Source organism: Bactrocera oleae, chromosome 2, assembly GCF_042242935.1.
Source record: "Bactrocera oleae isolate idBacOlea1 chromosome 2, idBacOlea1, whole genome shotgun sequence".
Lineage (NCBI taxonomy): Eukaryota > Metazoa > Arthropoda > Insecta > Diptera > Tephritidae > Bactrocera > Bactrocera oleae.
Genome location: NC_091536.1, coordinates 1 through 229142, shown reverse-complemented (window position 1 = coordinate 229142; position 229142 = coordinate 1). Strand labels below are relative to the sequence as shown.

The 229142-nt window shown below is 35.7% G+C and overlaps 12 protein-coding genes, 8 long non-coding RNA genes and 1 other non-coding gene across 34 annotated transcripts; 12 read left to right on the top strand and 9 right to left on the bottom strand.

The window, feature by feature from the left end:
* The first annotated feature begins 577 nt into the window (after positions 1-577).
* eIF4B (eukaryotic translation initiation factor 4B) lies at positions 578-19782 on the top strand. 2 transcript variants are annotated; one of them, XM_014238872.3, is made up of 5 exons: positions 578-691; positions 7020-8171; positions 8243-8303; positions 11514-11628; positions 19654-19782. In XM_014238872.3, the coding sequence occupies exons 1-5, from the start codon at positions 679-681 to the stop codon at positions 19705-19707; spliced, it is 1395 nt and encodes a 464-aa protein (XP_014094347.2). In that variant the 5' UTR covers positions 578-678; the 3' UTR covers positions 19708-19782. The 2 variants fall into 2 exon arrangements, with proteins under 2 accessions (XP_014094347.2, XP_036229764.2); XM_036373871.2 differs by lacking the exon at positions 11514-11628.
* A 4415-nt stretch (positions 19783-24197) lies between these two features.
* Tim17b (Translocase of the inner mitochondrial membrane 17b) lies at positions 24198-38824 on the bottom strand. Its single transcript, XM_014238874.3, has 4 exons — positions 38664-38824; positions 38457-38600; positions 25808-25985; positions 24198-24588 (listed from the first exon to the last, which is right to left on the bottom strand). The coding sequence occupies exons 2-4, from the start codon at positions 38598-38600 to the stop codon at positions 24386-24388; spliced, it is 525 nt and encodes a 174-aa protein (XP_014094349.1). The 5' UTR covers positions 38664-38824; the 3' UTR covers positions 24198-24385.
* A 90-nt stretch (positions 38825-38914) lies between these two features.
* Positions 38915-40044, top strand: LOC106620377 (uncharacterized). The gene is made up of 3 exons (XR_004978821.2): positions 38915-39250; positions 39418-39573; positions 39704-40044. It is a non-coding gene; the product is annotated as an uncharacterized lncRNA (long non-coding RNA).
* A 1742-nt stretch (positions 40045-41786) lies between these two features.
* LOC106620387 (MICOS complex subunit MIC10) lies at positions 41787-45168 on the bottom strand. Its single transcript, XM_014238882.3, has 2 exons — positions 45084-45168; positions 41787-41981 (listed from the first exon to the last, which is right to left on the bottom strand). Exons 1-2 carry the CDS (start codon positions 45166-45168, stop codon positions 41851-41853), a joined length of 216 nt encoding a protein of 71 aa, XP_014094357.1. The 3' UTR covers positions 41787-41850.
* veli (L27 and PDZ_signaling domain-containing protein veli) lies at positions 41787-59617 on the bottom strand. Its single transcript, XM_014238876.3, has 6 exons — positions 59476-59617; positions 59154-59420; positions 56585-56718; positions 45414-48443; positions 45084-45339; positions 41787-41981 (listed from the first exon to the last, which is right to left on the bottom strand). The coding sequence occupies exons 1-4, from the start codon at positions 59510-59512 to the stop codon at positions 48294-48296; spliced, it is 588 nt and encodes a 195-aa protein (XP_014094351.1). The 5' UTR covers positions 59513-59617; the 3' UTR covers positions 41787-41981; positions 45084-45339; positions 45414-48293.
* LOC118683007 (uncharacterized) lies at positions 46222-52465 on the top strand. Its single transcript, XR_004978840.2, has 3 exons — positions 46222-46306; positions 49437-49628; positions 49693-52465. It is a non-coding gene; the product is annotated as an uncharacterized lncRNA (long non-coding RNA).
* Positions 59618-59713: 96 nt separating the features above from the next.
* LOC106620388 (uncharacterized) lies at positions 59714-60515 on the top strand. Of its 2 annotated transcripts, none has more exons than XR_004978831.2 (3): positions 59714-59993; positions 60072-60286; positions 60379-60515. It is a non-coding gene; the product is annotated as an uncharacterized lncRNA (long non-coding RNA). The 2 variants fall into 2 exon arrangements; XR_001330824.3 differs by having other exon boundaries at positions 60072-60293.
* A 364-nt stretch (positions 60516-60879) lies between these two features.
* Positions 60880-66078, bottom strand: LOC106620386 (uncharacterized). Its single transcript, XR_011394977.1, has 2 exons — positions 65654-66078; positions 60880-61110 (listed from the first exon to the last, which is right to left on the bottom strand). It is a non-coding gene; the product is annotated as an uncharacterized protein (transcript).
* Positions 66079-66895: 817 nt separating this feature from the next.
* LOC106620373 (transcription elongation factor 1 homolog) lies at positions 66896-70614 on the top strand. Of its 2 annotated transcripts, XR_001330822.3 has the most exons (3): positions 66910-67067; positions 70102-70294; positions 70359-70427. XR_001330822.3 is itself a non-coding variant. In XM_014238862.3 (2 exons), the coding sequence occupies exons 1-2, from the start codon at positions 66952-66954 to the stop codon at positions 70489-70491; spliced, it is 249 nt and encodes an 82-aa protein (XP_014094337.1). In that variant the 5' UTR covers positions 66896-66951; the 3' UTR covers positions 70492-70614. The 2 variants fall into 2 exon arrangements, 1 of the variants encoding a protein (XP_014094337.1); XM_014238862.3 differs by lacking the exon at positions 70102-70294 and having other exon boundaries at positions 66896-67067; positions 70359-70614.
* Positions 70615-77906: 7292 nt separating this feature from the next.
* Positions 77907-131535, top strand: hyd (E3 ubiquitin-protein ligase hyd). The gene is made up of 19 exons (XM_014238869.3): positions 77907-78059; positions 84227-84427; positions 84482-84767; positions 84828-85045; positions 85918-86153; positions 86705-86895; positions 88740-92123; positions 93663-93810; positions 95082-95315; positions 100130-100605; positions 114001-114196; positions 114255-114863; positions 116705-117655; positions 121520-121590; positions 123940-124271; positions 125775-125981; positions 126050-126197; positions 130553-130783; positions 130854-131535. The coding sequence occupies exons 1-19, from the start codon at positions 77998-78000 to the stop codon at positions 131064-131066; spliced, it is 8394 nt and encodes a 2797-aa protein (XP_014094344.1). The 5' UTR covers positions 77907-77997; the 3' UTR covers positions 131067-131535.
* LOC118683021 (uncharacterized) lies at positions 130871-134417 on the bottom strand. 2 transcript variants are annotated; one of them, XR_004978857.2, is made up of 6 exons: positions 134135-134416; positions 133882-134075; positions 133644-133828; positions 133419-133571; positions 132931-133351; positions 130871-131513 (listed from the first exon to the last, which is right to left on the bottom strand). It is a non-coding gene; the product is annotated as an uncharacterized lncRNA (long non-coding RNA). The 2 variants fall into 2 exon arrangements; XR_004978856.2 differs by having other exon boundaries at positions 132931-133571; positions 134135-134417.
* A 6642-nt stretch (positions 134418-141059) lies between these two features.
* Positions 141060-146160, bottom strand: LOC106620378 (uncharacterized). The gene is made up of 3 exons (XM_014238865.3): positions 145950-146160; positions 141254-141595; positions 141060-141202 (listed from the first exon to the last, which is right to left on the bottom strand). Exons 1-3 carry the CDS (start codon positions 146077-146079, stop codon positions 141144-141146), a joined length of 531 nt encoding a protein of 176 aa, XP_014094340.2. The 5' UTR covers positions 146080-146160; the 3' UTR covers positions 141060-141143.
* A 1178-nt stretch (positions 146161-147338) lies between these two features.
* Positions 147339-150160, top strand: LOC138855851 (uncharacterized). The gene is made up of 2 exons (XR_011394963.1): positions 147339-147799; positions 147934-150160. It is a non-coding gene; the product is annotated as an uncharacterized lncRNA (long non-coding RNA).
* LOC118683025 (uncharacterized) lies at positions 150151-151281 on the bottom strand. Its single transcript, XR_011394962.1, has 3 exons — positions 151169-151281; positions 150850-151079; positions 150151-150791 (listed from the first exon to the last, which is right to left on the bottom strand). It is a non-coding gene; the product is annotated as an uncharacterized lncRNA (long non-coding RNA).
* Positions 151282-151361: 80 nt separating this feature from the next.
* Alg-2 (Apoptosis-linked gene-2) lies at positions 151362-152116 on the top strand. The gene is made up of 3 exons (XM_014238863.3): positions 151362-151497; positions 151548-151923; positions 151979-152116. Exons 1-3 carry the CDS (start codon positions 151436-151438, stop codon positions 152078-152080), a joined length of 540 nt encoding a protein of 179 aa, XP_014094338.1. The 5' UTR covers positions 151362-151435; the 3' UTR covers positions 152081-152116.
* Positions 152117-154804: 2688 nt separating this feature from the next.
* On the top strand, positions 154805-192702 carry LOC106620389 (rabankyrin-5). Its single transcript, XM_014238883.3, has 7 exons — positions 154805-154926; positions 154983-155716; positions 177794-177928; positions 177979-178073; positions 185752-186614; positions 186682-188107; positions 192435-192702. Exons 1-7 carry the CDS (start codon positions 154923-154925, stop codon positions 192571-192573), a joined length of 3396 nt encoding a protein of 1131 aa, XP_014094358.1. The 5' UTR covers positions 154805-154922; the 3' UTR covers positions 192574-192702.
* On the bottom strand, positions 163082-176784 carry LOC106620390 (uncharacterized). The gene is made up of 4 exons (XM_014238884.3): positions 176597-176784; positions 165997-166069; positions 165068-165300; positions 163082-163536 (listed from the first exon to the last, which is right to left on the bottom strand). Exons 1-4 carry the CDS (start codon positions 176597-176599, stop codon positions 163324-163326), a joined length of 522 nt encoding a protein of 173 aa, XP_014094359.1. The 5' UTR covers positions 176600-176784; the 3' UTR covers positions 163082-163323.
* On the top strand, positions 173560-176693 carry LOC138855852 (uncharacterized). The gene is made up of 2 exons (XR_011394964.1): positions 173560-176295; positions 176389-176693. It is a non-coding gene; the product is annotated as an uncharacterized lncRNA (long non-coding RNA).
* Positions 192703-195090: 2388 nt separating the features above from the next.
* UQCR-11L (Ubiquinol-cytochrome c reductase 11 kDa subunit-like) lies at positions 195091-198064 on the top strand. Its single transcript, XM_014238888.3, has 2 exons — positions 195091-195299; positions 197796-198064. The coding sequence occupies exons 1-2, from the start codon at positions 195204-195206 to the stop codon at positions 197967-197969; spliced, it is 270 nt and encodes an 89-aa protein (XP_014094363.1). The 5' UTR covers positions 195091-195203; the 3' UTR covers positions 197970-198064.
* Positions 198065-198302: 238 nt separating this feature from the next.
* On the bottom strand, positions 198303-200772 carry LOC106620394 (uncharacterized). 5 transcript variants are annotated; one of them, XR_004978866.2, is made up of 5 exons: positions 200647-200772; positions 199365-199595; positions 198993-199182; positions 198629-198922; positions 198303-198566 (listed from the first exon to the last, which is right to left on the bottom strand). It is a non-coding gene; the product is annotated as an uncharacterized lncRNA (long non-coding RNA). The 5 variants fall into 5 exon arrangements; XR_004978865.2 differs by having other exon boundaries at positions 200627-200771; XR_001330825.3 differs by lacking the exon at positions 200647-200772 and having other exon boundaries at positions 199365-200296.
* Positions 200773-200847: 75 nt separating this feature from the next.
* shams (glucoside xylosyltransferase 1 shams) lies at positions 200848-210038 on the top strand. 6 transcript variants are annotated; one of them, XM_036373930.2, is made up of 4 exons: positions 200848-201086; positions 201146-201446; positions 209237-209471; positions 209521-209963. In XM_036373930.2, the coding sequence occupies exons 1-4, from the start codon at positions 200953-200955 to the stop codon at positions 209850-209852; spliced, it is 1002 nt and encodes a 333-aa protein (XP_036229823.1). In that variant the 5' UTR covers positions 200848-200952; the 3' UTR covers positions 209853-209963. The 6 variants fall into 6 exon arrangements, with proteins under 6 accessions (XP_036229823.1, XP_036229822.1, XP_014094362.1 ...); XM_036373929.2 differs by having other exon boundaries at positions 200855-201080; positions 209129-209471; XM_014238887.3 differs by having other exon boundaries at positions 200855-201086; positions 201158-201446; positions 209129-209471.
* Positions 210039-229142: the final 19104 nt, after the last annotated feature.

The following is a 229142-nucleotide window of genomic DNA, read 5'->3' as shown; positions in this document are numbered from 1 at the left end:
GAAGTGTTCCCTTTTCAAAAAACTTAGGACACAACTTGACAACGGAGGGCATTTAAAAATTGGCCCAAGTTGTGGACAAGTATCAAAAATATTGGGATACCCATATATTCTTGTTACTGGCATATCGGTCTGCTGTACATGAATCAACGTGCTCCAGCAAGGGTAATTTGTGGTAATGATCTTCGAGACGATTTTTCGAGAAATCCGTTACAATATTCCTCTGGGATTTTGGTAGTACTAACCGATTCATGTGGTAGGGTTACCGAAACCATCGGTTAAAGTTTTGTTATATTCTGCGATGCTTAATAGAAAGTTGATAGGTATTTAGTTAGGTTTAGTCTATATATATATTACCTGCTAATTAACCATGAACTATTCCTTTATTGTGGAAGACGTATAAATACATTGACAAACGCAGAGCACTATCCTTTTTGTTACCAAAGTTAATTGGGCCTTAAGAAGATCATAATAACTTTAACAGAAATTTTCGGGTGCTATGGAGGTTAATTGACTGAAGAATAAACCGATAGTTGGGTTGCAGAGTTCAGTATCGGTATTGTAAACATGTGATATTAAGCGGTAAGTAGAGTTACCTCATTTTACATCTTAGAATGTCATGGCAACTCGTAATTTTACAGAAGTATTTGTACGATTTATACAAGAAAGGTGTTCGACGTAATGGCTTCGTCAGGTTAGTTAAATACTTTTTAAAATATTATTTAGGATATGTAAAATCTTGGTTTTAGTGTTGATAAATCATGTTATTTATTTCCAATCCTGGGGAAGTGCTTAGGGCATAAATCTTATCGTGGGATAGTTTAAACGGAAAGTTTCATAGCTTGATATTAGTACATGGTGATGTGGATAAATATAATTATATACATACATAGATTGGAATATAATATGTATCTTCATCATCTTTTTATTATAAAGTTATTATCCCGTTCTCATAAAAGAAATGAAGTTTGATTTGTTTATTTGTATTTGCTAAGTGTCAGTGTTTTTTTTTTTTAATATTAAAACGTTTAGTAGTAAAAGTTAAAGTTTTTTTTTGTATTTAGTGTCGTGAAAAATAAATATTAAAAATATTTACTACACATTACTATAGCAAATTAGAAGATACTTATAGCTGATGATGGTACGTAATGTGTGCTTACCAAAACGTGCTTCCTGACCTACAGATTTCAATTTACTAAAATATTTGGTAAATGTATAGTTTTGGCCCCCAATGAAAGAAGCCGCTTATTTTGACGCGAAGATTACGAATCTATGAGCAGAAAAGTTATAAAAATATATTCAACACACTTTGCGCATAATTTTCAAGTAACTTAGTTGTCATAACAGTAGAATTCTGTAGCATACAGATCACTTAGCAGTAATTACACGTTCAACGAGTTAGACATTTTCTTGTGAAAAAAAAATTCTAACGAAATGTAGCAGTCACAATTTCTTTTATGTCGCAATCTGATGGTATGGACGAATAGAGGAGATCGTCGAAGTCTTTTCTGCACTGGCGGCTTTCAGCCGCTCCTCAAAAATATAACCCTGGTTGGACCAACACCGAGGTGTCCATAGTTCTTTTACGTGCTGAAAGGAGTTTGGTGCAAAAGAATTATGGACACCCCGGTGTTCGACCGGCCAGGATTATTTTATTGAATTGCGAATTGCCGAAGGCCGCTAGTGCGGAAAGGAGTTCGACATGAATGCATTATGAACATATTCATCTTTTTAAAAATGAAAAAAAAAAATTTAATTATTGAAAAACTCAACTTTGATTTAAAAATCGAGGCCTCCTTCGTTGGTTGACCTAAACTATACATTTACCGATTTATTTTATGATATGAATTCTTATTGGGTAGAATTTAGAATAGGGTGGGGCTTAAGAGTACCGTCTCAGGATTTTCGGCATAAAATGGGTATGGGCGGTTCTCGAGGGTCGGCTTTAGTATACCGTTCCAGGCTTTCGGGGATAAAATGGGTATGGGCGGATAGAGGAGAGCGGAGCGGAGAATAACGAGTGTTACCTTATCGAAATCTTTTGTAAATGAACTGAAAGAAATAAAGAAAACAGATTATACCCCAAGTACAGGTATCCAAAATCTAGAAAAATAAAATATTGCTTATCAAATGTCAAAAAAGTGATCCAGTTTTGAAGCGAATTGTAACTGGCGGCGAAAAGTGGATTGTTTACAAGAATGTAAAGCGCAAGACCATACAAGTTCGATGACTCTCCAAAAGCTTTTGCAGCTTGAATGGGATGTGCTACCACACCTACCTAATTCTATCTGCAACATTTTTTGGATGGGAGTCCCTTCACTTTTAATCAGGACGCCAAAAACCACTTTGACTAGTTTTTTGACTGCAAGAGCGTGTAGCAAGGCTTAAGTGTCTTTACTACTAGGGAAAGAAGAGTTATCGAACGATAAGACTCCTCTTTTTTGGCGGGTTTCCCAGGTTTCAGTAGTGGGGCCACTCTTCCGACTTTCCACACATCGGGTATTTGAAGAGTGGTCATCGACTAGTTGAGGACCTAGGTGAGATAGCTTACTCCCGTCGAGCCTAGATGTTTTAAGATCAGCATGCTTATTCCATCAGGGTCAATTGATTTGAAAGATTTGGCCTTATTGATGGCATTCTGAACCTCCCCATCGGTGAAAGTAAGTGGTGCGCGGTCTTTTTACATTTTACGCAGCCATCGGGTAACCGTTTGGTCTTGTCAGCTGAAGGGTGCAGTGTAAATTGTCGGCTAAAATAGCTCGCGCACTTCTTCGTGTCCGAGGAGATTTGACTATCGAATTGAATTTCAACTCGGTCGTCATGCCTCCTCGGATTCGAAAAGGCCTTGACAGTAGCTTACTCACACCGTTAGGAGAGGTTACAGGACTTTAGATGCTCTATCTATGTCCGCTTATGCTGATTTACCATTTGCCGAATCTCCAAATTGAGATCCCTTCTTCGGTGGTCACAAGGATCGGCATGGCGTAAGGTGTCGCGGTCGTTCGCTAATACAGCTTCTTCTGGAAAATTAGAGTAGAATTCCGCGATTCTTCCGGCCGGTATGAAGCGAGCACTAGCAGCAGCGATAAACTTGCGGAAATTACGCTCGCCAACGATGACTTCCGTAGGAATTCGTACTGCGGTGAAGGTGCTCTCGGTAAATTCTGTGAAGCCGATCCAGTTAGCTTTGTAAAAGTTAGTAAAGGTGCGGTTGTCGACAGAAATAAGGTCGGGAGGTTTCTCGATCGAGATAATTATGGGCAGATGGTCTGATGCGAGAGTTAGCATAGGTTGCCAGGTTTTGCTATTTATCAGAGCACCGCTTGCGATGGTAATATCTGGCGATTTATTACAGGCGCCCACAATTCTGGTGGGGGCTTTCATTGTGCAGATTGAAGAATCGTCAATCTGTTCCTCCAGCTCCATCCCCCTACGATGGTTTGACAGGCAGAAGTGGTCGAGGTGCCCGTTAAAGTCGCCTAGCACCAAACGGTTTTCACCACGAAGTGGCGTACCTATGTTCGGGTGATATCCTGTTGGGCAACATGTAACTGGGGAGATGTGTATATTAAATATATCGACATCGCCTGACCGGACAGCTATACCCTGACATTCAAGGGTAGTGTCCCTGCGGTCGATGTCATCATCGATTAGATATTGAACGGTGTTGTGTTACGTAAAACGTTGAAACCTGCACAACTCAGAAGATCTGAGAAACTGTTTAGCTTAGTTTCTTGGACCGCAGCTATCGATACGCGTTCCCAGCTCATAAGTGCAACTATCTTCTTGATCTTACACTGGAGTCCGTTGCAGTTAAATTGTAGAAGTCCCGTTTGTCTCGGGTGTCCAGTGATGATCCGTATCCGTGAATGGCGACCGTTATCGTGCAATGATAACCGACTATTTGATGCTGAAATTGAAGTTCGTTTGGTTTCAACAAGACGGCGCCACTTCCCACACATCATTTTGTCCGTTTTGAGCCGGTCGATTTTCCACCAAGATCGTGTAATATAACATAAGGGCACAATAGACCTCAAAAATTAATCAATCAATAATATAACACAGTTGACTTTTTCCTGTGGGGATATGTAAAGTCTAAGCCTTTGTTGACAATCCCGCTTCGATTCAAACCTTAGAACAAAACATCAGCCAGTCGAAATGCTCGACCGAGTCATCGAAAATTGTACTCAACGAAGAGATATTCTTCTATGCCAAATGGTTTTATTTCGAACATTTTCGAATGATAATAAACATTTCCCATTAAATTTGAATTTTCTGTGTTTGTTTCTTTAAAAAAGTAGGGAACCTCAAAATGGATCATTTATATATAATATTTTACTTTAAAACATTTTTTATATACATATTTAGATATTAGGAAGACTAAAATATTTAATGCTTTATGTTGAATTAAGGAAATACTGAAATACCTTATGTTTTATATACCAAAATAGATATTAAGAAAACACTGAAGTTCGTTATTTTTTATAAACCAAACGATATTAACAAAGCACCGAAAATCTATTAATTAATGCAATTTCTTGAATTTTATGGTCTTCAGTCAATTTATTAGTTTTAAGCAAATAAATGAATAAAAAAAATGTATATTCGTTGAAATGAGTAGAAAGCCTAACTAATTATAAAAGTAATTGTTGTTATAACAGCAGGATTCTGCCGAGTTGACCGTCCTTGGCTGAATAAATATCCAAGTCCGTTATAGTAACGTAGACCAGACTGTCATGGGAACGGTAAAAAAGTAATTGGTCTCACCTATCGCCTCTCCATGGCAATGTTTTCAGTCTCATCACAGGTATTGCAACCACGTCATACCTTTCGAAGCAAAGTCTGTGAAGAACACAATATGCTTAAACAAACATCGATATAGACCGAACGTTGTGGAAATCTAAACGCATAAGATGGCGGCATCTTCATTTCAGCATTCGAAAAGCATTTTAAATTTCCACCCTATTTTGTGTTGTATGCATTTTCAGCTTCTACCAAATTTCCACAATCTCGGTAATTTTGCATCGCACACACCTTGTAAAGTAATAGAAACGCAATCGTAACTGTTGGTGTTGTTGGTAGATCGTATTTTCTGTTCTAGTTTTCTTATTAGCTGTGATGCAACTTTCATCAATGCAACCCAGCATTCAGGAACACAATGCTCTTCAAATAATAAATATTTATTTTACATATACATATATGTATGTTAAATATAAACAATAATTGCATTTTTAAATTCCTTATCGATATCTTCTCTTTCCAAAGGTTGTTTTGGAAACGTTATTGCTTCTGCGGCGACATCTTTGACTAGAAAGTATAAACCGTGTTGAAAGTATTGTAAAAATAAAATATAGACGCATTCAATTTCTCTTCTTTCTTCTCACTTATTGATCATTGTAAACTATGCATTTATAGGACGGCTTTTACACACAGACTCTTTTGACCCTCGTTTTCGTCAAATTCTCTTTTGGTGTCGCTCTGTGCATTCACACGTGCAAAAAGAGTCCAGCAACTCGAGTCTAGTTTTTCTGCATTCCTTTTCACAAAATTTTGGTAAATATTTATGCGGTTCGACTGCGCAACACTTAGAGCGTGTTGCATATTTCATTTATATGTTGGGATGATGGTCTCACATTTTGCTTGCGATGAATTACCATGAATATGGTAGAACAATATGCATAATATCTACCCGCTTAATAGTTTCAAAGAAATACTTAAGACAGGAATTCCCTAATCCACCAGAATGTGTTGAATACCCGGCCAAATTTATAACAGGAATTTCCTAATCTTCAAGTATTAAAATTCCATAATTTCAATCGAACTAAATTCTTTGCGGTTATGCGGTATGTTATTAAAAATTAAAATTGAATTTTGAGTATCTTAATTTTTTCCTTATTTACAATTTTTCAAAATATTCCTATTATTCTATGCATACATATTTGCATATCACATACAAAAATTAGATAACAGAATTCAAATTTATGAACGAGTGGTATAGATTCATTTGAAACCGAGCGCTCTTGCAACCATTCAAAGAATTTGAAAGTGAAAAGGAATGCTGAAAAGGGTAGCAGCGAGCTGTTACGAACAAGAACACAAAGCGTGCCATCCGAACACGAATGGCACGGTCCCTTCGTCTTTCCTCGTCGTCCCCTCGCCTACAATAAACCGGTTAGGGTTACAAAAGAATCTGTGTGTAAAAGCCGTCTAACAATATACGATAAAACTGCAAGCACATGAGGTTCGACTGATGTTTGCATTCTTCCTTCCTTGTAGCTTCTTGTGATATATGCATATTTTACCACGAGATCTTTATAAAGGTCACGACTGATGCGAAAATTCTTTTTAAGCTGTAATTTACGAATATAATGAAAATATTCTTCTCATTTAAGACTCCTCCTGACTTTGAGTAAGTATTTACAATATCTTCTACGTATTTTTTTCCACTCTTTCAAGAACTAGCACCCCACCTAATTCTCAGATGATGATGGGGATGAATCCACCAATTCATTTGCAATTTCCATTAATGAATTTAGTAAAATTTACCGATTTATTTTATTTATTTACTAATTTAGGACATAATGGCGGAGAGATATTTTTAAACTTGTTAATAATTTTTATTTTACAATAATTAATTAACGATTTTTTCGCAAAAAATTAAATTTTTCCCTTCAAAGTGTTTCAAAAAAAAATTTTATTTTCGAAACACTCTTTCGGCGTTGCCGAATCTAACGAATTACCATCGATTTTTTGATTTCGAGTGCTATTTTAAAATTTTTTCGTGAAAACTTTATACAACATTTTTCGTGGATGTTTTATCTGAGAAAATTATCGCTATGTAGCTCAAATAGAATAAGTAAAATAATATATATTATTCCTATTTTAAAAATATTTTGAAATAAGTTATAAGTACATACATATCTGTTATATATTTGTTTGTAACCCTTGTAGATTTTGACATGTTTAATTTTAGCAATAGTTTGATTGATCACAAGTAAATAATCAATGTAATATTTTTTAAGGAAAAAAAGGAAAGAAGAAGGGCACCGCAATATCTTTGCAGTCTTTCTTGGCAAATGGCGATGTACCCGTGGGAATCACACAAGTAGCCAAAAAAGTCAGGAACCTTGAGGGTGAAGAGAGTGATGATGGAGTTAATATGCCTCTAGTTTTTCAATTACCAACTGCCCCTAGAGCGAATCGTATATTTGATGATGATTCTGTTCCACATAGCCCTCCATATATTGCATATTTAACCAATCTCCCTTTTGATGCCAAGGAAGAAGATTTACAAGAATTTTTCGGAGCAACGCCACTATTATCTTTGCGTTTACCTCGTGAGGAAGGCGAAACAGGTCGTGTAAGAGGTTTTGGTTATGTTGAGTTTGAGAATCGTGAAGATTTAATCAATACTCTAAGTTTGCCAGATCCATCTATTAAAGGCAGAAGAATTAGAATAGAACTATCAAATGAGAGTGATAACCAAGGTTTTAGACAAAGAGGAAATCGTCGTGGGTTTGATGGTTTCAACAACAGTGGTGAAAATAGGGAATCAACCAATTGGCGTCGAGACAACAATACTAATAATTCCAATGATGGTTATGGTAAGCACTTTAGTCGAGAAAGAAAGTATGAACCAGATGAAAATAAATATACTAGCTCTTGGCGGTCTGGAATCAGATCTAATATGAACCAAAGTCTTGAGTCTAAATTCAGAAATAAAGATACTGAGAGAAGCATTTCAATAAAATTTAAAAGAGATGACCAAGAATTTGAAAGACCCAAACTTAATTTAAAGCCACGCACACTACCTCTGCCACTTATGAGCAAAGATTTAGATAGAGACATAGAAAGCATAGATGAAAATCAAAAAATGTTTAAACAAGGTGGTGTAACGTCGAAAAAAGTTTTTGGTTCTGCAAAGCCAGTAGATACAGCAACTCGTGAATTGGAAATAGAGGAAAGAATGACCGAAGCTCGTCGTCAGCAACAGTTAAAAAATGAACTTGATCAAGACGAAATCAACGATAAAATTGGAGATATCCAGTTGGAGAAAACTAATAAGGATTCTACGAATTATACTACAAGCTGGCGTAGAAAAGATGTTGCGGTGCAAAATCTGGATAATAATAGTGTAGCACATAGTAGAGATGGACTGGAAACACAGAAAATCGGTATGTAGAAGTGTACAATGACCTATGACATAAGCATAACTATTAAAGTTATAAATATTATATACTTATAGAAAGTCGTCGTTTTAACAGAGATGAAAATCCTCAAGTCAGAAATCGTGAGTACATTGACCGGTGAGTACTTTTTCAATACTGAAATCGAATAAAAAGAGAAATTTATATTTTTCCGGAATTACAAAACTATTTCAGAGATAAATACGTTAGATACGTCAGCCACGCTTAATTTCTACGTAACGCATTTTTCAAATAATCACCTTATAAAGGTGTAATAACTTCGAATCAATGTATTGAAATTGGTTTGTTATAATATACTACTATGAAGACATTTAAAACATCGCACACTAAATACAAAAGCGTTACAATTCGAAAAATTGCAAATGTTCAGGAGTAGCAAAAAACAATTCCTCTAAAATTTATTGACATTTTACAGTCAAATAGTCGTTCCTACTACATACTTGTACAATGATTATCGTTATTCTAACAGACATTCGTTAAAGAGCTCAAATATCATTGATTTTCTAATTTGACAGAAAAAAAAATTAAAGACATTTTTGAGTTAAGACATCGAATAACGGTATGACAATCTCAACTATTTCTTTAAAAATAACACGTTTCAAATAATACATATTATTAATCTCACTTTTTTCATATAAAGAGACACAATTTTTAAGAATACAGTAGACAATTTACGATTTATTTCAACAATAGCAATACAACTACAAATAGTACTGCTAGATACTGCACAAGCGAAGCAGACGACGCAACCAACAGAACAATAGACCTAACCGTACTTTTCCAGTTAAATAAGAGAGTGATGATTTAGATATTTGTATTGCGAATTGATTTATTTTAAAATTTCCAATTTGAAAATATTTGAGTTGTGACTTTTGTATTAATGTGTGACATATATATATTTTCCATAATAATATTTATAAATAACAGATGGGTTTTAAAGTTCATTGCATTTTAAAGAACACACATTTTTTTCTTTATTATAACAATCTACCAATTTTTCAGTACCAATTTTGGAGTGACAGTTATATTTTCTCAGCTCAACAGTCTCATTCTCGGCGATTGCCTCTTCATCGTCAAATCATCACTTAACTTTTTTTTTTTTAAGAACAGGAAAAAGTTGCTGTTGTTGAGGGCCGACTTACTGTGTAACCCTTCAGATATGTTTCACATGTCAGCTGAGTAGTGCCATGTAGCAGAATATCCAATGGAATGATCTGAATTGTGACAATTCCTCGAAAAGAGGTTCCTTATCGAGAAAGCTTCCAGTCTCGTCACGCAAGTACTGCGTCCAGCACATATAATGTGATGAGCTGTCTTTCGTTGTCTTTACTTTTATTCCTGCTAAGAAGATAATTGTTGACTGTGCCTTAGAAAAGGGAAGAGGTTGGTGTGAACGAAACTACTGGTATTCTAGGGGACCTGTGTTTTTGTGTAGTGAAAATCTTTAACTTAAAAGATTATTCATTTTGGCGCAAATCCCCCTTTTTAATTCTACTTGAATTTGATATCAAATCTCAAATCCACACCAATAATTGCCTCCCGCACAGTTAGCTACCAATCCAACTTTTATTATTTTACATATTCGTATTCATATTTGAATGCAATATATATCATATATACTAGATAACTATTTAAAGGTTAAATTTTTATTACAAATAGTAAAAATCGTTGGGAAAACGTAACACCCAACCATTTTTACTATTTATAATTTCAGGATTTTTAGCTATATAATTATAAATAAATTTGTATACCAAATCCTCCTTCATTTAGTTTTCCTTGCGCTTCATTAAGCTAGAAATTTTATCTTCAGTTTCTGTTTTTTTTAGAGCTATAGATCTTTGCACTGTAAAGTTTTAACATTATCGCTAATGGTTGAATGGTGGATCAAGATCGAAATATATATTTTTATTCAACATACTCTCCCCTAACTTCAATACATTTATACCAATAATTTTATGCCATCCCTATAATGACTTTCCAGTCTAAAATTCAACGGTGCGTTTTGAAGGTGAGGACTCCTTATCACTTCTAACAATTGTTCATAAATAAATAAAAAAATACTCTGACACGTCAACTTCAAATGGCTTGTAAACAAATAATTAATTAACAGAATGACTTGTTACTTTGTATCTGTTCTCAAGACAGATGTACCAACTTGAGAAAAAAAAATTTGGAGCTAGTAGTGCTGTTTCTTGGTGAGAACAGAAACTTTTCAACCAACCTGTAGTGCAAACAGATTGATCGCGAGTAAGCCAACAAGATTCGTGTATACCCCTTAAATTTTTGTAGGATCTTTATTAATTTTAATAATAGTTTCGTATAAACTAAACCGAAGAGGCATGTATAACTCATAAGTTAATTAAATCGATTTTAATATATGTACTATATTTAAATAACTTAGACTCGAAGCAACATGACCATCCCTTCAATAAATATCAAAGATCATTACATTTTAATAAAAAATAGTATTTATAATTTACTCCATATGAATTTTCAAAAACTGAAAACTTGCTTTAATGAAATAATTTACTACAACAAAAGTTGAAATATATTTCAAAATAGTATTGTTCTGGGATATTTTTGTATACTATGCGGTAAGTTGCAAAAATATGTAAATTACGTGCGATTGACACTCGCAAAGAGACTACATATAGTTGAGTGTGGGAGAAGCATGGCTTTTTAAAGCCTCTCGAATCGGGCAATTGTCTACATTTAGCGGTTGACGATGTTTTATTAACAATAGGGCAAATTTGAAAACACTTTGCGACACTAGAAAATTGGTGAAAAAAATTATTCGTTAAAAATTTTGAACAATTTTAATCAGTATGTATTTGTAACGTAGAAAGGTGGCAAAATTTGTTGAGCCACTGGAGAAAAATCCCGAAGCTGGACGAGGCAAGATACAATTTGGAAACAGTAAAAATATAATTAAGGGACCGTGGAAATGTTTCTAACATAAGGAGTCGATACAATCTACTATCTCTTGGAATATACTTGTGCTGTACCATATTTTTATCATAATCTTGCTATTTCGCAATTTGTTGTTTTATCATTTTATCAACTAGCGATGTGATGCATATGAGTGAACAAATCTTCTAAAAAATCACTTATTTTGCCAAATTCATTTACTTGTACAATTAGTATTACATCTCAGTGTATAACTGCAACAGAATATATAATAGTTACATCTGTTCAGCAATTCCTCAAGCTCTGTATTATTGGTGTTTAGAAAAATAATTGAAATTTCACTAATTTACATTCTCTGGTTCTACGCTCGTTTACCAATTTATATGTATTTAAATCTTTCAGCGATAAAACCAACTACATACAGCGAGATGGAAAGCACAAGGAAGAAAATAAGATTAAGAAAATGACGAAAAACGAGCGCACATTTCCAAAATGCCAGGATAACATAAATCTTCCGGTAGGTAATATTATAGCATATGTATGTATAAAAGCATAAAAAAACTTACTCCATTTTTTTTTTGAACATAATCTGCTTTTGAAAACGCAATATACGAAGCATTTTTAAAACACATGCCCATGCCATGCAAAGTATTTATGCATTACCACCCTGCTTTGCCAAAATATGTAATTTGGCGTTTGTGAATGCCATGTGCATTGTTCTAACAATAATATATTATATATAAATAATAAAAATAAAATGAAATAACAAATAAAATTTAATAAATAACACTTATTTCTATTTTGAATATTTTCACTGCAATGCATGCAAAACAAAACTCATGCAAATTTTGACAGTCATGCGCATGATTCTATGCATTCATGATTTTGATATTTTTCCCAAATTAATACAATGGCGTTTACGAATGGTATGCCTTACATGTATGCTTTGCATATTGCCTTTACGAAAGCAGCCATATGTATTGACTTGTTTACATACTTATATTAAAAAAGTTTAATTTATTAAAATAAAACTAGTATAAATTCTTAAGCAAACTTCATGCGTATGTCCATAAATCTATATAAATATAATATTATAAAAAATTAATTATCTATTTAGATCTTAACTGCCATACTAGGATACAACTTTTGGTTCATTCAACAAATATTTTTTTAATACCATTGTATAATTTTATTCAATTCCTTTTTTATGGAATTAAGATCATTCACCACCTTTTTTCTTTCACAATGATGTACAATTTTATTACTCACGAAATGATATATATAAAGAAAAAATCGTACACAGTCTCGCTTATGCGAAAGAGTGTATATGATGACGAGGTGTTCGCTGCGAGATATATCGATATGAAAAGAACTCGGCCGCTACACACTTCGATGGTTTGTTGATGTTTTTGTGGGGTGATAGGCAGGTGTGTTGTGTTATCCTGGATGGTGGTGTCGTCGTATTATTTTTATGTGCGTGGGGTGATGTGGTGAATGAATGTGTGATGTAGATTGTGTGTCGTTGATGTGGGAGGTATGTTTGTGTGAATGGTTTTCGCGGACAACGTACGTTAATTTAGCAATCCCGGCCCCCCCAGGCGAGTATAAGCATAGCAGACGCTGAAGTTGTTGCAGCGTGGCTATGACGCTGCTGAGCCCAGTGACACGGCGGGATTGCGACCTAAGCTGGCTGCGCTGATCGTCGGGGTCGTGCTGATGCGTTCCTTTCAGGTCGCCTGACTGCGCCTCGTCGGTGGGAGGCAGTTACGGCACGGTCGCGCCAGATAATTCAGGCTGTGTTCATGTGCCTGTGCGATTTGCTGCCGTTGGATGGGTGACATACCTTTGAATAGTTAAGTTATTTAGGTTATATGTTTGTCGTGTGATTGATTTTGATATTTTTGCACGTTATGTGGCATAAATAGATCGTCAGTTCGATCTACCTTTTACCGGATTTAGTTGTTTGAGTTATTTATGATTTATTTATTTTAGCGTTTTTTTTTTCTTATCGGGTTATTATTTACGTTTGTTCGGTGTTATGGGCTGTGGGTTAAAAGCATAGCTTTACGAGCGGGCTAGTTAGTGTTCCGGTTTGCGTACGGAGATCGACTAGTCGGATGTGACCGTCGGAGCCATGGTAAAGGTTTTCTATGCGGCTAAGCCGCCATTCGGTAGGAGGAAGACAATCATCGTGTACTAGCACGCAATCTCCAAGCTTTGGCGTCTTTTCTGGAGCTTTCCAGCGGTACCTCTTGTGGAGGTTCTTAGGATACTCTTCTTTCCATCGGCGGCCATGTACAATCTCAAGTGCAACTTGATTGATAAAGTCCACAAACTTTTTTTCAGTAGCTCTTTGAGCTCCAATAAACGTTTTGCCGTTGTCACTCATTATTCTTGAGTGAAAACTACTCCGTCCGACGGAGCGAGTGAATGCCGCGAGAAAATTCTCTGTCGTCAGACTTGTACACAGCTCAAAGTGAACCAGCTTTTGTGTTAAAACAAACAAAAACTGTCACATAGCCTTTCATTAAGGTGGGAGACCTTAACATTAAAGCCTTTTTCTGGAAAGGCGCAGCAAAGTCGACACTTGTTATTGTGAAGGACAGAGCGAAATTGTTGCGTTGAGGTGGAACTGCTGCCATTATCTGGTTCGCAAACTTTGCACATGTAAAAGCACTTCTTTATCTTTATTCTTGGAGGACTATTTGTTGCCTTTGGCGGTGCTCGGCGTGTAGCATTAGTGTGTGGACATAATGGAGGTGTAACGTGGCAAGTCGTGCTTTTTTTGGTATGATTATGGGATGGCGTTCGTTTTATGCCAGGTTGGAGGCAAGCCGACCATTCGCACGAAGCAGAGCCTTTGTGTCCAGAAATGGATTTAGTACTAAAAGTCAGCTCTTTTTATCAATCGGCTTGGAGTCTCTTAGCAATGATATTTCTCGGCTGAAGTAGCGCGCTTGAGTAGTTGCGACAAGAGCGTCTTTTGCTTTTTGTCAGTGTAGGTGTTAATGTATCGCATTAGGGGTATTTGGGTGGTGTCCCATTTAATAATGTAGGCAACGACTCTGAGAGCTCGGAGGAACGGAGAAACTCGTTCAAGGATGTCAGTATCAGCCGATGTTGCATGGAAAGAGTCGATTTTTTCGACTTTCTGGGGCAATTATATTGCGCATGTGCGTGTGGCTAAGAATCGGGAGATTCTGTTAATCATCGGCGGCCAAGGTGCAGGGGTTTGCACCCTTTTGTACCTAGATCGGCAGGATTGTCTGTAGACTGGCTACGTGTCGCCAAGTGGTGGATTCTACTAGGTTAATTATTTGAGACTTTCGGAAAAAAGCATTCCCAAAGTCCCAGCACCCTGAAAAACTCCAACAACTTGCTGGGTGCTATTGAGGCAATGTGATCCCTGTTCACATAAATGGAACCGAGGGCCTTGAGCCTACGTCTACAAATTGCGCTGCAATCTGGAATCAGGTGTTCTGGTGTTTCCGGCCCCATGTCGCAGAATCGGCAGTTGCCACAAAAAATTATGCCCATGTTTGACAGGTGTTTCTTGAGCCTACAGTGCCCAGTGTAGAGCGCGACAAGGAGTCGGAGTTTGTCTCTGGGGAGGTTTATCATTGTTCTTCTTAACATTGAAATTAGCATTAGTTTTCTGATTAAAATTCAAAATTTTCAAGTCTGCTATTTTTGCGTCCGCAGGGGTAAGACTCTGGTAAAATCCGCTGGTAATTTTTTTGTGGTGAAATCCTCTAATGTTGGCGAGTAACCCTCCGTCAAGCGGACCATTTCAATCCCAATCGGCATACCATGAACCTACTCTATGATATACGTTCTCGGTATCTGTCTACATGCAACATCTTTATATATATATTTCTTGTATGCGTGTGTATGTCACTGAACTCCTCCAGCCGTCTGGGACCGATAATTTTTCATTAATGAGTAGTTGTTGATTTTGGAATATTTTACATTCGATCCGGTAGACTGCGCTACCATCGCAGATGCTAGAACGTTTTACATAGAATTCCGGCAAACTGCGCTGCAGTCGTGACAGATATTCAAAAGTATATTTGAGCCTGGTAGATGGCGCTGAGATCAGATTCTAAGATAGCATAAGTATAGTTTAAACTATTAAGACTATAGACATGTGTATGGTGTATAGTGTCTAAACATTCATACTGCTATGCCACTCTATACGGAAATAGTGAATATACAAAACTAAGAAATATGTAAAAAAAAAAAATAAATTTGTTTATATTTCTTGCTCTTTTGCGAAGACATGGCGTTTTTTTGTAGAAATGAAATGCTATGAAAAATACACAAGGACCAATGAGGATTAGTCACAAAAAAAATCTTATTCAACATTTTTGAAGCCGCTATTTTGAGTGGAAAATTTTAAGCGGAAGTTGTACTTCTGTCACGGATTCCAATGATTCCTTCAGATTCGCCTATACCATTTTACCATTTACAATTACCCATCTGCTTGGCATTTGCGATGACTATTAAAAAGGCACAAGGTCAAACAATGACGATTTGTGGAATAGATTTAGAAAATCCGTTCTTTTCTCACTGCCAATTATACGTTGCGTGCTCGAGAGTAGGAGTTTAGGCATGTTTTTGAAAGAAATATTGAATATTGCGGCCCAGGGTTTATTTGAGACACATAATCCAAAGGTACATTCGAAAACACAAGTAACATTCAATGTTTTTGAACTTGAATTAATATCAAAGAAAAACTTGAATTAACATCAAAGAAAAAAAATACTGCATAAAAACTAAATAAATAATTATGATATAATTGCATAAGTTGATAGACGTGGCACACGTCCTTTTTTTTATGTCTTTATTTAGGAGTATGCAGGTACACCCTATTGCGTGGACATGTAGGTAGGTGTAAGCTTAAGGGCATTGAAATTGCGTGTCCCTTCTTTGGATCAAAATAAATGTATGGCATCATCGGGAACTTCCACGAAATTAACTACTCGAGTTTCAATTAATGATATGTCATAGTACCAGATGTCATATGGTTTACTACAATAGCAAAGGCCCGATCCTTAATTTGTCTCATTACTTATGTTAAGTCAAAATATTTGAATAATTCCCACAAAGGGGAACCAACAAAAATGCTGTATGCATCATTGGGATTAGAAAAGAATATCCACCTATCTCCAACAGGTGAGAGTTGCTTAAAATCACCAAATACAATACTATGATCGGTATACCACCGAAGGGGCTGTCTGTTTTTAAAATTTGTTGTAATCTCGCATAAACAGAGCTAAACATACGAGCACCTACCATAGATATTTCATCAAGGGTCATTCCGCCTATTCCGAATGCTGCTTCTAGGCATTATTAGCCGTTCTTCAATTGGGGCTAAATCTTTTAAACAATCTGGTATTTCAGGAAAGGCAAGATCATTTTCTAAAAATAACTTTGGAATTATTTGTTTTCTAATTGTATTTATGCTAATTGCACAAAAATTGTAATTTCCATCTTCAGAACGAAATTTTTGCATTAAAAAGAAGGCTGATTTCGGGTGGCTTTATGCAATGCCTTCAAAATTTAGCTTGCGCAGCAGGTGTGAAAACCATAATCCCCCGCAGCAAATACAAATTTCAGTTGGACCCTTCTTTATATTTCGAAAATAAATTTTTTTAAATTCTGTTAAATTGTTAGTAAAATCAGTTTCTATAACATTATTTTCTCTCATTAATCACATTCGTTTTCAGTTTGCCTATTGACTAGGTTATCTCTACAAAGACGAATCTGACTTTGTCGACGACGTCTCTGATTCAATATTTCTTCCTTCGCATCCCTCCTGATAAGCTGCCGACGTTGTGTTTCTCTTTGTCGTTCCTCTGCTCTTATTTCGGAATTTCTTCTTGCATTGTTCAATAGACCTTACCTCGGGATTTTCGCGCCGAGATCTGTGTTCACGAGTATTTCATATTTGATAATTTCGCCGCCCATTCCTATGTTGAACAGTATTTGTACATACCATCCATGAGCTACCAATGGCGCTTGGTAAACTCCGCTTTTTTGTAAAAAACTACAAAAAAAAACTTTTATTCATCTATTTACATGTCCTTACATACATATGTTATTTGTATATAGGTATTTAAAATGTAATTTTTTTCAATTAAAAGTTCACTTCATGAACTTCATATTAAAATGCGTCGCAAAACTGAAATAATTGACTATAAGATTTAAACAGACGGAGTCAAAGTTTATCTATTATCACATTTTAATGGGGATCTTTAATAAGGAAAGTACGAGTATTGACCCGACGTTATGTATAAGAGAAAGATACTTTATGAAGTTCATTAAAATATCTCACAAATTTCCCGATATTTTCGGTATAAAGTCAGCTTTAGTTACTCTGGTCCATATATTGGATATCTGTGGGCTTGAAAAGTTATGGCATTACTCAATTTTACCCCAGAACATATTTCCACGTAATTTTGTGAAGATACTCACTACAGCTCGACATATTCGGCAAAAAGTATGCTATAATAACGAAAACCACTATGTGTGCAATGTGGGGATCGATTATACACATGTTATGCATTAAACTAAAGTATAACCAATATTATACATATGTTTACTTATTTTGCTAAGATATTTTACATATCGACTTATATACAATTTGTTCAGCCGAAACGCTGATTTTTATAATATGTATATGGGAACTGGTATTGACCCGATTTTATAAATTTTTGACACTACGATGTACTATTACCAGAAAAAGATGTTCGAAAACTTTCAATGAGATACCTCACATTTTGACCATTTTATAAGAAATGAAAACAACTAGATATTTGAAAATCTTTATATTAGATATATAGGGTCTAAGAGAAGTATTCACCCGATTTAATCCATTTTAGGCACAAGGATACTCCGTTATTAGAAAAAGTCGCTCTCTGAGTTTCATTAAGACAACTCACATATTGACCGATATGTAAGGTATATTATATGAGGTATATTGGGCATATGGGAAGTTTTGACTAGATTAATGAGCGCGCACTGCTCTATATGTAAATCTGTATGTACAAATATGAGTATGACCTTGCAAAATAAGCAATGCATACATAAATCTATATACATATAAGCGTATAAATGTACAAATTGACAAATCCTAAATATGTAGTAAATCACAAAACAACAACATTTCATTCATGAAGACTGGCGTACATACAATAAGCTAGGTTGTTTCCTTCATAAAAGCAAACGCTTTACACATCTCCCCGAGCTTGTGTTTGCCTACAAGCATTTTTTCGCGACGATGGCAAAAGCTAGAAATCATAACTTGAATAACTTTCTGATGTTCCCTCTAGAAGGGAAAAGTGACAACCCCGCAAACCCACAAAACAATTCTAAAATATTTTTCCGTTGCTCGTAAATCTGTGTCAATATGCATGTTCATATATGTATAAACATACATATTTAATCGGCCAGCGTTCGTTTATTTTTTCGGCACATCTCGGATTTTCTGCCAACAACACCATGTTGTGGCGCTTTGTCGTCGCGTCAGTCCTTCGACACATTGACTCTTTGACATGAAAGCAAAAAACGTGAGCTTCGGTCATTGGTTGACCGTGTCAACGGAGATTTCACAAGAAGCAATGAGTGTACATATCTACATACATATGTTGTTTGTAGACAAGTTTACAAATATTTTTCTTTCATATTTCTTTACATGTACACATGATATGAAAATGCCGACGGCAAAACGCAATTCTTAATTTTTTTATTTATATTTATTCGTACATTGCATATCCTAGGAATTCCCTGGTTGAGAAAAGCAACATGTAGCATGAATGTGAAATGCCGACAGCAAAACACAATTCTGTACTTTTGTGACTCCATTATGGTGTCAAGGACATGAATTATTTTAAGAAATATATCAAAATATTTTTAAATTAATTAAAAAAAGCTTTAAAAATAATAAATAATAGTTCAATTAAAGGGAATATAAATATTCAAATGGCATATCAATATTCCCTGTTATACATATTTATTATATTCTTTTCAATATTCGCCGGTTGGGCTTGTGAAGAGAGCTGTACAGATTCACCGCTGATATAACAGCGATAAATGTTATCTGTTTCTGCGTGTGAGGTGAATTCTTCCCCTGAAATTTTGCAAATGTTCGCTGTCAAACCTGCACCTTATCGTTGTTCTAAGTTCTCTGCTCAGATTTCTAACTACATTTAATATCTTCAACTATGAACACACGTTTGTTCTGTTTGAATCAATCGATTTTAAGGTATTTGCTTGTCGATTGCGACATAAATTTCTTAACTAATTAACGTGGCTGCCGTACTGTTCTTTTGTGTTTTGACTTATACGTAAGTCGTTTTTGGATCTTATTCAGCGTTAGGTGCACTACTAGTTATCCAGTCCTAGAACGGACTAAACGCCAGCAGCGACCTTTGATACCATACTCAACTTTTAATTGATTTTAAATTCCTTCAAACATTAAATTCCTTACTTTTTCTTTCTATATAAGTATATACTTAATACAATGTGTCTTTTCTTACAGGTTTGCCAAACATCAAACAAATATGCTGGTCTTAATGACGAGGTATCGGAATAAACGCCTTAAATTATACTTTTTCGTATATGATGAACATTTTATAATTTAAAGTAATAAAACGCATTTATGGATGTATGTTTTTTTCGTTATTATTTTTAAATAATATTAATTTTAGCCCTATTAAAGGAGTATCAGCCGAATTTTTACCTTTCTGAACTTTGATTTTCTCTATACGCAACATGAAAATTTGCGCGTCGAATGAATTGATGACAGGTGACTTAAAAGGTTACTAACTAAAAATCCGAACACAGGATATATTATATTGTCCTTGCCAAACAAACTAACAAATGCTCTATGTGTGTCATAATAAATATAAAATGTTCAGGATTAGAAATTTGCCGGAATTATGCGTGAAAACGAGTCAATATACAAGTATTTACAATCTGAACAGGCATTCTACCAATCATAATTTTGTATTCCCTCGCATCAGGTGGGTCAGAGTATATTTGGTTACCTATTGGTTTTTTGTAACGCCTAAAATTAATAGTGATAGAAATGGACACAAACTGTCGATAATCCTCTCCATTAACTTTATCTTCAGGATACCAGACCACTGTAGTATTTTCATTCAAACAGGTGTGCACTCAATCCCACAGCAGGACGGCAATTCTGGCCTGGTTGACAGCGCACTCAAGGTTAGTCAAGGGTGTCTGATCTCCCTAGCAATATCATTAAGTTGATTCGATATCAGATTGGCTTGGGTGCCTGGTCATAGCGGAACTGCTGGAAACTGTAATGTCCTCAGAAAAAAGGCACTCTTATCCCAATCTAATCAGACTGGGTCGGTGTTTCGCTGGTCTTGTTTGTCTATTGAATTATTAGCTCTTAGCGAGGTTTATCTCATCGCAATCACAGGAGTTCTCACTGGATACTGTATTAGGTCTCAGTCAGTACGTCTTCCAGTATCCAACTTTTATTAATCTCTCTAATCAGGCCTTCTACAAACCAGACACAGTGGTTGGAATAATATTTGTCGTCTCAACAAATGCGCTTTATTGATATGCGGCAGTCTTTTGATCACAACAAACCGGCGTTTCTATCAGGCTTTTCAATAGGCATGATATTTATATATATATATATGATATACGATTTCTAAATGTCATTTCGGCCATTTTTAATACGTCATGATCTTTAATTTTTCTTTCATTGTATTCAATAATGTTAACAATATCATCGTGGAAAGATATACACAAAAACAAGGTTTACATATTATTCACTTTTATTAGTGCTGCGGTAAATCAACAATACTGTCGATTCTGTTACGAAGAAAATCCACAAATTATTTATGAACAACCATTACATTCACCTAAATTGACAGTTTGGTGTGGTTTTTGGTCTGGTGGAATCATCGGTCCGTACTTTCGAAATTAAGCTGGTGACACCGTTACTGTCAATGGAGAGCGGTACAGATCGATGATAATCAACTTTTTATGGCCGCACTTGGAAGAAGTTGATCTTGACAATATCTGGTTCCAGCAAGATAGGGTTACGTGCCACACAGCACGTGCAACAACCGAATTATTGGGAGAAAAGTTTGGAAATTCGATTATTTCAAAAAATTGTGAAATTGCATTGAATGTCGTCCAAGAAGTTGTGATTTAACACCATTAGACTATTTCTTGTGGGGTTATTTGAAGTCATTGATAATTAAAAAAAGGAAAAATGTTAAGAATTAAAAAAGTATTCTGTTTTGCGAATTACTGTTAATTAAATTTAAATGTAAAATTTGTATATTTACTAATTCTAAATAATACAGATCAAAAATAACAGGCTCGTACAGCCAATAACTTACAATAATAAAAAAGAACCACTATTCACCATCTAACGGGTTACCTAAATAAGGACACCTAACCAGAATAAAATAAAATCATTGCAAATATCTAACAAAATATGCCAAACTATCCCATAAGACTTGGTGTGTTAAACGCACCCACTGTAGGCAATACTCAACCATCCCATCCTATTCCTAATCCTAACGAAATGAATCTAGAACAATTGAAAAATATTATAAGTGGCGTAGTCACAAATATTTTAAGACAATAGAGACGAAACCTAGTTCAGGCCGCCCTTAATCCGAACGCAAACTTTTCAAACACCATAGACCCCAAGTTAACAAACAAAATTAACGAGCTAGACAAAATCCCTGATGTGGTAAGATGCCTTCGCGAATTTTTCGGAAATCCAAGGGAATCCAATTCGAAGAAAGAAGAGCGTAGACCGAATACTAGAAGTATACGAACCTTGAAGAGGATCGCCAAAATACTATGATATCCTTAACGTTATAAGAAACAAAATCGTGGGCAACGCAGACATTGCTCTCGAATCATATAACGCACCTTTAGAGTTGAAGGCTATTTCGAAATGGTAGAAAAGTAATGAAGTCATTTGTGCTCTAAGGTACCTATTATCCGCGTAATGTTGAGTAAGGCATTTCGAAAACGCCTTCCACTCTAAAGGATATATACATACCTATTTGCATATTACATACAAAAAAGAGATAACAAAATTCAAATATCTGAACGAATCGTATACCAAAAACCGAGCGCTCTTGCAACCCTGACAAGAATTTCAAAATGAAAAGGAATGTAGAAATGGGTAGCAGTCAGCTGTTACGAACAAGAACCCAAAGCGTGCCACCCGAGCAGGAGCGGTACGGTCCATTCGTCTTTCCTCGTCGTCCCCTCGCCCACAATAAACCGGCTTAGGCTACAAAAGGAATCGTGTATGAACTGGCACTAAGTAAAACAAAAACTCATGACAAGCCGACATGTACGATGTTCCGGTGGAGCTATAAATTTGCTCTTTATTTATATTGTATATTCTTTTTGTCCTTTAGAGTCTGAAGAGCTAAAGTTTAGAGTTTTGAGCTTTGGTTCTTGGGAACTATAAACATTTTTGTTGTTTTATGTATGGTAAACGCATTTTTAAATTGTATTATTCGTTTTAGAATATTTTTAGCACATACATACTTATATCGATCAAATGTTTTGTTAAAATGACAGATAAAATATATGATAATAAAACATTCACACATTCATTTACCATATATGCATGTACATACATATACTATGTATTTAAGCCCAACTGTATACGTCGAAAGGAGCCAGCATACATTTTCATAGAAGTTTCGAGAAGTTGTGAAATACTTATGTAGCTGTTATTTCGTGCGATAAACCAAAAGGGTTGAGTGCTTCTGTGCAATAACAATTTTTGTTTATTAAAAATAAATAAATAACGAAGGAGTTTTCAAATATAATATACGTAAGTTATTAAGTTTACAATAAAATTATATTTTAGTTAGTTTTTATTTTAATTTAGGCAATTTTAAATTCCGAAATATTCATGAAAATTTATTTTCATAATTTATTATTCAATTATATTTTTGTTACACTCTTGTTTATATTTATGTATATTATTATAACTAATTTTAATTAAAAGTTTTGAATTTATTAAATAAAAATTATATTATCTACTGCGCAAAAGAATTTTTTACTTGTGATAGATTTACAGTCATAACTGACAATTTTCAGCTATGATGAATTTATGGTAATCGAAATTATGCCACAATAATCCAGCCAATTGGTATAGACACGTTGAGAGGAAGACAGAAAAAGAATACAATGTTAATTATTTAGTAGTGATAAAGAAAACACAGTTTGGCTAAGGGCTTAAACTTAAGACAAAATATTTGGGGTTTCATTAAAGGAACGACTTACACATGGAAGATGCGCTGTGGAAAAAATAGGTTGACGGACCGGGGCAAACTAGGACGGTATGATAGGTCAGGACGACAGAGTGTGAGAGGATTGCGAACAACACAATCCGGACAGACCTATGGCATGCGACCCTACAGACTGGAAACTGACGCGACGCTTTGGACGGAAAAACGGGACGATTACTGACGAACGAGAACTTACAGCTGCAAGTCGTATGTAATAAAGGGCAGACGTGCCTTTATACAAAGTAAAGAGCGTGTTTCATTTTTAAATAAGGAAATTCTGCGTTAATACTGTACTTTTCAAAAATCATGTCCATGTACTGTTAAGCTCAAAAGGTTAGTGAGTGGCGGGCTCAAGTGTCTTCAGTAATATTTCACCGGACGAAGTGATTGCATTATGTTAAACCACTCTTCCTCTTATCCACATATCGCTCGCTTCTTCAGAAGCAAGAATGCATGACCATCGAGCAGAGATGTTGCAAGCCCCATTTCCACCCATTGTGGCAGTTTATGGTGATTTGCCAGAACCCTTAAATTGAGAAAAAATTATCTACTTATTAGCATAAGATATAGCCGATAGTTGACTTGCATGGGACTACCAACCCTCTAGCCAGCCCCTGTTTATGTGTATGTTTAACTATTTTCTCTTATTACAGTATACAAAAATACCTAATTCAGGGTTCAGAAATAGCGGTTTCAATATTAGAAATTCGTTTTTTTATATAGGTAAAAAGACCTATTTTCCTAATGCGAACTCACTCAAGCATTGAACTTATTTCGATCTCAATTTATTTGATATTATCATTGGAACATTACAGATGTCAATTGAAACATAACATTTAAATATAACGTCATACTTCCTGATTTTTATTATTTCCTAAATGTTATGGTTTGTTGAAATGTATTAAAATAAATTTACACCGTTATTCATATTCATAAGCATGATACATGAACACGTTTTCACTGGTATTGCGACTGATGTTGGTGGGTCTGCCCAAAACCTAAAGATTGTGTAGCATCGCCTAGTGCTATGGGGTCATCAACTGGAGGCGTAGGATTCCGAAACTGCTCTGCAGAAAGACGGGTGAATAAAATTCCAACTCCTTCAATTAAAGCCAGCAACACTCCACCAATTATAGCACTTCCAGCCATTGCAGGTATACCTAAAAATAAGAAGAACACGAAAATGATGGGTAAATACAATATGTGTTTATTTTTGACTAACAATCGCGTCAGCTGCTTTTCCCGGTCTCACGTTCTTCTAGCTGGAGACGCAGAGCGGATCTATTATAAATGATTCTTTAATGTGTAGTGGACAGTAGCGAATTATTTGTATATAATGACAACTGAGTATTAACTATTTGATCCTTTAAGGAGTTGTCTAACTTCGCGCTCAATTTTCAGACCTATTTTTGATGATGGATTGCAATAAGCGATATTTGCTATTTGCTAATTTTTCTATTTCATTAATTAATTTATAAACTTGGATCTAAAAAATAACAACTTTTTCTAAACTATGCCCTTGATGCGTGCTCGAATGCATCACTCTCGATATACGAAAAATATGACAAAGCTTTCCACGCTTTTTTCACAATAATACAATATTTATTTTGTCAATTTACTGTCAGTTTATATTAACAATTACTTTTCACTTTTTAGTTTAATGTGCTTTTTATAACGCTTTTATTAGCTTGACCTACATGTGTGTAGGTGGGACTGTAACAAAACAATCAACAGTTTGATAAAACACATGCTTTTTACATTAGACTAAAAAGTGAAAAATAAATATAATAAAAAAAAAACTCAAAACCACGCTTTTAATGCACCTCAAACGTAAAAGTGAAAAATAATATTTAATTCTCACAAAACGTTGCAAAAAACGAACTGCGATGCTAGAAAACCCCCTTAAAGCGAATTTGTTAAATACGACCACAAAATTGGATAAAAAAAATCAAAGGTTGACTTATTGTATATTTGTATAACACCTCGATAATTTGTGTTCTTTTCACAAATAAGTCACGTCAGCAGAGTACAAGCAATAAAAACTGTAAAATAATGAATAAAGAATAAAATAGAAAAAAACTCGAACAGTCCGATCTCAAGCAGTTGATTGGTTTATTTTCCAATCGGCTATATTCTGGGAAAGTCAATGATGAACACAACAAATAGTAGATCAATGCTATTTTGTTGATCTAGGCTATGTTTTTTGTATTTCTAAATTTTTAATTTAGTTTTATGTATACAAATAATTTTTACACATAATTTTAAATAATCATACTGTAATAGTCACAATCAACCTTTAGTTCGAACTTTCAATGTGGAATCAGATATTAGTTAAAGTTTTTATATATAAAGTTGTTCTAAGACCATAAGAATAATTACCATTTCTTGCAGCTAAAATTCCACCTGTTGTAAATCCACTTATAATTGAATTCCATGGATCTTCCTTTTTCCGAAAATGCACCAATGTGCAGTCAATAGTGCTAAACATTCCTCCCCAAACTGCAAAATTTCCTGCAATCACTGGAGAGCGGAGCTTGACAGCAGTTAAACTTCCAACCTAAATAAAACATATTAAGGTATTATATTCATATTGTCACCTTAAATTCAAAATAACGTAACATCACTTTTAACAAGCACGTGTGCAAAATTTCAGATCCGATTGGCCCTATTTCTGTTGTTGTCGTTTCAAAACGAAATATGCTACAATATATTTGAATACTCTGGTCATAATAAAAACATCTTTTTAATTTTGAACGTCGGCTTAAAGGGTTAAAATATCAATGCCATTATATTATCGTTCTATTATAGTTGTCGTTATGCTTGCGTTGTATACTGAAACAGGATAGTCATTTGCGGAAAGCTACAAAAACCAGTATACTAGCATAATGTAGATAACAACCCTGAGTTTAGATTTTTACAAAGCATTGTTCAAAAGATTTAACAGCATTGTTCAGATTTTTTAAAGAAACCGTAACATGAACCCAAAGAAATGGAAGTACCTTCCGTTCACACAATTTAAAATGGTTATGTTTAGTAGAATTAAGTTAAGTTTAACGTTCGTCGTGAAACTACTAGATTTCAATGCGTTGACTAAGCTTTTCAAATTAATTAATCTAAGCAAATTTCATGTGTAAAATTATTTACTAACTATAAATTAATAAGAATCAGAGAACTGCATGAGTGCCAAATTTTCTAACTAAATTAGACTTGCATAGTTGTTGTTGTTGTTGTAGCGGCAAAATTCTGCCGAGTTGACATTCCTTGACCAGATAAAATCCGGGTCCGTTCTGGTTACATATACCCGACTATCGTGGGAACTTGCATAGTATTTGCTGTTATTTGGTAGAGCACCTGAAGTCTTACAACCTCTTAAATCCGAGGAGACATAACGATCGGGTTTAAATTCCGATTTCGTGATCATGTTTAATCAGACCCGAAAAAGAGCGCGACCTGATTTAGCCGACAATTTGTATTTGTTCAAGGTATCATTAATAAGGCTAAACGTCTAAATCCACTGGCCCGGACGGCATAAACATATTGATGCTCAAATACCTACCCTAAACGGGAGTTAACTATCTCACCAAAGTCCTCGATTTGTCTCTGACCAGAAGCTGTTAGGAGATAGAATAAGAGGATATAATAAAACATATTCTATGCGAATGCAAGGCTTTGTAGGCAAATAATCGCAACTGTCGGTCGAGGGTTTCTTGACGACGTGTCGGAGATTATACAGATACAATTATTTGTACTGATTAAATTCATTAGAAGCACCGAGTTGTTTAGAGAGGAGACAATAGGGTGAAGGGATTTTAGTCGCGGTGGTATCACAATGGGCCTCATAAAGGCCTAGGTGCGTCGTCAGACAACCACTATACCTACCCTACCCTACCTAGCCCCACTACCGAAATCTAAGAAACCTACTAACTTAGGGGAGTTTTATCGCTCGATAACTCCCCATTCCCCAGTAGCGAAGATACATCAGGACACATATCACCACCGCAGATAGTTACGCCCGGATGGTTCGTGGCCTCAATCAAAACTTGGACTTGTCAAGAGCATTTGGCACTGTCATTCAAACAACGCTACACGAAGATATTGAACAGTCCACGTTTCCTTTAGGACTCAAAATATGGACAAGGAGTTATTTGAGCGAACGTCAATCATCCTTATTATTTCGAGGTCACAATTCTAAGCTAATCAGAAATAAACTGGAGGTTTCACAGGGTGGTGTCCTCTCCCCGCTCATACGCTGATGATTGCACAATATATATAACTTTGTTTTTAAAAAAAAATCTGTTGTAAGAGTAGCAACAATCATCATACATAATTTTTGAATGCGTAAGAAAGAGACGCACATATAGCTATGCCGGCAATATTTGGAAAAAACAAAATTTTAAAGTAAGCACGTTTTCTGATATGCTTGTTAATCTTGTATTATTTATTTAAATACACAGACGCCAATCTTTCTTTACTTTTTGATGTTGAAATTTAGTTCGTTTTTGTGGCACCAGGTCGATAGTTTGTCGATATCACTCTGGAGATCAGTCTAGTTCACTGGTTATCGTTCTGAAGATCTTCAAATCGTCTGCATAATGCAGATATTCATACTGAAAGGTATCAACAATATCGTTTACAAAAATATTTAAGAGAATTGGAAAGGAGGGTGGTCCTTGGGGCACTTCTGAGGTCTCATTGTGCTTTGTAGATAGATGCTTATCAACTTTAACTTGAAATTGCCTTCCAATTAGGCATGAGTGGATCGAACTCAGTGCATTACCTTTAATGCCTTATCTGCTTAGCTTATTTAGTAGGATAATATAATCCAACCTATCTAATGCTTTGTTGAAGTTCGTATAGACGGTATGAACTACATGACCGTTGCTTAGAGCTTCGAGTAGGTAATCAATATAAATGAACAGTTGGAGGTAGTGGACCTCCCACCGACGAAACCGTGCTGTTTGCTGCTGATAATATTCTTAAAAAATGCAATAAGTTGAGGAAAAACTACATTTTTAAAGAGTTTAGCCAGAGCAAATTGTATACAAATTGGCCAATATTTAGAGACAGCAGACCTTGGGCCATCCTTGTGAATAGCACAGACGTAAGCAGTTGGGAATGTACCATTATGGAGTGAAAAACTAAAGAAGATATTTGGCAAGCCATCCGGACCAGCGCCCATCCTCGTATTCATAGACAACAGTGTTTTGTAAACGTCGTTGATGCTAAGCTCAAGCTTTCTAATGGTAGCAATTGGCGCAGGCTCATTTTCGAATAATTCCGAGCACTGAAGAGAATCTTGTTTATACTCACCCTTAAAGAAGGATGCAAACATATCGCTAATCTCGATGCCCGAGTTGATGTCCAAATTTCCCAGGACATAGTATACGGGATAGCACTATTGCTTCTTCTTTTGTGTTTGAAAATACACTTGTGACATCCTGGTACTGCAGTGATGGGCGATAAAATAAAGCCACACAATCGCTGACGATGTTACTTCATTTAAAAGCTTTTGTGAACCTAATATTTTATGAACTAACGGTAGATAAATAATAGCATCGTCTTTGAATATTGTTCAAGTATTTCTGAAGTCAATTGCGAGTTCATTTTTTGCAAATCAGTAAAAGTGTGCTATTGACTGTGCAATGACGTGTGCGTTAAAATAGAGCCAAACGATAAAATTAAACAAGCGAAGCGAAAAAACTTTATTTGATAAAATTTTCAACAAAACGTGAGTAAAGCGTTTTAATTTTACACATTTAATGTAAATTTTGTTGTTTCATATAAATTAGGTATAAAAATGGGAAGAGCCAAGCACTGCAGTTCTGAATGCCGAAAACTGATAAAAACTTTGAGTTTACAATCAAAAGCCAAAAGGAAATAGCTCGAATAGTTGGCTGCTAAACAAAAATGGTTGCGAATGCAATAAATTATAAAGAAAAACTAGAAAATAGAGGTAAAATATCCAAAATCAGTGCGGTTTTTCAAAGGCGAATCCTGAGTCAGGTGAGAGAAAATCCGTTTGTGACCTCTTCCGCCCTTAAGAAGCAATATTCTTTGAATGTGAATGCTTTTACCATTCGATAGTTATAAATCAAAAACAATTTGAAAACTAAAGTTGCTCGGAAGGTACCGTTTCTGACCATAGTCAATATAAAAAAAAACAGGTAAAATTTGCCGAAGATCGTGCTGAATGGCCAGTTAGTAAATGGCGAAACATTTTTCGGTCAGATGAAACCAAAGTGAATTTATTCAACTCAAACCAAGGTAGTCTTTCTGTGCGAAGACCACCCAATACCGAATTCCTTCCCAAACAGAATAAAAATACGATAAAACATTGCGGTGGGAGTATAATGGTTTGGGGGTGCTTCTCATATAATGGAAAAGGTCCGCTATTTCAGACAGAGGGTAGAACGGATGCATTACAATACACCAAGATTTTAAATGAAACCTTATTACTTTATGCTGAGTTTAATATGCCCCTTCAATGGGTCTTTCAACAAGATAATGACCCGAAACACATATCGAAGCGGACAAAGGAATGGTTGAGACAAAACGGCATCGCAGTTTTAAGCTAGCCCCCGCAATCAGCGGACCTCAATTCTATAGAAAATTTATGGCGGGTGGTTAAAATGGGCTCTGAGAGGCCAAAATCCATTCAATAAAGAGGACCTTTGGAGGCTAGTGAAGGCCGCATGGCATAAAATTCCAGCTGTTATGTACCAGAACTTAGTGGATTTTGTGCCGACTTTGCACAGAAGTTATAAAAAACAATGGATACTGCACTAAATATTCATGTAACAGTTATTATTCTTTATCCTATCTCTTGATTATTTCATTAAAAATTACAGATTTCAAATCACCGGAAACAAATAAATTTAAATAACGTCTTCTGGCTCTATTTCAAAGCACAGCCAAAACGGGACATGCTAATGAGTTTTTAATTTTTTAATTTTTTAATTTTGATTTTAGACTTCAGACTTTTAATTGGTATCTTAATATTATATATACTTCATGCGTTGTTTCTGTTCTACCAATAAAAAAAAACTTGAAAATAATAAAATTTCTTGAAATATATTGATTTAAAATATATCTATAGTACTGGCTCTATTTCATCGCACATCACTGTATATTTCTTGTAACATAGAATATTGAGCTTTACACATTCTCGGCTAAATTTTAAATAATTCAGTTTGGTATTGTTTTTCTTATAGGTGGAGTGAGCTTCCTTCTAGAGTAATGTTTTATGTTGCACGAGCTGGGACATACAGTGTATCACAAAAATAAGTATGCACTATGTGCATACATATATACGTAAAAAAGTCATAACTGCAAAATAAAAATAAAACTTCGCGTGTTTTTTACAATAACAATTATACATAACATCACCTTCCTGAGTATGATAGATCGATGTCATTCACATTTCCCGTTATTAAGAACCGTTTGATTTTCTCAGTAAAAACCAAAAATCCCGTCACATAAATATGTATGCAATTTACCATTTCAGTACTGGCACACAGTATTTGTTCGCTTCAAAATCATTAAATAGCTATTTTTTGTTTAAGATATAAAGATTTACAAGTTTTAATAAAATTTTAGCCGTAATTTAATTTAAATTTTGACCATGGCGCCGCGCGGAAGAGAACTATCATAAGATTTAAAAGATGTTATAATAAAACTAAATTAAGAATATGTATGCGTAAAACATAAAGAGGGTGTATGCGTTAATTCGTGCGGTTTTTAAGAGAGGCCTCTACTAGTATTAATACGCGTCGTGTTCATCTGTAGCTATATTCATTTCAAAGGTACTGTCATTTCGCGTCGTTTTCATGGATGTCATTTGTTTTAGCGTGAACAACTTATTTCATTCATTTAAAAATGTCTAAATTTGTACCAGATAGTGTTTTTGCCGGGAGTTTTTCTTCATTACATTAACATGAAGAAAAGTGCTACCGAAAGCCATCGTATTTTACTGGACGTTTATGGTGACCATGCTTTAGCCGAACGAACGTGCCAAAAGTGGTTTGCACGGTTTAAAAGTGGCAATTTCGACTTAGACGACGGAGAACGACCCGGACAGCAAAAAAAATTTCAAGACGAAGAATTGGAGACATTGCTCGACGCAGATGCATGCCAGACGCTAGAAGAACTTGCAAAAGTATTAGGAGTTGATCAAGCAAACGTTCCAGACGATTAAAATCATTAGGATTCATCCAGAAGCTTGGAAATTGGGTGCCTTATGAATTATTTGCATTTTTGCATCGGATTGCCACTGGCGATGAAAAATGGAATCATTATGATAACCCAAAGCGCAAGAGATCGTATATGAAGCCCATCCACGGCAAAGCCGAATATCCATGGTCCCAAGGTTATACTATGTATTTGGTGGGACCACAAGGGTGTGCTCTATTATGAGCCGATTAAATCGGGTCAGACGATCAATGGGGACCTCTACCGAAAACCATTGATTTGTTTGAAAAAGGCCATCGCGGAGAAACGACCAGAATATGCGACCAGACACGAATCAATAATTTTTCATCATGACAACGCTCGGCCATATGTTGCAAGGCCAGTTAAAAACTATTTAGAAAACCGTGGAGGGAAGTTCTACCTCACCCGTCAGAGGCAAATTGGAAAAATAACAAATAAAAGTAATTCAACTATTCAAAAAATAATAGAAAAATATAAAAAAGAGGAAAATACAAAAATTAGGAAAGATCTAGGCGGCCACAAATATTTGTTGCAAGGCCAGTTAAAAACTATTTGGAAAACTGTGGGAGGGAAGTTCTACCTCACCCGCCTTATAGCCCAGACATAGCACCTTCCGATTACCACTTGTTCAGATCAATGCAGAATGCCCTCACCGCAGTACGCTTCACTTCAGAACAGGGTATCAGAAATTGGCTCGATTCTTTCATGCCCTCCAAGCCGGAGAAGTTCTTTTGGGATGGGATCCACAAACTGCCGGAAAGATGGGCAAACATCGTAGCTTCCGATGGGCAATACTTTGAACATTAAATGTATAACAATTTTTTCACAATAAAATTTTAATTTTCGAAAAAAAAACCGCACGAATTAATGCATACACCCAATAAGTCAGAGGCAAATTGGAAAAATAACAAATAAAAGTAATTCAACTATTCAAAAAATAATAGAAAAATATAAAAAAGAGGAAAATACAAAAATTAGGAAAGATCTGGGCGGCCAGAAATATTTGATGCAAACGAGCGGCGTATTATGACACGCAAGATACAGGTGAACCCAAAGAAGAGTGGACCAAAAGTGAGTACAGAGAAAACGAGACTGGTAAAACCTGCAATCCCCAAACTATTCGTCGAGTACTGTATGATGCTGGCTACCATGGTCGTAATGTCCGAAAAAAGCCATTCATAAGCAACACTAACAGACAAAAAAACTGAAGTATGTGAAAGAGCACGAAAATAAAGACGCACGTTTCTGCAATTCTGTTATTTTCTCGGACGAAAGTAAATACAATATTTTTGACTCGGATGGAAATGAAAAAGTTTGGAGAAAAGTGAATACTGAGCTTGAACCACTTAATATGACTGACAATTCCCACAAAAACCGGTTCTGCGATACCCGAACTGGCCCTGATTTTATCCGGCCAAGGGCTGTTATTTCGACGATCTAACCCTGTTTGAATCGGTAAGTTCCAGGTTAAGTTTGTCGTCATTGGAGCACCGCCTAGCAGCAGGGTTGCTCCGTATCCTCCTGAACCGTGCTGGCATCGAGTCCAACCCGGGTCCCAAGGAATTCTACTGCTGCGTTTGCGCTAAAAGGCTCCATCCAAACTCCATCTCGGTTAGGTGCAATACATGCAATGGATGGAGCCATCTAAAGACCTGTTCAGGTCTTAAGACACATAGGGAGTGGACCACGAGTTACGTGGCCCCATGCTGTCAGCGCAATACACAGTCAACCACACAACGCTACTCGAGGACATCGAACAATCTACGCTCCCTTCAGGGCTGAAGCGGTGGACCATGAACTACCTGAGCGGTCGGCAATCATCCGTACTATTTCGAGGTCAAAACTCCAAACTGAGAACTAAACAGGGGGTTCCGCAGGGTGGTGTCCTCTCCCCTTTACTGTTTAATTTCTACATCTCGAAACTCCCTCAACCACCAGAAGGAATTTCCATGACCTCGTACGCTGATGACTGCACGATATTGACGTCGGGCAATGGAATCGATGGCATGTGCTCAACAGTAAACAGCTATCTCTCTGATCTTTCTCGCTTCTTCTCTGCAAGGAGTACGACACTCTCCCCCACTAAATCCACAGCGACCATATTCACAAACTGGACGAAGGAGTACAAACTGGATCTAAACATTTCAGTCGATGGCACCAAAATTCCGACGGTAAACAACCCTAAAATTTTAGGCGTTACACTAGACAGTCTTTGGTCCTTCACTCCCCACACGACCGCGATAACTGCCAAAGTACAGAGCCGCAACAAAGTCCTCAAATCGCTTGCCGGCAGCTCTTGGGGAAAAGACAAAGAAACGTTGCTGGCAACTTACAAGGCCGGCCGGTCCTAAACTACGCATTTCCAATTTGGTCGCTTGGATGTAGTGCAACGCAGACGAGGAAGCTTCAGACTTGTCAAAACACTGCACTCCGGACTATCAAGGGGTGCCTCTTGATGTCCCCAATCGAACACCTACACAGTGAGGCCCGTATGCTTCCGGTTGAGGAACATAACGAGCTCCTCTCCAACAGTTTCTGCTGGGATGTTTTCGTAGAAATCACCCCTGCAGTCGCCTGCTTGAAGCGGAACCGCCTCCTAGGAACATCAAGAGGTCATTCCTTGATTACGTCGACGACATCAGACAGTACGCCGACCGGACTTCGGACGCAACAAACTACAGACAAGCACTGACCGCCATTCACAGTGGAGCCATTAACACCTTCATTTCCGAAGCCATTCACAGTGGAGCAATTAACACCTTCATCGACTCCCTCTCAGTGAATGGCGTACTAGGAGTCAAACCACCACCTACAGCAGACGTAGAGCTCGAGTTGGCCCGCGAAACCAGAGTGGTCCTCGCGCAACTTCGTTCTGGATACTGTAGCAGGTTAAACTCCTACTTATCCAGAATAGACCCCGACATACCAAATGCATGTCCTGCGTGCAATGAGTCTCCGCATGACACTAACCACCTCTTTGCATGCCCAACCAAGCCCACTCATCTAACACCCTTCTCCGTATGGTCCGACCGCGTCGAAACAGATCGTTTCCTGGGAATCTGGAATTTATCACCCAAATGGGGACTAGGTAATCGTTACAACAACAACAACTGCCACGGTAAAAGATGGTGGTGGGTCGCTCATGGTGTGGGGATGTATGGCAGCATCTGGAGTAGGTAATCTTGTGTTCATTGAACATACAATGAAAAAATATGATTACCTTTACATTTTAAAAGGAAATTTGACCGAAAGAGCGGCTAGATTGGGACTTGAAGGATCATTTGTCTTCCAACACGACAATGATCCAAAACACACCGCTCGCATTGTTAAGGAATTGCTTCTCCACAAGATACCCAAACAATTAAAAACACCAGCCCAATCTCCTGATGTCAATCCTATCGAGCATTTGTGGGATTATTTAGAAAGAAGACACCGAAAAACCAGCAAATAATCTTTGAAAGCTGCGTTAATCGAAGAATGGAGCAAGATTCCACCTTCAGTGACCCAAAATCTGGTAAAGTCCATGCCATCTAGGTTGAGTGCAATTAAAAAATCCAAAGGCTATCCAACGAAATATTTACCGTAAATCAAAGCTCAAAAATAAACCCGTTAGAACTTTTTTCGCAATTTATTTTTAGTGCATACATACTTTAGTGACGTAATTTTAAGCTATTGATTATATTTGAAAAATTATTACTTTGGGTTTTTTGTTATTGGAGAAATATAAATATATGCAATAATTGAAAATATAAAAAAATTGCTTAATAATATTAGTTTTAAAAATTAAATAAAGATAATGATTAAATGAGTTTTAATTGTATTTATTTCCTGTTCGCGTTTAGGCAGTTAATTGTTAAAAGTATTACAATCGTCAAGCAAAAAGTGAAAGGATCCTGAATACAAGTGACTTTCTTTTATATTAAATGAAACTGTAGCCATATATTGGTGTAATACTATATAATTATGAATAATTTAATCAAAACTGGTCAATATTGTTTATTTGCATGTTGAATATGTATATATATTTAAGTTATTGGAATTGCTATTAAAAATTGTTTCTTCTGGTTCATTTTATCACAAAATTGAAAGTGGGAATTTTCTTCAAAATGATTTGTTTGATTAAGAAATGTAAAAAACGGAAATGAAAAAACATGTTTGATTACCATAACATGAGGTAACCCATGTTAATCATTTGTTCGTGAGCAAACAAATTTTTAATCAAACAAAATGGAAAGAAAACCAAGAAAAAGATTTTGTGCTAAAACTCCAGTACAAGTTTTGACATTTCCTAATTGTGTACAATCTTGCATGGATTTATTTTTAAAATACAATATACATATTTTTTTTATTAATTTTAGATATTTGCAAATTTCGATAGAAAGTTCTCAAACTGGACTTCAATATTACCATTAGCTTTAAAATTATAAAATTTAAGTATTAGTACTAAGTACTAAGTTAATTAATTTAAAATATTATTGTTTAATTAGCATACATGTATGTATATAATGTGCGAATATTAAGAATGAGTAAATTAATGCAAACTGTGTTATAAGTTATAAAAAGTATAACAATTATTACAAACTATCTAAAAACATATATAAGATATCTAACAAAAAGATAATATATATATTACTCTTATACATATGTATGTACATATATGTATGTATAATTTTTAGCCAAACATAACACAAAAATAATGGTAATAATGGTGTACTCTTTTACATACATATATAATTTTTAGTCAAAAAAATTATTGTAAGAACAAGTGCGAAACGGTTATGTTCGAGTGTAACCGAACATTTCATAACCTTGCAACTTGCAAGGATCAAAGACGAGGAAATACCTTCAGGTGTTGGCAAAACTTAATGTCAAACAAGTAAGGAAGGGTTAAGTTCGGGTGTAACCGAACATTTCATATTCTTGCAACTTGCAGAAATCAAAGCCCGAGAAATTCATTCACTTTTAATTAAAAAATTTTGCGAAAGAATTCAACAGTCATTATTCGAAAAAAGCGGCGTTATCATCCGATTTTCCACTATCGTAAGAAAGGTAAAAAAAGATTTTTTCTGTGCAAATTCGATTGATATAGCCTTATTGGTTTGGAAGATACATACATTAAACTTATTAGGGGGCGGGGTTAGACTAAGTTTTTAAAGATTTTCAAACCATAAGTGCTCCTTTTTATTGTGATTCGTTGTACTAATTACAGTTCTGTATTTTACGGCTTAGTTATGGCACTTTATACGTTTTCGATTAATGGCGTTTTGTGGACGTGGCAGTGGTTCGATTTCGCCCATCTACAAACTCGTTCCTACTTTTTTGTCAAGGAACACCTGTACCAATATTTACTCAAGTTACAGCTTGCACGGACATACGGACCGACAATCACCGGGCTTTCAACTCGTTTCGTCACCCGGTCTAGAGCAACCCAAATCATGTTCAGCGCTTAATCATTAATAGGATAAAGTTTGTTAGTGTAACGGAAATTATTATATGTAGTATAATAGAATTTGACATATTTTCGGCATTAAACTTAAGTATATCCAATATACGTACAAAGTCAGTCATAGGCTCTGGGGTCCACATTTTCGGTATCTGGGGGCTTGAATAGTTAGGACTATTTTTAGACTTGAGGTGGCATACCTAAAAGGGACAATTCGTGCAAAAGGCACAATTCGTGAAAAAAATCAGATGGAATTTAAAGTTGAGTTATATGGGAAGAAAGCGTGGTTTAACTCCAATTTCCGCACTATAATATTACCAGAAGCAACATGCAAAAGATGGTTTCAACGGTTCAGATATAATAATTTTTATGTGAGAAATGAAGAACGAGGAAGATCACTAAAAAAGCTAGAAGACGCCGAACTGCAAGCAAAATTGGACGAAGATGATACTTTGAGTCAAAAGCAAATGGCAGCCATGTTTCTATTTCTTTATTTAATTTTTCGAAAAATTAATTTTTACAAAAAATCAAAAACTAACCCCATATGTTATTTCGTCTTGAACGCAAAATAACTTTGGACGCCCAAGTGTGGACCGACCAAGATTATTTTTTTTAAGCGCGACCGAAGGCCGCCAGTGCGGAAAGGAGTTCGACAATCTCCGCTAGTCGTCCATACAATCAGATCGCGGCGCAAAAGTCCTCAGTATTTTTTCCACAAGAACATGTCTAACTTGTTGAACTTGCAACATTACATCTAACTAATCTGAATTCTGCCTCTACAACAACACCTCTGCATTCATGATCTGGATGACTTCCTCTATCCGCCCATACCCATTCTATCCCCGAAAGCCTGGGACGGTATACTAGAGTCGACTCATAAATAAATTAGCGATAAAATTCACTTTCACCGTTCACCGATTTGTAATCTCCGCGTCAAAATAAGACAATTATAAAAAGGGTATCTGTATTCAATTTTTGAGGTCTCCGCAATACAATGTAATTAGTTTAGTGTCATAAAAATGTACTGAGATTCTGTCTGTTAATAGTCTTTCGTGTCAATCTTAGAAACAGAGCTTAAACTAATTAAACAAAAAGCACAGGTCCTTACGCAAGTATGTTATGTATACTTTAGCAGGTTAAACTCGTACTACTATCCGTATTATTATAAAATAAAGCCCCGCATGGCAATTATGACGATTTTTTACATTTCACATTAAGCCATATAATAATGACCAATGCTGGCATACCCACAAAACAAAATAAAACCTTTTTGCAACGCACGTTATTTGACGTTGCCGAGAGCATCCAGTTAAGTTTCCCTCTAAACAGGGGTTATAACTACAACTCGATATAATTATATTAATATAATTTAAATACCATGCGCTTATTGAATCCAGATGGAGCATTTCGAAATCCTTTTATTGCTTGAAATATACCACCTCCTATGCAACCCATTGCAAAAGCACCTCCACAATCATCAACAATCCTGAAGGGACATGGTTCTCTCGCATATTCCTCCATCTGAAATATATTTTTTGGTCAATTATTGACCAAATTCACGACATATTTCTTAATAATACTCACAATATATTATATATCACAATCAGATTTATCAGACACAGCACCACTAAACTGTAAAATAAACCAATAAGAATTATACACCAAACAATAACCCGACGACAAACGACAGGCAAATGGTTTAAGGGAATAGCGAAAGTGACCATTTGCAGTAGGGATGGCGGTCTAAAATCGATTAATCGAAGAATCGATATATATTTTTTATATTTACAAAAATATTTTAAAATCGATATGTGGTATTGAATCGATTTTTCACCCTTGAAAATCGACGTTCGATCTTTTTTTGTATTAACTATTTACAATTATAATTATAAAAGTGCTGCCGGTTTAAGAATTATTTATTCAAAAACTCGCGAGATGGCTGTATGTTTAGATTCCTTCCCTTCTCTTGAATAAAAAAAGTTACGTTGTAGTCTTTGACGTGGATCAACATGGACGCGTCTCGTGAGTTAGGGTAGCGAGGGGTTAAAACGGGTTACGCATAACAAAAAACATTGTAATAGTTATTTATAAATATTTTCAACTCTGGTTATAGAATGATGTTTAATGCTGTTAACATAATATTGTGCCATGTTGATATAGTTAAATATGCGGTATATTGTAACAGAATTTATATTAGAAATCATAATAATTCTTATAAACAATAAATCAAAATTTATCATTGTAGATATATCAAGAAATATTTACTGAGACGATGATTTCTCGAATTTAGGTTTACATTTCTTTAATAACAAGTTTTTATTTACTTTTAATATTTCAGCATTTAGGGATGAAAATATGTACAATATTTTATTAACAACTCTTTACATAAAAAATTACCATATTATTACATAGTGCTAGGTTTAGCTTTTAAATGTATGGACTTCTTAAAGAAATTATTTGTTGAAGTTGCAATATATTAATAGTAAAAAATACGGTAAGTATACCAGCGAGGAAATTATGTACAATATTTGATTAACAACTCTTTACATAAAATAATAATATATTATTATTTTGCAAATATTTTTCGGACAACTTTTTCATTAATTTAAAGAACTATTTTCCAGTCAAAAGTGGATGGATGGATGTCAATAGAAACTCAACCACTAATCAGACTCACAGAGCAGGATCCATCCGTTTCCATAACAGTCCGGTCTACGTAACCGGAACGGACCCGGATTTTTTCCGGCCAAGGACTGTCAACTCGACAAAATTCTGCCGCTACAACGCAAGCAGAGGATCCATGGTCACAGCATATGGTCGTACGCCAAATTTTATTATGCACGAGAACAAATGATTTTGGACGAAAATGAATTATAAACTGTATTCTATTTCTTTTTTTAGATTTTGTTTACAATTTGTTCAAATTCTTCAATAAAATTTAAATACTATTAACATTGTAAATAAATTTTATTTTTTATTGGTCGAATGTCGACCCTAGTTAGTTTTAATTTATATTACAATGACGGAAATGTTGGGGCCAAAACTATGTATGGCGCATACCAAAAAGGCTTCGAGATCACTCAAATCCATTGGAATTTCCGAACACGAAGCAACCTCAAAATTTATTGACAATTAAATGGCTTATTAATAATTTTTGTTGCAGATTCATACGTTACTTTTGTTTCAATGAGAAAACAATTTTTTTTTTGCTAAATGAAATGTAGGACAAACACTTGTCTCATTTAATTTCGGCATTTCCTTTACGAGTTTAATAATTTAATTTTTTTTGTAAACAGAGTTTCTATGTATCTGTATAAAATAACTGATAGCAAAATAGTTGAAAATTATTTAAGATAGTTTGTATACCCCTTTCCTACTATTTTTTTTCAGAAATTAACAAAATTATGCCTGTGACAGACATACTATCAATACCATGATACAAATATTATGGTATTTTGTTTACTACGTTGATTACACACATTGAATTGTAGTAAATCCAAATTCATAGCCAATAGTTATTTTAAAAAATTGTCAACAATAAGTATGTAGATATGTGTAATAGAGAAAGTAAGTAATATTATTTCAAATAATGCAAAAGTTATAGTTTAAGTATTAGTACAAGAAAAAAATGCATAAAAAATATGTTATTTTCCATTTTATTTATTAATTTTAAAGTCATTTTGACGGAATATTTTGAAGAGCTTTTTTGTATAAGCTTTTATCTAAGTTCTTTACCTTTTTTTATCTGTGTTTGTTTTAATACCACAATGAAATATGATAGTATTCTTACCAAGAAGTTCTGGTATTTAGTGACACACATCTGGTATTCGTTCGTACCATAGTAGTTAGCATATGCCTGTCACAGGTATAAATGTTCAACTACAACTTTTCAAGTTGTACAATTCTGACAATATTTGAAGATTTTTAAAATTATTTATTAACTATATTAGCATTTGATAAAGTATTTGTAAAATAACATGAGTATATTAAGAGACGTTGTAAATGCTTAAAAAATACTATAAAATGAAAATACGTTTTTACAAATTATAAATTATTCGTTATTATTTGATTGCAATCATCAATGCCTAAAATGATTGCAATCATCAATGCCTAAAAGGATTGCAAATTCTCAACACGGCTACTATCTTACTACACTACGGCTACAGTTTTTGCGAGCTATGGAAAAAAATGTTTGAATTGTAAAATACTTTAAATCGACAAGAATTATGTTTCCATATTTGTCAATTTTTTCTGTGTTTGCGGGTTTGCTTGGTTGACACTTGGCTTGCAAACGCATGTTCGGGGAGTACGCGTAAAATTTGTATATAAAGTGTTTTAAATATGTATAACAAAGTGCATTTATTAGTGAAGAAAGTGATGAAAACATAGTGAAAGAAAATGAGTGAGTACTCTATATACATACATTTTATTATTGTCACAAATGCAATAATATCGTTCTTTTTGTTCAAATTTTTTGAATGAATAACCAAAAAGTGTAACTTGAATTAATATCAAAAAAAATTAGCTTTTGACATACCCATTCGAATAGTCTGTGGGTTACCCGTCGGTTGTCGGCTTTGAGAAAGAAGAGTTTTGAAAATTATACTCATTTGGTTTCATGTTTACCATATACCATAAAATTTGACAAGTTATTCGACAACTCGTTACCAACACCTAGTATTGTTATACAAACAAGTGATATGCATATTTTATTTTCATTAATCAAAAGTTTATTATTTTTTCTTTCAAACAAGTTAATTATATACACTTCTTACACATTTAAATGCTTTTCGCATGTCTTAAAAGCTACGCCGACACCAAATCCCGATCCAATCAATAGAGGCCAAGTTTTTCTTTTCAGCATCAGAAGTGAAAAAGTGACACCCATACATAAACCAGTTGCTAAAAACAAAAAAAAAGATATATTTAAGCTTCTTTCCTTGGATTAAATACGATGTATAATATCTAAATTTCGAGCTCAGTAATAGTGTTTTTGGAGTTTTTCGATTCACGATATTTTTTGGGCCTAGCAATGATCTAATCCCGCTTATCTACAATACCAACGTTCTCATAGTGTTAAAGATCCACGTTTCATCAAGATATCTCACATTTTTGCTCAAGCTATCGATTGCGCGTACGTACGGTCGGGCATACATTCGTCTGGTCAACTTGATCCTTTTGATAACTATCTATTTCGATTAGTTTAAAGTATTACAAAGAACAGTTAGCTGAAAAAATTTATTATACTCTGCGGCAACTTGTTGTGAGAGTAAAAAAATATATCTTAGAATATTATCAAAATTGTTTACACATTTGCTAATTGTCGTTTACAGAAGTCGCCGAGTTTAAAGATCTTATAGTTTTGTTCGACTCTAAGCTAACATTTATCAGTCTATTAATTATCCGGATCATTCGTGTACGTTTATCTGATGTGAATATCTATAAACTACTCTTTACTTCTCTTGGTCTCGTATTTTCAAATGAAATATCGAGTTAATAAATTTATAATAAAAAAGATTTGGAAATTATTATAACTGAATTTATAAAAATCGTCATCAAACTTCATAAAAAGAAACAGTAATACCAGCCTAATGCTAAAGAACACCTAATTAGATTCTCTAGCATTTTATAATAAATATTATAGCAAGTCGGAATGGAAGGATATTTCCAAATATCGGATAGATATTGGCGATTGAATGAAAGTCCGTGAGTCTCCTCGAAATGTTCTGCCAGCGAAAAATGAAGCGTTTAAAAGTTATATAAAAGGAATGACCACAAATAATGATTTAACCATAAGCGAGTTCATGTTGCTAGTGAAAAAATTTGTCCACGATTACCAACGGTTTATTAACTCCGATGTTGGGATTAAAAATTAGATTTTAATTTTTTAATCCAATATGTTTGCGATTAACAATTTAAGATCATTTTTTGACTACAACAAATTCTTTTTTTAATTCTTATTTTCATTTACATATGCTTGAGATTAAAATTTCTCTTTTTTATTTTTCAATCCGGTAAAAAAATGTATTATTTTTAATCCGGTTTTTGGGAAAAAATTTTTTTTTTTAATCCGGTATGTGGGATTAAATTTTTTTTAGTTTTTCAATCTTCGTAACAATTTCCTGCAGATACCGCTGGCTTTCTTGCGTTGAATCTCTAAAGTAACTAATTTCTTTGACATTGAAAAATTACTGTTTTATCTAATTTTCATCTGCGAATCGAGAAACGGTCGTAGTCGAATTGCTTTAAGCCGGCGCAAACAGTAGCCAAGCCATAATTGACGATCAGGAAGGTTTTGCTTTGTATTTGGTGGGACTGGCAGATTATCATCTGCTATAAGTTGCTCCCCTACGTCCACTTAATTCGGATCTGTACTTACACCAATTGGACCATGTGAAGAAAACAATCAACTAGAAACGTCAGAGTTGACCATTGTGCTGACGTTGAGTCCAAAGCGGGCCTTGAGGAATTTTTCCACCTCGGTTAGGTGCAACACATGTAATGGATAGAGTCAACTTAAGACCTGCTCAGACTTAAAAAATCATAGAGAGTGGACCACAAGTTTTGTCGCACCAAGTGCCATAGTATTAAGAAGCTTAACTAAGCAGCTCAGTCTCATCAGTTCTACCCTCCATCTTCATCCCGCTCAAATACATCCGTCAAGTGCAATTTCTGGCACCATATCGGTGTTGCAGAGTTAATGACCGGCCGGCGGATGGCATTCTTTGTTGAAAACAATGTTTCTTTGTCTTCTCTCCAGCTAGGATTTTCTTAATTACTTTGTACTTTGTACATTGGCAATTATCGCCGTCGTAAGCAGAGTAAAAGAGCACATGCATAAATAGAGTGAACAAATAGAACTGAACACAAGTTAAATATTGAATCAAAATTATTTTTGGACTATTTAATGTAATGTAATTTTGTTGAGGACTAAACAAATATGGCAAAAAAAACTGTAAAATTTTGTCGTTATTTTTTCTTCATAAAATAATAGTTATATTTTGATTTTTATTTTTCGCTTACACAATTAGTTATTCGATAACAGTAATTTAATGCTCACAGAATAATAGTTATGCTTTGAGTTTTACTTAACTTGTACGCAATTGGAAGTGAAGAGTTAGGTCTTTGTTTTGCTTTGATAATAAATAATACTCCCATGCAAAATTATTTGCTTCTAAATTTTATTTTATTAATTTCTAAATCGAATAAACACGGACTTTAAAAAGTTTACTTTTTGAACAATGAAAATATATCAAAAAGCTTAGTTCAGTGGAAACTACGTATATTTATACCTGTATCTAAATTTATAATCTGGAGAACCACCTCTATCCGCCTATATACCACCCTGGTGTTGTATCGGCCAGGGTTATTTTTTTGAAGCGCGTAATCGAAAAAGTACGTACTTTAAATATTATATTTATTTAACTTTAAACGCAAATATCACGAATAGATATATCTATATATATTCTCGATCTGGAGGATCTCCTCTATTCGCCCATACCCATTTTAATTCCGAAATCCTGGTACGGTATTCTAAAGTCTTCCCTACTACTTGTACACAGCCTTTTACTGCGCTGTCAAATTTTTAAAATTGTCTATAAAACTATGGTGTCAGATTTTTATTGCTTTAAATGCTAGGGATTATGCAACAGACTAGTAATAAAGCACTCAATATGATTATGCTCTAAAATTTAGTATATAAAAGTTATTGTCTAACAAAATAAAATAAGGTATTAGCGTGTACGCAGACTCTTTCTGGCGAGTGTATACATAAATTATTGAAAAAAGTCACTTTCCGCTCACGGATTTGTAATCTTTGCGTCAAAATAAAACGATTTTAATAAAAAAAAAAGATTTCATTTTGGAGGCCTCCTTCGTTTGGAGAGCTTAACTATACATTTACCAAATTAATTATAGTAATTAGTTTCCTGACGATGTATAGAAATAACCGTTTATCAATAAAATAGTCAACTCATTACGCAATTAATAATAACCACAACTTACATCCCTTTATTAACACATCAGTGCAACATCGATCTAAACGTTTTCCAAAATCATCCTCTGGGAAGCCGACTTTAGGAACAACCATTTTAAAATAACTTGTACTTTTGTTTAGAGAAAATTAACTTCTGGATCTTCACGTAATAATATGTAAATAGTGAGATATGCTCCTGATTTTATTGAATATTGTTACATCGATAATTAACAACACTTTCTAGGCACATTTTTACAGGTCATCTCCACGTGCAATAACTACTGCCTAGAAATACTAGATTTATGGCAATTTCCATTTGAAGTGGCCAATCACGGCGTACGCGAGTAAAACTTACTTACGCGAAAATTAACGTTTTATTAAAATTTTGCCAGATCAGATTATATATTTATTATATCTGATCTATATATCTAAATTAAAACACCCAACGTTTATTGCGATTAAAAATTATAATTTGTTAACCATTTAATATATGAAGTAACAATTTATATATGTTTTGGTGATTTAATGGTATATTGAAACAACTGATTTTAAAATTTACAACAAAAAATAAAGTGATTTAAACTATTTGGCAGTCCAATAATAAACTTTCAATAGAAAATTAATACTTCTTAATTCACTATTTCACTAAGTGTTTCGTTGCATTCCTATTTTTATGTTTATGTATATTATTTTTAACTTATTCTACTAGTCTACGGTCTTGTGTAAGGGCCGTTTCCTCAATATATGGTTAAGCGCTTAACCATAACTTTAACGGCAACATGTTGAAAAAGAAAAGTTCTGGTAAACTTTACCGAAAGAAGGATTCTTGGCTAGTTTCAGACCAGAACATGAAATGACAGTTGTAAGCTATAAAATCTATAAGAAATATCAATAATTCTGTTTCGTTGTTTTTAAGAATATTTTACTTTAGAAACCCAAAAATGCAAGCCTGCGTCAACTAATAATTAGGCAGTATGCAGTTCAGATATATTAGTTCTGTATGACACTGCTGAATGAGTCAAAACGAATGCTTAATAGGGATGCTAACAGCGCGCGAAAAGTCGACTTTCGATTTTAGAGTCGACTTGGAATTTTATGACTCTTAAAGTCGATTAATCATAGCTAAAAGTCGACTTTTTTAAAAATTATACAATTATATTTCCGTCATTTATGTTATACTTGTACTATGCTTATTTAAAACGGTTACCAAGGATACCAGCGATGATGTTTATTTTTGTCAAATCAGAAAAAGGTTAGTTTAACGATAAGGTATAAAAAAGTATAAGAGAGTCGGTACATGAAAACGATACAAACTGTACTACCATCGAATGTTATAACTGTTGACAGAAAAGTCGAAGTCATCAAGCATGCAAATTCGATTCTAAAAAGGCGGTTATTTTAAGTTAAAGATCGATTCTAGACCAAAGTCTGAGTCGACTTTCTTATCCCTAATGCTTAATCACATGTACGTATAAGGAGAAAGGTGTGAAACTTGTTACGACACGGCCACCAGGTTTATCGCCACTTTTGACTGATAGGGAATAGTCTAAAATTATAAATAAAAACGTTTTTTTTTTGTATTTTTCCTAAGTGAACACAGTAATGTTCAACTATAACTATTTGGTAGCAGTTGAAATTTTTTGATACTCTAGTCAACCCCACTGGCACTGAGCTGCTCATCTCAGCCTCTCAGTACCTATTCAGGTTCTTGAACTTGTTAGGGGGCGACATCTTTAATCGCAATCATGAATCATGTTGAGATTTGTGACGTTTTCCGTCAGTTCACATTCCTTAGGTTTGGATCTTTCAGAAGCAGCTAGTTGTTGTTGTAGCGACAGAATTCTGCCGAGTTGACAGTCCTTGACCGGAATAAATCCGGGTCCGTTCCGGTTACGTAGACCCGACTGTCGTGGGAACGGAGGAGAGATCCTCTTTTCCCATCCTGAAGCATGGCTATCAGGTTTCCTATTTGTTCGCCAAGTTGGTAGAAAGCTTATATATTTTTTCCAATTCGGTCCCTTCTGACCAAAGGTGTCGCATTCTACAATGTATCTTGCTCGACGCTTACTGGTATACTGTTTTCGCGTCTAGTATGTAGTGGAGGCGTCCTCATTATTGCTGAGCTTCTCCTAAAAGCCGTGTGCTCTTTTCCGTTTTAATGTTCGTTTTGTAGTTCCGTTGTGGTATTGATGCGTTTTGGTTTGGTTAAATTGTTCAAGTTTATGTGATTGGGTCCCGCTTCAGGGCCGCTCGCTATGTGCAATCGCTGTGTTGATCCCGTTATTATCTTACGGGTGCCTACGTTCAGTGCCACATCAGGGTAATTGGGAGCATGCTCAACCGAAAATTGCAGTACCAACTCAATGGCGGCAAGCATTGAACATACCCTGAGGCCTTGCCAAGGTTTTAGTGGCGACGGGGTGCTTCCGTAGCATTAACCGGCAAGCCAGTTCAGCAAGATGTCACTCCGCTTACTGAGGTTGCCAAATATAACGTCTGTCAGCGCCAAATCAGCCTTTTCCAGTAGGGTCATACTGGGCTCAGACTCTGGCGTCCGTTTAAAGAGGCATTTGCCATTTATGTCGCGGTTTAGGACTCAATCCTAGCGCGTCGCGTTGCGTAGTGTTAACAGCCGCACCTAATTTGGTGAACAGACGCTGACCAGGAAGCCGCCCAATTGTGGATCCGTCTCGCCTGGATTTTCGTATTACCCATCATGTCCATGCATGATGAGACAGACACATATTTCTGTGAGGCGGTGTCTATTCGCCAAAGTCACAGGAGCTTCAGCGGATCTTCTAGCATTAAACCGCATCTTCCACTCCTGCCGCACATCGTCGGGGATTGCTTATTCGTTTTAACTTATTACGCAACTGACCTGCTACTACAGGCCGTTCGGCTATCCGCGACCTACCGAATCACTGGTAGCTTAGAGCCCAACTACAGCGCCCAAACTCGACAGAACAGACCACGCCATCCGGAGCAGGTGATCTCTGGGTGTATGCATCTGAACGTACCGAAGGATGCACAACAACAACGCAAGGTAGTGTTAATTTACTCAAATATTTTAAAGAAAAAGTCGTTAGATAACTTTACTGAAAACAAATAAGTAAGTAACATAATCTATCACATGTGTACACCTTTTTAGGAGTTTATTGAGAGAGAGGGTTTATTGACTTCATGAGAGTGATAATTTATTACATTTAATTTAATACAATGTTCTGTTATTTCTTTTAAAATCACTGGCGACGGCGAGAAGTGCGTTGCTTATCAAATCTCAACTCCATTTCCTCAAGAACCTTGGGAGTATAACGTACAACTAGTTTTACAGATCCAACAGCTTGCTTTAGAAGTTCCACAGCTTTTTCGTGATTTTCGCCTTCCACGGACTAGAAAAAATGCAAAGTATTTATCAAGTATGGATATACATATACGAGTATAAAACGCAAATTAATATTGTGCGTTCCTCCAATATTTAAGTACAATATACTTTGTAAAAAAATAATAATCTAATATTCATAATACTGAATTGTAAAAAGCAGTATGTACCTTAACATAATACTAAAAGTTATCTCTTGAAAAGTGCAAGTATTCACACTAATTCAAAGCTATTCAAAAATTTTCCTAATTTTTTCCGAATTTTGTATCCGCTTTACGAATTTAAAAATTACTTAAGTATATTTACAGTGTACAGCATAAGTGAAAGTACGGTTGGTTAATTCCACTGTTTTTGATAATATTACTAAAAAATAACGAAAATAACCCGGATAAATTGTTAGCATTTCTTTATTTATTTCTTTTACAAAAACAAAAATTACATAGTTTTCGTTGACGCAACAACAAAATTACTCAAAGTTCATCTAAAATATGAAAAATGTGTTTTTTGTTTTTATAGGAGAAATAAATTAAATAAAGAAATGTTGTACATGTATGTAAGTATTTGAGGTCGAAACGTAACATCCTATTCCTATTTTTCCTTAATACATAATGGAATATTCTAGGATTGATCTTTAGCCAAAAATAGAAGCACAGAGAAAGCTTCTGATTTTTAACGGAAATCGCGGTTTTTACTTCACGTGATTAGTGATTTTCATTAGTGATGTTGTCACTTTTGTTAATAGAGTTTCATCCCATTGCTTTAATTTCCCCTTAACTTTACCTTGTTTTATACTCTTGCAACATGTTGCTACAGAGTACAATAGTTTTGTTCACCTAACGGTTGTTTGTATCATCTAAAACTAACCAAGAATATATATATATAGTTATATATATACAGTTACTGACGATAAAATTTAATATAGATGAAAATAAATAACAATCTATATTACATTCCTACAATATTTTTTAAACACTATGATGGTAGCTCTGTTACATCTTCCTAGGCGACAAAACGGCTGACGAAGACGACACGGAAGAGGTCGACGACGCCATCCAGTTGCTAAGGGAGAGGGCCATAAATATTAAACAAACTTAGATGTGTGCAGATAAATCTGCAGCACTCCAAGAGCCCTGGGTGAAGGACGCCGCGATCAAAGGGCTAAATAGCAGAAACATCTATTACAAGAAAAATGAAGGTAAACCACGAGCATGCGCTATTATCAAGAAATATATAAACGCATTTCTTTGTTCTAACTACAGCACAGCAAATAAAACGATGCTATGGGCGGAGATGGAAGCAGGTAACTTCTTTCCAGTGTCATCATACATGGCGTACGACAGGGACGTGCCACCTGTACCTCTAGTAAAACAGAGGAAAACATAAGAGAGGATATACAAAATAATAGAGTGACGCCGACATACCATGTGGGGAAACACAAACACCAGGGCTGAGTCACTACAGCAATATATTTTAAATAGTAATCTAAGTATAAGTAATAGGGGCGATGAGCCCACCTTCATTTTCCCAAGTTTGGAAAATTTTCCGGGTTGAGAGGAAGTCTTGGATCTCACGCTATAAACAGAAACAAATAGCCTGGTCGTCGATGACTGGAGGGTGTCAGAGGAGCCATCTATGTCGAATCATTCCTGGATACTCTTCCTCTTCGCGACAAATCCAATACTCTCCTCGAATATCGAAAGGAAAACAATATGGGATACATTTATCAAGATAGCAACAAAAACCTTAGAAACAAGTAGGTTTAGAATAAAATTAGTAATTCTCAAGAAATAGATGCGGAACGGTGACTTAAAACTCTAAGAACTCAATTGAGAAAAGCCTTCAATGAGAGTTATGTGACCAAATTCTGGCAATCGTATATTGAAGCAATATAAAAAACGGTCGAGAAAGAAAAAACCGACTCTTGGCAGTCTTTCTGCAAATCGATAAAAAGATGCAAAGATCTAGCTAGACTGAGTAAGATACTGTATAAGGAATGCAACAATATACCAAGTGTACTGTGTTTGGTGGGTTCAGAAGGATGCGGTTATCATGAGTTTCTAAAACCTCGTGAAACTGTTAATACTAATCATTACAGACAACAAATGATCAATTTGAACCATGCATTGATCGAAAAACGACCAAAATGGGCCAGAGGACGCGGCAAAGTAATTTTGTTACACGTCAATTCACTTGCACACAAAGCAAAATCAGCCCTGCTGACCTTGTCGACTCCAACGATTAATTCCAGGACGGCTTTAAGCTCTTTAGCAGGTTAAGTAGATTTATTCATAATTTGGGTTTCCGGTCAAAGGAAAGGCAGACGAGTTAACACCATTCCCGCTGGGAATGATCAAAAGAGAACTTTATATGCATTTTGTATAAATAACTCAGAGCAGATGGAAATCAATAACAAGCTGCAAGATAACAAAGCAGATTTGGCCCTAGTATGAAAAGAGCAGAACCAAGGACTTTATAAATAGATCAAGAAATAGTGTATACAGACATACAGCCACTTTAACAGGTCACTGGCCCTTTGGAGAGCATGCGCTAAAAATGGGCCTGCCTTATAACAATATTTGCCCCAATTGCAAGCTAGAAGGGAATAAGGAAACTATTTTCCAATTCTGTGAATGCCCAGCTCTGTCACAAACACGACACAAAACACTTAGAACCCATAAAAGGTATAACGAATATAAGAAGTTGCATTGAGAGTACTAAATGGTTTGAGTGCAACGAAGGGAATAAGGAAACTATTTTCCAATTTTGTGAATGCCCAGCTCTGTCACAAACACTACTCAAAACACTTAGAACCCATAGACACCAAACCTTGAATGGTTGTCCACAAAAGGTATAACGGATAAAAGTAGTTTCATTGAGAGTACTAAATGGTTTGAGTGCAACGATGAAACGGGATAGAAAAGTATCAGTTCCTACGAAAGTGCATCAAAATTTCGCATTCAACACTATTTGGCCCATGTGGGTCAGCACTCTTACCTACCTAACTACCTACCTATATAACCTTTAAGATATTTGTTAAAACTTGACATTTTGTTATGAACCGAGGAAAGCACTACACAGCGGCAGAGCTTAAGCTTATAAAAAGTTTTCAATATAAAAAAACTCAAAAAATTTGTGTTTACTGCTCTAAAACCTCAAAAAAATGAGAATTGGGGGAACGGCCACGAAAAACGACGTCTCAGGATGACAATTACATAGACAATGTTGACAAGAAAGACAGCGGAACAATCGAATTGTTTTTGCTTCAGCGCATATCAATTGGACCGATGAAGAAAACGAAAAAAAGTGGCATAAAATCCTTTAGTCCGAATCTAAAATAAATATGGTAGGTAGCGATAGAAAAAATTGGGTTTGAAGAATGCTGAAATGAAGGGTGTGTTCGAGATGCCAATCACTTGCAACAGCATCACGTTCTACTGTCACTTTCTGCACGCAATTTATGCAAATAATCGGCAAGACTAAATTGTTGTCTGCACATCAGCAGAGTATCAACAAATATGCAACACAGTAGCTGTACTGCAGCAATTATTACGTAGCTCGAACGCACCCGAATTCCCGATACACGACAAAAACTTTCAAACAGAGATGGTAATATCATGATATGGGGATGTTTTTCGTCCTACGGAGTTGGACCGCTGTCTTGGGTTTGTGAAATAATGAACCGTTACCACTATCTTAGAATTTTAGAAGATGATGTAATGCTTCCTCATGCTAAATGGAACCTGCCTTTAGTTTGGCATGTCAATAACCCGAAGCATACCTCGAGTGTGGTCAACACTTGACAATAGGATCAAGGAATCGATGTTATGACTTGGCCAGCGCAATCTCCTAAATTAAATGCTATGGAAAACCTGTGGAAGTTTGTAAAGGAAAAGTTGGGACCCACGATGGAAAGAGGAGCCATGGGAAATAGTCTAAGAGGTGTTGTATTCAATACTGAATTCAGCCTGTAAAGCGCTAGTGGAATCTATGCCGTACCCGCAAATAAAGGTTTTGCAACAAAATTCTAACTTATATCCATTTTTTAATTATAAATGTCTACTATTTATGAGTTTTGGTTCCATGATTCCATTTTAGTATCAACTGACCGACAGTTTCTTTAAAAGTTCTTTGCTTATAAAACTAACTATTTTAATTAGTGAATAAAATGTTGATTCAACTTTATTGTCAGTAACTGTTCAAGCATGACGAGACGTGTTCAAATCCAATTGACAGACAGTCTGTCCGTCCGTCTGTCTGTGCATGCTGTAACTTGGGTAAAAATCGAGATATCGTAAGGAAACTTTGCACAAGTGTTCCTTGGCAAAAAATACGAGGGACGGAGGAAACGCCATTTATCGAATTCTATTAAATGCCATAACTATGCACTAAACGAAGATATAAAGGCGGAATGTACATATCTCCTAAACCACTAAAGCTACAATGCAAGCACCCCAACCGACACTGTGAAAATCCGTTCCCCCGACAGTCGGGTCTACGTAACCGGAACGGACCCGGATTTTTATCCGGCCATGGACTGTCAACTCGACAGAATTCTGCCGCTAAACCAACATTATTGTGAAAATGGATGAAGTCGGATCATAACCCCGCCCACTACCCACATAAGGGTCTAGTTAAAAACTATTAAAAGCGCCAGGATGGTACGACAGGGCTTAATAGGAGCTCACATTTATGGGAAATCACATATCTCAGGACCTACTCGACCAATTTCAACCAAATTCATGCATAATATTATCCTGACATTGCAATGTTCCGTATGTATGTGCGAAAATGGGCAAATTCGGACTGCAATCACATCTACATATAACACAATTTTAAATTCAATCTGATTCTTTCACTGAATGCAAATGAAGCACTAAAGAATATGTCGGGATAAAATTTTGCGCGAATAGTGCGACCTTATACTCAAAAATTATCAAAATTGGACTACAACTGTTCAAGCCCCCACATACCGAATATGTGAACCCCAGTTCATACAGCGAACATATTATCGAAAATACCGGTCAATATGTGAGAAATGTTATTTGGTAAATCATTTCCTGATAACAGCAGATTCACACTTCCGGTTTACTTTATACCGCATATATCAGCAAATATGTAAGTTATCTTTGTTAAAATTAAAGAGCGTGTTTTATTAATAACAATCAAATGGACAAGTTTCCTTAAAAATTATGTGATTTACCGCTGAAAATGAATGAAATTAATTAGTCCAGAATTTGGTCACAGCCGAACCTATATATCTCTCCTTGCTTTAAAGTATATTTTAAATAAATATTTGAAAAATGCATAACTAACAAGCAATTTCTATTTGAATTTTAGTGCAATTTTGTCCTTCGAAACGTATACATATTAAATTAAGTATCTCTTTCTATATACAAATTATAAAATACTTTTATGAAAAACTGTCTACTGAATTATTAACACAGCGTGCTCAATACATACGCAAAACTGTAACGATAAAAATTGGACATAATAAAGGTAATTCCCAGAATTCGTATCACATTTACAAACATTTCGCAAAGGACCCCCTTGATGGTCTTGGAAGGAATTTTTTTATTTGTGCTTAAATGGAGAACCGATAGCTTCATGAAATTTTTAGTCATATTTTCCTAAATTTTTTTGATATACACTAATGACTAATTTTGCTTTAAAAAAAGATTTAAAGTTAGGACCAGAGAACTGCAACGAGTTATACATTTTGTTCATTCATACAATCCGTTACTCTGGCTGATTCTGTCAGTTTAATTTATGTACACGAATCGAACCGTTCGTCTTCAAATCAGCGACAAAGAACAAATGCGTATCAGTAGCGATCGGCTTATACATGATTATAGCGCAAACAGTCACCGAAATTCCTCCCTTCCGTACTTACCGCCCGTATCAAACCAAATTTTTCACAAGTTATGCCCGTAGTTGCAACGCAGAAACCAGTTGTTCTCTTTTGTTTTCATTTCACCAACGTTGCCATTGCTCTAGTTGTATACACGATTTTTTACACATTTAGTTTTTTAGTTATAATTTTTCATAATGTAAAAGCTCAAAACTAAAATCCAACTATTAAAAATAGTTTACCTATTTATAAATAAGTGTATTCGAATGTGATTTTTAGTTATTTTAAGAGTATTTCTAATATATTCAAGTTCATTTTTTAATTACTAAAAAATATCCCTGCGTTGCAAGAGATTGCTCCCTCACTCGTTTCTACGGAAAAAATCCCAATTTTCGCGGATATCCTACCGTACGGTCTGTTGAAGCGGATGATAGAAGCGGTGGTGACTGTTCATTTACATTGCGCTCTCATAAGATAGGTCGTATCAACTGACTCGGTCCACGGTTTTGCGTCGGTGACTGTTTGTGCCATTAGCTTTTGCAGGCAATAACCGTAAATAAATCATAAATTTGTATGATTGAAATGTTCGACAGTGTTCGGGTTGTATATCATATCCGATACACCATTTACTCGACTACGTGCTATACACATGTACAAGTACAAGTACATGTGTATGTATGTACGCATCGAAACCTTCCAACCCAAAGTTCACACAATTTTCTAAATCAATACTACATTACTCGAGTAAATTTGGGCAAGGATAAAAATTTGGGTGTACTCGTGCCTTACCCGCAGGCTCATATTGGTTCGATTCAAGTAATCGTCGCAAAGTATTGAGCTGATATGATTTACTTTGAACCGAAGTCACCCATACCATTTACTCTTTCGTGATTGTCGAAGGATAGATTGTGAATATTGCATCAAATCAGTTGACGATGGTCGGTACTAGAATCGATCAATAGTGTTGTATTCTGAAACAGTGCACGACGATCTTTTGAAACGAGAATGGAAGAGGTAAAAAATTTTAAGTATTGGAAAAGCAAATATTTCCTTACTGTGCTTGGTATACAAACAACAGCGTTATCTGCTGATAGCGTAGTGAATAATCTTTACAGCTGGTCACCAATGTATATCACTACATCCATGATCGTTTTTGAAACAGGCAGGACAATCAATTATTCAATAAGAAACATAAATTCCCTGAACAAACCAATGATATCTTGGAACAATCTGAAACTAAAAATTGGTGTGCCGATTTTAAGTATTGGTAATATTATTCAGCTAAAACCCTGTATGCACTCGACAAATGAATCCATATAATCAGGGGTGTTGTAGAATCTGATAGTTGTCGAAACAGAAAATGTATAGGTATTGAGTGTCACGAAAACCAATTTTATCAGTTTTATTATCAGAAACAAAGCAAGAGCATATTCGCCGACAGGTTTGAAATGTAAGTTAAGAAAATAATTTATATTTTGTTACGATTTTTTCTATAGGGGAAAACATAAGAATAAAACAGAAAATGACATAATTATTGAGTTTATGGAAAAAATTAAGATATTTTAAGAGGATTTACAAAACACAATAAACGTAATTTAATACTCAAATGCGTCTTTATTCAGTCGATAATGTGATATAAATCTGTAAAGTAAGCATGTATACAAACATACATGTAAATGCATCCAAATTTCACATGCGACTCTCCTGGTCCATTAAGTAGATTACTCTGATCTTTTAATATCTTCCTTTTAATTTTTTTGTTGATTTTTTCTTCCACTAAAATAAAAGTTAAAATAGTGGAATTCATTGAAAACTTTAGTGGACTTTATTCAGAATTTTCAATTTATCAAACGCTTATTGTGTGCATTTATTCATTTGTAAATTTTGTCACATTAGTAAACAGCTGATTCGAATATTGGTTTTGCATATGTTCGAATAGACAAAAATCCAAATAGAATCTGTGACACCATTGAAAATCAGAATTGGTTTACTTACAATTCTGACAACTACACAAATCTGTCGGAGATTCCACAACACCCCAGAATGATAATCTGCAACTCAAAATACGATAACGGGGGTTAATGATTTGCCGTTAGAGTAGCAACAGTTCATTAGCTGCACTCGTACTGCTTCGCTATGAACGCAAGCCTCGGTCTACATCACATGATTTTTTTCGATGCTAATTCTTGTTTCTACTTTTCCTTAAAAAAAAAAAAAAACTATAAGCATATCAATTTTAATGTTCTTGGACTCACTTACAATTTACAAAAAAAAACGAAATATTTATTGTGTGCAGTACTCACCACACCATTAACAGATAAAAGTTGATCTCCTCTTTTTAGTCCTCCATGTCGGTCAGCTACACCACCGGGTATGATACGGGAAATGTAAATGGGCGAGTTTTGTTCTTTTCCTCCCATCACATTAAATCCGAGTCCTAGAAGAGGAAATTAAGCAATAACTGCATAAATTTACAAGTCAATAATCAACGAGAGTCAAGCGGCATTTCTTTTAATTTTCATATAAGTTTAATAAATAAGCTCTACTACTAACACGGAAGCCATTATGTTTGCTTTAAAATCAAGCTTTTATTTGGGAGAGTTAGATTTATTAGATTTAGGTCAACTATGCACCGTTTTTCTCGATAATCTTGTGAAAGATTACACACTTAATAACAACAATTAAACTATGTATATATTTATTTTAATCAAATATATGTACAGTATTAGAACGGTTTATAGTAAGTGAACATAAATTTATGTATGTATGTCTTGTCCTTTTAACTGTTGCTAACCAACAATTTTGCAAACGAACAAACAGAAAGATTATACCCCAAATACAGAAACCATTATCGGTAGATATTTTATTGTATCTTTCAGTATTTCCCTTCTCTTGAGAAACCCGGCGTTGAGGCCGACAACGCAAAAAGGGGTTCTATTCGAAAAAAACCAGTTATTTTTTTTTCAGCGCGGAGGCAGAAAGGATTTAAACTAAGGGAAAACTTTAGAATACCGTCTCAGGATTTCCTAAATAAATTGGTATGGGCGGACAGAGGAGATCGTCCAAATCAAGAATATTTTTACATATATAGATATACAAACAAATAGCCCTTATCGACCCAACACCGGGGTGTATCCAGTTTTTTTTTCGCGTAGAACTGTTTTTTGCAGTGGCGGCCTGCAGTCGCGCTTTAAAACAAATAACCTTGGGCAATCCAACACAGGGGTTTCTCAAGTGAAGCAAAATACTAAAGGAATTATTATTATCAACGATTATGGCTTACTTCGTCTGCAATTTATGTTAGTATGGTAGCACTGGTTATTTGTCATTTTGTAACCCTTTTGTTATTGTGTGAACTAATAGAATTGAACAATAAGTTAAATATTGAATTAAATATAATATAAAATAAATGTGTAAGAACGAATTAGTGAAGTTTTAGTAGATATAAAAGTGAAATATATTATATAGATAGATAGATATTATATATAAGTGTAAAATTCATTATAAATCGAAGAAATATGCACTTAAAGTAGTTGAATTTTATAATATATATAATGCAAATACTTCTAAAACCAGATGTCAGCGGCAACTAAACGTAAATATTTTCTTAATATGGAGAACCTCTATCCGAACAAATATTTTTCCCAAACTAATTTTGGTATAAGTATAGTTTAGTTCCCCCAACCAAGGAGGCCTCAAAAATTAATTTTTTTTAAATCGTCTTATTTTGACGCTATTATTACAAATCCGTGAGCGGAAGTGAATTTTTTCAATAATTAAAATTTTTTATTTATTTAAAAAAAAAATGGACACCCCTGTGTTGGACTGACCAGAGTTATTTTTTGAAGCGCGGCCGAATACCGCCAGTGCGGCAGAATGTTGTTGTTGTAGCGGCAGAATTCTGCCGAGTTGACAGTCCTTGGCCGGAATAAATCCGGGTCCGTTCCGGTTACGTAGACCCGACTGTCGTGGGAACGGCGGAGAATTCTGCCGCTACAACAACAACAACAACCGCCAGTGCAGAAAGGAGATCGACAATCTCCGATATTCGTTCATACCATTAGATCGCGGCGCAAAAGAAATTGTGACGGTCAAATTTCTTCAGTATTTTTTTTCATAAGAAAATGTCAAGTGAGTTAAGCTGAACTGGTAATTACAGCTAAGTTATCTGAATTCTGCAGAATTCTGGGAAACTTTAATATACCATCCCACGATTTCAGGATTAAAAGGGGTATGGTTGGATAGAGGAGATTCTCCAGTTCAAGAATATATAAAATTATATCCACCAAGATATTTGCATTTTAAGTTGAAAATTTGACAAATTTTATATTGCAAGATCTCGATTTATAGTTAAATTTTCTTTTATATAATGCACTAATTATACACTAACCCTTCACTAAATTTTTTCTACATAGTTATTTTAGTAAATGAATAGTTTCGGTCTCCCAACTAAGGAGTCCTCAAAATTGTTTTTTTTTTGTAAATCGTCTTATTTTTACGTGAAGATTACAGTTATTTACAATTATATTTAACGCACTTTGATCATATGTATCTTTCAAGTTACTTTGTTGTTGTTGTTGTCGGAGCGGCAAAAATCTACAGAATTCAGATCACTTACCTTAAATTCAGGGGTCGGCTTTAGTATACCATCAAAGGATTTTAGGGTTAAAATGGAACATATTTGTTATTGTGCTTATAACGAAATTTGTGTAAAAAACCCCCAACTAAAGATCTGTAATCTACGCGTAAAAATAAGACGATTTAAAAAAAATTTGAATTTTTGAAGACTCCTTAGTTGGGAGACCTAAACTATACCTTACATTTTTTTAAACGTCAGTTTGTTTAACGATACTAAATATTTCTTCACCTTACCTTCCTCAGTTTTTGGTAATTCAACTACTCTTGGATGAGCGTGTCCTTCACTTGCAGCAAATGCTGCAACAGTGGCTTTAGCTGTGGCCGAAGCTCTAACATCCTGCGAGCCCTGAATATCAACGGTTTCGTACACGTGTTCATAAACTTCCCTAACAGCATTCAAAAACTCGCTTTGAAGAACTTTCTGAAGAGCAGAAAGCTTAGTTGTTGGAAAATCTCCACTAGATTGTAATTTATCCAGTAGTTCAATGGCTCTCTTTATATCTAAAAAATTAAATAATAGCAAGTACTTTGCAATGTTATCTACAATATTATTCACCCTTGGACAAAGTTAGAGGCTCGACTTGTGCTGACATCTTTATTTTTTTTTTGGAATCAATAAATTTCTGATCTTAATACTTCACCTATGATATTAAATTATAGCACTGTTATCGTCATAGATAAAGTTATCGTAAAGCATATACAGACATGAAAAACTCTAATCGAGAGTCGATTTATACCATAAAAGAATCGAGTTTTCGAAGTCGAATTTACCCTTCGAAATTGATAAAAAATCGTTTCTTGACATTCGATTTTGGAGTACTTTTTATGTGAACGTACTCATACATCGAACTTTTCCGTCGAAAAAAATGTCTGACGCAAAGCGAAACAAAAGAAAAAATGTCAATTGGCAATTGCTTGCATATTCAATTCTTAAGGCGTTCAGACGAAGACTCTTTTGTCACTCATTATCGCAAATTCTCTTTTGGTGTCGCATAGTGCGTTCACACGAGTTTTCTTGATTACTCAATAATTTGTAAGAAAGTCGTCTTATAATGGCAACCAAGTTTGTATAATGTACATACATTAATGCTTTCTTTTAAATCCATTAAGATGAAAAATTTAAATTTTTCCCATCGAAAATTTACATTGCAGTCAGTGATATGTTAACATGATATTTCGCGTCTTATTCGACCCCCATACTAGTAGGTCCTATTTTCTTGGGGTCGGGGGTAATCTTCGGAAAGCAGAGTGTCTATTCGTGCACGGCATATGCCAATATCCCCAATAATTGCAGTTTTCATCCAGTCTATTTATATTTAGAAATGAGAGGTTTAATTCATAAATGCTTGCCGTCTAAATTTCCAAGTGTATGCGGTAACAATAATATTCTTCTTTTTAACTAACAATTGTAAGAATAACAATTACAATAATATTTTTCTTTTTAACTAAAATTTTGCAGCTCTTTATAGAATTTCTGGAGGAAGATATGGACTTTACGAGACCATCAACACCGCTGAGTAGCCCTCTGGAAGCTGTGACATCATTTGACGTTTATTAACGTATATTGCAATCAATAAACAGTGAATTTTCTCCTAATTTTCAATTCTCTTTTTATGTTAATATTAATAACACTATAAAATTAAATAATGATTCTAGACACTGAAAAATACTGGAAATATGAATTTATACTTTATATTTTCTATTTCCAAATAACATCTTCAAACTGAAGAGACTTCAAAATGCAAAACATAACATGAAACCTCTTAATGTGTCGAAGTGTTTAAAACTTGTAATAATTTTTAATTATATTTGTCTTATTTCTATTTTTATATTTACCGTAAGTCCAATATACACACAAAAATGTTAAATCTTATATTAATTAATTTAAATGCAAGCGATTTAGAAACTCCGTCATTTACATTATGTTTCATAATTTGGCTTGCGCCTAGGCATAATCATATCGTACTCTTAATCTACTTTTAATTTCATAGTTTATTTATTTTTAGGGTAGGCTAGTCGCTTGCGTCGCACCAATCAATGATGATTGGGATGAAACATCTGTTGTTAATTGTAGTACATTTGAGTCTCTTATAGAATTTCGCCCTTCCTGAAAGCTATTGAGATCAAAATGTTCATCATCAGAAACGTCTGTACTTGAAATGTCACCAATGGTACGTAGTGCTTGTTGAGTCTGGAAAAAAACAAAGAAATATTTAAGGATGATCAGGATAGTTAATGAAGCCAGAAAGGCTTTCTTTGCTATTAGTTTTGTATTTTCAGATTATATGTAGCTTTTTACAGTTTTACAACATCCTAAAGGCTTGACCATGCTGTTTTTAGCGTTTGAAACTTGTCAGTTTCTTTTCTTTCAATTGAGATTTTTTGTTTATCAAAAAATGTTAGGGTGTGTTCCTTGTGAAATTACTGCAAAATTGATACCTTTGATTAGAATGCATGACGTTTTACGCGAGTCACAAGATTGGCCGATCGTCGGCACTACAAATTGTCAAAGTTAAAAAAAATTAAACAAACAAATAAAATAAGTAAAATATTAAAGCAATATCAAATAAATAAGTGAAAATGGCAAAAAAAAAAGCAGCTGTTTTATGGATTTTAAATGAATTTTGTAATAAATATTAATTTTATGTTCGATATAATTTATTATTTGTTTTTAGCGTAAAATTAAGAGTTGACGAAACCAAGTTATTGATTATTATATACGTTAAAATTTCCATATTACTAAGCAACAGGTTTTGTGAGAAGTAATTACTGCAATATTGCTGTTGAGTATTAGCATCAGCAACAGAGTATCAAATTAGTAATAGAGTTGCAGTTCGACTCAGCTGCTCGAACACACCCTTATCCTCATTTACGGCAACTTATTTAAATTTAATGCACATTTATTCATTATCAGAATCTGTAATAAAATAGACAATTATATAGCTATGACTATTATTGCCTCTGCGAATGGCAGACACCTTGTTGTGTGGTGTATCCAGGGTGTTATGCGACTCCCATGCGCATTAGATGCAGTTAATTCGGCTGTATTCTAACGGAGCCTACCCAACACCGGGCCGCATTGGGAAGTAACGGTTGTTTTACAGCGTCATGGGGCTCTGGCGCGGCGGAACATAGCGTTCCCCTGACATCTTACCGCGTTAAGCCAAGGATCGTAAGACAAAGATGACAATCACAAACAAAACCAGAACAACAATAACTACAACAAGACAACAACCACGGCAATCGTCAATCGAAAAACTCGCGTAAGACTCAGAAGCAACAGTGCCTCGCTGCATCTAAGGGGGGTAAAACAACCGCAAACGGAGTAGCGGGACTCGGAACAGATTAACACAACCCCGCCATTTAGGCAGGGTAGCGAAAAGACAGCACCTTCGATCATCCAGACCGCAAAGCGTTAGAGCAAATAACGCCACAGAAGTCACTAACTTCCAAAAGGCAAAAGGACAAATATGCACAGGTGGAAGAAGGCCAACACTCCGCCCCGAATCCCCTTCAAGTGGTGGAGGGACAGTGCAGATACGTTGATGCTTTAAAAAGCATACGGATGGCTATGCTGCCTCTCAACTACCCGGTGGAGACGCTGGGGTCGAAAGAGTTTACCGCCCTTCCAGAACTCCTCATGGAAGAAGTGTATACGGAATGGGAGTACCCAGTATCCTTCCTTGGGGTGTACTTCAAAGGAAGTATGCTACAGGTAGACTACAAGAACGAGAAATCCACGGTCTGGCTAATGGAGCTCGGTCCCAAGCTGGTTTCCTATAAGGGTCCTGTCCATGCACAACATTACATTGTTCCTCCCCAGATGTGCAAACAAGCCATACGAGTTTTCTCTCGGGCTCGTCAGAAATAAGAACGAGGGCATTAATTAATTTCATTACAAGTTCAGGTTTCCGAATGATTTTTAGGTTCAGTTCATTAGTCATGAGGGCCTAAAGCCCAAGATGCGGAACTACCGAAAAAATTTTGGTTGATGAGAACACCACTCATTCTAGCGTCAGCCATGGTGGGAGTCCCGAGGGAGGAGTCGGGCGAACAAGAGGGGGTGATAGCCTCCACGCAGGAGCTTCTGGAGGTGCTTAAGTAACAGGGGCATAATGTAAGAATAAGTATCTTTCGGGATACGCTAGGTTTGAATATCATCGGGGCGGGACAACCAGACAGAAGTGCTATGGCTTCAGTACTGAAAAGCAGATTGTCTGCACTTAACCAGTCCATTTTATCACTGCCCCATAAAAACCGATCACCAACAAGCGCAACTGTCCTTGGTGGTCAAGCAAACTCTCAGACCTTAGGAAAAGCGTACGAAAGCTCTTCAACAAGGTCAAAAGTAGGGGAACTGGGAGGAATATAAATGCAACATAACTACATATAACAAAGAAAGTAAGTTTGCAAAACAGCAAAGTTTCAGGAACTTCTGTGAAAACGTCTCCTAAACACAGGGCTCTAGCCAGAGGCAAGACAGACACAGTCTTAGCGATTTAAAGATGTGAAGGGGTATATACGACAAGCGCAGAAGTGCCCTGAGTAATTCTTCTGCTGCATTTACGCGAAAAGGCTCCATCCAAACTACACCACGGTTAGATGCTACACATGCCATGGATGGAGCCATCTCAAGACCTGCTCAGGCCTTAGGACCCATAGGGAGTGGACCACGATTTGCCAACGCTCAACGGCGGCACCAGCCTCAACGGCTGTGCAATCTGCACCATGACCGCACACTGCGCCGCCACTCCAGTCGAGTGGCCAAGAAAGAACCTCCACCAAGGAAGAGCTCACATAGGCATCATGACTCCGAGTCTTCCCTCTGGTGGCTGGAGGAGTTCCCAAAAATAAAAATAAACAGTAGCGGGAAGAGGACATCGCCCTGCAGAAACCCCTGTTTAATTCTTCTAAGTTTGGAGTTACATTATGTATGACCGCCGACCGCTCAGGTAATTCATAGTCCACCGCTTCAGCCCTGGAGCCAGCGTGGATTGTTCTATGTTCTCAAGTAGCGTTGTGTGACTGTGTCAAAAGCTTTCGACAAGTCCAACGCTACGAGGATCGTCCTCTCGCAGATCTACCCTGGCTTAGGCCATGACCTATCTGGGAGTTTATGACGCTAAGCGCTGTGGTGATGCTGTGCACTTTTCGGAAGCCATGCTGATGGTCTACTAGACTCAGGTGGTGAGTAAATGTTGGGAGTAGCAATGGATTTGGACGATTTGGCCTTGTTGATGGCACTCTGAACCTCCCCATCGGTGTAAGTAAGTGGTGCGCGGTTTTTTTGCATTTTGCGCAGCCGTCGGGTAACACATCATTTGGTCTTGTCAGCCGAATGGTGCAGTGTAAATTGCCGGCTATAATAGCTGGTGAATTTTTTCGGGTTTGAGGAGGCATTGCCATCGAATCGAATTTCAATTTGGTCCTCATGTCTCCTCGAATTAGATAAGGCTTTGACAGTAGTTCAAAGCTTAATCACACCGGTGGAGAGGTTGCAGGACTTCAAATGCTCAACCCGTTTCGTCCGCTTATGGTGGTCTACCATTTGCAGAATTTTAAATTGGCCAATCCAATACCATGGTTTATCAAGAGAAAGGAACGAACAATGGTGGAATATGGTTCATGTATTTGGGGTACAATCCTCTATTATTAATTTTAATTAGTTTGCAAAATATAAATATATATATATATAATAGATTTGGCAACACTTATTATCTGTCAACATGGAACCCATTTGTTACTGTGCATATAACGAAAATTGTGTAAAAATATTATGCTTATTTAAAGCAAATATTAAAATAATTAATATAAAATAAATATGTAGAAACATTGTAGTGAAAGATTTTTGTGAGATAACATTAATGAAATTTTCAACTTAAAATGCAAATATCTCGAAAACTATAAGTTTCCGCCGGCTATTCTTTATCTGGAGAATCTCCTCTATCCAACCATACCCCTTTTAACCCAGGAATCGTGGGATGCTACACTAAAGCCGACCCTAGTTTGTAATTATTGACCGAGTGTATTGTAACTTCGAATACAAATCTCTTGCAGAGAATTTCTTAAATATAGAGCATTAAAGCTGGCTAATAATTTTTATAAACAAACTGTACCTTTTTGATTTTAGGAAAGCTGCCTTGTTTTATTCGCGTTAATCGCATCAGCAAGTCATAATGTTGTTCCACTCTTCTTAAACATGTCTCACATATAGTTTTAGGTAAAGGATCCGTCGGAGATATCTAAGAAAATATTTTATTTAACAATTTAACCCGAATTTTATTAACAAACTTACGGTGATGGGTAGATATCCGTTAATCTTTTCTACTAAACATAACTTCCTGCCCTGATCACCATATATATGGATTACTATTCTATGCATTTCAGAGCAAAGACGACAAAGAAATCCAGATATACATGCTCGGTCAATGCTACCCATTATAAGGAATTGAATTAAGTTATTTTACCAGTTCTATTCATTAACTTCCGTTTTTCCTGGTTGAACTTATTTTAGACCCGAAATCTAAATTCAATAAATATTTACTTTAACAGATTTATTAACACTTTTCAATATGTACACTGAGGTAGTGATGAGACATCACTATTATTGCCGTAATACATGGAATTACCTGTAGGCAAGAATTGTATTTCATGCCTGTTTGAATAGTGATTTCAATGAAAAAATTTTCAATGCAGTACGATATATCTCGTAATATAAATAACTATTTTTTTACCTTCATTAAATTATCAAACCGATTTTATCAAATAGAAGAAAAAGGCAGGAATTTTATGTTTCATACCTTTAGTATTGGTAAAGCTCACAATTATAGGGGACTGTTACACGTTCAATATAAATTTATAGAACGCGATCCAGGATAGCGATATTTATTGAACGTCTAGAATAAATATTGATGAATACATTATATAATATAACATCGCAATACCGAGTCATATCACAAAATACATAAATATTTGAAATCCGTAATTTGATCGTGGATCTCGCGTTCATTATTGATTGTGCGTTCCGCGATATATTGTATATGTAAATTTACGATACGACAGAACATGGTATTGAAGGTATATAAAAAACGTGCAAATTATCTTAAAATTGTATTATATATATATATTTATATAAAAGTTTTAGTATATTAAAAAACTCGTTAAATCTTTACAACGTTTGCTAGAATTTTTTTGATACAACGATATTTTGAATAACTTTCTTCATAACCATAAAAACTTTCCTTCTGTTTGATTTTGCCTATTTATAAAAAAAATTGACAAAAAGTTAAACAAATAATAAAACAAAACTATTTTTTAACATATTTATATCAAAAACTCCATATATTTCAAATAAATACTGCCAAGATAATGAATAACGTGTATCACTCACTCGCAATGCATCAATCCAAATATCACAATAAATATTGAACGTGTGACAGGCGCCATTGTGAGGGTATGTGAATAAGGCTGTTTTTCATTATCATTCTTGGTGTCTACGCGTGCTAAAAAATATAACTGGACAAAAATATATATATAAAATCAGGCACACATCATGAATATTAATCACATCAAACATATAACATTAACGATACAAGTCAAATCATATAGTCTTTAAATATTTTTGATAACATTTAAAACATATAATGATATTTTAATACATTAAAAAATATTTTGAACAAAACTATGTAAATTTAATCTCTTAGAATTTTAATAATCGATAATTTTTTTAATAAGTAATAAAAATATTCTTAAAGTTATAGAGCACAATCGCAGACTTCGGGCATTTGAACGTTTTGGTAGTAGAATAGTAGTAGACGATCCATGCCAAATGCGGTATTAGTAGTAGAATATTATGGCGCAACGCGTACAGAAGTTGTAGTTTTGCTATTTAGTATTGGTTACTTGTAGGTTGATACAATGGTTGTTTGGCAACAGCAATTGCTAGTGGAGACGCCACGTAAAGTCATTTCGTTCTGATAAATCGATTTGTTATTCGTTCTACATCACTGTTTTGTTTATATCTTGAATTAAAATGGGACGTCGTAAGTCAAAAAGGAAGCCTCCACCAAAGAAAAAAAATATAGAACCTTTGGATCAGCAGTTTAATTGCCCATTTTGTAATCATGAAAAATCCTGCGAAGTAAAAATGTAAGTCAAACATCAGCGCATCGTCAATTATTTACGTTATTAAGCAGACTGTTACGTTTTTTGTTGTAATTCTTATCACTTAAATATAAACTTATATTACGTTTTAAAGTATCAGCAGGGTCCACGTAACCGGAACCGACCCGGATTTTCCCGGCAAAGGACAGTTAACTCAGTAGAATTCTGGCGGTACAACAATAACAACAGTAACGCAATATCTTCCAGCTTTTTTTTTTTTTTTTTTTTTTTTTTTTTTGTAAATACTGGTGTATCGACCATGGTTATTTTTTTTGAATTGCGACCAAAGGCCGCCAACGCAAACAAGAGTTCTATGCGAAAGAACTGAGCACATCCCTTTGTTGGACCGCTTAGTTTGATTTTTTTGAAGCGCGGCCGAAAGCCGCCAATGCAGAAAAGAGTTCTGCATGAAAAACTTTTAATGTCTTATTTATTTGCTGCCATTGGGATATTATCTGTTTTCTTCATTCCTTTTGGTTCCTTTGTAAAGTTTTGTGGATAAAGTATCACAGATTATATGTGAGAATGCAACTCTTATATTAATTATAAAGTAATAAAACAAATTTAACAAAAGTTTAATATTTAATTAGAGTTATTGTTGCTCCATTTAATATAAAATAAATGTGTATACGCGAATTAGTGAAGTGTTAGTGGATATAAAAGTTAAAAACTTGATACTAAAACTACTTGGTATTACGTAATCTTACAGCGTAAACGCCATGAAACAAGCCACACTTCTCAAGGAGAAATATTGCGAAACGTTTATTACAAAGAGTATATCCACCTATATACCATAGATGAGCATACCCAATTCCCACAACAGCCGGTTTTACGTGATCGGAATTGACCCGGTTTTTTCCGGCCAAGGGCTTTTATTTCGGCGAACTAACCCTGTTTGGATCGGTAAGTTTTTCGTTGTTGTTGTTGTTGTGGTAGCGGCAGAATTGGGCCGAGTTGACAGTCCTTGGCCGGAAAAAATCCGGGTCCGTTCCGGTTACGTAGACCCGACTGTTATGGGAACAGTGGTTTGTTAATGGTTGTCGTCCTTAGCAACGTCTAGCAGCATGGTTGCTCCGTATCCTCCTGACCCGTGCTGGCATAGAGGCCCACCCACCAACCTTCATCCCATTCCAATCCTCGTTCGAGAACCACTCAGCAACTCCTGGTACCTCGCACAGTCAATGTTAGACCGTAATACGCCGGAACTCACATCAGTCAAGTGTAATTCTTGTACTGGCTGGTGTCACTTTCTGTCGTGTTCCGGCCTGCGCACCACACGGGAGTGGAGTGTGTCGTACTTTGCCCCATGCTGTAGGAGTCTGCCCCCGCAATCCCATCAAGTGGCGGTGCATATTACAGCTGCAACAACCACCACCTGCACGTACCTCCCTTACCCCCAGGATCACGACTGGACACCAGCGACAAACCCGAATCCTACAATTTAACTGCAACAGACTCCTGAGCAAGATCGAGGAACGCCGACCAGACTTCGGACGCGACGAACTAAAGACAAGAACTGACCGCCATTCACAGTGGAGCCACAACACCTTCATCGGCTCTCTCAGTGAATGGTGTACTAGCAGTCAAACCACCACCCATCGCAGACGTACTGCTCGAGTTGCCTCGTGAATCTTGAGTGACCCTTGCGAACTTCGTTTTGGATACTGTAGCAGGTTAAACTTCTACCTCAACGACCCCTAAATTTTTTTATGATTCCAAGGGTATTGTCCACAAAGAATTTGTTCCACCCGGCCAAAACGGTAATGCGGTATACTACCTTGGAGTTTTGAAGCGTTTGGTGCGCCGTATTCGACGTGTTCGGCCCGAATATCGCGAAGATGGAAGTTGGCGTTTGTTGCACATTTGCCGATGAAAGGAAAGCGTTATGCAAACGTGGAGGCCATTCAAAAGGCTTTCGCCGGCATACTGGCTGCCATACCGGGCAACGAGCTAAAACATTCGTTCGACATGCTTTTGGACCGTGCAAAAAGCTGAGACTATTTTGATTAATTGATTTTGCCGAAAAAACTATTTCTTCTGTCTTTTTTTAAAAGTCCTGTTTACTTTGGAACGCACCTTGTATTTCTTGTTATTGACATTTACATTTACATTTTTTCTTAAATATTGTATATTTTTATATGGCTACAATTGCGAATTTGAAGTAACAAACGTGCATGTCGGCGTATTCTAATATATTTATTATCACTGAATTGAATGATTCATTGGATACTATTTGTTGAATATTTAACTCCATATAGATTTTGTTTAAACCGTGATTAATAATTTTTCTTCTGGGTTTTGTTCTAAGTTGTATATACAACTTGGCAAAGTGTTGAATACGTTTTCAAAAAAAATTGTTTCTGAAAAATTGAAAATTTTTTTTTTTATACCTTTAGTATATATATTAGGCCGGCGTTATTTTTAAAATGAAATACTTTTTTAAGTTTACGAAAGTGTTTAAAGGTACTTTTTTCAGAAAATTCATAATTCCAAAATTTTTCAAATTTTGTCGAAATAAAAAATACGTGTCCAATATTTTGCCTCAAAGAACACAAAAAAAATTATGTTTTGCACTAAACAAATTTTTGAGTGGAAATTTTGGACGTGGGGTACGTATTGTACATCAAGCACCAATAATGAAGATAATAAAATAAAACTTGTCGAAATTGGACTATCGGATTATGAATGCTTTTCCCGCAAATATCAGTAAATCTGTGAGATATATGTATTAATGATATGAACTCATAGATTCTTCATTAGATTCCGTTCCTATATATTACACAGCTCTACAAAATAAAATTGAAATATAACATATGTTTTCGACACCTGTCTCTCTGTTTATTTTGATGCATCCTTATTTTTTGAAAGTCACATGCTTGATGTGTGCACTGAAAATTATCTGAACACAATACTTTGGAGATCTTAAGCGTTTTTCTTTGCACTAATGTACAGTAAAATGCTACTTTAACTTAGGCTTTTTATGTTTTTGTGAATATAAATACATTTTTTCTCCATTCAGCTACTTACGGTATATGCAGAGATCATCTAAATCTAACATTATATTTAAGAGCCAACTTCTCCCAATTGGTGACACCAGCATGGTACCCAGAAACGTTAAAATTTTGTGTTTGGAATGATTTAGTATGTCTACTTATTGTTCAACATAAAAATTGACAATTTCTGCTTGAATTTTCAATTTGCTAAACCGTACTGTAAATATCGTTATTTATGTTTTCACAATTGTATTGTATTAACGTAATTTAATTTTTTTTTCAGGGATAAAAGTAGAAATACTGCTAAAGTTACTTGCAGAGTTTGCCTTGAGGATTTCCAGACGAGTATCAATTTTCTGTCAGAGCCTATTGATGTGTATAATGATTGGGTAGATGCTTGTGAAACAGCGAACTAATTGCCAACTTATAATTGCGTAATCTTATAATAATATTATTATGAGCTATATAATAAGTTTTAGGAATTATATATAATTAAAAATTAAAAATAAAATTTTTAATTTTCTTTTATCTCTCATAAAGTTTATTCAAAACTTAATTTAATTAATGCTTGACTAAACAGAAAGTATATATAAGTCACGATATTAATATGCTTATGAATGCACCAGACAAGCTTTAAAGTTCGTATAGTTTAAAAAAAAAAAACTTTACAATTCGTTTTCATTTTTTATTATCTTTGAACGAGAATTATCCTGGGGTCTGAGAACAGAGGAAATTTATGAGCGCCTAATTCGAGGAACATGATGGGTACGGAAATAATACGAAGCTTAATACTATCTTCAAGTTTTTCAGAAAATTATTAAAGAAAATGGAAAACGAGTAAAATTTTAATTATAAAATTATTTTGTACAAATATATTGAAAAAACAAATAAGCGAACTAGTAATATGGAGTTTAGACCAAGATCTAGAAAGATTTCAATCTTATTTAGCGTTAAATCACATTATGTTTAGGAAATCGCCCATTTAATGTCAATAACATATCAAGGTGAAGTATTCAAACGATTTTATTCATTATCTGAATGGCTTTATTTCATGACGCCTTTTGCTCTCTCATCGAAACATCGGATTTGGTGAGTAGCTTAGCGGTATGTGTTAGCAACCACGCTGAAGCTTGGGATTTATTAACTGCGAGGAACAAGATCATGCGGGTCATGGTGGGCAGCCACATCAAAGCACTCATGTCAATTGGGAACGCAGTTAAGGAAACTGCCAAGGGAATAAATCAAGTGCTAAATATCATACTTCAACACGTTGGTGCTCTACGTGCAATGGAGCGACCAGTCGAATTCTGGGATAACTGGCTTATTTACCAAACCGTTTCAAAGTTAGTACACTAAACCCTCAAAATTTCTTGAAAACCGAACCCGGTGAGATTATATTGGTCGTTGGCAACCCGCTCGTGCACTCCATGACAACGGCTCGCATGCCTCATTCGTATTGAGGCGAGTGTCCAACTTCATTCGTTTATGTCAGTGGGATTGGGTCATTACAAGGAGGTCTTGCAAAGGGAGTAGTAACACATCGATGGCTTGATGCTAAATTTCGAGTAAGTATGCTCGTTACTAACGATGCCTTCATGGGCGTATGGACGTATGGGGACACTGTTTTGGAATAGGTACTATGTTGCAACGCTGCCAGTTTACAAAGCCCGCGGGTTAATTTTTAAACTTTACATTCCAATTTTCATTTAACTCATCCACAAGTTTTGGAACTCGAAGAGTTATCGGGAAGTCCAGCATTACTTCGCATGGAAAAAAGATTTGCAGCTAACGCACGACTTCGCAGAAAGTATACCATGTTTATGGAGGAACTCTTCTCTATGGGACACATGGAACCAGCTGAGACAAGAGATAAAGTTTACTACATGCCACACCATGCTGTGGTAAAGACCCCTAGTCAAACCACGAAACCACGAATCTTTTTCAACGCATCAACATCTGGAAATTCATTAAATGACGCTCTCATAGTAGGCCCACAGCTATAGCAAGATCTATTTTGTATCGGTTTCGCCCTCATCGTTTTGGAATCATAGCCGACATCGAAAAATGTACCGCAAGATTTATTCGCCAAAGAGCACACCGATTACAAAATCACTTCTCCACAAATCGATACGACCAAATTAATTGACATGTTCCCACAATCTGATATTGAACGTGGATACAACGCATCTCCGAGATTTGCTAGAATCGTTAGATGCACATCATAGGTTTGCCAGGAGTTTAGTTTCTCTAGGATCTATACCCATGTTTCCACCACTCGATGCCGGTAATTTGGAGAACATAAAATTTACAGAAATGCTGTTGATAAATTCAAACAACAGACCAATAGAGATTAATACAAGAGTTCAAAATCAGATTAATCAACTAACATTTACCGCCAATTGAATTCTCAAAGCAGCTAAAGATTCGCAAGTCGATAACGGACATTTATATGAGACATTGCTGGTAAGAAATAGAATGTTATTGATGAAATTTAAATTTAAGAAGTCTGGAAAATGTGACCTTTTTGCAAAGGCCAGGTCGATCTACTGAGACAATGAACTAGCATTGTACAAGCTATCAATTTACTCAACGGCGAAATCAGTGTACCACAGTATTGGACAAAGCTTAAGCGTTGGCGAACATAACATAACGCACTAACAATGTCTACTTCGCGCTAAGCAAACACCTAAAGCGTTGCACCTTCGTTAGATCGGTGAAAAGCTCATTCTATCGCACACTGCTTGCTTCGGTGCTAACATAAGCTAGCGAAACCTAGAAGTTATGCAAAGCTGAAGAAAACATGCTACAAGACATTGAACGAAAGGTGTTGCGCAGAATTTTTGGAGCTGTTTCCGATGATGGTTTATGGAGGAAGCGGTATAACCACGAGCTACAGATTCTGTATAAGCACCCCCCAATTTTGTAACAACAATTAAATTAACCAAGCTACGGTGAGTTGATCATATTATTCACCTCGACGAAAACTACATCTCCTTCCAAAGAATTTCTGCTGGGCAGATGCAAAAATAACGGAAGCAGCGGCAGAGTAAAACTTAGATGGATTGGTGGTGTGTATTTTGGTTGGTACACGCCGGGTTCTCTGCTGTGTTCTACGACTGGTACATCCGTAAGCAATCTTTAGGCCAATCAGTCTTACTTCCTTCCTACTCAAAAGTATGGAATAGATCATAGACCACGAATTACGATCGAAGGTGCTGAAAGCTTCACCGATCCATGAGAAGCAACATGCTTACAGAGCAGGTAGGTCAACTAACACTGCTCTGTACCAGCTAGAGTAGTTGAGATGTCCAGCACAGTCAAGTATCTGGGACTCACGCTGGATTCCACACTGCGATGGAATCAGCACGTGGACCAGACCCTAACCAAAGCTACAAAAGCACTCATGGTGTGCAACCGACTTGCTGGAAAATCCTGGGGGTGCTCCCCAAGGACTATCAGGTGGATGTACACCATGATTGTGAGACCGATTATCACGTATGGAGCGGTATCGTGGGGTTCGAAAGCATCGCAGACTTCGGTAGGACTTAAACTGTCGAAGCTGCCCGCATCTGCGCGTCGGGAGCAATGCGAACGTGTCCGACCGCAGCACTGGAGGTCATGCTATAACTTTCACCGCTACACCTGGTAATCAAACAGACTGCCAAACGAACTCTGCTCCAAATGACAGCAGAGGGAGCTGGCAAAGGGAAGGTAATCTCATCCCAGCAGATGAAAGAGCTAAGTGAGGAAATACCACTAGCCCTTCTCCCAAGGGATAGCATCAGCAGGAAGTTCCAAGTAACCCTTGGCAGCAAATCTGAGTGGAAGGACTCTTCACTGGACCTGCTGCTAAGGGGTTGCACAATCAAGTGGTACACCGACGGGTCGAAAACGGAAGAGGGGATTGGTGCAGGGGTCGCTGGGCCAAGCACCAAACTCTCCATTCCCATGGGAAGTTTCCCTAGCATTTTCCAAGCCGATGTCTATGCTATAAGTCGGTGTGTAGGAATAAATCTCCAACGCAACTATCGCAATAAAAGTATCGCCATACTCAGCGATAGTCAGTCGGCACTAAGAGCGATCTCTGCCTATGAGGTCAGATCTCTCCTAGTGATGGAGTGTATAGAACGGCTGAACAGCCTATCTGAGCACAACCGAGTGCACCTTATTTGGGTGCCTGGCCATAGGGATATAGCTGGGAACGAACTAGCCGACGAGTTAGCTCGTTCTGCAGCCTCTACAAGAATGGTAGGGCCGGAACCATACTTAGCGGTTGGTCCACATACCATCAAATAGCTCCTCCGCAGGGAGGAAAGAGCAGACAGGGAGATACAATGGCAACAACTCCAGGGCATGCACCATGCCAGACTGCTAATGGGGGGTTACGACCTCAAGCGGTTCAATGCCATAATTAATCTCCCAAGGAACAAATTCCGGCTACTGGTAGCGTTCTACACCGGCTACTGCAGGCTCAAGAAGCATCTCTTTAACATGGGCATAGCCTCTTCTGGAAACTGCCGGTTCTGCGACATAGAGCCGGAAACCCCCGAACATCTGCTGATGAACTGCACAGCAGTCTGCAGACGCAGAATAAAGGCCCTGGGATCCATGTTTCCACACAGGGATTGTATCGCCTCACTAGCACCCAGCAGAATTTTGGAATTTATCAATATACTGGGCCTAGGTGACACGATATGACTTAGGGGAGGACACAATAGACCGTAGGTCGCGGTGCATACCTCAAAATTAATCAATCAATCATTCTTTATTGTCTTCTGACTGGAGACGAGGAGGGTGTCTTCGTCGGTCTTCTTTAAGGGTCCTGAAGTCCAATACGCCATTGTCTTGACCGTTGTCCTTGTCAGAGCGTTGGTCGTCGATGTATTGGTGATTGTTGCTTTTTTCTGTTTTCTGTGTTCATTTTTTGTCCCACGAGTAGTCCGGAAGGGGTTGGTCACTCGTCCGCAGAGACGGCATTTAAGGCGGGGGACCGTTCACGATCAGTTAAACATTCAGTCATCAGCACGTGTACCTCGAGACCGTAGCTTAGGGCCATGTTGGTGCGGGTAAAACCAAAGGTTTGTTCGTCCATATACCCATTGTGGGAATTATGTGGTATCCCTCTTAGTTCGTAAAAGGAAAGTGCATTTGGATTCCGCCTATTACTTTTACTTAGGCCTCTTAAGGCATGGTAAGGCAACCAACGCTGAAGGAGTATTTATTTTAGGTTTGTTTAATGTTTTTTGTATATAAATTACGTCTAACCTTTGACTGTGAACTAGTCCTAGTCTCTTACTTCTTGCTACTCCCCATTAATCAGCACCTTAAATTTGCAAATATTCCACTTGTAACTCGAAATTTGTATAGATGTTCTATAGTGGATCGTGCTGTTCTATTGAGAAAAATAGCATATCCAATCGTTGGTCAATGAAAATGATTCTGCCACATTTCTACAAAAAAATATATACATTGAGATCTGCTAATCAAACAAGTTTAATATTACTTTTACTATCATCAATTTGTTAGCTTGCTTTTTGCTATATTAAACTAATTCTTGCATTTCTATTCTACCTCTTTATCTAGTAGTTTATTCGTAATTTTGTGTTTGCAGCAGTAAATTTTTATTATTTCTGTTTGCATATCTGTATTCACATCTATAAGTCGTCAAAATTTTACCTAGCTCTTGAGCTGAGTAAAATTCTGACATTCGGACTCACCACGAAAAAAATTTTTATTTTCTTACCATTTGGCACGATATCAAAACATCATTCGCATGTCCAGAGGAAGCGTTGGAGAAAAGCTAATCGATCAAAATATACCTGATGTCCAAACGTTTTACAAACCCATTTGTTTTGCTTTCTGAAAACATTTATAATTAATATCTTTACATATTAATTTGTGATAAAAGTTTGTCGTTTGAGCTATACAATAGTATCACTCGTTTGAAATATGCGGAACAAAACTTGGAGGCATTGAAGATAGCAGTTAAACCACTTGAATGAGGTAGGCCCACAATCTCTTGTCCGAATTTGACTTGATAACTATGTTCTCGGATATCAATATTTTTATAGGACAGAAACGCAAGAAAACAGCGAGTAGAGAAATCACGAAGCGAAGATAGCTTATATAATATATCTTCAAAGCAGTGCATTTTTTCGACTTCCAGTAATATTATTACAAGCAAAAGAAAATACAGTATTCTATATATATTGCATTGATGAATATATTTAACAACTTATATAGCGAAATATAATTTTAATTCTTACAATACACTTGAAACAGCAAAATACAAATTTTACACCATAGCAACTAATACAGCCTTTAAAGTTTTAATATCTTAAGGGCCGTTTTTTCAATACCTGGTTAATATTATCGTTAGTCGCTGGTAGCTTCACTGGAATGATAGCTTTAATTGACAAAACCGTTTTCACAAAATGGTTTTCGTAAACGAAGGGTCGATGAGGAAAATTTAAATGTTATTACAAATTTTTTTGTTTGTTATATGTAAGTTCATATATGCATAATATTATGCTATTAAGCGACAAAAGAGTGCCTGTCTGAACGCTGTCTATGCAGCTGATCTTATAGATTTTTATTTTATAGGTGACAGCTCTTATTTCATGTTTTGATTTGAAACCGACCAATAGTTCTGCTTTCGAGAAAGTTTACCAGAACTTTACAGACAGATGGTTGCTAACTAGATATTGATAAAACCATTTTTTAACATATTGCCGATAAAGTTCTAGTTAAGCACTTAACCGATTATTTTCCTAGCCGTAATACAATTAGAATCATTGAAAGGGTTTCGATTTAAGAAGAAAGGAAAAATTTTTACGTAGGGAGATAAGAAGGACAGTAGTACTAAAGGATTTATCTGAACAACTTGGGTACCTTTTCCTCTCTCTTAAAGATGACTTTTCAACTATATCGAAATGTCGCAATAAAAGTTTCCGTAAGACGGCTTTTACACACAGACTCTTTTGACCCTCGTTTTCGTCAAATTCTCCTTTGGTGTCGCTCTGCGCATTCACACGAGCAAAAAGAGTCCAGCAATTTGAGTCCAGTTTTTCTGCATTCCTTTTCACAAAATTTTCGTAAATATTTGTGCGGTTCGACTGCGCAACACTTAGATCATGTTGCATATTTCATTTGTATGTTGGGATGATGGTCTCACATTTTACTTGCAATGAATTACCATGAATATGGTAGAACAATATGCATAATACCTACCTGCTTAATAGTTTCAAAGAAATACTTAAGACGGGAATTCCCTAATCCACCAGAATGTGTTGAATACCCGCTACTAATATTTTCAAGGCCAAATTTATAACTGGAATTTCCCAATCTTCAAGTATTAAAATCCCATAATTTTATTCGAACTAAATTCTTTCCAGTTATGCGGTATGTTATTAAAAATTAAAATTGAATGTTGAGTATCTTAATTTTCTCCTTATTTACAATTTTTCAAAATATTCCTAAGATTATATGCATACATATTTGCATATCACATACAAAAAGTAAATAACAGAATTTAAGTGTCTGACCGAATGGTATAGATTCATTTGAAACCGAGCGCTTGCAACCTTTCAAAGAATTTGAAAGTGAAAAGGAATGCTGAAAGGGTAGCAGCGAGCTGTTACGAACAAGCTCCCTTCGTCTTTCCTCGTCGTCCCCTCAACCATAATAAACCGGTTTGGGTTACAAAAGAATCTGTGTGTAAAAGCCGTCTAACTGAACTTACTCTTACATTGATATTGTCTTGCGGTCGGTCGATGAAAAGGAATTCATCGAAATTTGTTCAAAACTTATCGACTTTTTGAGTGCTATGATTTGATCATACATTTCCTGGTATAAGACGTTAAAAAGTTGGTTGAAGTGTTTAATGAAGTGCTGAATTAAACAAGGAAACGGTTGAATAAACAATGTCTACCATACAATTTGTGATACAACCCTTACCCGGATCAGATGAGCAGTACATTGAAAGGTATTATCAAAATTATCGAGAAACTGGTATTGTTTAAACTTGGGGCTGAGCTTAAATATGTCATGTACTTTAGAAGATTTACACCAAGCAGCGAATTACTGCGGCAGGAAACGTTCTCCAAACACAAACTTGGGAGTCTGCCTGGTTTGCTGTCGTTGGCAAGAAAAAAATGTTTTTATTTTGGTTATATAGACGAAATTTTCGTAGTAACGTATTATTTGGGAGTTTTTTTTTATTTACTTATCTTCAAATGACTGCTTTCTTATTTTTAAACAAAGAGCTAGGGGGTGCGATTTTTAATAACATCCCTTGAATTTGAGGTTAAAATGGGTATATACGGAAACAGGAGGCGCTCCAGATTCAGAAACTATAAGCATTTAGTTGGCGCTGACTTATGGTTTTTGAGATATTCAAGTTCAAAAATTCAACTTTATAAAGGAGTCGGCTTTGGTATACCATCCCCTATGATTGGATAGAGTAGATTCTCCAGATAAAGAATATATATATTTATAACCGCTGGCAACGTATAGCTTTCGAGATATAAGCATTTTAAGTTGAAAATTTATTCGAAGGCTGCTAGTGTAATTATTCCGCTGGTTCACGATTTCCAAAATGTAATTAGTGCTAACAATTGGATTGAATGCTGATTTTCGTTACTCTCTTTCCACAACTTCAACGTCGATATCACCGCATCTGTCATTTGAGCATTTGTCTGAATTTTCGTATAGAACTCTTGGTCCGATGTGCCATATTGAAATGACGGTACATCCACTAGAGGTACATCCGCCGGGTTACAATGTTTTGTTGCAAGTCTCCAATGGGCGCCTTTGGTTAAATCTTGAATTTCCGAAATTCAATTACCAACAAAAGTCGAAAGTGTTGCAGAATGCATTTTAAGCCAATGTAATACTATTTCTGAGTTTAAGCCAATGTAATACTATTTGTGAGTCTGTCCCATGAAAAATATTAAAAGATGTAATAATTTCGCACCGATTTCCATAAGTCGATGAGTCACAGAATCAAAGTGAGTGAAGAGAATCCGTAGCTGTCGATCAGTTAAGAAGGTTTTTCCAAGCATATGCATATTAATGTTCTGTGGCACTGATTCATATCAATTCAACTGTAGTAGCAAAATTGATTCAACAAGATTTTTGATGTTATAACGACAGGAAACAGGATGGAACGTTTTGTACGACGACCATTAAGTCCTAGTTTTGCTTTAAACGAAAAAATAAAACAATCAATATTTTGGTTCCATTTTAGTGTACTGGTGATGGATAAATCTGTTAAATGTTTAGATCCTTTACAGAGTCGTCTTCTTTGAATTGATAATTAGAATGCCACTGGATTTTTAATATTCCTAATTCTAACAGTTGTTTTATCTCTTGATTGGTCTGTGAAAGTGCGGTTGGAGTGTCATTGTCAGTCGAATGGTGCAGTGTAAACTGCCAGCTAAAATAGCTTCCGCACTTCTTCGGGTCCGAGGAGACATGGCCATCGAATTGAATTTCAACCCGATCGTCATGTCTCCTCGGATTTGACAGGGCCTTGACAGTAGTCCAAAGCTTACTCACACCGGTGGAGAGTTTGCAGGACTTCAGGTGCTCTATTCATTTTGTCCGCTTATGATGGTTTACCATTTGCCGCATCTCCAAATTGAGATTCCTTATTCGGGGATCACAGGGATTGGCATGGCGTAAGGGGTCGCGCTCGTTTGCTAGTACAGCTGCTTCGACTGGAAAATTAGGGCGGAGTTCCGCGATTCTTCCAGCCGGTATGAAGCGAGCAGTAGCAGCCTTGACTGGGAGTTATGCTGTCTGTGTGAGCTCCTTAGGGCCGTAGAGGTCCTTTCTTGACCAGTCGACTGGAGTGGTGCACCTAACCGAGATGGAGTTTGGATGGAGCCTTTTAGCGCAAACGCAGCAGTAGAATTCCTCGGGACCCGGGTTGGACTCTATGCCAGCACGGGTCATGAGGATACGGAGCAACCCTGCTGCTATGCGTTGCTCCAATGATGACAAACTTAACCTAGAACTTACCGATCCAAACAGGGTTAGATCGTCGAAATAACAGCCCTTGGCCGGATAAAATCCGGGTCAATTCCGGTATCGCAGAACCGGCTGTTGTGGGAATTGCTGTTTTTGCAGTCGATGTTGATGGTTGTCCCATGATTTTTTCCGTTTAGGATTCTTAAAATAAATCCGTTTTTCATCGCCAGTGACAGTTCGATGCAAAACTTATTTTTTTTTCATCTGCGATTTTTTGCATTAATTTGGATAATATCCAAACCTAAAAATTGCATTAAAAAGCAAGAAGAGGGACACTACTACAGCAATATTTAGTAGGTCCATTAGCATTTTTGAAGAAATTTTATCGTGTCCTGACAATTTTTCTCTTTTACGATGTTCTTAATTTTGTAATTTGAATTTTTGATATACAAGAGCGACTCGTTTGCAGTGTCAACGAAAAATTGCAACTTAAAATTGGTTTTTATGTAGTTAGGCTGAAATACGTACAAAACAAATTGCCTTTTCATTTCGAGGCTAACTACAACTCCCTTATAGGCATGTTAGAATCTACCGGCGGCTTGATATGTTTTTGCTATTTCCAACGAGAGTTCCATTTGTTTGTTGAATTTGGGCTCAGTTTTTTTTTATATAATTTTTATACTTTTGCAACGTGTTGCTACAGAGTATAATAGTTTTGTTCACCTAACGGTTGTTTGTATCACCCAAAAATAATCAAGTTAGATACAAGCTTATACATATACATATATATAAATAATCATGATGACGAGTTGAAATCCGGGTGACTGTGTATCTGTCTGTACGTCCGGCCGTGCAAGCTGTAACTTGAGTAAAAATTAAGATAAAATGTTTAAAAAGTGGGCGTGGCCCCGCCCCCTAATGAGGTTAATTTTTTATTCCATATGATTCTTACACTTTCCAGTATACAAATTAAGCACCAAAGAATATATCGGGATTTTTGGTAGGATTTTCAAACTTCCGTTTGGCCTTATGTCATATATATCAGTCAATATGTAAGATACTTTAGCCGAACATGTCATTCAATGTGTGAGTTATACAATGTGCGTTCAAAAGTAAACAGTAAAAAAGTAACAAAATAAATAAGTATGTTTTTGTCATCGGTGCGAAAATGAGCTTCGAACAAAGAGCCAACATTAAATTTTGTTTTAAAATTGGTAAAACTTTTACCGAAGCGTTTCAATTGATGAAACAAGTTTATGGCGATGATTGCCTATCCCGTAGCAGAGTGAGAAACTGTGCTATATAAGAGATGGCGTTATTGTCCATAGTACTAGTGTTACGTGTCGCATCATGTCATACTATACGGTATTTATTCGCGCTAAAAGTTTGTCTTTGACAGTTTTTCAATTGATTGACTCAGTACGTTGTGAGCGCTCGTCAAAGATGGACACCAGCAAAGAGAAAATTCGCTATATTTTACAATTTTTCTTCGATTAAGGCAAAAAAGCGGCTGAAAAAATTAATTTAGTTTATGGTCCCGATACTGTAAACGAACGTGTTGCACAAAAGTGGTTTGCTAGGTTCCGTTCCGGTAATTTCGATGTCAAAGATGCACCACGCGTCGGCAGGCCTGTCGTCGAAAATTGCGATAAAATCATGCACATACTACACAAACACAGCGTATGCCTATATCCTAGGCAGTTAATGCATTGTACCGGACCACTTCTTTTATGGAGTTCTTCATCGGTAATTCTGCGGTAAAGGAAATATTTTAAATTGTATATCGGATGTGTTTAATTTTTCTCAAGCTGGTTATCATTTGGCATCAATTCAATTTTGAGCATTGGTTATTTATGGTACTTTATTTCTATGGAAAATATTTAATTTCACAACCACAATCTTTAAGAGCTTCTTTGATTTCCTTAGGATCTAGGTTTGCAAATAGTGCATTGAAAAAATAATTGAATTAATATTTCAATACATTTTTTTTATTTTGTAATTCTAAATACGGGATTAAAAAAAATGTTAATCCCACATACCGGATTGCAAAAAAAAATATTTAATCCCACATTCCGGATTAAAAAATAAAAAAAAATGTATCCCATTAATTAAAAATTTCGCAACTCTGTTAGGGTCTACCGAAGACTTCAGTTGACAGGAGTATTAATTTGTATTATATATTTTTTCTATGAATATATTTTGTTTACCATCTGTTTTAAAAATAATAAGCAAATTAGATAACCATATCATAATTTGACTCATATTATTGATATCCAGAGATCAACAATAATATACAACAATACAAAAAATCATATGTTTTTTTTTCGGGTGTTTATATAGAGTAATTTAATCATACATTTAATATCGTAGCAATATGGTAGGTAGGTAAAAATGCTGTCTAACGAAGCACTTAGGTCTATAGGAGGCCCATTGTGGTACCACCGGGACTAATGTTCCCTCACTCTATCGTCTCCCCTCTGAACCAACCTGTGCTCCTGATGAAGATCATCAGTACAAATAATTTTATATTAGCTACTTCTGATACGACGTCAAGGAACCCACGACCGATAGTTGCGATTCTTTTCCTGTATAGAGCTTTACATTCGCATAGAAGATGTTTTACAGTCTTCTCTTCTTCTACTTCCTGATAGCTTCTACAATAGTCGTTGTAAGATATACCTAGCCTGCTGGCATGTCTACCAATCTGAAAGTGACCTGTTAGTACTCCTATCAGAGTTATTATGTCATTCATTTTGAATTTTAATAGTCCGTTTGTGCGACTCACGCTCCATTCCTGCCACGTTTGTCTGCTGGTCGAGCAGGTTATTGATTGTCTCCAACGAGACTCAGCTAGATTTATAGCATGTTCATGTTTAAGTGTTTGCAAGTTGCCAGAGGCATAAAAATACCCTCTTTCAGGGGTTAATTGTAGAGTGGTACTTGTTCTGCCTAGTTCATCTGCTTCGCAGTTACCAGGGATAACACTATGCCCTGGAACCCATTGCAGGTTTATCGTGATGTTAGATCCTCTAATAGATCAAGCCATTCTTTCACTATTTTTGATGAGACCATAGCTCCTTTTTGGCTATACAAAAAGGTTTTATTTGATTGCTGTGATCTCCGTCTGGAAAGCACTGCAGTGGTCTGGTAAGCGGAAGGCAATTTTGGTGTCTAAAGTTGCGGAGAAGACACCACTTTCCACTCGATTATCTAGCAGGGATCCATCTGTGTAGATGCTAATTCCTGCATTTCTGTCCACCTCGTCCCTTTCCCACTCCTCTCTGGTAGGGAAGTCAATATTGTAGCCGAATTTTGGTTCAATTCTATTGAATTGTTGAAATCCGTAGTTTTGGGTAGAAATGGGAATAAACTAAGTATCCCAGAATGCCCCTTGTTGCAGGCGACTAATTGGGAGGGCTGACTTTGCTACCACTTTGCTTACAGAATAGGTCTGTTGCCAATAAATCGTAGCAATATACTTGTATGTAATTATTTGTTTATATTTAATTTTTAAATGGGTGGTTGGCCTGACCGAAAGATCGCGCCGCTAAGCTTCGAAAATTTCAGTATCGAAAACCGAAAAACGTCACAGGGAGCCAAATCTGGCGAATACGGTGGATGTTCGATGACTCTCGCTTCATGTTTAGAATGTGTCGTTGTGAAAAGTCCTTGAATTTTGTGTTGAGTCGATTCGTATGTGATATTGGGATCCGCTGCAATCTCCACGATGTTATCATCATTAACAGAGCTAGATGGACGACTCACATGAGGCAAGAGTTCGATTACTTTACGACCATTCAAATACTTGTGCTCGTGATAAAGTAGATTTCCCATAACACTTCTGCTACATTTTCGACTATTCCGTAGTCATGGTTTCATTGGAAACCCAAAGTTTCAAGAAAACTCAATTTTTAAAATTTTCTCGTTGTAAAAGTTGCGACTTTTGATTTTTGGTACATTGATCGTGAAATTACTATATTCTGTTGTATTAAACGCCTCAGTTTTTCAAGTTGACTGTTCTGTGTACTATATAAAATAGGTTCTAAATACTTGGATTAATATCTTTTATAATTTGTGACAGGCTGCGTGAAGTATCTGATAAAGTTTGTCTCTAGTTTAATAACTATTGCTAAGTGTGTTCTAAATACTTGGATTAATCTCTTTTATAATTTGTGACAGGCTGCGTGAAGTATCTGATAAAGTAAATAAGTTCGGGTGTGGCACGCATCGAATATTTGAGCATCTTAAAATACCAGTTAAAGAAATTGTCGTAGGCCCAAACCACATTGGTGTACTTTTGGAAGACGGGAAGGCATTTCGAGCAGCTTTCTCTATTAATTCAGACCGTCTCGATCTGAGCAGAATTGATAGCAGCAAAAGGTAAGTTGTTTTAAGGATATAGTTATTGTATTTATGAAAATTATTTAATTACAGCAATGCAAACAATAGCTCTAATCTAACAAATAATTCAAAAAGTGCTGCCCCATCGTCAGCAAGACAATTGGCCCGTTCAAGAGCGCGTCTTATGCGTACAACCGGAAGATCTGGATCTGCAAATCAAAGCTCAGGTTCACGTAGCACAGGAGTAATTATTGGCAGTGGCTCCTCGAGTCGTCCCATTGTAACAGTGCCTGCAACTTACGTTCCTGAAGAATTAATATCCCAAGCTGAAGTCGTTTTGCAGGGTAAAAGTAGAAATCTAATTATAAGAGAATTACAGGTTGGTTCTTCGTTGGCTAATTATGAATATATGGAAAGTTAATATTCTGTATTATTTCAGAGGACTAATTTAGACGTAAACTTAGCAGTTAATAATTTGCTTTCTCGAGATGATGAGGAAGCAGAAGATACGGAGGAAGTTGGTGATAACTATGTACCAGAGGACTTAATATCCCTGCTCGATAACGGATTTCATGGAGATAATAGTAGCGTTATAATAGATCCTTCGGATGGCCTTTTCTCTGAAGAAATATTCAGCAACTATTCCAGTATCCGCAAGTAAAGAACTTATTAAATTAAATAGTACTTAAATTAGTTTAATATTTCGGAACTGCTAACTCATACTTAATTTATATAAAGAAAAGTGAAGTTATAATTGCAATTAAGTAGAAATTCTTACAATAATGCAGTTAGTCCAAATGTTTGTGATAATGTGCTCACAATTAGAATCTGACACCACTATTAGAGTAAGCATGACATGACTGCTTATGAAACTGAAAAAACCTGTTTGAGATTTAATGTTGCTAGACATGAAGAAACTACGTTATGATTCACATTATAAAAGCTGTGATCACATATGTACACGCTTTTTCTCATTTGACTGTACATGTTAAAGTAGTAAAACGGTTATTTCAATTGCATGAGAACCTTTATAAAATGTTAATATCGAATGATTGGCCGAGTAAATAATTAGGCTGATTTGACATATTATGTGATCGTTAAATATGATCCAAAATCATCCAACTCTAATCACCATTCTACTTAAACGGCACCCTTTAAAATTAAAAAAATTACATATACTTTGAGATCTGTAAAATTGCATAATTCCACTTCCACCATGTTTAACAGTTGTTTATAAATTTTTAGTATCATCGGATGATATTGATGAGACAGCACTTTTTTCCTTCAATATCGCTGTTTATGATTTTTCCACTCCATTTTCTGTTGATTGGGTTTCAGAGTAGAATAATGCAGACAAGTCACATATTGAAATAAAAATTTATTTTATTGCGTTTAAACAACTCTAATCAGTCAAATTTAAGCATGCGCTGAAGCTTCGGCAGTCGCAATTATAAATATACATAGCAATAAATAAATTATTTGCATGATTATATATTATTTGACTATTTAATGTTTTTTTCACAAAACAGCTTACTATTTGATCGCATACGTAGTGAAAGGAATCAATCGGGCTCAAGTAGTTCAGATAACCAAGTGAGACCTGTAACAACTTCTGCGGGCGTATTGTCGTCAAATAATAGCTTATCTGCACAAATTTCATCTGTAAGTGTTGATCGAGAAGCTTTTAGTCGATGGAGAGATCGTCAATATTACGGACCCCGACGTTGGCTTAACAAGGACGAATATGTCTGGGAAAATAACGGAGGTTAGTATATATAACGCATATTTTTCAGTGTGCGTTAAAAAATATTATGATACATTAACCTACACTATTAATAAAAGAGAAATAAAGTTTTTTTTTTTTTAATAAAAAAAAAATAACTAAAATAAAAATAAATAACTAAAACTAAAATCTATTGATACATTAATGTGATTAATATAATTGTCCTTAAACGCTGCGTTCTTATAAAATGATAGTATCATATTGATCAACAAGAAAAACTCATTCAACGCTCAGAAATTAACTAATTTCACGACAAACGTACAAACTAATGCAATTAAACTAAACATAAACTATTTTAAATTTTAATGAACGTCATTGTTTTCCATTTCTTTATGTTTCATTTTACGATTCCTGTAAAATATTTCAGAAACGCCAAAGGGTGTCAATTGTTCACCACATAATAATAATGTTTGAAAATCGAAAATGTTTAAATAAAATTTTTTTTTTTTAAATTAAATTAAAAACGTTTTTTTTCTTAACTTTTTACTCAAATAAGTTTTAAGTTTAAATATTCAGCTTTTATTCCGTTTAAGATTTAAGAAAAAGAGACATTTCATCAAGTTCTCCCCTTTGGATTTCGGAGGAATTACAGCCTTGGCCGGATAAAAATGGCCTTACTAAATTTAAAACAATAGGAGCATTATATTCTGAGTTTATTGCGCTTTCAGAAAACGGAGAATTACATCAGTGGAAATGGTCAGAATTAGAACCTTATAAATCAGAGGTAAGGTTTAATAGATAAGCTAAATGAAAAATTTTGATTTTGTGTAAGTAAGAATATCATTAACTGTAGGGAATCAAAAAAAGTGGCTCGGGCGTCGTATTTGATAAAAATCGAAATAGTTCGTATAATAAGCATAAGGAAATGAGGAAACACTCATCAAGAAGTTTACGCAGAACTTGTAACCATGTCATGTTTTTTTTTATAATAAAAGGTTTGTGTTTTATTTATTTGTTTTATTCGGCTGACCGCACATAATTATACTGAAGTAGTTGAGTTTTCAATCGTTTTATGTCTTCGAAAATTGAACTCGTTATAGAAGAGTCAGTAATCCAGAATCCGAAGACTTCAGCAGTAAAGCTGTGCCAAAAGATGCAAATTAAAAAAACGTTTGACCGCCAAACTTTAGGCAACACGCAACTGAGAGTAGGTTATTTTAGGCAAGTTCCGTGACTCAAGCCATTTATAGCAGATGCGAGTAAAAAAGGAGACTCAAATTCACCAAACTCAATGTGTAATACTCAGTGTCGAATGAATATTTAATATGTTGGTGCTCAAAAAATTTACCGAATACAAAACAAAGAGCTCCAGGAAAAAAATATAATTACGATTGTGAAACATGGCTGCGGCAATGTAATGATTTAGGTGCATGGCAGCATCTGGGGGTGGAAAACTCCCGTACATTGATTATGGAATGGACAAGCACTCCTATTTCACATTTTTAAGTGATAATTTGACTTGAAATGTTAAAAATTGCGATCAAAATCAAGTTTTCCATATGTGTGCCTAAATTTTTTTTTATTATATAGAATCTTTAATTTTTTTGTTCTAATTTTATTTCCCTCAAGATATGAAATATCTTTTGGTTGAATATATAATATTAATGAAATGTGGAACTTGAAGTATATTCTTATTAAAATTTTTATCGTAAATTCAAAAAGAAAACAGTAATTATTGAATAAACTTTTAAAGTGACGGTGAGCCGAAACTTTGTTCGCTGTATATCGAAATCAAATTTCGTTTTACATAAAAGTATGTTATATTCGTCACAAGCATATATGTTTATTCAAAATTTTTGTTTGGCATTCTTCGTTTGTCAAAGGAAAAATGGGTAGCAAGAATTTATTCCGTTTTCTGCAAAGCATGTACAGTGATGCTTACGAGATCAAAATCTTTTTCTGCTTATAAGTTTTTTTATTTTCATAATAAATTAGATATGATGTCAGTAGTACTGCTTCAAAACGTTTCTTATACCGGGCAATCATTTTTTATATTTCACGGTATGACGTGGCACATTAGGAAGATCGAAAAAACTGACCGAATTGTACGCGTCAATGATCGCAATTGAACATGTGTTAATTTGCAAAAAAATTTATTCGGAAAGGAAAAAACATAATTTTTTGAACGCACAGTATGATAGACGGAATTGAATTAAAACTACAAAATATTTATTATACTCCTTAGATTTTTCTTCTTTATTTTAAAAACATTTGCCGTATTAAATAATAACTAGAAACTCCGAATCCAGTGATTATAAATACAAGTACTGGTAGTTTTCATTTAATTAAAAATTTTGTTCCTGAAAATAATTGTTATTATGCGAATATACAACGGCTTATGGAGCTATAAGGTTAACCGTGTACTATAATTTTTGTATCCAAAAGAATGCAAGATACATATGTAAATTGAATGGAGATGTTGGTAATGACATGTCTTAGAAATGTTTTTATTTAAGATTATTGAAAAAATAAAGTTAAGGGTTTAAATTTTGGTTAGGGTCAGTTTTATAAGTTCTATAAACTATCAATTTATTAATTGTGCGATGCATGTGTTTACAATTATTTCAGATGGAGCATGCTTACCATCCAAAATCAGTAAGTCTTAATATAAACGAAAAGGTTGGACAAGTATCAGCGAACTTTATTCGTTGTTCGGTGGTAACAGAAAGTGGACGAGTTGCAACTTGGATGGACGAACAAATAGGATATCTAGGAGCCAAACTTGAACACCCAACCATTATGTTTAACGAATTTGTTGTGGATCCCATAGCATCAATTAATGTTTGTTCCTTATATACAGCAGTAAGGACTGAAAACAACAATGTTTATTGGTGGGGTGTATTACCATTCGATCAACGCCGTTACTTATGGGATAAATTTCGAACAAAGTCTAAAAAACCGTTTAAAACTGTATCCTCTGATATTTCAGTCGGAACTCAAGTGATAATGAAAAAATGTCCCATTTATCAAGCAGGCTCTATTGGTTTTACATGTTATAATGGTATTCCAAAGATAGGTCAGTTACAGAATTCAGTCTGGGACCTTAGCGACGTTTGTCGATTTAAAATAATTACATTAACTCCCCAACCGAGTGGTGAAAAATCTCAGCTAGGCACCTGTAGCTCATTAAGTAATGAAAAAGATTATATAAAGGCTCATATACCAAACACAGTAAATACACAATCAACAAGTAAATCACTAAATTCCACAAAAGAAACAACGGATCGAATTGATATGCCTCCGCCTCCTTCACCAGCATCAAGTACGTGCAGCGATACAGGTAGTGTCACTTCACATAAGCGAGCGAAAAGAATGGCTGCGAAAGATGATGTTGAAAGCAAAAAAGATGAAGAATTGTGGCAACTAAGAGATGTAGTTTTTGTTGAGGATAAAGTTGGACCAGTTGGAAAAGTATTAAAAGTAGATGGCGATTTTGTGGCAGTGCGTTTCCCAATTTCTCCAACATCTACGAGTTCTGTTTGTAGTAATAATAGTGAAGGAAAAGACGATGATTGGCAACAGTGTCGACTTTTACGCCGCGAAGATGTTCAGATTTACAAAACAAATATGGCTTCACGTGGATTGGACTGGCTGCAAAAGATGCCAAGAAAAGTCAATATAAATAATTGTAATGACTCAAATGGATATCAATTATTAACTATGACAGTGGACGTTCGGGGAGTTCACGTTATAAAAAAACATGGGTCCAAACTTTTTTATAGCCTGTATAATCTATATAACAGCAAACAAGAACAGATATGTCAGTTTCCTACAGATAGTGTATCGTTTTTAGGTGTTACTCCTAAAAATATTAACATATTCTGTAACAATGACAGCGGTGTCAGTACTAGCAATATTTTAGTTTGTGATGGAAATCGTGCTCTCTATCCAATTGCTAAAGATTGCTTGGGATCAATAAAAGATCCCCATTGGCTGGATCTACCGCCAGTTAAAAATGTTTCGATGAGTATGATACCATTTTCTTCAGCCGGGAATCTTAAGTCCAAATTGTGTTTAACGGCTTTAGTTTTTGAGCCACAGAAACTAATGCCCCATATCTTGAGATGTGACATCAAAAACGCTTTTGCTGTTCTTGGTCGTTTAGAAAAGAACGAACGCAGTGAAATTGTGGTTATCACAGAGGAGCGTTGTGATGGTGGTCGTAATATTTTCCATGCGTGTGTTGCCTTATCTGCCCCTACATCCAATAAGGAAGCAGACGAGAAAAGAAATATTTCAGGAAAAGAAATATTTAACCGATCATCGCCATTAGCTAATACAGTTTTTTCTAACTGTCCAAATCTTTCTACACATTTGGATATAAACAATAGTGTAACTGCAACAAATACTGCGCCGCCGTCAACTATGAACGCTACGGTAAATATGAGAGAGAACCGCTCCGTTAGTTTGCGAGACATGATGAATCACCTGATTAATACTGAATCAGAACAAAATAATCCGGCCCATCGAATAGGACCGGTTGAGGATCATCTGTATATACCCCAGTGGTCAATAGATGGTAATAGCAGTAGTCAAACATTAAACGACATCATTACCACGAGTGAAGTTGAAGATAATCTTTCAAAGAGTGCAACCGCCAATATATCAAGCATTACTTCCTCCGCAAGTATTCCTACACCAAATTACGTTTTCGAACCAATGCAGCGTCGAGAGCATGCAATTTTAATTTTGCAACAAATGTGCTCATCGGTTGCGTTTCGCCCTTATTTACATCAAATGCTAAGTTTCAAGGATTCTCAAGGCCGAACACCTTTTATGATATCAGTGTACACTCGTGCCTATGAAGCTGGTATAATACTTTTAAACACAATTTTAAGTTTATCGGAAAAAGATGCTTCGGTTAAAAACTCTATGATATTTCCTCCCGGTTCTCCCCCTGATCAGTCTCCTTTATATGTTATTTGTTACAACGATACTTGTTCATTTACGTGGACCGGAGCAGATCATATCAACCAGAACATATATGAATGTAAAACATGTGGTTTAACAGGGTCACTATGTTGTTGCACAGAATGTGCACGCGTATGCCACAAAGGTCATGATTGTAAATTGAAACGAACATCTCCGACAGCTTATTGTGACTGTTGGGAAAAGTGTAAATGTAAAGCACTTATCGCTGGAAACCAAAATAAACGATTTGCTCTTCTGTGCAAATTAGCTTCGTGTACTGATCTTGTAACGAGGTTCAATTCGAAAGGTGAATCAATTTTACTTTTTTTAATACAGACTGTTGGTCGACAGACAGTGGAACAAAGACAATACCGTGCTAATGCTCGTGTAAGAAATGTCGGCAGTAGTTCAAGTAGTGGCACATCAAGGAAATCCTCTGCGATTGATCTTGACGCTGATATGCCAGAACATGACCTCGAACCCCCAAAATTTGCTCGAAAAGCACTCGAACGGTTACTAATTGATTGGCACGCAGTCAGAGCCATGATTATGTCTGGTGCTGATAAAAATGAAAACTCCCAACAGCAACCTAATTCTGTGGATGCATTGAATACTGATAGTTATAATATGTACGTTCTAAGCCAGCAAGGATCTACACTTTTGGATAAATTTACCCATAATTTATTTGTTAAGTGTAGTGGCGATCATCTGGATACCCTTTTGATGACATTATTGCGTGAAATGCAGGACGACACCACTGCAGGTCGTCGAGAAGAAGCTGAATCAGTTGCCCGTAGATTTATACGATCTGTAGTACGTGTCTTTGTTATTTTCAGTTTAGAGAAAATGCCGAATCCGGAACGGAGAAAATCAAATTTAGCCTCGAACAAACATATTCAAAGCTGTGTAAAAGTTTTTCAATCTCTATATAAAATTTCAATTGAAGAATTGTGTGAAGTATCTGAATCTCTTATTGCACCAGTACGTCTTGGCATTGTTCGACCAACGGCTCCATTTACTATGTCTTCTACAAGTATTGATGTAAGTATTTTACTCTTTGTGTATTTAAAACTACTTTAGGTAGACCAGAAACAACCTTTTAATAACATTTAAATGTAACATTAATACACCCGATTCGGTTTACAACTCACGATTTGGTTGATTATTAAAAGGCTTATGTTTTCGAAAGAAAAATTAAAACAATACAATTTAGTTAATGTTTTAATATTTAATAAATATTAAAATAAATCATATTACATTATTCATATTATAACGGCGGAAATTTCGAAACCAATGCTGATGTGCTGTGCTGCTCATAAAACAATGGTAGTGGCGTTTGAATGAATTTTTAATAATGTTTTTTTTATTTATTTAAATAAATCGGCAATATACCTAGATATAATAAAGAATTAAAGTATTATACAAAAGTGGCTAGGGTATATTAGTGTAATATCTGGAAAATATTTAAATAATTGTAAGTTAATATGTAATTCAGACTTGATTTAGATGTAATCCAGACGAGCAGGTGTCTCTTGGTGTTTTCGGTATTCACCTTGAAGTGAATTTACTAAATTAGCCAGTCTATTCTGAGGACCATGGATAACATAATTTTTCTTGGATTTCGATGTTTTTAGTAATCTATTTCGCCTCAGGGTAAGACCAGCAGGGGCGAGTTCAAAACTGTTTAGGATCTCATGAGCATCAGTGATGTTATTGACTACTTTGTAGAAAAAGCAGAGGTCAGCGACCTGTCGACGAGAAGACAGTTTGTTTATACAGTTGTCTTTATATATAATGTTGTCTTGAAGTTTTATAAGATATTTCTGTTAATAACTGTATGTAATTTCTAAAATTCTTTACCACTGGTGGGAATTAATGCATTCTGATTTTTATTTAATTTTTGAAGGCTTTATATAAAATTTTTAAAACTATCTTAACTAACTAAATATATGCGTGTGTGTATGTGAATATGTATGTTACGTGATAAGGGGTTGTTTTCGACAAGTAGTTGCCTAAATGTATTTTTAGAACCAATTTGGTACAATGTATATAAACATGTGCATGTTCTTATCTTAAATCAATGCATACATTTATTTATGTATGCATGTGTATTGCAATTATATTCATATAATTTTATGTTTGTTTATGTCTATACGAGTATGTACGTTTTGTATTACCTCAGCATTATCAATGATAAGCATGTTCAAAGATATTCCTCCAGGGAAGTTCCAACAACTTCCGTTTAAATAAAAATAAAAAAAAGACAATGCAATTTCAAATTTTTGTCAGGTTGAGTTGTTATCGAAAATAAAATTTCAGCTGAAATTGAGCTGAGTTGTAAACCGTAATTACATAAAAATACAAAAGTCTAGAATATCAATGTAAATGTAATTTTTACGCATTAAATTATTGGTCTATATTGATGTACGTAAAATTATATTAATACCTTAAGGTACAATAATAATGCTATATTTGCGTTTAAACCTATACCTAATGCATGGAATAAGAAAAAATTATACATTATTACTGTCACATTTTAATATAACCTAAGTAAATTAATTGTTAAATATTTTCGATTAGAGCTCGGATGATTTATTTAGCGTTGAACCTCTGGCCCCTTCATCCGCTACTGAATCATTAGCAGAACCTGTATCAAGTCATGAGGAGAATCAGTCCGGTACACCTGGATATGCTATTCAATCAAATTTTTCAATTGACAACATTGATGGTAAGCAAAAACAAAACATAAATTGGATTTTATCATTTTTTTTTTTTTGATTTTGTTAACATTGATGCAATTATTTATGTTCTATATATGCGAAATATTTATATCATTGATTATAATTGTTAAGGTAAGCCTTGTCAGAATTGCAAACTCAATTATCAGTGATGACACAGAATCTGATCGGTTTTTCGTGTGTTTGAATATAAGCAAACTGAGTTCTCGAATTAAGTGGTAATATTTATCCATACCACACTAACAAACTAAACATTTCAGGATTTTATGCATTTCAACCACAAAATAAAAAACTTATTAAAAATCATTAAAAATTAAATTTGCATAAATAAGTAGCAGCGATCGCAGTTTTTATATAACTGGAGGAAGAAAGTTACTAAAAAGTTAAAAGAAGATTTTACTGAAAAATTACTTAATGTAATGTTATTGTGATTTTACATTTTTCGTACACCCTCTAAAAATATCTCAGTTTTAGAGTGGAACGTTTTACATAGCCTAGGCAGCATTCTCTAAAAGCAAATTTGAAAGTCGGTGAGTCGATTAAGAATATAAGAGAGATGGAAAGATAACATATGTATATAATGTAAAAGATACTTGTTTCGAATCCGGTAATGTTGCTTTTATTGATTTAATTTCGTAAATTGAACGTTTTGTACTACTGTACATCACTTCTTAAAAAACGGCTCTTCATTGATTTAAATGTAGACATTAAAGGACAGTAAAATTAAATAAAACCTTTGTACATACAACAAAAAATATGCAATAGCTGCAACATTTGCTACAACAAAATCTATGTTCATTTTCGTGTCATGAAATGTAACAAAATAATTTTTATTTCATGAAATCGAGTCTTACAAGAGAATTTTCCTAATTAATTTTAAAGTTATTGCAGTAATGTGATAGAATGCTTTGAAAACCTACGTGCGAGTTCAAAAAATATTCGATACAAAATGTAAACAAATGAAAGACCAATTTTCAACCAACTGCCATAAAAATCACTTTCGACGCTTTCTTCCTTCCACTTACATATCGTTAAAACTTATTTTATTTGTACGTATATACACTAGATTTAATGTTGATGTACTAAACAAATAAAAAATATAAGAAATTTAAAAACAAAATTCATATTGAAAAATCTAGACGTGATATTCATATTTGTGGCATAATTTTTCAAACGAGAATTTCTTTGCAGACAAGTGTAACCTAATAGCTGCTTTATAGTATTTTTGATTATAGTCTAAATAATTCCTATATATTTTTAGTTTTACGAGATGCTCAAGAAGGTGATGAAACTATCAACCGGGGCAACAGTAATCTTGGTCAAGAAGAAGATATTCTAGATTCTGCTCGAAATGAAGAAGTTATTCAGGATGATGAAAGTGATAATGATTTTCCATTTAACGATCCAGAAACTGAATCTGATTCTGATGACAACCAAAGTAATCAAGATGCCCAAAGGAGCGTACAAACTGGTGCAACAATTGGTTCGGAAACAGGTGAATTTTGAACAAATCCTTTCATTTAAATTTTTTAGTACTGTAAATATGTTTTACTCAGTTAAAAAAGTGCTAATACACTTCGTTTGGTAATGCGCGTTGTAGAAAGGGACTTCCTTTTATTGGAACTTAAACATGATTAAATCAAGTCGTAATTAAAAAAAAAAACAATTTTAAAATAGGATATATCAGTATCTGTTGGTTTTTAAATGCACCAATTAGATAATGCTCGGAGGGGCTATTGTGAAATTTGTTTTATAAAATGCTAACGTTCACAAGAAAAGTTGAGCAGGGTACGGAAAATTGAATAAGAAATAATAAAAGTGTAGTATAATATTCAAGTGTATCAAAAAGTTGCATTTGCTCTAAAGCTAAATTGGGGAAAAAAGGCTACTCACAACTAAAAGCAGTAACTTCCATAATATTATCGATAAAAACCTTTACCTAACTATTTCAAATGTGTCGCAAACCCTTACGTTAAGGTTAAAAGAGGCTTAGAATTAACCAGACTAGTTAAATTCATATAAACGCTTTTCAAAGTTTTTCTCATATTTTTATAAAAATAATTGTGAAAATTTAATGAGTTTAAGGAATAATGAATCAGCTAAATTAAACTGATTCCATCGGACTTATGCTGGTAAACACTTCCGTTGATTGTAGGCAGATAGATAGGTAAGAGTGTCGCTTCTACTGGCTCGTTTAGCGTTGAACTATGCAATTTTGAATCACTATTCGTAAGACCTTTAAATATTGCTATCTCGTTTTATTGTTTTGGTGCACTCACTGAAACTACTCCGTAATGCCTTTTTTTTAGATAGACATTCTAGGTTTGGTACCTGATGGGTTTCAAGAGTTCTACACCGGGATTGTGATAGAGCTGGGCACTCGCAGAAGAAATGTAGAACCGTTTCCTTACTCCCCTCGAGTTTGCAGCTGCTGCAAATATTGTTATGAGGCATTCCCATTCTTAACGCGTGGTCTCCAAATGACCTATGCCCCGTTATGATAGTTGTAAGTCTGTATGTACTTTTTCTGAACCTATGTAATAAGTCCTTAGTTTTTATCTTGTCATATTTAAGCCATATCTGGCTCGCTATCCTGCGTTTGGTTTAGACTTCCATCCGTTCTGAGCTATTTGTTAAAATGTTTCATTGAGTTCCCTCTTTATTGTTTTTAGGGGCACGGTGTTGTCTCCGCCTATGGCTTGTCTAGAGAGGCTCCTGATTTAGCAAACTCGTCTGATTTTTCGTTGTCGAAAATGTTTCTATCGACGGGAACCCAAATTATGGACAGATGAAGTTGACCTGCAAGTGAGCTTAAATCCTTCCTATATTTGTTGACCACACTGTAGTTTAACTATATATGTGTCTATGGTAGCTCTCTGTATCCTCCCATAGTTATTCAGTAGAACTCCACAGGCCTCCTCTATGCCCGATACCCCCGCTAGGAAGATGCTAGCTGAATTTGGAAGACGGAAGGAGAGAGGTATATCAAGATCCTCGTCCCTACTCCGCAGTCCATTTTGGACTTTTCGGTATAGATTGAGGTAGTATTCTTCTCCCCTACTAAACCTCTTTTCCATTCACTTCTCCAGGGAGGTCTCACCTAGAAGTCAGTATTGATATCCAACCTTGGGAGGATATAGTTTGATTTATTTAGATTTATTTCGAGCTAGTTCTGTATATCGCTATGCCCATTACATGTTCCAGCTTCCTGTCTCCTTGATTCTTATAGCAGAGAATGTTATTACTTTTTGGATGAAAACATCTATGGACAGTTGATGTGGGAGCATATTAAGCGCATCAGTTGGACATGACTTAATGGAACCGGTAAAGAATGACCTCTGTATCCATATAATTTTCTGATATTATATTCTATCTTTAATGCTGACCAGTGATCCATATGTTATGTAAGAATTGGTCTAATAATAGTCGTATACATCCACATGACTATATTCGGCCCCAATTCCTGCTGAGTATTCTCTTGCATGTGTAATATGTCAGCTCAGTTTGGTATCAATCTTAATTAATGAATAGCATCAGTTCCGCCTTACTACGCTTGACCCCTAGTCCCTTGTTTGCGGCTCCCTGGTGCAACATTCGTAAGACTTTTTCCATTATCTCACTGATTGTCGATAGAAACAGTTCTGATACTATTAACAATATATCGTCTGCTACTGCTTTTACTCCTCCTCCGTTGAGTAGGATTAGTATTTTGTTTAGTGCCACCACCCATAGAAGTGGAGAAAAGACACTTCCCTGCGGAGTCCCTCTGCTTACATAGCAAGTTTGTGTCACTGAGCTATTTTGGTCCTATAACTTTCATTGAAGACTGCGCAGTTGCGTTCTTATGGTCCCTAGATCACTGTTCCACCAAGGGACATGCTCTTCTTCAGCACAGTTAAATGTGTGGATTGGTTGAAAGAGGCAGTTAAAATTTTTTCGATCTTCTCCACCTCTGTCTAATTCTAGAGTATTTCTGATTATATTATTGTTCCTACTTATTTCTAAGCCTTTTGTAGCTATTACAGTAAATTTATTCCATAGTCTTCTTTTAGGGTTTCGATATTTGAGAGGAGTACTGGATTTCTCTCGAATGCTGAAAAGTATCCAGGAGTGATCCGACATCTACGTTTCCTCGGATACTCTCCAGTCATCTACGACAAGGCTATCTGTAGATCGTGTCAGATCCAGCACTTCCTTCCCACTCTGAAAATTTTTCCGAACTTGGGAATATTAAGAGTTGGCTTATCGCCTCTATGACATATGCTTAAATTACTATTTAGAATGTAATGTAAGAGTGACTCACCTCTGATGTTTGTGCAGGGACTTCCCAATCTCTGTCTTTTCTTCCCTTTTAAAATATATAAACCGAAAACATTTGAAATTTCTTATAACAATTTATTGTATATTTTTATAACAATTATCTTTTTATTACTTGCAATTATGTTTTCTTTACTTGTCAATGTTTACATCTTTTTCTTATAACAATTTGATGAATTTTATGATGTATATATATTATTATTGTATATATGTATATATATATATAATTATCCTTTTTATACTCTCGCAACTTGTTGCTATAGATTATAATAGTTTTGTTCACCTAACGGTGTTTGTATCACCTAAAACTAATCGAGTTAGATATAGGGTTATGTATATATAAATGATTATAATTAATTATTCTTAACTCTAAACCTAAGTTTGCGCTTCCCACTGTTTCGGTCTGCACGTTTCGCAACTTCAGTGATTTAGATTATGCGCTAAGGTCATATCGCATTGCTTTGTATCGTATGATATGATACTTTTAAAAAGTGTGACATGCTAACTTACATAGCTCACAAACTTATAGAGCTATATCATCCAAACTTGCTGGGAAAATGTTTTTCTAGCACCTCCTCTCATGCTGATGAAATAGTTATGTTACCATTTCTAAAAACAACTTAAATTTACTTGTATTTTAAGTCTTTTCAAGTTTTAAAAATAATGCGTGAATTTTCGTTTCCTATTTTTAATTTTTTTTTTTGTATACCAATAATACACTTTTTATATTGATGACCGAATTTTATTATTATTTTTTCTTAGTCTTAACGTTATTATCATCATTTAAAGTGACTAAATATAAAAAACAAATATGAAATTTTTCACTCTATATATATTCATTTCTTCTACCTTATTTTATACTTTTTTGGCGACTTGTACTGTGGAACAGCACTTGTTGTCACAACACGACACTGCACATTTAATTTTTGAACATCAATACATACATACATATTTCACTTATTATTTTGAATTAATGTACAATTACACTTCGCCTATTTTCCTTCGTTTGATTCCTTTGCTCGCACTTCTTCCAAATTTTAACGTTATGCCAAAAAAGCAATGAAAAAAATATAATATATCTAATTCTATCAATCTTGATTTTAAATGTAACAGTAAACTGCGACAAACAAGTACATAAAACGAGCGTTCTTCAAGTAAGGGCAACTTGAAAACTTCTTTAAAAATAAGCAAATCAGTTGTTTGTCAATTATGCTATCTATAAGCACTAGACACTGTATTGACATATCACCGCGTCAACATGGCAGAACCTACTCCTTTCTTTAAGTCAGTGTTTGTGTTGGAAGTGCTACTTTTAACTTTTTCGCCATTTTTGATGTACATATTACACCAATCACAAACGAAATTATGCAAATTCAAATGATTTGAATTGTCAATTTAAATAGCAAAATGTTAAAAATAACAGTTCAGATACATATTACACCAATCACAAACGAAATTATGCAAATTCAAATGATTTGAATTGTCAATTTAAATATCAAAATGTTAAAAATAACAGTTCAGATAACGGGCTTAAAAAGAAGTAAATACTTTTTAAGTGCAGAATTTCTTTTGCCAATGCTCAAAACATAATAGAAACACCGAAATAAATATTCCCTTACCAAGAGATTTTGATGATTGCGGTCTGTTACTTGTTAGAAAATTGTGTAATACAATCAAACGAAGAATAAAAAATAACTTATCTTTTTATACAATTAAGAACTTTAAACTTAAATTTTATATAAACATTTATTATTTTAAGCCACAATTTTTTCGTGATAAAATAAACATGGGGTTTACATATAATACAAAATTCTCGTTTCAGTAAATTTTGACATTTGCACATTTAACAGTTTTTCTATATTGCCTTGTTTTGTTCTTTCGTTTACGACTTTTTGTTACGCAATTTTGGCCCTACCATTCTATTGGAATGTTGTTACATTAATTTAATACGTTTATACGTTTTTTAAGATTTAAAATCTTTTACATTTCCAGATATTGGGGTTCTTTTTCTCGAAGATGAATCTGGCGATTCTTCGCCTCAGGAGGAGGAAGCTTCTGAGGATGGCGAAACAGACGAACAATCCGATGAATATAGTTTTGGGGATCATCAATTGGAGCGACGTAATACTAGTAATAATACCCGTAATGATTTAGCTCCACAATCTATGCAATGGGCGATACGAAATAGAGATATTTCTCGCTCTTCTGTTCGTGTACCAGCAGGATCAAACTTAGTTTTTATTGACCCTATGGCATTACGACGTTCCACTGTACCAACAAGCTCTACTGTAGCTGTTCCACCCCAAGAGCATCATACTATGGCGACAACCGCAAGCAACTTGGCTCGTGCATTTGGTATTGTCATCCGGCAAATATCAGATCTTCTCAATAATTTTACTTATCAACTTACAACTGAAGTTGAAAAGCCTACAATTAAAACTCAAATGGAGGAAGCGATTCAATTACAAGTAAGCTTTTAACATTTATGTATTATATTTATGTGTATGTACATATGTATATCTTTAAAATATGCTAACAATGAACCAATACTTACTATATACATATATAATTTTTCTCTTCGTTAAACTAATTGTTTTCTAACTTATATCATACTCAACGTCTATGAGTTTTAGTGGCCAAATTATTTTTCAGCACCTTTTTTGTTGTATACGATGGTATGCAGGTTTACGATGGTATTATGGTACTCATTTAATGAAGAATTCAACTTTTGCAAATTTTCAGCAAATTCACTGAAATTTGGGTGCTCCTGGCAAATGAAATAATAAACACTTGAAAAAAGTTTGAAAAGTATTCGTCATTATACTAACTTATATTTGAAGGTACTCCAGCCCAGAACAAATCAGAATAAAGATAGGATTTTCTACAGTTATTGTATTTCATTTTAACATAAAAAAAATTTGATTTCTGATTGTTTATAAAAAATAAATTACAAAAAATGCGTTCTGATTCATGTCTAAAAAAGTGTCGTCACTTAAAATTAATTTACAAAAATAACAAAATACCTGAACAGGGTATATTAAGTTTGCCTCGAGTTTGTACGTCGAAGACCCTATTAGGTAGAATATATATGTATATACATAAATGATCAGCGTGACGTGCTGAATTGATTTAGCAATGCTCCTCTTTATATACGCGAAGTAGTCCCTAGTTCTAAAGATATCGGTCTGAACCTTGCACACCTTTTTTCCCTGAGAGTTCATTTGTCAGAAACGTCGATATTGCTCCATTATAGTATATGTACGAAAAACTTTTTTATTTGACAAGATATCTTCCCGAATTTTGGCACTGTTGCGCAAAACAATACTACAATCTTCGATCCTTTTTATTTGACCAGATATCAAAAAAGTGATTTTAAGTGTCAAAGAGTGCGGACGTGTATTTAATTCTCTCCGTGAATGTTTAAACAAAACCGATCAAATAAATAAAAACACAAACAAGTGATACAAAAAAACAAATAACAGTTGTCACAAAGTGTAAACTAAAACAAAACATTATTCAAATAATAATAAAAAATAAACATAAACATATAATAAGTTAACAAAAAGAAAACAAACAAGCTCAGGGAATCCTATTCAGAGCTGTCAAACGAGCAGTGGACTTGATCTTTTTAAATTGTAAAATACCCCTATAAAAGCTTTTATATAACATTTATATAACACAACCAGTAGATCTTTTATTAAGGTAAAGCCTAAAAGCCTGCTATAAAAATTTATGAATACAAATAAATATGTAATATCACAAGAGTGAGAGAACGCACCCAAAATGAACAGCAGTTGTTTAATCAATGGCAATATGCCTCTAGTCGATGGCAACATGCAGATAGCGAAATTGCTCGTCTTAATTCTCAACTAATGGACATGCAAAAACAAATTGATATGCTCAAGGCAAATCTACCTAAAGGAAGGCCTTTTCTAAGTGCCTCGAGAACCGCAACTCCTGCATTATCTAGAGCTAGTACACCAGCTCCAGTAAAAGAATGTGATACTGAATATGGGACGGATGAAGATGAGCTGGCTAAAGAAACAGAATGGATTAGACAAAAACATAAAAATAAAAAACGAAAAATAAATACAACACCCTCACCAACCACTTTAAAGAAAAATATGCAAACTCCCAAAAAAACTAAAAAAGAACCATTACCACCGCCCATTGTTGTAAATAGAATCAAATCGTATGAAACCTTATACTGCTTGATGAAAGAACATATAACTGAAAGTTCCTTTCAAATGAAATTAATCAACGACTCAACAGTCAAAAGAGAGTCAAATGATTATAAAGAAGCAATTAAGCTACTTAAAGAAAATAATTTGGATTTTTATTCATACTCATGTAATCCTAGCGTTGTTGGATCATTTTTATCTGAAAAAGGGTTTAAAATTATCTTTGCTATCAATAAATTGTCATGGAAAGAAAAAAAGCCATTGAATTTGTTTATGTTGACATTTAGCAACGAAGAAAACATAGAAAAAATAATGAAAATAAGTCATATACTTGGGTGTAAAGTGGAAATCCAGCCAATGAAAGGAAATAAATTGATCCCCCAATGTAAAAAATTGCAGGCCTTTGGTCACACGCAAAATTATTGCTGCAAAGGGCCAAGATGTGTTAAATGTGCAGGCAATCATCTTACAGTAAATTGTGAAAAACCTCACAACCAAAGAGTAAAATGTGTCAATTGTGGAGAGCCACATCCAGCGAATTACAGGGGATGCTTTGTAGCCAAAGAGCTGCAAAAAATCAAAAATAAAAAGATTGATAATCCCAATTTGAACAAACATATCCCAAAAAATATTGTAAAAGATGCACCAGAAATAAATAAAACTGCCAGCGTTCAAAATAAAATGGACAACGTTCAAAAAAAACCAACCTATGCCTCTGTAGCTGCATCAGGTACTGAAATGCAAGGTATTGATACCAAAAGACAGGGGGATATTAGCCAAACCCTTCAACTCGATTCTTGATAAAATGACCAACCTAGAAGACTCCTTTTCTAAAATCAATAAAAGGGTTAATAAACTTGAGGGCAGTACTAAAAAGACTGCACCTAATCAAAAAAGAAGGTCTTGATGTCTAAAACAATTAAAATTATGTCATGGAATGCAAATGGGTTGCTCAACCATCACCAAGAAGTACAGGCAATCCTGGACATAAATAAACTAGGCGTGTGCCTGATATCAGAAACGCACTTTACTAAACAATCTTTCATTAGATTTAAAGGATATAAAGTCTACCACACTATACATCCAGAAAATGCAGCAAGGGGAGGAAGTGCGGTAATAATCAATGAAAATCTCAACCATAATGAGGAAATGAAACTGGAAGCGGAAGATATACAAGCAAAGGCAATAAACATTAAAACAAAAAATGGTAACATTACGGTAGTTAGCTTGTACAGCCCCCCGAAACACAATATTAAGTGTGATAGATATGAAGAGTTCTTCAAAAACATAGGAAAACGATTCATCATTGGTGGTGATTTTAATGCTAAACACACGCACTGGGGATCGAGGCTCATCACAACTAAAGGAAGGGAGTTATTAAAAGCGGTTCAAAAATATGGGTGTGAAACCTTATCAACGGGCAAACCCACATACTGGCCTACCGACCCAAACAAGGTTCCTGATCTTATTGATCATAATTTTAAATTCAGATCATTCGCCGATTGTTCTAACTTTAAGTGAAAACATTATAATGAAGCCAGCTAACCCACATCTGACTAACAAATGGACTGATTGGGAAAGCTTTAGAATTTTACTTGACCAAAGAATTGAATTAGCAGTTCCATTACAATCTGAAGAACAGTTAGATCTGGATGTAGAAAAACTGACCAATGATATCCAGTATTCAGCGTGGCAAAATACATCTGAAGTTTGTTTAAGACCAAAAGGTAACAATTATCCCAAAGAAATATTGGAATTTTTGAAAAAAGAAAAGCGAGGAAAAAATGGCAACAATCCAGAGCCCCACTAGATAAAAATAGACTGAATAACTTAACGTCTCAATTGAGAAATGAAATTAAACAATTTAAGAACGATACCATGAGTGCGTTTCTATGTGAAGTTACAAATGACTAAAGTACTGAATATTCACTTTGGAAGTCTACCAAAAGACTGAAAAGGCCAATTATGCAAACCCCTCCAATTAAAGACATTGATGGTAGCTGGGCTAGAAATAACTATCAGAAAGCATCCAGATTTGCTGAACACCTTGAAACGATTTTTCAACCCAACACGATGGATGACACTACACTGTTACCAAACATTATTGCACAAGAATAGATGGAAATACCACGGGTCACTCTAGCTGAAATCAAAAAAGAAATTAAAAATACCATGAACCCTAAAAAAGCTCCTGGTTTCGACCTGATCACCGCCCAGATACTTAGAGAACTACCAAGGAAAGCATTACTTAAAATAACCAATCTGATTAATGCATCATTCAGACTACAATATGTACCGTCATTATGGAAAGTGGCTGAAGTTATTATGATAACCAAACCTGGAAAGCCACCCCATGAAACCACATCATACCGACCAATTTTTCTGCTTCCGGTTATGTCCAAACTGTTTGAAAAACTTTTATTAAAAAGATTAGAACCAATAATTGATGAGAAAAATCTTATTGCAAATCATCAATTTGGTTTTCGGAATCAACACTCTACGATTGATCAGGTTCATCGAATAACTGATACAATTGAAAAAACATTAGAAGAAAAAAAAGTGTGCTCAGCAATATTCCTTGATGTAGCACAAGCTTTCGATAAAGTTTGGCATGCAGGATTGAACTATAAACTTAAAATGTTTCTTCCAACACAATTCTCGAAAATTCTAAAATCATATATATCAGAACGCTATTTCAGAATCAAACAAGAGGACGCTTTTTCTGCCCTAAAAAAAATCCAAGCGGAAGTTCCGCAAGGTAGTGTATTGGGATCAGTTCTTTATCTCTTATATACTAGTGACCTACCAACATTTAACGAAAATATTGTTGCTACATTTGCTGATGATACTGCAATTTTAGCCGTTGGCGACAATAATATTGAGTCAACAGAAAAATTACAAAAAGCCATTGCAGAAGTACAAGCTGGACAACTACTTGGCGCATTAAGCTAAATGAAACCAAATCAGTGCATATAGATTTCACCAATGAACATATACAGCACAAACCAATATATATGAACCAAAAAATAGTTCCGTATGAGAATACAGCAAAATATCTTGGTATGACCCTTGATACTAAACTCAGGTGGAAATCACATGTCAAAATAAAACAAGAAGAATTAAAACTTAAGTACAGAAAAATGTACTGGCTATTAGGCAGATATTCTGCCTTGTCAATATACAACAAGCTACTCTTGTATCAACAAGTCCTTAAATCGATCTGGACTTATGGTATTCAACTCTGGGGCTGTACCAGTCAAAGCTGCAAATTAAATATCCAAAGATTTCAAAACAAAGTACTTCGTGGTATTGTTAATGCACCCTGGTACATTCGTAATGACAACTTGCATATGGATCTGAATGTAGAAACTGTTGACACCGTCATCAAAAAGTATGCTCAAAGTCATGCACAACGGCTTCAACAACATATCAACATTGAGGCTCTTCAGCTAATAATGATGGCCTTACCAGAAGATTAAAGCGAGTAAAACCTTTCGAACTTGTGTAAAAAAGAAAAAAAAAAGAACTATAAAATAAAATAATCATTGTTCAGGTCTCACTAAAATAGTGACTATAATACATACATATGTATAAGTTTAAAATCTGAAATGAATATCATAGGATAAGCATTTTGTAATTTTAAAACCGTATAAATTTAAGTCAGAAACAAATAGTTTATTAGTATTAATTTACTAGATTGCTATAAAATAAATTCCCCAAAAGGGTGTTTTTACAAAATAAAAAAAGATATCTAAACTAATTTGGCATAAAGAGAGAGTGTACGTTGTCATGTCAAGATTAACCTTGTTAAAACAATCTCAAAGCGGTAAAAAGGTGCCGAAATCATCCATAGTTTGTTCAGAGCCTACAAAATAACGGTCGAACTTCCAGGAGAAAGCTTATATTAAATAAAAAATTCAAAAGCAAAAGGTTGAATTTGCAAGGAAAAATATTGAAAAAGATGCTTCGTATTGCGCAGAAACTTCACCTCAGCTCCCCGATAAATCTTATTGAACAGCATAAATAGCAACGATTGACAAGTTGCTACCCAATGTAATCCATTATTTCTTCAAATATATCACTACAACTTGTTTATTTATTTAGCTAATACTTAGCAGGTCTGGTTAGATCAAAAGATATGTACGCAAAAACGATGTCCAAATGCACAAAGTAGAGAAAAGACAGGTAGTGGACCGTATAAGGTCAAATATTTTTTTCATACAAGTATTGGTATTTTTAATTTTTGACTTAACTGGGATTTTACCAAAGTAAATCAATCAAACTTGCTCAAACCAAATATGTATAGTATTTCCTTTGAAATTGTAAAAATGATAGAAATCAGAATATAACCCCACCCCCTCCCAATGTAACGGTTATGTTGAAAACTACTAAAAGTGCGATAACTCAATAAATGAAAGCGTCAGACATACTAAGTTTTGAACTCAAGATGATATAAAAAAGCCTTATAAGAGTCGATATCAAAATTGGACAATGGGCGTGGCACTGCCAATATTTAGGTGAAAACCCATATTTCGCGTCCTGCTCTACCAATTGCAACCAAATTCGGTACATAACATTATCCTGACATTCCTATTTTACAGTGTGAAAATGGGCGAAATGGGACTACTAATAAGATTAAAAGAATGTTTTCTCTTTGTGAATAAAATGGATTCTGGGAGTGGGCATGGTTATTAACTGATTTTACTCATTTTCACAGTGTATGAAGAAATGCTGAAAAGACTTTATCTAAGCTTTCTCTATCTTTGGTTAAGTTAGATTCCGCAGTTTAAATGATATATGGGCGGGCCTCCCACTTTTAAAAACTTGTGTCTCTCGCTACTGTGATGCCCTGTACTAAATTACAATTTTGTAGCTTAATTTAGTGCTTAGTTGTTTTCGCTTAACTGCACCTTGTGGGCATGGCAACGGACCGATTGCGCCCATCAGCAATACCAACCCCTTTGGGTGCCAGGGCACAGGTGTACGAAGTTTCATCAATATATCTTAATTTAGTTCAAGTTATTCTTGCACGGACGGACGGATAGACAGACAGTTATTCGAAATTCAATTCGTCACGTTATCGTGATCATTTATATGTACATATATTAGGTAAAGTAAAAAGTTCGTTCGGTTTTTTATGGATTTTTCAAAAGATGATAACTTTGTGTACATTTGTCCGATTCAAGTCAAATATGCGCCGTTTTGTTCGTAAACTTGTTGCCAACGAGATGCCAGCTTCATTATACCTCTTTCGTAGAAGACTGCATCCCTATTGCCAAAAAACTTGGAGAGCCAATTTTCACAGGCCTCTCTTGAGGCCAACTTCTCACCATTAAGCGCGTTCGCCATGGACAGGAAAAGATGGTAATCACTTGGTGCCAGGTCCGGCCTATAAGGTGGGTGCATTAGAACCTCCAATACGAGCTCCAGGAGCTTCTGGCGAGCCACCAAAGACGTGTGTGGCCTGGCGTTGTCCTGATGGAACACAATTCGGCCTCTGTTGCTCAAAGATGGCCTCTTCTGCATGAGTGCTGCCTTCAAGCGGTCCAGTTGTTGGCAGTAGAGGGCTGAATTGAGCGTTTGGCCATAGGGGAGCAGCTCGCAGTAGATGATTCCCTGCCCATCCCACCAAACACACAGCAAAACCTTCATGGCCGTTAATCAGGTCTTGGCCACCATCTGGGCCGCTTCCCCGAGCTTTGACCACGACCGTTTGCGCTCGATGTTGTCATAAGTGACCCATTTTTCATCGCCAGTCACAATCCGCTTCAGAAACGGGTCGATTTTGTTGCGACTCTGCAGCGATTTGCAGATGGAAATTCGGTCCATCATGTTTTTTGCGTTAGTTCGTGTGACACCCAAACATTGAGCTCCTTTTTGAATCTAAGGTTATGCAAATGGTTCCAAACGGTTTTCTGGCTTATCTTTCGTTCCTCAGCAATTAAATAAGTGCTCACGTGACGGTCTGTTTCCACTATTTCCATGATTTTATCGCAATTTTCGACGACAGGCCTCCCGACGTGTGGTGCATCTTTGACATCGAAATTACCGGAACGGAACCTAGCAAATCACTTTTGTGCTACACGTTCGTTTACAGTATCGGGCCCATAAACTAAATTAATGTTTTCAGCCGCTTTGGCTGCTTTTTCGCTTTGATCGAAGAAAAATTGTAAAATATAGCGAATTTTCTCTTTGTTGGTGTCCATCTTTGACGAGCGCTCACAACGAAAAACCGAACGAACTTTTTACTTGGCCTAATATATAACTCCATATCTATATCGAATAGTTTTAGGTGGAACAAATAACCGTTAGGTGAACAAAACTATTATACTCTCTGCTGCAAAAATTGTATGGTTAAAATGAAGAGAAGCCCTATTGACAAATTATTCATAATTTGGAGCAGCTATGCCAACGTCTTGAACTCGTGACCGAAGCGAGTTTATCTGCTTTCACATGTACATAACACATCGTGCAGCTGTCGTTGATCACCACCAATCTCAAAGCAGTATACATACTGACGCAACAGTAAGTTTGACAATGAACGGGGAAATAAATTTTTTAAAGTATGTTTTAAATGAAAATGATTCAAAAAAATGCGTAACAAATAATTTATATCTTCTATCTCATAAAAAAGTAAAAGTATCAACGCCGCCTGCCTAACGCGTTTGCAAAATTGTAACGTTGGCATTGCGCATAGCTGATTTAGTTTAACAAATACAGATGTGCAGCAACTACAGATTTTCTATAAAATATTAGCACAGAAACGTGTTTGTTAACACTAACCTATGTGGTGTCTCTAGTTTTGACCACTGTATTTCTGACTATTATGAACTATTTTAGGTGAAACTTTTAAAATCAATAAAATAATAACCATTATGGAACATACATATGTATATGGTTTTATTATGATCCGTATGACATCAATGCCCATTTTGCACATGCACGTGTGTGAGATAAAATATTTTTGTGCATTTTAACCACACGTGCGCAGCGAGTTAAACGCGTGGTTTCCCGTTGAGTTAAAAAAACAATTTCGGTTCAGAGCAGTTCGGCTCTGCTTTATTAATTGTAAATTCTTACTGAATACATTTCATACTCCTACTGCTATTTATCCTAATTGCTAAGAAGATAATTTTCGTACATTAATTTGTTTATTGTATTTTATCTGCTGCTTATCCGCTGTTTTTAGAACCTATGTTTGTTTGTTTAATGCATTAGGTGATAATGCATTGTTGAAGCATGTATGTTATGATGTTTACATAAATGGCAAATATTATTGTATTTTTCTTGTAGTAGATAAGGGATCCTTCTTAAAATTTAGCATCCTCGCTTTAGTGTAAATTGTGGTTATGTTGGATTTTTGAAAGTTCTAACTTATACATTTTATTGATTCTCTTCTGTCTTTATCTTGTAGCATTCGCAGAATTTAATTGTGGCATAGGTGAATAATGTTATAATACAGATGCCAAAGATTGTGTATTGCAAGGGATGTTCACCGATTGGTATCAGAAAAGCTGAAATTTCTTGAATATTATTAAATTTATATTTAGTATTGGATTCAATTATTCACCGAATTTCTAGTTTTTCCACATGTTTGTGTATGGCGTCTTTGAGTTCTTGTTGGCGGTTGATGTATTGTTTCCCATCGATAGGTGTGGAGTATTTAAATTTTCTTAGTTTAGGCCCATCTATTTCTTTATTATTCCAGGTATGCTGTCAGGTACCATTTTCAAGTAATTGTATTGGTACATTATTTTCATGTATTACTTTACATTTAGCTGGCTTTTTTTTTAAATATATTAATAGTATAATTATTTGAATTTGTAATACTATTTTCCTGTGCTTGGACTTTTGTGATTTCTATCAATGTGCTGTGGGCACGTTCAACTTGACCGTTGGTTGGTGGTGTCGAATGGTCGCTGCATGAACTATATTTGTTTTGCAAATATACTGTTTAATGCTGACTCGTTATCAATCATTACAAACATAACATTTGGGTAAATTTGTGAAAATGTTTGATTTATATATTTGTATATATTTTTCTTATATGGAATTTCCCTTATGTAGCAGTATTTTGAATACTTTGTGCTGATGTAAAAATTTCCGGTCATATGGAATAGATTTAAATGTATTTATGTATTGGCTTACTTTATCTGGTATTGGCGTAGCTCCGATTGGTTTTTTATTTGGTCTGCGTTCATATTTGTTTGTCAGGCAAATTTAATATGAAATGTTTTCGCAGAAACCACGCCTGCAATTGTCTGCTTGAAACGGAACCGCCGCCCAGGTACATCAAGAGGTCCTTCTTTGATTACGTCGACGACCTTGGACAGTACACCGACCAGACATCGGACGCAACGAACTTCAGTCATTAACACCTTCACCAACCTCCTCTCAGTGAATGGCGTACTGGGAGTCAAACCAAAACCCATCGCAGTCGAAGAGCTCGAGCTGCCACGAGAATCTAGAGTGACCCTGGCGCAACTTCGTTCTGGATAATGTAGCAGGTTAAACTCCACTTATCCAGGATACTAAATATATGTCCAGCATGCAATGAGTTTCAGCATGACACTAACCACGCCTTTGCATGCCCAACGAACCCCACACATCTAACACCCTTTTCCCTATCCTCGTTAGATGACTTCGACAAGAACCAAACTTAAACAATCAAACCACCAAGCGGGGATTACATAACCATTACAACAACAACAACTATCTAAATCCGAAGTCTTATCAGTGGTACTAGTGCTTTTGGTCCTGCGTGGTAAAATTTCCGATTTATGTAGGTGACGAACGTAATGCGCAACGAGTTCGAATATGATTGACAACAGCATTGGGAGTTTTCTTTCTTCTGGAATATATTTTAATAACTCAACTGGCCATTTGTCGTGAGCTCCTTCTGTGAAAGATAAATTTCATTAGCGAAATGTATGTAATGTGGTGAAAATGTAATTGAGTCGTAAAGTTTTGCAATAACTCGAAATTTATTGATGAAGCAGAAACCAAACGTATTAATCGAAGGCTGTTAGTGTAGTTACTTCGCTGATTCATGATTTCCAAAATGTAATTAGTGCTAACAATTGGATTGAATGCTGATTTTCGTTAATCTCTTTCGACAACTTCAACGTCGATATCACCGCATCTCTCATTTGAGCATTTGTCTGAATTTTCGTATAGAACCTTGGTCCGATGTGCCATATTGAATTAATAACGGTACATCCACTAGAGGTACATCCGCCGGGTTACAATGTTTTGTTGGAAGTCTCCAATGGGCGCCTTTGGTTAAATCTTGAATTTCCGAAATTCGATTACCAACAAAAGTCGAAAGTGTTGCAGAATGCATTTTAAGCCAATGTAATACTATTTGTGAGTCTGTCCCATGAAAAATATTAAAAGATTTGTGAGAAATTGTTGGTTTGACTTTTTTTTTTTGAGGATGCCACTCTGAACTTCACAGTGAGCAGGCGAATGGTAGTAGTAGTGCCACTTTTGTTCATAACGCGGGTATATATTTTGCAGCCATTTCCATAAGTCGATGAGTCACAGAATCAAAGTGAGTGAAGAGAATCCGTAGCTGTCGATCAGTCAAGAAGGTTTTTCCAAGCATATGCATATTAATGTTCTGTGGCACTGATTCATATCAATTCAACTGTAGTAGCAAAATTGATTCAAAAAGATTTTTGATGTTATAACGACAGAAAACAAAATTCCAAGTGGGTCGTAAAGTGACAACAGAGAGAATGGAACGTTTTGTAAGACGACCATTAAGTCCTAGTTTTGCTTCAAACGAAAAAATAAAACAATCAATATTTTGGTTCCATTTTAGTGTACTGGTGATGGATAAATCTGTTAAATGTTTAGATCCTTTACAGAGTCGCCTTCTTTGAATTGATGATGTTTAGAATGCCACTGGAGTTTTAATTTTTCCTAATTCTAACAATTGTTTTATCTCTTGATTGGTCTGTGAAAGTGCGGTTGGAGTATCATTTCTTGTCTGTAGCGATTAGTACTAAAGTTTCACCAGGTTTTAGAAGCTCATGATATACCACTCCTCTCTGATCCCACCAAAAATCGGTCGGTTTTTGCAGTCGATGTTGATGGTTGTCCCGGATTAATCCATGATTTTCTCCGTTTAGGATTCTTAAAATAAATCCATTTGTCATCGCCAGTGACAGTTCAATGCAAAACTTATTTTTTTTTCATGTCTTTAAAGCAAAATTTCACCAGTGTTTTTTCGGTTTTCCATTTGTCTTTCATTCAATTCATGTGGCACCAATTTTCCACACTTTTGGATCTTTCCCATAGCTTTCAAACGGTCTGAAATTGTTTATTGTGTAACGTTTAACAAGGCTGTCATTTGATTTTGATTTAAACTTTTTGGTGATCTTTCACGTTCTTCCTTTCTCTGAACCATTGCAAAAATCTTTTGCATGTTGCTTCTGATAGAGCATGATCACCATATGCCTCAACAAGCATTCGATGCGATTCTGAAGCACTTTTCTTCAAATGGAAGCAAAAAATTAATGCTTTCCGCAAATCATCATTTTCCTGTACAAAATTTGACATTTCATTCAACACAATGAAAAAATATGATGTTATTTGTACAATGACTGTTAGGTTATTGAATATGTTAAACAGATGTTATGCCAACCAAACAGAAAAAAGTAAGGCTCGTTCACGACAAATGTTCCCTACCATCACATTTGTATCTTAACGCTCACTTTATACCTGGTAATGATTTTTGGGATCTGGTTCGATAGGAAACGTCAAATACGGCTCGAAGCTTTGTTGTTGTACTTGTTGGTTGTTCCTTAGGGCCGTGGTGGTCCTTTCTTGAACAGTCGACAGTCGAACATGGTGCAGATTGCACAGCCACTAGGACAGGTATCGCAGTTGTGCGTTGGCAGTATGGGGCCATGTAACTCGTGGTCCACTCCCTCTGGGTCTTAAGGCCTTAAGATGGCTCCATCAATTGCATGTGTTGCTGCTAACCGAGGTAGTGTTTGGATGAAGTCTTTTCGTGTAAACACAGCATAATAATTCCTCAAGGTCCGGGTTGGACTCGATGCCAGCACGGGTCAGAAGTATACCGAGCAACCCTGCTGATAGTTGTTGCTCTAAGAACGACATAACACCGCTTGGCCGGATAAAATCCGGTTCAATTCCGGTAACGTAGAACCGGCTGTTGTGGAAATTATATTTCTAGTGCCGAATTGTTAAAGGTGCATTTTTGGAAGACTGCTGTCATTAAGCTTGCATCTGGCAAATATCTTCTGATTGCGTTAATTCCTTTTAAGTTTTTGCCTTTTCACTTTTAAGTTTATTATTAAATTTCTAGTGCCTTTATTGTAGTGCTTGTAACTTTCTAATTGAGTTCTCTTAATAGAAATAACTCCCGTTAAATCCCAGTTTTATATTAAATTTCACACAGCGATAAGCTAATAACGCACTACTATTAAGACCAACTCATAAAGGTGACCAAATGCGATTAAAAACTGATTTTCATACCGTTTCGTACAATCAAGAAAATTTCACAACTTAAATCCATTAAAATTATTATGAACGCACCTGCAGTTGTCTTAAAACAAAATACTATTTTATATTTAGTTAGCTATGAATGAGAAATATTTTTTTAAGCGCTTAAATTGTATAATATGCATTGTATTATAATTAATTTTACAGATGTACATTGAAGAAAGGTTCAAGTCTACTTGGAATTGGATGTATTCGATTATGGACGGGACAGAACCACAATTGAAGTTTGGGGCTTATTTGACAAACTATACCGATCCAACACATCCACTTCATCCCCTTAATCTTAATACTCAGAACACTTCTAACCAATCTGGCTCTTCGTCAGCTGGAATTAATATGATAGGTATGATTAAATATTACAATCCTGTAAAAAAAAATATTTATAATAAATATATTTATAGGTTCATCCACCCGAAGAGATTTTTTTACTTATTGTTTGTCCTTAATGCGGGCTCATACCTCAGAACATCGTGACGCTTTGCCCGTCTTGGATATAACAGCTTTTCGGCATATAGCCTATGTATTTGATGGGTTTTTTTACTATATGCGTAATAATTCAAACTTTTATGAAAAAACAGAACAATTTTCTAACATAAATATTTCCAATTTAAATGATAATGAAGATACGGATGATGAGTTTTCTAACATAACAAATGAGGAAATATTTCCTGAATCTAATTCTTCTGCAGCAATAGCTATATCTTTGTCAGCAACAACTCGTCGTCATTCGTTTTTTGTTCGATCAGAATCAACATTAAGCCTGGGTTGTTTAGCTCCGGATAATTTTGACTTACCGCTGGATGTTGCTATACCTCTAGCTGATAAACCGCATCTTCTTCAGCCAAATTCAAAGCGAGAGGACTTATTTTCTAATTTACCGCTTTTAATTCCGACAGAACAAAATACTGCGGAGGGCGCCGATATGACTGCGGCACCAACAAAGCTAGGTTTTTCTAGCTATAAATCGGCGTTATCAAGTTGCGTAAAATTTGGAGATAGCTGGAAAACAGGTAATTAAAATACCGATATACATATAATCTTACAATATATTTACAAATGTACCATTACGACTTTAATGCTAACTCTGAAATAAGTTGGTTTTAATGTAATAGTTTTTTACTACAATTGTCACTCTATATTCAGACGAACAGTAGTTATAACTCAATGAAGCTGTTATGCAGTATTGCGACCGTATCCCAAAATTTGAATTAGTGGCAACCGACAACTTGGAGCTGGTCGTCATTTATGATGTATTAATTATTCTACCATACCTTTTTATAGTATTTAGACATGCTAAATTCACACTAGTTGTCTTTAGTATTTTAGGAGCTCTTTTATCTAAACAATGATTTTCAAAAATACAAACGTAAAAATGTAGTTAATGTTTGTAATAAGCAGTTTAGGAACGACTTTTAATGCAAATGTTTTTATAGTAGCCATAGTCGCCAAAATGTAAAGTTTTGGAAAAAACAACAGAGACAAAAGGGATATGTTTAAAATTTTTAATTATATGTTTAAATTAAACGGTATGGAATAAAATAATTCAAAATTTATATATAATTAAATAGATAATTATTTAACATCTGAGTACTTATTTAAGATTTATTTTAGTTTACAAAGTGAAAACGGATACATTTTGTATATCAGCCTGGAAGTAAAAAGAGGGACAAACATTAGTTAATTTTTTTGTGTCATTTTATTTAATTATTATTTTTCTTCCATTTAAATCCTTTTTCGGGGCATTTAGCTGACCATATTAGTACAAGTCGTGACCGGTGTTCTTTTTTACAGATTGTTTGTTTAAAAACGGAACTGTTCTTGCATTTATTTTAGTTAGATCAGCTTCTCGAAGTCGGTTTCTAACTGTGCGACTGGTCACTGAGGCATTTAGTAAATTTTTAATATTTTCAGAAGATAAAAATTGAACCTTTTTTGGTTGCACTGCCAGCAAATGGTCAAACTGTGCCATTTTTTTCGTTTCCGTCTTCTTTTTTCCCTTTTTACGCGTGTTTTGAAGGCATTACAGACCATATTTTTGTAGAATTCCATTATGTCCGTTATTCCACGAATAGCTTTTCTCGATTTTCTTAATTTAATAATGGTTTTTATTTCACTTCAATGAATATCTAAATTTGTGCCTATTATTTTTTCCAGCTCATACGTAGCTCGTGCACCTAAAATCATAATTTTTTTTATCGCAATGGAAAGACTATTTCAGTATAACGGGCGTTAAATTATAGTATGTTTGATAGCATTAGTTTACAGTTAACTTCAATACTGTGGGACTAATATATTTAAATCTGTTTATTTTTTTTTCCAACACTGTATATTAGAGGTATAGAGCCCAGTTGGAATATATACAATGAAATGGTTGATTTTTCTTGTACACCTATAACAATAATATTCATTACTCCATCAATAATTCATTAAATAAAATATTCTAAAGTGACTGTTTGAAACATAAAGGGAAATTGTATATGCATATATCTTGCACCAATGAAACTTTTGAATTTATTTTTTGTATGGAAAAGCTTCTCAAACAATCCTTGAAAGTGTTTCGGACACCTTTGTAGAACTCTTATTTTGTTGTTAAAACTAGGCAAAATGTCTATAATACCCAGACTAAAAAGTTTTCAATTGTATTCAATATCTAGAATTCTCGATTTTATGGTTAAACATTGTAAAGATATTTTACACGATAAGCCTTTCTTAACTACATGCTAAATGAAATCTATACTTAAATTGATTTCGTATAATGCTTTTGCGTAAAATTACCATACATATATAGAAAATTTCATAAATATTATCAGTGAAATATTTTGTATTTTTCAATGTTCTTTTGTATTAATAGGATTAGATTCAAGACACCGAAATGTTGAACCAATGGAAACTGACGAAAATGTACCTGGACTCGAAACTCAATCTAGTGTTAGTTATCCAATGAATTCTAGTCGCCCCGAAGTTATTATTGCCCCAAATAAATTGCAAAAAACTGAAGGGGAAATTGCCAATGCATCACAGTTTTCAACCACGTCATCGGCTCGCAGTGTTATTGTCCGGGCTAGCTCAATAGCCAAAAAAATGGAAAGTGAAAAAATTGATATACGTTTACCTTTGCAAGAGGATATCAAACGAACAAACATTATTTTCCCACCTCGTGGAATAAATTTTTGTAAACAATTTTCCTCAGTCACTCCTTCTTGGAATTTTTTACTGGGACGATGGAAATTAACACTGGATTTATTTGGAAGGGTTTTTATGGATGACGTAGGCATGGAACTCGGATCATTGCTACCAGAACTACGTGGGTTTCCTGTTAAAGAGATCCGATTTCGAAGACATATGGAAAAGTTGCGAAACGGACAACAACGTGATCTTATATTATGTAAATTAGATCGTAATCGAGAGTGCTTAATAATTCAAACATTTAAAGAGTTAAATGCGCAATTTGGTAGTCAAACAAGGCGCGTACAAACCCCTCTGACATTTAATCGCGTAAAAGTAACTTTTAAGGACGAACCTGGAGAAGGATCTGGTGTAGCGCGCAGTTTTTATACATCAATCGCTGAAGCATTATTAGCTTCTGCGAAAATGCCAAATTTAGAAACAACTCATATTGGTATGAACAATAAATATGGAACTCCATTTTCAAGTATTTTACGAAATCGAGGCGTTTCTAATCGTGATCCTCCATCATTGCAAAGACGTACCGCGGGAAACAAAATTTTTTGGCGCACCTCACGAGAGAGGAAACTACTCAATTATGATGCCAGGCCATATCTTCCAGCTTCAAATCACTCAGGTAAATTTGTTACATACCAAGGAACATTAATATAATGATTTTATTACAATATAAAAAGCAATGCCATATAGTTGAATATACCACCTTGATCAAAAATCAAGGACTTTATTCATAAAATTTAAAAGTATAGCATATTGTTTAAAATCAACTTTGTAAGATTCAAAAAACTCCTCGGTGAGTACAATGCATTTATTTAAATGCTTAAAAATATTTTTCAACCATTTCTTATACAGGATTTTCCAATAAGAGTGATATGATAAAAAAAAACCCCTCGTAAGATCAATGTCAAAATTGACTTCTTGAAGAAATCTGGTTTTTTGCTAAAGACCAATGAGTTCAACTTACCTCACAAAAAGTAGTCGAATGGTATTAAATCGCAACTATTGGAGGCCATTCAATGTCACAATTTCTGAATTTAGCTAGTCGCCAAACTTTTCACGCAATAATTCGGTTGTTGCTGTGTGGCACGTAGCCCCGTCTTGTTGGAACCAGATGTTGTCAAGATCAACTTTTTCCAATTGCGGCTGTTATCATCAATTGATGATGTTATCATCGATCCATACCGCTCTCCATTGATAGTAACGGTATCACCAGCTTCATTTCGAAAGAAGTACGAACCGATGATTCCACCAAATCAAAAAACACACCAAAATGTCAATTTAGGTGCATGTAACGGTTGTTAATGAATAATTTGTGGATTTTCTACACACCAGAATCAACTGTTTTGTTTATTTTCTTTTCTACGCAGATGAAACTTAGCCTCATCGGGGAAGACTATAAAATGGTAAAGGCGAACGAAGAGTTGCAATTGGAGAACGATTATTTTGGTAGTAAAATTTAATAATTTGTAAACGTTGTTCTTGCGTTTATCTTTCCATGGTAAAATTGTAAACTTTACTGAATACAATGAAAAAAAAAATTACAGATCATGACAAATGAAAATGGCCGAAACGATTCTTAGAAATCATATCATCTCTATTGGAAAATTGATATTTGAGAGTTCGGAATGGTTATTAGGACTGGTATCGATTATTCTAATTAGCCGTCGATAAATTCGATAGATATACCCAAAACAGCGTAGCTTTAATGATAGATGTGGCAACAGAACAAAAAACTAGAACTTATATGGAGTGAATGTGAGAGCAATACCCTGGTCATTCCTGAAACTTTTCGCTGAAAAATAATTGCAGGTCTGTGCCAGATGTCGTATTACATATGTATGCATCATTGTGCTGATATATTGTTTATTAGATAAGTTTTATTTAACATTTTTAAATAATGGTATATTAAAAGCGTCTTTTTTATTCAGTTACATCCAAGTGTAATCATTCATTGAATGCCTCGCTCTCCCATACCAACTCTTTTACCACCTCAGATGGTACTTGCTCTTTATCGTATGGCATATAACCTGACACCAATCGGTAAGCACTCCCTCCCGTCTCCCAGCATAGTGCTGCTGGGTCACGGTTGTTATAAGCGGGGTAACATAAAAACGTTAAGGTTTTTCTTTGCCATTATACATGCCCTGATCTTACCTTCACAATTTGCCATATATAGCTTATAGTTCGGTGTCCTCAGTCCGCAAATGCGCCTCCATTAACCCATGGGGACAAACTCAGTCTGTTATATTGCCAGATGGTTAATTAGAGCTATTGGAGCTAGTTTGCTGTGATGGGGACTCATTTGTAAAAGTCGCATTAATAACTGTTATATCTGCGTCTTCCTTAAAGCTGGGCTATTTAAGGACCACCAGCCAAGTTGATCCTCGTCACGGGTCTCATGACACCTTGATCCAGCCCTTGATGTACCCGTTACCATAGTAACACTCCCTATCTGGGTGCTATGCTATTGAGGAGCAACCAACACCCAGGTAGGAAGTCTAACATTAGCTAGATACCTCACCACATAATGGGTGAACTGTTACCAGCTCGTTCCTGTCTGCGTTGTTGGGGGATTTTCGCCGACCAATTTGTATTGTAAATGATTATGGTTTATATTTTAACAAAATTTTAATGCTACAACTTTATTACTCATACAGATGCGATCAAAATTAAGTGAACGTACAGACCAAGGATATTCTGCTTTAATTAACATTATTAAAAGGCGTAACAATGTCGGCATTTAAAGTAACTGTAAATCAAATAGTCGATTTACAGTTACTTTAAATTCATAAGGCATATTGTATTTCAATAGCAAAAACTTTCAGCAAATCTTCAGCAGATTATAAAAATATTCAGCCGTGAAAATCGAAAATTAAAGAAAACAATAAGGGCCTCGTGGTATGGGGCTGCACTTGTGCAAATAGGTGGTACTTGAAGACAAAGTTAATGCTTAAGTGTATCTTTTAATGAAAGAAGTCAAGTATTTTATCCTTCAACAGGACAACGCTTTTATTCATAATGCCAAAATTGTTAGTAAATACCTTGATAGAAACGTGAGGTTGCTGGAATGGCCCTGATAAATCCCTTACCTTTCCCCTATTGGAAATTTATGGGCGTGGTTAAAAACTAAGGTTATTGAGAGAAAGTCTCGTAGTTTTTATAAATTAAATGATTTAATTATGGAAATATGGCCAACATTTTCACCAGAAACGTGTGAAAAGTACAGGGTCCGGCACTCGGAAGTGTAACCAACTTCAGACCGCTCGCGTAGCTGACGCACGAGCATCCGCTGTTTGTAAGTTAGCAAAATGACAGCTTAGAATATTGTTTACAAGCACACGAAAGCATTTTGCCGAAAGTGAACGCAAAAAAAAGGAAGTAGTAATGGATTTCAAACGTGTGATTGCATTATATTAAGCTAGAAAATAACAACCAGCTATTGTACGAGAGCTCAAACACCTAAGAGTGAATACAGTTTTCGTTTATCGCACCATAACTCGATATAATAATACTTTTAGCATCGTAAAACGCCATGGTGGTGGTCATCAAAAGACTGCAACGTCTTGTGAGATGGTTAAAAAAGTGAAAAAGCGCCTTGAGCTAAATCGCCGACGAAGTGCCAATCAAATGGCAAAATAATTGAAAATATTTGACAGTAGCATCCGCCGCATACTGAAAAATGAAGGTTAAGCCTTATAAGATTCAAAAGGCGCATGATCTCACACCCAAGCAGCAACAAGTCAGACTTCAGAGAGCAAAGGATTTGCACCAGGAGGCAGCACCCGCCACAGGTAATGGTTTGGACCGCTGTAATCGCAGATGGGCGCTCTGCAATCGTTTTTCTGGCGTCAAGGTAAATGCTCAATATTATCGGGAAAGTATTCTGGAAGCTGCTTTGAAGTCGTGGGCAGACAAACATTTCGGTTGCAAACCGTGGACGTTCCAACAAGACGCGCCACCATCTTATAAAGCTCGAGTGAACTAAGAATGGCTGAAAAACAACGTTCCGAACTTCATAACGTCCACACAATGGTTTTCGAATTTATCAGACGCTAATCCGATGGATTATTCTATTTGGGCTATTTTGGAGAGCAAGGTTCGAACTAAAAAATACACCAGTCTCGAGGCGCTGAAGAAAGCCGTTGCCCGCGAGTGGGTCAAAATACCTGGAAGTCACATTCGGGCTGCTTGCGATTCGTTTTTGGACCATCTCAAGGCCATAGTCAAGGCAAAAGGTGGTCATATCGAGCAAAAACAAATTGTTTCCGAATTTTGTGTTATTGTCACACATTTTTTGCGTTGAAATGATTAATGCCGTTATAATTGGTTACACTTCGAGTTCCGGACCCTGTATTGTCTTCGTTGCCGCAGCGCTTAACTCACAATTTTATAAATAAGTGGAAATTAATAGCTATTATAAAAATGTTCACTTAATTTTTGCAACTGTAATTAGCGTAACATATGGTTTCATTTTTAATTTTAGATGGTACAACCGAACCCAATGACCATTTATCTGTACATTTACAACAGTTAGGTGAAAGGCTGTTTCCTAAGGTAAGTTATTGGTTTGCTATACATTTTTAACTGATATGTATCAATAGTACGTTAAAGTGCGAGTTATACATTTATCGCGGTACAAAAAATATATTCTTCTAATTACTAAATACCCAAAGTGAAGTATGATAAATGTTGATATTCTTTAGTGGTGTACAGATTTTTACACGAAAGAGTTAGCAATTATTACTCATGCAAACAGTCCAGTAACCAGAAATATTAGTTTTCCAGAATGTGGGACGGATCACCCGTAATAAAAAGAAGTTGGTTTTATACTCTCGCCATATGTTTGCACAGCTTATAGTAGTTTTGTTCACCTAATGGTTGTTTGTAACGCCTAGAGTTAATCGATAGAGATATAGTTATATATAATATAACATATATACATATATATATCAAACCCCTGAAACTCTAGAATTTTGAGGAGCCCGGACAACACTTATCAAACCAAATTTTGTACAGTAACATGTTTTTCTTCCAAAAGAACTAAAACACTCAAAATATATTAGAAGAAGGTTATTAAAAGAAGTCTGTAATCAATATTATTACAACTAAAATCTAACAAAGATCCGACGAATGTAATGAATTTAATAACTGAAGTAAGATTGCTTAAATAATCGTTGATTTTTTAAAGATAAATAATTGCTGGTAATTAAAGTAATATACATTACTTATGTATATAAATAACACATGGGCTTAACCTAATTTTCAGTTAGTACTGCTTCAAAAGACAGCTGTAAAAATTTCATGACATTCTATTTATAAGTTTGCGAGTTATTGTGGAAAGAGTGTTGCTACTATTGTTATTTTAATCGGTGATAGGCGATTTCGTGTTTTAATTCTACCCTGCTTCTTGATAGGAAAAATACCGTTCAAGCGAAGCAATGGCTTGAAAAGTGTTATGGGGATTCCGCACCATCAGAAACCACAATAAAACGTTGGTTTGCTGACTTCAAACATGTCGTGGAGACACCAATGATGCTAAACACCAGAAAACATAAAAAAACAACAAAATCGTTCCGAACGACCGGGATGTGAAGTTGCGTGATATAGCTGACATCGTAAGGATTTCAAAAGAACGTGTTGGCTTTATATTGCGTGAGCATTTGTCCATGAGAAAGCTCTGTTCAAAATGGGTGCTGCGTTTGCTGACAGTTAACCAAAACCAGATTCTGAACAGTGTTTCGTTATGGCCTCGTATTTTGGCATATGAAAGGTGTAATATTCATCGACTATATTGAGAAGGGGAAAAGGATCAATAGTGACAAATCTATAGCATTATTGGAACGTTTGAAGTCCAAAATTGTAAAAAAGCGACCACATATGGCAAAGAAACAAATTTTGTTTCATCAAGACAACGCACAGTGTCACAAATCAATAAAAACAATGACAAAAATGCCTGAATTGCACTTTGAATTACTGCCGCATCTACCTTATTCTCCAGATTTGGCACCCAGGTTTTGTTCGCAAACGTCAAAAAAATGTTCGCCGGTAAGAAATTTCGCTCGAATGAAGAGGTCACCACTGAAACTGAGGCCTATTTTAAGGCAAAAGACAAATCGTTCTACACAAGTGGTATTGAAATATTAAAGCGGCGCTGGAATGATTTTGATGCTCTTGATGGAGATTATATTGATTAATAAAGCCAATTTTGAAAAAAAAAAAACTTTATTTTCTTTGTTAGGCTCCGGACTTTTCAGCCCATGTGTTATAATAAATTTATCTAGCAGTTTCGATATCAATATAAAATGGAGAGCGTGTAAAAATGTTAAATTAAGCTCATGGAGAAGAAACGTGAAACTAGATAAAAATAAGGGATTGTGGGTAATGATGCTAACATGATAAATTGACACATTCCATGTATGCACTTTTTGAGTAAATTAGTAAGAATATTTATGAAGATATCATTTTCACTTCACGTTCCATATTGTAAGTTGTGATCATCTAACGTTAAAATCAATTCTACTGTATAGTTCGATATCTTGAAGAGATCAAAGAGTTGCACATAACTTCAATATATATATATATAGTTGGTACTCGTAAATGTTTATTGAGATGATACTTCAAAAGCTTAGATACTTAAACAGCTTCCTAGTTTAAATGACATTAAATTATGGATATTAAATAGCCAGTCATTATTCATTAGGTCACTAATATAATAGGACCAAAAAATGGGTAAAACTCTTTCTATATATAAGATAATTATACTGTTTATTTAACAAGTTATCACAGTAGTCATCTTAATATATAGAGACTCTTTATTATGTTATAATTTGCAATAGTCTCTTATCTAGTTGTATTTTTATTAACGTTTTGTTTAAATATATATTTTTCATTATATATTCTTAGATTTATTCTATAAATGCTACGAATGCGTCAAAAATTACTGGAATGCTGCTCGAAATACCAACACCTCAACTACTTTCCATTTTGTCCTCTGAAGATACATTAAGGCAAAAGGTCAACGAAGCTCTTGATATAATAACATACAAGCAAAAATCAGAGGCTAATAATGTATCCACCCAAACTCAAAAGAAAATGATTCCGGTGGTATTACTTGAACAGTGTCAAATTGAAGATAATGAACCATTATTTTATTCACCTGGGAAAAGAGGTTTTTATACGCCAAGACAAGGTTATGGCTCATTTGAACGAATAAGTGCATTCAGGAATATTGGAAGGTATGTGCATAATAAAATTTAGATTAAATGACTTAAACGTTGGCATACTTCCTCTGTTGCACAACATAAGTTTAGTTTCTAGCACTCACCTCTATCATTGACGTCTGTGTCACATCCAAGTATAATCAGCTATGGATCCCTCGCTCTCCCGTACCAACTCTTTTGCCACCTCAGATGGTACTTGCTCCTCATAGTATGGCATATAACCTGGCACCAGTCGGTAAACACTTCCTCCCGTCTCCCAGCTTAGTGCTGCTGGGTCACGGTTGTTATAAGCGGGGTAACATAAAAACGTTAAGGTTTTTCTTTGCCATTATACATGCCCTGATCTTACCTTCATAATTTGCCATATATAGCTTATAGTTCGGTGTCCTCAGTCCGCAAATGCGCCCTCCATTAAGCCATGGCTCCTGAATGAGGACAAACTCAGTCTGTTCTATTGCCAGACGGTTAATTAGGGCTATTGGAGCTAGTTTCCTGCATGTCGGTGGCTGATCCGGATTTCTTAGTAGCCCCTCCAGTGTCACATCTGTCAGCGCAACTTGCACCCATTTCCATTGGGCTCTGGAAATTTTTCCTTCGGGATCTCCCTTTTCCAACACTGCAATTCGGTTCCAGGCCGCAGCAGCAAATGATTATGCTGGTGTCACGCCCTTAGTTTTCGGTCTTTTGGCTGACGACTTAGCCTCTTCAGTTGACCTCTGTCGCTTTACTACCACTACTGTCGGTTCAAGTTTAAAATGTGGCAAGACTGCCCCCGCTCACGCAATGGACTTCTGGAGCTCTTTCGTTAGTTCTTCCTTGGTTGGCGAACTTCAACTTTTTATAGTATTACGGTTTTTAATTTTGTGCTGGTTGGCTAGAATATCGAAAAACTAGAACTGCTACCAAGTAGCATTAATAGAAAATGGAAATTGGGTAAAAAACCTATTTTATATATTGACTGATTGGGAAGTCAAGCTTGCTAGTTGAGCTCCTTGGGACCGCATTTTTCAGGGTCGTAGAGGCCATTTTTGCAGTAGTGCGTTGGCAATATTTCGCCAAATAAAGTGTGGGCGAATTCCTATGTGTCTTAAGGCCTGACAGATCTTAAGATAGCTTTATCCATTACATGTATTACACCTAACCGAAGTTGAATGGAGCAGTTTGGTACAAACACTGCAGAAAAATTCCTTCGGGTCTGAGTTGGACTTAATTTGATCCAACAAGGATCAGGAGGATGTGGAGCAACCCTACTGGTAGGTGTTGCTCCAATGATGATAAACTTAAGCTAAAGCTTACCAATCCAAGGAGGGTTGGATCGCCGAAATAACGGCATTTGGTTTTGGGCGGATTAACTCGAGGTCAATTCAGAAGCGTAGAATGGGCTGTCCTTTTTTATGGTCTGTCAAGAGTATTATTGCTTGAGGCAATGCTTGGATAGGTGCAATCGAAGTTAATGTTTTCTCTTATTGTTTGTTTTATCTGTTTTAATTATTAAGCAAAACTGAAATTATATTTCAGATTAGTCGGACTATGTTTGCTGCAAAATGAATTGCTTCCACTTTTTTTGCAACGACATGTATTAAAATTTATATTAGGAAGAAAAATTAAATTTTACGATTTAGCATTTTTTGATCCAACAATATACGAGTCATTCAGGCAACTTATACTAAACGCCCAATCAGAGGATGGAGATACCACAATACTACGTATGGAGTTGTTTTTTGTGTAAGCTAAATTTCATAAATAACATTTTTGCGGATTTATAACTATTATTGTTTTAAATACATCTTAAGTATCGATCTTATGAAAGAAGAAGGAGGAGGTAGTGTGGAATTGTTACCAGGAGGACGTGAAATTCAAGTTACTAGCAGCAATTTATTTGAGTATTTGAAACGTTACACCGAATATAGACTGATCAAAGCGCAGGAAAAAGCTTTAGAGGTAAGTAACTAAAACCATTTGCCTTGTAATAATTAATCTGGTACATATATTTTTTTTCGCTCAATCTGTCTTTTAGAAATGTATAGAGCATCTTTCTCCGGTTATAATATGTCGTGATACCACATACGCCTAAGCATATAGTTAAATACCTAACTTAAATATTTTTTAACTCCATTTGGCTTTATATCGTTAATATCTATCAATTATTATATTATGAGTTAATAAGATATCAAATATGATTATAATCGATTTAAGGTTTTTTTAAATGATGAATTTTGAATAGTTACGCAACATTTCTTTTCACTCGCCACGAGTATAATTTTGTACACCTAACGGTTGTTTGTAATAATCGAGTTAGATATATTGTTCAGACAGATCGGGATGCTACGCTATGAAAATGAGTGAAATCAAATAATAACCAGGCCCACTGCCAATGCAAGGGCAAAATTTCACATTCCATATGATACGAAAGTCGACCAATTTTAACGAGGTCTAGACATATCAATATCTGGGCATATTTATATTATATTTCGAAATCAAACTACAATTACTACCTACCAGCACTATTTAAAACTCCCTCTTCCTCTTTCAGTACAGTATATAAATCCAGAGCCAATGAGGCTATCGAAACAAGATTTTGCACCAATTGTGCCTTCACAGCTTTTTATGAAACTAAACTTTGCAGTAAAAGTGTTCTGTAACGACAAATTATACAACGTATCTTTTTGCAATGTAGCCATACTGTATCGATACTTTGCAGTAGTACATTTTCGAAGCCAACCAGAGTATCCGTGCGCCTAAAATAGGTCAAATCAGGTGAATTAGGGGGCGTATATATTTAATGTATAAATAACTTTACACCATACAGATTGGTCAAACTGTGAGTTATCTTACTACTCTAAAGATATGCCGTAATGTACTGTGTTTACATGGGGACTCTTTTGACCCTCATTATCGGCAAATTCTCTTCTGGTGTCAAAACAAAGAGCAAAATGAGTGCAGCAACTCAAATCGAGTTTTTCTGTCATTTCTTTTCATAGAATTTCCGCATTGTATGTGGCGACCTCACATTTTGCTGACAATGAATTACCATAAATGTTTAATAGTTAAATAGTTTCAAGGAAATACTTAAGTTGGGAATTCCCTAAATCACCAGAATGTATTGAATACCCGCTACTAATATTTTCAAGGCCAAATTTATAACAGGAATGTCCTAATCTTTAAGTTTATATTAAAAACCCATAATTTTTTTCTATTTATTATAAAACGTCCTTGAATTAGTTACAATTCTTGTTTTAAATAAAATGATATTCAAACTAAATCCTTTGCGGTTAAAAGGAATAAATATGAAAGTATCTTAATATTTTATGTAAATATAAAAAAGTAAAGTTACCATTTTTATTAGAATTATTTTATGTATGTTATTAAAAATTTAAATTGAGTATTTTTGATATCTTAGTTTTCTCCTTACTTAAATTTTTTCAAAATATTTCTATTATTTATGCATACATACTTGCATATTACATACAAAAAATAGATAACCGAATTCAAATTTCTGAACGAATGGTATATATTCATTTGAAACCGAGAGCTCTTGCAACCATTCAAAAAATTTGAAAGCGTGCTGGCAATGGGGCACGGTCCCTTCGTCTTGGTTTACAAAAGAGTGTGTATGAGCTGGATCATGCTAAAATAGGCATTAATGTGAGAATTTTCGTCAAACACAGAAACAGCCATTTAAAAACGTTTAAAAGCAGGCGGATACAATATTTTATATTACAATGAACGTAATTTTTTTTCTCATATACAATTGCTGTTTACAAAGTTCCAATATACTTGACCAATTTCCACGCTCAATGGAAAGTTATTATGTGTAACCATATTTAATAGAATATATATTTATTAGTAGGCATAGCTTGTAGACCCAACGAAGTCACAAGTATACACAAATAATAAAATTATAAAAATAAACTATCAGTGACCAATATGAAATATAAAAAATAGTTCTAAAAGCGAACATTTCAAATCCTTCTTTTACTACTTTTTTTTTTTTAATCAATACATGACTTTTTTTATTGTATAGCTAATTTTATTTCATATAGTTAATTATTTTTAAAAGTTATGGACCGTAAATGACCTCCTTGCTGAGACACGCATATGCAACACCTAATTATACACTGCGGCCTGAAGGGGATTGCCTCAATTATCGATTTAATGGACTGCTTCAATCAATTCAGTCAGAATAAATGCCAAAGAATGTTATTCGATTGATAAAAAACATTCCCCATTAAATTTGAATTCTTTGTGTTTTTTGCTTGAAAAAAGTAAAGAACCTCGAAATGGATCACTATATATTTAACCACTAAACTTCCACTTTCAATCCGACATTCGGTGTTCTATACTTCACTTTCATTATTTAATTTCCACATTTTGAAATGAAATGAGAGTTCTGAAAAACGAATTCACAAGAAAATATTCGATAATTATTCACTTCAAATGAATTGTGTGAATTTGGTGCACGCAAACATGTAAGTAAATTTGTGTGCTAAAATTATGCAGAAAAAATGTTTAAAATAGTATTTTTTTATTATGAAAGTTGTTGTTAATTATTAAAGGGGAAAACATAAGAAAGAGAGCTGGGTGTTTTTTTTTTTAACATGTGGTTTTCAAGAAGAAAAAAAAATTATATTAGAGTAAACCTAGTGCAAAATCGATCCATAGGCAATTATGTAGACAGAGTATTCGACACAGTGCGCGATGCGTCGCCCGAATCGAACCATTATTTTGGTAATAAATTTGAACGATCTGCAAACGTTGCTCCGGTGTAAGTCTTTTTAATTTAAAATGGCAAACCAAACAGCATAAATCAAGTAACAACTTTTAAAAAGATCAATTACGAAAAAATATTGCATTGTTGCAAACCACGTGTCTAAAAAACCACCTGTTACATGGTCCACCAAAAAAATATATTTTTGGCTGGAAAAAAGTAAAAATCAGTAATTTTGCTATTCTAAAGAAGTTTTCTTAAGCTAATTTTTCATCAGGTCTGGATGGATTGGAAGGGCAGGTTCTGGAATCCGAGTGAAAGTGGAAATTAAAATAAATGCAAAACAAGTGAATTTGGTGTTTTTAAAAACGAGAAATGTGTTCATTTTCTTTCGTCGTACAAATGAATTTTCATTACATTCAAATTATTCAAAAAATTAAATACATCAAAATGATAATATAAAATGAGTACGTTAAGTATATTTGCAACGATTGTTATAGAAGATGAACTAATTGCAGAAGAAACTATTTGTTGGGGTTAATGTGAATTTATTAAATGGCGCCCACCAGTTTCTCTAACTTCAGAAATTTTGTAGGCAATTTTTTTCTAATGAAAGCCTTCCATTCTATGCAAACCTGAGGAAAAATTAGCTTAAGAAAACTTCTTTAACTAGCAAAATTCTTGGTTTTTGCATTTTTCTACATCTCGATTTTCAGAAGAAATTTTTTTTTAACTATTTATTTTAAATATATGTGATAATAACACATTGGTCCACATTTTTTCAAAAATGAAGCCATGATGTTACAGTCAATTGGAAACGCTATAAAGCCATGATTATTGACGTTTTTGTGCCTGAATTGGAGGATGTTGACCTGGACCAAGATTGGTTCCAAAAGACGAGGCTATATGCCATACAGCCAACGAAACATTCAATTTATTGAAGGAAACTTTTCTTATCACGCGTCGTGAGCCTGTGGCATGGTTTCCTAGATTGGGCGATTTAACACCGCTAGACTAATTTTGTGGAGTTATCTGAAGTCTCATATCATAAAAAATATTCGGCGCGTTATTGCTGACATACGGCCGCAATTGCTGCAAAAAGTGGTGGAATATTGGGCCTTTCGGCTGGAGTTTATTCGAGCCAGCCGAGGCAGTCTTGCCCAAAATCATTTTTAAAACATAAAGGCAAACACCTATCTATAATAAAGCTAAATTCTTTCACAAAGCATCGGGCGATGTCTACGATCTTCCATGAATCGAATAATAACAATTGCATCTGTTCTGAATCCTATGTTGGTCTTTTAATAATAATAATGATTTCTGCAGAATTTTAACACACAAATTTACTTACATGTTTACACCCACCAAATTTACACAATGGATTTAAAGTGAATAATAAACGAATATTTTCTTGTGAATTCGTTTTTCAGAACAAACATTTTCACTCAGAATTTATTTTGAAAAAAAAAGTGGAAATTTAATATAGTGAAGTGTCGAATTGAAAATGAATGTGCTTGAAATTCACTCGGAATTACAGAGCCTGTCTGTATATATGTAAATGAGAAAGTTTATTTAATTATACTTTCAGGCGCTAAGAGATGGAGTATTTGATGTGCTGCCAGATAGCTGCATGAACAGCTTAACTGCTGAAGATTTTCGTCTTTTATTAAACGGCGTTGGAGACATAAATGTTTCGACGTTGATATCATACACAACATTCAATGATGAATCCAGTGAGGGATCTGATAAGCTACTTAAATTTAAGAGATGGTTTTGGAGCATTGTTGAAAAAATGGGTACTTCAGAGCGTCAAGATTTGGTAAGCTGGATTTAAATTTTAACCGTAAATAGTTGCAATTTCTACTTAATAATTATATATCAAATATAAGGTTTATTTTTGGACCGGCTCACCTGCGCTACCAGCCTCCGAAGAAGGATTTCAGCCCCTTCCTTCAGTAACTATTAGACCAGCCGATGATTCGCATTTACCTACAGCAAACACCTGTATATCACGTTTATATATACCTTTATATTCTAGCAAAACTATTTTACGTAGCAAATTGCTTATGGCCATTAAATCGAAAAACTTTGGTTTTGTATAAATTTAGAGATAAGCTTTAAACTAGAGTATAGATCTGCAAATTCCATTTATATTAATGGCGAAGTTGAGATATTTCATTTATGTTTTCTTGTACGACATACTTATTTATTATAAGGATATTTTTAAAATTTCTTGTAAAATTTAATAATTTTATTTTCACTTACAATTTGAATTCAATAAAAAATCGAAACATCTAAACATTTACATTGAGAAACAAAAAATGCTTATGTACATATATGAAGTCGGTTAAAAAAAGTAAAATTAATATACATTATATCGTAAATTATTCCCAGCTTTTCATTTTCTTTACTATATCATATTGATTTTTACTATGAGCCGCAATCTATAATTTAATCCACAGTCGCATAAATACCTCCCCTACCGCATTAGCTTTTGATTTAAAAGAAGTTGGTTATATTGTAATACGTATGTATATTGAAGATATTTTCTGAAATAAATACAAGAACATATTTGTTTCTCAGTTTGTTCATATATCATCATAGGAAATGGACATACTTCATTAATGGTAATTCGTTCGAATGACACATTATAGTTGTACCGTCTAGACATGTCTTCTAGGTTTAGACCTTAACAGCGTTACATTACATACAGATATCAATCCAATCTGCTATTGATTTCGGACAGCTAACCCTCTCTTTCATTATTCCTAGAGTATTTGAGATGCCTAGGTACCGCCCACTATGCCGGGCCACTCTTTATTCTTCTAATTCGTACTGGCATTGAGTCCAACACGGCCCGGGGAAATTTCCCTGCTGCATATGCGCTAAACGGCTCTATCGAAATTCCATCTCGGTTAGATGCAATACATGCAATGAATGGAGCTGCTGCTAACGCACAAATGCGACAATGACATTCACAGCTGTGCAACCAGTAGCTAGTTCGCGCACTCCGCCGCCACTCCAATCGAGTGGCCAACTACTAACCTCCAAGGAGCTCAACTAGGCAGCTGATGGAGTCTGGCCCCGCAACTACCAACAATGGCGTCGTAGAACAACACTACTGTGCAACAAACACCTTCGCGGGTTCTGCAGCTGCAACAACTTTAACCTGTATACCATTTCCTCACTTCCAGGACTACTACTACTACGGTTTCAATGTCTTACATACAAATCGCGAGCCAGATAATAATGGCGGTCTAGCCTTCATTCTGCACAACACCGTGCAATATCGTTTAATTGATGCCGACATCGGACGCAGGGATGCTACTCGTAGTAAGAACTGATTGGTATTGGCGACTTCAACGATCGTAGTGGAATATAGACGCGGAACAAATTGATAATTCAATAAACTGCACAATACATAAATAAGTCTCCAACAGAATTATGTGCACTTGTAATAGCACGTCTGATATTACTATCGCTAATATGGGGACCTATGCAAACTCTCGCTTCAGACCATTTGTCCATAACTATCTCGATTGATAATTCCGACTTTATTTTTGCAGGCAACCGTACCCATGGCTCTATTTGCTTGGTGAGAGAGCTCATGATCTCGTGATTTAATTTACCAGCACTGAAAGTTCATAGTTTGCTAAACAGATGACAAACAAAACAACGCCCTGCCACTAAGAATCCAGCAGAAATTAATTGCGAAATCAGTGGGTTATTTGAGAGACCAAAAAATTTACTAAATTTGGCGTATGTTTCTAACATTTATAAAAGATATTTGATATTGTTTTTTTTTTCTTAAGAGAGAGCGGATACTTATTTTTGCTTAGAAGTATCAAATGTTATATAAGTACACCTATTGGTTGGAGTTGACTGCAAATGTTATTTAAACTTTGACTTCCGAATAAATTATCGAAAGATATTTGTTTATTAAATACATAAAATGGAAGTAAGTACCTTTGTTACTTTAACAGAGCTAACTGGGTTGGCTTCACAGAATTCACCGAGGACACCTTCGCCGTACTACCTATTTCTACGGACGTGATCTTTGGCAAATGTTAATTCCGCAAGGTGACACCGCTGCTACTACTCGTTTCATTCCGTCTGGAAGAATCGATGAGGCCCGATTTCACTCTGCCAGTGTAAGCCAGTCATAGACTACTGTTAAATCTCTGTCCAGTCCGAGGAGACCCGACGACCGCGTTGAGTTCCAAATTGGTGGTGCTACGATTCGACCGCGATTGTTACCAAACCATTCCTACAATACGTCAACGAACTTCAACTATATACCGACGCAATTTCGGACGCGACCAACTTCAGACGTGTACTGAGTGTCGTCTTTGGAGTCGGAAACACCACACATCCTGACCAGGTTAAACTACTTATCCAGAATAGACCACGTCATACTAAATATACGAGTGCAAATGTCCCCACATGATACTAACCACTTCTTTGCATACACGCTAAAACCACTCACATAACACCACTCTCTCTTTAATCCGACCACGTCGAATAAGTCCATTTGATGGACCCCCCGCTAAGTGATTTCAATAACGGTTGATTTTTGCATTTTCCTCCAAACCGGGCTAAGGTAATCGCTAGAACAACAACAACAATTATACAATGTTGTGGTATAGGTACTTGTAAAATGCTTGATGTCCTCAACTTACGTTAGAAGTGTTTTCCATCTCACGCACTAGTTTCGCTCAGGCTTCCTACTTGTCCGTACATAGTAGGCAACTATTTCTCCGCATTAACAATATTTGACAATACATCATTTTTATAGGTACTGGCATTTATTCAGACTACCGTAAACTTCCTCCCGCTTTTTGTTCCAATATAATACAAAATTTTTCTACGAGATATCATGTAGTCTAAGTGCTTTGCATCTTAAAATTTGGTACAAACCTAGAAAAATAGCGATCACGTTTTGTTACCATAATTATATTTGTACCCTTCCTATTGAATATGATAGAGAATTTGAGGTGGAGTTCTTTAGCATTGTTGAAGTTTTTCCTTCAATCGTTTCGTCCAAACAGTGATGAAATTGTCTATCATTTCGCTTTAGTTTGAACTATTCGCAGTCAACTATTTTCTTGTTCCTTTACAGATTTTGATTGTCAAGTTGAACTTATTAAATACAATAACTTAAATTGCGTACCATTTGCATGGTTTCTCTTCAAATCAAATGAGGGATTCATTTTGTGCCAGGTGATGAGTTTAGAATATCATCGGTTCCTTTCGGTAGACAACGCCATTTTAATTTGTCTATATTGAGTAAAAACACGTCAAGTTTAACCCTCCACTTTCCACATCGAATTTGAATGTGAGTATTTTTTTCATAAATTTTCAAAAAAAATTTTACTGATCGCGATTGGATAGAAAAAAAATGTTATGACGGGCGGTCAGCGCTGCTTAGAGTGTGTTGCACATTTCTTTTGTATGTTGGGATGATGGTCTCACATTTTGCTTGCAATAAATTACCATGAATGTATATAACAAATGTATAGAACAATATGCATAATACCCGCTTAATGGTCTCAAAGAAATACGTAAGACAGGAATTCCCTAATCCACCAGAATGTATTGAATACCCGCTACTAGTATTTCAATGACAAATTTATAACTGGAATTTCTTATTTTTTAAGTATTAAAAATCCCTAATTTTTTTTACCCCATATTTGTTTTCTATTCATTATAAAACATCCTTGAATTAATTACAATTCTTGTTTTAAATAAAATGATATTCGAGCAAAATCCTTTGCAGTTAAAAGAAATAAATATGAAAGCTGTCCCAGTGTCTATGTGAACAACAAAGGAATATCTCGAGCCATTCGTAATTTCGTTGATAATTAATCACGAGCCTCGTTAAAAAATGCTGCAATCCATTTAACAAAAAAAATCATAAAAAAGTTATTAAAAACTTAGTTTTATTAACAAAAAACCGCGCTCATGATTTTAAAGATTTTATTGGGAATTATACATATGTGCAACTCATGTGACAAGCAATATATATCTCAATATCAAGAAAAAAAGTTAACTTTCACTCCACCGTAACTATAATTCCCTTCACATATATATAATGAAATATACATATATATATCATTAAATTTGAAAACGTAACCGTCTAAAGCTTTGCATTCAAAAATATTTCCACGTTAACTACTCATTAAATAATTCATTAACTAACATTATCTTTGCTTACAAATTCATTGATCTTATACTTAACCTTATAGATCAAAATATAAAAGCCGTTTAGGCAAACATTGAAAATATTGTATTTATAAATAGTTTCAATAGTTTTTAAATTTAATTCAGACAAACAAAAAACCAGCATGTTTGTACCTCAACCATGACCTCAAAACGTGCATCTTCTAGGCGATCTCTAAGTAGTGATTTTCGCATGCTTATTGGAGTTATTGCAGATTTGGTATATAAATAACATAACTAATTGATTATTAAAGTTTTATGTGTTTCTTTTTAGGAAACTACGATTGGCTTTTTATTGGCAGGTGTTGGAGAAACTTCTGGTTCGCAACAATTAGATAAAAACTTTATGATTGTAACAGAAGAGACACCAGCACATGAAGTCGAATCTTTTTTTACATCCTTGTGTGGACGCAGAAATATAGGAGTAATTTTTGTTGCAACTGAAGTAAGAAAAGTCTTGACACAAGTTATTTCTCGAGTTACTAAAACCATTCCCATTATTTTGGAAATTCCTACTAAAAAAACAATTGTCCAATCACTTGAAAATAAGCACCAAGCTTTAAAAAAACATAAACTTAAAGATATTAACTAAATTATCGATATACATTATATTAAATTTTCTAATAAATTTACATGAGTGTTTTAAAAAGGACAATTACATTATCCGATTGATTATAACACATATTTACTCAGAACGAAAGTTAAAAAGATCGTAAACAAGTATGTCGTGTATGACTACTTTAAAGGAAATAAATTTGCGTGTATGGATATTACAATACTACACATATGCACATACAGTTTGTGAATTATTCTTTACACGATGAAAAACTACATGAAATTTCAGTTTCGGGCTTAATTTTTTCTAACAGAAATAAAAATTTTCAATCTTATTTTTTCGTAATACTATATTTATGAATGTATCTTAAATCTTTTTAGGGCAAATCAATTCGAAAAGTCGAAACACTCAAATAATGTGCTATCTAAGTGTTTATTCTTTGCAAAATGCAAACATCTCATATATTTTATATGTATATAACTGTGTAGAAAATATTATTTTTGATTTAATAATTAGTATATCGATTATGTAATTGAAATGGGTTATGTTTGTAAAATACAATTTTTTAAGAGTTTTGACCCTGTTTTACAAAGAGTTCCATTTGTGAAGGAAACAAAGGTGAAAAATTATTTCTTTTTTTGAAAATGTAATTAAAAATAAATTCTTTACAGCAGGAAAGAATGTCAGTTAGTTTTCAAACGTTTATCGCATTAACATGATACTAGATATTTTAATTTTCAATCAGGTAAATATTTTTGACACACATAAGGGCCCCTAACTTTTATAACTTGTGCCAAAGAAAATGATAAAATTTCAGCTGATGTCATTTTTTAACCAAAAATTGATTTTAGGTTTAAATGAAGAAATTTTCCACTTTTAATTTTGCGCTAAAATGAAGGAAGCTGTCATTACCTCACATAAGGCCAAAGGACGGTAGTTCACGTACAAGCTGTGGACCTTCAGCAGAGCATTCATTTCTTTCTAGGCATTTACGAATTCTTGATCTTCCGAGATGACAGTCCTCTGCGTATAAATAGCAGTGTTGAACTTTACCTTCCACAAGGTGGTGTGCTCCAAACGACACAACATATTCTTAATCTTTACGACGTCCCGATTCTTTGATTTCTTGGAGATATTAATGATTTCCTTACACTCCGCTCACCCAATGAAACGTTATTTGACGACAAACCAACAAAATGGAAAGTGTTGAGCGTCAGCCTGTGTAGCCCACCCAAACTTTGCGCGACTGTGGACATGAGCTTATTGATGTAAATCTTTCGCATAATTCCAAATAATGCGCTGCAAATTGCAAGGCAATACAACCTAGAGGAGGCAAGAAAATGTAAGTTATTGGTCTTTCCAAATTTAGAGCAGAAAATGAGGCAACTTACATTGGGATTACCATTGGGAAAAATCTGGCTTTGTATGCGCGAAATGTTTGCATACTTTTAGGTGTATTTTCGCAAATCTTAAGCGGAACAAATCAATTGAAGAGACAGCATAATGGTTGTATGTATGTCTACATGCAACATATGTATGTAAATATATTCACTAACTGATTCATTCGAAATGTTTATGTAGGAGCATACATATATATATCGATGCAGATTTTGCGAGCCAAGGAGAAATATTTTAGAATTGTAAAATACAATATTTTAAATCGACGAGAACTAAGTTGCCATTCTTGTCACTTTTTTCTGTGTTTGCAGGGTTGCAACTTTTCCCTTCCTGAAGGAACATCAGAAATTTGTTCAATTTATGATTTTTAGCTTTTGCCATCGTCGCGAAAAGACGCTTATAGGCAAACGCATGTTCAGGAAGTAAACCTAACACCATCACGGAGTATGGGCGAAATGTTTGCATACTTTAAGCGTATTTTCGCATATTTCAAGCGGGTCAAATGAATTGAATAGACAGAAGAGTGATTCAAAATTATAATATTTGAGATAAAATTTTTTTAATGGCAAATAAAAATATGAAATTTCATAAAAATAAATTATTTAATATTTGGAGTCATAATATTAGTAGCATTATTATTATTTTAATAAATACCTACCCCACCTTTTGGAACATTATCTCGTTGGAATTTAACAATACAATTGCACTTAGGTATTTCATTCGGATTATCAATGGTAATAAATTTCCACACATCTTGGCTGGCAATTTCAACATCAACATCGCTGATAAAAGTGGTTGACAACTTTTCTTTCGGAAAAATTTAATTTGTAAATGAATATTTAGAGAATATCAAGTCTCAAACTTATGTTTCTTATTTCAGTTACCTTAGGCCTATAGTTTCAATCAGAGTTAAAGAGATGCCTAACTCATTACTTACTGGAAATGAGAGCGCAATTGCTAAACGTCACAACCTCCTGAACTCAGGCAACTGTCAAAGTTCAAGAGGTCTGACGTTTAGCAATTGGAAAAAGAGGGATGGCCATATAAAAATCCTACAGAAAAATTGAGAGATTTGTTGCTGCTGTTAAAGATCACTAACAAACATTGAAAAACAATGAAAATGAAAGAAAACGCAAAATTGAAATGTATGTGATGAAATCGTTTGTGATGCCATGCTTAGTAGTGTTAATTTTCAACTGAAAATTTTAAAAACCATTTATTAATTGAGAGCTAATACATTTAGTCTTTTGTTTAAGTATTAAAAGTTCAAAAGTCAATTGTTTTAATATATCAGGTCAAGTAAAAAGTTCGTTCGGTTTTTATCTAATAGATGGCGTTATTGTCCATAGTACTAGTGTTACGTGTCGCATCATGTCATACTATACGGCGCTGAAAACGTGTTTATTCGCGCTAAAAGTTTGTCTATGACAGTTTTTCGATTGATTTACTCAGTTCGTTGTGAGGGCTCGTCAAAGACACCAACAAAGAGAAAATTCGCTATATTTTACAATTTTTCTTCGATCAAAGCGAAAAAGCAGCCAAAACGGCTGAAAACATTAATTTAGTTTATGGGCCCGATACTGTAAACGAACGTGTAGCACAAAAGTGATTTGCTAGGTTCCGTTCCGGTAATTTCGATGACAAAGATGCACCACACGTCGGGAGGCCTGTCGTCGAAAATTGCGATAAAATCACGGAAATAGTGGAAACACACCGTCACGTGAGCACTTATTTAATTGCTGAGGAACTAAAGATAAGCCAGAAAACCGTTTGAAACCATTTGCATAACCTTGGAATTCAAAAAGGAGCTCGATGTTTGGGTGTCACATGAACTAACGCAAAAAACATGATGGACCGAATTTCCATCTGCAAATCGCTGCAGAATCGCAACAAAATCGACCCGTTTCTGAAGCGGATTGTGACTGGCGATGAAAAATGGGTCACTTATGACAACATCGAGCGTAAACGGTCGTGGTCAAAGCTCGGGGAAGCGGCCCAGACGGTGGCCAAGACCGGATTGACGGCCAGGAAGGTTTTGCTGCGTGTTTGGTGGGATTCGCAAGAAATCATTTACTAGCTCCCCTATGGCCAAACGCTCAATTCGGCCCTCTACTGACAACAACTGGACCGCTTTAAGGCAGCATTCATCCAGAAGAGGGCATCTTTGATCAACAGAGGCCGAATTGTGTTCCATCAGGACAATGCCAAGCCACACACGTCTTTGGTGACGCGCCAGAAGCTCCGGGATCTCGGATGGGAGGTTCTAATGCACCCACTTTATAGTCCGGACCTGGCACCAAGTGATTACCATCTTTTCCTGATCATTACCATCTTTTCCTGTCCATGGCGAACGCGCTTAATGGTGAGAAGTTGGCCTCAAGAGAGGCCTGTTAAAATTGGCTTCCCGAGTTTTTTGGCAATAGGGACGCAGTCTTCTACGAGAGGGGTATAATGAAGTTGGCATCTCGTTGGCAACAAGTTTACGAACAAAACAACGCATATTTGATTTAAATCGGACAAATGTACACAAAGTTATCATCTTTTGAAAAATCAATAAAAAACCGAACGAACTTTTTACTTTACCTAATATTACAAAATTTACAAAAAAGGGTCTAAATAGTTTCTGAATATGTTTGATACATGTATAACAATATTTAATCTTAATAAATGTTAGGTATCCTAATTTAAATTCTCAAAAATTATTATTTTGTCCGATCTGGCTACAATGGAAAATGTTATAAAAAATGATAATTTTGAGGCGCTCTCAAACTTTAATAAGTTGAGCTTTCCTTTAGCCTTGGTTTCAATGATAAAAATTTTTGAATAGCTTAAATGTATTGTAAGATAATAAAAATATTTTAAACAATATTAAGTTCTCATTTATTCAATAAATGAAAAAAAGTATGCTTATCGGTAACCACGCTCAAAAAGAATAACTGGAATTAACATCAAAGAAAAAACTTGAATTAATATCAGTGAAAAAAATACTGCATAAAAAATAAATGAATAATTATAATTGCATAAGTTGTAAAAAAAAGCTATGCAATAGCTTTCCCGCGGCAGTCCCCGGTGCCACACGTATCTTTGTTTTTTTTTTTAATATTTCCTAAAACTAACGTATATGACGAAACAACGTTTGCCGAGTCAACTGGTATATGTTTATATTTCCATAATTTTATTTGAATTTTCTTTACTTTATATTTTAATTGCTGTTTTATATAATTTTTACTTAAATACTAACTATTTGAAGTCCTGTAATTACTTCCACTTTCATTTATGCATAATGTTTGCATTTTATTTTAATATGTTTTAGCTTTTGGATACCATTTAAAATTTTCTACTTTATATGTTATTTTCTTTACGTTTTATATTATTTTTACTTAAATATTAACTTTCATAATTAATTATGAGTGGTCAATGTAGAGGGTGTCCTACAGGCGTACTTGACAACACTGTAATCTATCAATAGCGTTACAAAAATCGTAACTAAGAGGCTACAAATTTAATTTGAGCAGAAATAAGTATTTATTAAAGCAACACGACACTTCGCTGATCGTCCTTGATTAGTTGTCTTGAGCTTTATTATTGTTGTCATTTTTTAAGCTAATTTCAAATTAATGCTCATATAGTTTGAAGATATTATATTGAAACAAAAAGTTTGATAGAAGTTATGGAAATATTAGTACAGCGAACAGAAAACGCACAGAAGAACACAATAAATATTTCAGTGCTGGAAAAACACTTATATCTTTTTCAAAAAGCAATAAATTTGGAAAATCGAAATGTAAGCCATTATCAGTTATTGAACCACTGGAGCCTTTTACTTATGGAAGTAACTTTAAGGCACACGTATTATTACTTTTCCTGAAGATAAACGTAATTACAATGAAATATGCCAATATTTAGAAAAAATATATACGTATTTCGAATAATAAATATTTATTAATATATGTAGGACAAAATAATCAAATATTAATCGACTTATAAAGGCTTATTAAGTTTAGTTCTAATTAATTGACCTTAAAATAATATCTTGCAAATCTTCAATATGTTTCTCCAGTGCATCTGAAAAGAAGAAACTTAGGAAATCATAACTATATAAATAAAAAGTGTTACCTTTCTCTGTTCGAATATATCTGCTTTCTTCACTGGTTTCATCCATTGACATATCGTCCTTTAGAAAATGTTTTAATTTTGGAAGAAATAGGAGCATACAAATAATTCCAATAAATTTGATAATCTTTTTAAAAATCAGAAGTTTTAATATTATCTTTCCAATTGTAAACAAATTTATTTTCTTCTTCAGTTTCTCTAAAAACCAATGGTCTCGAGGTTGATATATGACAGGTTGATGAAACGTAGGAGGTCCATATACTTGGCTTGGTGGTCCATATATTTCATTTGAGGGCTGCAAATTATTATTTGTGGGAGGTATGTAATTGTATCCAATATTAGCACCTGAAATTTAGAACACCCAAAATCCAAATATATGCATATATTATAACTTGATTTTTCAATTTAAAATGTTACAATTGCTAAATTCATCATTGGCACCCTTATTGTGTAAGGCTATTACTACTAGTAGTCGCTAGGCAACCGTATATCAAAATATACATTATTTATGACTATCGGTTAACTATTACAGACGACGCGCTCCTCTTTTGCTTATTATCTTTACTATAGTATACGGAAAATATCAAATCAATTGCTCAGGGCTAGCCGCCTGCAGTAGTGGGTCTACTAGTTTAAATATATAAATATTCAATGTATTATTTATGGTATTTACGAATGCTTTCAATTGAAGAAATTATTGTTACACAAGTAAGGAAGGGCTAAGTTCGGGTGTAATGGAAGATTTCATACTATTGCAACTTGCAAGGATAAAATTCGGAGAAATACCTACAGGTGTTGGCAAAATTTTATTTAAAAAAATGTTGTGAACGAATTTATCATTCATTGTTCGACAAAAGTGAATGGTTTACAATCGAATTTGTATTTTATTAACTTATATAATTGGTCATAGATTAAATTAATTTTAAAATCATATTTTACTTTCCGTGAGCGCAAATTATAATAAAATCATCCTCATATAAGATATAACTGCCATAAACTTAACCGAAAAAAATTAATTTAATATATTGATTTGATGTGCAAAACATCAACCAGGGGATCGGAATTGATATTATTAAGATGAGGTTTGGACCATGATCTAAACTAATTTCATTCATATTCAGCGGTAGGTCACATAATTTTTCAAAAAGCTTGTTAAGTGGAAGTTTTATTAAAATATCAAACATTTTGACCTACCTAAACCGTTGAAAGACATGTGAGAAGTCGAAAGGCATTATATAGAGTATATTGACATTGCTCAGGTATATTCTAGAATATATTTTAAAGCAATTTTACAATTAAGACATCGTTTGTTAGAATAATAAAAGTACGATATAAAGCCAACTGCAAGTTGTAAAATCTCATATTACTATATGAGAGATAGGGATAGTATTGAACCGCTTTTATATATTTTGGCCATTATCACATATTAAAAACAAAAAAAATGATCATTAACATACATCACATACAGTTACCAATACAGACGGGATAGTGTCAACCGCATGTTTTAAAATCCTGATATTAGTTATATGGGGGCTATGACAAGTTTTCATCCGATTTTATTCATTTTATGCAATTACATTTTTGGCACATATTATTATTAGTTAAATATTCTCTCTGAGTTTCTATAATATATCTAACAGACTGACCTATATTTTCGAAAAATAGTTCGCCGTAGGAACTGGTTTTCTTATATTCGGTACCTGAGGGCTTGAACAGTTTTGGTGGCTAGGGGAGCATCTGTTTCTGATAATAGTATGTCTGTATGTCAAAAATGGGTTGAATCGAGTCAATATTTTCCTTAGCCTCCATATCCCTAATAGAAAGATTTTCGAACTTCCGACTGACTAACAATAGCTAATAAGTATGTGAGTTATCTTAATTAAACGCTCACTCAGTGCGTGTTTTCCCTAACGGTGCATCTCTGTGCCTTAAGTGGATAAAATGAGAAGAAAGCTTGCTTATCAAGATGTTTCAAACATCCGGTTAACATTATACTGTTGATGGTATACGAGGTACCTAAATGGAACTCAGAGAGCATCTGTTTCTGTTAATAATATGTAGTAATGCTAAAAATAGAGAAAATCGGGTCAATACTCCTATCTCCCATATACATACCTAATAAAAGATTTTCAACCTTTCGGTTGGCCTTATACCGTATATATCAGTCAATATGTAAGATATCTTAGCAAATTTAACTGAACGTATTATATCGGATATTCTTTATTTAATACCGAAAATATGTGAAATTATATATTACTACATATAAAAACTTCCGTTATTCTAACCACTGCCGGCCCGAGACAATTTACCGCCCTGGGAAAAAACCAAATTCTCCGCCTGAAAATTATTCAGGTCATTTATTTAAAAAAAGGTAATGTTCCAAAGGCTTAGAATAATTACTTAAAAAGACAATAAACAAGAAAAAGCGTTAACTTCGGTTGTACCGAAGCTATAATACCCTTCACAAATACAAAGGCTCCTTACAAAAACTTGATTCCTATCATTCAATTTGTATGGCTATAGTGATCTGATCTGAACAATTTCTGCGGAGAATACATTGTTGCCTTAAACAATAACTCGTGCCTAATTTCGTAAAGATATTACGTCAAATATAAAAGTTTTTCGTGCAAGCACTTGATTCCGATCGTTCAGTTATCTATCGTTCAGCAGTCTATAGTCTGCTATAGTCTTCCGATCTATACAATTTCTTCGGAGATTGCATTACTGCCTTTAATAATTATGGCCCTATTTCGTGAAGATACCTCGTCAAATGAAAAAGTTTTCATTCAAGCACTTTATTTCGATCGTTCAATTTGTATGGCAACTATATGCTATAGTGATCTGATCTGAACAATTTTTTCGGATATTGCATTATTGACTTAAGTAATAATCCACACCATTTCGTGAACATACCTCGTCAAATGAAAGAGTTTTCCATACAAGCACTTGACTCTGATCGTTCAGTTAATATCGCAGCTATCTGCTTTAGTCTTCCGATCTATACAATTACAATCTTACAATTAAGAATTTCTTCGGAGATTAAATTGTTGTCTTAGAAAATAACTCATGCAAACTTTCGTGAAGATATTACGTAAAATAAAAAGTTTGCCCATACAAGTACTTGATTGTTCAATTTGTATGACAGCTATATGCTATAGTGGTCCGATATCGGCCGTTCCGACAAATGAGCAGGTTCATAGTGAGAAAAGGATAGGTGCAAAATTTCAGATCGATAGCCTAAAAACTGAGGGACTAGTTTATATAAATACACACTGACGTGCATAGCTAAATCAACTCTAAATTTATGTATATATTTTATGGGGTCTCCGACGTTTCCTTCTGAGTGTTACAAACTTTGTGGTTAACTTAATATACCCTGCTCAGGGTATAAAAATCATTTAAATATTTTCAAATCTTTCCGATCCTTTAATTTGGAAAAATCAGACGCAACTGTCAAGAGTTTGTGCCACTTGATTTTCAATTGATATACAATACTTGCCAAGCTTTCCAGTCTTTCTTGATACATTGTAGAGCAAAGGTTTTGATAAGTTTCAATTTAGAGAAACTGCACTCTCCACTAGCTATCAACACAGGAATTGTTAGCAACAGCTGTATTGCCGTTAATTAATATCTAACGATATCTATTAATTCGTTTGAACAAATATAATTTAAAATGTCTAGTGGTATACTGTTGCATCTATATCCGTGAATCCACCGTGAGTTAATTACATTTCTAATTGTTTACAATGTTCAAAGTGTATGTAAAAGTTTGCAACTGATCAGTATTGAATAAAATTCCAAAAGTTTTAGCAACTTCTTTCAACTGATCGTATTTTTCATTGATTGAAGACAATGCGGTATGAATAATGGCAAAATAGAAATTAATTTTACAATTTTGCTTAACATCGCGAATCGGCTCATCTTCCCCCTCATAATTGAACTGTCTTTTCTGTTCTGTACGTTTATTTCTCTTGACAATTATCTTGCCTCTATCAACAATTTTTCAAAGCCCATATCACTCCTTCATTTTTGAAATTTAAAATTTGCAATTTTTTTTGCAATTGCTTGGGTCTCAAAATTTGATTACTAGATAAACCTACTAGTGTTTCGTTTTCATAAAGTATCAGTTAAGTTCGGGCTAACTCAACCAATACTCTTTATTTCGTATGTCAAAAAGGGGTTGAATGGTTAAGAAAATTTGTTCACCTAATTTCATTAAACTATCATATATATTGACCGACATAAACGGTTTAAAGTCAGATGGAAAGTCCGAAATGTCTATATTGGGAATATTGGGGCTAGGGTAAAATCTGGATTGATTGCATTAACGTTTGACATTACTCAATTATACTCGAGAACATGTTCCACGCAGTTTCGTAGTAATTCATTGCCGATTTCACACATTTTCGAGATTAAACTATAGTATATCCAGTGTTATACATTTACTTAATTTTCCGAAGACTTCTTACATATTGCAGGTTTGAAATTTTTATATTAGGTGTATGGGGGCCAGGTGAAATATAGACCCGAATTTGTCTATTTTAGGCACATGGATACACTGTTATTAGAAAGACACTCTCACCTCATTTCAATAAGATAATTCATTGAGTGATATATTCGATATAAAGTCACCCGGTAATTCGATAATCTTTATAGTAGGCATATGACGGTTTCATACAATGTAATTTGACAAACGTACCCGAACTAGATTGATGAGAGCTCTGAAGCGCATTCAAATATGTATCTCGTGAAAAATCCGTTGAAATTTCTGCCGAAGAAACATATGTAACATATATCACTGTAAAATATATTCCTAAACCTGAATTCATTTTGTTAAAATTAACGTGCGGTAGAAACTTTGAATGTACATTAGCACAAGTATCAAAATGTAATACTGAAGTCGAGTTAAATGAAAACTTTTGAAGAAACCTTTTAACAATTTTAGGTATACAACCTTATTCACTACTAATAGAATATAAAAACAAGTAAGGAAGTTCTAAGTTCGGGTGTAACCGAACATTTTATGCTTTCGCAACTACTTCAGGTGTTGCCAAAATTTTATATTAAAGGAAGTATTGATCCTATTCAACCCATTTTTGACACAAAACATACTATTATCGATAGTTTCATTTATTTATATTATTATATGAATTGCAATTATATATCTTACACATTGACCGATATTTTCGGTAAAAAGCCACTATAGACACTGGGGTCCAAATATTCAGTTCTTAGGGGCTTAAATAGTCTTAGTTCGACTTAGACAATTTTTAGTCACAAGATGGCACACTTTAAACGCATTATTCACGGAAAATTTTACCCCGATACAATCATTTTTGCTTGATTTGCATAGGGAAAGTGAATGAATCAGATGGAATTTAAAATGGTGTTATATGGGAAATAAGCGTGGTTGTAATCCAATTTCGCCATTTTTCGTACTATAACATAGAAATATGATAAGAATGTTATATACCGAATTTAGTTGAAATCGGTTAAGCAGATCCCAAGATATGGGTTTTCACCTAAAAGTGGGCGGTGCCACGCCCACTGACTAATTATGAACGCGGTTCCTATAAAGTCATCTCATACCATCCCAGAGATAAAATTTAATGTCTCTGGCGTGTTTAGTGCTTGATTTATCGCGCCTTTAGTAGTTTTTAACAATACCGTTATATGGGGAGTGGGGGGGGTTGTCACCCGATTTCTCCCATTTTCACACTGCAGATAGGGGTGCTAAAAGCATTTGTTCCCAGTGAATTTAGTTAGTATAGCTTTAGCGGTTTAGGAGATATACACATATCTGGCGTGGTCCCGCCCCCTAATACCACTTTAAAAAAAATTTAAACTGCAGATGCCTGTCTCTAACGTAATCCTGCGTATCAAATAACAGTCTAGTATCTTATTGTGGAGCATAGTTATGGCAATTTATTTGTTTTTGATTAATGGCGTTTTGTGGGCGTGGCAGTTGTCCGATTACGCCCATCTGCAATACCAACCGTCTTACGGTACTAAGAAACATGTGTACCAAGTTTCATAAATATAACTAAATGTTTACTCAAGTTACAGCTTGCACAGACGGACGAACAGACAGTCACCCGGATTTCAACTCGTCTCTTCATCCAGATCATATATGTGTATATAACCCGATTAGTTTTAGTTATTAGTTAGGTGATACAAACAACCGTTAGGTGAACAAAACTATTATACTCTGTAGCAACAGGTTGCGAGAGTATAATAAAGTGAAAATAAACAGTTAAATCGATATAAAATCGAATCACGTATTTCACAGACATTTGAGGAATGTACGAATTGTCTTGCATTTTAATTACATTATGCTTTTACTCTGTATGTATAGGCTTTCATTTACGATAATGCTTACACAATAGAAATGGACACAAATATGTATATATGTAGATATATACTGCACTTTACGTACATATGTACATACTTACGTATGTCGGAAAGTTTTTAAGTACATACACATAGCCAATAAAGTCTGCGTTCATCCGGCACATTTTTTTAAGTGAAGTAAAAATTCAATGTTAATAGGTAATTCAGTTAAAAATTTTTACATGTTTTTCTTCTCTTCTCTTAAGTTCAAGATGCAAAAACATATATATATTCGTATTTTCATTATATATATTCGTATTTTCATTATATATATTCGTATTTTCATTTTTGAGATTTCAGTGTATGAACAAGTAAATATGGGCACCACAAAGTCTGCGTTCAGCTTATCAAATCAAATCTACACCAAACTTACTTATAGGCAAAGCCTTGGACAGACAAGATAAACGTGTTCCAGTAAGAGTACTTAATGGGTGCAAAATACCAATCAAATTCTCCAAAAGAGCTATATTAGCGAAGTGTCAAGAGATTGAGGCCGTAATAAATTGGGAAATAGGTCTTAAGGACGAGATTCCATGGACGTAAACGAAATATCGAGTGAATTTAATGCATGGACCGAGGAACTAGAGGCAAACCATCAAAATAAGGCTAAACAACTTCTTCTCAGATACTCATCCATATTTGAAAAAGACGATACCAAACCAGGAAGAACCAAAGTTGTGAAACATTTTTTTAATACAGGTGATGCAAGACTAATCCGACAGGCTCCTTAAAGCGTTCCTTTTGCAAAACGTGAAGTTGTAAGACAGACCATACGTGAAATGAGCGAAAGCGGTATAATCGAACCATCAGAGAGTCTGTGGAGCTCACCTGTAGTACTTGTGAGGAAGAAAGATGGCAACATGAGATTCTGTGTGGACTATAAAAGATTGATTGATGTAACGATGAAATACTGTTATCCACTACCTAGAATCAAGGACATGCTGGACACGTTATCAGGCACAAAATGGTTCTCAACACTTAATTTGAAAAGTAGTTATTGGCAAGTGGAGGTAAACGAAGAAGACAAAGAAACGGCTTTCAACGTTGGAGATGGTCTATGGCAATTTACCGTAATGCCCTTTAGATTATGTAACGCTCCTGCTACCTTTGAGAGACTTATGTACCAAGTATTAAAAGGATTAGACTGGACCTATTTGGTATACCTCGACGATATTATCGTGTTGGGTAAAAGCTTCGTTGAACACCTTATAATCTGTAAAAATTAATGATAGCACAGGTCGTGATATCACAACCCATTTTCTTTTATTAAGGGATGGCTTCAAAATATTAAAGGTTTGTGGAAGATCTTGTCCACCAAAGGATTCGAAAATATTACGACAAGAAATCTTTATCAAGACAGACTTGAACACTATTTCGGACAGATTCGTAGGGGGGCAGAAATAACGTAAGAACTACTCCGTACATGTTTCCGAAAGTCCTGGGGCCTTAGGACCATTAACTATGTAACTAAGGGAAATTGCGAACCTTTGCCTAGGGAAGAATAGGACTCCTTAAGTACTAGCGTCATTGCAAACTCTTTGATTAATGATATTTCTTGGCAAACCTATCAAAGTTTGTCAAGGCCGCTCTTAGAAGCACTTCAAAATATTGAAATCGCGGAAATTGGTTTAAATGAGCTTTTTCCTGAAGCAAAATTCGTTCGTTTATTTTTGCGGCTATATGTATTCAAAATTTTGAAAACTTTATAATTGTACGAGTCCCATACCTAGCCTTGAAGGTGAAACTGATTCTCGTTTTCTTTTTTCAATGGAAAAAGAATATAATGACTGCAGTCTGGTGAAACCACCTTCAGACTTTATAAACTTCCTCGAAAAATTAGAGGAAGTATTTTGCGATAATTTTGACTCTTGGTGTCATTGATGAGTATTTTCCAAATTTCTATTTGAAAAAATGCGACACAGAACCGTTTTATTGCTGTGCGAATTCTCAGCCAGACGTTCTTATATGCCTTTCTGTTAGAATAAGAACGTATTGTGTTGAACACATGTAAAATTTGTCTGAAGTCCTTTGTCCGGGTGGCTAACTGAAAAAAATCTTGATTTGTTGTCCTGATTACAACGTAATAGAAATTTTCACATTTTGAAGTGCTCAAATAATTATTAAGATAGAAATGCGCATATATTCTGTCTATTAGGCACATTTCGCATTTTTTATTGATAGTTCCTACCCCACCCCACCATACATCATTTTGACTTTTCTAAGGGTTTTTGTTAGATCTCCACTGTTGGCAATACATGCACATAAAATAAGTATTATTGTAAAATGACTTTTTTAAATTTTGTTTTTTTTTTGGTATTTATTGTATATAATTGGTGTATATAATAATTGAAAATAGGCCTCCTAGGGAACCGAACAACCAAAAAAATTGGTAACGCGCTTAGTTGAATACCGCATAGTGGTGTGGTAAATGCAATATACATACTTAAGTAGATATAAGATAATGTACAAAAATAATAAAATCTAACGAAATAAAACAAATATTATGTGGCACAGAAAAAATCATGTTTTTATTTAAAGTACTTATATTATCAGGTTAGATTTTTAAATTGTTTCAATGAATGCAAATAGAAGTGTTGCAAATGAAGAAATTCACGATTCTAACTTTTGTTGGTGGTGAGCACTATAATACTGGCCACATATTAGCTTTGGAAACAATTAGATGCACACTAAAACATTTACTTTGATAAAAGCAGTTTGATCGTAGGAGTATGGTAATTTACATGTAAGCAATTTTGTATCATTTACAACGTAATTTTTGTTTATTTTTTATCAGTTTCCAAATTTGGTAAATGTATAGTTTAGGTCCCCCAACTAAGAAGGCCTCAAAAATGAATTTTTTTTTTAATCATCTTTTTTAGACGCGAATATTTTATATCCGTGAGCGGAAAATTAATTTTTTCAACAATTTATGTATATATTTACAATATTATTTAACGCACATATTTTTCAAGTCATTTAGTTGTTGTTCTTGTTGTAGCGGCAAAATTCTTCAGAATTCAGATCACTTAGCTGTAATTACCAGTTCAGCGAGTTAAACATTTTCTTGTGAAAAAAAATACTAAAGAAATTTAAAAGTCAGATTTTGCGCCGCACTGGCGGCCTTCGGTTTATTAATTTTTACAGGCTTCCTCTGGAAAAAAATAAATTTAGTTATTATTTATTATTACTTTATATGCACTAATACACACCTGCTTATTGATAAAAGTTCTAGTGTGATCAGTTTTATCAGGAGCATTATTAAATATTCGTTATTTTACGAAGATTGTTTTGCAAATTTATAAACCTTGTTTCATTGAATAAGCATTTTCTGCATTCCGTTATTTGGCATTGTTGCTTAATTGCACCTTACATTTTCTGTGGTAAATATTCATTGATTTACCACAGTTCAAAAAAGGCATAAATATATATGGTAATTATTCTGAAATTTGAAAATAATATCCGCTCCTTTGAGAACATATATTAATATAAACTGATTTTACTTTGAAAAAATATTAAAGTTTTACATACAACCAATATATTTTGGACAACTTTTCCATAAATTAATAGAAAATAGCAATATGGAACCATTTTCCAGTCAAAAGTCGGCCTTAGTGGCTGTTAATAGAAACTCAACCCCTAGGCGGACTTGATGTTTCTCGATGGACACCTCTCAGCTGTAGCTACTCCCCCTTTACGATGATTAATAGTGCCACCGATTGTATTGCAGCGCTCTAGTTCGATATATTTTTTGAATATCTAATGTAAATGTTAGTAGATTATTGACACAAGCAAATCATGGCGTATAGTTTTCAATCTTCTGTTCCTGATCAGCAATTTTTGTGGGATGTTTTTCAAAGGTATGCGATTATTTACTGAACATACAATTTTTAATATTTTTAAGTTATAGGGTTGACAAGGACCGTAGCGGACACATTTCGGCCGACGAATTGCAGATAGCTCTTTCAAATGGTACATGGAGCCCATTCAATCCAGAAACTGTTCGTTTAATGATTGGAATGTTTGATCGTGAAAATAGGGGAACAGTTTCTTTCCAAGATTTCGGTGCTCTCTGGAAATATGTTACAGATTGGCAGAGTTGTTTCCGGTCGTTCGATAGAGACAATTCGGGTAATATTGATAAAGAGGAACTTAAAACAGCATTGTCTTCATTTGGTTATCGTTTATCTGACAATCTTGTGGATATTCTAATAAGGAAATTTGATCGATTTGGAAAAGGAACAATACTTTTTGATGACTTCATACAATGTTGTATAGTTTTATATGTGAGTCATTCGTTTAATCTTTGGCGAGCCATTTATTATTACGTTTTCTTTATAGACCCTTACATCGGCGTTTAGACAACATGATACAGATATGGATGGTGTTATAACTATACATTACGAACAATTTCTAAGTATGGTGTTTTCATTAAAAATATGAAGAAGAAATATAAAATTAATTCTAATCTTTGAGAAAGTTGAACTTTATTTTGCTACTCCACCTACTTAATTAATTAGTTGTAAACAACGTTATACTAAACTTATTCTTCCTAAGAACCACAATGTTCTTGAAACTTCTTGATCCATGAAGCAGTAATACCTATGACATTCTAGCGTCCGAAATCAACTATACGGTCCCCGGATTTCTGATATTGGATATCGTATAAATTTTGTTTTTAATGTCATAGAAAGACTTAGTTTTGGGTTTATATTAAAAGTACATACATGTTGGGCATTGGAATACCATTGCATATTTATAAATTATTTTTGTTTTCACGTGGATTCATTTTGTTATTCCCTGAATGAAATGAAGGAACGTTACTACAAGCTCTCCATTTCCTACTTGCCGGTAGTTATCCAGAATGCATTTTAACTTTGGGCTTAAGCAACCTACGATATCTATGGTTGTTACAAAACTTGCTTTTAAATATTATGAACACCATATTTGTGTGCTGTGAAAAAAACACCAATGACTTAAAAGGAGCAAAACGTTACAAATATTTAATTTTACTCAAAAATATTTAACTTTAATCAAAAATATTTAATTTTACAAAAAAGCACCTTCCACGGTCTCTTAATTTTTTTTTAATAATTCCAATTTACAGCTTGTCTCGTCCAGTTTCGGGGCAGTTTGACAACACTTCAACTGAATTTTTTATTGATGGATTGAGTTGAAAACCATAATACCGAATATAAAACTTCAACCAGTTGGGTTGAAAACCGTAGCCGAAGTGAAAATGTCTGTGTCTTTTCGAACAGCTTATTGCGAAGAAAGAAGTTACGTTGAAAAAGCAAAGAAATATGGATAAGCGGACAAAATAAATAGATCACCTGAAGACCTGCAATCTCTCCACCGGTGTGAGTAAGCTATGAACTACTGTCAAGGCCTTGTCTAATCCGAGGAGGCATGACGACCGAGTTGAAATTCAATTCGACGATGCTATGGGGTATTTTCGCGGAACCGCCTCCTAGGAACATCAAGAGGTCTTTCCTTGATTAAGACGACGACATCAGACAGTACGCCGACCGGACTTCGGGCGCAACGAACTTTAGACAAGCACTGACCGACATTCACAGTGGAGCCATCAACACCTTCATCGACTCCCTCTCAGTGAATAGCGTACTAGAAGTAAAACCACCACCCATAGCAGACGTAGAGCTCGAGTTGTCACGCGAAACCAGAGTGTCCCTCGCGCAACTTCGTTCTGGATATTGTAGCAGGTTAAACTCCTAATTATCCATAATAGACCCCGACATTCCAAACATTTGTCCTGCGTGCAATGAGTCTCCGCTTGATACTAACCACCTTTTGAATGCCCAACAAACCCAACTCATCTAATACCCTTTACCCTATGGTCCGAATCCGTCGGAACAGCTCGTTTCTTGGGCCTCCCGTTAGATGACCTCGACGACAACCAAACTATAACTTATTATCCAAGCGGGGACGAGATAACCGTTACAACAACACCAACAGTCGGGTCTACGTAACGGAACGGACCCAGAGTAAGGGGTCGAGCTATTTAATAGTTGCAGCAGTACAGCTACTGCGTTGTATATTTGCTGATACTCTGCTGATGTGCAAATTATATTTTAGAGTCGCGACAAACGGTTTTTTTTTAAATAAATAGACGAATATTTTGATTAACAGCAAACTATCGCTGAAGAATGTAGAATTCAGACTGACTTTATTGAATAATATTTCTTACAACAAAAGTTCATAGTTTACTCAACTTTAAATAAATTTACAAAGAATGCTTATTAAATGATTTGGTTATTGAATCCCATAATTTTATATCAATTCAAAGAAATGGTACAGAATATAATTTCGTTATGTTCAATTTATTTATAATATTGTCAAGTAGCAGAATATGGTCTCAAATTACATATACTTTTTATTAATTGATTTATGCTACATTACAGAACTTTGTTACGTTGTATGGAAATTCTTGTTTACATTGTTTTATATATTGTAGCAATGAGTTCCTCTATATCGTCAGTATTTTTGTTTATTGGTTTTGGAGTGGCTATATCATTATCGGCAAGTTTGTATATGGGAATTGGGTTGGAAGTGTTTGTATATGAAACTTGCAGACAAAAATTTATTGTTGCCGATTATTTGCATAAATTGCGTTCAAAAAGTGACAGTAGAACGTGATGGTGTTGAAAGTGTCGCCAAAAATTCACGCAGAACGTGATAATTTAACAAATTTTCAACACCGCTGTGATTGCCATCTCGAACGCACCCTAATACTAAACAAAAAGCAAGGTGCGTGGAGTCCCTCTAACCCTAGTCGATTCAACACCGGGGTGCCATAATCCTTTTGCATTGAACTCCTTTCAGAGAACTTCACCTCTAGAACATTCTGGCACCTACGATTTTGATGTCAAGTTGCATCTGGCAATTTGTCATTGATTCGATTTTGTTCTATCATCCATGTTCGTCCAATATTATCCATCTTTTCAAAGCTGAGACAAACTTAAATTGTCAATCACACAGCATATTTGATGATGATGATATGATATTTTGTTCACCATTTCAAAATTTACAATATGAATCCGTGTACAAATAGAAGATATATACACAATATTACAGAAAATTCATTAATTAGTTGGTTACTGTACAATCGATGGTAGGAAACTATCGATAGTGTTAGCGATAATATCGATAGTTTTCCAGCTCTAGTATTTAGGAATGCAATCACTTCACTACTGTGTTAAAGTACTAATTTGAATATATAAACAAGAACATTTTTATATTTATAAGCGTTGATTGCGATTACAAAATGAGTAATTCGGGTTCGTTTATGAAATATATCGAAAACTAAATTTATTTATTATTTCAGGCTGCGAAGATAGGCGAATTGTTATTAAATTGGAGAAGAGCATAGCTCTTTTAAAAGAAGAATACACTAAGCTGCAACGAGCGTATGTACAGCTTGAAAGAAAGTATAACGAGGTAGCTTTAAAAGTTGAAGATGACACTATTGTTAGTGGTTTTGTATGTCGCTTGGTTATGACCGTGGCTTCTCTTTATAAGAAAAGTATTTATTCTGACATATGCATAAGAATTGGCGCTGTAAGTGTACCGGCTCACAAATTTGTATTACAATCACGATCTGACGAATGGAACCAAGAATTTTTGATTTCAAGAGATGAACTTGATTGGAGTAATTTTGAAGAAGATATCGGAATTGCTCTACTTCAATGGATATATACTGATATTGCTGATTTGGATAACGATCGAATTACCTTGGGATTATTACGGGCGGCTCATTGCTTTAAATTGCAGGGATTAATGGGCATATGTGAACGTGCTTTAGTGGTATCTGCTAATATTCGTTCATGTGTAAAATTTTATGGTGTTGCTGAAGAAGTTGGAGCAATAACTCTACTGGAATATTGCTCAAGTTTAATTTCAACGCATTGGGATGATTTGGCTTCACAAGACTTTGAACATATGTCAGGTGCAGTGTTATATAAGATGCTAAAAAGCAAAACAAAGTATCCACTACATGCTGCAGTACGGTTATTACGAGAAGATGTCGTATTTCTATGCTTAGTTGAAAATGATAGCAAAGTGAGTATGAAAACAAATTACTTGTTTATGCAAATATATTATATAAACTGTAAGGTCTATGTTAAATAAATTCGTGGTGGAAACGGCAGGTTTTAATATTTAAAGGCTATTTTATTATATATATATTAGCATGCCTTGCTAAATCAAAAAAAAAAAAAAATTACTAATAGTACATTAAAGGGCTCGTAACATGTTTATAGAACCGATGGAAATTTTGGATTATAAACCCCTTGTATCGTGAGTAATCGCCCATTTCATGGAGTTCAACTTAATATGTCTGTAATTACAATAGGCATATGTATATAAATACAGCAATGAGTTATTGTTGGTAATATATTACTCTGAGGAACAAGTCTAAAAGATACCCAAAATCAGGATCATGGATGCGTTTAGACTCCTGAATTGACTATTATACCTTGGCCAGCAACTTGAGTAGGATAATTTTCTGTTGCCTTTTCTACCAAATTATCAGTTTCTTGTATGTCCATGAAAAGAATTTCAAAATGGAAAGGAATGCCAAATTGCGTGGAGCATCCGTGCCGCCCGAGCACGAGTTTTCCCGACAAACGAGTGCCTATGTGAACCGGCACATATTAAACGCTTGCTTTCGTGAAAGCGTTAAGGGGGGCGATACATGTAATGCCGTTATGAAACCAATCTGAGATACTCCCTGTTTAATTCTTTTAATTTAGAATTTTTACCTCGAAGCAATGCGGATGATTGTAGACGGATGGCCCGTTCTCACGATAGCTGGGTCTACGTAACCGGAACGGACCCGGATTTTATCCGGCCAAGGCCTGTCTACTTAAAAGAGTTCTGCCGCTACAACAACAATAACATTGTAGATGGCTCAGATAGTTAATTTGTATATATCGCACAATAACTACAAAAGAGTCAGAACTCAAAAACTTCAAAATCAATTATTTTCAATATATCCATTCGTAATACACTTTCTACCCTACCCCCAAGAAATTTCATTTCATCACTATCTTTGAAAATCACCGTTAGGTCTACTTTTATGTTAATTGTGTCGTTTTTGTAGTGGTTATCTAATCCGCGCTTGGATGATAAACTGAAATAATTGAACTGGAGTAGAATTCTTTATATGGGGTTTATTAATGCAATTTACCTTCAATCAATTAAATTACTTTGCAGTCCCTTGTAGTTCAGCGACTGCAGACTGCTGTGCGGTCTATCAGCAGGTGTTCTGGAGATGTTCCAGCTTCATGTCGCAGAACTGGCATTTTTCACAACAGGCCAGTTCCATGTATAAGAGGTGGGACGTTATGAAATTAGCGCGGCAGTGCTGCCTTTGATGAGAAAGCATCACACTCTACATGAAAATTCTGGCAACACTGCCAAAGTCACACGTTCAAACAACACAAACGCAATATAAAAACATTCGACGGCGTGCTTAGATGAAAAAGTAATTGTAAATGAATTTTATAATAAATATTAATATTATGTTCATGCCACCCTGATAAGATGCACTTTGTTACGACCTGATAGGCTATTCAGCCGTTTTATACACAGAGATCGCTTTAAGTGCCGCTTGACTATCGCTGAGTATGGCGATACTTTCGTTGCGATAGTTGCGTTGCACGTTTATTTCTACACATCGACTTATGGAGATGGAGAGTTTAGTACGTGGCCCTGCAACTTCTGCACCAATTCCCTGCGACGTTTTGAAGTTGTCGGTGTACCATTTGATTATGTTATGATTTATCAGTACTTTAAACTTCCTAGTGAGGTTTACCATTTTGGTAAAGCTGTCCCTTGGTAGAAGAGTCAGTGGCATTTCACCACTTAGGGCCTTCATTTGCTAGTACGAGATTAGCTTTGCTCTGCCAAACCCTTCTGTTATCATTTGAAACATTGTATGTTTGGCTGCTTGGTTGATTACTATGTATGGTGTTCAAGTATGACTTCCAGTGCTACTGTCGGGCACGTACGCATTGCACCCGATGTGCAGAAGCAGGCAAGTCATTACAGCTTCGATAGTTGAAGTTCTACCGAAGTCTGCGATGCTTTTGAAGCCCAAGTCACCGCTCGCGATGACACCCGAGGCTGCCGCCACGTGGTGCAGGTTTTCCTGGACAACTTCCACGTTGAAGACCACTAAAAGATCGGTTCCATGCAGCTTTGCCGTACTGGCGCAGGAATGAAAGGCATTCTCCTCAACCATAATTGTTTCGGTAGTTCCGCTATCAGCAGTAGTCTTGTTCTATAGTTCAGGCGAAAACCCTCCTTTCCAGGTATTAATGCCCTCGTTCTGGTTTCTGACGAGCCCGAGAGCAGACTCGTATGGCTTGCCTGCACATCTGGGGAGGAACACCGTCATATTTGTGTTAATCGTTAAAAAAAAAATCCAATATTTCATTTTAAGCTCTTAAATCGTCGTTTTTTAACTTAAAATAAAGCTATTTGTGAGTTCATTTTTAAACATTTTTTTTTATTCTACGTTGTTATTATTATTATTTTTTTTAAATTGTCACAGACTATTAATATTTGAAGAAAAAAATTTTTTCGAAAAAGTTTAATAAATAAAATAAACAAAATAATAATAATACTCAGATCGGTTGCTAAAAGACGTCGGTAAAGTTGGTTACTCACATAAGGGTTAATGCATCCGCATATCTGCGCTGTTCCTCCACCACTCGAGGAGATTCGGGCGGAATGTTGGCCTTTTGCCGTTAGTGCATAATTACCCTTTTGCCTTTTGGTAGCTCCTGTGGCGTTATGTGTCCCCTCTTGCGTTTTGCGGTCTGGGTGGTCGAATGTGGTGCTTTTTTCGCTACCTAACGGACGGGGTTGCGTTTACCTGACAGCGGCTCCACCGGTCCCACTACTCCTTTGGACAACGGACGCTGTATTGTCAAACAACAAAGGAACGTAAACTTAGTTGTTATTGTTATGGTTTTAGTTGTGTTGTGTCATCTTTGTCCTACGACCCTTGGCTCAACGCTGCGAGCTGTTACTTTCCAACGCGGCCCGGTGTGGAGAAGGCTCCGTTAGAATACAGCCGAATTAACCTCCTGGCTGCAAATCATCCAATCATCCGAGTATGCCGTGCGACTTAAACCCGTGCACCACGACAAGCTGCCTGTTCCAAGATTAACGTTACATCTCATAACAGAAAGAACATTATGGTTTATTACACTATTACACTAGCAGTTCAATGAATAAATCCAAAAGTTGTTCTTTACTACAAATTGTTACCTCTGTGGTAAAAAATACTTTATTTCAAGAAGCCGCCAGGCTCACGCTACATATTGTTGTTGTTTAAGCAGTTCACTCGTTCTCACTTGGGTGGTAAGTTTTGGGTTGGTTGTCATCGAAGTTGCTTACGGTAAGTTCAGGAAACGTGCTGTTTTGACGGGGTCGGACCATAGGGAGAGTGGTGTTAAATGAGTGAGGTTTGCTAGGCATGCAAAGAGGGATTAGAGTCATGCGGGGACTCATTGTACGCTGGACAGATATTTGATATGTTTGAGGTCGATTCTGGATAAGTAGGAGTTTAACCTGCTACAGAAGGAAGTTGCGCAAGGGTTACTCCAGATTCTCAGGGGAACTCGAGCTCTTCGTCTGCGATGAGTGGTAGTTTGACTCCAAATACGCCAATTACTGGGATAGAGTCGATGAAGCTGTTGATAGCTCCACTATGAATGGTGTCAGTGCGTGTCTAAAGTTTGTTACGTCCGAAATCTGGCCCGCGTACTATTCGATGTCAAAGACATAATTAAGGAAAGACATCTTGATGTTCGTAAGAGACGGCTCCAATTCAAGCAGACGACTTCAGGGATGGTTTCCTGCGAAAACATCTCATCAGAAACTGCTTGGAGAGGAGTGCATTATGTTTCTTGACAAGAAGTATGCGGGCCTCGGGAGACATCAAAGGCATCCTGTAACCGTTCGGAGTGATGGCCGACCGATCGATTGCCTTGTAAGTTGCCAACAACGTTTCTTTGGAGGAGGGGAAGAGTGTCAAACCTCTTGTAGAGAAGAGGCGAGAAAGATTTAACTGTTCACGCTGCATCGCGTTTTTCATCTTCGTCATCGGGAGGCCTGAGCGTTTCCCGACGGTTATCCCAGCCGGTGGCGGTATTACCAAATTCCTCGCACCTGCCTTTTCAGAGTGAGCCGCCTTCTCAGACGAAGTTGCCCAAGGGTTATTCTGTTGCAGCGATTATGTAAATGTCATCTTATGGTAGGCCTAGAAAACGTGCTGTTTCGACGGGTTCGGACCATAGGCAGAAGAGTGTTAGATGAGAGGGGTTCGTTGGGCATGCAAAGTGATAGTTAGAGTCATGCCGGGTCACATTGTACACAGCAAGGAATACAATTCCCTGTTCTACACTACCGGAATTAACTCATTTCAACAGTAAGTTTTGGGACGAACGAAACACACCAATCATGACGCCAGCCAGAGCAGGAATTGCACTTTATATATGTAATGTTTGTTTTTACATATTTTTCGATTTATTTTTTGTCTTAAAATAATGAATAATATTGTATCTTCATTTCAAGCCGATTGGAGCAAAATTTACGAAGTTATGAGTATTTTTATACCGGTCTTATGAACGTTTTACATCTGATTTCAAAACATTAAAGTGTTTTCAATGTTGTGCCCTTTATAACTTTAAAATTACTGGACCAATCCTTTTTGAACTCTATTTCTATATATAATGTACGAGGCAACGCCGGGTACAAACTTCTAAATAATTTTTATTTTACAATAACAAATTAGCCAATTTTTTGTCAAAAAATCATGTTTTTTCCTGTAGAGTGTAAATTTTAAGTATGCCCCATGAAAAAATATAGGTTCCCACATCCACATCTATAAATCTCATCCATAATATTCTCCTGGAGATCGGTGAGCTCTTCCGAACCCAAACTTTCTGCCGGATAGTTGAGGAGTAGCACAACCATCCGTGTGCTCTTAAAGCATTGGAGTAAATACGGTGGCGCCTTAGGCGTAATTTGGCCGATCTTTCGTTTTGCGGCTTTTCCTTGAATATGGAGAGACTGCCCTTTCGCCTTTCGGTCGGGGTTCTGTTAACCAGATGGTGCCTCTGATTCCCGCTACTCTCTCTAGACGGATGCGGTGTTAGCACTTTTCAGTATCTCTGCGTGTTGCTCTACGTTACCCTGTTAAGCCTCGTCTGGAGATTTTCTATCCTGGAGGTGTCTTCAGTTCTTTTTCAAGCTGGCACTGTTCCAAAGCGCTTAAATAGTTTTAAAAATTTAAGGATGAGTAAGAGTTTTCTTTTACAATTTAAAAAAATTTAAATTACACATCTAGAAAATGCAAATTTCAAATGTGAAAAAAAATTTTTTTTTTAAATCATAAATATTATATTTTTTGAATACCAAATTGTTTTAACATATTTAAGTTATAACGAAATTAAATATTTTATTAATAATATAATCCAATAGTAAGATTCGCATGTGGCCAAAGAAGAGCGTTTATATGGCCACGTATTATGTTTTATATCGACGGCAGGCATTTTCGAACCTAATTGTTGGTTATGTATTCGCAGTTCTCTTTTACGTTATCTTTGTTTTAGTATTCCTTGTAATATAGGCTCACTTCGAAAACGTACTACGGGAAAGTATCGAGACAGTGGGCGTTTTCGCTAATGCAATCTGCGCAGTATGCATGATGCAATCAGTTCGAAAAAGCATCACTGTCGTAGTCGCAACCTTGCGACATTTGAAAAATAATTGCAAAAAAAAAGTTCACCAAAAACAACTGCGCTAGCTAAAATGTTATTGTATTGTAAGTTATTAATGTTAAATATAATTTTAATATTAAAAACTGTTCGTAATTAATAACTTTCTTCTTTATTTTTTAAACGGTTAATTTTCTTTTCGTAACTTTCTAATAGATGTCGATCATTTTGCTATCCCGCACATTTATATTTTTAAAAAAGGAGCAGTTTTTTTTTAGCAGTTTCAAGCAAAGGCATAAGCCAGCATAAAATCGGCAGTGCAAACTGCACAGTGTTGTCAGTATTTAGTGCATTACAGAAAAGACAAATTATTAAAACAATTAATAAGAAAAGTTATCAATCTGACTTCGCTATCGTTGGATATGTAAATGTCGAAAAAACATCAACTGATATGCTATGGTAAATGCTTTTCAAAACATGATTGAAATGTCAAAAAAATTCTGGATGGATTACAGAACGTTATACTTCGCTCAAATACATTGAAATTGACGTTTTCCAAATCAGACATTTTCAGGAGTGTTGTGGAATCAAAGACAGATTTGCGTAGTTGCTAGAATTGCAAACCAGTTCTGATTTTCAGTGGTGTCACAGAATATGATTGGATTTTCATCTTTTCGAACATATCCAAAACCAATATTTGAATCAGCTTCTGAATAAATTTGAAAGCGTTTGATAAATTGAAAATACTGAATAAAATTTACTAAAGTGTACAATGAGTTCCGCTATTTAAGCTTTTATTTTATTGGAAGAAAAAAGCAATGCAAAAATGAAAAGGAAGATATTAAAAGATCACAGTAATCCAATCCACTTGACGCACCAGGGGAATTTCATGTGAAAATTGGCTTGCATTTACTTGTAGGTATGTTTGTATATATGCTTACTTCACAAATTTATATCACATTATCCACTGAATAAAGACGCATTTGTGTGTGAAATTACGCTTATGTTTTGTTAATCGTTTTAAAATATCTGTCTTTTTTCCATAAACTCAATAATTATAACATAATAACGATAAATTAAATCGTAACAATAATATATATTAATTTCTTAACTTACATTTCAAATCTGGTAGCGACTATCCTCTTGCTTTTTTCTGATAACAAAACCGATACAATTTATATTTCGAACGTCAAACCAATAATATCTGAATTCATGACAAGTACTACATTTTTTTTACGGTTTCAATTCTGATCCCGACAACTATGAGATTCTACAGCACCCTTGATTGTGGGAATGTTCGAGTCTCAATCACTGCGACAAAATTACAAAACATCATACTCGACTTAAAAATGTTGCACCATATGAAAAAGTCAATTCAAATTATGACATTTATGAGCGCTAAACTGACAAAATCGGCATTAGCAAGAAAGTTAAGCGATATTGCTGTTTATTTTAGTTTATAATTAATTAATATCGTTGTAATTGTGCTTTAAGTACATATTCTAATATTTATTTAAATGTATTTTAAAACAGAAACTTATTTCTAGATTTCCACTTCTCAAACGTTAAGCGAGTAAAATATTTGCATTGATTAGGGGCTGCAATATTGTTAAATTTATTTGCTTGCTCAAACATCACCCTGTGCCTCGGTCTACATTATTGTATAAAACGAACTTTTAATTAAAAATAACAATTTCTTGTTTTTTTTGTTAGTTTGTCCACAATTTTTATTAAGTATATAATCAAAATAATGAATACACTATTCCAATGCCTTAATCCAAAAAACAACTCTGACCTAATGAATATATAACATCACTTTCTTATATGGTTATTAAATATAAAAATAATTGCATTTATATATGTTTTAATTGTAATTTTAAAAATTTGCAAGTTTAATTCTGGAAGATATATATAATACGTAAATCACAATATTTACTAGAGTAGACTGAATAAATAGCAGACAACTAGGCTTGTAGCGAGTACTTGATCAGCAAAGATTTTTCCGGGTCCTGAGTTGCATAAATTACCCCGACAATAGCAGTGTATTTTACTGGATGCTGACAGGTGATTTTCCTTAAATTCTATACAGCCTTCATCGTATACTTCTTGCACAGAAAATTCTTGGTGCCATCGACGATTCTTAAAGACCTGTAAAATATTATTTTAATTTTTTCGCATAAAATTTCGTTTATAACTATTAAATTATTTACGAAATTTTAAATAAATTATAAGAAATCACCTTTTCTCAATCGTTGTTATTAAATAAAATGCAGATACTAAAAATAAATCGTCTATATTATATTGGTATAGATTATACAAAATACTTTCAAATTGCAATTTACAATACGGACATTTTACGTTTGAGCGTACAGAACACAACAGTACACTATCTGATTCATGGTTTAAAATATTATAGCGTTTACATACACTGTAGGAAAGTTGTTGCTTGCAAGTAGTTGGATATATATCAAACATTGTTTTAATAATTTACCTAATTTTAGTGAAATTTCATAAAATATATAAATTGCAGGCTGTAACTGCAGTGGGCTTAGGTCCTCTGAAACTTATGAGTTTAAACGAAATATTAAGAAATAAGAAACATAATATTCCAGAATCCATCTTGTTACATAAATGTGTATATGATCTGATGTCTTATTTGATAAAAATAGGCTTTCTAAAAAGAGTATATAATTGAGTACAATATCCCCCGGATAATTGCTTTTTAAAAATTGCACAATTAAAGGTTCCATTAACCGGGAAATCAATTATCCGATACTCGTTTTATTAAACAATTCATTCAATTACAGGGACCCCGCATAATTGCACATGCACTTTAGTATTTATCCCGCCGCTAATAAGTTTAATGTGCATATCTCCTAAACCGCTAAAGCTATAGTAACCAAATTCACTGAGAGCAAATGTTTTTATTTTTATTGACGGTGTGAATATGGGTGAAATCGGGTGACAAGCCCACTCCCCATGTAACGGTACTGTTAAAAAATACTAAAAGCGCGATAAACCAAGCACTAGACACGTCAAAGACATTAAATTTTATCTCTGGGATGGTATAAGATGACTTTATAGGAACCGCGTTCAAAATTAGTCAGTGAGCGTGGCACCGCCCACTTTTAGGTGAAAACCCATATCTTGGGATCTGCTTAACCGATTTCAACCAAATTAACATAACGTTAATTATTTTCATAACGTTCTTTAAAATTAATTCGTTAAAATTAATTGCATAACGTTCTTTTCATATTTCTATGACATAGTGCGAAAATGGGCGAAATCGGACTACAACCACGCCTATTTCCCACATAACACCATTTTCAATACCATCTGATTCTTTCACTTTCCACTATGCATATCAAGATCGTTGCTTACATTTTTAAAATGTTAATTGGAGTAAGTTATTTTTTTTTATACCTATTGTTAAATCTACCTGAAAAACATGTCGCCAGAGATAATTTTTTTAAAAAAGTTTTTGTGCAATTAACCGCGAGAAATTAAAGGTATATTTTTCAATAACACATATTTTTAACCAATTGCGAGAAAACCAATTAAGCGGGAAAATTTACACGTATTTTTTATGCAATATATTTTTGACCGATCAGGTGATTAAAATAAGCGGGAAAATCAATTAACCGGGGGTCTATTAAGCGGGGAATACTGTATAACACACCTGTTTAGTATCTTTTTGCGGCGCGCATCCCCTTATAATAGTATTTTGATTTTCGTTTTGCAAATGAAGTGTTGAAATGGTCTTTAGACACATTGTCGAAAATGGGCAATCAATGATAAAATCTTCAGACCTGTCAAATTTGGTGCACATTGGCGTCAAAACTGTAATATTTTCTATCTCATTTTTTTCTACAGTAACGCTGCATTTGAAACATTTTATCGCTGTGATGGAATCTAAAATAAAACAAAAATTAAGATAATATAATTAACATAATACGTATTCCAACACAGAGTTTAAAAATAGTAAGTAAAGGTTAGTCAACAACGCAGCTGTGTATACAGTAATAGACATTTTTCTCTAAGTGCAGTATATTCACAAGAAAAACAAAAATTTAAAAAGTCTGATTGTTCGTGTGTACTCTTGTTCCGATATTTGCGCAAGAATACCGGGTATCATGAAGAAACAATTTTATATAAATGGCTTACAGATATATTTATTGATTTATTTTACATCGAAAGTGGTCGGTCGCTTAGATTATACGGGTTTGGAAATTAATAATATAATTTACTACAGTAAAACACGGTGGCGTCACGAAAAAGGAAAACAGTTGATTAAAATTGTTGAAACGTCGTGTATGGTATTTGTGTTGTGGAGATTCGTGGAGCAAAAAATTAGCTACATCACAGGCTTAACTTTTAAACAGCATTCCAGAAGAAATGCAGAAAATATCTCCCAAATTTATTAAAAATGTTTTTTGCTCAACATAGCGAAATAAAATTTGAATGAAATGCGTTACATTTAAGTTCGATTTATTGTAATGTTCATATAAGAGTTTAATCAAAAATAATTGAAAGGTGCTATTCTCATATCAGTCTTGTGGAGAAATAAATTGTAAATAATTTTCTTAAAGCTATACTTTTCATACGAACCTATTTTTGACAGCATCAGTAATCCTAGAGTTAAAAGATGTATAAATATTTTGTTGAAGTACCAAATCCCGATCTATTACATTGTAAAAAGATTTGAATTAATATTAAGAGAACTACACTGTAACCACTTTTTTTTTTGTGCAGAAAATATGAAGTTTTTGAATTATTTGCAATAATAATATCCTTACAGACATCTACTTGTACATATTTATTGTTGACCATTTTTTGAAATATCTGTTGGCTATAAAACAAATACTAATATTTGGGTATACTACATTGCTATATGTGTGATCAACCGTAGTAAAGACAATACTATAAAACAATAAGACATCTATAATTGCGCGAAACTGCTGCCGCGAACTCCGAATTGTACTTTACGAGAGTATCGTCGTTCGTCGCCATTTCGTGTATATTTTAGATTAATGTGAGCCCTAATTATAGCCGGTAGTCATGTCAAAATCAGGAAACTACCACAACTGATCTTCCAAAAATCGTTGCTCTTTAAACACTTTGCCAGGTATATCGGTATATATTGAAATTTTGAATGTTAAATTTAAAGAAAATTATTCAAAATATGGACCATTGCTTTTTACACATTTTGACCACCTTTCTGGCAATTCGTGGATACCATGCCAATAGAAATGTTCGTCTTTTGAAGAAAACCAATCAGACACTAATCATGTAGGAATTGAAGTGCTGCTCAGCCAATGCGTGTTCCATCGATGAAAACAAACGGTAATCGGAAGGTGCCAAATCTGGTTAATACGGCGGGTGGGGTAGCATCTCCCAGCCAGCTTTGATTATATCCTGAACCGACTTTGCTTTGTGTGCAGATGCATTGTCGTGTAACAAAATTACTTTGCCGTGTATTCTGGTCGTTTTTGGTCAAAGCAAATTGATCATTTGTTGTCTGTAGTATAACAGTTTCATTTCATGAGTTTTAGAAGCATATGATATACCACACCCTTCTGATCCCACCAAACACATTGCTTTGCCTTCTTACCGAATCGATCAGTCTTTACAGTCGGCATTGTTGTTTGTTCCGGATTAACCCATGATTTTCTCCATTTAGCAGTGACAATTCGATGCAAAATTGATTTTCTTTCGTGTCTTCAAAGCCAAATTTCACAGTGTTTTTTTTTGTGGCACCCATTTTCCACACTTTTGGGTCTTTCCCATAGCTTTCAAAAATTCTGAAATTATTTCGTGTGCAACATGGCTGTTATTTGATTTTGGCTCAGATTATCATCTTCATCTAATATTGTTTTCAATTCCAATTGAAGAACGTTCTTACATCAAAATCATTTTCTCTGAATCGTTGAAAACATCTTTTGCATGTTGCTTCTGATAGAGCATGATCACCATATGCCTCGGCAAGCATTCGATGCGAGTACTTTTCTTCAACTAAAAACAAAAAATTAATGCTTTCCGCAAATCATAATTTTCCGGTACAAAGTTTTACTTTTTCAACACAATGAAAAAATATGATGTTTATAGGGTTATTGAATATGTTTGACAGATATCATGCCAACCAAGCTCGTTCTCAACAAATGTTCCCTACCAACAGATTTATATCTTAACGCTCATATCATCACCGGTGCACCTGGTATGAATTTTTGAAGTAATATTTCCTTTCATACTTTTTTGTTGAGAAATATTTTTTAAGAATTGACATTGTCGATTGATGCGTTAATATGATTAAAATAATGTTTATAGTTATAATAATTGTCCATAATTGCAGCATTCTTATAAATTGATAGTGTTTTTAATGTCTTTATAAAATCGTTCCTCAGCAGAGGCATACTCCTTAACCTTAACAGTAAGTTTCTCAAACTTGACTACAAAGCATAATATTTTTTTGTTCGGTTTTCTCTAAACCTGTTGGTTCCATCGTTACAATTCGTCACAATTTAGTTCGTCACAAAATACCAAAAAATCCATACGCCTTTTAACATTCAGTGGAGATAGCAAAGATTTCTTCTAGGCTATTAATCTCAACTATCTGGAAACTATTTTTTTACTTCAACATGTTGAGACAAAATATAATTCAACTAGCGGTTGTTTGTAACACCTAAAACTAATCGAGATAGACGTAGAGTTATATATTATATATTATATATGTACACACTAGCATTCTTAAGTCTACCCTTTTTTGGCAAATAAATGTTTACTGGAATTGTAAATGGTGTTATATGGGAAATAGGCGTGGTTGTAGTCCGATTTCGCCCATTTTCGCCATATAACATAGAAATATGAAAAGAACGTTATGCACCGAATTTGGTTGAAATCGGTTAAGCAGATCCCAAGATTGGGTTTTCACCTAAAAGTGGGCGGTGCCACGCCTTTTAACTGCAGATGCCCCTCCCTAATGTGAACCTTTGTACCAAATAACAGTCTTGTATCTTATTGCGGAGCTTAGTTATGGCAATTTATTTGTTTTTGATTAATGGCGTTTTGTGGGCGTGGCAGTGGTCCGATTACGCCCATCTGCAATACCAACCGTCTTTCGGTAAAGACAATACTATAAAACAATAAGACATCTATAATTGCGCGAAACTGCTGCCGCGAACTCCGAATTGTACTTTACGAGAGTATCGTCGTTCGTCGCCATTTCGTGTATATTTTAGATTAATATGAGCCCTAATTATAGCCGGTAGTCATGTCAAAATCAGGAAACTACCACAACTGCTCTTCCAAAAATCGTTGCTCTTTAAACACTTTGCCAGGTATATCGGTATATATTGAAATTTTGAATGTTAAATTTAAAGAAAATTATTCAAAATATGGACCATTGCTTTTTACACATTTTGACCACCTTTCTGGCAATTCGTGGATACCATGCCAATAGAAATGTTCGTCTTTTGAAGAAAACCAGTCAGACACTAATCATGTAGGAATTGAAGTGCTGCTCAGCCAATGCGTGTCCCATCGATGAAAACAAACGGTAATCGGAAGGTGCCAAATCTGGTTAATACGGCGGGTGGCGTAGCATCTCCCAGCCAGCTTTGATTATATCCTGAACCGACTTTGCTTTGTGTGCAGATGCATTGTCGTGTAACAAAATTACTTTGCCGTGTATTCTGTTCGTTTTTGGTCAAAGCAAATTGATCATTTGTTGTCTGTAGTATAACAGTTTCATTTCATGAGTTTTAGAAGCATATGATATACCACACCCTTCTGATCCCACCAAACACATTGCTTTGCCTTCTTACCGAATCGATCAGTCTTTACAGTCGGCATTGTTGTTTGTTCCGGATTAACCCATGATTTTCTCCATTTAGCAGTGACAATTCGATGCAAAACTGATTTTCTTTCGTGTCTTCAAAGCCAAATTTCACAGTGTTTTTTTTTTGTGGCACCCATTTTCCACACTTTTGGGTCTTTCCCATAGCTTTCAAAAATTCTGAAATTATTTCGTGTGCAACATGGCTGTTATTTGATTTTGGCTCAGATTATCATCTTCATCCAATATTGTTTTCAATTCCAATTGAAGAACGTTCTTACATCAAAATCATTTTCTCTGAATCGTTGAAAACATCTTTTGCATGTTGCTTCTGATAGAGCATGATCACCATATGCCTCGGCAAGCATTCGATGCGAGTACTTTTCTTCAACTAAAAACAAAAAATTAATGCTTTCCGCAAATCATAATTTTCCGGTACAAAGTTTTACTTTTTCAACACAATGAAAAAATATGATGTTTATAGGGTTATTGAATATGTTTGACAGATATCATGCCAACCAAGCTCGTTCTCAACAAATGTTCCCTACCAACAGATTTATATCTTAACGCTCATATCATCACCGGTGCACCTGGTATGAATTTTTGAAGTAATATTTCCTTTCATACTTTTTTGTTGAGAAATATTTTTTAAGAATTGACATTGTCGATTGATGCGTTAATATGATTAAAATAATGTTTATAGTTATAATAATTGTCCATAATTGCAGCATTCTTATAAATTGATAGTGTTTTTAATGTCTTTATAAAATCGTTCCTCAGCAGAGGCATACTCCTTAACCTTAACAGTAAGTTTCTCAAACTTGACTACAAAGCATAATATTTTTTTGTTCGGTTTTCTCTAAACCTGTTGGTTCCATCGTTACAATTCGTCACAATTTAGTTCGTCACAAAATACCAAAAAATCCATACGCCTTTTAACATTCAGTGGAGATAGCAAAGATTTCTTCTAGGCTATTAATCTCAACTATCTGGAAACTATTTTTTTACTTCAACATGTTGAGACAAAATATAATTCAACTAGCGGTTGTTTGTAACAACTAAAACTAATCGAGATAGACGTAGAGTTATATATTATATATTATATATGTACACACTAGCATTCTTAAGTCTACCCTTTTTTGGCAAATAAATGTTTACTGGAATTGTAAATGGTGTTATATGGGAAATAGGCGTGGTTGTAGTCCGATTTCGCCCATTTTCGCCATATAACATAGAAATATGAAAAGAACGTTATGCACCGAATTTGGTTGAAATCGGTTAAGCAGATCCCAAGATTGGGTTTTCACCTAAAAGTGGGCGGTGCCACGCCTTTTAACTGCAGATGCCCCTCCCTAATGTGAACCTTTGTACCAAATAACAGTCTTGTATCTTATTTCGGAGCTTAGTTATGGCAATTTATTTGTTTTTGATTAATGGCGTTTTGTGGGCGTGGCAGTGGTCCGATTACGCCCATCTGCAATACCAACCGTCTTTCGGTACCAAGAAACATGTGTACCAAGTTTCATGAAGATATCTCAATTTTTACTCAAGTTACAGTTTGCACGGACGGACGGACCGACAGTCACCCGGATTTCAACTCGTCTCTTCATCCTGATCATTTATATATATATAACCCTATATCTAACTCGATTAGTTTTAGGTGATACAAACAACCGTTAGGTGAACAAAACTATCATACTCTGTAGCAACAAGATGCGAGAGTATAAAAACGAGGCAGCGGATCAAACGATTTTAAATTTGAGACAGCGCGAAACAAGATGGTATGACAATAACAGTGTTTAACTGGTTTCTAACTATATGAAGATAAAAATCCCAAGAGTTGAATGCTACAACAAACATATAAAAGGAGTTGATCTTGCGGATATGATGCTAGAATTGTAAAATATCAATGTATAAATTCCTCTGTAGTCAATAGTTGGCTGCTGTGTAGCAGAGATCTCAAATATAGAGAGGCAAAGTAAATCCTATCCCTCCTACTCTCGCCCTCTGAAGCAACCTGTTATAAGCATATTTTGAAGAATCTGTAAAATCAACACAATTTGACAATCTTAGGCCCTGGGCAAAAAGGGAAGCAAAAGGCAGATGCAGACTGGTGATCCGCGTTCTAAATGCAGCATATCCAATGTAATCCGTAAAAAAATCGTTTTCTTTCTTTTCACACTTAAATTTCAATAAAAAAACTGTACATGTTGCCTATAGGCAACATCCTGTATCTAGGGAACCAGTATATCAAGAACTTCGACATTTTTATCAGTTCATACTTACGTCATGACTAATAAAAATCCGTTCTCAAATTTTTTTAGCTGCTTGTAATTCGGGCATGAGAGGGCTAACCGAAAACCTATAATGTGCTATAACTAAGCTCAAAACTAATATAAAAACTGTAATTGGTACAGGGGCTCGTAGTAGAGAGGAACATTCGTGAACGGGATATTTTTTAATAGTTATTAAATCATACATCAACAATATTAATACCATATGATTCTTTAACTTCACAACATATAAATCAAGCACCAACTAAGAATTGGAGTAAAACTTTATACATATAGTGGCTTTGAGATATGTTATCTCACGTCATTTGTCGAAATCGAACCACAATTGTTCACGCCCACATGTACCGAATATGTTTCGCGCAGTGCCTATGGCTGACCTATTACTGAAAATATCAGCCTATCTGAGAGATATATCGGATTTTCCATTAGGGATCATATGATTTCTAAGCGTCGTTTCGGCCATTTTTAATATGTCATGATCTGTAATTTTTTTCATAGTATTCAGTAATGATTACAATTTCATCATGGAAAGATATACGTAAGAACAACGTTCACGAATAATTCAACTTTATTATCAAAATATACGTTCTCCAATTGCAACTTTTCATGCGCTTTTGCCATTTTATGGTCGTAATAATCGTCCACCTGTGCTCGATATTCGTCGAATTGTTGAAAATTTCGAGCGTACATTTTCCTTACATAATGTTTAAGTGCCAATAAGATAAAGAACCGCTGCCGTTCAGAAAAGTGTTGCTGAAGACCGCAATTTGTCGATTCCAAGACGTTTGGAGATTCGATAATTTTTTGAAATTTTGACAGTGAATGGCCTCCAAGAAATTGTAATTTAACACCATTACACTACTTCTTGTGGGGAGACTCCAGACTCTCAAGATTTAGAAGTCAATATTGAACGTGCTATTCATGGCACACGACTTAATATAGTGAAAAAAGTACTCAGAAATTGGGTTCATTGAATTCTTTCCTGCAAAAGAAGTCGAGGAGGCCATTTGAATGATGCTATATTAAGAATTTAATTGTATCGATTGTTCTTCACAATAGATAAAAAAACATTTGAATTTCCTTAACAATTAGTGTTTTTTTTTTAAAGAAATCACCACTCTTATAGGAAAACACTTTAGCATTCAGAGCCAATACTTTCGTGATAATAATGAGCTTGTGTTGAAAATTGCTAACACTCATATACCTAATACAAAAGTTTTCAAACCTCAAGTTAATTTTTTTTACCATATTTACACGTGAGTTATCTTAAATGAAATCAGAGGTCCAGGTAAAGCTAGGCAAGATTTCACAAATGGACAATTTAAAAATTAACATACATCCTTTAGCTCCCAAAATTTAATAAAAGAATTTCAAATTTCCGGCAGGCTTTATACATCGGTGTGTAGATATAAACCTCTAACGCAACTATCGCAATGAAAGTATCACCATACTCAACGATAGTTGAGCGACACTCAGCTTACGATAATAAATCTCGATGCAGGAGTGTATAGACCGGCTAAATAGGCCGGAAATGGTTTGACTGAGGAGCTTGCCCGCTCCGTTGCGGTTGGTCCCCTTACCAAAAAGGAGCTGCTCCGCAAGGAGGAGAGAATGGACAGGGAAACGTATTGACAACAACTCACAGGCAAATTTGCTAATGGATGGTTACAACATCACGAGGTTTAAAAATATAATCGAAGTCCGGCTACTTGTGGAATTTTACACTGGGCACTGTAGGCTCAAGAAGCACCTATTCAACATAGGTATAACTTTTTCTGCCCACTTCTCCGTGCGGAGCAGCTCATTTATGGTATGGGAGCCCACCGTAATATAGGGTTCGGGTCCCATCATCCTAAAAGCCGTAAAAGAGCAGCTAACTCATTTATGAAAACAGTGGCCAAGACTGGATTGACAGTCAGGGACGGTTTCATGTGTTCGGTTTAATAGCTATTCTCTTCTACCACTAAACTCTTAATTTGGACCTTCACTGTCATCAATTGGACCATCTGAAGTTGCAAAATATGTAGGTATGGTTACCCTTATATATATATATGGACGCAACCCTTATGTTACTTCGTAAATAAATAGAATTTAAGAACATTAAATGATTTAAAGTGCACTACTTAATGTGATTTAAACATGTATTCAGTGAAGTGTTAGTGGATATTAAAGTAAACAATATATATAAGGAAAAAATTCATTATAAATCGAAAAATTACATACTATAAATTGGGGAAAATTTGGCCTTCAAATGTAAATATCGCAAAAACTAGTTCCCCTTGCAAAACCTCTTCTAACCCTCTGTGTGCACATTTTAATTCCGAATTCGGGGGATTTAGAATATCATCCCAGCCCAGTTCAATTTAGTGTAAAAATAATGTATCTATTTTTATTAGACCTTATATTTACCCCTAACAATTTACAACTGGTCTAAATTGAATTGAAGTGAAAGCAAATCAAATTAAGAATATCTGAACTATTTTAAGGCTACACGAATTACAACTAATTTCAGTAGAAATTTCATTGATGCTGCCAATCTAAAAAAGTGAAAGATTAAGTTATAAATAAATAAAGGCTGATAAATTTGAAATGAAAACTTAAAAGAACACATTTTAGGTATTGTTTGCGAAATATTGAATAAATATTAAAATTAATATTAATTTTAACTTATATAAAATGGCAAAATTGTTGGGGTTAAAACTTATGTTCTGCGAATAGGAAATATGCTTCATCATGTGAAACCATTAGGACTTGTATTCGAAAAAAAACATTGGCGGATCCAACACCGGGGTGGTCGTTATCCCTTTCGCGTCCTATATCTTTCTGCAATTTTTTAGCAAATATTAAAATAATTAATATATAATAAATATGTAAAAACATTGTAGTGAAGTGTAAGTGTATAATAAGTGCATAATATAAAAGAAAAATAAACTATAAACCGAGAAATGGTAAGATAAAATTTTCAATTTAAAATGCAAAAATCTCGAAAACTATAAAAAGGCGGCTATAATTATATACATTCTTGATCTGGAGAATCTCCTCTATCCAGCTATACCCCTTTTAAACCTGAAGTCGTGGGATGGTATACTAAAGTTTCCCCTAATTAAATATTTAAACACTATCTTACTGCTACTACTTACTTTCTGAGCGTGGACTTACGATGCTTAGTGTATATACATCTGTGGATGTACACACGTGCTCATATAATTAAGTCATTCAGTATTTTTTTAAAATATTAAAAAAAAAAATATGTTTTTTATGTAACATCCCTTATATTCCGGGGACAATAAGTTCCGTTATTCTAGAAACGTTGGCGATTTACATCGCAGTTAAGTATTTCCATTTCGGAGAGTTTTGATAAATTTTTCATTTTTTTGCAATCAAAGTGTGCTCACATAATTAAGTCATTTTGTTTAAAACGGGTAAATTTAATATTTTTCGCCACAGTTTACATCAGTATTGTTCTTTTTTACTAAATGAAGTTATTTTTAACAAAATTTTAAGTAATCGTCGCCATGGGCAAGAATAAAAGCACAACTTCAATTGAAAGAAATCATATGGGAATGTTTTCAAAAATATCAAAATATTGCCAACGTTGTAGACGTTTTAGGGTTTTCCCGTGGTAAAATTAATAACGCTGTTAAATTTTATGAAATAAATAAGACTTTTGAAAATTTGCCGCGTAAAAAGCCAAGAAAGACCACCAAATCTGACGATAGGACCTTGGTCAGGCTGAGCAAATCGGATCCATTACAAGAAAATTCATTAAATGGCCGCATATTGAAAAGCGAAAATCGTTTGCCAAATACCATCTCTGGAAGGACTCCAAATTCTGGAATTTGGTAGTGTGGAGTGACGAATCCAAGTTTAACGTATTCGGCAATGATGGAAAACCATATGTAAGACGACCCCCTTTGCAAGAACTTAACCCAAAGTACACTAAAAAAACTGTTAAACATGGTGGGCCATCGGTGATGGTATGGGGTTGCCTCACGTCTTCAGGCGTTTGCCCGATTGTTAAAATAGACGGGAAAATGACCGGCGAAATGTACATGAACATATTGAAAAACAATTTAGACGGTGACTTTGTGGACAATTTACCGTTGGCTTGGATACTTCAACAAGATAACGATCCCAAGCACTGCTTACGGGTCGTTAAAACCTGGATAAGTAATCAAAATATCAGAATTCTAGATTGGCCAGCTCAAAGTCCGGACCTTAACCCCATAGAAAATCTATGGGAGATTATAAAAAGAGCCGTAGCTGCACGAAAACCTCGCAACAAGGATTCGTTATGGGAAATAATACAGGCAGAGGGAACTAAATAAGTCCCGCTCAATGTGCTACTTTAGTCCGAACTATGCCGAAGCGATGTATTGAAGTGCTACGTAATAAAGGATATCCAACTAAATATTAGCTTTAAGTAAAATAGAATTTCTAAAAAAAAGCCGTATACTTCGAATAATTATACTTTTCTTCAGGTGACTTAATTATATGAGCACAACATTTTGTATGGGCTAAGCGAATAAACGCAATATTTTCTTAGGCTTAAAGCTAGACAACAAATATGTATTCTGTTTACAATTAAATTAATATTTCTTCTATTTTTTTGTAAAATTAAGTTTCATTTCTGTACTAAAAATGTTGCTTTGAATAAACTTTCATTCCATTAGTGGCGTGACTTAATTATATGAGCAAGTGTGTACATAGCCTAAAGAATTTTCCAATTTTGTTTTCTTGGATACAAATTTGTGCATTCAATTGACACTAAATATTACATATGTATGTATAAGAATATGTTTGCTTTTACTGAATTCATAAGTCGTTTTTGATACAATTGATAAGTCGAGAGTCTTTAATCCTAATGTAATGCAGGTCTTGAATTGAAAATGTGTGCTTTATGCTAGTTCCTTCGCAGATAAATATATATTTATACAAAAAGATGTATCCGTACCCACAAACATACTATGTTTTTTACTTAAATGAATTTTTGGTATTAAAATAAAAGAAATTAAATGATATCGTTTTTAAATCCAATTATGAAAAAATCTATTGGTTCACTCTATTAATAAAATATTGATACCATTTTGCTTTTACGTAGTTGTACAGTATAATCTCCGTTGTGATGTTTATGTATTTTAAATAAAGTTAAACCGAATTAGAAATTAAACTGTCATCATTCCACCCTACAAAAACACTTCTCATATGTTCAGCACTCGTTTCTTCATCTTGGATAGAAATACGACAAGAACATCGATTAATGGTCCCAATGTTGCCGATCAAGTAATATTCGAATTCTTATTATACAGGGCATTTCAATAAGCAATAAATGTTGTCTAGATAACTTAATTGTTAACAATATTGCCAATGGTGACGACATATTGCTTATGTCTGGCAATAGATTATTTTCATGATAACTGTTGCTGCAATAATTTCATTAAGTGGTTTGGTGTTTTCATTTCTAAAAACAAATTTAGAGCGGCAATATACATATACACACATATATGGATGACTTTCCGCTCACGGATTTGTAATCTACTCGTAAAAATGAGACGATTTAAAAAAAAAATCATCTTTGAGGCCTCCTTAGTTGGGGGACCTAAACTATACATTTACCAAAATTTTTAGAATATTTAAAATTAGAAATTCGAAAATGCAACCCTTTGTCAGCTGACGATTAGGGAAATTGAAGCAGTTCAGCTTTTTGTATGACACTGCTGAATGAGTGCAACAGTGATGCATGGTCACACGTATGTATACATACGTGTAAGGAGAAAGTGGTGAGATTGTCACAGCGCCTAAGCGCGCATACCAGTTTTGAAGGTTTGAAAACCTAGTGTTTACTAGTTTTTTTTACCACTATTGGCTGGCAGGGAATAGTATGGATTTAATTCAATGACAAAAAAATTTTAAAACTTTATTTTTAGCTTTAGCCTAAAAGCGTTTTTATATATTGGTTGAATCAATGGCGTTACATTAGGTGGCCTAAAAATTGCGCAAATCAATCCGTCATCGGTAAATTTAACCAGTTTTCTTGTAGGTGACTTGGAGGATTTTCCAAGATAAGCAGCGCTTTCTTTAGAAGGTTTTGTTCATCCAAAAATTCAGTAAGCTTTAAAAGGCGAGTTAATGAAACATAGTAACTAAAGATTTCGCTATTTTGAAACATACCATTAATCGAAAACCTATAAAATGACATAACTAAGCACTAAGTTAAGTTATAAATTAGTAATTCGATTTTGATTGAAAATTACATAAATTTTTTTTCATAAAATTTCAGCTTGACGAAATTTGTAACTCTATATCCGATCAAGGCCAACTGCCGCTACAATTAGCGTTAACAGCAAAGCACTTTTCCATTGCTCAAACTCTAGTTGAAAATGCATTTGCAGATATTAATGCATATGATGCAGAGGTATCATAAATAATTTGTTTTAAATAATTTTGCCATTTTTTGCTTTCCAGGGATTAACATTATTAATAAGATCCATTAAAGATATTGATGAATTCGCGGCGAATTTTTTGTTGGATCATGGTTGTGATTTGGAGTTATCAGCAAGGTGCGTATTCAAGTTTAAATATAAGTAATATTGATTCACAATTTAAGTTTCAGAGCCTTAAACAAAAAATCTATCAGTAATAAATTTTACACCTACATTTTGAATTTTTTTTATTCATTGGATTTTTCTTATGCAATTATTTATATACAATATAAGTGTAATGAAGAACGATGATAACCTGTAATATGTTATTTGACACATTGTTACATGGTTGTTTTTTGACACCCCAACGAATTTTTTTACACAGTATTACTTTAAACGTTTTTTCGAACTTTTTTCCTACAACCGTACTAAATTGCTTAAGATACGAGGAGAAGACTTTGACGGTTTCAACATTCCAGATATCAACGATTTTTTTAAATTCTTCTTTTAAATTGCATGATGAAGTATTTCAAGTTTTAGATGGAAATAAAAATTTGATGAAAATGAACCAGGAAAAGCTCAGCAAAATAGCCATCTATCTTCTAAAACGACGATTTAAGGCTCTCTTAATTTTTGGAAATAGGAGAAACTCACACAGAGCCATGTCTGGTGAATATGGATGTATGTCAACATAAAAAAAAATTTAGACAATTGGACTCTCTAAACCCGCGAAATTTGAGATTCCCCTAATTTTTTGAACACACCTGTACAATTATGAAATAACTGAATATAAAGCCTACACAAAAAATTACAATTATTATTAAGGCCTACTTGTATATGGATTGATTTATATTTCCACACACAGTGCAATAAATTTCAAAAAAAAAAAAAAGAAAACTTTACAGAAGTGAAGTATTTACTATTTGCAAAATTTCCGCCGTTATATCCATGCTTATGAAGCAACAAGCTGGAGAACCTTGTACTACCTAAGCAAAGGCAAAAAAAAAAACAAAGTAAGAAAATAATATTTTCAGTAAGCTACGCTGTTATCAATACTTATCATACCACACAAACAGGCGACACCATATGTAACCGGATTTTTATTGTTGCACCAAAAGAGTTTCAGTTCTAATTATTGTTTCGTACATCCGACGAATTTAAATAAAAACTAATTTTTATGGTATCTTAATTTTAAGGTACCCTAATTTTGAGATTTTGCGATTTTGATGGTAATGGAGACAAAATTAAAAAATTAAAAAGGGTGAAAGCAAAATATTATTAAATTTCACAATGAAGGTGTAAAATAACACCCAAATAGCATGGACCATTGGTAAAAATTGGACATCAGTTCGGACAATTATTCAAAACCTTTGTTGTGCAATTTAACAATATTTTGCTCATCACTCTGAACAAAAAACTGTACTTAGTATGTAAAAATAACAATCCTAAAAGAACAGTGGCAGTCACCTGACCGGTCAACGCATGTGTGTGAGTTTGCATCTCTCTTTAACACATGGGTATTCGGAATTGATTCACTATATATCTATACTGTTCACTCTCATGACTTTTTCTGAGTCATTGCTGACCATAAATCCATCATAGCTGAAAATTGTCAGTGATGACTGAAACGCTGTCATAGCTGCAATTTGTCAGTCCTGATTGTAAATCTATCACAAAGGAAAAGTTCTTTTGCGCAGTAAATAATATAATCTTTATTTCTTTAATAAATTTTAAACTTTTAATCAAAATTATTTATAATAATATACATAAATATAAAAAGGATTGCAACAAAAATATAATTAAATAATAAAATATGAAAATAACTTTCACTTGATGCCATCTCCTCCTCTCAATAGCTCTGCGTACGTCTTTCTTCTATCAGTGGCTATTTCTGAATTTAAAAATGCAAATGGAAATTAACTAAATATATAGTTTTATTTGAAACTTATATAACTTACGCATGTATGTATATAAGTACATCATATTTGAAAACTCCTCTCAAAAGAAGCGTGCAACACTTTTCGTTCATCAATTTCATTCTTACACATGTAAGCAATTTCGGGCACATTTATATACTCCAAGGTTATTAATTGTTTGTCATTTTCAAATGGCCACTACTCAATATTGAATGGCAGAGCAAGCAGACAAAAAGGTAGCTAAGCCAAAAAGTCGTCAACATGACACAAATAATAACTTTTTTAAACCTCAAGCTATTAGCTAATACAACAAATAATATAATTGAGATTTTAATAAAAACCCAGCATTCATGTCCAATCAAAGAAATCAATGGCAATGTTCATGTGAAATATGTAAAGGGGACGAGCAAATAATAAAATACCACGCGAAGTAGTTCATTCAGTTCCTACAGAATTGAAAATCAAACACAATGTGTGTGCCAATGACATAAAGTCGAATAGAATATAAAAGTACTACCCCATTTGGCCCTTTTGCCCGAATCAGGCTACAAACAGTTGCTCAATTCACAATGTTTTCAGGATTTGGTCCAGTAACACTTTTTCTGTTTCCAAACAGCACGGAACTAGGAAATATGTTGGAGCTGGAGTATAAAGCTAATATGGGTCCTTTTTAGAGTTAAAAAAATGGCAATTATCTAAAATTTTCGTTTTCCTTTATAGACTTAGTCTTAGAGTACCAAAACCGCCGCCGTTTGTTTATTCAGATATGTATGCATACACATATGTATGTAAACATTATGTGCCCATACATTCTGTTGAATCAGTTTAATCGTCCTTTTAATTAATTGAAATTAGCTGCTTATAGTTTTTCAGTCAGTAGGTCTTTGGTTCTTGAGAGGTCTTTGGTTCTTGAGACATCTTGCTTGCTTTTACACTTAACTATCACTGCACCCGATTTTGTTGTCATTACATTTTTTATTTGAGCACTTGTATTAGTAGAAATATTTTTTTTAACTAGTTGAGCATAGTTTTTTATCCGTTCCTTTATTCTTGGTCTTAACTACAATCGCTGGAACTTTTTCAAACACTCTTTCTTTCTTATCCTCTTGTACTCCTTTAAGTTATGTCTATGGTATATGCACTGTGTGCCACGGAATGTCTTCCTTAGGAGTCGGATGTAATTCAGCCTGCTTTTTATCCAACTGGTGGCTTAGCTAATTTACAGGTGATGCAATTTTTGACAAACCTACGATATATTTTCGAACCAATAAAATCCATAGACTTTATCCAACGTTTTCTTCCAATCTAAATGCTTAATTGATTCGTGGACGTGATTAGTCACTGCCCATGAAAATGCTCTAGCGATAACGGGCAATCATTTGGTTTTACCGTTTCTTTGTATTTTTCTATATAAAACTCCTTTTCTCAATTCATAGGCTTTATCTAAATTTTCAGGCATTTCGTTATTTTTTAGCTTAGCTGATAACTTACTCTTGTTATCTCCGGATCACGCTGTTGTTCAGAACCTAGCCAATTATCAGTTACCTCAGACAATTCAATCCGTTTTTCAACAATTTTTTTCCACACTTCTACATTCTGCAATCAGCGGATTCCTTGATACAAAATTTACGTTTACCATTAGTTCTCCTTTTGTATATTGGATATCAAAGAACGACTGTAGAAAGGCACCCGCGGTAATTGGTCGGATTTTGTACGACTAGCTCTTAGCGAATTGCAAAAAGTAAATTCTACAAATTTACGCCCCTGTAAATAATGATGAAAATTTCATTGACAACTGCCAAAGTCTCAAATTCGTGCGAGTGATATTTCGATTCAGCATGTGTCGTGCATTTACTAAACTATTCAACAACATGGTTTCGATTTTCGCCATGTGTGCCAACGTTACTGACACTGCGATTTCCTCCAAGTCGTTAGCTTTTTACTTGGACATGAGTAACGTAATAATTCTACTGCCATATTCTGCGAATCCCTCTGCCGATTTAGAACGACCATTGAAAACGTTCAGTAAAATCGTTGTAGTTGTCTCCACTCTCACGAAGCGTTTAAAAAAGAGCTCTTTAAATTGTGTCCACGTTATGCATGCGAAACAGATTTGGGATAACCATTGTGAAGTGCTACCGTCTAGCGCCTTGCTTAACGTTATCACAAATGAGCGGCCTTCAAAGGTATTTTCAGCAAAAATCAGGACCACCGCTGTACACCATGCGTCTGCTAACGACCTTGGAGTCTACATGGACTTGATCATATCTATTATATACCGGTTCTGTGCTTCAAGGGCTGCAAAGATCTGGCCCGAATCTTGAACTCTAGGCTCAGCCGATCCTACTTCTGATGTAGGGGAGATATTCGGAGTCGGATTTATGATTGACACTTATTTATTTCATTTAAGCACATCTCACTTTACTTATTTATTTTCTTTAAGAACACCAAGTTCTTCTCGTCCCAACTTTTTGCTCAATGTTTTCAGGATTTGGTCCAGTAACACTTTTTCTGTTTCCAAACAGCACGGAACTAGGAAATATGTTGGAGCTGGAGTATAAAGCTAATATGGGTCCTTTTTAGAGTTAAAAAAATGGCAATTATCTAAAATTTTCGTTTTCCTTTATAGACTTAGTCTTAGAGTACCAAAACCGCCGCCGTTTGTTTATTCAGATATGTATGCATACACATATGTATGTAAACATTATGTGCCCATACATTCTGTTGAATCAGTTTAATCGTCCTTTTAATTAATTGAAATTAGCTGCTTATAGTTTTTCAGTCAGTAGGTCTTTGGTTCTTGAGAGGTCTTTGGTTCTTGAGACATCTTGCTTGCTTTTACACTTAACTATCACTGCACCCGATTTTGTTGTCATTACATTTTTTATTTGAGCACTTGTATTAGTAGAAATATTTTTTTTAACTAGTTGAGCATAGTTTTTTATCCGTTCCTTTATTCTTGGTCTTAACTACAATCGCTGGAACTTTTTCAAACACTCTTTCTTTCTTATCCTCTTGTACTCCTTTAAGTTATGTCTATGGTATATGCACTGTGTGCCACGGAATGTCTTCCTTAGGAGTCGGATGTAATTCAGCCTGCTTTTTATCCAACTGGTGGCTTAGCTAATTTACAGGTGATGCAATTTTTGACAAACCTACGATATATTTTCGAACCAATAAAATCCATAGACTTTATCCAACGTTTTCTTCCAATCTAAATGCTTAATTGATTCGTGGACGTGATTAGTCACTGCCCATGAAAATGCTCTAGCGATAACGGGCAATCATTTGGTTTTACCGTTTCTTTGTATTTTTCTATATAAAACTCCTTTTCTCAATTCATAGGCTTTATCTAAATTTTCAGGCATTTCGTTATTTTTTAGCTTAGCTGATAACTTACTCTTGTTATCTCCGGATCACGCTGTTGTTCAGAACCTAGCCAATTATCAGTTACCTCAGACAATTCAATCCGTTTTTCAACAATTTTTTTCCACACTTCTACATTCTGCAATCAGCGGATTCCTTGATACAAAATTTACGTTTACCATTAGTTCTCCTTTTGTATATTGGATATCAAAGAACGACTGTAGAAAGGCACCCGCGGTAATTGGTCGGATTTTGTACGACTAGCTCTTAGCGAATTGCAAAAAGTAAATTCTACAAATTTACGCCCCTGTAAATAATGATGAAAATTTCATTGACAACTGCCAAAGTCTCAAATTCGTGCGAGTGATATTTCGATTCAGCATGTGTCGTGCATTTACTAAACTATTCAACAACATGGTTTCGATTTTCGCCATGTGTGCCAACGTTACTGACACTGCGATTTCCTCCAAGTCGTTAGCTTTTTACTTGGACATGAGTAACGTAATAATTCTACTGCCATATTCTGCGAATCCCTCTGCCGATTTAGAACGACCATTGAAAACGTTCAGTAAAATCGTTGTAGTTGTCTCCACTCTCACGAAGCGTTTAAAAAAGAGCTCTTTAAATTGTGTCCACGTTATGCATGCGAAACAGATTTGGGATAACCATTGTGAAGTGCTACCGTCTAGCGCCTTGCTTAACGTTATCACAAATGAGCGGCCTTCAAAGGTATTTTCAGCAAAAATCAGGACCACCGCTGTACACCATGCGTCTGCTAACGACCTTGGAGTCTACATGGACTTGATCATATCTATTATATACCGGTTCTGTGCTTCAAGGGCTGCAAAGATCTGGCCCGAATCTTGAACTCTAGGCTCAGCCGATCCTACTTCTGATGTAGGGGAGATATTCGGAGTCGGATTTATGATTGACACTTATTTATTTCATTTAAGCACATCTCACTTTACTTATTTATTTTCTTTAAGAACACCAAGTTCTTCTCGTCCCAACTTTTCGAACTGACTCTGCGAGCGCAGCATCCGATTATCGGGCATTCTTTCTTTACTCTCAAAGTACCTAACGATTCCTGCCCCTCTTCTCTCATCCAAAAATATTCTTTAAATCGCATTCCAATTAAAAATTATACAAATCGAATGACCGATAACAATTGAATTCGCGTAAGTGCCATTTTAACAGAAACAAAATTAATTGAAAACAAGTAAGGAAATGCTAAATTCGGATGTAACCGAACATTTTATACTCTCGCAAAGTCAAATGGTATACTCGTTTGAGATTTCTTTGTGGAATGACTGATATTTTCGGTATAAGGTCAACTATAGGCATTGGGGTCCACATATTTAGTACTTAGGGTCTTGAACAGTTTTGGTTCGATTTAGACAATTTTTGGTCTCAAAGTGGCATACTTTAAACGTATTATTCACGCAAAGTTTTACCCCGATACAATCATTGCTGCTTGATTTGCATACTGGAAAGTGAAAGAATCAAATAGAATTAAAAATGGTGTTATATGAGAAATAGGCGTGGTTGTAATCCGATTTCGCTCATTTTCGCACTATAACATAAAGATATGCGAAGAGTGTTATGTACCGAATTTGGTTGAAATTGGTTAAGCAGATCCCAAGATATGGGTTTTCACCTAAAATTGGGCTGAGCCACGCCCACTGTCTAATTTGAACGCGGTACCTATAAAGTCATCTCATACCATCCCAGAGATAAAATTTATTGTCTCTTGCGTATTTAGTCCTTGATTTATCGCGCTTTTAGTAGTTTTTAACAGTACCGTTATATGGGGAGTGGGCGGAGTTGCCACCCGATTTCAACTATTTTCACACTGTAGGTAGAGGTTCTAAAAACATTTGCTTCCAGTGAAGTTTGTTATTATAGCATTAGCGGTTTAGAAGATATGCACATTAAACCTATTAGGGGCGGGACCACGCTCACTTTAATCATAAAAAATTTAACTGCAGATGCCCCTCCCTAATGTGATCCTGTGTACCAAATAACAGTTTTGTATCTTATTGCGGAGCTTAGTTATGGCAATTTATTTGTTTTTGATTACTGGCGTTTTGTGGGCTTGGCAGTGGTCCGATTACGCCAATCTGCAATAACAACCGTCTCACGGTACCAAGAAACATGTCTACCAAGTTTCATAAAGGTATCTCAATTTTTACTCAAGTTAGAGCTTGCACGGACGGACAGACGGACAGACAGTCATCCGGATTTCAACTCGTCTCTTCATCCTGATCATTTATATACATATAACCCTATATTTAACTCGATTAGTTTTAGGTGATACAAACAACCGTTAGGTGAACAAAACTATTATACTCTGTAGCAACAGGTTGCGAGAGTATAATGAAGAGCAATACTCATACATATGTATAATATATATAGATATAAAAATATAGGAATTTATTTTTATATATTAAAAAAAATTGGCATGACATACATTTATATTGTATATTAATTATTAAAAACCGCATAAATAAAACTTATTTAAATTCGTTTTGCAGGGAATCGGGAAACACTGCCTTACATATGCTTTCTCAGTATAATTCCAGAGAAACTGAACGAGATGAGTATAAGTCAATAATAAATATTAGTGAAAAGTTACTTTCTCTAAATCCAAATATTAATGTACAAAATAACCGAGGTGAAACCCCTCTTCATATAGCAATATTATCTGGTAACTACAAAATAATAGACATGCTGGTTTCTAGGCCTGATATTAATATTAATTTGCAAAACAATAATGAAAACACCGCCTTAGAATTGTGTTTATTAAATAAAATAGATTTATGGAAATTGCCTTTAAAACTAATAGAACTTGGAGCTAACGTCAACCCAATTAAAGCTTCGACTCAGGACGATTTGATGCAAGTTTTGGCAAAGAAGAGTTTGGAGGATTCGGCAATTTTTTTGGCAGATTATGCAGATCTTAGTCACGTCAATGCCGAAGGATTTACTGTACTTCATATAGCTGCACAAATGAACTTATCAAATTTAGCCGAAAAATTATTACAAGTCGGTGCTGGTTCAAATGCTCAGTTCCACAAATCTCAAATGAGGACACCTATTCACATAGCAGTGGAAGCTAATGCTATTGATGTTTTGAAAAAAATTGTAAATCAAAAATCATGCGCTTCAGGGGAACCACCAAACTTTGATTGTAAAGATGAGAATGGGAATACTCCGTTAAGCCTTAGTATAGAATTAGGACTTAGCCATCTTGTTTCTATCCTAATAGAAGGAGGCGCGAATGTTAATGCTCGAAACGATAAAAATATGACACTTTTGCATCAATCAATTTTAAATAAGGACGCGGACACTGCAATTTTGCTTTTGCAAAATGGCGCTGATGCAAATTTCCTAACTGGTATAACTATTATTTTATAAGTTATTACTTTTTTGTATATTAATAATTTTTTTATGGGTATAAAAAGGAGACAAAAAATCGCCTCTACAGCTGGCTATATACTCTCATTTACCGAAAGTAGTTGATAACTTATGTGCTAAAGGAGTGGCTTTAAAGTCATTTAATGACAACATGAGGGATCCACCACTTTGGACAAGCTTAGAGCTTGGATATGAAGATATTGCTCAAATCTTATTACGTCATGGTGTTGATACAGACTGCTGGGATATTGGACCTGAAGGCTGTAGGCAAACTATGCTACATCGAGCCATAGATGAAAACAATGAATCAATAGCAATTTTTTTGATAAAAAGTCAATGCGATATTGATTCACCCCGCCAGCCTGGTCCAAAAGGGGAAGGAGGAGATGAAGCTAACGAAAAAGCTTCTCCATTACATGTTTGCTGCCATTGGGGCTTAACAAAAGTATTGCAAGCTTTAATTGATCACGGTGCGAATGTTAATGCATTAGACATCAACAATCAAACTCCTATTCACATAGCCATTAGAAATCAGCACGAAGATATTATCTCTATTTTACTATGCCACCCAAATATTGATTTGAGAATTCGAGATCATGACGGAAATACTCCTTTTGCCCAAGCCCTTATTGTTAGAAACCACAAAGCCGCAGAACGAATTTTGGAACGTCTTCCAAATGCTGCAGAGCAAATGGATAATCGTGGACGTAATTTTCTTCATTTAGCCATACTAAAAGATGATCTGGAAGGAGTTCTTTTTTTATTATCCGTTCAAGTAGATGTCAATTCAAGAGTTCATGATGTGAATCAGTCTACGCCTTTACATTTAGCTGCATCTTCGCAAAATGAAATGATAATGAGAACACTTATTCTTGCAGGAGCACGCGTTAGTGAAACAGATGCAACTCAAAAGACACCTCTTCATATTTCAGCTGACCGGGGTAATTTAGCTGCGGTATCAGCACTGTTACAGAATAACGCAGACTATGACGCAGTTGATAGTGACGGAAATAATGCTTTACATGTTGCTGTTCGTGGAGGATTTTTAAGTATTGTTCGAGAACTATTAACAGAATCACGAATTGATGCGGAAACTGTAAATCACAAAGGGCGAACACCACTTCATGAATTGTGCCGAACTGGAGAAGATACTTCAGCGGCTGCAATCTGTGACCTATTCATTGAATGCATGCCAAAATATCCGATAAATAAACCAGACGCAGATGGGAATACGCCTTTATTACTAGCTTTTATGAGAGGGCAGTCGCCTTTATGCAAAGCTTTAGTGAAGTATGGGGCCTGTCTTGGTATGGAAAATGGGGACGGGGTTAGCATTTTTAATTTTAAGTTGGCCACAGATCAACTTTTACACAAGCTTCTTGATCAGCTGCCTCAAGAATCCCCATGGTCCGAATCAGATGTCTGCCAGGAATGTCGTATAAAATTTTCATTAACAGTTCGAAAACATCACTGGTAAGTTAAATATTATTTATTCAAATCTTTTCGAAGAACGAATAATCCTAAGCATAATTATTTAATAAAAAATTTAGCACCTAAACTGGTATTAAGACCCATTTGTATTATAGAAAAGAAGATTAGTTTTAGGTGATACAAACAACCGTTAGGTGAACAAAACTATTATACTCTGTAGCAACAAGTTGCGAGAGTATAAAAACAATTTGCTTTATACGCAATGCAACATGAGATCATATTGTTTACAAATTAAATTTTGATTAACACAGGAACAGATTGCATGTGGTTCAATAAAAAATATCATAAAGGTTTTTGAAGCGGTACATAAGTGGGAAAATTCGTTAATAAATTTTTGAATGAAGAACAAAATTGTGTGGTACAAAAGTGAGTTGCACTTAAAAGAATAATTTCTATGTTTGTTTTTTTTTAAAAACGATAGATGTGTAATGACTAAGACACAGGTTGATAAGAGAAATTGGCACTTAAGCGGGGTGGTACTTAACCATTATTGGCTGTATACACTAATGTAACGGATAACTATTTTGGAAAGCAGTACAAACAATGGGTTGTCAAAATTAAAAATAACTAATGCGCTAAAATATTCGTTTGAGAAGTCAAATATTTATTTCATTTAAAATTTAATATTCGTAGTATTTTCGCCTCTGCTCATTTAAAGATTATGCCTGATATTACCTAATAAATTTAACGTACATAGCTCATAAACCACTAAACCTATATTAACCAAAGTTGCTTGAGAATAAGTCCATATTACAGTTATGTTGAAAACTATTAAAATTACGATGACTCAATAAACAACCCCTCAAAAAGCATTAAATTTTACAGTGGAAATGGTACGAAAGGGCTGCATGCAACTACCCAAAAAATTATATTGTTTATTATTTCTCTAAAGGCGTAAGTTACTGTCTTGGTTGGAAAATTTGTTACGATTACACTTAGGGCTTTTTGCATTTTGTTTATAGCAACGGTATTAATGGTTGTTGGATTAAACAATTTTAAAGGAAGATGTATTATGACATGGTAATCAATTAAAAAGTCTATTTTGAATTTTTTTGTAACTTAGGGCTTTTTGGGTTTCATGTAACGAAATACAGTAATAGGTTATTTAGGTTATACCGGCCGGCTGTCATGCCATACATAGATATACTGATCCTTGTAATCCCATATATGGGTTCAGTTTAATTAAGCTAAAGTATTTGTCATACAGGACTTGATATCTAATATTGATACTTCGTCTAGTCCCTTGAACTGCGAAGCTCCTCGACTTTCTGCATGTATCATCGCTACTAATACCCGTCTGACTCGCATGTGATGCCAGTAAGCTATGACCTGACAAACAACCGCCCTGCAGCCTTTCCGAGACAGCGTGAGTCTGTTCGTGTTTTTCTTCGGGGCCTTTGATGCAGATGGATGGCACTTTTGGCAAACTCATTAGCTATTTCTCCGAGCAATAGACACCGATGTTCACTTTATTAGCTATTTTTGATTCTTCTGAGTAGACGTCGCAAGTTTCACCTTTGTTTCCTGTTATTTTTAAACCTTCTTTTTCAGATAAATTGTGAAGGTATGTGGTCTATCAACCAAACGCTTGCTTATCGAGCTATGCCCGAAGGTTCTTGTTGAGAATTCATCCAAAGCCGCCAATCTTGCAGCTGATTTTGCAAATTTTCGACATTGAGTTTCCAGTTTGATATCCAAAATTACTCCCAGGTACAAGTATGCTCCTTAATTGTTAACTTAGTCCCGTTAAGCTTCGGAGGTTTTGAAGTCTGGATTTTGTATCTCCATGTAAAGAGTACCAGGGTACAGTCTCAGTGAATCTACCCTTCACATAGCCGTGATGTGCTTTCGATATGTTAGCCAATAGTAGCTTGTCTCTAATGTGCGCGTCTAAAACCTTTTCGAATGTCTCTAGAAGGAATGAGGTTAGATATAATAATATATATTCTTGCGAATAAAGGGGGACTCCTTCGCCTGGTTTCTATAAGAATACGGCATTCGCGTCTATACAAAGAATATGTACATATTTAAGCCTTAAACATCCTTAATATATTATCATTAAGTAACCAGCGCTGTTGATACATTCTGCATCATTGCTGGAAAAATACGTCCTTAACAGTTCGAGTAGTTAGTTTTTGCCCATATAAGGGTATTTAAATGGTTTGTGTTGTGTTACATTTAGAACGTTCTTCGAGATAGGGGCAATATATATTAGTTCCTCCCCTAGTTAGCTCTAGCGAATTTCTTATCAGTGTGTATAATTAACAACTCACCCCTCTCGTTGTTATCTCCGTTAACCCATACTGTGTGGTGAACATTAGGGTTTGCGCCTATCACTAGGAGTCTTTTCGCTTATAAGCGGCATCTACCAACCTCCGTGGTTCTACCGGTAATGCTTTTTAGTGTCTCATCTTAGCCATACTTTACGGTTAGCGCCAAATTTCGTCGTAGCCTATTTTCTCTAAATTAGAAAGGAGTTCGGCAGAGGCGACCTTACTCTTATGCAGGTTTATCCAAAGAATCTTTACTAAGTTCGGGTTTCTGCTCGCGGTCGGTTTGGCTCTCCGGCTTACCCTTACCTTACCTTCCTGCTTCTTTATTATTTTATTTTATTACTTACTGTTTTCAGCTAACTTGCGTGTGAAGTGGGACACACTACCAGACTTGTTTATTTGGAAGTTGTAGTTTAGGCTGCCATCCTCCTTGCCAAAGTTGGTGACCTCCAATCTTCCTTCGGCATATCAGGATTTTATCTTTTAAGGAGCTTTATGGACTTTGGCACCTCTACGTTGTTAAGCGGTAGCATTACAACCTTTGCAAAATGCAAAGTAAGTCACCAGAAAGAGAAGGATGAATATGTACCCCTGCTTTAGATAGGCGCCTGCCTACTCGCACCACCAAGATCTGCTCTAAAAACAAAGTGCAGATGCCAAGTCGTGACGGTGACAGCTGCGACGTCCATTGTCCAGTCAGCACACGCAAGGAGGATACAGCCAAGAGGATTTCCGCCCATGAAATACTGTAGTAAAACATCAGTAAATATTTTCATCAATAGCCAATCATACTTAGGTGAAAGTAAAATTGAGGTATTAGTGAATAATTTATTAGTAATTACATAATAAACATAACTCGGAATCAGAAATTGTAGAACATAACGGGGTAGGAAGGCTAAAATTATACCTGTAAATGTCTTTTCTCTCTGTTTTAAAGTTGTCTTCGACTTCACTTCACACCAGTTTGTTCCTAATTCAGTGTCGTATTTGTCTAACTGCTAATGTGTGTTCACTTATTAGTCCATCCAGATTATTTGATTTACATTGAAAACTGTTTTTATTATATGCTAATATTCTTTTCATTTTATAGCAAGTCTTTAAAGTAGCATTTCCCAATAAAAACTGTTAAAAGAATATCTCGTTTTCTCATTGTTATTGCAAACACTTTTAAACTAGCTCGCATCGCTTGAACTTTAAAGATCTTAATTTTAACATTAACATGATTTGTTAGCATTGCTAGGTTAACATGTCAAATTGGTCAACAATTTAATTATTACTTTCTTCACTTTAAAATTACTCCTCAAATCACACATCGTATACCGTCGCCGGTCAGCATATATTATTATTTCGACAACGGCGGTTCGGTTGCTAGCTGTAATGTTTTTAGATTAGGTATACCCGCGTGTACACAGAAGTCCATGCGAGCACTAACCACAAAGCAGTATACCTATATAATATATAATTTTTTTAATTTCATTTTAAATACTTTTTTTTTTTATTATATTACTAATATACCAGAGAAAATTTAAAGATTTTGATTAATAAAAAATAAGCTATCTTCGATTCGCCGAGAATTAGAGAATAGTGAATCGAACAAACTTACCAGTTGTTCAAACTGCCAGTTTAGCACTTGCGTTGAAACCCTGCGCTATCAAATTCTCTGACGTATGTGTATTAGTGTTACACTTTTTTTTTAATGAAGACAAAAAAATATTTTTGTAATATGTTGTAGCCTTTTGAAAATCAATAAAAAATGTTTGTATTCTTATTTTTCAAAGTAATTTGTCATATGAACCATTCACAATAGTAAAACTGGTCTAAAATGTGTAAAACAAAACTTTATATCTTGAAGTTAACGGTTATAACACTTTAATGAGTATCCGCGTACTCTCTTGTCTGAATTCAACCTAATAATTTTGTTGTGTAAATTTTTTGACAAGATAGCGAGCAGAGAAATGCCGAATCGAAGATATATGATGTAATACATATACATAATGTAAGAATATTATTAAAATAAATATATTTTTACGTTTTAGCCGTCATTGCGGACGAGTTTTATGCTCCAAATGCTCCAATAACGATGTTCCAATACTTAAATTTGGTTTGAATAAACCCACCCGTGTATGCTGCACTTGCTTTAATATATTACAAGGAGGAAAATATACTTTGCAATGAAGAACAGCACTACATTTAAACATTACACGATTATATTTAACGCATATTTTGTTTCTAAAAATAATTATGTATATAATAATTAAAGTAGCATGTTTGTATTTATGAATAAATATATTTATAAAATAGAAACTACTCATATTGATACAAATTTTGTTATTGATAGTGAAAAACTGAATCTTGAATTTTATATGATGCGTATTTTTGCGATATACAAGTATATGTATATATACCACTTATATATTCATGGTTATTTTAATAAATCTCCCGGGGTAAGTACTCTTATTGAATTAAATTTAAAAATAATATACTTGTATTTACTTATAGCTTTTGATTATATTTCCTGTTTCAGGACTCACAAATTTTTGAAAATATATGTTTATAATATATATACACTAGGCAGAAAACGTCTGCGTACATGGTACCAACAAAAATAACTCGTTGGGAAAAAGGCTTCTATATGATTTTTATAAAATCCAATTTATTTTATATGAATTAAAGCATATTTCGTATGTATACGAACGTCTAGGAAATCCATTAGAAAAAGTCTGCTTACAAGGACTATAATTTTTTTTTAAATGTTATAGGAAGTCGGCTATCCCCCGTTTGTAAACTTAAGCAAGGGCTTTCACATGGGATAGACCAAAGCTTAACTAATTCAGGTCGGTATCCTGTTGAAAAAAGTAGTCATTTCAATATATTAAGGTGCATATATGTCCATTCTACAAATTCGATTCGGTCCACACCATTACCTGCCATGCACCCCCATATTATTGTTCTATCTCCACCATGTTTCACAGTATGCATCAAGTTTTCCTTAGCGAGTGCCGTGCCGTCTTTTTCGCAAAAGCATTAACCAATTGTCCGTTGCCAAGAGGTTTGAAATACTTCCTGCGTGCATCTTGGCCATGAAAATTTTTGAGCGATTTTGGATGCAATAAGTCAGGGGCTTTGCTTCACACTTTGCAAAACGTTAAAAGTTTCACGCTGTGCTAATATTTTTGGCCGCCCTGGACGGGCCGAGATACAAAATCGTTTGTATTTTCGTTACTCTTTGTATGGAAGAGTGTGTTGTTTCAATTCGGGCGATTTCACAACACATACCCACATACATGGTATATATATAAGATATAAGCGTCTACGCAGACTTTTTCTGTCGAATAGGCGATGAAAAGAGCAGACATTTGCAGAAATGAAATTATCAGGCGGATTTACTTTGTTCTAATTTTACTTTGTGCAAGACCTGGTAAATTCAAAAAATTTAGTTTATATCAAAAGTGAGACCGATCAAAAGTGCATATGGGTATGAGCTGTAAAAAAAAATATTTTACTGAATTTCGAGACGATTTTGGTCATGTGTCCCCGGATTGGATAGAGATTTGTCAATAGTCCAAAGCTTGCTCACTACGACGAAGACGTTGCAGAACTTCATGTGCTCCACCCATATCGTCCCCTTATGATTATCCAGTTCTCGAATCTCCAAATTAAGATATGCGGGGATCACAAAGACCGACCAGGCGTAAGAAGTCGTGCTCACTTGCTAAAGTTGTTGCATCGGCTTGAAAACTTGGTCGTAATTGTTGAATTCTTCCGTCCGTATGAATGCGTAATACAATGAAGGTGGTTTTAGTGAATTCTGTAAAGCCGACCAAGTCATCTTTATTAAAGTTAACGTAGGTTGTCCACAGCAGTAATGTCGGCAGATTTTTCAATCAAGATATTTATGGGCAGATGGTCTGATGCAAAAGTTAGCATAGGTCAGCAGGTAATGCTGTTTATGCCCACCACTAGTGATTGTTATATCAGGGTGCCCATAATTCTGGTGGTTCATTCATTGTGCAGAATATTGAATTGTTCAGCTCTATCCGATTCTTACAACGAAGCAGCGCACCAATGTTTGAGTAAAATCGCGTTGGGCAACATGTAACTGGAAGTATTGTATATTAGGTGCATTGGTCAGACTGGGAGTCATGCTGTCTGTGTGAGCTCCTGAGGACCGTGGAGGTCTTTTCTTGGTCACTCGATTTGGAGCACGGGTCAGGAGGATACGGAGCAACCCTGCTGCTAGGTGTTGCTCTAAGGACAACAAACTTAGACTAAAACTTACCAATCCAAACAGGGTTAGATCGCCAAAATAACAGCCCTTGGCCGGTTAAAATTCGGGTCAATTCAGGTAACGTAGAACCGGCTGCTGTGGGAATTAAAGATTCTTGTCATGGAAGCCGCTTAAAATGCTTAAAAATTTTGTATGAAATATTACTATAATGGATTGATATGCCTATATTTTGATACCAATCCATGAATATAACGAAATATTTTTATTCCCGACAATTGTTGTCAAAGTTTGCAAAACTATGTGAACAGCTGTTCAAACTTGATCGTCAACTTGCCCCTCGACTTTAATGAGAAAATTGATATCAAGACGGCTTTCAAGTTCGAAAAGTGTGAGCGTATTAAAACTTAAAAGCAATTTCTTGATCGTGTAACGTTCAGGTAAAGGTTATCGTTTATCGAGAATTGATATTAAAATTTTAAAATTAATCAGAGATATGTTGCATCATTATTGAATTACATTGGATTCAGGAGATAAATTTGTTAATTCATTTCGTAATAAGAATTATAGTAAACTGAATATGGCTCTATTTAGCTTCTTTCGCAGTGTGGTGTTTCCTACAGTTAAAGCCGAAGATGAAGAAGCTGAATTAGTTGATCCTCAAACTGCCCTTCGGGTAAATATTTGATGTATTCATTGAAGCTAATACGTATATCTATATATATTATCATTGAGAAATGTTTTTCATTTTGATAGAAAGCTAAAATTTTTACAGTCAACAGTATTGTACCTATCATACAAGTAAGTTTCAACTGCAGTGCATGAGTATGGCCATTACATAATAGAGTTAAATCCACGAATTCGTGGTTAAAGTAACTACAGGGTGATAGAGGATTAAATTTATAGGACTATCTAATACTAATATAAAGAGCCTCGATCAGCCAATAATTATTATTTTTAAGAGAGCTGAGATTTAGAATAGCATCAGCCGTATTCCGGGTTAAAATATCGGTAAATGTATAATTTACGTCCCTCAACGAAAGTGGCCTCAAAAGTGTACATTTTTTTTTGAAATCGTCTTATTTTGACGCGAAGTTTACAAATCGGTGAGCGAAAAGTAAACTTTTTAAAAATGTACACCAAAATGTCTATGGTTAAATAGAGGAGGATCGCCAGAAGAAGAACATATGCAGTTATAGCTTAAAATTCAAGTCTAAAATGTGTTATTTTTCGATGATCGTTAGATAATTTCGGTGACAACTAACTTGAGTTTTGCAGCCTAAACGAGGTGTAGATAACTGCTGCAACAACAACAGTCAGCTCTATAAACCTACGATAGTTTCACATCCTGGAGTGCCAAAGATCGTAATGCACGTTAAAGTCGCCTAGCACCAAACGGTCCAACGAACCATCGCACCTAACTATTTCGAACTCGACATCTCCTGACCGGATAGCTATAATCTGACATTCTACGATAGTATCTCTGCGTCGATGTTGTCATCGATAATAGCATATTTCAAATTTTTGTGCAGTATGAAGGATATGGCTTCACCATTATCAATCCTCCTATTTATACGTAAAACTTTGAAACATTGCTCAGAATAAATGGCAAAGTTCCCAGAATTATAGGCACATATAATAGTTGCCTGATCTTACCATAGCTAGTGGTGATTGTGGGATGGATTACCCATATATATCTCTATAGAGACCTGACTTTGTTTTTGTGGATAACCTTCCGTTTTAGCTTTTCAGAATTAAATGAGAACACATTCGCAACAGACCCCACTCCTACGGATGTAATCGTTGGCGCACTTAGCATACTGCTGCTACCATTTCATTCATTCCTGATGGCAGAATTGTGGAAATCGGCCATTATTTTCCCCAAGAGCGCGAAATCTTTCGCCAGGTTGATCACAGTGCGCTGACTATTTTATTCTTCAATTTATACCGCACCCTTCTGTGAAAAAGGCAAAATACCGCCAGTTGTTTTTACCGAGGAGGAGGTTAAAGATGTCATCAATAGGGCAAAATCACCTAAATCCAACGACCCAGAAGGACCTACGCACAGCTTCACCACAACACTTAGCGTTATAAATGCCCGGATAATTTGTTACCTCTTCAAAAACCACCCTATGAGAGGTCTATTCTAATCAATTCCCACAACAGCCGGTTCTACGTTACCGGAATTGACCCGGATTTTATCCGGCCAAATGCTGTTATCCACGAGTTACGTGGCGCCATGCTGCTAACGCACTACTGCGACACCTGCCTCAACGGCTGTGCAATCTGCACCATGTTCGAGCACTGCGCCATCACTCCAGTCGAGTGATCAAGAAAAGACCTCTACGGTCCTAAGGAGCAGCATGACTCCCAGCCTGACCAAGAAACCAAGCTAAACAGCCGCTCAGGTCTTCTGAGTTGTGCAGCTTTCAGACGAGGAAGCTCCAGACATGTCAAAACACTGCACTCAGGACTATCACGGGATCCCTCTTGATGTCCTCAATAAACACCTACACAGTGAGGCCCGCATGCTTCCGGTTAAGGAACATAATGAGCTCCTCTCCAAACTGTTCCTGCTGGGATGTTTTCGCAGAAACCACCCTTGCAGTCGTCTACCTGAAGCGGAACCGCCTCTTATATAGCATCTCTTAGGGCAAAATCATTCACCACAGATAGGACCACATTTTAGTTTAGTTAGTTATCACATGTAGTTATCTTTTGTTTGTTAGCTCTGGATTATAAAGTGGATTCTAGGACCTCCCAACCTAGTTTCCAGAGTGAGTCACTAGCGATGTGCATTGCCTGGTGTTGTAATGACACAATTTCTCTAATATTGGCTAAATCTGACCATTTTTTTATACAAATTTGTTTGAATGTTGCCTTGCAGTTTTATAGGTAATCATATTTTAGTGCTTATAAATATTGATTTTGCGCATACATATTGGTTTCAATATTGATTGACTTGTATTACACTAGCATTAATACTACATGATATATAATTTTAATATTGTATGCAGAAAATCAAACTGGTGTTGCGCTAAATCCATGATAAGAAAAATTAACTGTATAACTGAATAAATTATTGAACACTACTACAATTTGGAGGAAATATGTTACTGTTATATACAAAGACTAATTGTAATTTATCTGTGAAACATTCGTATCTTTACAGGAAAAGTGTCAAAATAATGGTAACATACAAGCTTTGTATAGCAAATACCAAGAATGCAATGACAGAGTAAATGGCAAATCTAAAACAACCGAGACCTGTATGGAAGAACTCTTTGATTATGTTACGGAGCTGGATCATTGCGCTGCTCATAATCTTTTTTCGAAGCTGAAATAATTGCATATTTAGAATTTGTTTATTATTCATGTAGAATGGATTGAGTAAACATGGTTAATATATAATTATAATTGCTTATTACAAAAAAAAACAAAGGTTTGTTTATAATACAAATAAACGGTAATTAATTGAGCTAAATTATCAATTTACGTATGTATATACAGTAAGAGAAGTTTATAGTTTGATTCAATTACTTACTCAGTTGTGATTCTATATTATAGGCAAAAACTTTATTTGGCACAAAAATTGCTTATTAGTAACAACTATTTTTTAATGCCTGGCAGATAGTGCAGGTTGAATAGAACAGACATAGAAAAATGAAAACTGACATAATAAATGTTTTATTTATTTATTTGCTTATTCGCTCATTTCGTGTTTTGATGAAAAAAAACAATGTTGATGCAAATTATTGGCTTTATAAGTGTTACGGCAGGTCCACTTCTCCATAATCAGGCAAGGCAAGAAACAGACCAAACTTTTCTGAAATCATCATCAACATTGGAATCTAATGCCGCTGGCGAAGGGCGCAATTGGCCTCACTACATCTTTGGTTGGCCATTTGGTTAATCTCATTGTATCTGTTATCCATCCCGTTATCTGATGGAGGCATACATATGTAAACGGTTAAAGTCGTTTGACTAATACATAATTCGACGTACCAGGAAGCATTTATGTTGGCAAAAATTTGCAAAGTAGTCAATGCAACCGCTTTCCCTCAATTAGAGTAATACACTCAGGTGGCTATCAGGAGGTGTAGAAGGTCTCTTGCTATTATAATAAGAAGCAGTTACCGGCAATGCACATATCCCGTTTTCTTAACCATACGGCAGCTACCTAGGTGTGATTATTATCGTTACTTACTGTTAAGGTCACTGTTCATGTTTCGCTGCATGCATTAAGTTTTATGAACCTGCCCATAAGCCATTGAGATGCGCGACTAGTGTACGAATGTTCTGCAACAGAAATACCAGTTTGAAGAGTTTTGCAAATTACTTTGAAAATGTTTTGATAACGTAGCCGAACCATTCGAACCGTTAAAATACTAAAAGGTGCATCGGTGCAGCGACTGGCACATGCCCTGTGCAATGCAGGAAAACTGTTGTATCTTCCCTTTTGGGCTTAAAATGGAACACATTGGTGGGTTAATTATTATTTCTCGTCTAGGCAACTCATACATGTGAGATTTCAACAAAGCGCAGAGTCCCTGATCCTGCTGAGTTGTTAAAAAAATAAAATAATTTTTTTCAACTTTCAAATTTATTTTACAAACAGATATGATCTGCCAAAATATTTTTTTCACAATTCGTAAAAAATATATTTTGTTTTTAATAATAAATATCCTATGACCTTTCCATAAGACATACACCGGTGGCACACTAATTAGCGCACGCTTACCTATTCCAATAGTACTGCTTGAAAAACGGTATTTTAGAACATTCTTTTCTTGTATATTAATAAGTTGTTATTTTGTCGTTATGAACGCATTACTGAAAATTTTGGGATCGTTTTCAAAGAAGTATGCCTTTACTTCATAAAAGCATTTGATTCAGACTGGCATTTTAATTAGCACACGGTGCCATCAGAGAAGTTTTTCGTAATTCGTTTGCGTTTATGGTTGTGATTTTTCTTTGAGATTAGTTGTAAGTAAAATTTTTAATAGATATCAGTGTGAAATATTGAAAATTGGACGTTCCAAGAGCCCCATTGAAGAGGAAAGGCGATTAATATGGAACATGTTCCAGGACGGAAAAAAAATTAGTGATTTTTATCGTTGCATTAGAAATTCAAAACGCTCCCAGATATTTTTGTGAGAATAAAACATTTGCAAATAAAAAGAGATCTAGACGCAAAAAGACCACAAAAAGAGAAGATTCACTCATTGTTAAGCAGGCGCTTAAATATCCTTTTGGAACTTCCTCGCAAATACGAGCTTCAGTGTACGATGAATATAGCGTAAACATTGCCAGCAGGACATTTAGACAGCTACTTTTGGAAAAAAAAACCTTCGGGCATGCCAATGTCTAAAAGTTTCACACAATGATCGAAAGGCGCGATTGGAATTTATCAGACTGCATAGGGATTCTACTCTTTCCTTCTGAAATTCTGTAGTTTGGAGCGACAAATCTAAATTCAACTTACACGGGCCTGATGGAAAAACTTATGTTCGACACCCCCAAATAAAAAATTGGACCAGAAGTATACCAAGAAGATTGTTAGTACCCGGTGGGGGAAGTGTTATGGTGTGGGGTGGCTTTACCAAGTATGGTGTTGGTCCTATTGTGCTGATAACGGGCAAGATATATTCTGTAGCATACTAGAAAACTATCTCGTACCGATTGTGGAACATTTACTGTTATCTGTATACACCATAGCAGTTTTCCAACAGGACAATGCACCCTGCCATAAGTCGAGGTCTGTGATTCAGTGGCTTCAACACCAGGCAATTCCATTGCTGAAATGGCACAGAGTCCAGACGAGGCGAGTCATGGCACTGAAACTGAAGACAATGTACGATTTATGGGCAGTTATTCAACAGGAAAGTCAGAAAATTTCCAATGACATGCGCGGATTTGGTGTTATCAATGCCGAGAAGATGTACATCCGTAATTTCCCAAAATGGATACTCAACTAAATATTAAGTAAATATAAACTCATACGTTTCTTTTTGTCAAATTACTTTCAAAATTTTATAATTTTTTTTAAGATGTGTTGCTCTCTTGACCGAACTGCTTCTTAATATTACGATGATTAATTTTTTAATGGTTCTATTATGTTTTTGTTTTTTGTTTTAATTACTAATTTGTTTCCAATCAACATTATTTAATAAATAAGCATAAACCATCGAAAGTCAAAATAAATTACTATCGATAGTGAGACTAAAATAAAACTATCGACACTATCGATAGTCCCATAGTGTTTTGCAATTCTATGTTGTATATTTATTTATTAACCAAGACGAACAACTCCAGAAAAAATTTAAAATATGCGAATAAGAATTATAAGTGTAATGTTTCTTCTATTAATAATAACCTGTTTTTATATAGTCTTTAATCGAAACAGTTTAAATTTTAATACTTCGGTAACCAATAACACACGTTCTAATAAAGATTGGTATGCGTAAGTAAGAATGTCGTTAAATATCACGGTTTAATCTATAAATATATAAATATCTAAAGTTTTATTTCAAGATCTCGTCAATGTTACAACATAGCTTTGGTTGTGTGCGGCCATCGGCTATGGGAATCGCTTGTGATGATAAAATCAGTTCTCCTTTTTAACAAATATGATGGAAGTAATTTGCATTTCTGGATATTTTCCGAGGATAAACTAATAAATGAATTTGTTGAGCGGTTAAATGATTGGCGAAATTTAGTGCATTTTGATTTTGATGTACTGAATCTGACTTTTCCCCAAAACCATCAAAAAGAGTGGCAATTTCTTTTTAAACCTTGTTCATCACAGAGGCTGTTTTTGCCGGTAAATAATGTTAATGTATTAACTCGACATATTTTGATTTATGAGCATTTTTCAAAGCAGTTGTTGTTTTAGCGGAGTATCTAATAATCGAATTAGGATTAATAATTTGTGAAGTAATATGGTCAAAAACTATGCCGGATTAATATTGCGGTTGGGTCGTAGAGTAACGTAGAGCCCACGAATTGCCGTGACACATCTACACACCCGAGATTTGTAAGCTGTCCTTATGGTCCAATTTCGATGAAATTAAATCTACTCCAAACTCCAAACAGGGGTACCATACTCCGCTAAAACAATATAACCAGAGAGTACTTTGAAATTTTTGTGGATACTGATCTATGATTCAATATTGTGTTACTTCGGAGCGTGCTTTCTCTTAGGAAACAATTTTTGGGAAAACTTTCGAATACCGTCCCAGGCCTTTGGGGAAAAAATGGGTATGGGCGGATATAGCCGCGGGAAACTTATAGTTTTCGGCATATTTACGTTTAAAGTTGAAAATTTCAACTATTTAAAGTACGTATTTTTTCGATTTAAAAAGAGTTATATACTTCTATATCCATTAACACCTTACTAATTAGTTTTTAGACATTTATTTTATATTATATGATGCAAAAATAGCAGCTATATCTATATATTCTTGATCTGGAAGACCTCCTCCATTCGCCCATACCCCTTTTATCCCCGAAACCCGAGGACGGTATTCTAAAGCTGACCCCAATTTTTAAACCATAAAATCAAAAAATCTTTTTTTGTTCTCATGAATTTCTTGTTTACATATTGATGATTTTGTACGATTTACATTCTATTCGCATTCAGTTATAATCATCATCATTAAAAATAAAACAACGGTTGATTTTTATACACTGAACTTGATATATTAAGTTTGCCACGCCTATAAAATATATATATAAATGATTAGCATGACGAGCTGAGTTGATTTAGCCATGTCCGTCTGTCCTTGCGTCCATCCGCCTGTATATATGCAACCTAGTCCCTTAGTTTTAAAGCTATCGATCTGAAATCTTGTACCTGCCCTTTTCTCACTAAGAAGCTACTCATTTGTCGGAACGGCCGATATCGGACCACTATAGCATATAGCTGCCATACAAACTGAACAATCGGAAGCAAGTCCTTGTATGGGAAACTTTTTTATTTGACGTAATATCATCACGAAATTTGGCATGAGTTATTTTATAAGGTAACAATGTAATTCCCGAAGAAATTGTTTTGATCGGATGACTATCGCATATAGTTGCCATACAAACTGAATGATCGGAATCAAGTGCTTGTATGGAAAACTCTTTCATTTGACGAGGTATCTTCACGAAATCAGGCAAAAGTTATTGTTTGAGGCAACAACGTAATCTCCGAAGAAATTGTATAGATCGGATGACTATAGCATATATCTGCTATACAAACTGAACAGATCGGATGACTATAACATATAACTGCCATATTAACTGAACAATCGGAGTAAAGTCCTTGTATGGAAAACTCTTTCATTTGACGAGGTATCTTCACGAAATCAGGCATAAGTTATTGTTTGAGGCAACAACGTAATCTCCGAAGAAATTGTATAGATCGGATGACTATAGCATATATCTGCTATACAAACTGAACAGATCGGATGACTATAACATATAACTGCCATATTAACTGAACGATCGGAGTAAAGTCCTTGTATGGAAAACTCTTTCATTTGACGAGGTATCTTCCCGAAATTTGGCATGGATTATTATTTAAGGCAACAATGGAATCTCCAAAGAAATTGTATAAATCGGTTGACTATAGCATATATCTGCTATACAAACTGAACGATCGGAATCAAGTGCTTGTATGGAAAACTCTTTCATTTGACGAGGTATCTTGACGAAATTTGGCATGAGTTATTTTCTAAGCCAAGAATATAATCTCCGAAAAAATTCGGAGTAAAGTGCCTGCATGGAAAAATTTTTTTTTTTTTTAATTGCCGATTCACGAAACTAGATCTGAATCAAGTTATTGTAAGGAACCTTTGTATCTGTGAAGGGTATTATAGCTTCGGTGCAACCGAAGTTAACGTTTTTTCTTGTTATTTTATGAATTAAAGTCCTGAAGACAGATTGTTTTTTTAAGTATGAAATTGAATCATGTTACTGAACTGTGTGGTGGTAACATTTTCATTGATTCCAATATCTTATTTGCATATGCCGAATTCATACATATTATACTCTTGATAGAAATTGCCAAATAATGCCATGGGAAGCGTACGATTGTATAATCTCAGGTGAGACTTGTTTTACAAAGTCGATAACTGTTTTTCTGTTTGAAAAGCCTCATTTGTCAGATTCGTACATAGCTCAAGGTGCACTGGTTTTGTCGTAAAACAGACAGAGACAGCCACATAGCCTTTCATTAGGGAGGAAGACATTAGTATGGGCGCCTTTATATGAAAAGGCCCAGCAAAATCGACACCAGTAATGGAGAAAGGCAGAGCAAAGTTGCAGTGTTCCGATGAAAGAGCTGCCATTATCTGCGTTCGCATCTTCTGCTTGTATTAAATCGGGGAATATAAAATTTCTGGCGAACCATATGTTGCATTAGAAGATGGTCGGCGTGAAGCATAAGTATGTGGATATAATTTAGGAGTAATGTGGCAAGTAGAGACTTCTCTGGTATTATTATGGGATGGCGTTCGTTATTCGTTAGGCATGTGAATCATAGCCGCAGTTATACTTCACATAGCGCATAGAAATTTAGCTATTTTTTATTGTTTGTGAGAGCACGCAAATGTGAAATATTATAAATGAAAATGTCAAATTGAAGTATCACAACAGAAGCAATGAGAGAAGAGACAAAAATAGAGCAGCGATTTCTCTATCTGAAATGTCACACAACATAGAAATCAAAATTCAACAGATTTCTATGTCATATTATTAGGCATATTCTTTATGTGACAGTTCTCATATATGACAATGTTATGCTATGTATGCATAACTGGGCCTTCAGAGTGAGGTCTTTTTTATCGGCTTCGATTCTCTAAGCCATGATATCTCGCGCTCTATGAACTTTAGCATATATGCAATTACTCTGAGGGTTCGGGGGAACGATAAAAATCGCTCGAGGATATCTGTATCATCCAATGTTGTGTGAAAGGAGTAGATTTTTCGACTTTCAAGGGCAATTAACCATGGGGCCATTCCACTAGAGAGTGGTGGTGGTAAGGTGCAGCGGTTTGCACCTAGATCGGCAGGATTGCCAGCACTGGCTACGTGTCGCCAAGTGGCTGGTGCTACTAGGGCAAATATTTGTGATGTTCGATTAGAAATGTACGCCTTCCGTTCATGTGGCGGTTTTTCCAACCCGGCTAGTACAATTTCGGAATCACACCACAGATATAATTTGTATATTGCCATGTATAAATGCATTTGCACCATGGATGTCAATTTGGAAAGTAGAAGCGCGCCACATAGTTCAAGTCGTTTTATACTTATTGTTGTTATAGAAGCCACTTTTGCTTTTTCTACTAGTAACTGGGTTGTAGTAGCAGTGTCGCTTTGTGTGAGATGGTATAGTGGCGCAATATGTCTTTTCAGAGGCGTCACAGAAGCAGTTCAACTTTGTGCTGTGGGGCATTATTTATCCATCGTGGGATATGTATCTGTGAGATATCATTTAGATTGCTCGCGAACTGGGACCACTAAACGAAGTGGTTTAACCTGTCCGACTTAGTCGATTCCGTTTAGCTATAATTTTTCTTATTAGTACTTTCACTGATATCATAATTGGCGAAAGCCTGCGGGGTCGAAAAGTTTGCCACCCAGACCAGAAATTGTCTTTTTGTTATGGCGGATAATGCAGATATTGACTTAGTAGCGTATGAAAACTGGTCAGATATCACATTCCATTGAATCTCCAGAGTTTTTGTTGTACTTTCCTTTTCGAATATAAGGAAATTAGTATCCAACAAATTCTCGTTTGGTATATTTTTAAATATATTTGGGTGATTGGCCGTAATCTTTTTTAATGGAAACCCTGCGGATTTGAGGGCCTTTATTGAGATAAGGATTGGTATGCTTGTGGAAGACGGACTTCCAGATATAATATCGTTATACCAGAGGAAATTCTGACTTTGTGTTTTCAGCCAATTCGTGGAGGGTTCGAATGACTACATATGGAGCACAGTTGACGCCAAAGGTAACAAAGGACATGGTCGTCTATATGTACGACTATTTGTCGATAAATTTTTTCTACATCCCCATTGAATACGTATTTGTATATACGCAAATTTAAAATAAGAAGCATTAAATCTGACAGGAGCGTGGGTCCAGTAAATAAAATATAATTTAGGGAATTCCCCGAACTTGTAAATTTTGAGGCATTGAATACAACTCTTACTTTTGTTTGTTTTTGTCTGGCTTTACTACTGCATGATGTGTCTGGTAAAATGAGTAATATTTACTTTGTATGATTTTTTCGCCAGAACTGACTTCTTCCATGTGGTCTAAAAGGAGGTATTCTTCTAAGATCCTATCATATTCTGGTTTGAGCTCGCCTTTCCATACTTAAAAACTGCTGTATTGCAGAGGAGCGGGAATGATCTAAGGCGAGTGTGTGGGAAAATTCTGGCTTTAGTGGTAGTCGTACGATGTACCGGCCATTACTAGTTGTGGCTTTGTAAAATTCTTTAGAATACTGATCTACTGGGGTTGTAATTGAGATGGGGAAGTTCTTTTAACGTAGTCAAACACCATACCGGCCCTTATCTGATCGAACAATTGTGGGTTTGTAAAATTCCTCAGAATACTGATCTTTTGGGGTTGTAATTCAGGGGGATTCTTAATTGTGAATTGAGGTATTCGTTTGAGATTTCGACAACTTGAGTTGTCATGGTGGTAAATGTATTTAGTTTACATGGAAAATAGTGTTTTGTGCCAAAAGTGTGTTCCAAATTTTCCCAACATCTTTGAGTATTATCTGTGGTATGAGATCGCCTAATAGATTATCTATTTGAGCGAGGTGTTGCATTTAGGATTTTCCAATCTTTAGGTGTGAAACCATTTGCCAATGCTTTAACGTGATAGCTTGGAAGCATGTTAGTGAGTTGCGGCAAAACTATAGCGTCTGCTTTAATTCGCTTATGCGTTTGGAGGGAAATTAGGGTAATGAAGCAAATTTTATTAGAGTTTTGAACAGCTATTCCGGTCATTCCCATAATCTCAAAAATGTCTTGTTTTGTTGGCAGTTACAGCTTATTTTGTGCCCTAGACGCTATAAATGATCGTTGTGATTCTTGTTCTATTAAGGCCCTAAGTTTAAACAGTTCTCCTCGTTGTTCGATGGAGACGATTGCTGTGGGTAGTAATGCCCTACTTTGTAGTTTGGTGTGTAGCGTTTGAGTTTTTAATGCGTTTGAGCAGCATGGTAACATTAGCGCTATTAAGTGAGCTGAAAATATTTCTAATATGAAGCATAGAATTATGTCTTTTTTTACTATATGTATGTGCTATTGAATTTGCTTTTGTAATTTTTATAAGTATGCGCATGTGCCAAGCAATTTGTTTAAATTTCTCACAAGATTGTAGTTTATGCAATCTTGTGTATAGTTCGCATGACATATATTTTTTTCTCTGATATGAACGATTTTAAAAAAGCTTCTACTCAAATGGTTGATGCGCCTAGCTTAGGGTCTATTAAAGCTTCGATTTAGGTCGTGTTGAATGTTTTTAGTTTCAATTAGAAATGCTTTCATTTGTTGTCACAAAGGGTATCTTTTTCTTGATGAGAGCGATTGCTCCCACAACAATAACGATTTTTCTGTTAATGCTGCGGTGCACATATTTACCTTCAAAGGGTCCCGGCTGTCTGTGGAAATGTTTTGTGTCGATAAAATCGACCAACAATTGGAAACAGTGGATTGAAGTTTGATAAATTCTTCACTTGTTTTCTTTTGGATTTTTGGGTTGTTCATTAATATCGCTATTTGATTATCGACCAATATTTTTTAATTTTCACATATACATTTTAGAGCTTCCCAAGCCAAATTGAAATTATCGTCATTAAGTGCAAATACTTTGACTATGAAAAATTTCTGTGTTACATGGATGCCCGAACTTGCTGTTGACTTTGTAGTTGTGGCACCTCTACTCTCGGATGTGGGTAAGGTGCAATTGCTTTAATTAGTTTTAATTGATCCAAAATCATTGCCTCAGTTTCTTCACACTCGTCTAACCCGATTCAGAATTGTCTTGATCGGTGAAGATAAAAATCGAGTGCAGTATCCTTTTGTTTTGCAGCACCTTGCTTTGAGCGTGTAGCTTCTGCAGGTGTACATGAACTTTTTTTGTCAGAAATCACCTTTGGTATTTGAATATGTAATATAGGCAATCCTTGTTTTGTTTGCCAAATAACAAGAGGTATTGTGGGATATGTGCCAATATAAACTTTGATTATAAATTAAATAATAATACGTTTTTGTTTTTCTGAACCGGACCCGGACACTGCGTAACAGATACTAAATTAACAAAATTAATTCACTTCATGGTTTAGTCCAAAAATGTTACTTTATTTGCTTACTCAGTCAAAGGCGCAAGCATTGGCTATTGCTTGCGTTAAGTAAAATAAGTCAGCACTTTAGCGCAAATAGCAATATTACGCCGGATACGCGTGTGGTATGTGATATATCAAAAGTTCGGATTCAGCTGTTTTATTAATATGAAAAGTTGAATTTAATGTACATATTCCTGAAATCTGATTTAGCTGTAATTATTGTAACTTTAATAATATATTATATGTTAACTTAGATATTGTACAAACGTGTATTATATAATATTATATATGAACCAATATGTATTTACATTGTTCACAAAATTATAATTATGTTTTCTTTTTTGAACCGATTTTTTGTTTGTATAAATAAATTTTTGTGAATTTGTATTCACTTAACTGTCGATTAAATATTTCCGATTGGTATTTGAAGTGCGTATATAATATAAAAAAATGTAATACATGTATGTATGGTATATATTATGTACTTATTATATGAAATTATTATTTTTTTTTTGTATATATACGAGTTTGTAATGTATAATAGGGTGGTACTTAAGTATGAATATTTTGTTTTTGTCACTCTTTGCCTTTTTTTTGTTGTGCCTGTGTTTACTTATTTATGACAATCCTGCTTGCTGTTTCATGAGACACAAAGTATATCGCTTACAATTTTGCAAGTAACTACTTGAAGATTTTTGTGTTTGCGATATATTTAGATGTGTTTGAAAACACAACGGTAAGTTTGTAGGCATTTAATAACACATTACAAAATACAACAAAGCCTGCACATTTTTGTTTATTTTGGTCGTGTCGTTAGCACACATTTTGCTTTATTTTAATGATTCAAAAATATTTCAATTATTCCAACTAATATAAAATGTGTTATTTTACGCTATAACAGAATACGAATATTTTGATTGAACATTAACAAAGATTGACTTAAAAAACATAAATAAAGATAATTTGATAGTAACGAATACGAATAACGAAAAATATTCTCGTAAGAGAAAATACGTGTTGTAACAACACAATGTAATGTATTTAAATATGACGTTTTTGGAAGACACTTTTCCGTTTTCTTTGATTCTTATTTAATGTTTAAATCTTCAATAAAATTATTCCAATAAATTATCACTTCAATCTTGTTTTAGTTGTTACTTCCTCAGGTTGATTCCGTATTATATGTGGATACAGATGTTATTTTCTTGTCCCCTATATCAGATATTTGGAAATATTTTGGACGATTTAATGCATCTCAGTTTGCAGCTCTTACCTCCGAACATGAAGACGAAAACATGGGTTGGTACAACCGGTTCGCACGACATCCTTACTATGGTCGTATGGGCGTAAATTCGGGTGTAATGCTAATGAACCTAACTCGTATGCGCATTCACAATTGGGTCTCACATATAGTTCCCATATACAATGAGTACAAGCTACGTATCACGTGGGGTGATCAAGATATCATAAATATATTCTTTTATTACAGTCCAGGTAAACATATTTTTATTCTTATTAACAAAACTGAATATAATTATTTTAGATGCTCTTTTGCTTCTGCCTTGTCAGTACAACTACCGACCAGATCATTGCATGTATATAAGTGTTTGTAATGTATCCGTAGAGGGAATAAAACTTATGCACGGCAATAGAGGTTACTTCCATTCTAATAAACAGCCCTTGTTTAAGGCGGTGTATGAAACAGTAGAAAGCTACAAGATTGCTTCAAATCCATACTTCAATTTTGTAATACCATTAAAATCATCACTAAATGAAAGTGTCGTAAAAGAAACAAATTGTGGCTTACTAACTGAGGAAACTATGCTTTTTGCAAAAAAAATATTTAGAAGCTATCAATCATTTTTATATTATTGACAGTAATATATAAATATATATAACAACACTAATGGTACTCATACAGGCCTTAACATGGATTAAAGTTTTATTGTTTGGAAAATAAATTGTATTTAAATTATTATAATCGTATACTTTACTGCATTGAATGTTTCTAGAAGAGCCGATCGCAATGGTAAAGAAAATAAAGACCAGATATTAGAAAAATACTACTTTCCACAAATCACTAAACTTTTTAAAAAATATACTAATTCATGTGAAATTTGCAGATGTAATAAGTACGACCGGAATCCACAAAAACCCAAGTTACAGGCAACACCCATACCTTTGTACCTGAGACAATTGAAATGGAAATTCTCTAAATTTGTAAAATTTTTCAGAATGAGAAATGAATCAGTATTGCATATTAGAGATAAACTGATAAAGCTTCTTCACAATTTTACTGTACCATAGTCATGGGCAACGAAGGCAGCTGAACAACAACAAAACTGAATTATTTGGAAGGGTTGGGAAATGAGTTCTGTCTAGCACCACCTCAGAAAGGGAAGTTAATAGTGCGATAGAACCTGTGCATTCCACAATTGTTGAAATAATCAGATGACTCCAAGTGGAATATCCTGATTGCTCTATTAAAGAAATTGTCAACATTGCAGTTGACAGATACAATATAAAAATATATTCAGTTACAAAAGAAAGACTGACTAAATAAGTTAATTCTAACCTCCGAAATGAAATAGCCGGAAACCAAAAAAACTTGTTAAAATATCACAATTAAAAATAGGTCAAAAATAAAAAATTATAAACCAGACGTTACCATATATAAAAAGAACAAATTATAAAGGTAAAACCAAAGACATTTTTACCGTACAATAACTACTAAAGATAACAGAAAGATCCATAAATCGCATTTAAAAAACTGACGGGCATTTATCCTTTAGACTTACCGTACTACACAACTGTGACCGCAGACACCTACAGTGACAGCCCGCTCGTAACAATCAAACAAGGACTAAGAAAGGTTACAAAAGGGACGTTTAAAATTATTCACACTACGCATTGAACGGCTATGAAAAATTATTAACGACGTCAGACTTACTATGCACCAAGAAACTAGTGAAACAAATATTATATTTCCACAATTAAAACATTAATTTTCCGAAATATACAATATTACCAGAGAATGTTAATAAATAGAGAAGGGCAAACGTTAGCTGTGCTAAAATTTAAACCATTAAAAGGGAACATCGAAAATGCGCAAATTCAAATTCAAAATTCAATTACACCACATAAAAAAGGTACATTCCTCTCATGATAATCAAACTCAACAAACTACTACACTTTAACAAGGAACCAAGTAAATTGTCACCACCTTATAAATTAACGACTAATATAGGTATGTATGCTTCGATGTTCTTTGGCATGCGTGTTAGGGAAAATCAGAATAACAAAAAGAAATAATAGATTTTGAAGAACATTTATATAATGAGGAAAAACTGAAAAATAAATTAAATACAAAAGGTTTATAAAAATTAAAAAAAGGAATAAAACTACATCTGTGCTAGGAAGTGAACTTAGGCAAATATTTGATGTGAATTTGAAAAAACGAGCTGTGCTAAACAAGCAGCACTAAAGACAATAATTAAAGAATGGTGTCTAATCGGTGAACTCAAACAGCTATTGGCGTTTACTAGTTTCAAATAATCAATTTGTATGTGAATATTCCCGAAATTGCCTTTCCTCCATTCGCATGTCTAAATATATTTGCATATATGTAAACAGATGTACATATGTATGTATGTATGTCCCTCAATATGTCTTTTGTAAAAAAATCAATTTCGCGCAAGCGACAAAAAAAAATTGCAGACGCACTATCATCTACCAATAAGATTCCAGCAAACTCGCACCATATTTTCTAAGTATTTCATATTACAACGACAACAAATTCATTCATAAGGAACGGGCGTATGCTGCAAAACGAAGTGCGATCGTTTATAAATATGTACTGCGCTCTTTTTTCTGTGCGCCTGGTCAACCAAATTTGGTCTTCATATGGAATTCAATTTTACAATTAGTATCACGAAAATCCTACCATCCCCCTCGCATTTGTATGTTGCCAACAAGATGCTTCCTCACAACATTTGCAAAAAATCAGAAGTTAAAGAATTTGTCTGATGCTCTCTTCAGAAAGGAGAATTGGCAACATGACCTATTAGCGAGTTAAAATAATATTTATATTTTTTTCATATTATGGACTATATATGGCATTAAATTATAAAATTTATATAAAATTGACATGTATATGAAATCATTAACTACTTCTATATACTCTAAGCACACTCCATATAGTACTTTTATATGTTTACTTATTATCATTATTTCATAGTTTGTCGATTTAGAGCATTTTATCTAAATACGACGCTATGAAAATCCCATGTATGTATGTTTGTCGGCAAAGTTGTAATTTGGTTTTTTTCAAGGTTTTGTCAGAATTCATTCTCTGCGCGAACTCGCCGTTACTTCCATGGCATGCCAACATGAACAGAAGCGTCTCAACGGAGGATTTATATCATATTATTATATTGCTTAATTTGTATAGAGAAATACTGATATCTTAGGGCTTATTTACGTAATATTATAATATTTAGGTAAAATATAAATACACATAAATTCATACTTATTTAAACGTTTTTAAAATAATTTTGATAATAAAAAAATATCTGAAATAATTATGTGACAGTGCGCCCCTGATCCATCATTGCCAGCGATCGTTCAACTTGCTTCTCGCAAAAACAAAAAGTGTAGGCAAAAATCATTGTTTATGCAGCGCAAGAAGAAGCAAGCGTACGTGTATTTAAGAATGATGTGTGATTATCACTTTTGTGTAAATACGCATAATAAGGGAATATTCAAAAAACTTCATATGTTTATGAACATATTTTCCTGAAATATTCTAATTATTATATTTCAGTAAGTAAAATATAGTATTTAAGTAACTGAATTTAGATCAGCTAAAATATCAAATAATAATTTAAAAGAAAAATATAAATCAAGATTTATGATTTACAGGATTTGAACGTTCGCGTTCGTATTCAGAATGGCTTAACTCCTTCACGCTTACGACCTGAACCACCGCAAAAGCAAAATCGCGGTCACTTAGTCATTGTTTTATTGCTATCCTTTGTCTATAAGATATTTTTCATGCAACGCACAAAAATTGGTTGTAGAATTTATCTATTAATTACTTATTTTATTGTGATTTCTGGGGCTTTAACCAATGATACTCTTATATAATTATGAAGGATTACTTTAAATTACAAAAATTATCTTTTGTTTATATGCAATTGTAAATCAGCATGCGCATAATTCATTTAAGAACATTTTATGTGTCTATTTATAGCCTTTTCTCCGTTTCGATCATTGCGATATATTCGAATTTTTAGTCATATTGCTAGAGAACGTAAATGAATTCATTTACTCTCTCTGATATTGCCATCTCTGTTGTAATTGCATTTTTTAATTATACTGGTAGCCCAGTGTTTATCATTGCTTCACACCAATTGGTTGCTGTACGCGGCTGGTGGTTGTTAATTATACTGGTAGCTCAGTGTTACTCACGGTTTTACACCAACTGGTTGATGTCAACGGGTGATGGTTGTAATAAGAATATATGCATTTAGATCGCTATATATAGAGTGAAAATGAAATAATTTTATTTACGTACTGTGGTCAACTGGATGGCATTTACGCTTCGCGATCAGAATGACGAGGTTCAATTCTCATTTAGGGCACATTATTTATTTGTTACTGTTGAAATAGGAATGTATGTATATTCAAATAGCAGAATAGGCAGGCAGCAGCAGCAGGCATATAGAGAGAAAATTGGTAGGACAGAACAGAACAAGAATATAAATAAAAATCAACATAAATAAAAGAAAGAAGAAGAATTACATTTACACATTTGGAGGGTGGGGGTAAGGGGCAAGGAATACCAGAAGTTCGGATAAAGGGCGCAGTTTGCGCCTTACGAAGTAAGGCGTAAACGGAGCGCAATACGTGGGACACACACAAACAATCTGCCCATCTAGGTGATGACACGTTAAATTCCCACCTAGCTTATATACTCCGGCCGCTAGAGGTCGCAGAAGGGTGGAAAAACACCTGTGTGCAGGGCAAAATGACTCATGGTGCATTCTATAGGATTCCCACGCTCCTGGTGGTGGTAGGCGGGTGATTGATGATGCAAATGGAAGCCCCGAGTGTCCTCTAGGTGATCCACTAGGTTTCATCCCCCCCTCTCATATACCCCCTTAACTGGAAACACAAAAAAGGTAAAAAGTAGAAATTTTGAAATTTTCACTTTTTTGTTGATTGCCACTCACCTGTTCAACCTATATCTAAGATTGATGTCTCTAATTAACGTGCACCTGTGCGGCTACATGAATCAAATAGTTTGCGCCATCTTAGATCACCCTGTTTAGGCGCTAATGGCCGCAAAAGGGTGACACGTTAAATTCCAAAGTGTTTTTTGGTGAATTGCCACGCCCCTATTGGTGGTAGGCGGGTGATTGATGATGCAAATGGAAGCCCTGAGTGTCCTCTAAACGATGCAATTTGTTTGACCCACCTAGCTTATATACTCCGGCCGCTAGAGGTCGCAGAAGGGTGGAAAAACACCTGTGTGCAGGGCAAAATGACTCATGGTGCATTCTATAGGATTCCCACGCTCCTGGTGGTGGTAGGCGGGTGATTGATGATGCAAATGGAAGCCCCGAGTGTCCTCTAGGTGATCCACTAGGTTTCATCCCCCCCTCTCATATACCCCCTTAACTGGAAACACAAAAAAGGTAAAAAGTAGAAATTTTGAAATTTTCACTTTTTTGTTGATTGCCACTCACCTGTTCAACCTATATCTAAGATTGATGTCTCTAATTAACGTGCACCTGTGCGGCTACATGAATCAAATAGTTTGCGCCATCTTAGATCACCCTGTTTAGGCGCTAATGGCCGCAAAAGGGTGACACGTTAAATTCCAAAGTGTTTTTTGGTGAATTGCCACGCCCCTATTGGTGGTAGGCGGGTGATTGATGATGCAAATGGAAGCCCTGAGTGTCCTCTAAACGATGCAATTTGTTTGACCCACCTAGCTTATATACTCCGGCCGCTAGAGGTCGCAGAAGGGTGGAAAAACACCTGTGTGCAGGGCAAAATGACTCATGGTGCATTCTATAGGATTCCCACGCTCCTGGTGGTGGTAGGCGGGTGATTGATGATGCAAATGGAAGCCCCGAGTGTCCTCTAGGTGATCCACTAGGTTTCATCCCCCCCTCTCATATACCCCCTTAACTGGAAACACAAAAAAGGTAAAAAGTAGAAATTTTGAAATTTTCACTTTTTTGTTGATTGCCACTCACCTGTTCAACCTATATCTAAGATTGATGTCTCTAATTAACGTGCACCTGTGCGGCTACATGAATCAAATAGTTTGCGCCATCTTAGATCACCCTGTTTAGGCGCTAATGGCCGCAAAAGGGTGACACGTTAAATTCCAAAGTGTTTTTTGGTGAATTGCCACGCCCCTATTGGTGGTAGGCGGGTGATTGATGATGCAAATGGAAGCCCTGAGTGTCCTCTAAACGATGCAATTTGTTTGACCCACCTAGCTTATATACTCCGGCCGCTAGAGGTCGCAGAAGGGTGGAAAAACACCTGTGTGCAGGGCAAAATGACTCATGGTGCATTCTATAGGATTCCCACGCTCCTGGTGGTGGTAGGCGGGTGATTGATGATGCAAATGGAAGCCCCGAGTGTCCTCTAGGTGATCCACTAGGTTTCATCCCCCCCTCTCATATACCCCCTTAACTGGAAACACAAAAAAGGTAAAAAGTAGAAATTTTGAAATTTTCACTTTTTTGTTGATTGCCACTCACCTGTTCAACCTATATCTAAGATTGATGTCTCTAATTAACGTGCACCTGTGCGGCTACATGAATCAAATAGTTTGCGCCATCTTAGATCACCCTGTTTAGGCGCTAATGGCCGCAAAAGGGTGACACGTTAAATTCCAAAGTGTTTTTTGGTGAATTGCCACGCCCCTATTGGTGGTAGGCGGGTGATTGATGATGCAAATGGAAGCCCTGAGTGTCCTCTAAACGATGCAATTTGTTTGACCCACCTAGCTTATATACTCCGGCCGCTAGAGGTCGCAGAAGGGTGGAAAAACACCTGTGTGCAGGGCAAAATGACTCATGGTGCATTCTATAGGATTCCCACGCTCCTGGTGGTGGTAGGCGGGTGATTGATGATGCAAATGGAAGCCCCGAGTGTCCTCTAGGTGATCCACTAGGTTTCATCCCCCCCTCTCATATACCCCCTTAACTGGAAACACAAAAAAGGTAAAAAGTAGAAATTTTGAAATTTTCACTTTTTTGTTGATTGCCACTCACCTGTTCAACCTATATCTAAGATTGATGTCTCTAATTAACGTGCACCTGTGCGGCTACATGAATCAAATAGTTTGCGCCATCTTAGATCACCCTGTTTAGGCGCTAATGGCCGCAAAAGGGTGACACGTTAAATTCCAAAGTGTTTTTTGGTGAATTGCCACGCCCCTATTGGTGGTAGGCGGGTGATTGATGATGCAAATGGAAGCCCTGAGTGTCCTCTAAACGATGCAATTTGTTTGACCCACCTAGCTTATATACTCCGGCCGCTAGAGGTCGCAGAAGGGTGGAAAAACACCTGTGTGCAGGGCAAAATGACTCATGGTGCATTCTATAGGATTCCCACGCTCCTGGTGGTGGTAGGCGGGTGATTGATGATGCAAATGGAAGCCCCGAGTGTCCTCTAGGTGATCCACTAGGTTTCATCCCCCCCTCTCATATACCCCCTTAACTGGAAACACAAAAAAGGTAAAAAGTAGAAATTTTGAAATTTTCACTTTTTTGTTGATTGCCACTCACCTGTTCAACCTATATCTAAGATTGATGTCTCTAATTAACGTGCACCTGTGCGGCTACATGAATCAAATAGTTTGCGCCATCTTAGATCACCCTGTTTAGGCGCTAATGGCCGCAAAAGGGTGACACGTTAAATTCCAAAGTGTTTTTTGGTGAATTGCCACGCCCCTATTGGTGGTAGGCGGGTGATTGATGATGCAAATGGAAGCCCTGAGTGTCCTCTAAACGATGCAATTTGTTTGACCCACCTAGCTTATATACTCCGGCCGCTAGAGGTCGCAGAAGGGTGGAAAAACACCTGTGTGCAGGGCAAAATGACTCATGGTGCATTCTATAGGATTCCCACGCTCCTGGTGGTGGTAGGCGGGTGATTGATGATGCAAATGGAAGCCCCGAGTGTCCTCTAGGTGATCCACTAGGTTTCATCCCCCCCTCTCATATACCCCCTTAACTGGAAACACAAAAAAGGTAAAAAGTAGAAATTTTGAAATTTTCACTTTTTTGTTGATTGCCACTCACCTGTTCAACCTATATCTAAGATTGATGTCTCTAATTAACGTGCACCTGTGCGGCTACATGAATCAAATAGTTTGCGCCATCTTAGATCACCCTGTTTAGGCGCTAATGGCCGCAAAAGGGTGACACGTTAAATTCCAAAGTGTTTTTTGGTGAATTGCCACGCCCCTATTGGTGGTAGGCGGGTGATTGATGATGCAAATGGAAGCCCTGAGTGTCCTCTAAACGATGCAATTTGTTTGACCCACCTAGCTTATATACTCCGGCCGCTAGAGGTCGCAGAAGGGTGGAAAAACACCTGTGTGCAGGGCAAAATGACTCATGGTGCATTCTATAGGATTCCCACGCTCCTGGTGGTGGTAGGCGGGTGATTGATGATGCAAATGGAAGCCCCGAGTGTCCTCTAGGTGATCCACTAGGTTTCATCCCCCCCTCTCATATACCCCCTTAACTGGAAACACAAAAAAGGTAAAAAGTAGAAATTTTGAAATTTTCACTTTTTTGTTGATTGCCACTCACCTGTTCAACCTATATCTAAGATTGATGTCTCTAATTAACGTGCACCTGTGCGGCTACATGAATCAAATAGTTTGCGCCATCTTAGATCACCCTGTTTAGGCGCTAATGGCCGCAAAAGGGTGACACGTTAAATTCCAAAGTGTTTTTTGGTGAATTGCCACGCCCCTATTGGTGGTAGGCGGGTGATTGATGATGCAAATGGAAGCCCTGAGTGTCCTCTAAACGATGCAATTTGTTTGACCCACCTAGCTTATATACTCCGGCCGCTAGAGGTCGCAGAAGGGTGGAAAAACACCTGTGTGCAGGGCAAAATGACTCATGGTGCATTCTATAGGATTCCCACGCTCCTGGTGGTGGTAGGCGGGTGATTGATGATGCAAATGGAAGCCCCGAGTGTCCTCTAGGTGATCCACTAGGTTTCATCCCCCCCTCTCATATACCCCCTTAACTGGAAACACAAAAAAGGTAAAAAGTAGAAATTTTGAAATTTTCACTTTTTTGTTGATTGCCACTCACCTGTTCAACCTATATCTAAGATTGATGTCTCTAATTAACGTGCACCTGTGCGGCTACATGAATCAAATAGTTTGCGCCATCTTAGATCACCCTGTTTAGGCGCTAATGGCCGCAAAAGGGTGACACGTTAAATTCCAAAGTGTTTTTTGGTGAATTGCCACGCCCCTATTGGTGGTAGGCGGGTGATTGATGATGCAAATGGAAGCCCTGAGTGTCCTCTAAACGATGCAATTTGTTTGACCCACCTAGCTTATATACTCCGGCCGCTAGAGGTCGCAGAAGGGTGGAAAAACACCTGTGTGCAGGGCAAAATGACTCATGGTGCATTCTATAGGATTCCCACGCTCCTGGTGGTGGTAGGCGGGTGATTGATGATGCAAATGGAAGCCCCGAGTGTCCTCTAGGTGATCCACTAGGTTTCATCCCCCCCTCTCATATACCCCCTTAACTGGAAACACAAAAAAGGTAAAAAGTAGAAATTTTGAAATTTTCACTTTTTTGTTGATTGCCACTCACCTGTTCAACCTATATCTAAGATTGATGTCTCTAATTAACGTGCACCTGTGCGGCTACATGAATCAAATAGTTTGCGCCATCTTAGATCACCCTGTTTAGGCGCTAATGGCCGCAAAAGGGTGACACGTTAAATTCCAAAGTGTTTTTTGGTGAATTGCCACGCCCCTATTGGTGGTAGGCGGGTGATTGATGATGCAAATGGAAGCCCTGAGTGTCCTCTAAACGATGCAATTTGTTTGACCCACCTAGCTTATATACTCCGGCCGCTAGAGGTCGCAGAAGGGTGGAAAAACACCTGTGTGCAGGGCAAAATGACTCATGGTGCATTCTATAGGATTCCCACGCTCCTGGTGGTGGTAGGCGGGTGATTGATGATGCAAATGGAAGCCCCGAGTGTCCTCTAGGTGATCCACTAGGTTTCATCCCCCCCTCTCATATACCCCCTTAACTGGAAACACAAAAAAGGTAAAAAGTAGAAATTTTGAAATTTTCACTTTTTTGTTGATTGCCACTCACCTGTTCAACCTATATCTAAGATTGATGTCTCTAATTAACGTGCACCTGTGCGGCTACATGAATCAAATAGTTTGCGCCATCTTAGATCACCCTGTTTAGGCGCTAATGGCCGCAAAAGGGTGACACGTTAAATTCCAAAGTGTTTTTTGGTGAATTGCCACGCCCCTATTGGTGGTAGGCGGGTGATTGATGATGCAAATGGAAGCCCTGAGTGTCCTCTAAACGATGCAATTTGTTTGACCCACCTAGCTTATATACTCCGGCCGCTAGAGGTCGCAGAAGGGTGGAAAAACACCTGTGTGCAGGGCAAAATGACTCATGGTGCATTCTATAGGATTCCCACGCTCCTGGTGGTGGTAGGCGGGTGATTGATGATGCAAATGGAAGCCCCGAGTGTCCTCTAGGTGATCCACTAGGTTTCATCCCCCCCTCTCATATACCCCCTTAACTGGAAACACAAAAAAGGTAAAAAGTAGAAATTTTGAAATTTTCACTTTTTTGTTGATTGCCACTCACCTGTTCAACCTATATCTAAGATTGATGTCTCTAATTAACGTGCACCTGTGCGGCTACATGAATCAAATAGTTTGCGCCATCTTAGATCACCCTGTTTAGGCGCTAATGGCCGCAAAAGGGTGACACGTTAAATTCCAAAGTGTTTTTTGGTGAATTGCCACGCCCCTATTGGTGGTAGGCGGGTGATTGATGATGCAAATGGAAGCCCTGAGTGTCCTCTAAACGATGCAATTTGTTTGACCCACCTAGCTTATATACTCCGGCCGCTAGAGGTCGCAGAAGGGTGGAAAAACACCTGTGTGCAGGGCAAAATGACTCATGGTGCATTCTATAGGATTCCCACGCTCCTGGTGGTGGTAGGCGGGTGATTGATGATGCAAATGGAAGCCCCGAGTGTCCTCTAGGTGATCCACTAGGTTTCATCCCCCCCTCTCATATACCCCCTTAACTGGAAACACAAAAAAGGTAAAAAGTAGAAATTTTGAAATTTTCACTTTTTTGTTGATTGCCACTCACCTGTTCAACCTATATCTAAGATTGATGTCTCTAATTAACGTGCACCTGTGCGGCTACATGAATCAAATAGTTTGCGCCATCTTAGATCACCCTGTTTAGGCGCTAATGGCCGCAAAAGGGTGACACGTTAAATTCCAAAGTGTTTTTTGGTGAATTGCCACGCCCCTATTGGTGGTAGGCGGGTGATTGATGATGCAAATGGAAGCCCTGAGTGTCCTCTAAACGATGCAATTTGTTTGACCCACCTAGCTTATATACTCCGGCCGCTAGAGGTCGCAGAAGGGTGGAAAAACACCTGTGTGCAGGGCAAAATGACTCATGGTGCATTCTATAGGATTCCCACGCTCCTGGTGGTGGTAGGCGGGTGATTGATGATGCAAATGGAAGCCCCGAGTGTCCTCTAGGTGATCCACTAGGTTTCATCCCCCCCTCTCATATACCCCCTTAACTGGAAACACAAAAAAGGTAAAAAGTAGAAATTTTGAAATTTTCACTTTTTTGTTGATTGCCACTCACCTGTTCAACCTATATCTAAGATTGATGTCTCTAATTAACGTGCACCTGTGCGGCTACATGAATCAAATAGTTTGCGCCATCTTAGATCACCCTGTTTAGGCGCTAATGGCCGCAAAAGGGTGACACGTTAAATTCCAAAGTGTTTTTTGGTGAATTGCCACGCCCCTATTGGTGGTAGGCGGGTGATTGATGATGCAAATGGAAGCCCTGAGTGTCCTCTAAACGATGCAATTTGTTTGACCCACCTAGCTTATATACTCCGGCCGCTAGAGGTCGCAGAAGGGTGGAAAAACACCTGTGTGCAGGGCAAAATGACTCATGGTGCATTCTATAGGATTCCCACGCTCCTGGTGGTGGTAGGCGGGTGATTGATGATGCAAATGGAAGCCCCGAGTGTCCTCTAGGTGATCCACTAGGTTTCATCCCCCCCTCTCATATACCCCCTTAACTGGAAACACAAAAAAGGTAAAAAGTAGAAATTTTGAAATTTTCACTTTTTTGTTGATTGCCACTCACCTGTTCAACCTATATCTAAGATTGATGTCTCTAATTAACGTGCACCTGTGCGGCTACATGAATCAAATAGTTTGCGCCATCTTAGATCACCCTGTTTAGGCGCTAATGGCCGCAAAAGGGTGACACGTTAAATTCCAAAGTGTTTTTTGGTGAATTGCCACGCCCCTATTGGTGGTAGGCGGGTGATTGATGATGCAAATGGAAGCCCTGAGTGTCCTCTAAACGATGCAATTTGTTTGACCCACCTAGCTTATATACTCCGGCCGCTAGAGGTCGCAGAAGGGTGGAAAAACACCTGTGTGCAGGGCAAAATGACTCATGGTGCATTCTATAGGATTCCCACGCTCCTGGTGGTGGTAGGCGGGTGATTGATGATGCAAATGGAAGCCCCGAGTGTCCTCTAGGTGATCCACTAGGTTTCATCCCCCCCTCTCATATACCCCCTTAACTGGAAACACAAAAAAGGTAAAAAGTAGAAATTTTGAAATTTTCACTTTTTTGTTGATTGCCACTCACCTGTTCAACCTATATCTAAGATTGATGTCTCTAATTAACGTGCACCTGTGCGGCTACATGAATCAAATAGTTTGCGCCATCTTAGATCACCCTGTTTAGGCGCTAATGGCCGCAAAAGGGTGACACGTTAAATTCCAAAGTGTTTTTTGGTGAATTGCCACGCCCCTATTGGTGGTAGGCGGGTGATTGATGATGCAAATGGAAGCCCTGAGTGTCCTCTAAACGATGCAATTTGTTTGACCCACCTAGCTTATATACTCCGGCCGCTAGAGGTCGCAGAAGGGTGGAAAAACACCTGTGTGCAGGGCAAAATGACTCATGGTGCATTCTATAGGATTCCCACGCTCCTGGTGGTGGTAGGCGGGTGATTGATGATGCAAATGGAAGCCCCGAGTGTCCTCTAGGTGATCCACTAGGTTTCATCCCCCCCTCTCATATACCCCCTTAACTGGAAACACAAAAAAGGTAAAAAGTAGAAATTTTGAAATTTTCACTTTTTTGTTGATTGCCACTCACCTGTTCAACCTATATCTAAGATTGATGTCTCTAATTAACGTGCACCTGTGCGGCTACATGAATCAAATAGTTTGCGCCATCTTAGATCACCCTGTTTAGGCGCTAATGGCCGCAAAAGGGTGACACGTTAAATTCCAAAGTGTTTTTTGGTGAATTGCCACGCCCCTATTGGTGGTAGGCGGGTGATTGATGATGCAAATGGAAGCCCTGAGTGTCCTCTAAACGATGCAATTTGTTTGACCCACCTAGCTTATATACTCCGGCCGCTAGAGGTCGCAGAAGGGTGGAAAAACACCTGTGTGCAGGGCAAAATGACTCATGGTGCATTCTATAGGATTCCCACGCTCCTGGTGGTGGTAGGCGGGTGATTGATGATGCAAATGGAAGCCCCGAGTGTCCTCTAGGTGATCCACTAGGTTTCATCCCCCCCTCTCATATACCCCCTTAACTGGAAACACAAAAAAGGTAAAAAGTAGAAATTTTGAAATTTTCACTTTTTTGTTGATTGCCACTCACCTGTTCAACCTATATCTAAGATTGATGTCTCTAATTAACGTGCACCTGTGCGGCTACATGAATCAAATAGTTTGCGCCATCTTAGATCACCCTGTTTAGGCGCTAATGGCCGCAAAAGGGTGACACGTTAAATTCCAAAGTGTTTTTTGGTGAATTGCCACGCCCCTATTGGTGGTAGGCGGGTGATTGATGATGCAAATGGAAGCCCTGAGTGTCCTCTAAACGATGCAATTTGTTTGACCCACCTAGCTTATATACTCCGGCCGCTAGAGGTCGCAGAAGGGTGGAAAAACACCTGTGTGCAGGGCAAAATGACTCATGGTGCATTCTATAGGATTCCCACGCTCCTGGTGGTGGTAGGCGGGTGATTGATGATGCAAATGGAAGCCCCGAGTGTCCTCTAGGTGATCCACTAGGTTTCATCCCCCCCTCTCATATACCCCCTTAACTGGAAACACAAAAAAGGTAAAAAGTAGAAATTTTGAAATTTTCACTTTTTTGTTGATTGCCACTCACCTGTTCAACCTATATCTAAGATTGATGTCTCTAATTAACGTGCACCTGTGCGGCTACATGAATCAAATAGTTTGCGCCATCTTAGATCACCCTGTTTAGGCGCTAATGGCCGCAAAAGGGTGACACGTTAAATTCCAAAGTGTTTTTTGGTGAATTGCCACGCCCCTATTGGTGGTAGGCGGGTGATTGATGATGCAAATGGAAGCCCTGAGTGTCCTCTAAACGATGCAATTTGTTTGACCCACCTAGCTTATATACTCCGGCCGCTAGAGGTCGCAGAAGGGTGGAAAAACACCTGTGTGCAGGGCAAAATGACTCATGGTGCATTCTATAGGATTCCCACGCTCCTGGTGGTGGTAGGCGGGTGATTGATGATGCAAATGGAAGCCCCGAGTGTCCTCTAGGTGATCCACTAGGTTTCATCCCCCCCTCTCATATACCCCCTTAACTGGAAACACAAAAAAGGTAAAAAGTAGAAATTTTGAAATTTTCACTTTTTTGTTGATTGCCACTCACCTGTTCAACCTATATCTAAGATTGATGTCTCTAATTAACGTGCACCTGTGCGGCTACATGAATCAAATAGTTTGCGCCATCTTAGATCACCCTGTTTAGGCGCTAATGGCCGCAAAAGGGTGACACGTTAAATTCCAAAGTGTTTTTTGGTGAATTGCCACGCCCCTATTGGTGGTAGGCGGGTGATTGATGATGCAAATGGAAGCCCTGAGTGTCCTCTAAACGATGCAATTTGTTTGACCCACCTAGCTTATATACTCCGGCCGCTAGAGGTCGCAGAAGGGTGGAAAAACACCTGTGTGCAGGGCAAAATGACTCATGGTGCATTCTATAGGATTCCCACGCTCCTGGTGGTGGTAGGCGGGTGATTGATGATGCAAATGGAAGCCCCGAGTGTCCTCTAGGTGATCCACTAGGTTTCATCCCCCCCTCTCATATACCCCCTTAACTGGAAACACAAAAAAGGTAAAAAGTAGAAATTTTGAAATTTTCACTTTTTTGTTGATTGCCACTCACCTGTTCAACCTATATCTAAGATTGATGTCTCTAATTAACGTGCACCTGTGCGGCTACATGAATCAAATAGTTTGCGCCATCTTAGATCACCCTGTTTAGGCGCTAATGGCCGCAAAAGGGTGACACGTTAAATTCCAAAGTGTTTTTTGGTGAATTGCCACGCCCCTATTGGTGGTAGGCGGGTGATTGATGATGCAAATGGAAGCCCTGAGTGTCCTCTAAACGATGCAATTTGTTTGACCCACCTAGCTTATATACTCCGGCCGCTAGAGGTCGCAGAAGGGTGGAAAAACACCTGTGTGCAGGGCAAAATGACTCATGGTGCATTCTATAGGATTCCCACGCTCCTGGTGGTGGTAGGCGGGTGATTGATGATGCAAATGGAAGCCCCGAGTGTCCTCTAGGTGATCCACTAGGTTTCATCCCCCCCTCTCATATACCCCCTTAACTGGAAACACAAAAAAGGTAAAAAGTAGAAATTTTGAAATTTTCACTTTTTTGTTGATTGCCACTCACCTGTTCAACCTATATCTAAGATTGATGTCTCTAATTAACGTGCACCTGTGCGGCTACATGAATCAAATAGTTTGCGCCATCTTAGATCACCCTGTTTAGGCGCTAATGGCCGCAAAAGGGTGACACGTTAAATTCCAAAGTGTTTTTTGGTGAATTGCCACGCCCCTATTGGTGGTAGGCGGGTGATTGATGATGCAAATGGAAGCCCTGAGTGTCCTCTAAACGATGCAATTTGTTTGACCCACCTAGCTTATATACTCCGGCCGCTAGAGGTCGCAGAAGGGTGGAAAAACACCTGTGTGCAGGGCAAAATGACTCATGGTGCATTCTATAGGATTCCCACGCTCCTGGTGGTGGTAGGCGGGTGATTGATGATGCAAATGGAAGCCCCGAGTGTCCTCTAGGTGATCCACTAGGTTTCATCCCCCCCTCTCATATACCCCCTTAACTGGAAACACAAAAAAGGTAAAAAGTAGAAATTTTGAAATTTTCACTTTTTTGTTGATTGCCACTCACCTGTTCAACCTATATCTAAGATTGATGTCTCTAATTAACGTGCACCTGTGCGGCTACATGAATCAAATAGTTTGCGCCATCTTAGATCACCCTGTTTAGGCGCTAATGGCCGCAAAAGGGTGACACGTTAAATTCCAAAGTGTTTTTTGGTGAATTGCCACGCCCCTATTGGTGGTAGGCGGGTGATTGATGATGCAAATGGAAGCCCTGAGTGTCCTCTAAACGATGCAATTTGTTTGACCCACCTAGCTTATATACTCCGGCCGCTAGAGGTCGCAGAAGGGTGGAAAAACACCTGTGTGCAGGGCAAAATGACTCATGGTGCATTCTATAGGATTCCCACGCTCCTGGTGGTGGTAGGCGGGTGATTGATGATGCAAATGGAAGCCCCGAGTGTCCTCTAGGTGATCCACTAGGTTTCATCCCCCCCTCTCATATACCCCCTTAACTGGAAACACAAAAAAGGTAAAAAGTAGAAATTTTGAAATTTTCACTTTTTTGTTGATTGCCACTCACCTGTTCAACCTATATCTAAGATTGATGTCTCTAATTAACGTGCACCTGTGCGGCTACATGAATCAAATAGTTTGCGCCATCTTAGATCACCCTGTTTAGGCGCTAATGGCCGCAAAAGGGTGACACGTTAAATTCCAAAGTGTTTTTTGGTGAATTGCCACGCCCCTATTGGTGGTAGGCGGGTGATTGATGATGCAAATGGAAGCCCTGAGTGTCCTCTAAACGATGCAATTTGTTTGACCCACCTAGCTTATATACTCCGGCCGCTAGAGGTCGCAGAAGGGTGGAAAAACACCTGTGTGCAGGGCAAAATGACTCATGGTGCATTCTATAGGATTCCCACGCTCCTGGTGGTGGTAGGCGGGTGATTGATGATGCAAATGGAAGCCCCGAGTGTCCTCTAGGTGATCCACTAGGTTTCATCCCCCCCTCTCATATACCCCCTTAACTGGAAACACAAAAAAGGTAAAAAGTAGAAATTTTGAAATTTTCACTTTTTTGTTGATTGCCACTCACCTGTTCAACCTATATCTAAGATTGATGTCTCTAATTAACGTGCACCTGTGCGGCTACATGAATCAAATAGTTTGCGCCATCTTAGATCACCCTGTTTAGGCGCTAATGGCCGCAAAAGGGTGACACGTTAAATTCCAAAGTGTTTTTTGGTGAATTGCCACGCCCCTATTGGTGGTAGGCGGGTGATTGATGATGCAAATGGAAGCCCTGAGTGTCCTCTAAACGATGCAATTTGTTTGACCCACCTAGCTTATATACTCCGGCCGCTAGAGGTCGCAGAAGGGTGGAAAAACACCTGTGTGCAGGGCAAAATGACTCATGGTGCATTCTATAGGATTCCCACGCTCCTGGTGGTGGTAGGCGGGTGATTGATGATGCAAATGGAAGCCCCGAGTGTCCTCTAGGTGATCCACTAGGTTTCATCCCCCCCTCTCATATACCCCCTTAACTGGAAACACAAAAAAGGTAAAAAGTAGAAATTTTGAAATTTTCACTTTTTTGTTGATTGCCACTCACCTGTTCAACCTATATCTAAGATTGATGTCTCTAATTAACGTGCACCTGTGCGGCTACATGAATCAAATAGTTTGCGCCATCTTAGATCACCCTGTTTAGGCGCTAATGGCCGCAAAAGGGTGACACGTTAAATTCCAAAGTGTTTTTTGGTGAATTGCCACGCCCCTATTGGTGGTAGGCGGGTGATTGATGATGCAAATGGAAGCCCTGAGTGTCCTCTAAACGATGCAATTTGTTTGACCCACCTAGCTTATATACTCCGGCCGCTAGAGGTCGCAGAAGGGTGGAAAAACACCTGTGTGCAGGGCAAAATGACTCATGGTGCATTCTATAGGATTCCCACGCTCCTGGTGGTGGTAGGCGGGTGATTGATGATGCAAATGGAAGCCCCGAGTGTCCTCTAGGTGATCCACTAGGTTTCATCCCCCCCTCTCATATACCCCCTTAACTGGAAACACAAAAAAGGTAAAAAGTAGAAATTTTGAAATTTTCACTTTTTTGTTGATTGCCACTCACCTGTTCAACCTATATCTAAGATTGATGTCTCTAATTAACGTGCACCTGTGCGGCTACATGAATCAAATAGTTTGCGCCATCTTAGATCACCCTGTTTAGGCGCTAATGGCCGCAAAAGGGTGACACGTTAAATTCCAAAGTGTTTTTTGGTGAATTGCCACGCCCCTATTGGTGGTAGGCGGGTGATTGATGATGCAAATGGAAGCCCTGAGTGTCCTCTAAACGATGCAATTTGTTTGACCCACCTAGCTTATATACTCCGGCCGCTAGAGGTCGCAGAAGGGTGGAAAAACACCTGTGTGCAGGGCAAAATGACTCATGGTGCATTCTATAGGATTCCCACGCTCCTGGTGGTGGTAGGCGGGTGATTGATGATGCAAATGGAAGCCCCGAGTGTCCTCTAGGTGATCCACTAGGTTTCATCCCCCCCTCTCATATACCCCCTTAACTGGAAACACAAAAAAGGTAAAAAGTAGAAATTTTGAAATTTTCACTTTTTTGTTGATTGCCACTCACCTGTTCAACCTATATCTAAGATTGATGTCTCTAATTAACGTGCACCTGTGCGGCTACATGAATCAAATAGTTTGCGCCATCTTAGATCACCCTGTTTAGGCGCTAATGGCCGCAAAAGGGTGACACGTTAAATTCCAAAGTGTTTTTTGGTGAATTGCCACGCCCCTATTGGTGGTAGGCGGGTGATTGATGATGCAAATGGAAGCCCTGAGTGTCCTCTAAACGATGCAATTTGTTTGACCCACCTAGCTTATATACTCCGGCCGCTAGAGGTCGCAGAAGGGTGGAAAAACACCTGTGTGCAGGGCAAAATGACTCATGGTGCATTCTATAGGATTCCCACGCTCCTGGTGGTGGTAGGCGGGTGATTGATGATGCAAATGGAAGCCCCGAGTGTCCTCTAGGTGATCCACTAGGTTTCATCCCCCCCTCTCATATACCCCCTTAACTGGAAACACAAAAAAGGTAAAAAGTAGAAATTTTGAAATTTTCACTTTTTTGTTGATTGCCACTCACCTGTTCAACCTATATCTAAGATTGATGTCTCTAATTAACGTGCACCTGTGCGGCTACATGAATCAAATAGTTTGCGCCATCTTAGATCACCCTGTTTAGGCGCTAATGGCCGCAAAAGGGTGACACGTTAAATTCCAAAGTGTTTTTTGGTGAATTGCCACGCCCCTATTGGTGGTAGGCGGGTGATTGATGATGCAAATGGAAGCCCTGAGTGTCCTCTAAACGATGCAATTTGTTTGACCCACCTAGCTTATATACTCCGGCCGCTAGAGGTCGCAGAAGGGTGGAAAAACACCTGTGTGCAGGGCAAAATGACTCATGGTGCATTCTATAGGATTCCCACGCTCCTGGTGGTGGTAGGCGGGTGATTGATGATGCAAATGGAAGCCCCGAGTGTCCTCTAGGTGATCCACTAGGTTTCATCCCCCCCTCTCATATACCCCCTTAACTGGAAACACAAAAAAGGTAAAAGTAGAAATTTTGA

Excerpts from the sequence above, each read along its gene's own strand:
- UQCR-11L (XM_014238888.3), top strand. The coding sequence starts at position 195,204 with ATGGCTCTATTTAGCTTCTTTCGCAGTGTGGTGTTTCCTACAGTTAAA. Across the intron at positions 195,300-197,795 it reads ATCCTCAAACTGCCCTTCGG|GAAAAGTGTCAAAATAATGG; the intron begins GTAAATATTTGA and ends GTATCTTTACAG.
- Alg-2 (XM_014238863.3), top strand. The coding sequence starts at position 151,436 with ATGGCGTATAGTTTTCAATCTTCTGTTCCTGATCAGCAATTTTTGTGG. Across the intron at positions 151,498-151,547 it reads TTGTGGGATGTTTTTCAAAG|GGTTGACAAGGACCGTAGCG; the intron begins GTATGCGATTAT and ends TTTAAGTTATAG. Across the intron at positions 151,924-151,978 it reads AATGTTGTATAGTTTTATAT|ACCCTTACATCGGCGTTTAG; the intron begins GTGAGTCATTCG and ends TTTTCTTTATAG.
- LOC106620389 (XM_014238883.3), top strand. Across the intron at positions 177,929-177,978 it reads TTAATGCATATGATGCAGAG|GGATTAACATTATTAATAAG; the intron begins GTATCATAAATA and ends TTTGCTTTCCAG. Across the intron at positions 186,615-186,681 it reads TGATGCAAATTTCCTAACTG|GAGACAAAAAATCGCCTCTA; the intron begins GTATAACTATTA and ends GGGTATAAAAAG.
- eIF4B (XM_014238872.3), top strand. Across the intron at positions 8,172-8,242 it reads ACTGGAAACACAGAAAATCG|AAAGTCGTCGTTTTAACAGA; the intron begins GTATGTAGAAGT and ends ATATACTTATAG. Across the intron at positions 11,629-19,653 it reads AGGATAACATAAATCTTCCG|GTTTGCCAAACATCAAACAA; the intron begins GTAGGTAATATT and ends CTTTTCTTACAG.
- Tim17b (XM_014238874.3), bottom strand. The coding sequence starts at position 38,600 with ATGGAGGAATATGCGAGAGAACCATGTCCCTTCAGGATTGTTGATGAT. Across the intron at positions 25,986-38,456 it reads CTGGATTCAATAAGCGCATG|GTTGGAAGTTTAACTGCTGT; the intron begins GTATTTAAATTA and ends TGTTTTATTTAG. Across the intron at positions 24,589-25,807 it reads AATTTTAGCTGCAAGAAATG|GTATACCTGCAATGGCTGGA; the intron begins GTAATTATTCTT and ends TCTTATTTTTAG.
- LOC106620373 (XM_014238862.3), top strand. The coding sequence starts at position 66,952 with ATGGGACGTCGTAAGTCAAAAAGGAAGCCTCCACCAAAGAAAAAAAAT. Across the intron at positions 67,068-70,358 it reads AAATCCTGCGAAGTAAAAAT|GGATAAAAGTAGAAATACTG; the intron begins GTAAGTCAAACA and ends TTTTTTTTTCAG.
- hyd (XM_014238869.3), top strand. The coding sequence starts at position 77,998 with ATGTCTACCATACAATTTGTGATACAACCCTTACCCGGATCAGATGAG. Across the intron at positions 84,768-84,827 it reads TAATTATAAGAGAATTACAG|AGGACTAATTTAGACGTAAA; the intron begins GTTGGTTCTTCG and ends GTATTATTTCAG. Across the intron at positions 125,982-126,049 it reads CGTATGGAGTTGTTTTTTGT|TATCGATCTTATGAAAGAAG; the intron begins GTAAGCTAAATT and ends ATACATCTTAAG.
- veli (XM_014238876.3), bottom strand. The coding sequence starts at position 59,512 with ATGTCAGCACAAGTCGAGCCTCTAACTTTGTCCAAGG. Across the intron at positions 56,719-59,153 it reads ATTACCAAAAACTGAGGAAG|GACTCGGATTTAATGTGATG; the intron begins GTAAGGTGAAGA and ends TTCCTCTTCTAG. Across the intron at positions 48,444-56,584 it reads TTTTATCTGTTAATGGTGTG|TCCGTGGAAGGCGAAAATCA; the intron begins GTGAGTACTGCA and ends CATTTTTTCTAG.
- LOC106620387 (XM_014238882.3), bottom strand. The coding sequence starts at position 45,168 with ATGGTTGTTCCTAAAGTCGGCTTCCCAGAGGATGATTTTGGAAAACGT. Across the intron at positions 41,982-45,083 it reads TGATGTGTTAATAAAGGGAT|CAACTGGTTTATGTATGGGT; the intron begins GTAAGTTGTGGT and ends TTTTGTTTTTAG.
- LOC106620390 (XM_014238884.3), bottom strand. Across the intron at positions 165,301-165,996 it reads ACTGATGCTGTCAAAAATAG|ATTCCATCACAGCGATAAAA; the intron begins GTTCGTATGAAA and ends GTTTTATTTTAG. Across the intron at positions 163,537-165,067 it reads CGCAAAAAGATACTAAACAG|GTCTTTAAGAATCGTCGATG; the intron begins GTGTGTTATACA and ends AATATTTTACAG.
- shams (XM_014238886.3), top strand. The coding sequence starts at position 200,953 with ATGCGAATAAGAATTATAAGTGTAATGTTTCTTCTATTAATAATAACC. Across the intron at positions 201,447-209,128 it reads CACAGAGGCTGTTTTTGCCG|TTGTTACTTCCTCAGGTTGA; the intron begins GTAAATAATGTT and ends ATCTTGTTTTAG. Across the intron at positions 209,472-209,520 it reads ATTCTTTTATTACAGTCCAG|ATGCTCTTTTGCTTCTGCCT; the intron begins GTAAACATATTT and ends TAATTATTTTAG.
- LOC106620378 (XM_014238865.3), bottom strand. The coding sequence starts at position 146,079 with ATGAATTCAGGTTTAGGAATATATTTTACAGTGATATATGTTACATAT. Across the intron at positions 141,596-145,949 it reads CTCTCATCAATCTAGTTCGG|GTGCTAATATTGGATACAAT; the intron begins GTACGTTTGTCA and ends TCTAAATTTCAG. Across the intron at positions 141,203-141,253 it reads ATATATTCGAACAGAGAAAG|ATGCACTGGAGAAACATATT; the intron begins GTAACACTTTTT and ends TCTTCTTTTCAG.